Source organism: Macrosteles quadrilineatus, unplaced genomic scaffold, assembly GCF_028750875.1.
Source record: "Macrosteles quadrilineatus isolate MER2022 unplaced genomic scaffold, UCM_ALF_1.0 Scaffold_9__3_contigs__length_116548681, whole genome shotgun sequence".
Classification (NCBI taxonomy): Eukaryota; Metazoa; Arthropoda; class Insecta; order Hemiptera; family Cicadellidae; genus Macrosteles; species Macrosteles quadrilineatus.
Genome location: NW_026542602.1, coordinates 108,659,814 through 108,905,344, shown reverse-complemented (window position 1 = coordinate 108,905,344; position 245,531 = coordinate 108,659,814). Strand labels below are relative to the sequence as shown.

General features: G+C 35.8%; 4 protein-coding genes and 1 pseudogene across 5 annotated transcripts; 3 read left to right on the top strand and 2 right to left on the bottom strand.

Annotated features, from left to right (window-relative positions):
* Positions 1-2,113: 2,113 nt before the first annotated feature.
* On the bottom strand, positions 2,114-162,063 carry LOC129002427 (elongation factor-like GTPase 1). Of its 2 annotated transcripts, none has more exons than XM_054430220.1 (22): positions 161,945-162,063; positions 160,742-160,914; positions 160,241-160,320; positions 158,247-158,392; positions 157,275-157,406; positions 156,876-157,063; positions 156,128-156,332; positions 155,661-155,796; positions 154,583-154,770; positions 153,782-153,893; positions 152,952-153,151; positions 152,109-152,259; positions 148,939-149,132; positions 147,424-147,509; positions 146,754-146,877; positions 145,313-145,464; positions 136,700-136,787; positions 136,328-136,466; positions 135,781-135,976; positions 135,319-135,455; positions 16,293-16,477; positions 2,114-2,342 (listed from the first exon to the last, which is right to left on the bottom strand). In XM_054430220.1, exons 2-22 carry the CDS (start codon positions 160,903-160,905, stop codon positions 2,154-2,156), a joined length of 3,192 nt encoding a protein of 1,063 aa, XP_054286195.1. In that variant the 5' UTR covers positions 160,906-160,914; positions 161,945-162,063; the 3' UTR covers positions 2,114-2,153. The 2 variants fall into 2 exon arrangements, with proteins under 2 accessions (XP_054286195.1, XP_054286196.1); XM_054430221.1 differs by having other exon boundaries at positions 152,952-153,148.
* LOC129002429 (protein giant-lens-like) lies at positions 27,785-46,704 on the top strand. Its single transcript, XM_054430223.1, has 4 exons — positions 27,785-28,090; positions 42,036-42,209; positions 43,862-44,071; positions 44,645-46,704. The coding sequence occupies exons 1-4, from the start codon at positions 27,872-27,874 to the stop codon at positions 44,852-44,854; spliced, it is 813 nt and encodes a 270-aa protein (XP_054286198.1). The 5' UTR covers positions 27,785-27,871; the 3' UTR covers positions 44,855-46,704.
* LOC129002428 (uncharacterized) lies at positions 70,835-132,892 on the top strand. Its single transcript, XM_054430222.1, has 7 exons — positions 70,835-70,919; positions 85,740-86,017; positions 124,277-124,381; positions 125,262-125,402; positions 128,265-128,415; positions 129,423-129,566; positions 132,614-132,892. The coding sequence occupies exons 2-7, from the start codon at positions 85,778-85,780 to the stop codon at positions 132,676-132,678; spliced, it is 846 nt and encodes a 281-aa protein (XP_054286197.1). The 5' UTR covers positions 70,835-70,919; positions 85,740-85,777; the 3' UTR covers positions 132,679-132,892.
* Positions 162,064-175,872: 13,809 nt separating the features above from the next.
* LOC129003717 (heat shock 70 kDa protein cognate 4-like) lies at positions 175,873-188,625 on the top strand (annotated as a pseudogene).
* Positions 188,626-193,973: 5,348 nt separating this feature from the next.
* On the bottom strand, positions 193,974-222,490 carry LOC129004368 (ubiquitin-associated protein 1-like). The gene is made up of 7 exons (XM_054432936.1): positions 222,281-222,490; positions 213,682-213,740; positions 213,183-213,298; positions 211,738-212,346; positions 209,333-209,524; positions 195,326-195,487; positions 193,974-194,209 (listed from the first exon to the last, which is right to left on the bottom strand). The coding sequence occupies exons 2-7, from the start codon at positions 213,713-213,715 to the stop codon at positions 194,144-194,146; spliced, it is 1,179 nt and encodes a 392-aa protein (XP_054288911.1). The 5' UTR covers positions 213,716-213,740; positions 222,281-222,490; the 3' UTR covers positions 193,974-194,143.
* Positions 222,491-245,531: the final 23,041 nt, after the last annotated feature.

Sequence of the window (245,531 nt, the reverse complement as noted above, 5' to 3'; positions counted from 1 at the left end):
GACTATATGCTTTATAGTGACTGCAGGAAAAATATAATGTGTAAAGTGAGCGCAAAGTGCCACTTTGCGCACTAGCATTGACTTTATTAGTTACACAAATAACTATTATTAATGTTGTATTAAACACAACATACAAATACTGTATGTATGTTACCAAATGACAACATTCCTCGTACTAAAACATTGGAGAGAGACAAATAATTTACAATGTTTTGAATTTGTATTGTTTAGTAGTAATTTTAATTCCTGCAATGTTTCCCTTGCTACAAATACTAAGCATTAGATCAACTTAGTCTAAAGTTAAACATAAAATAAGGCAACATAGTAGTACTAAAATCACATTTTCAAATTTCCAAACATATTCTAGTCAACTTTGTAACCAACTGTAATGTTTGCAGGAAGAACTAAAGTATTATTTTATCCTCATAGACATTAATTTCCATACATTAATATCATTCTTTAAAGATTCCAGTTTTTCAATACTATTAATTTTCGGTAGCTTAATTAACTCTTACCGATTTCAATTACTTACGAGTGTTTTTGCCGAGCTCAAATATAAATTGGACTTGTTAATGTTATGTAGTGTTACATGTATTAAGATTATTCTTACTTTAAATTCTGGCCTAATTGTAAATAAGCATTTATATTGAAGTTTATGTTGATTTAGTACACAAATTGTGTTATTGAAAAGTTTCATATTTGAAATGTGTGCCCTTGTTTTTACTTTTATGTTTCAAAACTATGATTACAATGTGTTTTCTATTTTAATTACTTGTTATGAACTGATTATATACTAAGGGTGTATACATTTCATTAGATAACAATAAGAAAATATCTCTTCAATATAATCTTGTTTCATTATTGTCATACACCTACACCCAAATATCCAAAGAACCAAGAACCACCGAATAAAGATTTAAGGTAGATCCATCCTTCATAATGGATCATTCATTGTGCCTCTAGATTCCTGTTTGATATTATTTACAATTACAAACTGGTAAATCTTTTCTGATACATTTTCTCTAAAGCTTAAAGGCTACAGTACACTGACACTCCCTTAGGACCGAGAAAACACTCAAGAAACATTGAGGTTGCATTGATTTTGAGGTTAGGGTTACAGAACCACATTAGGAAGTCAAATATTCGTAAAATATATGTTCTAGAAATACCAAATACATACCAAATCAAAGATTATCAAATTGAATTTGCATTTTTAAGCCATTTTTTTAATAAGAGTGTTATTAAATAAAAAATAATACAAACATACTTCTTCCATGGTCTTTCTTTTGAAAAACTTTAAAGACAGTATTATTATCATCATGCTAAACCAATACACTACAGTATATTTTAAACAATAATAAGACAGATCTTTCTAGTTTAATAAGTATAAAATTTCATTTTCATTTTGTTCAAAGCTATAGCTTTTTGACCTAAGCTATAACTTGACCCAATAATGTCTACAACAAATCATCGTAATGTAAAAGTTTGACACTGACTTTTGTCTGGAGATGGCTTGTCGGGTTTGGACCATCGATCTCCATTATTGTTGGACCAACCTATTACGGTGTGATTTAAATTTTCTAGGTGATGGCATATTATTCTTATGTAACACGTAATGGTTATTTCAAGTAGCCTATTAGTTTTAACAAATCACAAATTACTTGCTATTTCTAAGAAGAATAAAGTAATTTTTTCAAATAAAAATTACAAATATATATTTAGGCCTGTAACGACCTTAGATAACCCGAGGGCTCGGATAATCGAGAGTGTACTGTACTAGGAAAACAACTAAAAAGGGATAGAAATGTGAATATCAACACGTTCCTGGAATAAACCATTTTTAACTCCGTTTTCATAACATAACCCACAAGAACAGCATCTGTAAGAGTTAACTAGATTGTTCTGTAAACTCTTAAAAAAATAAAGGGCTTTTTAACATTGGAGATACAGAAATGCTTTTCATACTGCAAGGCAAATAAATGGCTGTTTTCAATTGATATCTTTGTGAAAATAAAAAAATAGTTAAAAATAATAGGTAATTAATTACACATGCCAAATCAGATCTAATGGTAAACGCCCTATAGCTACACATCTTGGTTAAATAATACACATATTACAAATCGTCTTTTTATTTCAATTGTCATACAAAATAGTTATTTATTTTTTCCGAGGGTCCGTTGTTTCTCGGCGAACTGTACAATCTTCTGTTGGACTGGGAGCCCCTTCCTTCTTCGCACCTGGTCCATGTACTTACGTGCGCGGTTTTCCGTGTCGGCTTTCTCTCCGTAGTGAAGATACTCTTCCTCGGTCCTCGGTTCCCAGTAAGGGTCTACATCGATAACCTAAAACATATTGTGATTCATAGTCTCTTTATATTGTGAGTCCATTTTTATTTCAGTCATCATTTTAAGATGTTATTGAAACTAAATCGGGATTCCTTTCAGTCCACTGGTTATCCAGGTGGAAGTTCTCTGTGAGGACACGATTAAGATTAAATTTGGTGTACCAGTGATATCTCCTGGTTATCCTACAGGAAATCATGTGTTATGATATCCCTATTATTTCCTACAGAATTTTATTTTTAAATCACATGAGTACTTAGGTTTGCCGCTACAGGGAAGGTAATAAAGTGATTTTTTGTGAAATGTTAATAGTTTAGTATGAAGTAAAACATTTTCCAAATTTAAACAAAATATGTTCTATAAACCAGCAAACTACAACAGTTTACTTATTTTCTATATAAATAACATGGGAATTTTAAATTTATAGGTTTTTTAAAATTTTTTCTTAACAATTAGGCCTATGCCCATGAAACACATAAATATACAAAATTATGTGTTTTCCAGACTCTATGAAATGATTTAGAAAGATATTGCAAAATTTTATGTTATTAGGTCATAATGATTAACACCAATTTTTACCCTGTGAACCCCAGTTCACATAGTCCGATCATACTGGTTCGCCAACTCTTTAGAATAAAATGTAGGTTTACACCAAGATGCATGGAGTACTTTTACTCGATACATCTTGGGTTTACACAGTCAATCAAATTTCATGAAAATCATTTTTCCTTGAGTTATCGTGCTAAAGACGAGCGATTTGCCGGGTATGTGGCTGTGCTGTTTAGACCTTTTACAACAATTTCTTTGTCCGATTCATCAATTATTGTGCTTCTAGAATTCTTTGCTGGTTCAACATAATTTAAACAGTGAAGAAGTTCGAAGTACCACAATACACGTAAATGTGAGCACCAGCACCGGATTTCAAGGACTTTGACAACCTCCTTCTTGTACACTGTTCTTAATAAGTTTATTTTCTTTACAGAAGTGTTTTGAACGATGTTTTTTGGCCTCTGGGATCCTCAAAACGAAAAAGTAAATCAGTCCCGGGTCCAGGTCTTACTATGATACCTGATACCTACGGTAATAGCTGTCTGGGGAATTCGCTAAAATTGAAACTGCGATAGTCTGTTGACACCATAAAACTCACTAGTAGGGTAGGGACATACGATCCTGGTTTTGCTGGCACCTACGTACATCAGTTCCATTCGTCACAAAGTAATAGTGGGTGAAATCCTGTCGGGGACTTCTTGACGTGCGACAACAGTGTTTTGAATCCAAGGGAAATAAATCGATCTAGACACATGAATGGGGAGGCTGCCGGGGGGCTGCAAAACGGACGATCAGTCAAATTTTGAAACCCAGGGCGCCGGGGGCCGGAGCTGGGTCGGGGCTGGGTCCGTGACGTCCAAATTGCAGCCCACGCCCACTGACTGACGGGTGCCCGCCTTGGCTTTTTATTTTTTCCAAATTGTACAGTGGAGGTTGAAGCTGAGATTCCCAGAAAGCTACAACCATGCTCAAGGGTCGTCAGAATGATGCACAAAAATCTCTGTGCGTTGAGTGAACAAGTAAAAATAGAGTTCAATTGCGAGAAAAGAACGAGACGCATTTACTACTATTTATTTATTTACACGGTAAACACAATTTTTACAACAAATACATTAGTTACATGTTCATGACAGTATGAATATTGGACAAAAGAGGAACAATATAAAAAACTTTGCTGACGCATAATCCTTTATCGATTTTTCATACTGATGAAAAGAGGCCTGCCTCTTTCCCCATTCTCTTCTAAGTATAAAAATATTGCAATACACTCACACGCTTTTTCAGTTAGACAGACTGTCAGTATTCTGTCTATCTTAACATAATGAGATTCTAATGACATATTGACGTTGCTTTCAACACGTGACTGTAAATTTTTCAAGAAATACCATTGATTATATGTATAGTCAATGACAATGCACACAGATAGTGAAGTAGCCATCCCATTTACTGTAGCCATTATTGTTATAGACCTACACGTAGATCGATGAGCCTCTCACAAAGAGCACTATGGTCAACATTGTATTTCCTCACATAGACTTTAATACTTGATGTTAGTTCTACAATCGTTGTTATCTAAGCTTGGCTTGATTAGAAAGTTGCCGTATTCCATAGAAATAAATAATTAACTGTGTGCTCTGTTGGTTGGTTACGGTTATTTTTATTCTATAACTTGCTACAGCTTTAACACAGAATTGTTACCTATTCTCACATCTATTTATTCTCTGAGCCTAAACTACTGAAATCACGTGAAACCATGTACAAGACGCTCAATCTCGATCACTCATTGCATTTACCTGGTTACCCACCACTATTATAAACTAAACGCAGCCTTCAATAATGCACGAAGAACGTCCAGGCGAGACTAATTCTTCGGTTGTAATTCGCTCACGAAACCCATTTAATATAATCTACTATAAATTACCCGGCTACGGTATACGTGGATCAATCCGACTGCTTTCTACCTGGAATCTGAAATGAGGAGGGAGGGCCGAGGTGGTGGGCGAGTGGAAAATGTCATAATAACCTGTTTGCCCAGAAACTGTGGTTCGTGATTTATAAAATCGGACGGTCCATAGTCCACCACTCGCAGGCTCCGACTATAAATAAATTGGTTTACCTTATGGTTGCCAGGTTCTTGAAAATTGTAGACTTCTTGCTCGATGCACATTTCATTTATTAATTTATTAATCATTCGTCCTTGAAACTGGGAATAACCACAGACTATAAATAATATCGTAGGACCTAGTGTGCTACCCTGAGGCACTCCGTGAACAGCCACTGGCTATGGCGAACAATAAACGCGCTCTTCCTTGACATTATAGTCGAATTCGAAGGAGTACAATTCCACATAGGCGATAGGTAAAGCAAATGTGTTATGTCGGAATCTAAATATCCCGAGTTTTACAAAAATTTCTTAAATTTTAACTTACAAATTATCCTCTTGCACTGCAACAAATGCCGTAAAAGCAGTTGATAGTGGGTGTGGTTAATAATTGCGGAATAAGAATAGTATGTGTGCAAGGCATTCTTGAGCAAGTAAAAAGCCTACATTCAATTAATTTGTAGCTGGGTGATGGATACACTATTTGGCATAAACGATTTCATTAAACTTCAATAGTAATTCAGTAAATGGTGAGGAAATGCATCATTCTCTGAAATGTAGACAAAACCTATTAACACGTGTTTTGAGAAATAAGCAAAAAGGGTCCTTCATGTACTTGCATTGCCAAAACTTCCTAAAACACGAAGGATCCACTATGTACACGCATTGTGGAAATGACTGCTTTTTTCTTGAATAAAGACATCTTATGCTCATATCACAGTAACATCAAATACTGTATCTATAATCCTCCAGTAAAATAAAAAAAAATCAATGACATAATTTGAAGTTTTGGACAGAAAAAAGTTTTAGATACTCAATGACATAATTTTAAGTTTAGAACAAAGACGAGTCATTGAAGTGAAAAGCAAAACTAAGAGACCACTTTGTTACATACTGTAATCCCTTATTTAAATGTAATATTGTCGAAACCTCTTAAACATGGTTGGTACTGTTTGTGTGCATCCCAGAAAAAAGAAAAGATACGTCACATATCCATCATCCTCTAAGAAAACTCCAAAATCTCCAAACAACACGAGGGATCCACCGTGTTGTGGAAGGACGTTCGAACCGATGGTCCAGAGGGAGTACAAAGCGTGAACGGAAACTAAAAAAGAAGGAAAAAACGGGAGTCTCCAGTCACGTGGCCGGCACGGGGCAGATGTGAGAATCTGTGGGAACTTTGGGCAGGTGCGAGGTGCGTCTCAGGTGTGGGGAAGTCCACTGCACGCCCCCCGCACCCCATAAGCTACTGTCCTAATTGCTGCAAGGGGTGATCTACTTTTACTGGTAATCTGTTTTCGGAAAGAGGTGGGTTTGGATCTGCTTTGATGCAGTTTAAAATATATTTTTCAATGCATAGTTTTGTCACAATTTATAATGACAGACAAAAAATAGAGACGAAACTATGAGAGGCCGACTGCTCCTTACGTAAGACCAATGTAGAGCGTCAATATGTAATAATGAACAAGACATGAACACTTAAAAAGTACTCCGATGTTGGTAAGAATCGCAAAGTATTTGTCTTTTATGCGCTCGAACAAAAAATTAGTCGATATTGTTATTAAAAAAAATTGTTGGAGTAAATTACTTGGAGACTGAAGATTAAACTTTTAAGCGTATTACGGAAAGCCGTATTTTCATCTATAAAGCCAGCATTAAGCTAAATCCTAGTAAAAAAATTGAAAGAAGCTCTGTCCAAGATATCTGGCCAACAGAAGCTCCTAGATATCGTCGTCGTAGTGATTGATGTTTCCCTCCTTATCGTTCCACACCTCTCGAGAAACTCACGTCTAATCTACTCTCAACTCTGTTTGTATGGAACTTGTAAATTCGTTTGTCAATAGATAAAACACGATCAGGGGAAACTGGAATATAATTTGATGTATTTGTTTAACAAGAAACTATCTGGTACTATCAAATCTGGAGTATATCTATGATAGTGTGCACTACAATGAAATATAAATTACAGGTCAAAAATGGTCTTAGAGTAAGTGGAAAAAGTGCATTTAAATGGAGAGCAGTAAGTCATTTATATTGCAAATTAAAACTAAATAGTTCGTAGTGAGCACTAAAGCCTATTCCAGATTTTCCGACTAAGGATCTCATTGACATGACCGTAGATTAACAACAGTGTTTCATCAAGGGGCATGAAGCCCAAAATATATACAGTACAGAGAGTCTTGACGGGTTATTTACTCGACTAAGTTTGCAGACTTATAATTACTCAGGTTTGGAAAGTTTGCTAAAATGAGGAGGATAAATTATTTGAGTTACATGATTGAACACCTAACACCCAATATACCTTAACTTAGGCTGACAATAATTTTGGTTTACGTAGATTGGAATCCAAGAAATCGATTGGAGGAGTCATAAATAGTCGGAAACGTAAAGCGGGAAGAAAGCCTCAAACAGTGAACAACAAAGTCATTCCAAATACACTACGTTAGCATAGGAATTTTAAATTACCAAGACCTTAAATTGACTACATTATTTCTTTAGGGGGATGACACCCTGACACCCAAGATGTCCCGGTACGGATAGTACTCAGGTGGTGGAGTCAATGAATGGAAGGGGTGCGGGGGAAGACAGACGTAGCAGGTGTGAGTAGCGTGGGAACTTCCGTGGCAACCTCCTGAGCTCAGCACACACGACTGGCGTACTCTGCTTCCCTCCCCTCACCCCTCACCCCTCACAAGATAACTAATTAGGCCCAACGAGATCCTCCACTGATATCATCCGGAGAAGATCTTTCATCGTAGCCTTGGATAAACTAGTGAAAGCCCCACGTTATGATTGGTACATTTGTTCACCTAAGGTCCTTTAGTTTCGAATTCTATTTAAAAATTAGTTTGTGAAATTGATATATTTGGGTAGCATTATTGAGCTAACTTTAACATTTGAAAGTAAAGAAATGACAAGTTTTCCCAAAAACCACTTGGATACTCCGCTGATCGGAAGACTTGCAGGAGATCTTCTACGTAGCATTGGATAAACTAGCGAAAATAGATGATGATGATATGAAGTGATTGGTGCATTTTATATTTAGCTGACGTGATTTCAACATGTCTTTTAAGATATTTGGATGGCATACATGCAGAAAGCAGAAGTTAACTTTAAAGAGAAGCCTGAGCAAGCTTTCCCGGAACTTCTTGAAAGAAATTTTTTTGGTCCCAATTTTGCAATTTATTTCCAAACCATGTTGTAGAGCTAAAAAAAACTAACAATTTAGTATATTGAAGCGTTTTTATGCGCCTAATAATTACGGAGAAATAAAAAAAATGTAAATTTGAAATTCCCATGTTATTTTTAAGGAAAAAAGTAACCTGTTGTAGTTTGCTCATTTAAGAACTCATTTTGATCAAATTTGGAAAATGCATTAATTTCATACTAATAAAAACTATTAACATAAAAAAGTCTTTTTTCCCTCCCTGTTGCAGCTAACCTAAGTACTCGTTAAACTAATGCTATTTAAATTGGGAATGAATGTGATATTTTTAAGGAAAAAGTTTAGTGTAAATCCAATCAGGGAGATGGAAATTCGCTTAGTCTGCAGGTTTGCTGCGGCGGGGGTATTTTATTTAATCACAGCGGACATAATTTAAAGATGTATTGTTAATATTTTTATAGCTTACATGAAGTCCATCTTAATATTAAAAAGGAACAAATGTTAAAAATTGAAGCCTAGACAAGATTTTTCCCGAAGTTCTAGAACGAGGTCATCTAAGGAAGACCCGGAGACGATCTTTGACTGAGAAGATTCTAGTCTTGGATATACTAGTGAAAACTGATTATGAAACAATGAAGTGATTGGTACATTTTCACAAGTTTGACATGTTTTGAAGGGCTTTAAAGTGAAGAAAACTTACGAGATAACTTTAAAATATTTAGGTAGCATTAATTAAACTAATGTTGAAATTAAATTGTTAAAGTGTACCCTGAACAAGTGTTCTCGGAAATTATCGAATTTGATAAATTTTATCATACAAAAGCAATGAAACGCTAGGGATTAGTGAAAGTGATACAGAAAAATGCCATGTATTACTATCAAAATACTGATCGTAATATTATTACTTCATGCTTCAAACTTGTCAATTTTGGCTACCGAATTTATACAACTCGCCGTAATAAATCAGATAAGTTTTTACGTCGCTTGGTAGTAGCACAGAAAACATTAGTATGTTTTCTGTATTAGTAGTGAACTCTGAAAATGTAGTCTCGCAAATAAATTAAAGTTATGAAAATGTGAATCTAAATTAAATCTAAATCTTGAATTAAACCCATAAAACTCCGATAGCGCATTTTAAATTCTCTTTGAAACATCAAAAAATAGATAGTTGTCGTTCGGTGATTCAATCGAACACAATGTTGCGCTGAAACCAAACAACTGTGCGAGTGATTCTGGACGAGACAAGTTGTAAAAAAACAAAATCACACCACTGATTCTGACAAACAAAATTCTAATCTAAAAAAATCTCAAGCGCGATATTGATTAGACAAGAAGATATGAAAAGATGTGTATAAGCGATCAACAAAAGCAATAACACGCAAAGGGGATTTGTGAAAGGGATACAAAACATGCAATGTAATACTATATTGATTGTACTATTGTTACTTCATCTATGGAACAATAAAAAACTGAATGTGAAATACACAACAAATACACGTCAGGTATGTAAGTAGGGATGCCCGAATGAATATCGCGAGTGAAATTGTGATTCAGGCAATTACAATGTTAACTACGCAGATTTGTGTGAGTGGTTTGATTCCACAAACTTTGACATTCGGACTATCCGAAAGACATTTGCCAGTTCTTCACATAAACCTTGTGTTTTTCCAAATAAACCTGCATTGTTCGAGCAATTGCATTACGTTTTGACGTCTCAGAACCACAGACTCGAGCACGAAATTAACCGATGGAAATAATAGTCGGCAGAGGCGAGAAACGACAGTCGTAATTTCATTATGCTGATCAGGTCATGTGGCTCTTGTAAACAGCCATGATTCAATAACCGGAGAGCCTGATTGCCGGGAGTGGATGTAAATAAGCGAGCGTCCCAACTAACTTTTTTTACCGTACTTCAGAAACAGACAGTCGAAATCCCCCTTCCTCTGTAGTCAAACAGGTACAAACCCACCTGTGCCGGCGGGACATCAATCTACAACCAGCTTCTGGAATTACTTGGCGGTGAGGAGCGCTCGCTGTGTCCCCTCTCACCTCTCACCTTCCCCAGTTCTCCTTGTAAATATTGTTACTTGGTGTACATCATGATAGAGTCATAAAGCTACTACTTTTCTATGTCATCTAGGTTGAACTAAAAAGAGTACAGAATGAAACGCACTCAACAAGGTGGACTTACTTTACTTGACTGCGGTAAAAACAATACAGTAGTAATAACAACAATACAAAACTACTAAAACCAAAGTATCACGAAGTTCTTAGCTTGCCAAAAACAAGTCAACGTCTCTTAATTTATTCTCAACTTTTAAATTTAGGTAAAGTAGCGTATGATACTGTATTTAAATGGATTTCGAGCTGATCAGACAGCTAACTTTGAAAAGAAACCTTAAGGTGATAAAGTTGCATCCCGAGGGCTACAGGTAAGGTGGTAAAGTTTCTTTATTTTTTTATTTATTTATTTATTTTTTTTTTTTTTAAAGAGGTTGGCGGCGTCTTTTAACCTTGCATTTGCCCGTCCACATAGACTAAGCGCCCGTGCGTGGATCGTTTGCAGCAAAGCAAGGAGTGAGCCGGTACAGTACAAAGGTGAACTGTACTGATAAAATGTTATCGGCAGTGACCAGGATCCGAACCCACGACATCGCTGCCTTGGGCCCGAAGTCCGCGACGCTACCGACTGAGCCACCGACTCACTAATACATTGGATTACATACATACAATAATACATTGTTTAATACATTGGATTGGAGGTGGCTATGCAATACCAATGAGAGTAGTGATGGTACTATACTCGTACAAAGGTAAAACGACTTCTTAAACATTGTGTAAGCCATTTACCGCTGGCTGAATTCGGATGCTGAAATCACGAGAGCGTGGTTCGTCCAGTGGTCGATTGAACGATGCAGTCAGTCATTGTACAACTTATATTAGACAAATCAGTGGTAAAGGGCATGTATATATGTACTGATGGATGTATGCTCCTTGTTAATTTAATTTATTACATACATTTGTGACTATATCTTCACTAGCTGCACGCCGCTACCATGGTCTGTTGCTGACTCCTCCTCCTGTTTTACGCTCTGGCAAGCGTCGCAGCGAGCGGCCAACCATTGGCTCACTCTGTTAAGTTAATTATACATGCAGCCGACTAGCGGCACCGAATAGGAGGCAGAATAAACACTGTCATGCTAGGTGACTCGGAAATATGGTTATGTGCCGTGAAAAACTATGAAGACGTAGTTTCGATTATCTTTGGTAGAAGTGGTAATTTGTTAGTTGACGTAATTTGGGATAAAAACGAAATCACAAGCAAGAAGAATTCCAAAGTAGTCCTCCAATATAACCATACAGTACGTATATCAAGATATTGATTTTATATAACGTTTTCTAATAGGCGAACCGCACCAGTAAAAAGTCAAACCGTTACAGAAAAAGAACTTGCCAATCCGGAATGTAAAAACATACATTTTAAGTAAACTAATAAATCAAAGACAAGAAGTAGAATAAAACAATAAAGGCGGCCACTCCTATAAATAAAATCGCTGAAGAAACGAGAAACCGGTCGAATCGTGGACTGGTCCCGAGGCTGCGAGCTTGCTGGCTCACTATTAAATCATTCATTAGTTGCAGAAAAATCGCTTCCGGCGTAGAGTCCATTCACAAGCCGTTTTAATTCCCTCTGCGAAATTCGTCAGATCCGTTTTTTGCACTCCGGTTTTTCCACGTTTATGAATGAAACCGGTCGCGCTCCGTCATTCGAGAGTACATGCGATGAAGACTAAGTACAATTCGGAGACTGAGGCTTTCCATGTGATGGGGGGTGATTTCAAGACCATTATGCTTTTGTGGTAGGTAGAGATCTCGCCGCCTCAAGGTATGGAAGCTGTGGGCAGCAGCTACGTACTGTTGTAGCACGGTGTCATGGTAGAGTGGTAGAGTGGCGGTGGTGGTAGGTAGAGATCTCGCCACCTCAAGGTATGGAAGCTGTGGGCAGCAGCTACGTACTGTTGTAGCACGGTGTCATGGTGGAGTGGTAGAGTGGCGGTGGTGGTAGGTAGAGATCTCGCCACCTCAAGGTATGGAAGCTGTGGGCAGCAGCTACGTACTGTTGTAGCACGGTGTCATGGTAGAGTGGTAGAGTGGCGGTGGTGGTAGGTAGAGATCTCGCCGCCTCAAGGTATGGAAGCTGTGGGCAGCAGCTACGTACTGTTGTAGCACGGTGTCATGGTAGAGTGGTAGAGTGGCGGTGGTGGTAGGTAGAGATCTCGCCACCTCAAGGTATGGAAGCTGTGGGCAGCAGCTACGTACTGTTGTAGCACGGTGTCATGGTAGAGTGGTAGAGTGGCGGTGGTGGTAGGTAGAGATCTCGCCGCCTCAAGGTATGGAAGCTGTGGGCATCAGCTACGTACTGTTGTAGCACGGTGTCATGGTGGAGTGGTAGAGTGGCGGTGGTGGTAGGTAGAGATCTCGCCACCTCAAGGTATGGAAGCTGTGGGCAGCAGCTACGTACTGTTGTAGCACGGTGTCATGGTAGAGTGGTAGAGTGGCGGTGGTGGTAGGTAGAGATCTCGCCACCTCAAGGTATGGAAGCTGTGGGCAGCAGCTACGTACTGTTGTAGCACGGTGTCATGGTAGAGTGGTAGAGTGGCGGTGGTGGTAGGTAGAGATCACGCCGCCTCAAGGTATGGAAGCTGTGGGCAGCAGCTACGTACTGTTGTAGCACGGTGTCATGGTGGAGTGGTAGAGTGGCGGTGGTGGTAGGTAGAGATCTCGCCACCTCAAGGTATGGAATCTGTGGGCAGCAGCTACGTACTGTTGTAGCACGGTGTCATGGTGGAGTGGTAGAGTGGCGGTGGTGGTAGGTAGAGATCACGCCACCCCAAGGTATGGAAGCTGTGGGCAGCAGCTACGTACTGTTGTAGCACGGTGTCATGGTAGAGTGGTAGAGTGGCGGTGGTAGTAGGTAGAGATCTCGCCGCCTCAAGGTATGGAAGCTGTAGGCAGCAGCTACGTACTGTTGTAGCACGGTGTCATGGTAGAGTGGTAGAGTGGCGGTGGTGGTAGGTAGAGATCTCGCCGCCTCAAGGTATGGAAGCTGTGGGTAGCAGCTACGTACTGTTGTAGCACGGTGTCATGGTGGAGTGGTAGAGTGGCGGTGGTGGTAGGTAGAGATCTCGCCGCCTCAAGGTATGGAAGCTGTGGGTAGCAGCTACGTACTGTTGTAGCACGGTGTCATGGTAGAGTGGTAGAGTGGCGGTGGTGGTAGGTAGAGATCTCGCCGCCTCAAGGTATGGAAGCTGTAGGCAGCAGCTACGTACTGTTGTAGCACGGTGTCATGGTAGAGTGGTAGAGTGGCGGTGGTGGTAGGTAGAGATCTCGCCGCCTCAAGGTATGGAAGCTGTAGGCAGCAGCTACGTACTGTTGTAGCACGGTGTCATGGTAGAGTGGTAGAGTGGCGGTGGTGGTAGGTAGAGATCTCGCCACCTCAAGGTATGGAAGCTGTGGGTAGCAGCTACGTACTGTTGTAGCACGGTGTCATGGTAGAGTGGTAGAGTGGCGGTGGTGGTTGGTAGAGATCTCGCCACCTCAAGGTATGAAGGCTGTGGGCAGCAGCTACGTACTGTTGTAGCACGGTGTCATGGTGGAGTGGTAGAGTGGCGGTGGTGGTAGGTAGAGATCTCGCCGCCTCAAGGTATGGAAGCTGTGGGTAGCAGCTACGTACTGTTGTAGCACGGTGTCATGGTAGAGTGGTAGAGTGGCGGTGGTGGTAGGTAGAGATCTCGCCGCCTCAAGGTATGGAAGCTGTGGGCAGCAGCTACGTACTGTTGTAGCACGGTGTCATGGTAGAGTGGTAGAGTGGCGGTGGTGGTAGGTAGAGATCTCGCCGCCTCAAGGTATGGAAGCTGTGGGCAGCAGCTACGCCCTGTGTTACACCCACTTCGTCTTGTAACCGGCTTTCAGCTCTATATAGACTTATCTTTTACATTACCCTTATTACATTTCCTTAGTTACTTTATGTACAACTACTCCCGTCCGTCTCGTTTGCAGTACATTCACGCCAACGTAGGAATCTTATTTGAAATGTTAGTACATTTTTGACTATTTGAATACCAGGATTTATATTATTTTTACCCACTGTTCGTCTACAACCATGGAATAATAATATTAATAATATAACTTTAAACTCAAAGATCAATTATGAATATAGGGTTTTCGTTTGATTTCCTTATTAGGCATTGGTGTAACGTATCTTAATATTTGTTTCAAACTCCTGACTGTTTAATATTGAGTATGGTGCCCTGAATAAAAATCATTCAGTGAAAAAGTGTTTACGATTAAATTGTTACTGGAATTTAACTCAGAATTTGGTTTAAGAAAATGTTAAGGTACTATATAGTGTAATGTTTCTCCATATATATGTATAATATGTCTAATGTTTTTGTTGTATTTGTTCAATCATACTGCTCAATACAAATTAAATGGGGTAAAGGACCCAATCAATTACAAGTTACACCTGCAAACACAAACACGTTCGTTGGTATTCTTCTTGTTGTAACGTCTCCTTTATTCCTGGCAATATTTAGGGCAAACCCTCGGTTGAAAGGTGTTTACATTTTGTTTTTCCACACGGAATAGTCTGCGTTGTCCACAGGAGTCGTCCTCGGTTGATGTAGACTCCGGCACGCGTCCCCACGGCGACCGCAGAACGGCTCGGGTATCCCATCAGACCGGTCGTTCGACCACCACACTCCACTACCACTACCATCCGACATTCGACACTCGTCACTACCCCACAATTTCTCTAAAACCCGTTCCATCTGAAACCTATCCGCCACGTTTAACTGGGTTATTTATAACGTACCCTGCCAGAACGGGTCAAAATATATCATCATGAAGTTTGGAACAGATTTACCATGATATAGATAGAGCAATCAGAAGGTGGGAGTTTGATGCTAGCGGGGTTAAATAGTTTTTTTATATGCTCGAATATGTAGCCAGATGTCATTGATCATTGGACTATCGTTTATGTTTTGGGGATAAAAATCTCCTGGTTTTCAGTCAGTAACAAAGCTACAAAATGCATCTGGTCCAATTCACACTCATTTTATAGCCATGCTTGGCTAAATATGCTTAATATAGTTAATTAATATAATATCAAAATGATACGGTCTCAATAGACCGTCCAGTCCGTCGTGATGGGGTGGAAAGGTACGAACTAGAAAATATAGTCATGAAGTGGACGACAAAAGAGGTTAAGAACGTCAAAGATCAAAGCTACAAATGAAATAGCTATAAATGAAAAATACATGTGGATCTATGATGTAGTAGTACAGTACATCTAAAGTAGATCTAAATTTTGATTTGGAAATGCAAATAATTCTTATTATCAGAAAGGAGAAGATTATTATTGTGAAGGTTACACAGATCAATTTCTCTGGTGGTAATACTAAATAACCGTTAATGCAATATTGTAGAACCGACATTAGATGGTAGACCGAATGAATATTTTTATATGCAGGGGTTTTTTAACGCAATCCAAATAATTACAACTACGTAAAGTGAGGCCCTTTTCAACGAAACCCCAGTTACTATGCGGATATCCCTGTTTATGGACAGCTAATTTTATGCATTTTTGCTTGAACATCTACAAGGTTTACGGATCGATTCTATTGTCTAACGGTACTTGTAATTTGGGTTGCGTTAAAAAGGCACCCTGCATTTTACCACCAGTCATTTGTAGCCTACACAACTCACGAGTACTAAATGTACTAAATACCGTAATTAACTTTGAATAGTGTAAGTGAGTATGTTCAACCAATACTGTATTCATTAACACATCCTGAAAAGTGCAATTATAAGCGTATTTATTTATAAAGAGCATTTATAATGAATATTGGTTGATTTTTTCATCAACGCGCAATGATGAAAAAAGTTGGCAGCTATTTAATTTGTACTATGAGTAGTTTATTTATATCAACCTAAGGTTTAAACAGAACTTTCTCAGTGTCTTCGACTCAACTCCCAATGGCTAAAAGTTATTTCATTTGTATAATAAGAAGTTTTTCTATACCACGCTCAGATTTAGCAATGCGAAAGAAATGTGTCAATGTCTTCGACTCACCTCCCAGTGGCTAAAGACTAGCTGCGGACTCGCCAGTCCTGAAGTTTGTTTCCTCATCTCCGGAGCGAACAAGAAACTCTCCACCACAGGCAACACCGCTTCCACCGTGAACGAGGCGGAGCCCTGGGTCATGTCCCCGTGGAGGATTCTGCCATGGCGACGGCCCAGCACCGCATACATCTTACCTGCAGCAAAAAAACAAAGAAGTGAATAAGATTCATCCTGTTAACTTAAAGGCAGGTTAAGAATATGTGACTGATGTTGGACTCTGTCTTTACACGCCATTACTCTGAGGAACAGGAGACTAAGTCTGGGAAATTGTTCACAATCCTATGAAAGGTTTAAAACCAGGATAAGATCAATTCCCAGACGATAACAAAACAGGTAAGATGATGAGAAGTCTGCAGACAACCAAACGAAATATAGAACCCACGGTGCAGATCACACCGACGGACCATTGACTTCATCCTCGCCCTCCAGTTGAGTATATGGGGAATTAATCAGAAAAGTTTCAAATTGATCATGAAATAAGTAAAAACAAAAAAGTTGATGGATGAAAAGGAGACTTGGGAGAATGGGAAAAGGACCACATTCAGAGGGAATGAGTTAGATTTAGTAACTCAAATAAATAAAAAAAAACACCTAGAACAATTATGCAGTAATGGAGAAATAAATAAAAGCAAAAACATTGGTGCAATAGGCACATGGAAAACAGAAAAAAAACATCTATTTAGGAAATATAATGACATTATGTAACAGTTTTTCTCGGTCGGGAAGATTTTTGGAGTTTGAGTGGTATTCATACATAACAGGTATACACCTAATGTCCCAGTAAAATTCATTTCTAGCAAAATTTTGTTTTCAATATGTGATACTATTACACACATATTGAAAAAAAAACTGTTCTATAATAAACGTTCATCAAGAGCTGTTTACAAAAGACGATTTTGCAGCTGCATGTCACCTGTTATCCACCACATTCTACAATTTGCAACGGAAATCACCCTCACAGATGAAATACGCTGAAGTAATGGTAATGTAATGGAAGTGTCATAAAGTACAATATCAAGTACAAGTATTTGTGTAGGCGATAACCTAGTGACAAAGACAATCCTTTCCTCCATTCTCTCAGCAAGTGCAGACCTTGCCCTACACACCATGGTCACTCACTGCCTACAGCACATTCTCTTTGACAATAGTCACAGGTGGTTGATGATTCCTGTCCTCAGGATACAACAATAGTCAACACCATTCCTCAGATAGGATGGTGTCAACGGAAATCTTCAAAGCTATATCTAGATCTTCAGTTTGGTAGTCCTGACAGAGACATTTCTTCCATAAAATTTCGCAGCTAAAGTTTTAAACTAAGAACATCATCAACATTTTTACACTTTTCGTAAAACCAAAAACAAAACAAATTTTATTAGTAAACAATAATTTGTTGTTCAAGAGAAAACTGACGTTGATGAACTAGGGTGCATACCAGTAACATAAACATTACACTATGTATATTTTATTCGGTTAAATAACTGTTATACCAAATTAAATATTCGCGTTGCTGGACAAGAGCTACCGTTGCTGTGCTAAAATTTTAAAATCATCAGCTCAAAGAGGAGTACGTTATTGGCCCAACAGTCAGTTCAAAAACGTTTTTTTCCGTTCTCACAACACACACGATAAAAAAAATAGCCATAATAGCACATAGTTCATAATAAATAAGCTTTGGTAAAGTTTGATTCCTATCAAAATACATAGGTAGGTTACCCATGGAATGTATAGTTTTTAATGGCAAAATATTTATCATCGAACACTATGTATGTTACGATGACACAGAAACTCCCTACCGACGATTTGATCTTTTCTGAAAATTACGTTCAACCATGGTCCAAACTCAACGATTGATGCTGATGCGTCTCAACTGGCTGTGCTACCGAGATCTGAGATCTATTTCGCTCACTGAGTCCAACTCCCATCCATCGCCAGTCGTTGACCTACTGTGCCATGGTGTGCTGACCGGAAACTGTATTCATATGTAGATGAGGATTCCAGAGCGATCAGTGCGGACAGGAATAAAGGGAGAAAGAGGAATGATTCCCTCAGGACGCAGGACTGGAGCACTTCCGGTATGTAAAGCCCTTGGATACTTGATTGGTCGGTATCAAGAATTGCTATCCAGCAGCAATTCCAGGATCATGCATAATTAAGGAATGAAGAGAAGACGTGTGAAAAGGAATTATTCGAGGAACGTTTTTTAATTGCAATAATAAATATTCAACAGTGCACCCTAATCTCCATTTAAAACTGGACCTACTTAGCCAATTGGCTCCTGATTTAAAAGGGTAAATTACCCTAAAACGCCATTAACGCCATTTAATAACTCAACAAAAACTAGAAACATGAAATATTCACTACCAACAGAAATGAGGGTCCTTTCGGGCATTTCTACAAAGCTGTCCAGCTAAAAAGGCTTCCTGATGAAGTAAACGTATTTTCGTGTTGATTTTGATAGTCATAGTACTCAATTAAAAGAGATTAACTTTCATTTCATGAAAAACTCTATGAAAAACCAGAGATTTAAAATATTCACAAAAACATTTTTTGGTAATTTGGTAATTTCTACAATCCGTTTTAGATAAAGCCGAAGGCTTTGACTTTTTAGAGTAAACTACTTTTTACGTGTTGAAGCAAATAGTGCCAGTTGTTCATACTAAAATTTTCCTATTTTTTTTTACAAAATCCATAAATCATTAAATATTTAACAACTTAAATTAGGGCCTTTCTTGGGATTTCTACAAGCAATACAAGTTCATCTAAAGCTTGCAGATTCCATTTTTTTTTAAGTAAACTACTTTACGTGAAACTGTTTCCGTGGTACTGTTTACGTTGATAGTGTTCAATTATTAGACCTAATGGTGAAATTAAAAATAAGTTCATATGATTATTCAGCACTGCTTAGAAAAAATCCAAGACGAAAAATAAAATTACGTTACAAATAAAACTATTTTATGACTATTTTCAGATCTAAATAATAAAGGTAAGAAGGATTTGAACTTTTAAGGAGACCGTAAGCCGCACACCTATCAATGAAAAATATCAGTTTTTTGATAAACCTTCTCTTAAGGGCACATGCCTTTGTTAAAGGGTTGTTTTTTAAATCACAATTTAAAATATTACAAATAAGTCAGCGGTAACATTTGATTTTACTAATTTATATTTATTTATTTTTCCCCTTCCTAGTTAACTTTTAAATACTTATAGATTGTCTATATATCTACGTTTCGGAGAAGTTAAAGTTTTGATTATGCCTCACAGCTTATTGATTACCCCCAATCCAATGTCCAATCCAATCTTGGCATTACATAAGAGTTCTTCATTAAAATGAGCGATAAGTAAAATTGAGCTTTACCACTATGATGTCTGGTAAGTGTGTTGTAACTAAGTAAATAAAAAACGCATTATTCTTTTCTTTATTCTCAACTCGTTGGGGAGCAAGCTGGCGTAGTGGTTAGAGCGCGGGACTTCAGTCACTGAGGTCCCGGGTTCGATCCCCGCCAAGTCACCAATGGATTTTATCTAAATGATAATGCCGCAACCCCTAGGTCTAGCCTGAAGTAATGTGAAAAACAATCCCAGGCTCGTGCCTAGCGTCCTTAGGACAAAAAAATTCTCAACTCGTAGCGGAGCACGGACAGAGCAACTAGTCTTACTTAAAAACTATATTTATTTAAGTTAACAGTTCATCATTAAGACTTCATTTATTAATTTAAATTACTATCATTATCGGTGCAAAACCGGGGTTTCACGTCAGCATTAGACCAAAGTATTATTCTCAATGGGAGGATACTCCGAAGGTAGAGGAGAGAAGAGGATCCGCTTAAACCCACAAGAGGAGGACGATTAGCCGGCAGTCACGAAAACGCGGGAATGTTCGCGTCCGCGCGCTGAAGCGAGTCCAACATTCCGCGCATGCGATGTACTAGAGCCTGCGCAGTAGACGCGCCGCGCCACAATCAACTTTAAATATACACATCGAGCATGCAATAGAACTTATATCTACTACAGAAACAACGTTCTGAGATGAAATGTTTTCAAACAGCCTGTAAAGTAGGGATGTTTTGAAACGAATATAATTTGCTATTTACAATTTATCAGTGTAAATGCATGTTATAAGAATTTCTTGTAAATAGCTGACTCAATGTTATAGTTGTTTGTAGATTAAAATTGTTCTTCTCCTTAATAAGGCCTACATTAAACACTACCACAGAATAATGTCAACACAACCAAAAACCAAATACAACATTAAATGAAAATGCATTGAATTGAGGTGCATCTATGTGATTTTGCAATAACAAAATCAATACTGTACATCACTGTTTCTCTAACTACAAAAAACCAATCTAAAAATATGTAAAAATACAATTTTTACTACAAGAGCACAATCAAACAATTCGATAATTCTGTGTTAATCTAATACTGGGAATAATTCCTGAAAACTTAAACCATAGGATTTTTTAAGCCTGATACTTTTTTCTTTACCTGCAACAAAACCAACAGTCTACCACTTTAGGCCAAGTTTTCTACGTAATAGTGACTAACATAAGAAAGAGCGTTTCTCAAAATAGTACTTCCAATCTCAAGCGACCTCTAAGAAATTACCCTTCTCAACATTCTCAATTCATCGGTTACTCCGACCGATTCAGATGTCCATTTACAATCGTGTTCTTCGTCACGGTCATCAAGTTCCAGATACAAATAGACACTCCAAAACTTTGTATCCCGAAACAGTCCCCAATTAGGACCGGAAACTAGGCGACAAGATACTCCCTATCTGATGTTCGTCGGCGACCTGGTGTTTTAGCGGCCGCTCCACCCACACTCATGGGTTTACAACCTCCGTACCATGAATGGGCCACTCCCACTCCCTCGCCACTACCCGGCAAAATACTACACGTACACTATGAATGAGTCCCCCACACCCCTAGAACACATTTCCTTGAAGGTCTACTACGCAGGACGCAGGACATTTATGACGATAGCTCACACTTGTTGAATATCTGTAGTAGAGTCAATAAAAGTTTAAAATACCTGTCTTATTCTTTTGGAAACCCATGAATCCATAGTTCAGTTGCTGCTTATAACTTGCTTAATAATTTGTATGTACATACTCGTTACGAAACCCAAGTGTGTATTTTTATGACATCCCGGTTTTGCTGCGACGTTTCTGATTGGATTTCATTTAAATTAATAATAAAAATAACGCTGTTTTATGTGTGCTCTGCACTTGCAGTTGATCACATCATTATAAACTTGCACGACTTTTATATATTTTTTTCTTCAAGAGCCAGGTTCAAATACAAACAATCACCACTGACAATTTGCCAAATGAGAATTCCATAATAATTATGGAATTTATTATCCATTGATTTCTCCACCTATCAAGTAAAAAAAAACATATCTCTAAGCAAAGGAGAGTTGTCTCTGTATTGGAGATCACCCTCCAAAAACCACACTATATAATTAATTATTCCCTACTTTTCTATTTGTATTTGTGGACATTCCTCAGTAAAGCAAGAAGGGTTGGACCGTTGGAGTGGTTTTCACCGGAAGTGGAGGCTTCCATAGAAAGGCAGCTTGGTTGAATCTCAGTGTACGAGCTTTCTCGTTCTAGTCCTAGGTCTCCATTCACGGCGAGCCGCTTCCATTCATCTGTGCGGCTGCGACTCATTGAACATTTATCTAACTATTACGAAGCGCGTACGTGAACCAACGTAAATAATTACAAGTCTGAAATGCGACGCCACCCTTTAGTTGTTAAATTTAGTTTCATTTAAATGTAATGTAACATAATTAGATCGATGTAATTTTTAAACCATTATGACCATAAACCATACTTTCTTCCTTTCTGAAACCACCCTTACATCTGTCAACTCTCTGATGAAAACTTGCGATTTGCTGTGATTCATACAAATGTATCATGTATCACTCCGATCTAAACAATCACAGAAGGATGCTGAACGCAAGAATAGTGCTCTGGTAACCCAACAGAGAGCATAGCATTTCTATTCTATGCCCTCTGGTAACCAACGACGAGGACACCCATCGCAATCCTAATTTTGGATGCTCCAAGAGTATAAGTATAACGATTATTTGTACAGTATGCACAATATATTTCATTGATCATTAGACTTGAAATAACTAGACCTGGCTTAAGAAACAGATGGTCTTAGCCAGTATCAAAGTTCCACTGCTTTCTAAACTCTTTTCATCCTAAGGGAAAATACGCACAATTGTATTCCCGTCTCAATTAGTAAAAACATACCTTTACAAATTCATTACGAACCTCAAATTGTCAACAATTATAAAATCATTGCTTATGCAATGGGACTTGACACATAAATCACCGTAGACCATTTTCGATGTTCAAGAGCGTCAGACTCGCAGACTGTGGTCATACGTCAGACGTCGATCTCAAGTACAGGACCGAGGCCCACTGGACCGCGCTAAGCAACAGCATTCCTATTAAACCGGCGGCCGTTCGCTTCACTTCCGGTTGTTAATTCGCCTCATTTCCGCTATAATCTATCATCAGGTGCCGCTGAGATAAAGATGGCGAGTTGCGCGATCGCCATTGTAACTTACTGCCAAGGCCTGCTCGACTTTGCTTAACTTTGTAGTGCAATAAATCGTTTCACCCGCGCATGCTGGTTCTTTGCTCTGCCTGATTGTTGTACAGTGGTGGTGTCTTCAACTTAACTACCCGTTACCACATTCATATACCAACTGTGCTATAATGAAATAATTGGGGGCAAGCTAGCGGGGACTGGTGTGGTGACTGCAGTGACGTGTACTGTGCACCCAAAAAACTACCACTGAGCTAACGTGTTCTGTTTATCTGACTCTGTTCCTATTTATCTATAATCAGTCCCATTTATATTTTATTAGCGTAAACCTAACGGGGCTTGCTAAAATCGTGCTAAAAGATAACTTGCGACGATTTTCTAGTAATGACACTGCAATATGAAACCTTCCAAACCAACTAAAACTGTGATATCTCCGTTGCAACGTATCCCCCTAGATGTGCTGTCATGCATCACACAACACTATCTAATAGGGCCAGCGGAATTTATTGGCATAAGCCTGCAACAACAATGAAACATAATTTTTCCTGTCACTGAGTGATTTTTGAAACCAACGTTCATATTGCAAGTATCACGTCAGAGCGCTGCAGAACTCTCTCTTTATGCCCGAGTGTTTCAGGGAAATTTACTCTTCGAACTATGAACGTAACTACATTGCTATGGAAATAGTCTTTCGTTCCAACATAACTAAACCCATGGTGTAACCCGCCCAAGGTCGCCTCAAACGACGACGACGACGACGACGACGACGATGATGATTACGATGATTCCACAGAGCTAACATAATGTAGGATACAGGATACATAATCGCAACTGCGACGAGTCGTCACTAGAATCTATTCACACGCGTATTTGTCACATAGCCCGGGCTTACAGTTTCGTCCCCGCTCATCCAGAGTTATTACTTAATTCTCAATAAACATCAGGTCATTGGGCCTCGGCCCGCGAGGAGATGCCCGGGAAACAACGGCAGGAATGCGGGTTCAAAGGTCACACCAGGCATTCCTCACATTTCGATATACCACCTCCCCCCCTTACAGCATCTCATGGCCGCTGCTCGATTCGATGTTATCGCTTCTCAGAAGGATCGATTCGCGGCCAACTAAATACCCTGGTTTATTAGTCAGCTGGGCATCAGCGTAAAACTGCTAATTTGTGGTCCTCTCAGGGCTGCGATCCCACCGGAGGAATGTTAAAGGATCGAAAGATACTTTTAGAAATAAACAAATCGACCATTTTTAAAGTTGTTTGATTCTCTGTAGGTACAGATATTCAAAGATGCATATACCCAGATGTGATATCGGCTCGAAGGACCAAAAAGGTTTATGCTGGAAGTCAAAATACAATTACACATACAATTTGGAGGGAATAAAATTGTTTTTGTAAAGAATAAATAGTTCAAGAAGAAATCAACACATTACATAGATAAAGAGAATCAATTAATATAGGGAGTTAATGAGTATACAAAAAATTATGTACACATGATACAACTAGAGGTCGTGTCGTGTTATAACATTTGAACATCAATTGAAATAGTATACTGTATATTCATAAATCATTCTTGTGCGTATTTAACTCATAAATTCGATATCCGGTTCGAAGGACCAAAACTTTACAGTGTGCTAGAGATAAAAATCTACGTAGGCCCTAGTCCTAGTCATAACATGAAAACACAAAAACTATACAAAAACATTTGTTATAAATAATATTATGGAACATAGTACTGTAATAGCCTATAATAAATACCCCCGCCACAGCAAACCTGCAGACTAAGCGAATTTCCATGTGCCTGACTGGATTTCTACCATAGATTAAACATACTCCCTTTTTCTACTAAAATATTCCCTGAAAACTGTCATATTTATTTCATATTTAGATAACATTTATCTTAATGAGTACCTAGGTTTGCTGCTACAGGGAAGGTATTGAGGTGTGTTGTGTTATTGAAATGTTGATGGTTTAGTTTGAAATAAACAAAATTGCCAAATTTGATTAATACTTATCCATAAATAAGCTAAATACAACAGTTTATTTATTCTCCATAAGAATAACAAGGGAATTTTTTATTTAAAATTTTGTTTTCAATTATCTCCGTAACCGTTAGGCATACAACAACATTTCAATATACAAAACTATTTCTTTATTTAAGCTCTACAAAATGGTCTGGAAAGAAATTGTGAAATTTAATGTTTTTAGAGTCTAAAATGGGAAAACCCGATTTTTACCCAATAAAACCCCCCATAAACCCCCGTTCACATAGTCCGATCATGCTGGTTCGCGAACTCGTTCGAATAAACGTAGGTTTACACGTTTGTACCAAATTTCATCAAAATCGGATCAATTTTGCTCGAGTTATAGCGCCAAACGGACAAACATATATATGAATTTGAACGGGACCGCAAAACGAAAAAGTAAATCGGTCCCGGGTCGAGTTCTTACCATGAGACCTACGGTAATAGCTTATTCCCTATATGGGAAATTCGCTAAAACCTAACATATTATTGCAATACATAAATAGAACATCAATTAGTTATACAATCAGCACAAAAATGCAATTATAAAACTCGAAATCATGTCGTGCTATTGGGTTTTGCACAATTTCATAAATCACCATCATAAAATATTTGCTTTGAATTTGAATTTAACCGACGAGCAGCTATTCCGTTTTAAATCATTCTCTAGTGGTTATTAACATGATATATTAGAGTATTTTTTCTAAATACTCAAAAGTTAAATATTTTTTCAGAGAAATTAGCATTAAGATGTGAGTCACTGTGTGCCAAAAAGAGTGTAAGGGGTTAATGGTTTGTTTGACGATTAGTCAAAGCGTCAGGATTAAAAACTGGACGCTCGAGTTCAAACTTATAGACTTTAATCTTTAGATGACACAATGCACAATAACGCGTGACTCATGTCGTTGTGCAGTACTTCGAAGCAAATCTGTTTGCCTTGATTTTGAGTTGAAATGTTTGGTTGTTAGCTTTATAAAAAATAAAATATTTATTATCGGAATGTACAAACATCTCTTTAAAACTGCTGGTAAATAAAATACCCCCGCCACAGCAAACCTGCATACTAAGCGAATTTCCATTATTGCCTGAATGTATTTTCAATTAAATATATTTCAATAACATTAGGTTTAACGAGTACCTAGGTTTGCTGTTACAGGGAGAGTAATAAACTGTGTTTTTTTTTAATAAAATATCAATAGCTTAGTATAAAATATACAATTTAGAAAAGTATATATCCATAAACGAGCCAACTACAACGGTTTACTTATTCTCCATAAGAAAAACGTGGGAATTAAATTTTTTTTAGTTTCCTCCGTAACCAATAACAAAAACACTTCAATGTACTAAATTATTTGTTTTTTCAAGCCCTTCAACATGGTTTGGAAATAAATAGGGAACATTTATGTTTTGAGGGTAAAAAATGAGAACACCCAATTTTTAACTCATGAATTCTCCCATCAAACTCCGATCCCATGGTCCGATCCATGATCGGATGGGGAACGGATGGTGTTTTTGGCCTCTGGAGACGAAAAAGTAAAGCGATCCCGGGTCCAGGTCTTACCACGAGACCTATGGTAATAGCTTATTCCCTATATGGGAAATTCACTAAAAATATTCATTACTCAATTTTCATGTATCGTAAAACATGTTCGCCACTATCCATATTTTTATTCAACATGCGTAGATTTACATTAGGCTGTGGTCAATAAAAACCATGTCACCTTACGCATATTCTTGCGGGAGCTCCATGTACTGTATATGAATTAACAACATGAGGTTAATTCATAAAAAAATACATTCATTCTTAAAAAATAGCGGTTTCTTCAGTCAAGTGCATTTTTCCCTTAATGTTATAAGATTAATATATTTTTTCTTTTAATTAATTTCTAATTATGACTATTTTTTAATCGGCCTACTAAATCTGTACATTGCTCAATATATATTTCACAAATACATAAAGAATATTGTAATCCGTGTACCGAGTATTGTTTAACAGTTGCCCGATGATATGTTATCAGTTTTTATATGTTCACAGTCCTTATTCTTGTGTGACACTTGACGGTGTGTTTATCTTTGGTAAATAGTAACATAAAAATGTTATACCAAATATCTTGCTCAATATGTATTTACAGTTAAGTATCAACCATTACACAAGACAAAACTAATTATCATCGCCAATTTATTATTTGATCTTCCGGACTAGATTAATGACTGCAAGTATTTCAATTCTCGTTATCCTAATGAATCATTACAATAGCTTTTAGCAATAATATTTTCTTCATACAACTTTTCTCATTAGGCCTACTGTACACTATTAACTAATCAATCTACTAAATATACACAAACTATAATCTATTAGGCTATACAAAAATGAAGATAATAATTAGGATGTTAATGTCCTTCCTCCAAATAAGGATGCAAGGCTGGGAACTGTTCAGGTAATGATTTAGTTTTTAGGCCATACATTAACGTTGTGGCAGTATGGCATTGGCGATTGGCGGGATTTGAATCAGAGATCTTGGCAACTAGACCAGCTCAATTCCATATGATTATTACTTTATAATTATTTGACAAAAGTCAATCACTACCTACATCGCCTACATCTAAACAATAATTTTTTTATTGTTTATTGTTTACAAAATTAGAACAGTTTTATAGAATTTTCAAAACAACACAAATCACCCAACAAGTTTGTAAAAATACAATAATTACTCCCAAAACTGTAATTTGACAAAACACATCTCCCGTACAATGTAAGATAGGGAGGGGTGGGAGGGGCAGGTGCCCCCTCCGTTCATTCATAAGACGCAGCGTTCTCGGCCGTCGTCAGTGCCAGTGTGACCGGTGCAAGTGCGAGACCTCAACGCGCGGTAAGACCGACTGCTTCTTTGTGGCGTGCGTCACGTATACGGACAAAAACTATGGGAATATGATGTGGTCTACGGTGCTAGTGATCGTGGCGGGTCTGCTGGAGACCTCGTCGTCTCGTCTACCACTGATAGTGTTCCAACAACACCACCTATACCACAGACTAGAGGACGTGCTGGAGGAGTTCACGTTGCAGACGACAGTGTCGCCGGAGTACCTGGCGTACAAGACGGAGGACAGGGGCGACTACAGGCCGCTCAGGGTGCTCTACCAAGTGGGGGTGAGTACGAGAAACACTTAAATGTTTAAATTGTAAATAAAAGTATAGGGAAAACTTGACATGTTGAAAGTAGAAATAAGCCAGATGCAAAGTGTTATACTGGGGCCATGTTAGTATACAATGTTAACAGGGTTTCAATATTGTATAGGATGAACTATAAGAATAAACTGGAATAGGTTGAATATACAGACTAGCTGCCAACTGTCCGGAGAATACGCGGGCTGTACACTACTACACTACGTGAAGAAAATTAGGTTTGGGTAGGCAATAGTGTAGGTGCCACGGTAGAGGAGAAATGTAGTGATAATGCAAGGGGAAAACTGATTGGTAAAGGAATACGTAAGTCTATGTTGGGCAACTTTTTGCCATATTAGTATCCATAATGGCAGGGTTTGAATATTCTGCACGACTATGTTTGATAGGAAAATATAGTAAATTAGATGGGAAGGTTATACAGATGGACTACTAAATATCGGTGAAGTGTTTTGAACGGCAAAAGTATAGGTGCTCTTTTACAGGGGAGACCTTGATTAGCCAAGAGTACAGGACTAAGGGTCTCCGGGAAAAACTTTAAATGTTGAAAGTAGGCCTACTGTACGAGTTAAAGCTGTAAAAGAATAATTTACCGGTGATAACTTATGTTTAGATCCAATGTAGATAGTATTTTAATATTCTTCAGGAATACAATGTTTCGAGGATAAGAGTACGCACAACAGGCAGGATCCTGTCCACGGTAAAACGCGAGTCTATGCAGGTAGAGTACTAAAGATCGGTAAAGTGTAGGTGCTACAGTACATAGTATATTATTACAATATTAACCCTACATCGGTATCTGTAGGCAAGCATGTTTCTTTAAAACTTTTTTTCTCAGCTCGTGTGCATCGCAGAGAAAATCTATGCATACTGTTGGAAAGATATTTTCCTGTAGATGTGCAGAATCCCTTTATAAATTAAAATAGGCTCAAAATAAACACAAAAAATGAATTTAAAATTCTGAAAAAATTAACATGGATCTTATGGGTTGCCATGCTGGTGACAAAATAAGAACAAAATATAAACAGAAAATCAAAACAAATTCAAGAAACTCCAATCACATGTTTTATTCACAGTGTGGGGTGAAAATAGAGAAGGCTGCACATTACATATTTTTTGTCGAGTTTCGATTACTGGACGACCTCAAGTACTATAGTATTACACATCTACCATAGCCATAATGTTATACCACTTCACCTAAACAATAGAAAAAAATAAATTATAAAAAATATCACAAATTATTCATGAAATTAAAAACACAAATATGTAAACAATCCTAATTTGACAGTTCTAATTGCGTATCACAGTTTTTTGTTGCTGTTTAGTTCAAATTAGCTGTTTTCATAAATGCAAAAAAATAATAGTGCTACAAGCAACATGTGCAATACAAGTTGTTGTATTTATCGTAGCTGGATTTAGTGTGTTTTGGTAAATCTTATAACTTTTAAAACTTTTGCATATCATTGAACCAACGTTTTCAGTTGAAACAGCTGCTTTAATTCCCTTTAAATTTGAATACTCATAAGGTTAACATGGGAAACTACAGAGCTACTAAGGCCGAGCCCGAAAGGATTTTTGAGATAAGAATATGCTATACGTTTAAGAGTTTCACTGTATTATGCCTATTTAGCGGGGGCACGCGCAGATAGGGGTGCTAAACTGGCATAGAAAAGGAAATAATTTATAATACTTTTCAAAAATGTCATGTTTTTAAACGTACTAAAAAGTATAAAATAATTTATAAATATTTTCAGAGAATAAATAATTGTACGATTTCAAACGAAAAACGTGGGGCGCATGCTAATTTAAATTAACTTCACCTATTGAACATGATCTATTGCATAGGGATATATACAGGTGAGGGATAGGTTCACTAGATAGTTTATACATTATTTTGACACTCACTGATAGAATAATGCATTTAATTGTCAACAAATAACATGGCGTATTGAAAGTGTCACAAATGGCAGTTAAAAATCTGTTTGTAAACAAAAAACAAACTTTTTAGTGATGTTTTCCTCGGCGCTCGCCTAGAAGATAGGTGTTGTTTTCCTAGTTTCGAAGGACCAAAGTCAAGTATCTAGGACGTATTAGTCATTGTCAATAATCCGAGATCCACGGGGTGGATACAGTGACATCGTCCGTGTCCACGTGTTGTCAACATCGTCCGTGTCCACGTGTTGTCAACATCACCGTGTCCACGTGTTGTCATCGTCACCGTGTGTCATAAACAACGAGCTACGTGTCATGTGTCAAGGTTACAGCGACAAAGACAAAATACGTCTTATCTATTCGTTTCCATTTCTATCAATGATTCATTAATGTTTTGCTAGTACCTCGACTATTTTATTAGTCTTCCTTATGAATGTTATTTGTGTTCGATAAAAATATAAATACAACTAAGCATTGGATAGTTGTGTTATTTTACTAACATGAAAACAAAAGTAATAATATCTATTTGATCGAGATTCTTTACTTAACCGAACTGTTAGTGTTATGTGCATTTCACGAGAGTAGGACAATATAATTTCTCGTGCCAGTAGATATTTTGTAATTTTTACTAGAAAAGGAACTTTACATTGAGATCGAATTTAGTAACATTGGCTTATTGAATTTTTAAATTTGGAATTACAAAGAACACGATAATATTTTAATATTTTGTGTCGATTTAGGATTAGTTTTAAAGCCAAAATGAAATAGTATAATCTTTTATTACATACATTAATTAATGTACAATAGATGGTACATTAAACCACTGGATCGACCATTCGTTTTGGTTATAGTATTGAAACATACGAGTTAACGCCAAAGAACTTGCATGACCAAACAAGCACGGTGAAAATTGAATTTCGACATAAAAACTACAATAAAAATCACGTTACGACTTGTACTAGATCAAACAAAAACCTGCATGGAATATTTGGGATAACGCGTTCAAACTTGTTTAACCATAGGTCTGTGGTACAACATTGCTAAATAACCATATTTATTTGATTTAAAAACGAATGTTTAGAATTGGTCAGGTTGCTTTATTTATTTTTGTTTTAAATTGTTAGGGATTGTGAATTATGAAGTCTAATAACAATCTGAAGACATAGTTATATGTCCAAGAACAGGACAGTTATTTCATAACAAAGATATTGACTGTTAATTGATTTCGATTAGACTCTCCAGCCATCCTTGGATAAATAAATCAACGGTACATGGCATCTCTACTTAATATTGTAGTAATACTATTACCTAACCAATATTTGGGGTTTGGTAAAAAATTGTTTTTGTCAGCTGTTCTTTGTACAGTACAGTAGTTTTTAGTAGTTTTTTCTCACAAAATAGGCTTCTAGGTTTCTCTACATAACATTAATTCATGAGTTTCCTTTTAACAGTTTTTGTGTACAGGAGGCTGCCCTCTATAGTACCCATTGTTGGCTATTTTCTAACAGATGTTTGAAATGATATATTTTCGGCTTTTTAATCTCATAACAGACGAATAACTCTTAAATCCGTTTACATTAAGAAAAGCTTGACCTGCAAAATATATCAATCAATATTGTTGATTAGAAAGTTCAAGAAGACTATAGAATCATCGTAACGCTAATAAGAATATTGTGCATGAAAACATGTTGACTCATGTTCAATGTGTTAAAATTGGTCCAACCTACAATAAATGTAACGCTTTCCTGTAGTTCATGTCACGTTTCTTGACTTTATGTCCGATCCGATCATTAAAATTTCAAATATTCAAAATTACTACACTACTCTGAAAACTCAGAAAGGGTTTTACTACTGTATTCTCAGAAAGGGTTACGTCACCTTGACTCTACTGACTATTTCGTGCTAATTCTTTGGCAACAAGTTTTCCACTACAGTAGTTGCTCTAAATTAGAGAGGAGGAAATTTTGGTTTCCACAAAAAATCATCAACTAGTTGCTCAAATTTGAGTTGTAAGCTTTTGGTTCTCAACTTTGGTGTAAACGCGCCTTAAATAATTTAATGTTTCTTGATTTTTTTAAATTTTATGTTTTAATACAGTCTCTGAACCCATAAAATCCATTTTAGGAATCATAAAAGATAATATACTATGATCGACAAAATGGTTTTGCGGTAAAAAGAAATAAAAATCCCCCTCCGCAGCTGCAGCAAACCTGCAGAATAAGAGAGATTCCATTTGCCTAATTAAATTTGCATTAAAATTAACTACAATTACGTTTAATAAAGTTTGCTGCTACTGGATTTGCGTATAGTTTTTTAAATTCTGGATTTGAACTATTTATAGGTCTACAGTTAAACAAATCATACTGTATATGTATATACATATAAACTAGAATGGATTGTCTTTTTGGCCTATAAGACATCAAGATGAAAAAAAGTAAATCGATCCTGGGCTAGGTATTACTATGAGACCTACGGTAATAGCTTATTCCCCTGTTGGAAATTCGGTAAAATACGCAGATGTACTATCAAAATATCCCCATTTTTACCGACTTCCCCAATTTAACTTGTCTAAAATACAATTGATATTAACTCCTAGCTCCTCGCCTACAGATATCCTAGTCCTAGGCGAATGTCGGCCACAGGGCAGTGCCTGTAATAAACAACATGGCCGCGGCCTTAGTGGGCGCAGGACACCAAGGACGCTGGACGCGGGATTTAGCGAGATCCTTCCGCTACGCTTCCTACAGCCACAGCGTAGCGTAGACACGACACACGAAGAGCGTAAATACGCACGCTGATGGCAACACGTGTACAGCGTAGAAATCCGCACTGAATGCTATGTGATGAGGCGAACCAGTAAAGTTATAGTTTGTCAGGTTGTTCGTTGGAAGTAGGATTTCAGTCCAAGACCAAAGTTGAGTTGACATGGGGTCCGAAGAATTATAAATACTTATAATAGGGACTAGGGTTCTGACTTATAAATAGGCTACTGAAAACACGTATATTGAGATTGAAAAATACTACTACTTTGTGTTCAGCACAAATTAAAGATAGTTAATTATGCTAAGGATCACATCACAAAATGTTTACCCAGCTAAATTTTCCCTTTGGAACCATGGCTTAATTGACCAAGAAGCTTAATTGGGTACAAAGACTAAAACTCACTAAATAACAAAAATATACATTACAATCAAAATATTTTATTGAGCTAGTCAAGTCACTACTTATTAAATAACTTCTCTCCAGCCATAATGTCTAAACATTGAATCATTAAATAATATATTTAGCCTTATTTAAATTTGAACCAATCGAAATTAAGTTGGGAGAATGAACATATTTGTCTTAAGCTGACTTTCGCGCTATAATTAATCTTGATTTCCCACTCTAATCCTCTGGGAAGTCAGTAACTTAATCCGACTACATTTTCAAAACCATCCAGTTTGACAAATGCAGTATTTCAATGTCGCTATTACAATATACCTAACAGCGATTCAACTGCAAATATTCCAAAAGCCTCAATCTCAACACATTTTCGTTGATCAACACCAAAATTGAGAATCACATATCGAAATCCGAAGATGAAATTTCCCAGTGGTAAAATATATTCTTTAGTTGAAAAAATCAAGAAGAAAATCGCAATTACGACGATGAGATTCAGCCAGCTGCGTATGTCGGAATGCGCCGAAGGACGCCGGGTGGCGCCTAACCTTCACTTTTTCCTGGCTTAAGTCCACAGTGGCGACTCCCAGGTGTCACTTTCAACCGTGGCGCCGGCGCTGAGGTCTTCGGGCCATCCGGGAGGAGTGGTCGTAGAAGCTGGGACTTTCGAGGCTCTTGCAATTGACCTAGATCCTGGGCAACTTGGCTATCTAAATGGATTTGTTTCTTTTGGTGTTTTTAAATATTTGGAAGTCGACTAAAACTTTTAACATTTGTTAACGCGTTGATCTTTCGTTTGAGTCACGCGCTACCACTGGCTAAACCAGGAACCAGTTACGCACACGCAGTCTTTGCTTTGGATGGCCCTCAAGTGAAATTGTGCTAAAATTAACCTGAGAGTCACACTGCAGTCTACTGTATTATCTCTCGCTTATAATTTATATCACAATGATGTAAATGGAGTCTTGGTCTTGTACAACTTTAATTGCTCCATATGTTCCCGCACAAATACTACCGATTACATTTTTCATGCTCCCTAGTATGGTTAGAAAAGCGAGCAGGATCTCCTATTAGGCAACCAAGAGCAATATTGATCAAAAAGGTTTGACGAAATACTTCTTGTAGCCTCCGTTAATTCCGAGCACATAACGACGAATGAAAATCGCTTTTTTCCAAGAAGTGTGCTGGATAATGTTTGCCACCATGATTGTCCAAACCTCCACATATCCTGATCCTCTACGTCCTCGACCTCCTACGGGCGGAGCCCCTGGCCGCCGGATCCGGAAGTAACGGCGAACGGACAACGTCGTCCGGATACCGTTAGCTATTGCACTCTAGGATGTCGCAAACTACCAAAGTTATGCATTAACTTGAAGGAAATCCGCCGACATCGATTCACGGGCGAGGGAGAGCCGCGGAGAGATTGACCACGTTACTCAAAAATAAGAATTTTTCAGTAATATACTATGTTAATTACTTGTTTACTTGTCAAATCTCAATGTGAAACGTTTTGTAACTCGAACGCAAATGGTTTGATCGCTTGTCCATCGTTTACAGGTTTCACTACTGTGATGCTACTTACATAATAAACTTCCAAATGCGATTAATAATAAGGAAATGGCTATTCGAAATGGTTACCAAACGGTTAGTCTTGAGAGAGGAACCAAATCTGCCCCAAACTATAAACAAATTAATTTTAGATTCCGAAATTTACTTAAATTGCGTTGAGCTAAATACAATAAAAGTGGGTTGAATATGCTGAATGTTCACTAAGCTACTAAGATAAGAAACTGTGATCTCCAACTTCTCGTCTTAAAGTAGCCAATAGCATAACAGCATCCAAACATCAAGCATGATGCAAGTTTATAGTTATATAATCACAATCTAGGAAAAAACTGTACTTCCTCGCAGTGCGCTTTTATCATATACAAACAAATGTTGTTGTTGTCAACCGAATCAATACATTACAAATTAATTTAATATTAGCTCATTTTATCAGGGTATATACAGTTACAGTTAATAATAATATTTGATTTGCAATCAAAAGGTATTCCATAAAAGAATTAATCTATAATGAAATTATGGCGGAGACATATTGTTCGCGAATTTAAAAGTTATTTGCGTAATAAACACCACAGTCACAGGAGTAAAGCATTGATATTGATATAACAGAAAAGATGTCTACTTATTTATGTATTTTCCCCAAACTCTATGAAATAATAAACCTGTGACACGTACGGGAAAATAACGGATTTGCTTATATATAAGTAGAACTTTCTTTAGAAAAGGTGCTTACATAGTTAGTTACGCGGTTGCTTGTAAAATGCAAACGCGTAACTATGTAAGCACCTTTTCTAAAGAGAGTTCTACTTATATACAAGCAAATCCGTTATTTTCCCCTACTAACGTCTAAGAATCCAAAAGAATTAGTATAGTAACGGTGATCCATTTTAAACAGTCATTTCTCAGCTGCTACTTCACTTAGACAGTTGATTTTGCAACAATTAGAAGCCCAGCTGATAGCATTTTAGTTGAATTAAATCGAGCAGTGGGCTGTTTAACACTGGGGTTTCGCTGTCAAAGAGTTTTTTTTCTAAATTACGAGTCCATGATTATTACGCAACGGTTAATTCGCAATAACCTCCACATTCATCGTAATGATCCAGTTCCTCATGCAATAACCATATAAAGGTGTGTGAACAATTTAAGAAATATTTTGTAAATATTTCTTTGAGTTTTAATTAACCGTAATTGTTATTTTACACAGCGTTGTTATATTTATTACTTCACACCCACAAACAAACATTGTATAGATTTCACACATTATTTTTTTTTATGCCACCAGCATTAGAAAAGTTAAATAGTTTGAACAACTTATAATCACATGAAACGCTATTAATCCTTAACCATTCGAAGCAAAAATCGTCTCAAAATCGCCGATGATGTCACATAACAAAATATGAGCAGTTATTGTGGACCACCCATTATAGTGTAAACATGAAGAATACTTAATCGTAGTATTGTATAATCAACTTGTGCCGTAATCATTCATTCAATTAGTGGAATTTTCCAGCAGCTCTATCCCACCAAGATCACGTCTTCTCCTAAGTTGGACAAGTCAACTATCACTGCAAACTGCACTGTTGTCGTCAAGATGAATGGACGATAAAACAACAATACTGCCTACTTATACTTCCTTACTTAGTACAGTATAGTCATATAATAGTATATGTTGCAAAACTAGACAATCGAAGCCTATCACAATGATTTCTGACGGTGTCAAGGGAAAATATTTGAATAATGGAAAACAGAATATAAAGGAGCGATACTAACCCTTAATGTGAGATGTAAATGGTAAATTCGACGTTTTATAGTTACGCACAAGAGTATTGTAGTGGCGTACGTAGGTCGAATTTGTTAATTGACTAAGCGTTTTAAATATTTTGGATCATAGATACAATTTTGTTCTATATATAAAAACATTCTTTCCTAGATAACTTAAAGTTTAACATTATCTTCAACTGTGGCTGTTTTGTAAACAGCTGTATGAGTCACTATCACACTGCAAAAATGATCGAAATATCATCCTGTAAACACAACTTATACAACATAAAGTTAAACGATTTGTCTGATTTGATCAGTAGTTATTCAAGTATCGAAGTAGGTACATATTTCATTCTTATACATTTTGATTAGATAATAGCATAACATAAAGTTGCATCAAAATTCACATAAAATAAACAAAGATTTTCTAGGAAGATTCCCTGAAGTAAGAAACTCAGATACTGTCTTTGAATCCGATCTAATCAGTATAATGAGATTACGAAAACTTACTGATTTCACTTCGTAAAAGGCGTTAAACAAAACTTGACAAATTTTGCATCAGGTGGCGACCACGCAGAACGCACCCGCCTTCCAGCACGGCTGTAGTTTGCGCGGGAACGCTCATGCCCATTCACCGGCGTTCTATTTATACGGCGGCCGAGCCTCAATGAACTTGTGCCCATTGAGTGAGGGAGAGAGAGAGAGCGAGCGAGAGAGAGAGACCTATCAATGAATTGAAAGTAACTGGTCGCTCGGCCTCGCCCGGTTTGGCGGGAAGTTAAGTCCGCGCGGTCCAGCGTTGAGCGTTCCACCTTCAACACCGGCGAGATTGACCGTTTCGCAACCGCCGTTCCCTCTGTCGAGTGTAGTGTAGGTGGAGGTAACTATTGGATGTTGTAACGCGAGGACCACGAGCAACGCCAACACATACACCCTACACCTGCTGAACTGACCTTCCAACAACCTACAACCACAACCAGTGGGCTCACTCCTCACTTGCGACACAGCGACACACCGCACGAGCCTGACGAGCAACACGAGTTACCATAAATCAGCTGTATAGTACATTGACATCCGATCACACCTCGAGAGCCTGGAGTAAGCAGGTTCTTTAAATAAACTACAGAAACATTCATAGGGTGTGCCAGATGTAGTAAACACGAATAGAAGTAGGCTGAAGAAACAGGTGGAGCGACTTCCTGAATTGGCCTAATCGTTTCTTTCTCTTGAGATTTAACAACAACATTGTGACGTCAACTTAAGCTATCACCCAACAGTTACGAAATGTAAAATCACCTGCAACCCAAGTATAGTAATGTAATAATTTTTTTTTCATTTAATAAAAACTTGTGAACGTGAAACATTATGAGATAAAGTTAAACACATTGTGCGTTTAAAATCTCTCCTCTGAATTGCATTAATTATCATTAAAATAAACTCAGTCGATCCGGTATTGTGTCTGCATTTAACTTAACCCACATGAATGGACTAACACGCATATTGTAGCAAAGCTTATGAAAAAAAAAAACAAAGCAATAAACTATACATTGCGAAAACGCAAGAGAGTAAATTAATAAATAATAGATAAGTGATGACCATTCCAACTTTACAAAATCTAATGATTCTATCCCATCGAAGTAGCTTTACTCATAAGACCAAACCTATATTTCTCGCTCAACAGATTCGAATACGTTAAAAATTCTTTACTCGTAATCATTTGAAAACCTCCGAACCCTACAATAATAAAACTGTTCAAAGCGTGTTCCAAACAACGATACAGTTAACTCGTACATAATTCAAACTGTCCCATGTTATATCACATCCCAAATTAAATGTGTCTGAAATCCCACAACAAATTGTCGAAGTACAGATCAGCGCATGGACGGGATGAATGGTCTGACGCAACCACGCCGCTGCGCAAGCGCTGCGCACTGAATGGTCAGCCGCGCCGGCGCAGGTGTGCGTACACTCGCCTCCACACAATGTAGACCTCGCGCACCAGACTGTACACGAGATCTTCCGTGTTGTCACTCCTCTCACCGGTCCATCTTGAGTGAGGAAAATCAGAGTGGAATAAAATGTCGAGGATAAATAAATTTGTTTGTCAACATGTTTTCGTCGTAAATTGTGCTACGAAGGTTTCAACATCTCCATAATAAAGGAGTATCTTAACATCTTTAACAGTCAATTAAACGTTTACCTGTACGATTATTAAGATCAACTGCTTAGTTGCGGTTTTGCGATCTATGTGAGCTATATTTCATCTTTCGGAGTACATTTGCAACATCTTAATTTTCAGTGGTACCGGTTACATAAGTTTGGCAAGACGACTTGTACAGTACTACTCTATAAAACCTCCACCCTATGAAATAGAATCTTTTGCACTATTAGAGATGAAGATTTTTAAGAAGTTCATAATCCGTTGAAAATGTGGGTTAATCAAATAATACTTCTCCGATTTTTTTATTCTTAAACACGTGTAATGTATTTCGAACACATTTTCACAGCCGTTACCAAGATTAAAAATATCCGACCAAGCGATAACACTATCGCAAAAAACTCCAACGAATCGTTTGAAATTAATTTGTATGAAATCGTGCACAAATTTAACCCTATTTAAAACAAGAATCAGCCAACCCTTAAAGTAAATTATGGTCTTGAACATACTTGAGTATCTAAGTAATTATTAATAAAAGTTAGTCTATACTTAAAGTAAAAGTATAATACAGCAGATCCACTTACACAAAGATTCACGGGAGTCACATAAAACGACCTCAAACATATAATAGGTACAATAAGATCTCAGGCAGTCTTAGAATACTTTTTTGAGCTAAAACAGCTTCTACGGGCCCCGCTATCCCGGCCCACGACACGAACCCGCTCCTCATAATTAAATTTGGTACCAGGACCCAACTCACAACTATTACATATAGTTTCCGGCAGCCCCCCCCCCCCCCACAGACACAAACATAAACCTGTCAGATATCGCGTTAACACTGATGAGAAATTCGTCTTGCCGTATGCTTTCATTTTTTTATCCCCGATTTTAGAAATTACTTTTCCAAATTGACTTTCTTCAACGGAAGTAACATGCGGACGATTTTACACTTTATGAGGGAATCTGTATTAGATAAATAATTCAATGGCCCTTTCAAAATATGGTTACTCACGCTATTTTAAAAACAACAGTAAACCTTCTAACTATAACATATTGTATTCCTAGATCTAAAACTAGGCTAGCCTGAATCAAGAACTAAATAAATCCCCACTGAGAAAGTAGAAAGTTAAACATATGCATTGTTTCCTAAGATTAGCTGCTTTAAAATGCAAAACTCAACTCAGCTAAGTACTCCACAGCTAATCACATCGTAAAATGGGAAACCTACCTAGCAGATTATGTATTTCAAACCCAACTTAATTTGAACACCAAGTTATTACATTTTGGAAAATCAAATCAAACGAACGAAACACTTTTTAGTTTTCATCAACTACCGCTAAACCAAGATCATCGAAAAAATAGAATAGGTAGGAGTCCTAATCACAAACACATCTAGACTTGCGCATGAAATACAAACACTATACAGTATACACACAAAAATCTAAAAACAATCTTTTCGAACAAAAAATAAATCATCATCAATCATCAATTCAAAATTATTCAAATTTATTGAAAACATGGACGCGTTATCTACGAGACCACTCTTGTAACCGATCCCCGAGATAAGTAGTAGTAACATGACTCTTGTGGTGCACCCCCTCCCCTGGGAGTACGCAGGTGTGCTGCAGTGTGGATGACGACACCGATCTTGCCAAACATTCACGACGTTGTTGTACCAAGACACTCAAGATCAGCTGCACCCATGCGGGACTTGGTATTGAGTGTCAACAGTGCACTTAGTTAATAATAGCTGCGGAGATAGTGATCTGATCGGGGAAACTATCGACCTATATCACTTATACAAGAAAAGATAATACGTTCTAAAATAACCATTTGTACTTGTTTTATAGTTGTTTCACTATTCGTCTTCAGATGCGCGGTGAAATTGAGTTATTATACTCTGTGTTTAACCTTAACTTGAGGACGGTGTAACTTTTATGTAACTTTTCAAATTTTTATAAATATTCCCAATTTTTACCCAATTATTTAATTTTCTACTGAAGGACATAATGCTTAAGTTAAACTTTTAACACTAGCTATGACAAGGAGAAAACCAACTGGGCAGTCGAATTAGATAGATAGTGAAAAGTGACAGGAAAAGTCCTCTGGCCTAATCCCGTCTTACATAAAGTAGTGAAGCTGTGCCCCAAGCTCCCCCAGACCGCGTCGTATTAATACACGAGTGTATTGTATGTCTTTAATTAATGCCATTTGTTTGAGTCCAAAACCATGACAAAATGAAAAAGTTTAAATTAATGATGAGTAAATCAGTAATTTCTCCTGACCTTGATAGAATTTCCCTCTATCTTTTACAAGATTCCCTGTTCATGCTTTGGCTACAATTGTTCTCCCTAATTTCTTTCCACCAATCACTGTTTGTAATGTTAAGTAAACAGATTGCACTTGATAATCTAATTTCCACACTCACATGTACATTTATATCTCTCATATTGATCAAATTTGAATTTCACATATTTTTCCACAGTTTTCCATTCACCCTATGACTTAAATCAATCTCTTCCCTTCCTTTGTACCACCAGCTGTTAGTCGCTTTAAGTAAACAAACTGTAGACGTCAATATACAGGAGATTTCCTCAATCCACAATCTACATGTAATCCAACAGTCCAATGCCCCGGATGTCGCCGTCGCCGCTTTGCCTCCACCGCCACATACCTCCCGGGTTTACGGCCATTTCACAAATAGTTACCGGCCGCGATTCTCTTTTTCCCTCACATATAATTGTGCTATTCGTTTCATTCTGCCGTAGCAATGCGACAGACATTTCTATCCAGCGAGCCCCGTCGGGTCGTCGCCTCGGCCAATCTATCGCGGACAAAGTTGTTCGGAGAACCCGCTTGTTGCGTGCTAACATTAGATGTTTTTTCTAAAATCAATTATTTATCTTCGGATTCCTTGAGTAAAATCATTAAGAAGCTGTAAAAGACGTAAGCGTCATTGAATCGGCCATTCTTGTCATTTAATTGATGAACATCTTGTTGCAAAACTTCATTATCAAGACGAGCGCCATATTGATCCTTGAAGTTTGACTTTGAAGTATTAACTTGATTACTGAGCTTTTCATGAATAATCCTTGAGAAACTTGCCGGTGCCACCAAATAGGTTTAATGTAAATTTTCCACCCTCTCTATTGAAATAAATAATCTTGACTCTTACTAAACGAATATTGTAGTGTGTTGGCATCGTTATTCAGTTGTAGCTCAAAGAGGTAATACTAAAAAAGAGCATTGGCAATAAAGAGGATAAAATCTCAATCCAACCTGTACAATTTTATTTACTACACAAACAAATCTAATACAGTACTTATATCGATGTTATAGGAATCAGAAGAGGAACTACCAGTGTGCAGGCCGTGGTCTGTTTGCAGCAAAGTAGACATGTACGAATCACCCTGGATAGAGAGACAATGCAGGTGTCCAGGCTCCACCAAGTGTTCCTCTAGTCTGTCGTCCAACGACGGACACACACTCTCTGACAAGACAAGGCAGCTCAAGGTAAGACGAGATACAGTATACGTACACGTAGCTCTGTAGAGATGCATGTGTCCAAGACAAGACATGCCTAAAGTATAGGGCCTGATGTTGAAATTTCCGGAATGCTATCCGTCGAATGACGATGACGCAGCTAGCAGTGTCTGTAGCTGAAGGTGATGCGAGGAGATTGATGACCCCCACAAAAGTGTTTTGGCCCGGACATCTGTCGACTCAATGGGGTTGCTTTTTCTACAATGACGCCCCTTAACACCAGCATTGTCCAGGTCGAGTGGTTTGGTCTCGAACTGTTCTGAGGCGACCCCAACAAAAGCTGAGATGCCATTGATCCTCTCGAGATGTCATGGATAGATCAGCGCATAAAGATAAGATGCAATGATTCGAGTCTTCCGTTGGCTGTATTTTTTATATGTTGGACCTCGATAGACTGATCTAAACGAGGTTTAGGCGTGTATTGAATCCTATTGGTGTATTGAATCTTATTCGGCCCAAACAAGACTTGTTCGTATGGACGATTTGTATATTCAGTCAGACGAAGAAGAATCAGTTCATTCAATGATTAATGCGTTCTTTTGCTTATAATTATTTTTATTAAATTAACCTCAAAGAAGAGCGGCAAATATACGACAACAATTCAAGTTTTAGGGCTATCGGACGCCTGTCGATCTAATAGTGACACGTCCCTAAAATGTTGCATCGTTTTGTTTCGGAATAACAGAAAATTGATTACTATATTGTAGGTATAGTTGTACCCGTATCTTCCAAGTGGTTCTTTTGACCATTGAAATCACGGTCAAACATTATCACTTAATCAAAAACAACCATCTTTATATATTTTATAGATAAATAATCAAAACAATTTAAAAATAATGTAGCCTATCACATTTACATCCCATATAAATGAACAGTTGCAGCATGTCAGTATAAACCTTTTTTTGGAGGTTTTAGAAAAAATAGAATACACGTTTATCAACAGACAAACCTGGTGGATGAAATAGATCTTTGATAAAACATACTAATGAATAGATTGAAACCCCCATGAAGGAACTCCCTAAACAATTTTAAAATCTTAAAAAACTTTCGATTCTAACCTAACCAATTAAATGGTCAATTATTGTGTTGATCTTTTAATAAACACAGTATTAACAGAGTGTTTTTACAAGGTACGGCTACTGACAATCTTGCCTACAAAAAAAATCAGTTTTCAAATTTAAAAAAATATTGTTTGACCAAGTCAACTCAATTCAATGTAAACTTAATCAATAACAAATAAGAATTCACACAAAGAAAGTAAAACTAGGAGATTTTGTATTTAACGAACGCCTTCAGAAGGTGCGTAGCAAACCACTTCACGTGTAAGACTGCGGGCTTCTGTCCGTGGTTTGACGGAACAATCGAAGTAAATAATAAAACGGAACCTGTAATCTATAGGAGTTCTTTATACCACTGGTGTATAATCAAGGTTTATACATAAATACGCTGATATCCGCTGTAAAAAATCACACTTAACACGGAATAATAAATAACCTGCCTATTTAAAACCACTATTTACAAAGGAATACTAATAGTTTCACTATTATGGCCGCTGATACAACATTTAACAAAACAAATATATTGAAAAAATCACAATATTAATACTAGCATGTTGTCCACAGCTGTGTGAGCCAGTCAAGAAGCTGCCCAAGTGTCGCTACTTCCGTGACGTCACGTGGACGCTGACGTCGGGACCAGACAACGTGACGTCACAGCTGGTACATTGCCACTGCCCTAGGGGCGCGGTGGCGTACCTCATCAAACAACAAGCCTTCAAGGGAAGGGACGGTCAGATAGGCTACCAGTACAGCTTCGCGTGCAGCCCTCAGAGTGTAAGTGTTAACAATTCAAATATTATTCGGTAATAAACTACATATTGCTTTTGAGGAGAAAGATCTATCGATTCTTAGCTAAGAGTCTAAAGAGGTTGAGCCTTTGACTATAGATATAACTAGCTTTTCCATATTGTAGCTGCACATTGTAGCCAGTATAATAATTGAATACATTAGTGTTGAATTCAATTAAACTGATTTATACGCGAATACGATAACTGTCAAATGGCACTAAACTGTAAGGACAGCCTATTATAAACTGTATATTATTTTCTATCACATAATGTATCACTTTCAAAACTATGACACTGTGATACAAAAACTAAGCATATTAATAGCATCACACTCAGTTATGTTTTGAATGTTTTTATTCATCCCACTTGTTTCACAGTGTTTACTTATGCATCGTACTTGCTTATCAGCTTTTGCTACGCAGTGTTACGTCTCTGACATATTCATTCCACTTTTTACTTGTTTACCCAGCTTGCTAGACAATTTTTATTTCATTTCTCTACTCTGACATCTTTCACTTGTTCCACAGCGTTAACTTATTTATCTTTATCCCTGTTGCAGAGGCTACGCTGCCAACGCAAAGAGCCTTGTCGTCTGTTCACGGTACGCAAGAGGCTGGAACTGCTGGACGAAGTCAACACCAACACCCTATGTCAGTGTCCTCACAACCACTACTGTCCGACCCATCACACGGACCCCGGCACAGTCCAGGGGAAGAGCTACGTGGAGGAGAACATCAGGACTTACTCCGGATACTGCTTCCCCAAGTAGTCAACTACAGTGCGTTCTGTTATACAAACGATGTCCCGCGATGGAACTTTTGATGGGTTAAACTCAAGTAAAGTCTAAGAGTGGATGTTTCTTTTACTGTGTTATAAAACGATTTTAAACTCAAAATTAACCGTATAAAATTATTGAACTTAAAAACATTGAAAGGGGTTACTATAAAGCTATTATTTATGTAAATTCACGAAAGCACATAGTGAGTCAGTTATTTGTTTATTTTTTTGAGTAAAAAGTTGTACAACGACATATAACAGACATTCAAATATAAACAAGGTTAATGATTATATATAAACAAATTTGTTGTTAATGGTCATTTTGAATAATGAAAATATTAATCTTCGCAAGTTAATATTAAATTTACAAGACATACTTTATCACAAACAATTAGGAATATGTGATTTTAACTGAAACTACGGGAATGGTAACTACTAAACAATTGTATTAATCTTATTAGATGGTTGAAGTTTATTTATTAAAAGACATACAAAATTCACACTACTTTTTAGTATTTTAATATAAATCAAAGAATCAGTTCATAAAAAATTATAAACAAAACATTATTTCAAAGAATTATTAAAAGGAAAAAGAAAATCACAATGAAATAAGTATAGTAAATAACCAGTATTTGGAAAATATATTAATTTTGTTCTATGAGCCACAAAAAAATATAGCTTTTCTATTGCGTTTAAAATTGATTTCTTTGTAAATATTTGGGAAAAAATCTAATGTAACTACTGAAAAAACTGTGTTTATATAAATTAAACAATTCAACAATTCGAATTATTGAACTTATAAACATTGTTTGCAACAATAACTTAGAATACCGTACATAACATTTTACCGAATGTATAAATGGGATTTTACGTACAAACATTTACAATGTGTTGAACATAGTTATAAGTTACTAGAATAAGAGTTATTATTTATTTCAAAGTTTTATTTTTTGTAGATAGCGTTTTGTAAAGTTGTGTAACTAATATAAAATTATGATATATTGTTACGATTTAAATATTTTAGAAGAACTATTCGGTAAACTGTATTATTGTTAGCTGTACAGTGTAGATATGAACCTATGTAAAGTTCAATGGATAGAGTCCAAAGTATTGCAGACTAGTTCTAGTATAATTAATTGTACTTGATCTGTTGATTGCTTTATTAGCTCGTATAGGTGTAGATAGTTGGTTAGTCGAGGCTTTTTGTACCTGATATAGAGGCTATTGTTGAAGTGTAAGTTGTATGAAAGAGCTTGAAACTTATCTACTTCTTTTGGAACTCAATAATGGAGTGTTTACAAAGTATCTAGTGTAAACTGAAAACAGGTTCTTGAAAATCTGTTATGTATAGCACTACGATCGTTATAAAATCAATTATTAATTATATGTGGGTTTATTTTAAGATGAATTTAAACTTTACAGTGTCTTAAATTACCAAAGACAACAATAAATCAAAAAATAAACTTCCGACATCAATATTCAAAAGTGGTACCCACTTTTGAGACAAATCATTTATAGTTTACTAGCACATTACTAATTAATGAGAGAATTCTCTTTTTTTTACCAGCCAAGAAATTGTAAAATCAAAATCCAATCTGTTAGACAATGAAACAAATCTTGAAACACCTTGCTTGGTTATTTAATTACAAGATATCTTAGAAAAACTGTATGAATGGACCTAATTCATTGTAGAAGTAGATAAGTTTTGAGAAAGCAAGCAGAGCTTTGCCCTTGTACAAAATCAAACGCCAAGTCACTACAGAGAAGTGGCGGAGCAAACTATGTTATGTTATTAGTCCCCAGTGTATTATAACTGTGAAATAAACTTTTATTTAATTACAACTGCCTATTTTTCATTCAAACCTTGTCCTGATCATTCCAATTAGTATTAGTACAAGTAATTAAATGAAACTTAATGGAAATTGCCTAAAATACAAATGGCGATGTTTGGACCAGAGAGCACAGAATAGAAAGTATACGATATACGTAGCCCCCCTATTTCTATTCTGTGCTCTCTGGTTTGGACTAACAAGTCGATTCTCTGGGTTCTCCGGAATCGATTCAGACGATTTTATGGGAAGTCGAATGGCTATAGTGTTCGCCTTCAAATCTGAGGCTCACTAGTTCAATTCCAGGCTATATCGATCAAGGGTATAGTTGTTATTCGTCATTGGGATGTTAATGATGATAGGATGACAAGAGGTAGTAATAAGAACAGGGTTTGGACTAACTTAAAAAAAACTAAAAAAATTACGTTTATAGATTTTCTCTTTGTTTATAAAAGTTAAAAATAACGTATAATGTACATCACTCACTAAAAAAACACAATGTAATCAAATGCATAATCCACCAATGACTAGACACATCAGCTCCAGACACTCACTGATCCCAGCTCCTCAAACTGACTATTGTATGTGCAGTAGATGTAATCAGGAAGACACTTCCACGATCTAATTGGAGATATGATTAATAATTCACAATATAGGCCTACTTGTTTTTGTAGATAAAACCACCTCTCTTTCACTTTTAGGTTTATACTTTACACATACCAATACTTAAGCTAAATAAATTGGAGAAAAGACAAATAAGTTCAAATTAACGACACAATCATGTGACGGTTCTTACAAAGACAACTACAATTTAAATTATATTGTTTACGTCCTAAAATAATTAAAAATATAAAGGAATTCAGTAAGAATAAATAGCCAAACCAAGCCAAAGTTTATAGATAACAAATGTCTATTCTAGTTCAATTTCCTTTAGAGTTCTAAATAACATTGTTCAATAACTTTACAAACATCAGAAAAAGTGAATAATGGGTAATCTATATAAATGTTCCATTATAACTACTACAATTACATATATATTAATATAGGTATAAAAAGTATGATTGTGATTAGGGATACTACTATATAAATAATCGAAAACATTAAAAAAACATTAGTACCCTTTTAAATTCATTTGAATTTAAATGAATTTAAAAGGGTACTAATGTTTTTATAATGTTTTCGACTATTAATATAGGTAGACAAGGGTATTAAGATCAAAATTACCTCTTCCAAATCACAGATTAGAGCCAAAGATAATTCTTCATCAAGATGTAGCAGATCAAATGTAGACGAAAAGAATCAATCAAAAATCTTATTATGATAAGACGACTAAACAAGAAACAGTATATAAAGAAAAGGATCCCATTTATGTACGAAATGTTCGGACCAAGCACTGGGAGCCAGCTATCATAGTAAAAGTTGGTAAAACTCCAAGAGCATACGTAGGGCAAGATAAAAATGGAAAACAATTCAGAAGAAACTCTATTTTCATAAGAAAAAGAAAAGTTGAATTTGTCAAAGGGGAAGATATTTTATTTATTTTTATGTTTACATATTTAATATTCTATGCTTTAAAATAACAATATGATTCTTCAAGTTCATCTTATGTCTGTTTACAAATAAGTTGTTGTTATGTTTTTAAAAATAGAAACTTTTACTGTTGCTAAAAAATGTCTCCATTATTTAAAACTAATTAATAAAAACTAAACAACCGATACATACATTTATTACTAAAATGGAAGTTTTAGTGGTTTGGCTTACGGCGATTATTTTTAGAACTATTTTGATGTAAACGATTTACTGTTATTTGTTCATTGGCTATCTAACTTATAGACGGTGAATTTTAACGTAGACCATACAAATATGGATTAACTACTATCCTAGTTTCGAGAATTTGAAAGCCTAATTGTTTCTGCTAATACTCGACTACAATAGTATCTTAGTGGTTAAATAGTAGCCTTACCTACAATCAATTCTCAATGGATTGTAATTTATAAATTGAAAGAGACAACTGTAATGAAGGTAGTGACCATGAAATTATATTGCAGCGCCTTCATCAAGACGATACTATATGCTCGCAGCTCCGTTCTGCAGGTGCAAAATACAGTATGAAGGAAGTTTAAATATCTCCAGAATACCATAAGGTCACTTCAACAGGATTTTAAAACCAACGGATATAAACATTAAGGCCTTTATGACGTATTTCATGCCTGCTTACGTTCCTATGCGGTGGTCTCAATTACATATTTTTTTTATTACATTGTTGAATTACAAATCTTACTTATACAAATTGAAAATATCCTTTGATAACTAAAAATATATGTATAATTTCAATGTAATTTATATTCTTCTTCTTAGCTTAAACAATTTCATCCGTAAAAAAGAGGCAATACTACGGGAATTGTAATCATCATTGTACGTGTTATTACATTTTCGAAAAGTAAATAAAAATACGTCTAATAACACCTGGAACATCTATATATTAATAGGCAATGCTGTTACTTTAAACACTTTTTTCTCAGCTCATGTGCGTAGCTGGGAAATTCTACGCATACTGTTAGAAAGATATTTTCCTGTAGATGTGCAGAATCCCTTTATAAATTAAAATAGGCTCAACAATAAGCACAAAAACATGAATATTTAATTTGAAAAAACAAAAAAAATACTATTGGCGTTATGGGTTGCCATGCTGGTGACGAAATATAAACAGAAAATCAAAACAAACTAAAGAAATGCCAATCACATGTTTTATTTAATGTGTGGGATGAAAATAGAGAAGTCTGTAGACATAATTTTGGTCGAGTTTTTGACTACCGGAAGACGTTATATATTAACACTTATTACTGTTTCACTTGGAAGTTTACAGTATAAAATATATGTACTAAGTGTTACTAGACGTATGTATATTTAATTTGCGCAGTAAACTTTTTATAAAATAGTGTATATTGTTTTATTTGGTTGGAATTGTTTTATGACATTATCAGAAAACAAGGATATTTGTAATAGTCGTACCGGTACCAGAAACAGATTTTAATCCTCAAAACTCAAAACGCATTCGACATAAACAGACAAAACCCCTCTTGATTGTCCTTAGCTTTTCTTTAGAGACAAGAGTAACACATCTATAGGAGTAAGTAGCGGTAGTCTGTATTTATAGTGGTTTCAATGGTTTCATTCCGACTGTTACAGCGCGGCGCGTGACGTGATTCAGATACACGGCCGTACTGCGGGTTGCGTACATTGAAGGGGTTTATGACATTATAGCTCTGATACAAACCATTGAATATAACACTAATAGTGTTATTTAGTCAAGTAGTCAAGGCTATATAACACTCTGTGGTGTCTGTATGTCTGTCTGGGCGGCTGTCACGACTAACTAAACCAATACAGCCCGAATTAAGCACAAAGATAGATCCCATATCTTGGAATTTCTTAGGCCTATTCACTTCCCTGAGTTCCTTTCGGGCTACGCTCCTTGGACGTCCAAAGTTATGAGCTGAGGTTTTCAAAAGTAAATATTATTGGAAGCAAGAGAAAACTCAAATATTTACCTTTGCCTTGACATTTCGATGTATACAAGCAGAACTGCCAAATGCTTATTTCACAATTTCAGACAGATGATCAAACAAATTTTATATACTATTTTAACACAACTCTGTGGTAAGTTCATTTATTATAAGACTTATCATTGATTATTTAAAAAAATCTAGAACCGTTTCGGCATCAACCCAGAATTTCTCTTCAGACCTTTTTAAAGAGCTTAAAAAAACAAATAATTTAGTGTATAAAGGTATTTTTGTTCGATTATTAGTAACGGAGAAAATTAAAAAAATTGTAAATTTAAAATTCCCATGTTATTCTTATGGAGAATATTGTCAAATGTTGTAGTTTGCTTGTTTATGAATATATTTTGATCAAACTTGGCAAATTTATTTATCTTGTACTAAGCTATCAATATTTTACTCAAAAACACACTTTATTAGTTTCCTTGTAGCAGCAAACCTAGGTACTCGTTAAACCTAATGTTATTAAAATATATTTAACTGAAAATCAATTCAGACAAATGGAAATTCGCTTAGTCGGCAGGTTTGCTGCGGCGGGGGTATATTTATTAATTCATATGGAATTTTTAATTTTGTAAGATTTTGTATAAAGACTATTGTACTGTTCTATTGGCTATTGATTGTATTGTTACCATATATGGCAGTGTGCGATTTTCCGCCCAGAAAACCACTGTTTACTATATTACGAGAACAACAAACAGATAAGTCGATACGTAGTCCCTTTATTACGTTCTTTTTATATAAATTAATCAAATTTTTAATTAGTCATACTTGTTAAATACCTAGTTGTGTAATTTATTTCTTACCTACTTATCTGACATCTGGGAAACTCGCGATGAACCACTGGATAAACAGTACTGTATCACCAAACTGTGAGAGGCGAGATATCAAGACATGTAAGCAATATTTTAAGTTATACGGCAATTAAGCCTGGAAGTATGTTAGTGCAGACTATGTATTATTAGATATTAATAAATAGCTGAACATTTTTAATATTGAGTAACTGTTTTGGCTGTTGTTCTAGCGATTTTACAACAGAGAGGAAAAGCCTCCATATTTAATTAATTGTACTTACTGAGGCAACAGTAGGCACTCAAGGTTGTTGGTCAGTCTATAACACTACTGATGTCATCGGGCCGTTCTCCACTACTAAAACTGAGAAGTCGGGGATACGATTTTAAAAAGTAAAAATTGTGAAAAACATGTAAAAGCTAACCTCTGCGGCTGGTTGCCGTACCTTTTAACATGTGCACAAAAAAATCATGTGTTATGCCATTTAGGAAACATAAAAATATGCTTGATATAAAAACTGATACTGTATTCAAATTATACTATCTGTTTTATTGCACAGTATTACAGTAATATAACATCTAACATAAAAAAGGCAAATACACAACACCCTGCGAAAGCCACATGCATACTGGTTACATAAACGTGATGCGGTTTGCTTGGAGCAAGTTTAAGGCGTTTCTGACTTGCAGATCCCCTAACGCATCGTGTGAATTTATTCTATGAGTTTTGTTATTCTGTATAAACTAGCTTTAGATTATTTCTCAACGACGAGTTTGTCTTCAAAAGTTGTTAAGTACACTTGGCTTGCTTTGTTATTGCAGAACGTGGTCGAAATTGAAAAAAATGTTAACTTCCTTAAGAATAACAATAGTTTAAGAAATTAACTTTATATTTGGCACTTGAATTTGTATTATAAATATGTACCTATCCAAAACACATTGCCTTTTAGAAGCAAGCAATCTTTCAACATATGCTTTATAGTTTGCTAGAATACAGCCGCCGATTTAAGTTAAAATCAAAATAATTTGTCTCAACGTTCTATATTGTAGGAACAAGAATACGAAACGTATTTTTATATAATTTGCACTGTTTTAGTTTAACAGCGTGTTTTTAATGTTCTATTTAATTAAGTGGTTAAAAATTTTTACAAAATCTCCAAGTTTGTCAAAAGCTGTGGTAGCTGTCCTATTGCTCTTCAATCAAACCTTAAAGTCACAGGATATGAGCCCAGACAGGTTTCAGGTTTTAGGAATTACAGTATATTGAACTGAGATTAAACTACAGTAGATTTGCGTTGGTGAAACTGCACAGCTTGTTGGTCGTAGATATTCAGGGGGAGAAGTGATATTTAAGAAACGATTGTTGTAAAATAAAATCTTAATCACTTATTAAGGGGATACGCCTCCTCCAATGGTCAGTTTTGGTCAAAGTTAAATTATTTTATTTTGAATTAATGTACATGTTCTTAAAAATGGTTAGGTGAAATTTCAAACCATTTTGAAAATTATTTCCTATATTTTGGTTGTTTTAGTATGCTGGCGTATGATCTAGCACTGCACCAGGTGTTTGCTGTAAACGCCATTTGCCGCTTATAATGCTTTTTCCAGTTCTCGAACACAATATTTTGAATAACTTTTGACCCATACTAACCCATAGTATAAAATAGAGTGTTGACATTTTTACCACTTTATCTTTATAATATTTAGCAGCTTTTTAATCACGGGAAACATTTTTCGTGATATATTACTCATTTAATAAAAGATTTTAAAAGAAAATGTTAAACTTTTAACTTTTTAAAGATAAACAATTTTTAATTTTAGTTACATAATACTGTAGCTAGAATATTTTCTATAGTTATAATATGTAGAATTAGTCTTTAAACTTTTAGGCAAAATAGTTAAAAAAACAAAAAAGTAATTCAACATTTTTCAAAAAAACTATAAAAGAGATGAAATTATTAAATTTTATCAACACTAAGGGTAGGAAATTATTATTTTTTGTTATTTTTCTTTGTAATTTATCATACCAAATTAAAAAAAAAATACTATCGATGGTTTAAACTAAAAAAAAAAAAAAAATAGGAAAAACATGTTCCGGAGGAGGCGTATCGTTAATACTGAATAGTAGCTATACATGCATGTATAAAACCCACAATTAAACTGAACAATGCCAAGCGTTTAAGTTCCCTCTCCTACACTGTTTTAAGAGCGTATCTGCGTTAGTCGTTTATATTGAGGGAGTTTGTACCCTCACAGGGTACAACAGAAATGTCAATGACAGTGTTCCCTAACAATAGTTATTACTACATTACAAACTCGCTTGGAGCACACCTAACAAACCACGAGTCACGCTACTGTTGTCAACCATCTCCATCAACCTCCTACAGGACATGATCCTGGACGGTCGTGGTCGTGGTGTCAGGATTTGCAGCACAAGACCCTACCGCCGCTGAGCGGAACACTAAAACTCTCGTGTTTAATGCCGCCCGGAAACGACATCCAATGGACCTTCATCTTCTACTTTCTTATATTCACTTTACTTTCTACCCCACTTCTTGCCTTGTAGTTTTTCACTTGACTGGACTTTAGAGCCCGACATTAGCCTGATAATAGACAACATTCGCCTATTCTACCGCTCACCCAGTGTTTGTCGGTAATTGTTGAAACGAGGCGTGAAAACAGCGCTGAAACAATGACTTTAGGTTGTGTTATAAATACTAATATTATCGCGATACTATCGACTTGTAGTAGAAAACTGCCTGGTATAATTTGTGAATATTTTAATTATTTAGTTAGCTATTTTATATTAGGCCTACTGCCTACAGCAAACAGGGAAATCCTCCGTATATACGTTATAATGCAAATGTTTAATCTTCCAACCTGAATACAAGAAAAATAAACTTAAAAAGTAAACCAGCTTGAATTTTCAACAATTAGAGTCATAAAAACCTTAAACATTGTTAATCACAAAGGTCTCTGATGTTTGAAGCTTTTCTCAGTTCAGTCTTAATTTAATCCTTATAATACCCCCGCCGCAGCAAACCTGCCGACTAAGCGAATTTCCATTTGTCTGAATTGATTTTCAGTTAAATATATTTTAATAACATTAGGTTTAACGAGTACCTAGGTTTGCTGCTACAAGGAAACTAATAAAGTGTGTTTTTGAGTAAAATATTGATAGTTTAGTACAAAATAAATACATTTGCCAAGTTTGATCAAAATATATTCATAAACAAGCAAACTACAACATTTGACAATATTCTCCATAAGAATAACATGGGAATTTTAAATTTACAATTTTTTTAATTTTCTCCGTTACTAATAATCGAACAAAAATACTTTTACATACTAAATTATTTGTTTTTTTAAGCTCTTTAAAAAGGTCTAAAGAGAAATTGGGAAATTTTGTGTTTTGAGGGTCAAAAGTGAGAAAAACCAATTTTTACCCCATAAAACCCCCTGTAAAGCCCCGTTTCCATGGTCCGATCGTGCTGGTTCGCGAACTCATTCAAGTTTATCCCGCCTTACACCTTTAAACCAAATTTCATCAAAATCAGACAAAAATTACTCAAGTTATCGCGTTCACGGACGTATATATATAATATATATATATATATATATAATATATATATATATATATATATATATATATTATATATATATATATATATATATGTCTATATATATATACATATATAAAAATTTGAACGAATAGTGTTTTTGGCCTCTGGGGACATCAAAATGAAAAAGTAAATCGGTCCCGGGTCTAGGTCTTACCGTGCCACCTACGGTAATAGCTACTTCCCTATAGGGAAATTCGCTAAAACTAAGAGCTTTCACACGGGGACGTCCTGAATGTCCTACATTCTTTAACATTATAAAATGTCAAAATATTTTACTAAACTCTGGGCCTGGCTTTCTTTCTTAGGTAATTTCACAAGGTATTCAGAGTTTACACTACTCAGGGCTTCGGCATCTTATAATTTTCAGGGTGAAAATTTCAAGTCGGAATCACCACAAACAAAAACCAGCAATGTAAACAACAGCGAAGTTAATATTTTGATTAAGTTACTTATATTATTCTGTCACACGAGTGATTGATTATAACAAAAAAAGTTGCATTGAACTTATTGATACAACTGAGTTTCTATTATTCGTATTTATTGGTTGTCTAACGTGTTTTTATTCAACCCCTTGTGGATAACGTAGTACACTAGTAATAATCTGATAAGGCAATGGTACATGTTATCAACTAATGTGAGTCTGACGGGTCTCGACCAACAGGAACCCTTGTATCAACTAATCAATTAACTTGTTCCAAAGTAGGATATTCCCCTGTACTCCTGCGGCGGTGAGCCGGGCAGTGGGAATTTGCATGCAGCCGCGCAAGTCACCCGGTCCAAGTGGGCACGAACTGGACGATAACAATCTCACTTAACGTAACTGAAAATAAAACCACTTTAGGTCTTGTCGCTTTACAACTGTAGCAGTATTTGGACGAAGCCGGGTGTTGAACTCTGTCGCTTGCTAGTTGAACAATCCGGCTCTTGTTGTACATCAAGTCACTCAAAGTGATTTCAATAGCAAGGATCTTACCATTTCGGAAATCTAAACACTTGGTCCGTCTAAACTTTGCTCGCAAACGAGACATCTAGACTCAACTATTTCCATCAAGTAGCTCTACCATTTAGGAATCCTAAGATCTGGATCTTAAAATGCCAAAAGCAACAACTGCAAAAAATTAATTTCAAACAGAAAATAATGCCTTTTCTCTTTTATAGTCTTCCGAAAGCGAGGCCACTTTTGTAATTGGAACATGCAATAAAAAAGCTCAGCAATGTAAATTATCCGTTTAGATCTTGCAGCTGTACGCGCAATAGTCGCAATTATCTATTTGCGACTTGTTAATTGAAAATCAACACTACTTTATAAATTTCACTATCATACTTATTATGATTATTTCCATTATCAGTTTGGATTTCGTTCTTATGACGTAATTATTAATCTTTTCATTTCTCTATCAGAACTTTTCAATCCACCCAAAGCTCTCTTCTTCTATTTGGATTTGGTTTCTTCAGAAGTAACGTTCCTAATTTGAATCTTGCAAACTAAAAAGCAATATGCTTGACTCTTCCAACTTGTCCAACTGCATCCAGTCGCGTCTAATAGGTTAGGGTGTTGTTAGTTAAAAAGTAAGCTTCTTACAGATTTTCCATTCGTCACTTCAGTTGGTGCCCACTAGGACTTTGTCCTCTGATCTCTGCAACTTCAAGAGCAATATTCCTGCCAAGTCTTGTGGTTCCTCCATCTGTCTGTTACTGTCTGCTGTCTGCCTGACCTACCTCGCGTCTCCATGTGATCGATTAGGTCCAGTTAACCTGATCAAGCCCCTTACCGATTACACGCGCCGCTGCAGCCAGTCTGCTACTTTTCACCGTGAAAACTACGTCCTCGGCAAACCGATGATGCTCTACTAAACACGCGCGTCCGTCTCTCATTGGACAAAAAACTCCCTCGCAAACCTTCGCGCGACAGTCGCCCGGGAAAGTCGACGGCACTGACCATGATCACTCTCACTCGGACATCCTATGTGAAAAGGTTATGGTTGAGCAGGCTGGTGGATTGTAGCAGAACAGTGGAAGTAGTACTTGTAATTGAAAAGCATGTTTAAACTAAGACGGACTTAAAACTTAAAGTGACGAAAGTACAGGGTGGGGCAATGAAAGCCCCCCAATTTATAAGCAGTACAAACTCAATAATATTCACCCTATGGATATAAATAGCACATCAAAACACAGATTATCTTTTGCCATTTTAACTTAACAAAGTCATTTTTTCATTTCTTGAGAACGAAATGCTGCAAGTGACGTCCTTGTCCTACTTGACATTAGGCACTTAAAAACTCCATCAAATACTCCTCCAGCATTTCTTCAGGAATCACTTTTTGGACAATTCTTAGCTTCGGTTCAAGCAATTCTGTGGGGTGACTTTGAAAAACCTCGAACTTCAAGTAGCTTAGTAACCCCCTTCCAAAAAAAGGAGCCAACGTAAAGCTATCAACCACAACAGCTTCCTGGCAAATCTCTTTGGACTTTGAGTTACTGCGACTCGCACTCTTTCAGCATTTGCTGGTGTACAAAGAGTTTTGCGGCACCCACCGATTATTTTAAGGTTTAAGCGTTTATCCTAAATAATTTTACCCAGTTCACCATTGTTTTCCAATCTGGAACAGTGCCATGTTGACCAAGGATGGAATGTGGTCCAAACAATCTCTGGGTTTTTGCACAAGAACCACTATTTTAAAAATAGGTTTGCACATCAAAATCTCAGTGTTAATAGCCTCGGGCATAATATTTACTAAAATGGCATAGTTTAATTGATGTTTTAAGCACAGCTGATCATTCGTTGTTGCAACAATTACATGTGACAGCTAAAACAAATTGTGACGTTCTTGTTGCCCATTATTTCGGTAATTGCACTGTCTCGTGAATGAGAATAATTGCAGAAAATCATTGGAGGTTTATTTGTGATTGATTAGTTTTTCAGTGTGCGATACTTGTTCAGATACTGATAATAAGTTTCTTAGTTTAAATAAATTGTACTAATTTAAAATTTTTGTTTTTCTGTAACTCGTCAATTAATTGCGTGTGTTCGAATTGATCCGCGGTCAGAGGGTAGAACATCCAAATTGATCCGCGAGTCGTTGAGGGATGGGAGGGGTCTTCTTATCGGCCTCTGAGCTGGTAAAATAAGGTGAATAATTAATACAATAAGTATTTCCTTACACCTACTAATGTAATTTGCCTTATTAGGTTGCGGTATTTCGTTTAGTTAAACTAATTTTAATTTAGTTTAAACAGTTTAGCACTTGACTTTCAATGCTCGTTGATATTCCACCCTAGCACATGGCTCAGAATTGATTTACATCAACAGTTCGACCAACAAGCCAAATTATCACAACAATCGCATTCATTTGGACACAATACAGAAGCTATAAATTGCTAAAACTTAGTTTCGTCTAATAAAAATAACTTGGTTTGACTTCTATGCTTATAGTCTACATTATTCGTCCCACAATCTGTGTCCCACTTGGAGCGTCTCGGCTGTCAAAATTCCTCAGACAGAAGGGCAATTCCGTCGACGCGGGAAACAGTGTGACATGGACGGAAAAGTCGAAGACGACCGAATCCGAAGACAAAACCGGGCCAGGACGGCGGCGGTTTGCGGCAGCGGATCAAACTGGACCGGAACGGTGACAGAAGAGGAAGGCCGTGAGAGACCGACGTGACGCACGTGGGCCGTTATACGTGACGCGTGACGCAGTAGGGGTTGTGACGTGACTGTGGAAACGTGGTTACAATACGTACTAGGGTGTAATATAAACAATGGGGTCGTCACTGTCGAAATGTGTATCATGCAAATAGAGTGATCTAACCAAATCTTGCACAGAGCGAGTTTAAATAGTGATCACCATGTAATGGAAAGGACCTGTAAAGTTCGTTCATATTTAAAATTCATCTCCAAAAAATCGGATAGAACAAACATACATCTTCGACGTAAAACCAGAACCAAATATTTTTATTCTATGCTATGGCGAACAATAAACGTACTCTTCCTTGACATTATAGTCGAATTAGAAGGAGTATAATTCTAAAAATACGATAGGTAAAGCAAATGTGATAAGTCAGAATCTAAATTGACCGAGTATTACGGCAATTTCTTATGTTTTAACTGACAAATTATTCTCTTGCACTGCAACAAATGCCGTAAAAGCAGTTGATAGTGGGTGTTTAGTAATAATTGCGGAATAAGAATAGTATGTGTGCAAGTAAAAAGCCTACATTCAATTCATTTGTAGCTGGGTGATGGATACACTATTTGGCATAAACGATTTCATTAAACTTCAATAGTAATTCAGTAAATGGTGAGGGAATGCGTCAATCTCTGAAATGTGGACAAAACCTGTTTTGAGAAATAAGCAGAAAGGGTCATTCATGTACTTGCACTGCATTGTAAAAACTATTCTTTCTTTTTCATGCCTGAATAAAGACATCTATGCTCATATCACAGTTGCATAAAATAATCCTCTAGTAAAATTAAAAAAAACCTAATGATATTGTTTGAAGTTTTGAACAAGGAAAAGTTTTAAATACTCAATGACATAGTTTGATGTTGCGAACAAAGAAACTTTGGTGTTGATTTATTCTATGCCTAAACGATGAACCAAAGACGTAAAGAGCCAAGAGATCAAGATTGTCAAGGAGCGGATTCTCCTTTGGATTTTTGTTCTTTAATATTTAGTTAGTGGTATAAAATATATGTTACACATTAAAATAACTTGTTCTTCAAATTTTTCGTTGATAAATAATTCGCGTATTCATCAGTAACTAATAACTGACATAAACGCATTCTATTGGAGATTTAACTCAATAACCTCAATTCTCGTTGTGTTGCCATAGGTCACGGATCGAGACATCTTTTACCTAGTACACACGATTCTTGTCCTCACTCCCCTATCCTAATTCCCACCTGATTGTTACGGTTACACGAAACACGAATGTGAAACACAACACACTTATCAAAACTAGAAAAAACCCATGACGATAGGAATTTTAAACGTAGTACGATTTTCTACATTGTGCCTTGCCTCTCACGTATGGCCGGCTTGTGTGTCGGACCGTGGCCCGGCTCACGTCCACCGACGGCGGCTGCAGCTGGGGAAGCCACCGTGATACGCCATTGTCGCAATTATGCCTCATAATGGCTAACCGCCGCTGGTCACTTACTGGTGACGGCTTCATCGTTAATAACCACTTGTCACTGTGAAAAACAGGACAGTTTTTGTTGGAAGAACGGACACCTGTGATGTCGGGTTGAGGACAAATGTTGGAACGTGTTGGTGTAGGATTGGGACCGTTGTAAACATGAGTGGCTTGGACACACTTTGATGGTAAATCATGGAGTATTTTCCACAAAAATGATGCCTGAATGGTTTTGAAATCAAATATTTTAACTCAGTTTCAGCAGAGATTAAAACACCATATTGCACTGCGTAGAGCTGTAGAAGACAAGAGAGGATCTGTTGGAGGAGTGAAATATATATCTGAACTATAAGTGAAATATCTGTCATGCCAATCATAGTTTCACGCATACAAAAAATACGATTTACGACTGCTCTACAAAGTATGCAAATTAATTTTAACCAAAAAATACAAGCATCTATGCCAATCACCAGTGTTACCGACTAAGACCAGCCGTTTCTGTGACGAAACCGATTATTCCGAATGATCAAATACAGCTTGGCCCAGCATCGAAAACAACTATCTTTTAGGATCGAACCAGCGACTTATGATTGTGAGGCTAGCATAGGACGATGCGAAGTAAAATCTTACTAGAGGACCCCTACAAGACAAGTTGTCCGTCCCCCACATTCACTATGACTCTCGGAGCCTGGAAGATAGGCTAGACATTCCACAGTTTTGCAAGATCCACTCGCACTCGACGCTCTTCACGGATATCAGAATCATGACTGTCAATCCCTTCAGTTTGACGTTGCAAAAACCGCCAGTCGTTCACCTCGCTGCAACGGTCTGGCGCGTGTTTTACACCAAATTGAATATTGACCATCATTTGGCATGCTGGGAGCTGCAATGCGGCCTTAGTCCCATGTCCCATGTCTCTTGGTTCCGTCGTTCCATCGCTGATGTAACGCTACGGTCATTGAAACACGCTCCACTTTACATCTTTGTTTGGAACCGTGTTGAGAATTATTGATGGTCAAAAGCAATAGTTACGGATTTTAGGAGAAAATAAACCCCTCTAGATTGTACACCTTCGAAGTGTGCAAATAGGCTATAAGTAAATGTTAGATGTTTCTTATGTAAAGGAAAGAACAGTCACAGGATAAATGATTATTTTTTATAAAAAATGCAACAGTCCTCAATTCCCCACATTGTCTATGGCATAAGCAGCTAAATTTACCATCTTAAATTTTTGAATCGTCCTTATATTTTCCATAAACGTCCTTGGTATTTATAGTACATAATGATCAACATAATGATAATGATGGGTAATGATTAACATTGTGGATTTGAAAAAACAAAAATCCACGAAAAATACCGGAGTACAAATACAAACAAGACTGCACGTGCATCTAGAAAAGTTAATGGGACAAAATTACCCTGCATGAAAAGAAATTCACGAAAAAGTGTTCTGCTAGTGTTTGTTTCACCACCGCGGTCCACTCCAGAACCGTTTGGTCCGTTCGCCGTTTGACGGGAAGTGACAGATGAGCACATAACAGTCTGCGCGGATGCCCGAGCATTCTCCTCGGTTGTGTGTGTGTGTGTGTATGTGTTGGTGTTATGTGATGGGAGCGGACCGGGTACACCCATCACACGTCATGCAACGGTTAAGAGACTTCACGCGGGTCCACGAGACGATTACACGGAGTATGTAAACATAGGGTAACCTAGAGAAAATGTACAGCTGATGTTTTCAACTCCAGAAAAACCTAATGCTAAATCAAGGCAACGCATTTATTGAAAACATAATTTTTAAGGTGAGAAAAATCCTTGCGAACATCGACGCTCCCCCGTTTGATATGAATGTTAGAATGAACACGGATTGGTTAGAAGTACCAAAGAAGTTTGGGGCAATTGAATTAGCAAGCCATGCATTTAGCCATCGATGTTTCGTTAAAAAGCAAACGATGACATTTCCCAAGAAAGGAAGGATCCCTGCCAACTTAAACACATTTATAGGCCCGAATATGAGAATATTTAACAGCTATGCACAAATTTATGTTTGTTTTTTCTTTTAAACTATTAAGAATATCTGGAAATCAAAAGTTACATAAGAAATAAAGATATAGATTACAAACATGTATGCCATTCCAATCCAAACATACAGATTGACACAATACCAACCTTCAAACAGCATAGGATAATAGTTAGACTATTAAACAGTTTTAGAATGAACCATTCTAGGACAACTAGAATGCATTGCTGGATTGTAATGCATAATGCTGGTACGATGTAGTTATGCATTAAGATAAAGTGGATTTAACCTATGTAAACCCCGGAATTGTCTACTCCTGAAACGCTAACTCTAGTGTGTTATCAAGCACATTAAAATCATAATACAACTCATTATAATTCTTTACTCTTGAAAAAAGATTTCAATTTAAGGCTATTTGGAATGTCAGTGCAAAAAATTACGAAACAACGTAGGTGAGGTAAACAAGCAGTTTATTGACAACGAAATGTAACAGGGAAACTGATCCAATTTTACGGCATTCTATTAGGTCATCGGATAGCATATACTTTTAAACGAATTCCACACCAAAACGATCTACTCCCGAAGTCTTGGAATGTCAGGACAGTTAGTTCTCGCACGGACTGCTCTGATCCGAACACCTCTTGGAGTTTCCGTGGAAATGGCTCGAACTCGTGACGTCCAATATAATGGACGCCATTGTCGAGTAATAAACCCCAGGAGCAGCTTCTGTGGTACTGTACACCGTACACCACAACTACATCTACGTGGGGCAATGCGACGTGAGGTAGGCCACGATAGCTGGTCCCGTTTTAGAAGGTTTCCGTGAAAATTCCCACCTAAAACTCGGCTCTCGCAGTTCGCAAACATAATATGGCCCTAATTGTGGAAAACCGTTCGCAATCTTGCCAAATAGGAAGAAATGAAGGTTAAACCTAAATTCTGGAAACCCAGTGATGCGAATTTAGCAGACAATTTTGTTTCGGTCACTTTAAAAACATATCATTGGCAATACACTGAACGTAGGCTAACACTTTTTAGAAACGGCACATTGGCTGTCTGAAAGGAAAGAAATTGGAATTTTCATACAATTCCCAGAAACCAAAGCTTGCACTAACCCAAGCTGTTATGACGTATATTAACTGTTAACAAACATCGCAAAATGTTATACTCATACTCAATCACGCAAGTTTGACTATAATTTTAATCTTTGCAATTCAGGAAAAGAAGCTAAATTTAGTTTAGTTTGACCTGTTTAATTGTGTTGAATTGTACAGGTTCGGATAGTTGTGATAAAATTACGTTTATTTTTATCTTTTAAACTAAAATTCAAAATTGAGGAATCCTAAAACAATCGACGAGTGCATATAAAACGTACGTTTGACGTGAAATGAGAATTGAAATTTTTTCTTCCAAAAACGTGTATTTTTAAGAATGACTGATCTTATTCTATAAAAACGAAAATTTGTCTCATGATGTCCATCTCATCACTTTGGTAATTTTGTAAATCATTTTTACTATTTATAAGTTAGTATCCATAGAGACATTAGTCATTTCTCCAGAACATTTGGTAAAGTTAGCAACTTTATAAAATTGTCTCTTAAGTTTGTTTTACCATGATAAACTGGAGGTTTTTTGCCGCGACAGTAGTGATTGCGGTCACGGTTGACAAAACCATGGGAGTCTTCCCGAAATATTTCAATCAGAAACTACAGGAGTACAAGATGGAAAGGCAGGACCTATCTCTAAATCGTAAAACGAATGACGAATAAAAGGGCAAGCAACTGTGCTGCTTGTGAAAATGGGAAAAGGCAACAGCGTAAGGCAAGCAGCACAAAAGTGAGGGGTCCCACGGGCAGAGTATATACCAATGAGTAAAACTGCCTGGTAGTGACAAATCATAAAAGCAGCTATGAGACGTGCTGAACAGAAAAAGTAAAAGTGGGGAAAAGCACAAATTTGAGACAAAATTCTGGGGAATTTAAAACATCCATCTCACATCTTTGGACCTCACGGTGATGACGATCGTGCTCTGTGGAAATAAATCTTCTGATGAAGTGGAAGCTGACCAACAACCCCAGTGCCAATGTCTACGATGTGAGAGCTAAGAGTCTTATTCAAGATTCATCAAAGATTGAATAATTATGAAATAAAGAAGTTACGAAGACCAGGGCTCTCGTTCGTCCCACACGAATCCATCATTAATGTGAATATTGGGAGAATATTGGGAGAATATTGGGAATATATATATAGAATATTGGGTCCATAATAAGCAGCGAGTAGCAAAATTGTGTTTAAATTACTTAAGATGATAAGGTATGAACTTGTTTCAATCTTTTCTCGAAAAATAAAATATAACTAAAAAATAACATTACGTCATTGCCGTCACCTACGATGACGTCATGCTCAGAGCATTACGGCCTGCTTAATTAGTGTTGCCTTGACTAAGCAAAAGAGTTGAGTATTTACGAAATTAATAAAAAGGAAAATTATTTTGAGTATAGCGGGCTTGAGAAGGAGGCGTAATACCAAATCTTTCTTGGTTAGTAAGTTAGTAGCTACCAGATACGGTTGAAATTCGGGATATTTCCTTTTATATCGAATTGAAGTAAGTTTTTTTTATGTTTGTTTGATTCTAAGGTTGGAAAAATTATTGCGAGGTTTACGCTTCCTCCGAACATTAGGTGATATGCTGATGCTCCAGTGGAATTTGGGGGATTGCCTGAGTTGCATTAAAAGTATATTATGGATTTTATTTTGCAGTGTACCCTTTCTTACCTCCATAGATTTTAACGCCTCGACAGTCTGCACGTACCTACTATCTTTCAGCCTGGCCGTTTGAGTTTGGGTGGTATGGTGCAAAATACCACCCAAATTCTGTGAATAATCCCACATTAAGTTCTTGAACACTTGGGAAACAAACTGTCTTCCATTATCTGAGACTAAGATGTAATGAAACCCAAAAGTTGAAAAGATTCTTCGTAATTCTTGGATTGTCCATGTACTTGTAGTTCATCTTGCCTGTATCACCTCCACCCACTTACTGAAAGCATCCAGCAATGTAAGGGCCATCAGTTGGTCCTAAGAAATCTACGTGCACAAATCTTGCACTGTAAACGTTCCAGGAAAATTTTTCGGTGAATCATAAATAATATTACAATTTTGAATACATCATTGTAAAGGGAATAACTTTACTATCTGTATGTGCACGAATTTAGTCCACAATCATTAGCATTTATATGTACTTAGGGTCAAAAAAATGAAAAAAATTAACCAATGTTTTAAATAAATATACTGTACTATCATTGAAATAAGTGTAGCAATAGAATATTCGATGGCACACCTTAAATTAACCAAGTTACTTTTAATATATGCATTAATTGGTTGCCATTCCTGTATCTACGGGATTTGAGCAAATTGTCTTAATTAAAAGAACGTAAAACGATTTTCAATCCTATCTCAATCTATTACAGCCAAGTTATGAACTAAACGCTATTATCTTATCGACTGTAAATTGGACATTTCACAGTACCACTGTATAACAGCTGTTCCATGAGCGTTCGGGTACCATTGTCTCCTTGGGTCAAATCTGTCTCTCAACGAAGATAAGTAAGTTGAAGGTTGGTTTTGTTTGCTTGCAAAAATGAAGCACTATTCCAAGCTATTGATTGTGAAATATCGATATGGTAGACCCCAAGTTTCCCTAACTAACCAACATTCCCTACTCCCCCGGCCTGGAGTGAGCTGCCCGTCCTATCGTCAGATCTGTCCCGCAGTGGTACGTCGCCGGGAGCGCTGGTAAGGTGTGGAGGGCCGCCGAAATGTGGGAGGACCGCGACTAAGAGGAGGCGTAGATAGTAGATACAGATAGACCATATCTCAGGTCACGATAGTAACTGTCCGGGAGAGAGGGACCCCGGGCTCTGTGACTGGTACCTCAACATTACCTAGCGTCACCGTGCCTAGAACAGGTCAAGTGTTGTCTATAGCGTCGGAAAAGGCGGTGCCCAAAAGCAAGGGTTAGGGTGATGTATGTCCAAAAGGGTAGTTTAGGGCAAGGTGATGTCCAGATGGATAGTTTTAAGACAAGGCGGTGTCCAAAAAAGGAATGTTACGGCAAGGCGATGACCAAAAGTGTACGTAGGTGTGGTAAGTCCATGTTCAAAGGGCCGGGACATGGTGTAAAGGGAAGGCGTAAAGGTGGTTTGGTTACAGTGCCGTAAAATATATGGTAAGAGATGGTTCAAGTAAGACGAGGCCCATGCGAAGTTCAAAAGGTCGGTAAGATAAGGCGATTCTAAAGGTTTTTAACAACATGTAGGCGGTTTGCAACTACAGTAATTGGTTTCTATAAAAAATAAAATCAGAGAATGTTTTTATAACGGACATTTTACAACCAACAAGCCAAAACTTCGCCATTTTAATCCTCGGTTAAGTTACATGATAAACCTGGATGCCAACCATCGCAGATTGTAAATACACACGACGAAACTAAATCTAAAATGAAATAACACTGACCAAGAAAGGCAACATAACCAAAGACTTTCTCGATTCCAAAACCGTTATCGACCGAGTTTATTCGATTAAATCGAATTCAATAAAACCTTTCTCTAACAATAAAACTAAACCGAAACTGAATAACATTCTCGGGTTTATTGCTCAATCAACCAAACAGTAACCACAGAAAAACCACGTTGGAAGTACATTGAAAACAGTACAAGTTGTTCTACTGACCTTCCATTCATCGGCTATACAGGCCCTGTAGAACTGAAGTGCTGATCTCAATTTTTCCTGACATCACGCTAGGAAATAGCACTGAAAAATGTATAAGGACTCAATAGATATATCGTTGCTCTCCTAACGCTTTTGTAAATGTTTAGTTCGTGGTTTCTAGCTATTGGTTTTTTTTGTATACTTATAAATTTATATAAGTACGTAATTTTATTTTATGAATAACATTGAGTTACTTTTTATGGGTTTAACAAATTTCCATGTTGATGTAAACTACACCAAAGTTGGTAATATAAGTTTCATGAATCCTCCACCAAAATGTACATTTTAGATTAAGTTGTTTTGTTTAGTCTCATTAAAACCGTCAGTTCGAGCACAGATAAAAGAACCCTACTAGGGTTTGTTTCTTTTATCTGTGGTTCGAGTCATCTCCCGTACGATATTAGCTTCTTCAGCACAATTTCACTTTCCTTGCCACTGGTTACAAACAGTCATCACCAGACAATGCCTCCAACTCTCCTGGGAAAGTAATTAGCCTATCTCATCTGCATGAGTGCCCAAAACTGGGCCTAATTTTCCGGAACCTTACGCTATTTCCGCCAAATTACCACCCACAAGGTGTAGCGAGTTGGCTGAAAATTAGCATAATTGACTGAAATGGTTTGCAAACTATTTTAAATTCCAAACCTTTAACTAAGAAGGCAATTTAGGGTTGATACATTGAATATTTTGTTAGTAAATATATAACTGATTGACTAGACAGGAATTCAATGGGTTGATCCATTCTGTTTAGTTTCATTCTCTACAGTTAGCACTGTGCAATTAAATTTTAAAATATAGTTTCTTTTATTTTTAAAAGAGAAACTTAAAATAAAGACACATACCACCCTTAGCCCCTCATGTTTATTAAATGTGATAGCGACTCGTCGTGACTAGATTTCCTATGGGTATCCTCAACCTCAACGTTTGGGTCGATTATCCACTTCCAACGATATAAACAACTGTTGGTTACTTCAGCCAAAAGTACATACTTGATGCTTGGCCTCGAGGAAGAGGTAAAGACTACCCTAAAAATGTTTAAGTTTCTCTACGACATAAGTGTAGTCAACTCGTAATTGGATTAAGCAAAGTTATTGGATGATCACGAGAGAGTAGTAATTTTATAATTGTGGAGAATTAAAGAAAACAGAAACGTGACTCAAGTTGATTCCATAAAAATATTGTTGCTCGATTTCAACCAACAAATGTGGCAATTTACATTCATATGAGTTGTACATAAATGGGTAAATTACCGTACAACTTTCCGTGGAGAGAGATCAATACGAAGACAGTCGTCTTTCATTTTCCTTAATGAAATACAAGTTGGAACTAAAACAAAAAAATATTAGTGTCCAAAGTATATTGGATTAGATAACCTATCATTTCATTGTAATGGTTCACACCCAGCCAATAAGACAAAGCCCTACCATTACCTACACAGACTACCATTACCACTACACAGACATCTTATTCCCTAACCATCGATATTCGCTCAATACTGCAATTACTTTTTTATTAACGCAAATCCTATTTTAGCCTATGTCTTCCACAAACATGATTTCAGTTTTTAACATCTTTTTAACGATCTAGATTCTATAGTATTTTACACACCGTCAGTCAAAGTTACAAGACTCCATCAAACGCTTAAAGCCCTTTTTGAATCTTCTAGTTGAGGCCACACTACCTCTTCTCCAGCGTTCCCGGCTCTCCTGTAGAAGAAGACTCCAGTATCTCCAGATGTCCAGCACGTCAGTCGCCACTCGATTCAATCAGTCAATCCCGTTTTCCCTTTGTTCCCTCAGGACCTGGTATTCCCGCGGGTTTTTGCCTCTCGCTCGATCTGCTGTGAAATTGTTTCGAGGTTCGTCGCACCCCACCTCCCACCTTCTTCCACAAAATAATTCCTCTAATTTCTCCAACTTCCGGTAAACCACGTTTGTCTTCTTAGTCGAAACTGTTCGTAGAAATATCTTCATGCCTTTTAGTAATTTTAGCTAATTGATTACTCAACGTGATAAAGATGGTGTTGACTTGATGGTATATATAACGACTCTTTTTGGACTGGGATAGTTGACTTTACTAAACACGATAGATTTTTTTAAGAAACCACCTTGTCTCGTATTTTTGTTTTGATTATCTTTACAAGGAATTAAAAAAATAATGTACCGTTTCGGTATAAGTCACCTAACCCACAGAAAACATACTACTATAACCTAAACTATTCAAAACCAATGGTCGCAGTGTTACTAATATGAGAGTGCAGACACAGGTGGCTATTCTCAATCAGCAATGTCTGGCAGCCCAAACGATGTAGTAACACTTCGGCCCAGTAACATTTCGGCCAAACTCAAATTTCTTAGAAAAACAGTATCACTTCGTCCCACTCGCTTTTACAGATGATTAAATAAGCTAATGGAGTAACATTTCGGCCCGACGAAAAATTGACAAGGGTTGAGGAACGCAGTTCAGGTAGTAAGAGGTACATGACCTGTATACTTTGCAACCACCCTCTGGTGGAATGTCGCCCAACCGTCAACCCTTGAATCCTCTGACCTCACATGACGGAGAATCGGTGGAATCTTACCTAACCTAACCTAACCTAACCTAACCTGTCAAATAATTTGTTGGGACGAAGTGTTACTAGTGGGCAGGTAGAGAGTTGGACCGTAGGCCACATCTGAGGGTTTCGGGCCGAAATGTTACTGGGCCGAAGTGTTACTTGGGCCGAAGTGTTACGACACGGCCCAAACTACCGTGATATGATCAGATTAGTGTAAGATTGGAGTAATATTTCTCTCTACTATGTGTACCGTAATAAATATATATAGAGGATATATAAATCACTTACCATTACTCTACACTGGGGTTTTACCTACCTGAAAATTAAATACATAGTTAGTTGAGTGAAAATCACATAATAAAATTTTGAACGTTTGACAAATTAAGAGCGCTTGATTTTCCATTTCATAATTTATTTTAGAAACTCGCAGTAAAACCGCTGGTTAGTAGCATAGGATACGGTTCCCTTACTTATTTGTATTGCTTTGTCTATTAGACATAGAAAAACTCTTGTTAATAGCAACAAAATCAAAATCTTCAACAATATCCAAACGTAAACTCATTCCCCTTTCAAAACGGAGAAGGTAGGGACGACGTAGAAGAGAAAATTTTGGTTCTTCAAAGCTATTGCAGGAAAAAAGTTACACTACCCTAACATTGATTGATGGATAGTAAACTGTTCTTCGTGGTTTTGTACATTCACTTCCGTTTAATTAAATTACTTTTGTGAGAGATTATTTTAAAATCCAAATTTAATGTTTAAGTTAAAAACAAACGTTTTTAAAGTTGCAAAGTAAACCAATTACACATTAGAACCTCAATAACAAGTCACCAAGTCATAAAATAGGTACGTAAAAAAAACACGTAAAATATGTCATTCAATAAGACTTGTTATCAAGGCAACTCCTTATTGAGGTTTGCATAACATATGTGATTAGAGGTCAAATAAAAATTCAAGGGGACATGAAAATGATTGTTATCAAGGGTGACTTGTTATCGAGGGTCTTCTTATCGAGGTTCCATCTTTTAAAAGCCCCACTACACAAAAAGAGTAGAAGCCAACGGAAAGGAGCTCTTATATCGTAAAAGAACAGGCGTGTAATACTTGCACTGTTAAGAAATTTATGTCAACGAATTTGTCGTGCTAGAAAGACAGTGAGGATCGAAAGTACACCTTATGTTTAATCCATTACATATATGGTGGCTATTTTTCAAATATTTTTACCAGTTACCAATTAAAATGGGGCTACCTAGGCTACTTTAAAGCTTTAGTCCAAATGAAAGAAGGGAAGTGCCTTGTAGATTTATTTACTTTTGATCAGCTGTGTTTTTAGCCAATACCATTTCTTAAAAGCGTAACAACAGCTTGAGTCCAGTTTCAAACCATAAACAAGCTTGACTAGGATCGAACTGTTGACCTTTTGATTACTAGGCGATCACTATTACCTCTCATCTACCCAGCTCTTCTTATCAACAGACCTGCTGCAAAACGGAGTTTGAACGAATTACATTTATTCCATAACATATACTAGAGTTGACACCGGCAGCTCCATGAGTCCTGGATGAATCACACCACACTCCGCACGGACCCATCCCCGTGCCGTGTTATCAGCTCCCCCCACCCCAGGACCACGGTGTCCCACGGTGCTCCTACCATCCTCAGTCTACCGCGGGCTCTGCCGTCGTCCTGTCGTGTGTTTCGGTCCTGCAGGATACAGAAACTACCACGTCTCTGGTACGATACTTGGATAATACTTTGTTGTGTACTCGTGAGTATATGACACAGCTGTTTATAGCAAACAAATGATTTTGAAAAATTGGATGGAGATAAATTAGTTGGTTGGATAAAAGTATTGAAATTGTAGATTGTTGGTGGGGAATAATGTTTATTATAATATAAAAAATGCCAATTTTATTTCCAAGGAAAAAAATGTTTGCTCTATATTTAGTGACATAAATAGATATACAGTATTAAAAGAAATTGCATATACAAAATCTATGATGAAAAATGAATTATGAGGGTTTTCATCGCCTGAAATTAGGGCATATAATTATATGAATATGTCATTGTAGTACTATTCAATTGATTGTTCAATTGAAATTCAATAATAATATGCAAAACATAAATTTTCTTTTTTATATTTTAATAGTTCTATCAATCAATTAAATTTTTAATTCTAAAATATAAGTAACTAACGCTATAAGATCTACTAAGATACTTTGATTATGTTGGAAGAGATTTAAAATATAGTTTTAAATAAAGGTTAAATTTAATTTGGATTCAAAATTGGCCAAAGCAAAAGTTTTCTTTGTGATCAAAACTATTAAATATTATTATATAAAAACTAAGGTCATTTTGAAGGAACAACAAGTTTTTAATCTGTAAAGTTAAATACTTTATCACGGTACTCCGCCAAATTCAACAATAATATATTTATCAATTTTCAAAGGACAAAATCTATTGGCTGACTGAATTAAGTAAATTGGAAGCACTTGTGAATAAATGTGTACACAATTTAAGAAAGTACGCAATGTCCTATGGCCCTATGGCAGTAAGAGGAAAACAAATACGCACGTTTCTATGTATACCACAAGATGTATGGAGTTGTATGCCATACCTCATAGCCGCAGTGGTTTTCAATAGCGTGTTTTGCCTAAACACAAGAACCAACTAAAAAATTATACATATTATGTCTTGTAACTATTTTTTTATTGTATTGAGAATGCGGCAAAAAAATGAAGAATATGTATACACTATAGCCAAACCCAGGTTATTATTATCTTTTAATAACATAAACCATTATTGTATAAAAATGTATTGAAACGATTACAATAACGTATGAACAAATACTAAAAATTAATTATTTAAGAATTTTAGCAACTTAGTTTGTACCTTGTAAGAAGAAAGTTAAAAAATACAATGTTTAATTACTCCTAATAGAAATAATTAGTTCGACTATTTCTCACTACGTTTACCTACTTTTTATATTAAGAGATCTTTAAAACTCAAGAATTCCAATAGTTTTTCGTATAACACAGCATATTGACAATCAAAAAAATCAAAAAGATTGCAATGCAAAAGTCGAAAGGGCCAGCTAATATAATTAATGCATTATGATGGATAAAAATCTTAAAATAGGGGAAAACTGTGGCAAATGTATTAATTTCTACCAAAGCTCCAGGTTTTTTAACGAAACTTATCGGTTTTAATATTAAGTGTAATACAATTATTATTATTGTCATTATAATAACTTTTGAGTCTAAATTTGTGTGAAACTAATGTAAGCATAGGAATGAAAAACAAATAAAAAGAGTTAGCTTGTTTATAACCAGATATATATTGTAATCAGCTACTAAAGCAGTTTCTTCATACAATTTTACAACAAAATCTTGAAAGAAAGCAAACATAGAACTGTACAGGGTTAAAATGTTGACTTCCAGATTTCACTAAGAATATCTAAAGATTTAAATTAACTAAATCCGCTCAGCCAAACCGCACCCAAATCGGTCGAAAATGTGATGAAACTTAAATTGAAAACAATTTACCGTGCCTAATAATCGGACACTTAGAATCTATCTTTATTTAATCTTTTGCCGTTAAACGCCAAGCAGTTTTTGTTGTTATACATTTTACATATAATACCGACCAAAAGACAAGGCGACAACCCAGCCTGCAAACTTCATATTCGCATATTTTTCACGCAGGATTAATATTTTATAATTCTTAATAAATTTTCGTAATGATACAAATTGCTGTACACATAATAAGCACATAAAGGTAACACTTGGTAGTGTGTAGCGATAGTTATTAATTTACCTTGAAAAGGCTTATACGATTTCTTTTTACATAGCTTTATAACGTATATCAAAAGTACCTCAAATATGTGTAAATTTATACCTTAAACATTTAAAATTGTGCATTTCTAAACTTTCTGGTGTTTGTGGTAACTTAAGCTGATTTAATTCCAACTGTTTCAGTAATGATTAATAAAAATATTACTGACACATAAACTAATTGTAAATGATTAGACTATATTTTACATTGAATAAAAACAACAATGTGTAAACTGTAACTTAGTCATAAAAAACAAGTCTGAAGAACTTGGAGGAGTCTACATGGGTGTTATAATTTCTAAATAATTCTACGTACCAACAATCTATCGTACAATATCGGCGAACCGAATCACTAACAACCATTAAAATTTACTTTTCAGTTCAACTGAATTTTCCGGTGTACTTTTAGCATCGCTGCATCACCAGACAAAAAAGAGACGGAATTAGTTGCATTGTTGACGCTATTCAGCTGTAACAGCTGAGAGTAGCAGTGGTGAATGACCTGCAGTCGATATGACGTCATAGTAGGGACACTACCACTACCGTAAACAACGGCACATAGCTCTTATCACTAATGTGGCAAACGATGGGGTCAGGGGAATATGAGGAAAACATTAAAAATAATTATTGTATATAGATCAGGGTTCCATAAAGGTTGTATAATAGACAAAGTGATTGAAAAACTTCAAGGGTTTACAACTGATCCACTTATATACTCCACTCAAAGTGAAGAGGAATAAATTTATTTAAAGTAACAAAATCTGATAATATGCTATTGTAATTAAATGAGTTTTGGCATAATCGAAAATGTATAGAGATTACTAAAAAAATAAATAAGTGAGGAAAAATGTCATCGTTAAATAATGTTCTATTTTGTAGCATCTATTAAAACCAATTCTTCATTAGCGTAGGAAAGATTATGATTACATAAGAGGGGGTTGTTTTACATCTACCTTGTTTGCTGTTAAATTTAACTTTTACCAAAATTAACTCCAACTGAAATCACATTTATATGGAAAAGGCTTCACCTATTACATTCTCATGACACAGCGTTCAGACACCATATGGCTGTAAGAGTGTAAGCCAGGGCTCTTTTTAAAAGAATTGGTGCTAGAAAACTGACAAAGTTATGAATATTGTTTTTCAGTACACTTTATGCTTTTACTCATTATGAATACGAATTATGAGTTATTAATTATTATGAGTGACCGAACAACAATTTAATGGAGTTTCAGACATATTTAGCTAGTTTTGACTAGTGAACTAAAAATATTAAATAGGCCCTCAAGCCAGATACAAAGTTAGCCGATTTTCCGTCAAACAGAACTCATTCAAGAACGAGAACTAGACGAAAATGTCCAAGATATTTATGAACGGGCCATCCCTACCAAAATTTAAGAATATTAAGTGATTTTAAATTGCTACCTTTCGAATATTTAATGATTATAATGTGTTTAAAAATAACGCACTATCAAATCGTGGCTAGGGGATTATAAATAACTTCTTTTACGGTCTAGGCTGATAGGGTACTTATGTTTGGTTATACATTAATAATTCATTAATCACTTTATATTATTAGACAATTTGAAACCCTAAAGTTCTACCTTATGCGATATAAACCCAATCAACCCCTCAGGTTACGTTTGTTCAACAATACAACTGGGTTAGACCTGTACACTAAACCAGAAGCAATCTGTTCAAAAGCCAATATAAATCTTGCTCGAGCCAGATGGTGACAAATAACTTCTGGCACAGATGCATGTTTCCCAACCTGGTCGACATACAAGGTAGCGGAACACCCTGGAGTTGGCAGACCACACAGTGTGAAAGCTTTTTGACAATTTGGCCAAGAATTTAAACTATCTTTTACGACTTTTTACTCGGCCGAGACATCTACTAATGATCTGGAAGTGACACTTCAGCGTTCCGCCGCTCTATCTATTTATACGGATTCGTGATCAGACGCTCAGCTCTCGAATTCAAGAGATTCATGTGTTTAGTGTCTTCACACGCGAAGTTAAAATCAATTTCGTTAACAGTAAAAAGGTTTTTATCCCTAACATCTATTTTGTAAAATGTGCAAAAAAATTCGTTCAGTTAAATACTATGCTTCGCTATTTGTATTTAAAGAACAAAGGACTAAGACTAAAACTTTCTTTCTCTATAGAGTTTGTAAAATGTACATGCGACCGTTGCAGAAAACTTGCTCACTACCTGAAATTACAGTTAATTTGTTACTTTTTTTAAACGAGCATATATTCGAAAGAAATGTTAATCAATAAGATTAAATGAGCTCGTAGGTTTTACACTATATCTCAACATAAACAAAATATTAAAGGTTTGCACCTTTTCAAAAAGAGATAAATAGAAACCATACACAATAAATACAAGAGAAGTTTTCAATTATATCCCTCGATTCTAGCGGTGGGAATAGATGATGGGATTGAGAAAAATCCAATGCAATTAATAAATATAGGATATATGGATGGTAAAATTTCAACCTAAGCAAGAATGGGAGAGGGAAGATGAGAAGAATGAGTGGAAGTTGCGAGATTATTGTTTTAGCAGAATAACGACAATATAACATATTTCATTACAGTCGCCCAGAATACATTGAATGTAAGGGTGTCTAAAATGTAACTTGATATAAACTGGCCTAATAAAAGAGTACCATAATAGCACTTGAAAACTGTTCGATGTTAATAAAGAAAATTACTATTCCAGTTCCCCGACAAAAGTAATACATCTTACAAGAAACATCTTAAACGTTTAGAATAAAACTCAAACGTTTGTTTCCCACTGGAATTGAGGACGAGACAAGTAAAATACCGAGTCTAAGTAGGCAAAGCATAACGGACGAACGTCTCCCCATTATCGAAATAACAACTGTCATTGGAAGGTACTGTTTGATTGGACAATCGCTTGCTGAATTTGGTTATTCGATCCTTTCTTCTTCGGTCCCATTGATTTCCCCGTGGAGAAAGCCTATTGACACAGTATTTTACCAATTTCAATTCACCTCTTCTATTTTGTTTTTCTACATGACGTCCGATTCTCCTTTGACCCCCTTCGTGATGTTTTCAAAAGCTTTTCTGTAAAATCATGATGACCACATTGTTTTAGGAAATTGTCTTGGTAGCAGAAAGGTTATGGTGATCGTCAGTTTTATTCATCAGTTTTATAATAATAATTAGGAACCAAGTCGAAACTGGGAAATAAAAAGTTATATTTATGGTTATATTTGTTGCTTATGTTATACGGAATGTTCAGCTAAAGGTGTCACGAGCTATTAATAAACTCGTACTGACACAAAAATAAGTTAAAGATACACATACACATTTCTTTTGACTCCGGCCTAGTGTATCCGTAATATATTTTTTCACGTACTGATTATTCTAGGAAACCATAGTTTTGTGGAATATAGCACACATTTTAGGTGGCACGGACTGGTTAAGGAAATATTATTGAGAATAACTGGTAAAAATCCATTTATGTAATTTTATAAGATATATATTTTTACTGGAATCATAAAAAAAAAAACAAGACACACGGACAGAATAATAAAGAAAATCGGTTTAGCAACGACTACGACAAATTCGCAAACACAGCAATATTACTTGTATGTAAATTATTATTCAATTATTCCATGTCAGCAAGCAGAATATCTCTTTTGGCAAAATTTGTACGCTTAACTTACGCTTAAACGTACGCTTAATTGAGAAAAAAATGGACGTGAACAAGAATTTAACTTATTGTTTTTTTTTAAACACTTTTATTACTATTTGGAGTATATGCCATTGTTGCAAATAAACTTCAAAAATTTTTTTCAGACAATCGTTCCCTATTTCGTTTATATTATTTGAAATTACCTACAAGTAAATACGGCCCATTTTTTTCTTATAAAATCAGGGAACTACCATGAGTTAGTTACTTATTCGCCAACAATTAACAAGCCTTACCAACACCAAAATGTATCCTGCACCATGTATATTTTGGTTACGTTTTCTCGTTGACACTGCATTCCTGCATCAAATATCCACCTTTCTCAGCTGACCTCCTACTGCTGATCCCTCGGCGACCTCATCTCAGCATTATCCCTGATCTGGATTGTGGATTGTCAGATTGTCAGGTGGAAGGGTGGAAGGCGGCAGAGAACGTGAGTAAAGAGCGTGCGGTGGACGTCTACAGATACAAGAGAAGAGCTTAGCTTCCCGAGCACGAGGGCAATTAGACTAATTAGAATACGGAATAGCGGCTCACCCAGGCTGCTTAACAGTCTCGCCAGAGCCATGCGAGGCTGTTTCAACAAGCAAAGTCAAGTTTGAGGATTAAGTGTTTTTTCCATACTGTTGCAAAAACATATTATAAAGAATGTGCTAAAAATATTTGTTTGGTCTAAGATTTAAAAGCCTAGTTTTCAGAAGATTGCTGGTTAAATCCTGAGAAACTCAGGAACATAACATTAAAGATAACTCATGCCTTAGGCCAAGTGTATAATTTACTTTTCGTATCACCCATGGTACTTTTAAAATTAGAATTCAACTATGAATTACAACCATAAAAACAGAAATACTGCAATGAACCGCAATTAATGTGTGGAGTCGACTCCTGTTCTCGACATTCAGACTCAGTAGTTCAATGGACTGCCTTTTTGCAGAATTAAGCACTGCACTAATATGACCAAAAACATGTTTTACCTCTCAACTACTTCAACTCGAGCTGAATTTCCTCTTTCCTATTAAGGTAGTTCTGAAGAAAAAAACTAGTTTTCTTCTAAAAATGTGATTCCTAATTACTGTACATTACTCGTTTCTAGTTTCATTGAATTGCCCATGACGAAACAGTCCATTAATGAGATGAAGCCACAATTCTTCGAATACCGAACCCCTTCAAGGCACTTCCTATTATGATCCTATGACTTTGTCTGAGCTGCATCTGCATAACTAGTGTTTTAGTGTTTTCCCTAATCTAGGAAAAGAAAGCACAACGGCATCAGAATAGAATTAGATCTGAAATCCTTGTTATTCCAGCTACTAGCTACTGCCGTGCTTTCATCATGGTAATTGGGGGCGTTCGTAGAGAATGAAGAATTTCTTCTCCAAGAGGCATCCTAGTTTGTAGCCGCAGGATTGACTTGAAGGTAGAAATTGCATGGATTCTGAATCTGGACGATTTACCAGAACCCGGTCATACTCTGCATATTGGCGGAATTGCTTCATCAGCCTGAACCTTACAGTTGGTAGCGGTTCAATTACAGCTTAGCTATTGAGATTTCGACTTTAAATAGGTATTTGGAATGTAAATAACCAAGAGTTGGTGAAGCCTCGTTAATATTACAGTGGTATGAAGACATAACGCATCGATCGAGAAAGGTTTCACCAGGTAATCTGACAAACATTTATTTTACCTAAACTAGAAGGAAGACTTCCCTGGTCAAAGAAAACTATCAAATTTGTGTTTTAGAAGATGATCGTGTAATATTGTCGAAAATACCGGCAGAAGTTTTGGGTGTGCTGCAGAAATCTACCTTCAACAGCAACAATTTTATTTTGTTCATCAACATTTTCACCAGAGGACGAGATCATCTCTGGAAGATAAAACAATTACCACATTAAAACATCGAACAAGTTATAGAAAAATTAAATCTACTACACGTGCCGCCTTATCGGTTATGTCTGTTGATTTGACAGCTAACAGCGACCTAGAGAAGGGAGAAGACTACATTCCTGAACCCATCTTCTCGGGTAATTCAAGATTGTTACGATGTAGCGTACAATATAATGTACAGCACTGTACACTGTGCGCTGCAGGCATAGACGGTACAGCACTCCGGGTAATGGTGTAATCGTTCTGAGATGTATTATCTTCATGCACACCGGTTCCGTAACCCAGTTTTATTTATAGCGTTTGTTGCTTTTATACGCCGAATTAAGAGAAGGGGGGGGGGGTTGATTTCTTCTGCCTGATTTTTGGTACATGTAGCAGGAAATCAATCACAATATGGTCATCTAATTCAATATATGAAAAAACAAAAACTGTTTATCGGTTAAAGAAAAAGTTATAAAAATCGGTTATTAATTAGTTACAAGATAAAGCCTATTAAGCTCAACTCGCAAAGCTTTTTCCAAACAAAAACAAAAATGAATTAAATTTTAAAAAGTGCACGAAAGTAACACAGATACCTTTGACCCATCCGCTCTCTCTGGAGGTTTAAAACTGTTCACAGAATAACAGTGGCGTTTAGTAATTAAATAATTTATATGCGTGTGTTATTAGCGGAAGGTCCGACTTTCTACTCGTAACAGTCAAACAGTCATTTAATTAAATAAATTTCCAAGCTGTAATATTACCGAAATATTCGGATATTTTTACATCCTTGATATATAATGAATACGAGCGTTGCAAACTAAATAGACGGTACGTCCGAGGAATACATATTTAAAGCTATGAGCCATCAGGTTTTTAAACTACTAAAACAGGTTTAGGAAACGTCCAGTTGGTATTTTACGTCAAAGAAGGATTTAGCTCATATTCGACTAGCTTTTAAAGTTACCTCATTAAAAATTTTTTTTTCATTTTCATCTTGGCACATTATTTTGATAACACAACTGTAATGCATTTAGTACGTAATTCGTTTCTTTTAAGACATTCAATTATTTTTTTATCCTGACTGTTTAAATATGACATTTCAATATGATGAAAATACTTTTAACAAAGGTTGTACAAATAGCTGAAATTAAAACAAGATTGACTGCGTAAATGGGCCTCAGGGCGTGCGTTGAATATTCTGTATCAATCGTGCGCCGCCGATTTCATGTGCTCGTAGTGATAAGACTCCTTCCAGCCTAAAGAAAGAATCATATTTAGATCCCAAAACTTCGTAACGCGTGCGTTTTAGTAATCGGAAATCGAACATGTCCGCAACAAGCCCTTAAATCAACAAACATATAGTTATACCGGACGAAAAATCAAATACTTCCAGTGTACTAAATAGATCCACACAAACAAGCAATTTTAGCAGTCTTGCAAAAACATGCACAGCCCACTACGAATTTACAACACGACAAACCAACAACGCCACAAAAGACACTATCCCATTTCACCGTATCGACCACAAGCATGGACAGATGGGGGACTCGGCCATGTGGGTCTAATCACCGCGACTTTATCATCGTCCACGATGGGCTGCATGATGGGTCAATTTATTGCTTTTCCCCAGTAACGATCCAATAACAATCGTGCTACTGATGGATATTTATCGAGCGCTATAGGCAAACAAGGCCTCTGAAGAGGTTTATCGTTGGCCGTTGTGCCGAGTTGAAGTGAATTAGAGACTCTGCTGAACTACTTACTATTAAAGATTGGAAATTTGACTCGTGGCAGCATGAATATACTTTTTTTGTAATTAGATTACAACAATCCTAACACTTAATACGCGGTGTGTTGAAATCACTGACGGTGGCATCAAGATTATACAAGACCCCCTGGGACTGGTCGCTGGGTTCTATTTACCAAGAGAGGTTTCAATAATGTTGGCCTATCTCTCACCCGAAACAATCCCTTCATGTTCGGTCTTTCTCAATTGTATGGCTTTATTTGCACTTGCCAGAGTGGTCACTGCCGCATCGCAGTCCCTCACAACCACCGTCGTGACAGACAATGCAATCCGAGCCCAGCCGTGATAGATACCATATTAAGCAGCGTTCTCTAAATCGTTTCCATGTCTGAGACCTTTCCACCGATTATGCAGTCAAATCACCCCAAAATACGTAAAAAGAACAGTCCTAAAATTTAGATAAACATTTTCAAAATTAAGACTGTAGGTACTAGTTCTTCCTTTAGACTCTTCTTGACCTTTCGGAATGTAGAGCTTGATACCGTACAAGCTGGTCAACATGTACAAAGTATCTGAAAAGACCCGGGAATGTACAAGGAAAACAGCCTTACTCCTCCGAGATGAAGAATCTCAATATACACATTTTGGGCGGTTCTCCCTTCACACTCATCTTGAACTCCCGGAATGTCAAGAGTGTGGGAATGATATCTACTGGCGGTGGAGATGTCGGAGGTCGCCGTGCAAGTATTTGGTGCGGAACCGTCACGGTCGGTCCCATATCTCCGTGTCAACACGGGTTAAACGTTCCGTCTTCAGAGCATTCATGGCAAAAACATCAATAGGAACTCAAGCACACAAGATGTCACAAATTGTCATAAATTATACTTTATATTATATTGTTTTAGTGAAATATTACTATTGCACCTATGGACAGTGATGAGTTTCGAAACAACACCGTAGGTACTGAGCAAGAACTTTTACACATTTCTAAAACTATATATCTGCTGAGGAAGAATAACCCGACAATATTGCATCTAATGTCCCAGTGAGGCGAATAGAGGTCAGTGTTTTACATACTTAAGTCTTTGTACACTCGAGGACTGTAAGTAAATGGAAAAAAAGTTACACGCCATAATTATTTATGAATTACTATTTTCACTTCCTCCTGAAGTTATAATTTATCTCACTTTAACCTTAGTCCACATTTCAACATATAATATCGCATACCCAACTGGAAATCTTCGTTTGCCCTTCTTAAATTCTACCATATTAGACTTAGTAGTACGTGGAAATTCGTATAACTTACGGCGGGATTTCGTTGAATAAAATTTCTAATATATTAGATTTAACAAGCCAATACGCGACTGTGGTAGGTATAATTATCCTACTGTCACCCAAATATTCCCTAAACATTTAGAATGAAAATCCTGAGAGTGGCAACATTGACTTGTTGATTAAACCATAAGCTGTATACATTAGGGCCAAATAGATTGTCACACTGTTATGTTTGCAACTAATTACTGAAGATTTTCGTGATATAAAGTGTAATTTAAGTGAATCTACATTAAATTAAACATTGCAAAAAACAAAAATCTCTGTATATTAGAAAGTAAACTGTAGAATTTTCAATTCGGTACAGCAAATGTCATTGCTGTAACTACAGTTAAAATTTTAATTCCGCCTATGACGAGAAAGCATGGCCAACCTTGATAAAAAACAAATTAAAATGAAAGAGAAAACAAGCGAACTCGATTTCTTACTCACGGATTAATTATCTAAAATGCTCGTCACGCAAACAAAGTGCGTTGATGTACAAATAATGAGAAGAGAAAAAATTGATGAAAACGTTGATGCTGCGAATTGCTAATTGAAATTACTTGATGAAACTTGCTAACAGATTGTATCTTATATATGTAATACTGAGCAATACAATACATTCTGATTATAATTACTCTGATCTGAACAAAATTTCTCTTTGACAGTCTTGCATCTTTCAATATCACAAACACAAAGTAAACAATAACAATGAGTAGGTACAATAATATTTAAACAGATCATTTACACATTAAGCAATACAACAATCTCAAACATTTATTTTTTCAAATTTTGACTCGTTCAATGTCCAGCAGCTAAATAATGCATTATAAAAAGTAAATGCCTATACAACTGCAAATTACTTTTGAGTCGGTGACATAATTAGTTTTGAAATAAGACACTCCTCTATTCATCTATTCGCAATAGCAAGAAGTGGGTTCCACCTTGAGTACTTTAAATTACATATTGTCCACTCGACGTATTGTTCCACAAACACTGACGTATAACTGGCATGACGGCGTATAACATCTGCTACACGTTACACGCAGGCTCTTGTGCTGGTGTTCCCATTCCTCCGTAAGTAACCAGCGCAAGTGGAATGGAACTGTCATAGTTGCCAAGTTATTGTTGAGCTATCGCGGTAACTGGCCCATCTGTTGCCGTAACTGTTCTTTTGTGGCTAGTTTCCATCCCGGCGCCATCGTCAAACCATAACACCTGCTACAACCGCACCTTGTTTTACAATATTGAAGAAGAGGAAAATACAACTATAAGTAGAAGAATTAAGACCAGACAGATTATTAATTTGTAGTCTAAACTATAACTTTATTGAAGTAGAATTTCATATAGGCCCTACCTATAAATAAATAACGAAATTTTGGAGGACATTTATTAGGGACTTTTTCTCATAATGTATGGCAAATTTATGGTTAACTGTAGGTAAAAGTAGGATTTTAACATATTTTCTAAAACATGACCTTCGATAATCCTTCAAATTGTTGAATTGGTTTTAAACTTTTCCACTATGATTGCAAGCCACTTAGCTAAAATAATGCTGACTTAGCGTTGGCAATTTCATAAGTCAAATGATATGCTTGAAATAATATTTACTTTGATTAACTATCATACAACCAAAACACACATGCTTTTAACACAAGGTCTTAAATTGTTGATAACTAGTCAACTTGTGATGTATTCAACCGGCAGTGTCAACTGGTATTTCCATGTTCTTAACATTCACATAGAATTAAAAAAGTTCATTTGGATTATTGATAGTAAAATTCTAAACTTGTAATCGCTGAGAAAAAAAAAAAAAAAATAAAAAGCCCAATTTTTGTAAAAAAATGTGTACACTCCAAGGCGACATTTGATTAATATTGTTCTTGAAACTGGGCTCACAAATAATTCCCAAAAGGTTGCTGAAGTTTTTAGATTTGCATCAAAATGGCATATTCTACCTAGAAGTATTTTATCAGTCGCTTAAAATCCATAAGTAGTTTCCGTTTACGCAATATGTAAGTTAAATTCAAATAGTTAATCTAAATAATCAAGATTGCTGATTCTAAAACTCAAACAAATGCTTTTATTAAATTATTAATGTCAAGAATAATGTTGATATATAAAAATATACAGAGTAAGAGGTTTTATTTTTTTTAAGCACAAGCCTAAAAACTAACTACATTACCAGGCTTATGTGTACAGTCCAGTAGCCTATCACACTTTACTCTGCCAATGGCAATTTTCCATTGCGGTTTCACGCCGATCCAGTACGAAGGACCATAAAACGCTTATACGGCACAGGGTTCCCGGAACTGCAGAATGAAGCTATCGGCGAGTCACTGGCAACAATACACAGTGCTATGTGAACGCACTTTCCGACACCACGGTAATGTTTTGACAGCCTATAAACGTTAACCGTAAACGGCAATGCCTTCTTTCGCAACGCCGACTGACTCCAGTTCGCTCCTGTGAGTCTAGTAGTAATGTCAAGGTTGTTTTTGCCTTTCGACAGCTGTTGAAGATCGGATCCCACAAATATTGTTTGCTTGCAACATTGTTTCCATACAAACCTAGGATCTTACATTATATTGGAAAACACTTAATTGTTCAAGCATTTTTAACATTACACATGTTTAGACTGAAAATCTATGCCTGGATATTATTAATTTTTGATAAAATAAGGGAATGAAGAAATTAATCACGTATACTTATGTTATACTTAAATTGGTTTATCAATAAAATTTCTACGTGAACAAACATGTTTACCAGAAGTTATATGTTTACGAAATATCATGTTGTTCACTATCTTTCACTTAATCAACGATTTGCTAATGCGTAGTGTATTATTATTTCATTTCTTTTTCAAAAATACCTCTGCGCTCATTAGTGCAACAAACATGCATGTAGTCACAGCTTAAAACCAAGTAGAGAATCCATACAACTAATCAAAATTTCAAAAATAATCCATTAGAGAATCGCATGAGCAAACTCAGACATTAATGGCTCGACAACGCAGTATTTTCATTTCCAAATAAAACAATCATTGCTGTTGATTACAAACCAAGACGTCCGTCCGACTATTACTGGTAATAAATAGCCAATCAAACAACTTCCCATCGACTATTACTCGCTACGTAACCGCAATTTCCACCGACCGCGGGCGAATGCATTAATACGGTAATGCCACGAACTATAGAGGATGGGCTTAAGGAATTAAAGTACCTACTAGAATGCCTTATTTTAAAATTTATCTTTAGACATTTAAAATTTATTTTATGATGGATTGAAATTAAAAAAAAATTCAGAAGCAGAAATGTCAACGATTTACATTACTGTCCAGGTGTTCTGGATATGTAACTGCGGTGATATAATTTCCCTTGCTAGAAGCCTCTGATAATCGAAAAATTTTAGTACGGGACCAACGAAGTACAGTAATGTAATATTTTTTACTAATTATTTGAATAAATTCATCGGATATTTGTATAATTCCGATACAGTTAAACTATTTAGTAAACATAATTATTATTACTCATACAATTAACTAGGCGCACAACTATTAAATTTGTAATAAGTAAAACAATTTGATGTAGTTTTTAGCAAACACCATTTTATATAACACACAGTAAACAACATGATGTTTCGTTTGTTAAGCTATGTTTGACTAAAAATGCAATTTTCCTACGCTTGCTGTGGAATTGAGAAATGTGAACGGTCTGGAGACGTTTAAGAAAACGTTTAACTTTTTATAATAAATAATCCTTTATATGACTTTGATGTGCTGTAATAATATAATAATTTTTATTCCCATCTGTAACGTTTATCTTTATTTTAGATTGAAGCACTGTGACGCCTTTCGATGTATACTATTGTATAACATGCAAAAACATGTATTATAAGCAGCAGGCATTAGAACCTAAACACATACAGCTTTAGATATTCGAATCGCGTACTATAATAATTATTAGCAGTATTTCCATTAGAATAAACCGATAATTGTCGTTTTTAAACTGAACAAATTTGGTAGGGATCTATTTCGACTGTAGAACTTCCTGCAGCCTCAACAGAGTCATTGAGAACACATACAAGATTGATCTTTCCTTTCCAGACAGTGCCGATGTGCAGAGCGCCTCTTGAGGACTAGTCATGCTGTCTGCGGTGCTAGCGGTGGTAGTGGCCTGTGTGGCGGGAATACACGGACAGGGATACAGATCATCCAGAGACTCATCCCCTCCACCAGTGCTAGTAGCCTCGTCTACCCCCTCAACCACAACCGAGCTTCCCCCCACCCCCGTGCCGCCTAGCATAGACGTAGGTGCCATCAGGGACGCTATGGCCATCAGCTACTACCCCAGCAGAAGAGAACAGCCTGCTAAACTGGACGATGTGAGTACATTTTTTAATGATAAAAGGCAATATCTATGTGTGCAAAATCATTACAAATCGTTTTGTTGTACAAAACTAAATATTCAAAAAGCTTTGATAATTAAAAAAATAAAGATGAATGAGCTGAAACCAACACTAAGCCAATATAAAAAGTACAATATGTTTGTTATTGAAGAGTTAGAAAGAGAACGACGTGAAAACATTCAAGTTGCAAAGGATAACAGTAAATTTGTTCCTGTAATTCTTAGGTTCATTAGATAATTGTTTGAATGTTTGGACATCAGTTTTACGAAAACTTATTGATGGTTACGTTACCATATTCCATATCTATTGATCTGCAATCCATTGTCTAATGATTTAAATAAGTCAAGCTGAAATATTCAATTGAGTACCATTTCAATTTTAAAACTGTAGACCAAATACAATTTAAACCTCTTTCTAACTTTTTTCGATTCCATGAGTTCCTGGTTACTCTAAAATGATAGTAATTATAATAAAAAAAAATTGTAAATACTGTAAACACTTGTGGTCGGTTAGTTGACCAACCGGGTAACCTCTTCCGAAGCTGATTGTAAGTCGATTGAGGAGATAATAATCCGATATCAACTCTTAATATCTAATCGTGAGGAGTAAGCACATCATCTTCTTTCTAAAACCAGATAATAACGTTACAAACGTATAGTGGAGTCTATTCAAAACCAGATGTAAGTCTTTACCTCTCAAAGAACTTTCTATATAATCGTCCATGAATGTCACGCGAAGCCCAACTCAACTCATAACCGCAAAATTTACCTCCCAGTATGATTTTTATGGTTCATCACACGGGAGGGAAAGAATGCATCATCATAACAAAAATAGAGGTTACACAGTAGACAAGTGGGATGATATCACCACTTCATTTGTTTAAGTAATTATAAATTAACACACTTCCAACCTTTCTAGTGTAAAACTAATTGTTCATATTATACAAAGGATCGGTCTAGTTAAGTGTGTAGACCGTAAAGTTAGTTTTCCTTTACTAAAGTTCATCTAAAGGTTACTAATACAAAAACCAAACATACAATAAGTTAATAATTATTTAAATGTAAGCAAATATCTATTTGTATCAAGCCAAAGTATTTTTACCCTAAACTATGATATATTTCCACATTACGTTCGATTAATTGGGCAAGTAATATGAGAAAGCCTGTACCCAAAAATATCAAAAACCTCCGATCTAGATGTAGATTAACAAGACAAACTCATTAATAGCAGGAAATTAATAAGAAAACACTTCTGCTCCGACAAGCGACAAGGCAAATAATCGAAGTGGACCAAGTTGACAAATGGCGAGAGATTTTGTTTTAAGATAAATAATCAATAAGCTTTCACCACAACTAATTGGTACGAAGACAAATTAACCGCAATTAAAAACTAGTTTTAGGCTCAACTGACCTTTCCCATGACCTCATAATGAGAGCGATCTATTTTAAATCTTGATTAGGAAGTCACATCAAGGAGTTGACTAATTAATAATTGTGCATGAAAGGTACTGGTCAAACTAGAAGACAGACATACTCTCCTTTCAATTATTAATTCTCATTCACTGAGATGGGGACGCCACATAGGTACGCATTTTAACCCGAATATATGAGTGAAGGATGGGTGTAGAATGAAATGAGGAGATGATTTGTGTAGCGTTCGTTGTTAATGTCTAAATAAAACGTCATGTTTGATGTAAAGCTGTCATGAATTAGATGAAAAGTTGGCTTTCTGTGGTTTCTGTCCAACAAAATGTCAATGGGACACTTTTGGAAAACTATTTTTGTGACAATAACTTAGGAAACTTAGAAAATTGTCAAATTATTATCAATATAGGGATGTTATAGTCAATGTTTGATGCTTTTTGCGATTGGTTACTTTAAATTAATTTAAGTTTACAAAATGACGAGTTCATTTACAGGTTTATCAATTAGCATTAAATAATAATTTTTTTTACATTGCAAGGTGTTTGGCTTTGGCAACCTTTTTCTTTATTCAATTTAGGCTGAACAATGTGTTACAGAGTGTAAACACGTAAGAAATACTTAACGAAGAGAATATTCCCCAAAACATGTTTTTCGAAATAAACCCGAGAAATTCAACGTTCGGCAAACTGAACCACACCCTCCAATGCCAATCGGGACTCAACCGCAATATACAAGTCCACAGCTCTCGACCTACTCTGCTATATAAGCTCGCGAACACGATGAGTCCTAAGTCCTGGTGATTACAACCACTCTAGGTACAGTATGGTGAAAGCCGCGTGGTTACCATAACACCATACAATACTCACTACTTGACATGCCGAGTAGATAACTATGTAAACGCACGTGCGACATTGACTGTACCGTTACCGTGACGTCACTGGCACGTCCTGCCTACGTACGTACAAGCGTGAAATACCTATAGTGTTTGACGTGGAAGTGAATTAAACCAGCAGGAAATCTTCTTATGAAGAAATAATAAACTATGCATTATTGTGTAAAATATCGCGCGATTACTCCCACATACTGCTCACAAACAACAAAAGATAAGGTCACGAATGTGTTATGACGAATTTGACTGATTAAACAACACGGAGTACAATTTAACATCTACTGCACTCTGAAGATTCATGCACATCCTAAATAAAGTTATTGTAAAAGGCACTACAACACCACCTTGTGGTTGTGCTTTGGCCACTTTTTAGTAGGGTTCTAGCTACTATTCCCGTCATCCCGACCGTTGAAGTCACCGTTCTAGAGCTAGCATAATCCAATGTAAACTACACACTTTATTATTTTATTTAGCACCGAAATACGATCGGTGTCGAAATCATGCATTGTGTTTTATGCACTGGTTGGTTAACTTAATTTAGAGACTGTGTAGTAGTTTTCCTTCTAGTGATCTCGGCCGTTGAGATCACTAATCTAGAACTAGCAAATGACTTAGTTAACTGCACCGTTATACGAGTACTGATCATTTAACACCTAAATACAACGAGTGAAAATGGGTTTCCGAGTTTTTAAAACAGTGTTTAGTAGTCTTAGTGACTGGTGCCGCCTTTCGTTATACCGACCTTATAGTCACTGCTCTAGGGTTACGAAACAACATGGTAAACTACACCATGTTACGCATAACGTGCTTCATCTAGCGCCTAAATACAACTATAACGGCATTTCAGGTGGTTAGTCACTAGTAGTCTTGGCCACTGGTCCCGCCCATCGATCCCGCCTTCAGTCGATCAGACCGTTGAAGTCACCGCTCTAGCTGGCATATGACATCTATACTTATTTAATACGCAAGCAGGTTTTTTGTGACAATTACTCCTCCGAAACTACTGAACCGATTGACATGTTTTTGGTGTCATTGGAAAGAGGGTAACGTGAAGTTGTGCAGGAAACTTTCTTTTTAGGGAAATAATGAGAGATTGAGGCCCTGGAGCCCTTTAAAGTTTCGTATTTCTCCATAAGGATAACATGGGAGATAATTTTTATTTACAGAAACATATGTTTGTTACTTGAAAATAGTCAAAGTCTACTACATAATAATTGCTGTGTATTATGACTCTTAATGTATACCTACTACATTTCAATCAAGGATTGTGTAGGCCTACCTTAAAGTTTACCCATAATGGATCTTACTATACTTTATTTTAATGCTGGGAATAGTAAAATTTAGTGGAGAATAAGTTACCATGATTTAGAAAACTTTACTATAATAATTTATGTATTTAAATCACAAATCTTTGACATTATTAATTCATTTGAAACTAAACAGCTGATCGACAAATCAAACAAATCATCCACTTTGTGTGAATAATGTTATTGTTATTACACAAACATAGTTTTTTTTAACCAATATCTTGATTCTTTTTTACTTGTGGGTGTATTTTGAGTTTGCAGTTATGAAAGCACCAAGCCAAGTAACTTTTATCAAATTTTCTATATAAACTAACAGTATTAATGAATTACTACATGAACTTGACAAGTCAGGTAATTAATTGTCAGTGTACCAAGGGGAAGAAGAGTGGGTCCTTGAAAACAGACGAAGGCGGAGACACTCATCTAGAAAATCCAACTAAGTTTTTAAATATAGAGGTCAGTGGATTGCCAAGACACAGATTAGACTAATAAAAGGGGGCAGTGGTTTTATTGGTGAGGAATATTAATACATCAAAAAGGGCCTCATTAATGGCACAAGGCTTCATGTGATCAGAATGGTTAACAACTTAATAGAATGTAAAGTCTAAACTGGAACAAGTGAGTGGGGACATATTTTGATTTCGAGAATAAAAATTTACCCGTCTGAAACAAACTTACCTTTTAAAATGGAAAGATGCTAATAACCTTTGACATTTGCAGCGATGTTCTTACCCAGACCAATTTCAGTCATGAGCAACTATATTATATGTTGTTTTAAGTAAGGCTACATCTTTTAATAGGATAAGTATATTCGTTACGGAAAACTCTGACCAGGGTAATCTTCCTGAAGGTAACTTTAAGGCTAAAATCGTAGTATTCATGGAAGTGCTTTTGTGATAAAAATATTGTTTTTTTAGTGTTTATTTTTAAAAGTGTGTTTTCTTCAAGCAGCATTTTTATGACCCTCAAAATGTGCTACATAGGCCTATTGGTTTGATATGATAAAATGTTTTGTTAAATGTGTTACAAAAATCTTTAAAACATAACTACCCTATAACCTTGCTCGCTGCCTATAACATACTTGAGCTTGAACACTTATTAATTTACTAAATATAATACATATAGGTACAGCTAGAAAATGGATGGACTGCTTCCCTTCCAAGGCTTTATTATTACTGTATTTAATTTTTGACGTCGAGTCAATATATAATACGATGATTTTTTTTCTAAATTCATATGTTATTTTGTTTTACCTTTATACCAAATTTTATGTAAAGTGGTTCAGTGGTACTGGCTTTATTGAATAGCAGAGACGGACAGACACATACGCACACACGCACACACACAACAACTCATTTTTGGTATCTAAATATATAAAAGGCAAAGCCCTCACTGACTGACTCACTCACTCACTCACTCACTCATCACTAATTCTCTTACTTACCATTTACCTAGGAGGCTGAAATTCGGTACACTGATTCTTTTGGCATTAAATAGGAAAACTAAGCTTTTTTTATTCTGATCGGACTCTCGGGCTCCGCCCCAGTGGCTCTAGAGTTTCCCATGTTAACCTTATGATTACTCATATTTAAATGGAATTAATGAATCTTAACAGCTGTTTCAATTAAACGAGTTGGTTCTGTTCTATGATGTTCAATAGCTTTAAAGTTACAAGGATTACCAATAGGGTGCAGCACTATTATTTCTTTTACATTTATGACAACAGTTAATTTGCAACCAAAAGGTGAGTGAGCGTAGCGAACGAGCTCCAACCTATAAGTGAGTGAGCGTAGCGAACGAACTTCAACCAGGACGTGATTGAGCCATGCGAACGAGCTCACTTATGAAGTTAAACGGGGCAAAGCCCGCGGGTACAGCTAGTCTATATATAATACGCTAAGCCGATTTTTGTAAACAGAACTCCTCCCTCATTTTTGGACCGATTTTGATGATTAAAGTGTCAAAAGAATGGCCCTGATCTGTAGTTTTGCAAAGTTTTTTTAGTTTTTTGACATCTTTATTAGTTTGGGCAGTATCTTCCATCAAAGTTGGGTTTTCTCGCATAAGATTAACATGGGGGAATCTAAATATTTAATTGGAAACTTTGTCTCCACTAATTTGAGATAACGGCTGGGCTTAGAAAATTGATAGAGGTGTCCAAAGAAAGGTCCTGGTCTGTAGATGAGTTATCAAAAGAAAAACGAAGTAAATTCGCTTAGGGCTCTGCCCCAGAAGCCTTTAAAGATTAATCCACAGATTTGTTTACATTTTGGCTATGTGGATAATATTTTTTAAAGAAACAGTTGTTAAGTTTAAAATTGTATTTTTAACAACACGCATTTATTGGGAGTTACTGAATTGTCCAAAAGGAGTATTTGCAATGTTATTTTCTGATTTTAAAATTGATTTTCTTCTGTATTAGGCTATGTTATGTTTTGCAATATAACATTCCATTACGAAATCAGTGGAAAATCCTTTTATCACAGTAACTCTATCAATTATTTCTTATTGAACTATCTTATATCTATTGAACAAGTTGGTGTCTGCTTTTTTCTATATGCTTTTGGCTATATTTTATCATATTATTCTAGACAGATCATCATAGGTTCGTGAGATTATTGTCATACATGTTTTCAATCATTGGAAAAATCTTCGATTGTGTAATACAATAGAAAATAATACCAGTGCAGAAGTGTCTTATTAGCTTTAACATTAACCCCACAACCAATTTCTCAAAACTATACTAGAGGGTAATTCATTGGCACATAGGTACGATATGAACTGACGCGATGTGACGAAGGAGAAATCAAACTTACACTGTGACGGATGGACCTCCCTTTGAAGTTAGAACGTGTCTCCTCAACAAACAGATATTTTTCTTAAATAAAATCATAGATTAATCTTTATTACACTGATGAAATCGTGGAGGTTTTTAACTACAAAAGATCCACCAATACGATTTTAATACTATTTAAAGGTTCTTCCAAAAGAAGAGATACCAGTAACTGGTATCTCTTCTTACCATGATAAGTCATCGAAGTTATTATTAGTATGTTAACTGTTAACATACTAATAATAACTCCGATGACTTATGGTATGGGAAATATTTTTTATCATTGAATGTTCAACCATATTTGGAAACTAACGCAATTATTATCATTATTGTTTTTACACTTATTAGTCTTTAAACAATGCTAAATGCTCAAAATATGTATAATTTCACTCAATTTATCGCAGTTAGATGAATTAGCGTAAGCGCCATAAAAGTAACCGTCGATTTCGACGAATGTCACCTAGTATTTAACTAAATCATGACGGGCAGTTGAGTCACTGTTTGTTAGTCCAGAAGCGAGCGATATGTCACACGTTCAGTCACTCCGATTGTTTATATCACTGTTCTGAGGCTAACAAAATGACATCAATGAAACACCTAATCCCTCAAGAAGAGCCTCTCAAGAGGCTGACGAATGAGAAAATATTACACATTCAAACTTTAATACAACCAATTTGAATTAATAAATCTTCCCTACGCCCACCCCATCCAACACATATTGAAGTGAGAGATTCTCAAAGAAAACCTATCTAGATTCTGTGGTTCTATCCAAACATCGACAGTTTTATCACGAAGTTCACATTAACTTAAATTCAAGCAATGTATCACCTCTTAACTAACTAAAAGAACAAACTAAAATTATCCAGCTTGATTTTCAACTGTTGATAATTAAAGAAGCACTACAGAAATTTAAAAACTGCTTGGGAATGATTCCGCTACTTAAATCAAAATGTAGATTAAGAACTTCATAGCCTTCGTAATCGTCATTACCCAAGAATACGTATTATTAAATAGAAAACGTGGAAAGTCCCCCAAATTGCCAAAAGATCGGTAGAAACTCTGGTACAATTCTCCTCACAGCTGTGATGACACACTATATGTCAGCTGTCACCGTGTCGTAGCTGATGATAGGATGACACACTGCACACCCAGTGACCAAGTCCAGGGACCCAGTTTTGGGCTTTATCACTTTGAACGGTTCCGCCCGCATTTTTACTATCGTTCAGCAAAAGCGCTTCAGGTTTATAATTTTTGTAACTGGGTCAAAACGAACGCTTTGCGTCTTTGATTTCACCGAAAATAACAGTAAAGCGCAGTTCTCAGGAGATATTAGCTGCCAGGAAAAAGTTAACCACTTAGTGAAAAAAAATACATTAACATACAAAACCGAATAACATTTTAAAACCCCTTCTATACAATTTATTGCAATGTCATTTAGATAGGAAACACTATTTTTAGTGTTTCCTAAATGATAGATGATAAGATTGTATCATTAAAAACAATAACATTTATGTTAAATCTCATCATAAAGGTTGCTGTTTTCAATGGTTTTATCTTCGATCAGAATTTATGATAGCCATACAATATAGAGTACCTACATAAGGATTGCAAAAAGTGCAATGTGTACAAATGAAATTCAAGGTACAATACAAATAAATATAGAATGAAAGTGTGTAGCACAGAAAAGTGAACACTTAGCAGTATGCTCAATGAGATTTACGTTCCATACCAGTAATTAATCCAGATTTATGTTTCAATCACTCTGATAGAATGTATGGGAAAACACACATCCTCTAATTATGAGACCGCGATAGCAATGCAAATTGTGCAGTTGTTAGTGCATAGTTTTTATCTTCGCTACTGCAGCGTAATTATGAATCAGAATAATAACGGGAATGGTAAACAAAGAGTTTGGTATTCTTGGAATAGAGTCATGATAAAATAGTTTGTAATATCAGAAAATTGCATTATATTTAATTGTATGAGTATTTGTAAATGGAATTTCACTTCTACATTCTTAGTAAATCACTAAATAATAATTCTTTTCCTTTTTAAGAACATTTTTCGTCAACTTTCCCGACCAAAATACCGATTATAATGCAAAATTAGTATTGCTGTAATTGTAACAGTATAAACTGAAGAAATAGTTTTACTTTCCGATTTTGGTGGGTCGAAGGCCCAGCCGATAGTCTTGAGTATATTAGACAGCGATGTCGTAGGATTTCGTCCCGATACCGCCACTAATATCCATCAGTGCAGTCTACTATTAATTAATTCTACTACTCGCCTCTTTTTCTTGATAATATTTTCCCACACACAGACCAGATGCCTACGTAAAATACCAGATGAGCAATTGCAAGGTTAAAATACTGCAAACCTTAAAATACTGAACAGGGCTGTTAATACGCATGCTTTAAAAATTGTTCTTAACAAAACATGGGGGAATATTCCAAGTTTATTTTAAAAGTTTATTATTACATTTTTCTTTTCCTCCATAGACATTAACATTCCAAAATGACAATGAATCTTAGTTATCTAATATGAGAAGAGAAAATTAGATAGAGAAATAATATAACGTTTGATTGGTCGGTGTTCTAATCAAAGACACATAGAGGGGACGAGTCAAATGAAGAGGCAACACTATCTGGGCTAATACAGCTTGACGTGGCGCATTACGGTGGATTAGGGGCAATAGGACGGACACGTTAGCAACGCTTGTGTCCAGCCAGGTCTAGTGTTTCGGTACACAAATAATTCTGCATGACGATCTGATTACATGAGAAACGTGCTACCTACTTGTCTATCTTCTCGTATACAGCAAAGAGCAGAGGTGAAAATTGTATACTGCACAAACATTGTCAAAAATGTTGATGAGAGGCTTCTACGGGCAAGGTAAAATGTCGAAACGTAGTCGGTAGATATTTTTTTAGTCCATGCTAGTTAAACTGTAGTTTGTCCCTAATATGGATCGCTGCTAACGCATTCGAAACCTTGACCACAATATCCGCCAGTTCAACGACTTGGTCATGTACCGAAGATCAAATCATTTTAAACTAATGTTTGGAATCCAAAACTTCTTTGTGATTCTAATGTTTACGACTACAGATGTAGAATGATAGCTCTTTCGTGTAGAAGAAAACATTTGAGGAGCCATGAAAACATCAACATGATCAAAATGTCAACAAGAATTTGCAATAGAAACTTGCGACATGGAAGAATAAGAAAATGATCCCTGGCATGAGCACTTATCCTTCTCTGTAAAAAGCTTATTTGGAAGGTTGTTTTAGAGAGGGAACAAAGATTAGATGTGTCCAAAAACGCCTGATTTCGAAATCCCTCTTTACTTTATCTGTACAAGAGTGTACAGCCAAGCAGATGTATTCCAAATTACAACTGTGCATCTGTATTATTCTGTTTACTTCATTGCACATACTTCTAGGGACGGACCCCTGCAATACATGGTTATCTTACTATAAGGATATTGAATCAAAAAGATTGTATGGGTTTGTTGAAAAATACCCAGAGATTTTAATACAACCAGATCACAAGTGTTACTAAACTAACAGGCTAAATATAGCTTTTGCTGCTCATTTAAAAATATGTTACAAATATTATATATGTATATCAACACGATACCACTAAAATTATAGTTGGATAGGCAAACACCTAATTTTGGATTTTTTCAGTCCTATTTACAGTGTTCATAATTGTCTCGGATATTATAAAAAATACGGGAAATTTGACTAATTATTGTAAATTGTGAATGGCTGCATAGCTATTTTGTGTGTGTTCTGTTTGTATATCTCTATTAACCAACAATATTGTAGCCATATTGCAGGTCGTTAAATTTCTAAGGCGGAATTTTTAAAGATCCGACAGTAATCGGTCGTCACTATCCAATTTGAAACATTGCATAGTCAAAACAAAATTCCAAGTAGGCATTCCAACAAACTTGGTCCATTATCAGCTAGCGTTGCAGTTACTACCATAGTGTTGTGGAATCCCAGACTCGCTAGATCCCAGCTCCGTCCCTCTCGTTTATCCGGCACCGCATCATCCGACGTCGGCCTTGGTGTCTTGTGTCGTCGACCGGAAGAGGAGACACGACGATCGCGTTTCCGCTCTCCATCTTTCTCTTTCTCTCGTGTCGTATGTAGGTTAACTGTGCAGTCAACCAGCAAACCGATTGTGGTTGTGGCACGTTATTTATGGATCGCATCAGTAATGAGTCAATCATTGGCTTACCTCTTCAGAACGTGACGCAAGTCTCGCCATTAGCAGATGCCATCAGCTACGACGTACCTGTTTAAACTGTCGATCTTTACGTGTAAAAAGTTTAATTAAATCTTTAACTTGAAAATCGTCGGTTACCCATTTCCAATGAAGTTGACGTATTTTGGCGTTCTTGCAAACAGTCGTGATAAGTGATACTAGTGGAAACGTAAAGAAAAAGGGTTGAACCATTGCACCACAGAAAGCGTCACCAATAGGAAAAACTCTAGGAAGTAGAAGCGTGGTTTCGTAATTTGTTATAGTTTTAGTCGTTATGTTGGTTTTGCTTACCATCCTGGGATATTTTTGAGTTGTATGAAGAAAGTCTGACAGTTCATAGTTTTGAAAGAATTCCACATAAAGTTATTTTGTTCATCCAAAAGACCTCAAAAGCTTATTAAATTAGTAAAACTAAAGAGCGTACATGCACACCATACTTGCAAACTGTCAGCTCTCTATAATTTTCGCCCTTTTGGTTTGAACAAATTAATATTTTCCAAAAACAGGACTATTGTATAAGAGTTTAGGTATTGTGGCAAACCATTTCATAATACGACGATAAGGGGTTTCGCTTATTCTTAATAGAGTTTGTTGAACTTGATACCTTCACAAATGCTAATACTGTAGATGAGTTCCATATGCACATTTATCCTCTTCCGATTATCTCTACCTTAAAATCGTTTACTTTTTTTATGAAAATCTGATTGAGAAGTACACAGTTTAAGTAGCATAACACACTTGACATATGCAGTTGCTTTGAAGATTAGTTTAAATATATTAAACTAAAGATATGACTACACTTTTTTTAAATATTCTCGATACTTATTTAACCTTCGTTCTAATCCTGTATACTTCTGAATCGAATAAATCTAATGATTTCCCACATCCAGCTCATCTACGATGGATGTATTTCAATAGATTTATTTTACAAGCCGATGTAAAGCATAACGAATTTGTGAACGTTACAAACATTATAGTTTTAAGTTTGTAGTGGTGAAGTGGTAGTTTTTCACAATGACAAAGTTTAATGAATTTAGCAGGTGAAATTGTTTGAGGACTGTAATATAACGGAAGGGTCATTAACTATTTGTGAACCCTCGTCAAAGACATTCGACTAGTAACTATTACAGTAGATCTGAGCGGTAGAGATGTTACAAGTTGTGGTACGTTTCTGTGATGTTCGCCGGCGCCACCGATGTTAACGATCGCGGTCGTTTCCAGCTGCCGAAAAATTATAGCCTGAAAGGTGAAAATAGCTGGTTACAGCTTAATCTGCCGACTCCTGTGCGCTTTGCTGGAATTGCTGTGGGATGGTTCGAACCGTTGTGGTTCTTGGAATCCTTATAACGACTCTTAATTAAGGATTAGATAATAGCTTAGGCGTGTCACTACTCGACTCTCACACAACTATATTAGTGAAAAGAAACGTGGAAAGAAATTTTATATTATGTTTGCATGAATTGATTAGCCGTTTTACGAAGAAAAAAATACAAATATATAATGTTAGTACTGACAAAAATATAAATGCTCGTAACAATTACAAAGAATGTCCTCTACTAGTTAGGAGGTTAGGATAGCAATAAGCGTATAAATAAATCAATTCCTAAATAATCACTATTTCTGGTTAAGACGAAATTAATGTTAAACCGTATTTTAATATAAATAGCTATTTCCCTATAGGGAAATTCGCTAAAACACATACATTTCTAACATTTCTGGTTTTGGCATAAGAATGCTTCTATGATAAACATTTGTAAAATAAACAGCGTTACTTGTTCCAGCAACGCACGCGTGGCTTTTCTCATGGTAAAACACGCCAGTTTCTAAGACTTCTTATCGATATTTTTCCAAATTAAAAATTTCATTACGTAGACATCTATTTAATGTTTGAATAGTCTTTCAGTTAGCCGGCTGGGTAGAGAATTTACCGTATAGGTTTCTACATCGGTCGCCGCATGACAGGATACTAATTGAAACCAAGCGACCGACACTCGACAGTCGACAGTCCATGTCGGCATCCATTAGCTTATGTGAGTTACAAGCAGACTTCAGCACTGGATTTGACACAAACTGCTTAACGAGAGAGGGGAAATGATTCATACAGGTTAAATGAACTGAGACGTAACAGGAGACGTGTTTCTGCCATCGGTTGGTAAACAGTTTTAACTTAGAACCTCAGGAAGACTGAAAAAAGTAAAAACGGCTATGATAACATCGATACAATTAATTCCCATTCCTTTGCCATATATGTTAAAAAATTAAGCATTTTAAAATATGAACATTAAAACAGTAGCATACAATAAATAACAGTACTTACATGTCATATTTTCCTTAAACGCTAATGGTCCTGTACTAACCTGCAACAAGAAATCCGAATAGATCATTTATTTGGTTGGTTAATGGTTATGATTACTTATAATAAGTTATTAAATACTCTTCAATAGAATTATCAGGGTGTGACTGAGAACCCCGTTTAAATGTTTAACATTTATACAATCAAGATATATATACTGTACAATAACAAGTCCGCCATCAGCATCATCGAATGTTAATAACGATTAACATGGCTGAGCACTGTCTATTCAAAAATTTAGCAACTACCTACATTAAAAAAATTATCCTTGACATTAAACACTATTTACAAGTTATGTTGTGTTTAGATTATGACACATTTCATGCATTGATAAGGTAATAGGAAGGAGGTCCTTGCTTCATAAATTGCATTATTTCCTTAAATATTCGACTTTTTCATTTCTTAAAAATGGAAATGATTATTATTGTCAGTATTTTAAAGGGGCATATTGAACAATATTATTGAATGTGTATGTTCGCTCTTCAATAAGATTGCACAATAAATATTGACCATGTATGGACCCCTTTATGACAACTGTGGTCTGAATAGCGTTGTTACCGATTGGATCAGCCGTTTCTTTAGTTAAAACAAATAAACGCCCAAAGATCAAGGCAAACTACAGTACGTCCTGTTTCGAACCATAAAAAAACTACAAATATGACTACTCAGACATCATAATTCATCATAATTCATAATAGGTTATCTACAACAGCTATAGTATGATAAATCTTATGAAAGAATTCCGATGATCTACTCTGTGCAACTTCACCAGCCGCGCCTATTCCCAAGATCTGCATCTAGGTTCGCAGACGATCTCTCGCACTGATTGTATGCACTATTGCACTGCGGGTAACAAATGTACCATCGCTATTGGCAAGTGGACCAGTTCACGAGTCGCTTCACTAGCTCCGGGTCCGCAATGTGGTTTTTACTAAGCGAACGGTTTACACAAATACCTCGGTGTGTTTTGCTCCGGAGACAGTTTGTGGTGTTCTTCCATGTGTTAAATGTGGCGTTGGTGGAAACGCTTGCACTGAGATTCCACTCTATTGTCTTCAACATGTCTATTTGTGAGACACTAGTGGCACTAGTTTGTTTACTACCTTACGTTTAAATTTACGAGTCGAACGGTAAAAACGTGGCACTCAAAATTAAGTATATTTTGTTGAAATCTGTAATAATCAAAATGCATTTGCATCGGTCCTGGGGATTAGATTAGACAAATGTGTTTGACTACTGAAAGTGTTTTCCACCCTTAGTTCAACTTTTACTCCAGGTTAAAAGTATCCAATGTTCTTATCAAGGAGATGCGTAAAACACAGTAAAATAAAGGAATGTCCAGAGAAAATCAAATGAATAGAGTAAAATATATACAGGGTGTTCATTTGAAAACTTTCCATATCTGTTGTGTGCAAAGGTAAGGCTTTTAACACTTGTTTGTTCTCATTTCCCCCTAATTTGGACATGCCAAATCCAATAAAATTATTTACAATTTTGAAAAATGCCCCAAAAGGGCACAATTTGGGGGGTAGGGGTGCTTTTTGAGAAATTTTCAAATGTAAACATGGGTTGTGTGATACATCAATTTAAAGCTCTAATCACCCCGATTATTTTGGTGCAAAAAAAGTTTAATTATCTTTAACCGTATTTACAGGGTGGGTCAAAACGTTTTAAAAAAGGACTTTGAAGTTAAGTACCGTATTACCCTAACTACTGAACGGAACAGCGCCAAATTTCCTTCCAAGCTTATTCTTGAGCTACTCTTTAAGATAACTTGTAGTAAGGGCATTTTCCATGTTATTTTCTAATTTTAAAAAAATCTCAAATTTTAAGAATAAAAGAAAGCTGAAAACTCAAAATTCTTAAATAGCAAGGTATAACAAATTTCATACCACGTGAAAGGTCCTTTTTTAACAAACATTTTACGTATTTAAGTTTTCTTTCTATCTCTTACCGTTTAAAAATTGCAGTAGAAAAACATAATTTTCTATGGTAAAATTGTAACTAGTTTTCTAATAAAACAGCCAAAATTCGTCTCTAGACACATTAAGTGGTGCAATAACTGAAGGAAACAATTCATAATTATTTTTAGGCAGATAGGCAAACAAGTCATTACGTTTTACTTTGTGAAAAACAAGTTTTATAGCTGATGAGAAAAACCCAAGCGTGGGCCGCTTTCTGTAGTACCATTGACTAGTCAATGGTAGTACTAATTTCAAAAGTACCATTTCCTGTAGTACCTAATCAAATATGGTGTAAACTTAAAAAAATAGACTTTATTTTTACTTATTGGTCACAACAAAAGTGTTCCAGGATAACTGCAAAGTTTTTAACAATAGATATCCAGGTATAACATTGAGTCATATGGCTGTAAATGATTTAGTTAGGAAGTTTTCTGAAACTGGCTCAGTTACCAATGAGAAAAGAACAGGATGAATTCTGACACACGTAAAAGTAGTCGATCAATTTGTTATGAATCCTACTACATCGTTGTACAAAGTGCAATGTGTTTTATTAGAAAACAAGTTATTTTACCATAGAAAATTATGTTTTTCCACTACAATTTTTAAACGGTAAGAGATAGAAAGAAAACTTAAATACGTAAAATGTTTGTTAAAAAAGGACCTTTCACGTGGTATGAAATTTGTTATATCTTGCTATTTAAGAATTTTTAGTTTTCAGCTTTCTTTTATTCTTAAAATTTGAGATTTTTTTAAAATTAGATAATAACTTGGAAAATGCCCTTACTACAAGTTATCTTAAAGAGTAGCTCAAGAATAAGCTTGGAAAGAAATTTGGCGCTGTTCCGTTCAGTAGTTAGGGTAATACGGTACTTAACTTCAAAGTCCTTTTTTAAAACGTTTTGACCCACCCTGTAAATACGGTTAAAGATAATTAAACTTTTTTTGCACCAAAATGATCGGGGTGATTAGAGCTTTAAATTGATGTATCACACAACCCATGTTTACATTTGAAAATTTCTCAAAAAGTACCCCTACCCCCCAAATTGGGCCCTTTTGGGGCATTTTTCAAAATTGAAAATAATTTTATTGGATTTGGCATGTCCAAATTAGGGGGAATTGAGAACAAACAAGTGTTAAAAGCCTTACCTTTGCACACAACAGATATGGAAAGTTTTCAAATGAACACCCTGTATTTGAAACATTAACAAAAAATTTAGATAGTGTTTATGATTTTTTCCAAAATTGTAAACCACTACTGTTTAGAAAAAAAACTTTGAACCTTACGTCAAATCACATTGCAACACTAACGAAAAATAGAGAACAAATTAAACCATATTCGACCTTCAGAAACCCCCATGTAAATTTCCTACACCTATAAATAAAGAGAAAGACTTAGAAATATCTGAAGACTAAGTTCAATTTGTAATTGTTGGCCACAGAAAGAAGATCGTAAACATTCACATTGCAGGAAATGTTATGCTAATTCATTTTGTAATCATACTTCCTGGATCTTACGACAATTAATTGGGGTATTTGCAAAATGATACAAATTTGTAATTTATGATCAAGCTTTACCTCTCCGTAAAAGCTGATGTGGTATGAAAGGAGACTTTTGACTCAGACCAAGCAAAGGGCAGACAACGTAATGGAGTTGATGGTTCAGCTACACTCGCGTCTAATTTTACTGTACTATAAAGAGGTTCGTGTAAACGACTTATTCTCATAATCACCTGTATTACGGCATGCATCGCCAACCACATTACCATTGATTATACCTGTTAGTTAATATGAGAACGCAACGTCGTTGGCTGTTACTAAATCTAATGGCGCGAGTGTTGCAGTGTTCACTTCTGCTGAGCTCCGTCAACCTTTAGGAATATGTGTTGTAATGACACTTGCTATAAACTAGGTTTACACTTCATTAAAATTATTAGTATGAAAGGGAATCTTTTCAAGGCATCATTACATAGCTAAAATCGATTGGTGAAGTGTGAAGTTTAAAAAAAGGGAGGACTTCCAAGGCAAAAGCTAGACCAGCATGTTAAACGACTCAAAGGTAAATAAACTGATATTATTTTATAAACTTAAAAGGTTAAACTTATATTATAGAGTAGATCAGATTTGATTTACCCAAGCTTATTAAGTTATACAGTAGTATATTTTTTGTCATTTAAAAAATTCAATAAGGTGTCTGTACACTTTTCGCTTAAAATCTCATTTTTCAACACTTATGGTTTATTTTCCTTGCACCTGCAAGAAATTTTCATTGAATGTGTATCCTGTACATTTTTAAGTGTCGCTAAATCCCACCCCATATGTATTTTTAAAATTGATTGAACAGATGCTTATTTCAGCAGATCAGATCGAACAAGTTCAAAAAATATACTAGAACCTTACACAAATACGTCATAACTTCAAAATCATTATTCATTACCAGCCTCCTATGGCTTCGTGTTAATAGTTTCAATTCCCCCGGTCCACTTGGACCCCCATGGATCCGCTGTTCCTTGTCTCAGTCGTTGCCACTAGTAACGACCAATCAACTCTTCTTCTGTGCTGGGAGTCAGGGCATGAAACAATTCGCTGGTCGAAATCTGAAATTGAGTTAATCGAGAATCGCGACAATTCGTGTTAAGTGTCCAATGTCCAGGAACAACCGATTGAAGGTACGGGTTCGGCAATTGTTTCGGTACGTGGATCAACGATTTTACTTGAACATGCATTTCGAGTTGAACGAATTTCTCGTGGATTTCACAACAAAGAAGTGTGGATGAGGTTTTTATGGAACTATAGGGTTGGATTTCTATATGAAGACGGTCATAATAAAACACATATTTATCTAGAGATTATATAAATTAACACACTATTAGGCGATAAAAAGTAAAAATATTACTTTTTTAAATAAAATCAAGAATTGTAGATAATTTGTGTCAGAAAAGTGTGTTTTTTTTTTTCAAAGCATGTACCTGATTGGTAAATAAAACATGTGAAATACAATTGAAAATTTGAATTACAGTAATTTCAACAAGGATCCTATGATTAGGGCAACATTTGGATGGAATGAAATGCTGATGTAAAGGGGGGGGGGGGTTAAGCAGTTAAATAAGCCATTTATGTTATTGCTTAAGTCACGTATAATATACATTCATAATTAATAAAGCAATTGTGTATGATAGTTGTGAGCTTTTGTAAACAAAAATTAAGAAAATATGTATTGGTAAAATACATACAGTAACACTGAAACGATGCAGCAAGTTAAAGGAAAGTTCCACTGAGATAACTCAATATCTATAGATAAGTATTTACAATAAACACAAATATTATACACAGACAACTTACAATACCGAGAGAAGGAAGGATGAACGAACTCTAAAATCCACAACGTAAAGCTTAACCACCGTGGATAACATTCTCAATTAAGAATTATAAAGCCGATTCGCGCGGCATAATTGGCAATTATGTTTTAGTAGAGAGCATTCCAAAGAAAGAAACAGAAGTACACGGCCGTGCACACATGGCTAAATCCGGTGGGACAAAACGACTCATAAGAGGAACGTAGTTTATGGTTCAAGGCAATTTTCTATGAAATCTAGTACTGTAATAATCATTAGGTTCTTTCAAACAACAAACTTCTACATTAAACGCTTTACATACTCAATACCTTCATTATAATGGAAAAAAAAATGTAGCTTTCGTAGTTGTTTTTAATTTACATTTTTTTTACTGGTCTACATTCGGTTTTTATTGTACAATCCCATGAGCAACTATAAATTAGTTATACATACTTTCCCACCAGAGGACAGATCACAACCCAGATTCGAGAGGACTTTTCAAATGACTTACTTGGCACATAAAGATAAAAATTAAATATACTATTTTATCTCTTGAACGGCACATATGCCATTTTAATTTCACACACGTTCACATTCAACCCAAAACTCAATCAATAATTAGATGTTCAATTGACGTAATGACATTACACTATTAAACTTTTCAAATCGAATATTAACGTATCTCCGTAGATTCATTTATCAATATCCCTTCGATACCCAGTAAAAATCCCATATTTACACAGCCACGTACTCCAAAAAGAACAAGTACTAACCAACTAATTCTTCAGAAAAAAAAACGTACAAAAGAATTTAATCGATCGCCTCAATTTTGCCACAAAGACGTAATCTCCTTGGCCGTTATCACGAGTGCGGTAACAAGATCGTTCCCAACAACGACCCTTGAGGTAGTCCCATAGTCGTCCAATCACCTGGCTCAACTAAGTGTGCTGATGCGCTCTATACGCTCAGCACGTGGTCACGTGATAGCTCTTCAGCAACACGTAGAGAGAGGAGCAGGTTCGGTGACATCGGCTCAACTTTTTGTCGCTGTCGGGTGCGAACAGTCCAATTGAAAGTGACGATGCAACTTCCTGTTTTTCCCGCATTCGGCACGGAGAGGTCGAAACGAAAAGGTTTCTACGTATACATTCGCAAAGAAATCAAAGAAATCGGGTGGAATGACTTTAGAAAAGGTAATTTAGAGATTTTAATGTAGGAATTTGAATTGATGATGATTTGGTTGAAAGAGTACTTTTCATTCTCGATGGGCAGACACTACTTTTATTGCATTCCTTGACAATTGATTTTTACGTAGCCGCCCTGTACTGTATTACGGTGTAACTAAATTAGAACGTGGAAGTAGTACCAAATGTTAGAAAAACTTAATTAAATTTGCAAAAGAATATTACAATATTATTAACTCATGCATCACTATTTTAAAATCATAATCTATAAAATAGAGGATGAAGTATATGTCGATGTGAAAATATAGATTTAGTAGCCAACAAATTGCACTCCATAAATCTATGTCATCCATTACAATTCGATACGAAAATTAGCTAAACGTTTAGAAAATAACATACAGTTTTAATAACAAGAGACAAATGGTTGGAGTAAGCTTGCATAAAAATAGTTATTTTTACTTTCTTGAAGAAACTAAATTATGCTACGGTAGTCGATTGTTAGAAACAACCATCTTAAGTGATTAAACTTACGTGTTTAGTGAAGGAATGGTCCAAACACAGGTTTTGATACATCGTCAACATTTTGTTGCATAGCACCATTAACCCAATGACAAATGGGTACAGAATGAACCCATGGGAACGATCCATCAACCTTAATATTTGAAGGTAAGACAGGCAATAGAAACGCCTAATAGGATTATTTCCAAACAAACCAATGAAATCTAAGTAAATTTGAGGAGAAATCCGTTACGCATCTACGGATGAACGGTTGGCCGAATCTGGTTGATATATTAGTCAGCCTGGTTCACTGGCGATGGTTGATTTAAGGTTCCGTTGTTTAACAAAGATGCGCATGAGTGGAGATTAACAATGCAAACGCATTGAACTGGTTTAAATTGTACAGCCACAGGGCAGCTGAGAATTTTCTTATTAATATATATATGATTGAAAATAGCTAACATTGAACGTGCAGGACTAACGGAAAACTGAATCCAGACATGTGATTCTGTTCCACAATCCTTAAAGTTAATTAACTGTAAGCTTTAGCCAAATAAGGACAGCAGAGCCTGATACGAGCGTAAATATTTACGGTGTTAATACGTCAACGTACAATAAAAAATCAGCAGCAGACATTAACCATATTGTCACATGGTTTCTATTAATATTACACATAAATATACAGGGTGTTTATACAAAACTTTACAACTTCAAACAACCATAAAACACTTAATTTTCCACTTAAAGCTATGAAATAACAATCACAGTCTAGGAAATCATTTCAAGTTTCGGTACATAAGGAGTTTACCTATCATAAATATGTTTGCCATTATTCGAACGCAAATAATAAAGTCTAAATTCCAGTTCGGGCCAAACACTACATAAAATAAGAAAATATATTTTAGCAAACGCTCTCCTGATTTTTTCTATGAGTTCTTTGGTGTTCACTTTACTAGCATTGACACAATTCTTAACGAAGGCCCACATAAAAAAGTCACACGGGGTAATATCTGGTGATCAACTAATAACCAGGAGGCCAACTAATACGAGCATTAATGCAAGATCCCATTGCGATTCAAATGAGACTCAACAATTTTTCAAGCAACAATATAAACCAATCAGCTTATAAAACTGCTACTGATTAAAACTTGTTTAGCCACTCAGGACAATTGGTACTCTTCGACCTAAGTACATACAGGACAATTGGGGATATTAAACCTAAGTGCATGCGAGACAATTAATTGGTACTCTTCGACCTAAGTACATGCAAGACACTTGGGGGTATTCGACCTAAGTACATGCAAGACAATTGGGGGTATTCGACCTAAGTACATGCAAGACAATTGGTACTCTTCGACCTAACTACATGCAAGACGATTGGGAATATTTGACCTAAGTGCATGCAAGACAATTGGTACTCTTCGACCTAAGTACATGCAAGACAATTGGGGATATTCGACCTAAGTGCATGCAAGTAGGTCCGCGAGTAACGCAGGTGCACCGATGCACCCAGTTCCCGATATTTGGTTTGCTAAACACTCGCTCGGCCAGAATGTATAATCTACGAGCCAAGTCAACGGTTCCATTGTGCCATCGATCGTCACAACTTATAACGTTTACAATGGAGGCGTGGCGTTCACCCACTGGTGGGAAAGCACATTAATAATCCGTAACAATCGCTGGGTTTACATGGATATCTAGGGACAAAAGAGTGATTGACCGTGGCGCGAATTTGTAAATTAGTATATTGCAAAATAGGTAATTGTGTATAAGAAAAGAATTGGGAACTCGGACACCCAAGTTGTGGAATTAACTTCATAATTTATTTTTAACCATACAAGAGTGAGCCAAATAAATTGTTCGATAAGGGTAGAATTGAACTTTTCTTGATTGAGGCGTACATGCAATGATATTTATAATACTAACTCCACATTTCCCTGATGAAAAATGAAGTTTCCATCCTTTGTATCGTATAGGCCTACGAATATGTTGATAAAGGTCAAAACCATTTCGATGGGTACTCACAAACTTAAAACAAATCAAGGGATTTTTTTCAAGTAACCTTATCAGAATGATACCATGTTCTCCTTTAAACGAAACTGTTTAAACGTAAACTAAAACGAGCCTTCCAAAAATCGAATTGTTTCAAAATTAACATACTTGCTCTAACCTAATATATAACATTTTTTATCTAAATTGTAAGCATATCGGAATTTCCAAGTCAGCAAAACTAATTCATAATAGTTTAAGGGCCGAGTGTCGTATGCACATGTGTTTATGATATATTCATAGATAATATGAATGAAAACTGTATGGAATTTATTTTATGTCTTCAGACAAACTGTGTAGAAAATATACACCATAAACTTATTTTAAAGCGCCAGCCCACGTGATCTGTCTATAAACAGCAAGAGACTTTCGAACTAAGCACCACCGAGAACTCGACTGGAGACGGACACATTCACCTTTTTTGCCCTTGAATGATGACTGCCATTGTAGACAGGTATGGAAAGCTTGAAGAGCAAAGGAAGAGAGAATGCTCTACTAGCCTAATGCTAGGCTTTATGTCGCTCGTAGCAGTAAACTAGAAAGAGCCGATGAGCGCTCATAAGCTCAAACAATACGCCACTTTCACTGTCCGTGTTCTGTACCACCAAGTCCGGAGAATGGGCTGAAACTTTGCCGGCTAGAACGATAATAAGCACAAATATTCACATTTTCCTCCTGGAATTTCTCTCCTTGGTTCTGTGGATCAACTAATTTAATAAACAGTGGTCTAGTCTAGACCAAGATTGTCAATTTTGAGTACAGGTGATACCGCTCCATTAATCATCCAAATGAATCGAAACATGTTGATAAGTTTCCCAAAAAGATGTGGCCCACAATTTATTTGATTCCTCATTTCAATCCCTACATCCTGTTTACGTTCCATTAAAGGAACATGTAGACACCTTGACTTTTGAATAGGTATCAACCAAAACCCCATAAAATGTTGTTCAAAACCTTCACATAACGCTGGTATTCTTTTACATACACCATAAATGTTTTAGTCTATATACATCTAGTTTAAAGCAGAGTATAATGTGTAGACTAAACATCCAATTCAAAATAGCAATTAATTATAATAGACATACTGAACTAAAAGTAATTTCAGGAAATAACAGACAGAGTTTAAAAACACTCTAAGCTGAGATGTACTGTAATTTTCTTCACGTGTGATGGTATGATGACGAAAAGGGAAAATAAAATCTATTTGAAATACAGTTAAATGCATCATAATCGAGAATCATAGACTACTTTGTCATAAATGGTTGTAGATCCGTACAGTCTGAATGTGTGAAGAGAAAATGCAAATTACAAACTTCAGGTAAAGCTTAGATCTGCACTTATCCTCAAGCACTTTTCACCGATTGTTTCCAGCAACAGCGTGATTGTTTAGAAAGTGGTCAAACAATGGGTTCTTGTGAGTGGGAATTTGCGATCCAGTGGATTTTGTAAAAAACGGGACTTTTTGCAAAGAGTGAATTGGGAATTGGAGACACCTAACTTGGGAGGTCAAGTAATAGTCGGTTGTTCCCTCCAAAATTGAGGACAGCCTTGAAAATGTCTTCTTCGATGCAGTTGAGGCATCAATAGGATGCACGAGCATTCAGCAGCCTATTTACTTGAATGTTTTGCCATTTGAAACAAAAACATCATTATAACAACATGGATCTTAACAAAAGTGTATTATCCTTTATGGATAGTTTCTGTCTGCGAAAAATTACAATTCTCAATCAAATTTCCAATCAAAATACTGTGCAAAGTTTAAGGCCGTCGACTTAATCCCTAATACTGACCAAAAAGTCCTCATTATTATCAGACTAAATTATTTTTATACACCCAAGATACTCCTATTCCTGATTCCTATCTTCAGGTTACCCAAACATTTCTTAATGGTTAACCTTTGAGCCTTAGATCACGTGAAAAGCACTCAAATTATCAAGCCAGAATTGTTCACATTAAAAAAGTCATAAGAATTGTGAAAAGTGATAAAACTAGCTCTATGTACAACCACAGAAAACGTACTACAACACATAACACCACGTTTACAGTTCTCTTCGTAAACATAAAGCATTAACTGTGAAACCAGGACACTTAACTGGCGCCTGCTACACCAAGAGTAAACGCCACTTATTGTAGCGAACCTCCCAGCGCGCTTGGAGGAAGCAGGAAGGCCTGGAATGCGATCCCTGAGGTACACCTCCTGGTCTAATGAGGAAATGTTCCCTTCCACCATATTCGGCACTCTTGTACACGCTAAACATCGCAGAGTTGCTTCCGAGGAAACTCATTATGCTTGTTGTTTGTCGTTTAGTGATTAGGTTTGAGCTTATTTCCTTTCGATGAAAAAACTAAATAGTTATTTAAAAAACTAATGTAGTATTGTGTACATTGAGAGAGAAAAATTCACCAATCATATTGAGAAGGCACTCGTTCCTAACCAGTCGTTAGTTGGACCATTAAATTTCAATAGTTGGAACACTCATTTAACTTGCAATTCTTTCAACCGAATACTCATCTCAAAACATCTAACAAAATTAAAATTTCAATGAATAACTAGCATCCTGTTAGCAATGTTACAGCATTAAACAAAATGGAATTAAGGACGATGAAATACGAATAGGCTGAAAAACAAGGTCATTTATTATATTCTCAAATATTTTACCCAACGCAAAAACATAAACCCAACCACAATTTGAGTATTATATCTCGAATAAAAGCAAGTGATCTCCAATAATCTCCGTCAATAACTAGAAAAACAAAGGCAGTTATCAGAAAAACAGACCAAGTAGTATTCCCTGAGGACCTCGCGCTTTTAATGAGTCGGTGTTACATCCTACCACTTTCTGCCACATAATTGATTATGATTAGTATCGAAGCCGATTGTTGTCGGCTATGATTAGACGAGCTTCCAAGGAAAGTTCCCACCTATCCGTTATGCGGAGTTCCGGGCATCGAGAGTCAACGTACCAATGTTAACTCTAATGTCCCCTTGTGTTATGGAGAGAACGCTTCCGGTGCAGCATGAAGTTTCACTGAGGATGCTGTTGTGAAATGTGAAACCGAAGTGGTGGTCAGTTTTCGAGTGTATTGATGGGCGATTGATAAAACGAAATTTCTTCTTAGCGTTACTGTGGTTGAATCAGTTGTAACCTAAATATCTTATATGTGATTAAGTTTGTTTGTTGTGTGCTAAACCCCTAGCACAATTGCCTTTTTTTCATTTTTACTTTTGCAGTGCCTATGCAAGTGGAATTTTGTAGACAAGAGTCCTTCTTGCAACGAAGTTTGAGGGTTAACCATTAAACGAGCAACACAACCCAACTCTTTAGGCTATAGATTGTCCGAAACCCCATCTTAATGCATTGCTACGCTAAAGCAAATTCAATGTTTGAAACTTGTGTAAAAAAAAGACTCATAAAGCAGTCCAGCAAAATCAGCTACAGTTGCCTTTTTTGTTACATGGTTTTTATTTACTCTGTTTAAAACAGGAATGCAGCTGAGTTTATGATACAAGTAAAGTACGTTTGAAGACCTTACTCCCAGAGGTAATTTTCGATTGATTATGATTCAGGTCACCTTTTGGGATTAATATAGACTCAGCAGCTACCAACTTGAAATTCTGACTCCAAAATTATTCGCACTAAAAAAATGGAGCTATTTCAGTTCTTCATATTCAAGCCTTATCTTTTCACGATAGGAAAATAAGTGTACAAAATGCTGCATCGACAGATCTCCAGCAGCAGATACGACTGGGACACTATACACGCACACTAGCGCGTGTAGGTGATTAGTGATTACACTGACGCTCACGCACGTAGGCGATAACCAAGGTCAGGGCTCGCGATGTGCAAGTACGTGCCTAAGTTAATGGAACACGATTTGTGATACCTCGAGATCCGGGTAGATCAGGGGCGTGGTGTTGCAGAAAGCACAACTTTTATAGGAGTGCTCGCTGATCTTTTAGATCCATTTCCGAAAACGTTTTTAGGTTGATGAATGAACTTGGGTATGGTGCAACGAATGTCGGATATTAAAACTTTTCAACACTCGTTTCTCCTGAATATAAATTTTAACAAGAAAATTATTTTGGCCAATAAGAAGATGACCGTTGCTAAATGAAACTATTTCGAAATGGCCTATGTATTCCATTAACACATACTGTATATGTGAAATGTGATTCATCTCCTGAAGTATGGTAGGGCTAAAGACATAGGCCTACTGCGTTTAGCAAACAATACCAGCTTATCTCAACCACAGTGCACTTAAGTCATATACTAATAACCACCAACGTTCATGTTGTCTGGAAATCCATCCTCTCAAAAATCTTTTACGACCGACGAAAACACTGTTTGCCAACTCATTGAAGCTTCTAATTATTAGAGCTGAGTATGTTTTTTAACTGATCAGCCGCAAATCTCATCAATCTTGAGTAATCATAAGGGAATAAAAAAACCTCATTTTGTTTCAACTTCAAAGAGTCTTATTCATCTACTTGTTTAGTGTCGTCCGCTCATGCCAGCACTGCAGCTTTCAATCCCCCAGCACACCATACAACGCACGTTGAACCGCAGTTCACGGTCCGTTAGTGTATTTGCATGCGACCAGGAGCAAAGAGTAATTTGATAATTGGTGTGAGAGCAAAGGGAACAATGTCCGTCATAAAGTGGCGAGGTCTCGGACATCTCCGTAAACGGAAAGTGGGCTAAGAAGGAGACAGGTGGCGTACGGAGATATTCCGGACTCCGCCACTCATTAGTACAAGTGAAATGAGAGTTGTGCTCTACATCCGGGCAACACAATGTTATACGGCCTTCACGCTGTTGACAACATAATCGGGCTGTTACTGAAGGCGGTAAGAGTTTCATTCGTTATGATTTCTACAGGCCTAATTGAGATGTGTTATTGTGTTCGTGTTCGTGAGTTTTAAGTACCCTTCCGCACACTCCTATTCAGGGTTTAGTTCCGACATTAAAAGACACGTTTGATAACAGTTAACATAGGAACATGATTTAAGATGCCAGATCAGGATCACGCGAACCCGACAAAGCAAGATAAGTACGGCTTTAATTTAAGATAGTACGAAAATTGGGCAGAGGGGACTTGTTTAGGAGAGGGGTACCAGTTTATTTGTGAAATGTATCCATGTATTAATTGCTACTCCAACTCCTCCAGCTATGAGCATTTCTTCATTCAACCTGTGATCAAGTTGATCGGAGAATCGCTTTAGTATTTAAATAATAGACTGGATGCGCGAGTTCTAGAGTAATCATGTCCTAAACCGTTGAAGAGTCAAATGGGACAAGGTAAGGTCTATAGATAGGAAAGGCGTTTACGAATGTTTTAACATAGCATTTGTGTTGTAATCAATGTTTTCCATGTAGTGCATAAGTAGAAGTAGGTCAAATTCGACCATACAAGCAAGAAATTAACAGGTCATTTAGACTGTAGTTTGGAATAAGCAAATATTATATACAGCAGCAGTTCCATTAGTTGGGTAGACCAGTTGTATCAGCAATCTGCACGAGCACGAGCTGCATACCTCGCTAATGTGAGCGGATTTCCATAAACTAAGTGAAAGAGCGCGTATGAGTGCATGACCAGATAATCTGATATTGGAGACGTAGAAAGTCGCGGAGGCGGATAGTACAGCTGCTGAGGACGGTAGTGGGCGAATAGCAAAACAATCTCTATCGATCTCTGAGGTTACGAGCTGAGGGTTTGCACAAGACGTACCGTTCGATGGTGGACACATTGACTGTAGAGAACGGCAATCCGTTATTGTCTTCGACTGGTAAATTTCAGTAATGTTTTGTGTTAGCTCACTACGCGATACAATGCAAACTTAAGATAACATAGTTTCGTAATGAAAGTAAGAGCAAAATTAGAACCAAAGTAGTTGGGGACCATAAAAATCCCAGGAAGTACAGGTAGATGCGACCAAGGCAATAGCAACGCAGAATGACAAGTAAAATAAACAAAACCTCTCCATTGGGAAGGACGATGATCGACCTTTCTAAAACCCGTTTAGGTCTACACTGATGAACGTGGAGCATCTATAGCTCAAATAATCAGGTTAATAAAGATTGATTGAACAATGCTATTCATTAACTCTGTCATTGATTGAACGATAAATAAGCAAACGTAAGGATCTTTTGAAATACAGTATTACGTTTGAACCTTCCCGAGTTGAAACAGAGCTGAGCTGATTAATCCCTTGTCATCTTGAACATAGGAGCGAAATATAAGAGATTTGTCCTACGAAATTCTTCTCACATACATCATGGGTGCACATAATTACGTGAGTTTTATATTTGAACATTTCCTACAGATGTTATTATTAAAACTGGCGAATTAATAGCTCTAAAACCAAACCACTAACTTCAAATGAACAATTTTATTTTGCATCCCATAACCATAGAAATCGCATTGCAAACCTTAAAACGTCCAAATTCCAATCGGTACTTGAGTGACCGGTAAATGTGAATCAACGGTGACACCGACAACGTAGGCTGCCTCAAAGCCGAACAGGTTGCAAAGTTGTTACTGCCAAGTAGTTCACGCCGAAGACCCACCGTACCTCATAATTGCGTCATCTTTTATTCATCAGACCATAACCCTCGTTTCAGTTGGCAGACGTTTCGATTACGTTCGCATTGTCTTCCTCAGCGGATCCTGTTCAAAGAGGCCAATCTGTGACTTGCCACCTTGACAAGCCACTTTAACGTCTGAGGTGTTTGTTCACCGCTGCCAACTATGACTGTATTAACAGAGATCATTTTGCTGCTAGTACTCTTTGGAAGAAGTCTTGTGGACATCACGATGGAAACAAAGGGGGGGAACACAGGACAATAATTGTTTATTTATTAATTATCTTTCCTTCTAAGGCACTTATGTTGGAACCTTAATGCAGACACTATGTCTGTCTAAAACACAATGCTGAAAAGAAACTTCTTTGCCGAAGAGTGGCCAAGCCACATTCTTCAGGTACCTCTTACCAGCTTGTGTTCCCATTACAAGGCACAAAGTGACCTTTTATCACGCTCTTATTCAAAATTTAGAATTTCCAAGAAGCATATTGGCTTATGTTACAAGTGAGAATTGTAGGGTTTCGTTTGTATTAAGTCCATGTCCCATTGAGGCAAAACATAAATGACGGGTTTCCTAACTATATCTTCATATTCCTTTATATTTCACTAATAACCATCACCATGCCTTCGAAATTTATCGCCTTACATTTTTCTGCGTGTGTATTAAAACATTGTGTAATAACTCGTAAGCTTTATCATCCAACTCCAAAGTCCACTATCAAGCGTAAAACTCCTCCCTCTTCACGTGACAGCATTTGAGCCTCTACCACACACAAAGTCATTTTGTTCTCGACCCTCCATTACACATGTATCCATACATTACACATGTATCTCTCCCTAGACGCATCTCGTGCCAGTTCCCATGCCAGTGCAATCAGTTTTCGCGCCTGCGGCCGTTGTTTTGTTTGGACCCATATTAAGGCCGCCCATCGACAAATGACACTGGCCCGTTACATCGGAAACTGTTAATGCGCTGCCACGAGCCACCGACGTCCGCGCACGTTCCATTCTTCCGCCGCGTCCTCGCTCCACATGTGGACATACGAATCGCTTTGTTGTTGTTGACTGTTGTTGGTAGGGGTAGTAATTTAGGAGTCGCTGTTGTTCCGGTTGAGGATGATGTTTTTATGTGGTGCTATTGTTTTGGTTGGGGTAGTAATTTTTATTTGATACATATGGCCGTTGTTGAGGTTTGTGATGTTATTATAAGTTCTTTGTTGGGGTTTGGAAAGGGTTTTCATATATTTCTTCTGCTGTTGTTGTTAAGGTGATAGGGTCTGTGTTGTCCCTGTTGTCTACCGGGTTTCGCAAATCTGTCAAGTGCGATACGATTTGCAATTACCACAAGTTGCAAGAGCACTCTGCAGTGGTCACGAACTTTTGATTATATCGGCATGGTTTTTCCATGATACAATCAATCAAAGGTACATATTTAACTTGCATAGAAAACTATAAACAGAAATAAAAATAAAAGACCCATGTGTTTTTTACTTCATGTATACATAAGTTGGTCATAATGACTCCAAGACAGTATTGATCAGCCTGCACCTGTCTACAGTGACAGTCGTGCCACCGCCGCGGTCGCAGTGGGTCGGTCGTGCAGACTGCCGAGGGTACGACTGCCTCTTTCCCAGAGGTCTACATACCGCAGTCATTGTACATCCGAGTTTCACTCTCGTCTTATCTAACAATATACATATTCATGATTGCGACCCTGGAATGCTCTTCCGGATGCACCTTCTGCCTCCATATATGAATAGAATAGGTCGGGATCCGAAGTACCACTACCCGGTCATTCGACAATCTTTTTTATCTTCTTCCCTGACACTATTAAACATAACTATTTTAGAAATAGTTCTACGACGCTAACACAGTGTGCGCATGCTAAGACGAACATGAGTTTTGAATGAGTGAGACGACTGTATTGTACTGTCTTTTCAACCTATTATTTAGCCAAGGCCATTTACTAGAAGCTGATTGATCAGCAAGGCCCAGTTTTGGACCATCATAAAAACTTCCTGAATCGCAGGGCAATTTTACGATTACGAAACGAGCGGTATATCCACTCATAAAGGCCTAGTATAGTTTACTGAAGTTGTACACCACAAAATGTTCTGTGCCACAACAAAGCGGATCAAAACTTGCGGTCACCCATTAGGACTCCAGCATCCAATGCAGCGCCAGCACACGCTCGCGTCGCTAATGTATCTTCTCAGAACGGTGCCATCCGTGACTGGCGCCCGCTGAGGAGAGTGTTCGCCGCTCTGCTTCCGAGAGCAAATAAATATTTCGGCTTATTCCAGATTAAATGGAAACCTTAAATTTCTGCAAATGAGAAACGTTACTTATAAATCCGGTATATCTGGTTCAAGCGACTTTCTTTTCGACTTTATGAGAAGTTTTCAGAGCAAGAAAGACATATTTAAGGTGTCTTTACGGTAGCATTTATTCTCCATGATATTATTTTAGCCTAACGTTTTGAGCCCGGATGTAGATGTTACGTTAGAATTCAAACATAATCACATCTTTTCCAATGGCACATTATCCATTTAACATAATTTTTTTACATTTGCAGTGATACATGAGGACATGTTGTCATAAGTGATGTTGCCAAAAAGGGATAACATGCTCTCCTGTAATACAAATGAACATTACGAACGTTGGTAAATTACATTTAGGCTTAAATCGATTTTAGGAATATTGAAACAAACACTGTAATGGATTTCGTTTGTGCGGCCAGTAAAGACCGAGTCACCAAAGCATAAAATATTTAGAAAATTGAATGGATTTCTAAAGATATTGAGGTATTCTTTATTTCAAAAATTATATGTCATATACAGTATGTATTTTGAGAAAATTTAGTGTCTTAGCGGTTTTGCACTGCATTTCAGCCTCAATAATTTGATTACTTATCGTATTACCTACGATGTTAGCGGCATAGTGTTAGTTAGTTTCGTGATGTTTCAGTCCATGGAGCCTTGTGGAGCCGAAACCCCACCAAACTAAGGCTGTTCTAAGACAATGTCCTCTCCAGCCTTCACCTAACATGGTGTAGAATGATCGACATGCATTTAAAAAACCGATCACTTGTGTCAGAAATGGTGACTGTGACGACTCTTCTCATCCTGCACCGCACCCAAATTAAACTAATGGCCGTTGGTCGACCTTTCCTATCTGGATCAGCGGTCACGTGTTTGTCCTAGCGGTGTTGTGCACGACGCACGGCGGTGCTTTACTGTGGTCCACTAGTCCACTCTAGTCTACTGCCCACTTATGCAATTATACGGCTCGGAATTCGGTCTTCCGCTCACCTCTCGCTACCTCACTGTTACAGAAATAGACCGGAGTCGCGGCGCGGGTGGCTCAATCTTGAGTTGTAGGGGGAGCATTGGAGACACGTGTCGACAGATTGAAACCGCCTTGAAATTTATAAGCGTTGGGCATTACTTACTGTAATATTTTTTTTCATGAATATCAGGAAAGATTGGAACCGCCACGAAATTTCTAAGCGTTGGACATTTCTTACTGTAGTACTTCATTTTTATCCATTATTTCGGATTCAAAAGCCCATCGTTAGCCACTTGCATGGCTAAAACTACGGGAACATTTGGGAAATGCGATTTGAGATCAAATTACATTTAAGAAATTACATATATATTTAGGAATATCAAGTGATTGAAGGATATTTCAAGTATAGTATAAAAAGTTGGTGATGGTAACAGTTGTATAACTGGGCTTACTTCAAAACATTGACAGTATGACTATCGACTAAACTTTTACTAGACAGCCTAAATTCGATGATGATTATTCATCCTTAAATTTAGAATGTCGTATGGGTGTTCAGTTAAATTGTATTGCCTAAGTTGAATTTAAACCAAACCTCCATAGAATGTGAATGTATTCTAAAACATATTTTCGTGATGCAGATTAGTATAAAATTATTAAAAAGTAAAAGAGGGCTAAAAGATATTTATATGACTTTTTGTGAAATTCTGGCTTAATCTATAGACAATTTTAATAAATTATGATCCAATAAATGTCTTGGCGGTCACAACTTGTAGACTCTCTGTAGTTGGGTATTTTTATTACTTTATTACATTTTACTCAATTTTCCAATCAACTCACCTAAAGAGCATTCTGTAGTTGATTTCTACAGCTTTCATAGAGACCATACAGATTTCCGTTTGACCGGATGAATTGCATAATTGTAGTTTCGTAGTTGTAAGCATTAAATTCGCTACAAATTATACTTGCACAAGTGAACTGGTGGGATAAATAAAATAACACCTCTAGGAGGTCGACGTAGACCGAACGAGAAACATGGTGCATTCGTGCAAGCATTATTCATTCATTATGCAGAGTTTGTATAGTCAGTGGTGCAAATCTGCTGAAGCTGATGATCTCCTTGAATAAATGGAGCTCTCATCCCAAAGTACTTTGAAGGCCATAGATTTGTGTGGTCTCGTAAAACTATCTTCCAATGGACCGTTTACCTCCGCTAGTTTAATTCCAGATCGTTAAAAGACAATTGTGCTAGATTTCAATTACTACTGCCTTGTAAAAGACCGTAACGATTTTCCAGGTTTTTGAACTCACTACCGGATATTATTGAACTTTGTTGAATATAACTGTAAATAGCAAACAGGCTAACTATTGTATCTGTTAATATGGAACTCTTCTGTATATATTTTTATCGGGAATGATCGTAAAGTAGTATCTTTTGGATCTTTACTTGGCATTTTCATAAAAATCGTTAGCATATACCTGTATTGAAAGTGCATTTAATATAAATACACGTTAATCAGACACAACCTCTTACGGATCAATTGCCTAAACAAGAATAAAATCCTACCCCCGACCAAAAGGTATTTTCTCTATCTTTAAATCTCGTAGTAAAATCACCCGAAACTTGCAGTTACGCGCAGATCTGTCAATTTGTTTATATACAAATGATGTTTAATTAATGTTTTTAAACTTAATGTTATATTTGAACCTTGTCTTCTGCAATGAATTGGCTCCTCTAACCAATTCTCTTGAATCTTAAATCTTCATTGGCTACACCATACCTATTTTCCGACGGCCAAACTCTCCACAAAACTCACACCCAAACCAAGATTCCGAAGAAATACTATGTAACACGCCATAAAGGTAATGTTTAATTTAAGATAGTATATATTGCACCGCGGTCCGTAATGTCCTATTTATAAACAGACAAGTCATCAAAGGCGAAATTGAATAGTCAGGCAATAACGCAGCTAAGTCCCCAGTAGCGACTGATAGCATTACCATGATTAGTCATCATAGCTTCGTAGGCAGAGCCATCGTTGGACAAGAAAATGATGCAGGACCTGAGAACAGCTGCCTTAGTCAGTGAACCACATAAGTACTTAATTGACCAATTGTAATGAAACCTTTATGTTTTCTTTATTATTCCACACAGCATGTTTTGGAACTCGTTGCACGCACAGGACGTGTTGGATTTTTCTTTGAGTTTTGTTACTAATATTTTATTTTCAGTTGAAACAAACAACTGAGCAATTCATTTGCCAATACTTATTGGCAGTAAGATTCTTAAAATTTCAATTGCTATAAAAAGTAGTGGGCGAAACATAGTTGATCTAACACAAGTACTAGTATTGTAATCCTCAGTATTCGTATTGAGTACCTAAACATGTTTTAAATCATTTCATGTTGAAGACTTCATTACAGATAAAATGTTACTATATACAATATCACTAGCGTTATTCTAGGTAGTGTTGCACACGACATGCGAGTTCAGTAGTGTAGTCTGCTACTACAACCGTAGTCACGGACGACACGATTCTGTCGATGATGCATTGGCGAGTGTAATCGTAATGTATTGTAAATTGCAATGTTAAACATAATACCATGAACATTTCTCGCCGTCACGTCAGAACAACAATCTTTTATCATTGGTATGAGGTAGGGAGTATGATGTGAAACATTAGTCATGATCTAAGTTCCGCTCTGATGAGACCAAAAATACATATTTATTTTATCCTTCCAGATGATTGGTTTATTGAAATCCATTACTGATGATGGATTTGAACAATCAAAAGCTAATCTAATTGATAAAATACCCCCGCCGCAGCAAACCTGCCGTCTAAGCAAATTTACATTTGCCTGAAGTGATTTTCAATTAAATCTATTTAAATAACATTAGGTTTAACGAGTACCTATGTTTGCTGCTACAAGGAAACTAATAAAGTGTGTTTTTTATTAAAAAATCAATAGCTTAGTATGAAATAAATAAATCCGCCAAGTTTGATCAAAATATATCTATAAACAAGCCAACTACAACATTTTACAATAATCTCCATAAGACAATCATGAACATGGGAATTTTAAGTTAACATTTTTTTTTAATTTTCTCCGTAACCAATCACCGTACAAACACTTTAATATACTAAATTATTTGTTTTATTCAGCTCTTTAAAAAGGTCTGGAGAAGAATTTATGCATTTTGTGTTTTAAGGGTAAACAATTAGAAAAACAATTTTTACCCCATAAAACCCCCCGTTAAACCCCGTTCCCATGGTCCGATCATGCATCCGGTCATGTATAAAATTTATATGAAAATGGAACCCAAAACCATAAAACACAAAGGGAAGTGGAAATAAAATAGGATGAAATAAAAGCGTAAAATTACATCAGGTTTGATTTTTTTTGGTTGAGTATGGAATTACTTTAAAGATATTACAGTAGTAAAGTTGTAAGAAACACCTACACTCCTACCCTGCAAAGTGCCTTCCAACCAAATAAATTCACTAATAAAGATTTTAAAAGTAAAAGCCACTTTGAAAATCTGGGGAAACCATGAAAGGCCAAATTAATCTATACAACTTTGCCGTGTAATGTAACTATGTGTTTAGCGATCAATTACGTCCATCGATTATGACAAAAACGTTACGTGAACTTTAGCGGGTGTTAAGCTTACTGAAGCTTTTCCATGCGTCCTTCATGCTCATTAGTACTAGAGTGTCCATGAGACTACACGGACTTAAGTAACATCGCGGGAGTCTCAGGCTCGGCGTGTCAGCTGCACGTTCAGCACGCTCGGCACGCGCCACGACTGTCAGGCCGATGACGTGATGACGATGACGAGAATGTCGCAGTTTCGCCGATTCCACGGTAGCCGAGTAACGGACACACAATCGAATGTACCGTTCGATTCGATTGTTATTCGATTGTCGGCCGCCACGCTCGTTTTCGACATTGTACCTCAACTTCGGGAATTTCCAATCATATCGTCGACTCCCTGCGGTAAATTATCATGCGGTAAATGCCGTTTTGTTACCATTGTCGAGGGTAGCGGGGCCCCTGTTGTGCTTGTTGTGGTAGAGTAGTGCAGCGAGCTGATATTGGAATGTAAACAATATGTCAAACAGTTATATAATAAATTCGTCGGTATGCCATCAAGTGATTCAATTATTTACATACTCAAACGGTAATTCAATATGATGGCGTTCACTAACAGTTTCGGCTCACATATTCATGAATCCATCATTAGCCATTAAAGGGCAAAAGACAGTGAAAAGGAAAGGTCATGTTACAGTATACATTTCGGTATGCTTGATTGCAAACAAAATACTGTAAGATGCACCAAATACGAACACAAAACTGCTTTTCTCTGTTTCAAAGATTTCTGAAAATGTATTCCAAAACAAAATTAAGCAGCTTTTAGTGGGAATACATTTCAATAATCGATCCATAAACAACTCAATGACTATAACTGTGCGTGACTTCGGGATCGCTGAAGAATTTGAACTTTCATCGTAGAAAGAAAAGCGTTTTGTTTCGGCACTTGGTATTCATTTGACACCATTCCCTCGTCATTTTGGGACCATCGGCGTCTCCTAGCCACGGTACCACGGTACACACGAAGTGGAAGGCAATAGCAGCTGTATTATCGTGAGTCCCACAACTGCAGTCGTGAGTTCCCAGTCGCTAATCTCACTTTCGTGCTGGGACACCCATTTTATACTCGGGTCAAACTAACATAGATAAACGTCTCTTCTACACGCGTAAATGCACAATGTCGGTCCATTCAAAAAGCTAAAAACCACTTTAAACAAATAAAGATAAACGTTCCATTTGTAAATTATGTTCCTAGTACGGGCCTATTCACAAAGTAAACGTCTTTTCAAAGGGACTTCTATAAACGTCTGATAGTAATCGCATGGTGCAGGGCCAGGGCCGATTGAAAAAAAAAACATTTTGACCTGAAAATTAGACAAATCATCATGTGAGTATTTTCTCAGCATAGGTTTAACCCATTCAAAAGGTCTTTAAACATATGACTAAAACATAAACAAATCTACGTCTTATCTACATTAACACACATATTTACAGTACCAGTATTTGTCAAATATTCTGTTAGTACAGAACTCATTCAAAATTCAAAAAGAGGCTAAACACTTAATATAAGCATTATGCCGTGTCATATATGAATGAATGTAGTGCAGGGTCGATTAATAAAATGGAAAAGCAGATTTCAGATTGACACTTTTCCCAGTGTAAACCTTTTCTTGAGTGTAATCTATTCAAAAGCTCTGGAAAAGTTTATGTGCGTAAACAACGAGTTAAAAAAATCATCAATGCAAACGTCCTCGATTGAGGAGTTCTCTTATAACCAGAACAATTTAGACTATTTTGTAAATGGCATAGTCGCAAATGCATACTAAACTTTAAAAAGCGTGATACATTAAGAAAACTGAAACCTGCATTTTACAATTAATTGTGAAGTGCTTTTTAGATGGTACATATGATGTTTTCCAAAAACATTTTCATAACCATTGCCTGGATCAAATTGCAAATTATGAAGACTACAGAGTTTATGGCAATTTTAACGCTCATCATGCAACCCAAAACATGTCGACGTCTCAGTAAAAAAAGAACAAACTAAAGGTGGCATTTCGGAAAGTAAACATACTAAAGGTTTCAAACTATCAACTATCAAATGTGTCGGCGCAATCACAACCACATTGACATTGACGTGTTCACGGCTAATGTCGAGGGAAAGTGTCCCCGGTCACGTGGTCGCTATGATAACCGCGCGCCACTTTTACCGCCAATTGTCACCGTTCCCGCCGATATTCACGATCAGCTGGTGATTCGACATTATTTTAATCTGTAACACTTCCCTTGTGTAGAAGAAAGTTGCTTCGTTTACTTTCCTTGTGCGGCATTGTGCTGGTAATGCACCTTAAGTATTTTCATGTACAATCCAGATTTATATCATTTGTTTTCCACGAACTTTTCGAATCAGTTTCCTACATGTTCTCGAGAGAATATAATAAAACTCCAGAAAATCTAACTACCAGTTTCAGCCTGATGTCAAGCCCAAGAGAGATGATAACTCTTGTGTAGGATAAAGTAATCATGTGTACATGCAAGGAATATCCTAATATCCACCTTTCTTATCAATAAATTTCAATATTAATAAAATATTTAAGTTATCATAATATATTATTATCAATAGAAACTTTAAATTTCTGAAGAGTCCTATTTTTTTTTCTTTTACAGGATACAGTGAGGCTACCAGGAGGTACAGCTACCAAGCCAACCAAATACCACTACTATCCTCACAACCAACACATCTACCTGCTACCAGAGTGTGCTGTACAACAGGTCAGATCAATCATTCAATCAATTACTATAACAATCATAATAAATATTACACCACTGTTTGATGATACACAGTAATTTATGTCAATTTACGTTCATGCTTCATGACAGAAACTCATCCCATTACCCATTAAAAGTTTTGGTAATAATGTTTAGGGTATCTTCATTTTTACAAATACTGGTTGAAAGAGATTAAGGTGACACAGTCTAAAACCCTCCAAGATGTGTAGCCATTATCAAAATTGAAATGGTCCTTCTTTAATCAAACTTTTACACCTTAGTTTCTTGTCCTTGCATGGTAACGTATATAAAGGTATATCTATTGAACTAGCCATTGCGGATAAAGAACTCAGTGATGGAAAATGTACCATATCATTAAATCTATGGTTCCACATTTTTATGACTGTCAATATTAACTTATCTTCTTTCATCCCATCCCACTGCAGTTTATTTTTATGTGAACAGTTTGATTATTTAGAGCTTTCGACTGTTTAGTTACAGAAATATATATATTTAAGTATTTTTTTTGTTTGAACTATTCCATTTCTGTAATTAATGATGAATTAGATGTTGTGAAACAACAATAACAGAGTAATACAGGACCATCAAGTACGTCACTTCTTAACATTCTCAAATCCCAGATTACAGCTTGATGATAATGGCTCTGATATCAAAGTAAAACCTAATTATACTTTAGGTTATCCAGTTTTGTCACAATCCTCCTCAAACCTTTTTACATTAGATTACTACAAACATGTTTGAAGTCCATAATACTCATCACATCAGGTTTGTTTTGTAAACTAGGTGTGAGTTACTCTAGTCTGAACATTTGCTTGAGCTATCTTCTATCCGGTGTCTGATGCCAATATTGATGTGTTTTCAGGTGTGTAATGCAGTTTACGTAAGGCTCAACTACACACAGCCGCTGTGTGCCTGCCCTTCACGATATAGAGAACCTTGTTCGGCCAGTCTCAACTCTGACGATCTACACACCACAGAGTTGACTATGGACCCCAAGGGGAAGGTAAGCTTTAGTATACAGTGAGTTAAACAGTAGACCTTGGTAGTCTAATAATATTGATGGTCAGTAAATGTTGGTATTGGTATAGTTTACAGTCTAAGAGAAAGCTGACAATGAGTGCATTTCCTATCATCTGGAAAAAGATTTCAGATCAAAATGTAAAGGGGCAAAAAAAGTAGAAAAAAAATGTATATTAGAAGATGGGTACCAATTGTCAAAATGTTTAATTCGCTTAAAACCTAGCCGCACGTTCCACCTTCATCATCTGCTTTAGCCGTTTGAGGTTCCATAATTTTATATTATCAAAAATTGTGTCAATTTACATCCCAAAGCCTGAACTATTAGAGCTAATGTTTTATTTTAAAAACGTATTATTTATCTGAACTGGGATCAATCTGAACTATACTAGCCTAAAACAATTATCCATATGGTGGAGATTATATACATTTTACGTTTACAAAATTAAATTTTTCATCTTAAATGCATCTCTTATAGAGCATTATTGACCACACAATCTTTACAAAGCTAAATAACTCACTAAATTGCAAGACTTTTTTCATAATGGTAATTTAAAGCTAATTGTAAGCCTCCATAGACATTATGTAGAACGCTCGTTTACCAATGGAATTCGCTAAATCAATAACTAGTTGCTAACCAAGCGAGCTGGCAAAAATCACCATAATACTAAGCTTGGATATATAATTTCTAAAACTGTATTGCCTCGAGTAATGGAAACGACTAGTTTAAATTGAAGGAATTGATAAACTCAATAAAGTAGATCTATGCTTCAGGATACAAACTCTCGTGAATGCCTTTCTACTTGTGGAAATATCATTACTTTAATAGCAAGCAGATTTCAAATTTACAATTTAAATGTACAATGCTTCAGGGAAATGGTAAAATAAGCAGTAAACCCTGTCTTAAGAGTTAAGAGCGAGATGTAATTACGATATTAGATTTTGGCAGAAGATTACTCAAGAAGGTATTTTGCTACCTTTAATTCCTTATGCAGAAAATCAAAAGTAACATTTAAGTATGTGAATAAAACCTAACAGTTATTTAGCTGGGGGAGTTAAAGTCTTGTCAATTTGATACAAAATAAATACCTACACAACTGATGGTATGAACAACAGCAACTCAAAACTCTCAGAAAAACAACAAGCGAATGCATTGAGAATCAATTACACTAGTTATATTAATAAGTATCAGTAAGTCTAGTCCAGCACCAAATAATAATGTAACAACAGTTTCTGATGATCATATTAATGGTCAAATCTCAAAATGCTGAAAACTTCAATTAAATAAGGCAGCAGTGTTAATCAAGTCTCTTCAGTCTTGACTTTTAATACCTTTTAAATTTTCCTCAACAATAAAGGATAAAGCAAGATTTAACTGTATGAGAGGAAGAGCTGGGAGAAGGAGAGATGTAAATGAGATAATGGATAGTGCATAGTTCCGTTACTCTGCGTGGTTCAGAAACAAACAATGTCACAGCCAATGGAGCATGTAGCAGGGAAATTGTACCTCCAGTCCAGCGTGCAGCACTGGTTGTCTGACTCAACTATATATTCTTCTGGTGTAATTTGGTTCACCAGCAAATAGCAATTAACCAAATCCGAATAGATTGAGCCATTTAAAAACCAACTATCAGTATCGATTTCCAAGTAAACTATCCACAGGAAAGTAAATTAGGCAATTGTTTATTATTTATTTTATGTACTTTTGTAGGGGTTTTATGTATTTAATAAATAAAAAAGCTTCATATACATTTATAAAACTAGAAATTGCAAACATTAATTAAAGTCACGTAAGGAGTAAGGTAATAACACAGATTGTCCCCTCTTATCCAACTTTTATAGATAGCATTGAAAGCGACCAAAGCTATGGTACCAACATAGCCAAATAATATTGGAGGAGAAATATGTGATGTGGAAAGCGAAAAGGGACCTCTTGTCGGAGATGAAAAATTTTCAGTACGGCCGATATAAGTAATTAAGGTCGAAAATACCTAATTTCGGTGTTTTATCGATTGTTATACCTCATTTAACATAGAACATGACCGTATCGGTTACAATATAGAATTGAAGAAACAAAAGGTCGAAATAAATAATTTTGTTAGCCTCTCTGCACGGTCTGAGAAAAGGTACCTCTTCTCGCTCAATGTTATTTTGCCATAACGACAAAAGAGGTCCCATTTCTAATATACACTTTTTAAACAGATTTTAGTAAAAAAAAAAAAATTGCTTTGCATTCTAGTGGAAATTTAGAGAACTACAACAAATTTCAGTTCACGGAGAACAAAATATCTCACAAATTTTGCTGTCCCGACAAGAGGTACCTTATCTTATCTTATGGAGAAATAACATAGGGCCGACAAGAGGTCCCTTATCTGAAATGTGGTCTTTACGACATGCTTCAATAAAACAATTATTTAAATGAAAACTACTGTGAGTTAAGACAAAATTTTCTATTGCTTACAAAGAGGACATTATAAGCTTTCTTTTGATACCAAAATCGGTTTGGAGAGTACTAAAGAATTATAGCTCAGTAATTTGTACAGAAGATCAAATAGAGGCAGGAAAATTCATCGATAACGATAGTATTGCGAGTTTAACCAGAAGGGAGGTCATTCACCAGGAACAAATATCAAGTAAGAATGCAAGGTAGCAGACGGAGGAAACTTGTACAAAAGGTTGACATTTGTAGGCAAGAAGAGTATGGAGGAAACTTATTGGCAAGACAAAAAATCAACTTTGAACTGAGTGGCCACAGGAGTGAGTAAAAGCCAGTAAGTTCTAAAGCATCTTCAATAACTTTTTTTGTGGTAGCTATTAACAAATCCTGAAAGTTGATCCTTTTCTACAGATCCTGACTCTAGTCAAGACGTGTGAGCCAGTAGCTGACATGAGGATGTGTCGGGTGCCTCGAGACTGGAGTCTGCTGGCTCTACAGAACATTCGGACAGGAAAGTCACACTACCTCGTTATCTGTCGGTGTCCTGACACCAGCGTACTTGGTTAGTTTAATGATTTATCTTTTAAGTATACAAGTAAAAGCTAGAAAACATTTGTTAACATCTTATTATTCTAGACTTTTGTTATGGTAATGGAACTAATGAATTGGTAAAGTGAAAAGTCCCATCTATTCTTAATCAGCTTCCAAGGACAAAGTGGACAGTCAAACCTTGGTCTTTGGTAGATGATTGTGTCGTTCAATACGTGAAGATAATGGCCGACATTTCAGATGCATAGCAGCAATCCAACATCAGGACAAACTACATTTAAAATCCTTGTCACAATGCATCCAAAATTTTGGCCACTAAATTTGCCAATTTATCGTCACTGGCATTTCCTGAAGACCAAGATTTGGAAGTTTCATCTATTTGATAATGTCAAAATGTGTTTTAAACACAATTTACGATGATGACTCAAATGTATTAAGTTCTGTTTCATTTATATCTATTTAAACTAGGGTTTCAGATAAATTTAAGCCATATTTGTGTGTCTATGTTATGCGGTTCTAGGACCTTGTCAAGGGGGAGCTAACGGGGTTGTTCCACCCAAAAGGGGCCTGGGGGTCCTTCCCAGGAAAATTTGATATTTTTGAAGCCGTTTTGTGACTTTTTAAAGCCAATTTTAATGTCTAGAACTGAGTCCAAAAACCTCTGTTATGTTTTAATGACAAAATGTATGTTTAAATTTATATTTCCAGGGACGCCCCTATAGCCCCCCCATTTTAACTGCCACTGATGTTATGCATAACCCATTTTTGACTCATAAACAGGTTGTAGAGATATATCCTAATAATAACAGGATAATACAATTATCTTACAATTAATATGACAGACTTTATTGATACTCAATGCAGTAAAAATGTAAGGAATGTAGGGCCTATCGATGAAAAAGGTTTAACCAGGTATTTTCACATGATGGTAATATACAGCTACCTTTTCATTTCAAAGTAAACAAATACAACAAGCCAATCTATTGATTTCCACTCAAATACTTCTGTTTCTATACACAGAGGGCCCCATGAGTCATGATCAGCCCACCTACGCCAGTGTGCCGGGCATACGAGTGTATGGAATGATGTGTGTCAACAAAGCCAGCAACTCTACCAAGCGGAGAGGTCGACCCATGCGCTACACCAGGAGTCTGAGGATCAGAGGTAACTTCGGTTACGTGGTTGCTGTAACTCTAACAATCACCTAGTTATCAGATGGTTCCCGGTTCGATGCTAAGCAACAAAAATCTTTATAATGGTTCGAAATCAGAACCTGATCCTTGACCATTGGGCTTTAAATTGATCCTGACTAAAGAACCGGTTGATCTTTTTGTGTAAAAAGCTGTCATTCATTCAATACTCATTGTTCACTCATGCCATAAAATACACAAATAAAAATGTAATCTATTCTAATATCCAATAGTCAATGATTCTAGTCAAGTAAACCATAAATGTTAATTCTCTTGGTGAGAAGAAACTAGTCTATGTATGGAGGATCTTCTCCAAAACCAAAGTTTTACTTTATGAGGAGCTAGAGACTTAAAACTTGAAACATAGCTCACAAATGGATGACAATGCAATTTATTTTATTTTTGTTCAGAGGTTAAGAGGTACAGGTTCTGCTCCCGAGAGATTCTATGATTCTAAGTTTTATAAAATAGATTTTTCCTACAGTCACCCGACAAAGTGGGCTTCCTTGCACAGATTATAGTACGGAAAGCCTTACTTTGGCGCACAGTTTTTACTTTGGCGTTTTCAGCCAAACAACACAGAGCAGTGTACTTTTTATTATGGACGTAATTCGTGTACACTTGAAAATAAGTTGGCAACACTTAAAGATATTACGACTACGATCAGCTGGTGTGCAGCGTTCCCCATTTTGTTCAACTAGTTGACCTGCCCGTGCTTCGCTACGGGGTGAGAATGCAGAAAAGAATAGATTGGTTTCACATTAAGATAATATAATATACTGTACTATAAGTAACAGTTACAAAACACTAACCAGAAAACGTATAGACAAAGGCTCAATCGTACTTATTGATTATTTAAATGAATATCTCTTAATGTATTATAGTACCATCATTTTATATAGTGTATATCATTTAAAATATATGCAAAAGTATAACTCATTGACCACATGGCACCAAGAAACAATTCCTTGTAAACAAATTAAATTAAATAGCAGAACAGCATTTCTAAAAACAGCTGGAGTTTCATAACAATATTTGTTTCCCATGTTAATCTTATGGAGAAATACGGAACTTTAAAGGGCCCTAGGGCCTCACTCTCTAATTATTTCCCTATAAAAAAAGTTTCCTGCACAACTTCACGTTACACTCTTTCCAATGACACCAAAACATGTCAATCGGTTCAGTAGTTTCGGAGGAGTAATTTTCACAAAAAATCTGCTTGCGTATTAGATAAGTATAGATGTTCGGATTTAACCAAACCTAAAAAACGTGTTGTACAGTGTTTGGAAGACTAAATATTTATATGATTTATAGTAACTGTAGGAAAAATATAATGTGTAACACAAGTGGAAACTGACTTGCCTACGGCTTGTGCGTAAACATTTCTCTCATGTGCAGCAAAGTGCCACTTCGCCCACTAGTTATACAAATAACTATTTTAACATATTTGCACATTAAAGACTAAAAAGTAGAAACTAATTTATAAATAAAAGAACTTTTTAAAAATACCACGTTTTTAAGCGAACTAAAAAATATAAAATAATTTATGAATATGTGGAGAGACTTGTAAGATTTAAAACTAAAAATTTGGGGCGCATGCAATAAATAATAATAGTTCAATAAGTTAATTGAATGTTTTTTTATTTTTATAAAAGACAATGTGTCTCACATATATATGAATATTAATATACAAATAGTTATAAATATACCTTTATATTTTTATATTATAAGACTGCCTTAGACCGAAACAATAGTGATTTTTTAGCATGTTAATAAAAGAATGTCTTTTCCAAGAGCAAATTATGCTTCTGTACAGCTAGGCCAGTAGCCATTCAAATAACAGTCTGTAGGAAGCCATTGCATGCATCTAATTATCAAGATCCTGTAATTTACTGAAATTGACTGCTTGCTTTGCCCATCTCAAAGCAATATCCAGCTGTTCTCAAATTAGATACAAACCTAAATGACCTGTAGAGATTATTTTATTTTGTTCACTGCTCTATGGTTTTCTATACATTTGTACAGTTATTTTAACCCAAAATGGATATAACTGTGTTTGGATTGTTGATTAAGTCATTATTAAAGAGCTCCTTGATAAGAAGCTTTTGGTCCTTAGGTCATAAACATTATATTAATATTATTATTATTTGTTAGTGGTTAAAAATAATAGCAGAAGCTCAACTTTTTATCTAAAAGAGAAGTGAATTTGCGTTAAAACTTTAAAAATAATAAGTTAGACTGAATAAAATAAAAACAATAGAATGATGTGATTAAATAAAAGAAAAATACTTTAGTACCTGTATACAGAAATATACTAGAGTTTTAGTATAATTAAGTAAGAGTATTTTACCACATTATAGAAGTAAGAATACCCGGATATATCACATCAATTATTGTTTTGATCTATGATTGTTAAATTTTATTCTTTTACCAGTCAATTACTGATTTGAGTAAAAAATCCATTACATACACCTGATGATGGAAAAGTTAAAATTGCAGAGGCTTTATTAATGAAAGTAAAAACTCATTATTTAAATATTGATATTTTTTTAATACAAGTACTTCTATGGAGAAATAATAAATCAATTGCAAACCAAAGATATTGTTTTACGATTATATTTTGGGTTAACTAAATATTAAATAGGCCTAAATTGTTTTACATGTTTTAAAATATTTATCAAATCCAGCTCAAAGTTTCCATCAGCCAATAATAATGTTTTCCCCTAAATTAATCCAGCTCAGAAAAAAAAAAAAATTCATTCTTAAATACTCAAATCTATGCACATACCACTGTAGAATTTTCCATAAAACTTTATTTTCATCGGAAGGTACATCTTTTAAATTAGTATTAAAGTTTTCCAGTTTTTGTTAATTACTTTAATATGTTTATTAAAGTAAATAAAATAATTATGTAGCATAAATTAAAACTTGTCTTTTTGTTTGTAAAACTGTTGTGGAAAAAATAGATATTATTTTATTTTATTTGACTTTAGTAGCCTAATTTAAAATTTTTTTTGACAGGTCCAAAACCACCATTTCCTTGGGATAAGGTGTCTGAAATGATGAAGACACTACCCTTAGACTGAGCCTTCCATGTGATAAGGACTGCAGAGCCTAAACACCTTGTGTGATAACAACGGGACAGACAATAGTTTGATTGTCACTTTAATAAAGTGCATGAATTTAACTGCCAGTTTTCCATTGAAACAAGTATTATATGTATCAGGATAAAAGCTTCATTAGCCTATAATATGTTTTAGAAAATGTATTGATTACATTTTGTAAAAGCTGCCCTTAATGTTAGTGAGGTTATATAATTAATTAAAAATTCAACAAAACTTTTCCTTTAGCTACTCTAAGATGTCTTGTTATATTGCCAACAAAACATGTTCTGTTCAAGTTCTGTTAAGTTCTTTGAACAACTCAAAACTTTGTAGCACATGTAAGAAAAATTTTAATTTATTTCTGGCAAATCAACATGTTGCATAAATGTTGTATAGGCTACTACAAAAAGTACCAAATAAAACACGGGTAACTTGTGAGAAACTAAGAATGTGTATTGAGTAGCTTTAAAATCCCTGTGTTTTTCAACAAATTATACTATTTATTATTTAGGATTAAAATCGTTAACATTTAGATTAGTTAAATAAAATTTATTGTATTTTAGGTATGTTTATAAAGGAATTAAAGTTGTCACTTTGATTTTGTTCAATTTATAAACATATTTCCAAGAAATTTGTTTATATAAACATTTGACTTAGATAATGGGATAAAGATTTTAATGTTTCCATGAAACAATTTGAATAAATATGATCCTTAATATACATAGTCATAGATTATTTAAAAATACAATTCTATATCCTAGAACCTAGCTATAGTTGTATATATATTTATTAGTATGGAATTATGTTAATTTGTATAAAACTTTCTTAATATTAGGAATAGAAATAGTTCAAAAGAATAAGTTTATATAAATGTTTTAATATCGATGAAAAATAAATCTTTAATCGTGTGCTAAGTACCCACCGGTGGCTTTATATGAAATGAAATTTAAGTTTCCTTTTTTATTAGCTCTCGGATAATTGAATTTAATAAATTTATTTGGATGGTAAAAATGGAATTAAATCAACAAGTGTATTATCAAAGCATTATCTCAATGTAGATTTGCTGTTCATAAAAACATTCATATTTCACTAAAAAGTACAAAACTTTGCTGTACAATTATTGTGTAAACTTTGATATAAAGATACAATTTCAATGCCCTATTGATATAACTTAGTTTATAATTTCATATTTCATCTTTACAACAACTTGATTGTAATAACTATGTTCAATCAAAGTTTTAATCTCATTCATCACAACAGATTTGTTACATCACACATTTAACACACAAACATATCAGACATTTAAATTGAAGTTACATTCTTAATACTTACGCATCTAAATGGCCAAAAATGGTAATAATAGGTCTATGTTTTTTTTTTCAAAAAATCTTTTAAGGGAAAATCTATACTGTAAGGTACCGTAGTTATAAATATTTGTGGTAAATATATTATTTATTGCTGAGGATTTTCAGTTTACATCTCCTCTGATCTTAGGGTTTATTATCTTAAGCTTAGTGGGATTTGTAAACAATTGTGAAATAAATTTTGCTTCAGTTGTTACGCTGATTATTTTAACCTCTTGTGACAATTTGTTGTAAAATATAAAATTCTATTCCTGTTATATCATGCACAATGGGACAGTTCTCGCTCTGCAGTTATTTAATTTCTTCTGCATAGAAATTTCATTCCCACAGATGAATTTCATTAACTTAAGTTCAGTTCCATTTGTGCTGACGAAATCGCTTTGCCAACTTGTAACAAAAGCCTGGTTAGGACAGAGTTCACCCAGGCACAAATCTAGTGTTGAAGAGTCACTTTGGGGAAAAATCTGTATTGCGACTGACAGTGAAATTAAGGAAGCATCGTTGTGGGTTCATGTACGGATACTGCCTCTTAAAATGTATCATTTATTTTATCTACAGCAATAACTTACACTATGATAAGTTACACACTCCTCCTTTTAAGCCCTCGTTTCCCTTTGAGTCATATTCCTTTTCCTGAGGTTAATATTTAATAGACACTATAAAGAGAATATAGAAAAGTTCTGTCTTCCCCAGACTTACGCTGCAGGAAAACCTTCCAGTAACAAATCACCTCATGTTCCAGCATCCTTTAATGTAGATAATTTGCCCAATACAACCTGGGCAACGTCAAAAACATTTGCTCTTGATTTACAATTGAGCAAGAGGAGAGAGTTTTCATACAGGTCTGCCACAACGACGAAAACTACAGGGTGACCAACAGGAACTGGAAGTTTTTTATGTGATGGTTATTGTTGTGAGTAGGGAAAGGTGTAATTCATTCCTGTATATGCCGTTTTATTAGCCATTGAGTGTTGGACTGTGAACACGGTATTTTTGTCTATGATGAGTATGTGCAAAATGTCCAGCTTATCACGGCAGCACAGCGACTATGTTTAGTAAATGTAAATACTAAATATGTATTTCTTAAATGGAAAGAGTCCGGTTTTTCTTGGGCAGACGTCTTTAATAACGTCTTTAATGAGATTCTTAACCTAGCCTAGTTTTCTTCATTTTGTACAACAGACACAGGCCACATTGCTAAATAGTAAATATAGGTAGGCTAATAATAATTTGCTAATGAAACATTAAAGTTACTCACCTAGAATTTCTGCATTGGCCTGTATATGACAGCTGTACATGGCAGCCATGAGTCGCTGAGGTTGAGCTTGAAATGCCTTCCTACAACCATCCTTGACAACCGACACTATCTGTCCAGACAGAGGCCCAAACACTCCACTGTAACAACAAGAAAGATTTACAATTTTTCATGGATTTCAAAATACAAGATTTGTATTTTTGGAGGCTCAGTCAGTAGCGTCACAGACTTTGGGCCCAAGGCAGCGAGGTACAGGCTCAGAGTCTATGTGGACGGGCAAATGCAAGGTTGAAAGAGGCCGACAACCTTAAAAAAAAAAAAAATAAAAAAAAATTACAACTAGAAAAATTGTTGTCCAACCGAATCACATTTTTATTGATTAATGTAGCCTATTCCTGCCTGCAACCAATTTCTGAGAGTAGTTAAAAAATTATATAAAATACTTTAGAAAATATATTCACATACCTTGTGTTCGACTCTGCACTTGAGTCTATTGTCCAGTCCTCCACTACAAAAGCCACCCCCATCATCGGCTCTTCACACATTGGACCGGCCAGTGTTGCCAACTGGAAACCATTGACAAAACTGCTATCATACTCAAGCAGTGAGGGTTGGCAACCTTGCTTACTCTCCCCACTCCATACATTCCGGCCACTGTGTTCTGTTGAAAAAGGTAAAAGGTAAAAAGTGAGGACTTTTTAATAAAAAAAATTAGTTAGCTAAAAGAATGTATAGGATTGTTAAAAAAGTAACTTCAGCGAAAGGATAATCTGAACAGATATTGAAAGTGGTTCAGATATTCTTCTCTCGTTTGTCATAATGCTAAGATTAACCAATTACCAAATTAAAAGCCAAAAAAAGACAAATCTGTGTCCTTCTCCTCTATGCTAGCATAAAGAGAAGCAAAACAGGTGTTGTTTGCAATCCCTATTAAGCTCACTGATGCCATCCCCTTCCACCCAAGCCCGACACCCTTTATTTAAGGTGGGACGGTCTAAAATACATATCTCACCAGGTATCCTGTTGATGAGTATATTAGGGCCGCACCTTCTTGGTCCAAAACTCCAAATCTCTTCTACAGTTTTTTTACTCCATTCACCACCGTGCTTTTCAAACATTTCTGCAATATTATTCTTGAATGCCTCCACAGCCTGAAAAAAACCAGAATTGTTTGTTAGATAGAAAAACAACTCTGAAGAAAACATGTTGCAAAACACTTTTTATCGATTGTTTTAGAAGTGTGACATTTTTTAGTTACAAACAGTTAACTACAGTATGATCAAAATTGTTGGCAGAAATAAATAAAACTATGAGGAGACATTGTAGTGGAAGAATTAACTGCTTGAAAGAATGAAGTAATTTTGACAATGAAAGTGTAAAATACCTTTTTAGTCTTTTCGTCTAATGCTGTTGAAGAATCCAAAGAGAGTTTGTTGATTCCTTCAGCCATCTCTGCACGTACATTATGTGCTCTAGGAAAATAAAACTTTATTAATATAAGTTCATCAATGTTGTTATCTATTCTATGTTGCAGGCAGCTTGAACTGAAATAGAGGCTGAAAGGCTCATTTTGGACAACTAGAATTTCAGACAAAGAACTACTTTTCAGTTTTTAAAATAACGTGAATAAGGGAATTATGTAGATCAATTATGCATTTAAGCCAATTTCTCATATAGGGGATAAGCTATTAACATAGGTCTCATGGTAAGACCTAGACCGGGGAGTGATTTACTTATTTGTTTTGAAGCACCAAGGTCAAAGACACTATACGTTCAAATTCATGTATATATTATGTGTGTGTGTCCGATATCACTGAGCCGGCTCCTCGCACCGTCCCCAGACAAGCAACTGCAACAGCATGCCCCCACATAGTGACAGTGTGAGTGGTCGTCCCACATACCTACCGAAAATCTCTAAAACCATGGTAGGACTGCAAAGACAAAACAATGAGCAAAAACTAATACACAACACGATGGTGAAAGATACATCTAAACAAAAATAATAAACACAAAGTCATGACAGGTACGGATGACAGTCGTAGGCCTTATGACGAACACATGTTTCAGAGCGGACATTCGATCTGGATTTGCAGATAACTGCTGCAAAACACAAACCAAACCTATTCCGGGCGTAAAACCAACATTTGCACTATAACAAAAACACTGAGACATGACATTGAGTGGAGCGTGTGGACGTGTCAGTGTCACAGCTCAGCACAACTCAGTCTCACTACTGACTGTTTGTTGGGAGTGTACAGCCCTCCCTCACCTACCCTCAAACACATCACTAACTAGCCAATAAGAGACATCGAGACGTAGGAATTGGCTAACTCAGGAACTCGCTAACTCGGTCGTGTGTCGGAACTGGCTAACCGTCTCAGTCAGGAATTGGCTAACTCCAGAACCCGCTAACTCGATTTTGTCTCGTGGCGGAATTCGCTAACTCTGGAAGTCGCTAACCCGGCCGCGCCCACTGCACGGAGCGTTGCCAACCTTGTACGACAAAATAATCGTACACTGCCGTATTTCAAAATGTCAGTGTCAATGAAGATACAGTAAATGTTATTGTTTTTTGTTATCAAATCAAATCAAATCAAATCAAAAAATCCTTTATTCAAACAGTACATTTCTATACATGAATTGTGTCAAGTCAAGAATAAACATAACTATACATTTGGCAAATTTACTACACTAATTAATTAAGAGCTATAATCTATATGTATACACTTTCTCCCCTACAACTACTTACTGTTCAACCATTACAACTAACTATTGATTAGACATACTAATATCTAATTGAAAAAGTCCCCAATCTTGTAGCAGCATTTATCTGACAACAATTTGAACAAACTGGTTTTAAATCTTTTAAAATCTGTCAAACCCTTTATGGTGCTAGGCAGGCTATTATACAATTTTATGCCAGAGTAATATGGAGAATGTTCAATGGTGGAGGTGTTATGTCTAGGGTATGTAAGGCTATTCTTTTGTCTTGTGTTATAGTTGTGAAAATCAGAGTTATTTGGAAAATTTGATAAATTTTGTCTTATATACAAAATTAAATTATATATGTATATACTAGGAAAAGTAAGAATTTTGTGATTTTTAAAAATACTCTTACAGGATTTTTTCCCTTTAAGTCCAAAAATAATACGGATAATTCTCTTCTGCATTTTAAAAACTTTTTTTCTCCTATCTGAATTTCCCCAGAAGATCACACCATAATTAAACAAGTGATAGACATAACCGTAATAAACCATCATGAGAGTGGATATGTCAACAGATTTAGATAAAATAATGAACATAAAATGAGCTTTATTTAATTTTTTTACAACTTCACCAATATGATTTTGCCAAGTCAATTTTTGATCCACTGTGATGCCTAAGAATTTAACTGAGCTTACTGAATTTAGAGAAAGATTCAAATCTAATTTTGTTAATGAGTCTGATTTCTGGTAGTTTTTTTGGAATTCCATCAGAAGAGATTTATCTTTATTTAACGCCAAACCATTTGCTTCAAACCATTTTTCTAGCTGAAGGAAATCTTGTTCAGCTGTTTGTTGCATGAAAATTTTACTATGATCAGTGAAAATAATGGAAATGTCATCAGCAAACATTACTGATTTTGACTTTAAAATCAAAGGTAGGTCATTAATATAAACCAAAAACAGTAGTGGACCTAGTATTGAGCCTTGTGGCACACCCTCTGTGACTAATTTGAAATCAGATTTCAGATTTATTAACCGTAGGTCCACACACTGTTTCCGCATTGATAAAAACGAGGTTATCCACTTTATAGCCATGCCTGACACACCATAAAAGTTTAGTTTTTGTATTAATAGGCTATGGTTTACACAGTCAAATGCTTTTGACAGATCACAGTAGAGACCAGCTACTGCCTGCGATCTGTCAAGAGCACCTGTGACTTCGGTAATAAAGCTAAAGATTGCATCTGTCGTACTCCGTCCCTTCCGGAATCCAAACTGACATGTATCCAAAATTTGGGATGTTTCAAAATGATCACACAATCTATTGAAGACGACTTTCTCAAATATTTTTGAGAAACTAGGCAATAAAGAAATAGGTCTGTAGTTGGATATATCTTTTGGGTCACCCTTTTTAAAGACTGGTATTATGTTTGATAGTTTTAATAGGTCAGGGAAAACACCAGTATACAAAGAAATGTTTATCAAATGAACAATGGGTTGAGCAATAAACTCTGAACTTGATTTCATTAATGAAGTTGAAATTTCATCCCATCCAGAGGCTTTAGATGACTTTAAGTCTTTTATTATATCTTGGACTTCTTGAAGGTTCACTGGCTTAAATGATATAAGCTTGGACTCGGGAGGGATTCTACTGTGTAGGAAGCCAAGAGCTTTGTAAGAATCTGAACCAACATTCAAGCTTTTACATGTGTCAGAAAAAAATGCATTAATTTGATTTAGTTGCGCCCTTTCAGACATTGAATGCAACAAGAAGGGGTATCCTTTTTTGCTGTTGTCAGTTGTATTAGTCTCTTTTTTAACAATATGCCAGGCTGTTTTGGTTTTGTTACAGGATTCTTTAATCTGATTTCTGTTGTACAATATCTTAGCTGATTTTATACATTTATTTAATAATTTCTTGTATTCTTTTACATAATCTTTAAAAGTTGTATCATTTGACATTTTACTAAGTTCATGTAATTCCCTTTTCCTTTTGCATGAGACTCTAATTCCAGTTGTTAACCACCCTTTATCAAAATGTTTACTATAACATTTCTTATTTACTAAGGGAAAACAAGAATTAAAATGCAGTTTAAAAGTTTGAAGAAAACACTTATAAAGTACATTAACATCAGTCATTACTTCAGATTTGCTAAAAAATTCAGTCCATTGTTCATACTTCAAAACGTTAACAAAACTATCCAAAATTTTTTTACTATAATTTCTTTTTAAGGATGGACTGATTTTTATCTTTGTTTCCAGTTGTCTATTTTCAAAATAACTATAATCTAAACATAAACACTGTGTTAAGTGGTCAGATAAACCATTTTCTAAAACTATTGCTTTACACAAGTTAGGACAGAAATTAGTGATAATATTGTCAAGACAGGAACTAGAAACATTAGTAATTCGAGTTGGAACATTGAAATGTGCAAAAAAATTAAAGGAACTTAAAATTGATAAGAATTCTTCGGTATAGAAGTCAGAATTTAAAACATTGATATTGAAATCTCCTGCAAGTAAAACATGCGCCTTAGGGGTCTTATCTATACAATAGCTTAAAAGGAAATGGAGACGTTCAAAAAACACATCAAAAGCAGCTTTGGTATAAACAGTTGGTCTGTAGACACACAGTACAATAAGATCTATGGGTTTAACTATTTGGACCCCACAACATTCAAAACTTGACTCAATCGTTAATTCTTCAAAATCAGGCCTATGTTTAATTTTAAAATGATCATTTACAAGAATGGATACTCCCCCTCTTTTCTGATTTTCCCTGCAGTAAGATGCAGCGTTTTGATATCCATCAAATTGAAATAGTGGAATTTTACAATTAGATGGGACCCAGTGTTCCGAAAAGCAAACTACATCCGGTTTTCTGTTGAAACTATTGAGGTATAAATTAATTTCATCTATTTTATTGTTTTGGATGATGCCCTGGATGTTACAATGAAATATTGCAAATGATCTGTTTCCCAAAGACTTAGAGGTGTCATCAGAGCAACTGCACTTTTATCAATTCCACTTTTAACAGATAACTAGCCCAAAGTAATTCAAAGACAATTGAAAAATCATGAAAAAGTGTTTATTTATTTAACTGTACAATGGCCAGTTAAATGTTTATGATTTCGATCTTAAAAATTAATAAAAAGGTTAAATACCTGTAGTACTGTCAGTGATCCTGGAATTTAGGTCAGCGACCCAGGTTTCGAACTTAAAGGTTCATTTTCAAGCAGGTACCAGTTAAAAACACATAATCCTCTTCATAATTGTGGAGAGTCGTTATAACACGTAAGACACGAACACGAAAACACTAAACATTAAACAAAATTGGCCAATTATAATACTGGTACGGTAGCGTGCGTGGTGTAGCCGGCAAAAGATGAGTCATGACTGGGCACGCGTACGCGTCGATGTCGGAGCGTGACGTATGTGCCCCCTCCCACTCCCGTCGTCTTTGTCAGGTCCTCGCCTTACACTGACACTGCCATCTATCATATCTATTGCAGTATTGTAAATTAAATTTGACTCGAAGGATAATTTTTCATTGAGCAAATGGGTAGGACTGTTTTTAGATGATCGGTATATTTCAAACTCTTCGATGGTGTTCATATGCTTGCCTTTTCTGCAGTAATGCAATATGTCCAGATTGGTATCAATGTCGGTGTAATTATGGTTTGTGTCTATCAGATGGTTTGCGAATGCAGATTTGGTAGATTTTTTAGGCAGGTGTTCTTTGAATCTTTGCGTAAACGAGCGAGCTGTTTGTCCAATGTAGTAGCTGGGACAGTCATTGCATTTAATTTTATAAATTCCTGTCTTATCAAAATTAGCAGTGTTTTGTACAATTCGTGGTTTTAGGAGATAAGATAATTTATTTGACGTTTTAAATGACATTTTAAAATTGTTTTTAGTCATTTCAGATTTAAAAAAAACAATTTTAAAATGTCATTTAAAACGTCAAATAAATTATCTTATCTCCTAAAACCACGAATTGTACAAAACACTGCTAATTTTGATAAGACAGGAATTTATAAAATTAAATGCAATGACTGTCCCAGCTACTACATTGGACAAACAGCTCGCTCGTTTACGCAAAGATTCAAAGAACACCTGCCTAAAAAATCTACCAAATCTGCATTCGCAAACCATCTGATAGACACAAACCATAATTACACCGACATTGATACCAATCTGGACATATTGCATTACTGTAGAAAAGGCAAGCATATGAACACCATCGAAGAGTTTGAAATATACCGATCATCTAAAAACAGTCCTACCCATTTGCTCAATGAAAAATTATCCTTCGAGTCAAATTTAATTTACAATACTGCAATAGATATGATAGATGGCAGTGTCAGTGTAAGGCGAGGACCTGACAAAGACGACGGGAGTGGGAGGGGGCACATACGTCACGCTCCGACATCGACGCGTACGCGTGCCCAGTCATGACTCATCTTTTGCCGGCTACACCACGCACGCTACCGTACCAGTATTATAATTGGCCAATTTTGTTTAATGTTTAGTGTTTTCGTGTTCGTGTCTTACGTGTTATAACGACTCTCCACAATTATGAAGAGGATTATGTGTTTTTAACTGGTACCTGCTTGAAAATGAACCTTTAAGTTCGAAACCTGGGTCGCTGACCTAAATTCCAGGATCACTGACAGTACTACAGGTATTTAACCTTTTTATTAGTAAATTACGTGATCCAGAGGCTAAACATGCTTAAAAATTAATGCCATCAGTACAAAAGAAAATAATAGAATATGAAAAATATTGAAAATTCAGTTTAATTGGTACTAAATAATTAGACCCCTACGAAATTAAGCTAAAATACACGCAAGTTTTAACACGGAAAACAGTTTTAATCGAAATTTCGTAATAAACCAAAACCATTAATTAATACAGTCATCAACTATCGTAACTTTCATAACTAATTCATAGATTTAAAATCAAATGTTCGTCGTTGAACCGTCCAACTTACTTGTACAAATATGATGACATAGACTAAGTTTTTATCTAGACCTAATAGTTTGAACCAAAGCATTGTAGGCCTACTAGTAAATAGTTGCCTAATTCTAAAATGTGTTGAATTTTTTAGCAATAATGTTACATGTTTTAAAACCGTTTTTAGATTGTACACCTAAGCACCACTAGTAAAAAATAGAAGAAGATATAATATTCATATAATAAAACATGACAGGGTTATTTTAATTCACGATTCTTAATAAACAAATTGACTGATTTTCCTGATTTGAGTGTTGGGTTTCCTTTATATTGCTTTCACAAACTATATAAACGATACCAAGCCATTGCTCGGTTCACCGTTCCGGTACTGAGCTACACAATAGACAATAGCTTTGTTTTTGGATAAGATCAAGTAATTTTAGCTATGGCCACCATTCATAAGAATTGTTACAAACAAGAACGCCTGGGTCCATTTAGAACCAGCCTGGAGAAAAACTCTAGACTTTAATAAATAGGCCTACTGAAATAAAAAAAAATAAAAATACATTACCACTACAATGTAATTCTGTAATGACGTTTAACGTGTAAATTTTATTATGATTTATGATTCAAGGTTACAAGCCCAGTATATAAAATGCGAACTCAATAAAATTTTATTTGCAGAAGCTCACAAAATGGTATTTATTCGAATAAAAGAAACAAATGGCGGACTACGAAAATAGATATTTCATAACATGTAATAGATCCAAATTAAATGTGCATTTTTATCTTTTTGCATACCAAAAAGCTACTATTTAAGTAAGAAACCCACATATAACACATACTCCCTTATATTAGTACACTAGCAGAGTACCCGTCCTTCGTACGGGGTTGGTATATAAGTGTAAAATGTTTATTGCAGTCATACTCAAGCTTTGTGTTTGCAATGGGGGACGACACAGTTTGATAAAATTTGGTTCTTGAAGTTTACAGTATGCAATAGTATAACACATTTACCATAGCCATAATGCTCTACTACTGCACCTAAACAATATAAAACAAATTATCAAACCTTTGCACAATATCACAAAGATTCATTAAATGGTCATATAGGCCTAAAAATAACTGTAAACAATCCTACTTTGATAGTTCTCATTGCGTATCACAGCTTTTGTTGCTGCTTAGTTCAATTAGCTATTGTCAAAAATTCAAACAAAAAATGGCCTAATCGTGTTGTACCCTGTTGGTAAACCTTATAACGTTTTAATGCTATTGCATATCATAGAACCAACTTGTTTAGTTGAAACAGCTGACTAAATTCTTTAATTCCTTTTAAATGTGAATACTTATAAGGTTAACATAGGGATCCATAGAGCCACTGGGGCGGAGCCCGGAAGGATTTTTGAGATAAGAATAGGCTTATATGTTAATCGGGAATGTGAGCTATCATTATGCCAAATTTCAGCCCAATCCATCCAGTAGTTAAAGCGTGATTGAACTTCATACAAACAAACAAACAAACACACAAACACACAAACTTTCACATTTATAATATTAGTATGATTTATCATCCTTATGGATCAGCTGAAGACAGTTTTATTGTTAGTTCTGTCCGGTGCACTGTCTTTAGAGGTCGTGTTTTGTTTACTGTTTCTTGTTTTCAGTCATCAAAAACTTTGTTTAACCAAATAAAACTTTCTAATCACAACTAATAACACGTCCCCTAGTTATATAACCAAACAGTAAAGAACAAATCATGAAGTTAACTATCAAATAATATTTTGTCGACACTAGCGATCAGTGTCACCGGACATGAACTAGACACGAAAAACGAGCTTCAAAGTTTACAATGGGATGTAAAGTTTACTTGTGTTGGTTAGTCTATGGTAAGACTATAATGCATTTTCCACCCTAATAATCATATGAATAATGTTAAACATACTTCCAAATATATTTATTTTATCGAATACGTTGTTCTTACTCCTAATTAATCGTAGGATACAACATTATGGTACCGATACGATATAGGTACTACACTTTCGGCAACACTGGCCAAAAATATTTGTGCTTGGCTCCCATTGGACGGCCCGAGAGGCTTCTGATTGGGAGTTAGCGAGTTCCGCCGAGGGACCGAGTTAGCGACTTCCGTACGAGGACGGAATTCGCTAACCCGGCTCTAGAGCGGGTTAGCAGGTTCCGGAGTTAGCCAATTCCGAAACCGAACAAGTTAGCGAGTTCCTCTCATCGACCAAATTTGAAGATAGGGCGTTTAACATGGGGTTAGCGAGTTCCAGAGTTAGCCAATTCCGCGGACCCGAGACATCACTGCTGAGTACCTGTCCAGGGTCCTCAGCAGCTCCAGATTGTTCTCTAGCAGATCTGTGATGTCCTGAGGTAGAGGAGCTGCCCTCAGTCTCACTACAGACTGTTTGTTGGGGGTCACTATTGTCACTAGTCCACCTTCGCCTACCGATTCATCTGTCGATTCCTGAAAAAAAGATAATTTATTATTAACTTAACCTATGAAAATTAATGTAGCTAAAAAACTAAGCCTAAAAATACGGAAAATGCTTTTCATGTAAAGATAAGCTCTCAAAACAAATTCCAGCTTATTTCCAATCCTGCTAATGTAAGTAAGCAGCTGTTTAGTGAGGGATTCGATCATTTTGTCTATTACATGTGGTCAAATCAGGTAGGCCTAAATGGAAATTTGCTTAGTCTACAGGTTTGCAGCGGCGGGGGTATTTTATTTTACAAAAGTTTATATATTGGTTATACTACACCAACCCTGACTTTATGTCAATACACAAAGTGATTTAGGGATAGTGAGATGTTTTTAAGTAAAAAATGACATTTTAACCAGCTCATTAAATTCAAACCAATAACAGTCTTCCAGGATAGCGGCTAGCCTTCAAAATATCTTAGCGGTAACAGAAACATCATCAACCTCTCACACAATGTGAGCAAAATATTGAACATTTTTCGTGGTAACGGAAACATCACCATTGTCTCAATCGGTAATGGCATAATCCTGAAAATCTCCTATGGCTGTGTGGATAAAATAATAGTCTTCAGCTATCAAGGCAAAATTTTGATAATTTCTTGAAGTTGTGTAGACATTATCATCGTATCCCATAAATCGCATAAAAATCCTGAATACCTCTCAGCAGTGACGAAATCATCACAGTTGTGTTGTAGGTTAGTAGCAAAATATTGAACATCTCTAGCAGGCACAGAAACATTAACATCACCTTCATGAGCATGGCCAAATCTTGAATACCACTCGTAGTTTTGTAAACATCATCATGGACTTTCTCAATAGTGACAAAATCATGAACATCTCCTACAGTTCTAGTTGACATTATCATCATCTTCCGTAGTCACAGAAAAATTCTGAACACCTGCCTGGGTCGTGTAGACATCATCATTGTCTCCCGCGAATCGGTGGTATCAAGAATGAGTATCGAGAATTGACAAAACCTTAGTTTTAACTATGTTCTTCAGTGGACTCCAAACAATCACCAAACTATTTTGTATTGTATAGAAGTACAGGATTGAAATAAAGTCATTACTCATTAGAGTAATTACAATTTTTGGATTAACATAGATTTGCCTTCTACAATCGAGTTAGCACCCCCTGAACAATTATGCTTGGGTAGTTCTAGTCAAACAACTGACTCTAAATTAATTTACCTGAAATAAAAAGTCTATGAGTGAGAAAAACATTATTTTAATTTGAAAAATCAAACTACATTTAGGTTTACCCTTACAACTGACCTTTTTTCCTACGACTTGTTGGTCTTGAATGGCTTCATTTACCATATCTACAGTTGGAGGGGGAACAACCGTCTCTCGGAAGGGGACAATTGGTTCAGAAACATTGATTGCCACCTTGGCATATCTGTAACAGAACATTCCCATTATATTAAATGCCCAGTTAAAAATTACCAATTGTTAAATAGTTTTCAATTTAGTGGGGAATTATTAATTTGTCTTTTCATGTTATTCAAGCCAATTATTCAAAGGAATTAAGAACTGTAAAACTGAAGGAATGGGAAAACAGATTAGAGACAGCAAAATGCTTGACTAAAATAAAGTTAGCCTGTAAAGCTGAGTTAATACCCCAGAAAAATCATGTCACATTCAACTGTTGTTTATTTCTCTACAAACAACTGCCTCAGCTGCACATATTTTTTGGATGATAAACAAACAGTCATATTTTGAGTCTTCCATCTATTTCAGATTATAAAAAATTTCAACCATAAAGATTTCAGTATTCAAGAGTTTTGTGATCAACCAATCTTCATTGAACTCAACAGATCAATGATGTTAGTTACGTATGTTATTTATAAGCAAGTTAAATTAGGAAATTAAATCAAAGATGAAAGCAATAACGATACACGATTGATTATATTGTAATTTATAGAGTTAAAGACCAGAATGTTACCTTTGTTGTAAATCTTCAATACATCTCTCCAGGTGAACTTCTCCTGCAGTGACTATCACATGTTCCCCTGTCTCCTGAACTATAACCTGCAATCAGTAAAATTGGTTTACGTTTGCAGAAAACTTGACTTGACTTTGATAATTGTCCTTGGAACAAACAGGGTCAAGAACTTTCAAGGAAGAATATTTAAGCAAGTTTATTTGAATGTATTCTCTACCAGGAATTAACCCTTTTATATATACTAGTGGTCGTCCTGTGGTCGAAACTCGACCAAAAATAATTAATGTACAGACTTCTCTATTTTCTCCCCACACTGTAAATAAAACATGTGATTGGGATTTCTTCCATTTGTTTTGATTTTCTGTTTACATTTTGTTGTTATTTCGTCACCATCATGGCAACCCAGTTGGTCCATGTTAATTTTTTGAAGTTTTCAAATTCGTTTTTTGTGCTTATTTTTTAGCCTATTTTAATTTATAAAGGGATTCTGCACATCTACAGGCAAATATCTTTCTAACAGTATGCGTAGATTTCCCCTGCGATGCACACGAGCTGAGAAAAAAGGTTTTAAAGAAACATGCTTGCCTATTAATATATAGACTAGTGGTCGTCCAGTGGTCGAAATTTCGACCAAAAATATTGAATGTACACGCATTGACTATTGGATACTGAAGTAGACATCCTATCTATATGGACCAGTTGTCGCAATTTATTAAATTATAAAACATTGTAATTGTGTGAGCCATACAGAATTCGTGTCTAAAATTCTAATTTCTTCCTTTTTTTTGTTGATGACAAAGTGGATGGGTCATAACAGTTGCTATAGCTCATAATAAGTCATTCCAAAAGTTGAATTAATAAAAAACATCGTTTATTCGACAGATATTAGTAATTTAGATCAGCACACTCTGGCGGTGGCTCACATCAACTACGACGAATTTAATTAAAAAAACTGGTGACAACTTTCACATGGGGATGGAATGACTTGAGTCAAAGCATAGATAAAAAGAATTTTTGTCTATGGTCAAAGGTACAGACTTCTCTATTTTCATCCCAAGATGTAAATAAAACATGTGATTGGAATTTCTCCCATTTGTTTTTATTTTATGTTTATATTTCGTTGTTATTTCGTCACCAGCATGGCAACCCTTTAAACCCATGTTAATATTTTAAAATTTAGAATCAATCTTTTGTGCTTATTTTTTTGCCTATTTAATTTATAAAGGGATTCTGCACACCTACAGAAAAATGTCTTTCTAACAGTATGCGTAGATTTTCACTATGATGCACACGAGCTGAGAAAAAAGGTTTTAAAGAAACATGCTTGCCTATTAATATATAGATAGATAGATAAGGGTATTTCAGAGAGATGAGTGAGTATTTAAAAGGAGTATTACTAGAACTTCACATTATAACGCTTTTTCATTTGACTGTTACTTGTATTTGTACTCTAATGTGTTCAGGTCACAGCACAGACCAGTAGGATAATGGTGAAGGGCACTTATTCTGACACACCTGAACGCAAGCATCGGCCTGATTGAGCAGACGCAGACCACGTACGAGTGCTGGCAGATCTGACGGTCGTTTGGTCTCCACAGCTACTCGCAGTATAGGCACAGCCATTAGTTGCAGCTCTCTGAAGGCTGGACATGCGAGATTCGACGACAGTGTGGCAGTCTTCAACACATGGTCCTCCAAACCTCCGATACCTGCAGTGACACAAGACAACTATGAGTATTGCTCACAAAAAGGTGAGTAATGGAATTTAAGGATTACTGTGATAAAAAATAAAAATTGTCATTGAGGACAATAACCTAAATATAAAGATAAATAGCCTACAAGATAATAGACGTGTGTACATGGTGCATCACTTAACAACTGTGCTACTATTGGTATCACAGAAATTATTATATTTATTATGAAGCTGAATGAATGAATGATTTATTCCGTTAAATTTGCTACAAAGTACAATGTTTACAGTTTTTGAGTTTTTACTATAATATTAAGTTTACAACATAAAATAATCAAGAACAGAAAAAAAAATAACAAAGTTGTGAACTTATGTTGAATTATAAAAAAAAAACTAGCAAAATGAACATAATAAACTTATAATTTTGTTGCTAGTTATAATTAATTGGTCTTGTGGAATCAGCAGACATAGACAAACTCTGCCTGTACGTCTGCTGGGTTGCATATAGTCTTTTAATGACCTAAATTTGTTGATTGGGAATTTAAACGGAGATTGAATAATTTTTTTTAAATTTTTCTTGAGGATGAATGAAATGCAATTGACAATTTCTGTGGGAGCAAATTACAGTTGTCCATACAGTTGTGTCGGTCAGGAGCTGTGCACGAGGCTGGGGGGTTGGTGGGGAGGGACAGCACAGTACAAGGGTAAGGTCAAACACGCCGGTACACTAATTACTAGCTCTTGCACTACTAATAAAAAATAAAAAATAAACAAAATATTTTAAGGTATACTAGCTGTGTGCCCGTTCTACGCACGGGGATCTTATAGTAGTCAGTTGAAACCTTCTTATATTAAGATTAAGAACAGCATTTAGTTTGTATATTTGCAGATATGCTGGCAAAACTATTATATATAAACCTTCGCAAATACAGTATCTGACAGTTCAAGCCAAAATAAATGCTTCGCAATTAAATGTCACCCGGATCGTGTTGGTCCATATGTCCAATGATTAAACTAAAAAATGTTTTATAGATCCATGAAGCGTAGCCCTAAAGTAGGCCTATAATTGAAAGTTACTTTCCACATCGGTTAACTTAAACGTATTTAAAGTACTACCTCAACCTCACCATTTAACACTTTATTCCGGTTGACATTTTCAGTACAGTATCAAAGGTACTCTTGTCCATTCCGTGAAACACTGAGAAATAAGGACATTAATGCGTTACCAACATACAACAAAACAACACAATAGAACAATCCAACAAAGGCCACGAACTATTGACACATAAACAATATAAAGGCGTAAACAATTCATGATGGTTTGCCCAACAAATGTTTTACTCAAATAGTTATCATTTTCTTAGCATACCAGGTAAGCTAAGATTTGGAATCCAGACAGAAAAAGCAAAACTTATACAGAGTTAAGACATCACTTAAATTGAATACGGACGGCTCTGATAAATAAGGTGCAACACCAACGATATCAAATTTGTAAACTACCGGTTCTAAGGAAAAGAACCAGTACCTACGTAAGAACCTACCTAAGAACTATAGTAAATCGGACCAACTAAATACATTAATATCTAGTCCCGAGGTTATTGATCTCTTGCTTTTGGATTTTCTCGTAAAAAGTTATAGCGTAAACTTATCGGTGTCAGTTTGAAAAAAAAGCAACCTTACCCAAACAACTTTTTGTTATTTAATAGATTACGCATTCTCTAAACAATGATTAGTATATCTATTAACATTAGAAGGAAATGTGACGAAAATCACACAATGTTGGGGTTTTGGTCATTTGTAATTTTATTTTTTAAGTAGGTAGGCCATGTATTCTATGGAAAAGTACCGGTATCAAGGATCGTCATCAAAAAGGTTGTTATGAATAAATATGTAGGCTTACATACCCAAGATATGAGCTATGGGCCTATTGGCTGTATGGTCCAGCGATTGCATCACACGGTGAGTAGAAACAGAAAGTGACAAATTGGAAAAGCGAGTTTAGCACTTCCTCTGTTAAACCTCTGTTACAATCACCCACTGCAGTTGTGATTTTTTACCTACTTTACACTTTACACAACCGCCATTGAAGCACCGTCAATGAGTGGAAACCTTTTTTGTAAGCTATTGGCGACGATCATTTCAGTGTCACAGCCCTATACAACACTGATTCAAGGTCTTCTTCTTTCTGGTTGTCAAAACTCAAGAAACATTTTATACTCAAAGAATTTCTGGTTCCGATTTGGACGATGTCTAGTTATTTAATTTCATTTACGGTTACACTATTAGACTATATTATTGCACTTGCGATTAATTAAATCCGTTATTATGTAAGAAAAACGTTTTTAATCTCACTTGGTTGGGATTTGCTTTCAAAACGTGATTCGAAATAGTTGCGGTATTTGTAAACAACATTTGTAAACATGTCATTGACAGCTAGAAAAAATAATCTTGATCCGAACAGCTGTTCGTTATTTCATAGACGATTATGTGATAAAAATTGAACGAAAACTTGACAAAAATCGCACAAAACTGCATTTTTGAACGTCCGTAATTTTATTTACAAAGTAGTGAGGCTATATTTAAATCACTAAAAACACTCTCGCCAATCCAGTGAATACATTAAAATGACTTGGATCTTAATATGTACTCTGGTTTTCACGGAGAAGATTGCGTAAAATGCCATCTTGAGTGTTACAGACAAAGGGACAGACAGACAGACAGAAATTTAGATAAGACTCGTTTCTGCTTCTTTAATGTATAAAACGTAAAAATAACCTAAAAGTATATAATTCTGAGCAATGTACAGACAAAACTCTAATTTTATTTATATAGATAACCTGTTGTATCCTAAGAGAATATTCTCTCTACCTCTACTACACCTTGCCCAGTTTCTTACCACATTATTCATTGAGTCATAACGGAATTATTGCTAGAACATTACGACAAACTTCTATACTCTTAAATATCTGACTTTATAGAGACAACAATATATTACCAAGCACATTTCCAGCTGGCACACACTCCAATGTCTCCAACTCTCGACCCATCATGAGGTAAAGGTCACTCAAGGTCACTCTGGTCACATGCTGACCTGACTTGAGATCCTTCAGTGTCACCCCAGCAACAATCTCCTCTCCTTGTCTTTGCTGAGGATCAGATAACATTGGAACTAAGCGTAACCAGAACAAAACTTTTTAATGCATCAAATCTAAACTACCAAATTCAAGCTATGAACGAAACATACAAATAATTCCTACAATTCAATAGCTAGGCAGCTGAGTGGTTACAGTGCTCACCTAACAATCCTGAGAAAAGTCAGTAGCTTTTTGATGGTTCAAAAGGAAAACTGGACCCAGCTGTTCCTGATCATAGGGCTTTAAAATGATCCTGACTAATGAAACAGCTGATCTTAGCCAGTAAAAAAGCTACACAGATTATGGCACAACATTCTACACTCATACTTCACTCATATTTGGGTTAATACGCGCACATAGGTGGCGTCCCCATCTCGATGATTGATAATTGATCTTCATTGTAAAGTAGGATTGACGCATCTGGAGTTGAAATGTAAATATGCCCAGAAAATTCCCAGTAAAATGTTATTTTTCACAACATCGACACCCTGTGACTTCTGTTATGACTAAAAATGACAACATTATGTTGTTATTGTATACACTGCACTGCCATAAGTACATAATTTTTTTTCATTACTCTTTTCGGTCTTGCAACTTTATTTCTCTTCCTAGCAGAATCTCTATAGGAAACAACATAGGAGATTTTGAAATTGACTAAACTAATTAAAATGTGATAAAGCACATTGTAAAGCCATAGCCAGTACCTTTTGAAGAGCCACAGCGGGGTCATGTTTAGGGCCCAGTACATACACAGTACTTTCTCTTCTCAGACAGCCACTGAACACTCGGGCAAACGCAATAAATACATCATCTTCTTCCGCAGGGGGTGGGGGTAGTGTGTCCTGGTCTCCTTCTATCCCTCCCCCTCCATCTGGCGGAACATCAGGCAGCGGCTGACCATCTCCTGAGACAGATAACCCTTAGAAACTTTGCTCATGGTTTTGGTGGTTTTTAGTTAAAGGGTTGCTATAAAGATTATTTTCATACACAGCGAAGATGATAATTTTGATTCCATATTTTTGCAATGTTCTTCGAGGCTATTGTCTATCAAGAATGTTAACCCTTAATTAGACTTGCCCTTATCTAAACACCTGTCCCTGTCTTTTTCTATAGGCTTTTAATATATTGCTGGTTAATGGTTTTTTTTTTCATGGGCTAAACCCCTATCCCAATTAGACATTCTTATAATGTCATTTGTATGGTTGTGTTAACATTTTTTTGTACATATTCTAATGGAAAATTACAATCTAAACAAGGTAAGATACTATAGACTTTTCTGAATGTTCATTCTAACAGCAAATAGGAAGTTGTGAATTTTCCCCCAGTAACAAGCACAGCGCGTAACTGTTAATTTTCTGATCCCGCTGTGTTGAGATGTAATCTTCAACCCATCCTGCTACAATCTTCCAAAAATTCAAAAACAAACTTCAAAATATTGCGTTTCTTTATAAATTGCTGCACACAAATTTTAGATGTGAAAACACCCTGCGAAATACATTTTGCTGTAGTCAAGTACTGTGGACTTGAGACTCACCAGGTGTGGAGTTCTGGTTGGCCAATCGCAGTCTGGCTTGTTCTCTCCTCTTGGCTATCTCCTCAGGTGTGAGTGGCTTGGGTCGATTCTGTGGTAACAGCTTCCTCTCCAGCTACAAATACAGAGGTGGGTTAGTGTTACCACAATCACAAAGAAACCAATACTAAATAACATTTCAAAAATGTTTTGTAAATGTATACACATAAATCATTAATTGTTACAACATAATAAACCTTTTAAATCTGTTAAATAATTTGTTAATATCTCACAAACAAAAATATTACTGAGAAATATAAGTTATACAGAGCTGTAAGTTGGATTGTGTTTTGTTTTTTGGGAGTATATAAACAATACCTCTAACTAATCTGTAGGCCTAAGTTTCTAAATGTTTCTCTCGATGGCCTAGCAGGCTGCTCTTTTTACTCTTCTTAACCTTACAATTGACTTTTTGAAATTTCTGTACAATTTGTAATGGAGGAACTGCATTTTTAATGTGGGCCCAACTTTGCTGAAGGACCACATAATTCCTTCTAACGTTTAACAATCACCAAGATTAAAGTCACGAGAGATGAAACTACAGTTCAAGAAGAACTTTTTTTTTTAAGAAAGAATGGAGTCCCTTAGATGGTACCCTTATAAAAGCCTAGACATAATTTCAAAGACAATCCAGCTTTTTCATTTGCATACACTATCTATCCCTTGAGGTTTTCTAATAACAAGGTATAGGTCAGAAGGCCTATACTTGTTACTTTTAGGGGGATTCTAAGCAAGTTAAGCATTAAGTACAAGGTGGGAACTTACCGGGAACATTTTAGAGATGAACACAATGACAGGGGCGTCAGGCTCGCTACTACATTGCAGGAAGGCCTGCTTGAGGGCTTGTGACTCCGGGGGAAGACTCCCCAGGGATTGGCCTTGACCACACATCAACCTCTCCACCTTCTCATCTGTTATCTCACAAGGAGAAGGCAACTTGGAACTCACCATTTCTGTGAAAATAATAAAGACTTGATAATTTTTTTTTCCTAGGGGTCTGCCAATTAAGGCCTTTTATACAATGTTAAAATGCAAAAGTCCAAAACTCTCAAAATCAGTTAGGTGTGCAACGAAATCACTCTCCCGCCCTAGAGGTTCAATTCAATTGACTGTATACCAGGACTAACAAACCTTTGTTTAAATTTCATTCAATACAATCACATAAACAATACCCTCTTCCAATCAAAATAAAATTGATTAGGATCTCCCTATCGCACTAAAGACTAAACTAATTTCTAGGCTAACAAAACAATATAACCAACATTTTGACACAAGCTGGAAAATTGGTCTCAAAGTTCAAAAATATCAAATAACAATTAACTAGGCTAATATAAAAGTGTTCTTGACAGTTTTTGTAATTTAAGTTTTAAAAATTAATTATCAATATGGCCGCATTTTGAAATTTTAAATTGGATCAAGGTAGGCTAACTTTGTTTCTAACATGGGTCTCTTCTATATTAACATAATTTGCATACCATTTTTCATAAAGATTGGTTAGACAATTCAAAAATAAAAATGTTTATATACAAATTACAAAATGGTGAATATCTTGTTATCAAAGGGATTTTGAAAAAAGATTTTATTCGTAAATTTCACTTTATTTTGATCCATGGAATGACTACGTAAATTATTTCCCAACCCTTTTTGAACACCCTGTAAAGATAGCACAAGTGAAGGTAGAAGCATGCCTGGTGTGCAATCCAGAAGAATCCAATTAAGCCCCTCCCATTCACTAAATTCCCTTCTCAATAATTCACTATTTATCTGGTATCTAACTAACTTCATCAAAGCAAATTAAATGTAGGTTTGTAAGTCAAAAGTTGTAACCAGCTGCTAAACATACCCAATACTGCATGCGCCAGGGGCAGCCATTGACTACAGAAGGCCTGTAGTTGAACTTTAGAGTCTGTGTGCCTCAAGTCTCTTGCTGCCATTTTCACATTCAAACTTTCAGCCATCTTGACCAACTTGTCTTTGTCCTGTGAAACGTAAAAAATAACATAAATAATACTAAATAATACTGAAAGAAATGTATCTAGTGAACGTTTTTTTTCTGATAAAAAATACTCTAATGATTTGTCTTTGTTTATTTTTTGTTTTTACAGCCTCAAAGATGTGAAAAAGAGTCAAAATCACAATGCTCAACTTCCTCTCCTTCAAGGCCAAAAATAGAAGGTAAAATGCAACTAATTAGATAAATGTCTAGGGGAACCTCTGAATTTCTCCTGCAACAGGAAGAGGGGTATTTCATACCACACAGACAAATCTGATCGTGCTATCACAGACATGGTTTCTGAGTCAGTTCCTTACCTTGCGCACGACGATGTTCTCATACACAGCCCAGATGTTCTCTAGTACCAGCTGGACAAACAGAGGTTTCTTGGCCTTCTCTTGTGCTCCCTTGGCTATTCTCTTGGTCTTGGTGTTGAGGTAGAAGTCTCCCCATAGAGTACGCTCCAACACAGCCTGTTTGACACCCAGCTTAGCAGCGTACACAGCCGCAAAGTCTCGTACGCTATAACAACCAATATATTGGTGTTGGTGGATGACTCAAAAGATTTCTATCAGTTCTAGGATAACCAGTGGCAATGCAAACTCATGCTTAAATCAATTTCCGATGAACCAATGAATGAGTTAACCATTTAACAATATTTTAGCATAGGCTATTTTAACCATTGGCTTCAGACAGTGATGTCGTGGGCACTTAAAGATTTATTAGAAGGTATTGGCTAGTTCACTCTTGTATTGTACCAGCTCATCTATGCTATCATTGATATCAATGCAAACGATTTTAGATCGATGTTGGCAAATGCAAGGTTGAAAGTTGAAAGAGGTCACAAACCTCTTAAAAAAATTTGGATTGATATCTAATCAGCACTAACTCACAATATTAATACAAATCTTCAGCCATACACACACTGCACCTTTGTTTCCAAAAACTAAGTTGGAGAAAATCAAAGTCCTGTTTCAGCAAAAGCAATAGGCCTATTACCTTTCTATCTGTAATGGATTAATATTCTTCTGATAGGAAAAAAGGAAGAGATTTCCTATGACATACCAAAATCCCCAACCGTCCGCCGCGCTGGCAAACACCACATTGCCCTGATCAGGACAGAAGTACAACTGAGAGTCGTCTGCAGTCTCCAGCCCATCTGACCAATCCTGGAGTTGGTCTCCTGAACTGGGAACTGACTCTGAGCGATTCATAACCTCAGTAGTGAACAGAGAGGCTGTCACTGCATTCACCTAGAGGAAAGAACAACAAACATGACATGAGTAGGTGATTCCTAGAGTTGGTATCCAGAGCATTGAACAACATTGTCACTTAGGCAAAAAGTGATATTTTGTCACGGACTTACAAAGATCATGGCTGAATTTTAATTCAATAAACAAATGGAAACACTAGAATACTAAAAAATGCTATGCTCTATTCTATTTCCTTATTTACTATACTAACCTGTTCAAGAACCTGTGTAAGGTGAACGTAAGCGTCTAAAGGAGATAGTTTGACCTCTAAGATAAGTCTGTCTAGTTTGTTCAGCACTAACACAGGTTGAATGTTTTCAAGCCAAGCTTGCTTCAGGGCAACCTGCAACAGAAGTACGGGTATACCTTCAGTAAATAAGATAAAGTAATTAGAGAAAAGTATTTTTTGTGGGGGGAGGGCAATCCTACCTTTAGCTACTTTGAGGAAGGTGTTAATAAAATATTACAACTAATGATTTCTCCCCTTTTTAAATTATTTTATGTTTGTGTGACTGCTCCAAACCTTTGTGATTTCTGAAAATGTCTGGTGGTAGCCTTCTATCTTGTGGACAATATTACTACAAGTTGGTGTTCTTTGTATTTTATATTCCTTCCTTGAACAGGTTAGATAATAGATATCAGATCCTAAAAAGTTGTAAACCATGTGATGTACTATTCAATGATGGAAAATGTCCAAAGTATCTTTTAACCCTGCATCTTGCAAACGACTATTGACTAGTCGCTATTTTCTCCACTGGCAAACAACTAGTCACTAGTTGTTTATTTATTTTTTTTTTTTCTTACAAGTAAAGAGTTCTAAAAAATCTTTTTGGGATCTGTTCATGGTTTAAATTTGACCTTGTAATGTCCATAAAAAGAAAATATATAATAGTACATACTTTTGTAAGGTAGAACATAATTTATACAGCTCTAAAGTAGCCTAATATATGTACATACAGTAAAAAAATTGCCTGCCAGTAGAGATTTGTTTTAACTGCCAGATGTAGGGTTAAAAACAATAACTTAACCACCGTTATCAATAAAATTCAAACAGTATGGATATGTTGTGAAAATGTTGAGTTATCGATCAACATAATAATAATATAACAAACATCCTTTTATAATCGTTTGTATAACACCAGTAACCCCTTCAAACTGATATTTGAAAGGCAATTTTCCTCACCTGTGTCTGGGGGCAAACACCTTCGACGACATCTACTACAATGATGGCTCCGTCACAGAGTCTGACAGCAGTGGAAACTTCCGAGGAGAAGTCTACATGACCAGGCGAGTCTATCAGATTGACCAAGTACTCTTCGTTCTTTGTCTCTACATGGACAGTAACATGGTTTCTCAACTGACGGCTAATGTACGAGACTTGAATTGTAAAAGTAAGAAAGTAATAATTACAGATTTTATGTTTATGGCACAGAGAGAAAGCTAATTAATTTAGTTGAGATAGGAAGCTTACCTGTGTCACTAAATCACTAAAAAAAACACATAAATTTACTTAATACGGTACACAGTTGATTTTATATTTCACTATCGCTCACAGAATTTTAAATGGACGTTTTGGAAAACATTATTATTCTCATATTTTATAAAATTTTCTTGTATTTTGGGTCTTTTGTGCCAAGATATTTCCCATTTATTTAAGTAGCCTATGTTATCTCGATGGTAATCCTTAAACCCCCTAGTGCTTGAGACATTCTGACGTCAGGGTTTGTAGGGTTTATTGTGAGGTATCATAATATAGTAACATTTAAGGCAAAAGACCTTTTATTCACTAATATATTGGTTTTGCATAAGGTTTTAATACTGTAGCTGTTAACAATTCTATAAACATAACGGCACATATGAAAAGTCTATTTTCTATGTTACTCCTACATTTTTTATCTCAGAAACTTTAATCTCTCTTCCTGGAAATCAGGTTAAGGTCTCACTATATTGTAATAGGCCCTACTATTAAATTTTAAATAGGCCTACTCTTGAAGAGATAAATATCCCAGGTTTTATAAAATTATTTACCTAAGTAGGTATAGCCACAGAGAAGTAAGGTACAGAGGAAACATTCAACGGTACACCTAAGAGGTGTCTAGCACTAGTCGCTGGTGTCTAGGGCAAAGTCCCGCACCGCCCCCTCACTCTCATGTACTACAACATTCATGGTGGAGGAAGACCCTGTGCCCTGTGCGATAGGAATTTCTTTACAGCCTTTTGGCTCTTTCTTGATCGTCACAAATACATCTCCACCCCAAAATAATATAGCTGAAAGCGCACGGTTGTCCTATAAGTGTGTATCCCCTGTACCTTACTTCTCTGTAGTACATCCAAAATACAAACAATTGAAAACTCAATTAAACTACTTTATTCTCTCGTAATCTTTACTGAATAACTGAATTACTAACATCGAACATTCTTAACTATATTTATGTCTGTGCCCTCCGCCTTGCCTCATTCCTCAAATTGCTCATTTCACTAATTTAGCCTCAGAATAGTTTTACAATTATATTAAATTATTTGTTTTTAAGATTTTCTGAATTATGAATATTATTGTTTTCCAACAAATACGAAAGTCACTGATAGCGACTGAGCCTACGCACAGGCTTCCAGCCCATGTAGGCTTATTTCCTTAATGTATATGTTTAACATAGCTTCTCTGAGACCATACACTCCTTTGTTGTTATTATTCAGTTTACATGTATTTTTATATTTAATTATTTTTATCTATGCAATAGCAAGTAAGGTGTCTGTTTAACTGGAAGTTATGTTTATAATTTATATTCTGCACTATTTTTGGAAATGAAGTATGTTTTGATTTGACTACAGATATATTTCTAGAACTTAAAAAATTGTTTAAGTGACATGTTGTAAAACCTATTTAATTAAGTTATTTTGTAATACGCTGAAAGGTGGCAGGATAGGCCTATTTTTAACTTTTACAAAAGAACTTAATTTGTGTCTTGATGGAAATAAAATAAGCTATAAAGCAAGAGGTTGTGTGCAAAGTTTTAAGCAGAGACCCTAAAAGAATTCTGTTTCAAATATTTTCAATACCGTCTTACTAAACTTTGCTTCCACAGTTAAAACCATCCACCAATTTTGGTCTTTTATGTAACTCTTACAAGTAACTAATACAGTCGATAGTCTAGGTACTGGAGGATTTTATTGACTTACCACTTTTATAATACAGTGCTATTGAGCTGCTTTTCATGGTGATACCTCGTTCTTGTTCGTCTTTTCGGCTGTCCAGATACCTGAGTTAAAAACATAAAGAGGTAATCAAACTTACAGAAGAACCACACTAAGGATAACAAACCAAAAAATATTTAACTAAACCTTTTGAAAATATAGTTTAGGCCTATTTAAATTGTTTTAAGTCTCAAAAAGGCATTATCTCTGAAAAACTTCGGGCACTTGAAATTTGTCCGCATATTAGCCTCTAATTTATCAACACTTGAAGTGTAGTCTTTAAGGGTTCAAGCATTGGGTAAACTATTTTATCATGGAGAACTTGTCAATAAAATAAAAAATAAAAATATTACTGGTAATTCAGAAAAACTTCCTTACAATATTATATGTATTGCCAGAACTTGGTGTGTTTTGTAAGTCATTCATAAAAATTTCATCAACATTAAAGCTAAAGATTTTAATTGAAAGTCAAAATATTAAACCTACTTCAATTTTCCAGCCATTCTCTGGGAAATAATACCGTTGCTTGCCACCAGGGAATCAGCCAATGTTGTTTTTCCATGGTCAACATGTGCCATGATGCAGATGTTCCTGATGTTTGAAGGTTTGTTTTGAAGCTCGCCGAGCTTCTCAATATTAACTAATCTCATGGTGGATATCTGCAACAATTGACTTAGTATAAAACACTCAAACGATGATACAGTTATTTTGTTTGACAGTTTGACCTTGTAGGCCTACATTGAAGCGTTGCAAAACAATGACAACTTTCACAATAATCCTTTACGTTTTAATATAAGATAACTATTCATTTAACAGATTATGTATAATGGTACCGGTATAACTTAATTGCTACATTAGATAAGTTACAGTTGAGAAAAATATATGCAAGCTCGAATATACCAGAGAACGTTGCAATGCTGGGGAGAAGAGATAGTAGGGAGTTGCACCATAGTCTCCTCTAATACAAGGTTGACGTGTGACAATGTCGCAACGGCATGTCTATTGCCATGATAATAGCAGAAATAACAAAAATGTAAACATAAACATTGCCCATACGCTCCATTATAAATTAGTGCAACACCTTTTTCGGTTTGACTTGACGGGACAGCGCTGTTGCCACTTGTGTCTTGCCGCAGCATTGTATTAGTAGAGGAAGCTCAGTTGCACCTATAACGTAACCTTAAAGATGCATTTTAAATTATGGATGACTCAAGTTACAGCTCTCGCTATACCTTTCACATTGATATTCTATTGTCAATGTTAAATATCAAATTATTTTCCTGGTGTATCAACTCATGAGATTAAACAAATTTAAGTCTTACAAGGTGTGTATTCATTATTGCTATTGTGACTAATCTACGACTGCAGTAGTTAATATTGACGTTGTTTATAGCAAAAAAAAATAGCAAATATGTTGTTTAGCTTTACAGGTTTACTCAAACATAACCTAACCTGAGACAAGTTTTACATAATAATGAATTAATATTGACTTAAAAAATCGGATTTAACTTAAGACTAAATCTAATCACAATTATTGCTAACATATTAGTAAATTGTGATTAATTGAACGTACTGTATGAATATTAAATTGTAAATTAAAGACAGGGTTTTCACACAAGAGGTTATGTTTGTGTTGCCGTTGCCATTAAAGTAACTCATTGTATTAGCAAAGAAATCCGTTTTACTTACATTTGTTTTCAAGCAATTGTTAGTTATAATATTTTCATGGAGTTAGATATAACCTAAAGTGAGAAATGTTGTAAACAGTAAAACCAAAACAAAATCTCCTCCTGACATGTGATAGGACTTGTGTTTGTTATATGTTATGGAAATGGAATTGAATCAGCTCAGCTAGTCAGCTGGAGCTGGCTGGCTGGCTCGAACAGATGGCATTATTACATTTTTTCTTAGTTGGCTAGCGCGAATTGTAGTGCCATGAAGCCAAAATTAAAATACTGTAGCACAATTGACATTGAATATGTTTACTATTCAGTAGTACCAATGCCATTGAATCGTTTTTTTTTTTCTTTAAGATTTTATTAACCGATCAGCATTTCATTGCTATACAGGTTAGGTATAATATAAGAAAGACAAAAATAACATTATTAATTACATTAACATGGATAGAGGTCAGCTTAGCCCCTCAGGCACTTATTGTCACTGTTTTAGCGGGTCGGACTGAAAAGGCACTGTCCACCAATGAAACACAAATCAATGAAAACAAAACAATGGTTATAATAAAACATCTTGAGGCAATCTGGGTTTTAATCGGAGTCTCTGGATTTCAGAAGGTTGGCCTGTGTTATGAAATCCAATGCTGCTGGTTAATGGAAGTTTTGTAAAAAATTTTGATGTAACTTTCTTGATAAAATCTTCTATAGGTTTTATTCCCAGTTCTAAATGTATTTGACGGGTTCGAAAATACCAGGGACATTTTAGAATTATCCTTAAAACTTTATTTTGAAATGTTTGCAGTTTGCGAATTGAGCTTGGTGAAGCAGTTCCCCATACTAGGCAGGCGTATAACAACAGTGGACGTAGAAGTGTTTTGTATAAAAGGGTTCCATTCTTCATAGACATACATGATTTTTTGTTGATTAAAGGAAACAATTTTGATAATCTGCCATAAGCCAAATTTAATTTTTTATTAATATGAAATTTCCAATTTAACTTTCGGTCGAAGTATACACCTAAATATTTTATTGCTTGGTCAGGAGGGTTCCATGCAATCTGTTCACCTAGAATTTCTAAATTTGGAGGATCTAGAGGTTTTCGGAGGGTAAAAATCTTCGCTTCACTCTTCATCGGATTTATGGCTATTCTCCATTTTGTGAACCATTCCACCAAATCGTTTAAGGAAATTTGAATGTTATTGGCCACAACTTCGATGTCGTGAAACTAATAAAAAGAAATTTAATAATTTTGACTATTAGTGTTTGTTTATATAGTCAATGGTTTAATTCATATCAATTCACCAGTACTAGAAGTAAAGTATAGGAATTGTCCTATATCTGAATATTTTACAATCCTCCTAGTTTGACCCACATTCTGGAAAATAATCAGAGAACCACAACTATGTAGTGGCAGCGATATGAAATGAAATGAAATGTCTTTATTGCTTTTAACATCATATAACATGCATTGCAATCGTCAAAATACTTAGATTATGAAATAGCATATATCACAATATGAACTTGCGGCCCCCCAAAAGTTTGTTCACCAGTGCCCGCTCTCCCATAGTAATCATTAAAATAGGTAGGCCTATTTCCACTACTCAAGTTTACACTTGGGCTTGGTATGGCATCTTCCGAGGAGTCCTCATCGTCTTCCGTGACCTAGGCGAAATCGTGAATATTTCACGCAGTCACGGAAACATTGTCATCGTCTACCATGATTGCAACCAAACCCCTAATATCTCCCGTGGTACGGATATTCATGATGTTTAGAATATCTCCCTAATGTTGGTAACGGGAACATCATCTTTTTCTTCTTTTTTTGGCACAATCGTGCCAAAATTTTAAATATTGCCTGACTCGTAACATTAATATCGTCTTCCACTATCGCAGCAAAATCCCGAACGTCTCCCCCGGAATACGGCCCTAGTATGGTGCCGTGTTTCCCCCGGACGTGGGTGAGGCGGACAAAACTGGTTCGGGTGGGTAATTGAGCGGACGTCACCCTGCATCTACCCGGCTCGCGGGGAATATCCCCGTTACCGAATCGTCCGAGGAATTATCGCGTTTTGCCTCCCAGCGCCCAGTTCTTTTAACCACACCTAAACTACCGAAGCAATATAGGTCTGATTCTGTAGGTTAATAGCTAAGAGACTATGTTTTATCTATAATTTCTAATTACTCAATTACAGTAATACGTAGGCCTAGTCACCTCTAGTTATTCCCCGTCCAAATTTCCAAATTTTTAATGTTAACATTTTAGAAGGGCTAGTCAAATCTTGGAACTCTAAAATCCTGTGGAATCTTCAATTTAAATTTAAGACGTGAATAGGTCTATGTGTCAATTTAGGATTTGTTGATTTATATGTTCAGGATTTGGCGTTACCGTACTCACCTAAAATGTCGACACGTTTAAGACTTAGAGCAGAAGCTAGAACAGATGTTCTAAGCTATAGCTAAAACACAAATTTCACAGCTTAACACAGCTATTTAAATTAAAGCTTTAAACCAATGCTACTACTAGATTAAATAAATGGTATCAGAAGTCTGACATAAATGAACTCTTGTCGTTTGCACTATCCATGGATCACCAGACAGAACTGCAGGTATAATTTAAAAAGCTTTAAACCATTTGAAAAAAAACGAAATAAGAACATAAACAGTACTATTACTAACACAGAATACAAAAATCATTCATTAGAGTTAAGTTCAATACATAGCCATAATATAACATGATCCTGAAAATATAAATGGAAATGCAAAACAGAAAAAATATATAAACACATGAAATTAAAACGAAACTAACAAATCAGGTAGGTATGTATCATATAGATATGTATCCGTTATTAATATTTTTATTTAAGAGTCTTCCTCATCAAAAGAGAAAGTTTTAGTAGACTCCAGCGCCAACTTATACGATAACGGTATCCGGTGTTGCGCGGGCCGTGCCGTAGCACAGAAATAGTTTTCCCGCGTCTATTGCAGGGGCGAGCCTTAACGGGTTCCATTGATGGGCTACCGACCGATCTGGGGTAGCGACTAGCGAGCCGGATGGTTGAAGCATAGATAAAACATAGTCCCTTAGTAAATTTCCCATCCTTATGGAACAGCTGAAGCCAATTTTATTGTTAGTTCTGTCCGGTTTTCTGTAGATGTCATATTTTGTTTACAATTTGTTTATATTATTTTAGGGATAGTTTCTCATTATTTATGTCTCACTGTTTGGTTATGTATAAGCTAGTGGACGAGTTATTGTTTATGATTAGATAGTTTTATTTGGTTAAACGAGGTTTTAAATTACTGAAATAACAAGAAAAAAATTGTAAACAAAACACGACATCTACCGAATACCGGACAAAACTAACAATAAAATTGGCTTCAGCTGTTCTATAAGAATGGAAAATCTAGTTGAAGGAACGGCCGGTTATTTCCAACTTATTATTGCTGGTTCTCGGGGTTCCTGAGCTCGTTGTGCAGTGAAATCTTACTTCTCTATCCTATATTCTAATACGAGCAATGTTTGCTTGTATGTATGTATGTATGCTTGCTTGCTTGTACCAAGATCTCGAAAACGGCTCCGACGATTTTCTTCAAATGTTATACATAGTTTATTTCTGGCCTAAAAACGAGTTTACTGCAGTTAGAACTGCCAACAAAAATCTAATTACGTAGAAAAATGAAACGAAAATCAATTTATTTTTTACATTAGTCTTATGGGTTGCTAGATGTAACCATGTTGGCTGAATTAAATAACAAGGAAAGAGTAAACAAAAGACTTGAAGTTGTAGCATGTGTTCATGATAAGCTAACTACCCACAGTATGCTAGCAAATTAGAAATACAGTACAAAAGGAAAAACATCACTTGTTAATATTGAGCAAAGATTATACTGAAGATTACTCGATACAATTGTAGTCAAGGGTAGCAGTGCGAAGTCTGGGATCTGTTTATGACGATTAGATTAAGGTATCTGCAATCCTAAAATGCTATGGGAATGGAAGGAAGCAGGTCCGCGACGTAGGAAGTGGTGAAGGAGGTAGTAAAGGCAATCATAAAATGCTATAGGAATAGAGGGAAACAGGTCCGTGACGTAGGAAGTGATGAAGGAAGTAGTCAAGGCGAGTAGTCCGGAGTGTGGGAACTGTTTCTGACGATTAGATTAAGGTATCTGCAATCCTAAAATGCTATGGGAAGGAAGGAAAACAGGTCCGCGACGTAGGAAGTGGTGAAGGAAGTAGTCAAGGCGAGCTGGCCGGAGTGTGGGAACTGTTTATGACGATTAGATAAGGGTATGAGCAATCCTAAAATGCTATGGGAAGGGAGGGAACCAGGCCCGTGACGTAGGAAGTGGTGAAGGAAGTAGTTAAGGTAGTCTGGAGCGTGGGAACTGTTTATGATGATTAGATTAAGGTATTTGCAATCCTAAAATGCTGTGGAAAAGGAGTAAAACAGGTCTGCGAATTAGGAAGCGGTGAAGGAAGTAGTCAAGGCGAGTAATCCGGAGTGTGAGAACTGTTTATGACGATTAGATTAAGGTATCTGCAATTTTTAATGCAATGGGAAGGGAGGGAAACAGGTTTGCGACGTAGGAAGTGGTGAAGGAAGTAGTAAAGGCGAGTAGTATGGAGCGTGGGAACTGTTATGACGATTAGATTAAGAGGTGTCTGCAATTCTGAAATGCGATGGGAAGGGAGGAAAACAGGTCCGCTACGTTGGAAGTGGTGAAGGAAGTATCCAAGGCGAGCTGTCCGGAGTGTGGGAACTGTTAATAACGATTAGATTAAGGTATCTACAATCCTAAAGTGCTATGGGATTGGAGGGAAACAAGTCCATGACGTAGGAAATGGTGTAGGACGTAGTTAAGGCGAGCCGTGTGGAGTTTGGGAATGGATTTATGTATCTCCAATACTAAGACTGCCTACAGAGTGAACTAATGATTTTCCCCGAGCAAAGCTTGGTCCCCAGGTACTTTTATTTTATATAGGTATCCACAAACGAAGTGAATTTTACAATAAAGAATGAAGACTTAGTATGTAAGGTTACTTCAAATAATGTTCCTTGAATGTTTATCCTTTTGTAAAAGCCAATCAACTTATATTTTCTTTATTTTTTGATTTATTATCTTATAAATCCAAGAGATAGCTCTGTACCTGGATAACACGTATATACTTATTTCGTTTAACATATAACATTTCCTTTGAGTTACGCCCCATGGTTTTCCATAGTTTCACAATGTTAACATTTTTGAAAGATTGTAGATAACAGAATGTTAAATGAAGTCAGCTGTAAATACAATGCTTTCTTTTAACGGTTCAAAAGTAGAAATGATTCGAATTGTCACACTTTTAATTTTTACTACTAGCATTGATTTTTTTCAATAGTCAAAGAAAGCTACTAGCCTGTAGGAGATAGTGTGACGTGTACAAATGTAGTTCAAAGGTTTGTTGCGGACATTTATTGTGTACTATTTTTCTCTCCAAAATCCTCTCCTATACAAAGCACGGGTACGGCTGCTGGGTTTCATATTATTTAAAAGTTTTTCTTATTCAATTATGATTAAAATTAACCTCCAATGTGTTATTTTCCGATCAAGATGTATAATAAATAAATACGTGTTTTGCCAAATTATGTTTCGAAACCAGGAACTAAAAATAGATATTTGAGTACAAAAAACACAGCCAATCAAATAATAGTTACTGTTTAGATAAGAAAAAACACTGGTCTGATTGCAAACTTTGTTATTTACTTCCATAAATTGCTGATAAAAATCATGTAATTTGACAATGCCTATTCCTATGTCACAACATTGTCAATGGCAATACATTTCTTATTCTTATATCCTATACATTTATAATTTATAATTACATAGAAAGTCAGAGAGGGTGTTCCTCATTCTCATGTACACCAAAAGGATAGGCTTGAGTTTTTGTTCTGGAACCCATTAAGCCGTATACACCAAACACGGCATTTAACCACTTTTACCTGCGGTTGCAGATGCGCATTCCACTACAATTTTCGGTTGTTCTTATACCACGCTATATAGGACAACTTTATGAATTTAGCTGTGTACCCTTTCTTTGTACGGGTTGAATAAAAGAATCAGTACAAACAATACAATGACGTTATTGTAAGTATATGAATCCTGTCCGCAGCGCCATTATGTAACGTTATTACATTTAAATAGAATAAAATTTATGAATTAAGAATCTTTACATAACCCACCATGTTAAACTTCCCTATCCCAAGCGTGATGTATACAACTTCTTTACCTACTTCACAAGTGAAGTAAAGTTTCAAAAACTCACTCGGTGATGTAATGAAACCCTGATGGCCCAGTTGGAGGGACGTAAAACCAAGTAACCGGTATCCCTGGTTAGGATTGAGGGGCAACCTTCTTTCCGAAGGGTTGCTTCGGCAGCCGGTGAGCCTGATGACCTTAAGTCATCCGCCCATGGTGTGCCTAAGGTTGGTGCGTATGCTCCGGCCTGCACCATGGGGCCCTTTAACCATGGGGCCTGGCCATGGGGTGTGTTTAATTACAGGTACCGGGTTGAAGTCGAGGGGCCTTGGCTCTATCGACACAAAACGAAATGAAAAAAAAAATTCCAGCTGCAACGACCCTATCACGATATCTAGAGCACTTGAGTGCAGCTGTGAGTACTAACAGTTGAGAGGGAGGATTCATTTTGGCTCTTGTTCATCAATCATTGTTGTTTGAGTATTACAAGCTATAGTAAAATAAGTTGCTTAGCTAAGTGGTTTTAGTACTCCCCTACAAATTGGAAGATTTAATCATTTCATCCTGAGAAAGATCAGTAGCTTTTAGTGGACCCACCTGTAAGATCAAGGGACTTTTAATAAATGCAAAGTCTTGACTAATCTTTTTCCTACAGTTACTTGACAAATTGTGCTTCCTTGCAGTGGCTTGGGTGGAAAATTACGACGTTAGTGAGTTTAATGAGGAAGTGGCATGTAGGGACGGACATAAGTTCCTAAAAAGCTCAAAATGTAAAACAAATTATTTTAGTATTTTAACAAATTAAGAATCAAATAATTTATTTTTGTCAAAATGTATATGCCTGTACAAGATATCTTTGTCTAAAAAGTCTCTCTACTTTGGTTGTTGTTATCTATATTAAATACAATGTTTGTCCTTTTTGCGTTACTTAACGACTATCCGATCGTGATGAAACTTTAGGGAAGTAAATAAGTACTATACAAAGTAAACAGTATCTCCCAGTTGTCGAAGCCAGTATTGACAGTTGACACGAAAATCTTTGGTTTGGCTTTTGGTTTTCAAAAAGTCTCAATGTAGTTCTTTGGTTTTCAAAAAGTCTCAATTATTGGTAACGATATCCCTGGTTTTAATATAGTATACAGCTAGTTCATTGCAGAGTTAACTGGCTAAGAAATAAACCAATTGCGTGTATTGACTACTTTTTTTTGTAACATTTTATTTAATTTACAATCTGTTCAACAAAAAATAGAACAATAAGCAAATTTGATAAAATTTCAACACAGTAGTTAGTCTTTATCCAACAATAGAGCTAACACACAAACTTTGCATATTTGGTACAAAGTTTGAAGTCTAAAAACGACTAATTAAGTCCAAAACATGGCATCTTTTCAATCTGTATGTATAGTTGCTGTTGTCCAATAAATTTATAGCAAGGTAGTTAAGATGGTACTCTAATTTTGACACTTAATTTTGAAATTTCTTCTTTGACTTTTGTGGTTCGACTGTCCCTGTGAATTACTTCGTTATTGACGAACCATAGTGCCTGGAGAATGTGTCTTAGAACTTTAGATTGGAATCTTTGGATGATGTTCAAATTGGATTCACTGGATGTCCCCCACAGTTGGATACCGTACGACCACACTGGTTTTAGAATGGTTTTATATTAAAGCAATTTATTTTCTGTTGTTAATTTAGAATTTTGATTTAATAGCCAAGAAAGATTTTTAAATTTTAAATTTAACAAAATTCTCTTGTTCCAGATGTGGTTTTTCCAAGTGAGTCTTCTATCAAGGGTCAAGCCCAAGTATTTAATTAACCTCATTGCACTGTGGGATTTGAACGTTGTTTAGGGTAACTGGAGGACACGTGTCTAATCTTGTTGTAAAGGTTGTATGGACCGATTTACTCTCATTTACTTTGATCCCCCATTTTTTTAGCCAATCGGAGATATCATCGAGTCCAGTCTGCAAAATTTGTGAGCTATAACAGGGTTTTCATGAGAGGCTATAATAGCAGTATCATCAGCGAATGTTGCAATTTCGACATTATGATTTTCAGGGACCCAAAGACTTCAAACGGCAAACGGGGCCCAATACACTTCCTTGGTTAACTCCTGCATGAATTTCGTGAAGTGGGGTAACAATATCACCAAATTTTACTCTGAAGTGTCGATTGAAAAGGTAAGACCTCATGAGATTGAAAAATGTGTGAGGAAGATTACGTTTTAGTTTATAGAGTAAACCAGTATGCCAAACTTTGTCAAACGCTTGACTCACGTCAATGAACACAGCAGAACAAAACTTCTTTGTCTCGATATCCTCTTTGATAACATCCACCACCCGATGGACCTGCTCAATGGCAGAATGTTCTTGCCGAAATCCAAACTGGTGATTAGGAATCAAGTTTGATTCATCAATCACAAAACGAAGGCGCTTTAAAAGAAGTTTTTCAAAAACCTTTGAGGCAATGGGGAGGAGACTGATAGGCCGGTACGAACTAACTTGATTTGGTGGTTTTCCAGGCTTTTGAATCATTATAATTTCAGATGTTTTCCATTGAGTAGGGAAATGCTCAGTTCGCAAAATGGAATTGAAAATTAGGGTCAAGAATAAAATTGCTTTTCTTGGAAGTTCTTTGAGAATTTTTCCTGTGATAAAATTATACCCAGGGGCTTTGTGCAGTTTTAACCCCTTAATTACTTTTATCACTTCAGAAGATCGAAACTGAGATATCGGCAATGACATCTGATTGGGGGAGTCGAGGAATTCTTCAATTTCTTGGTAGTCGTTATTCAAATTTGTATTTGGCGTGAACACTGATGAAAGGTGGTTAGCAAACAAAGTCGCTTTCTCTTCGTTACTTCTGGCCCATGACCCGTTGAGCTTAAGTAGAGGGGGTACTGGAGTTTTAGGTTGTTTCATTGTCTTAGTAACCTTCCACAAAGAATAGTTTGTAGGTACTTTCAGTTGGAGACAAATTTGCAGTAAATTCACAAAACCATTTATTTTTAAGATTCTTTAGCGCTCGTTTTAGATCTTGAGAAGCTTTATTTAAATTGGCTTTATCCCTTTGGTTACGCGACTGTTGCCATATTCTTCTTAGTCTTCTTTTCTCCGCTATTCTCCGCTTCATCTCAACTGGATAGTTTATATGGTTCAAGTTATTTTGTTGGTCGCCTGGTATTGATTGCCAGCAAGACGTTTGAATTGTAGAATTAAGAAACTCCACCGCATCATCGATGTCATCTGGCATTTTCAGGGGTATTTTCAAAGAAATATTTTCATTCATAATTTGCCGAAATTTTTCCGAGTTGGTCAGTTTATTAGAGAGAGTTGGTGAACGTTCTTTATAAATTATGGTATTGAATACTGGCTTGGAAATATAGCGTGATCAACTATATTAATGTAAACAAAATTATGCTGGGTATGACTTCCAATGCTATTCTTATGGAGAAAATTTTACGTTATATCTAGATTTATGTAAACATTTTGAGAATTCCACCATTTTCCCCGCCGTCACAGGATAGAAACCTTTAATTTGAGCCCTCTCCCGTCGTTCTACCATATCCCAGTCGCCCACAATTTTGACGCAAAGAATCGCCTTACGTAATTAATATATAGATTGCACACAATACCTCTGAGTATAGAGAAGGACATATATCTTCTTTATTAATTTAAAAATTGACATATATTGTGTTGAAATACATTACGATAAAAGGGACTTGTAACTTAAAAATATTATTAGGGAAATAAAAAAAAAATTACCAGTTTCAGAAGTTTCATCAGTATTGGTCAAAGGTACAAAATACATCTATTTAAATTCTAATCACCTTTGACTCCATTCAGGTTAAAATACCTAACATTGTCTGTCTGTCTCAATGTAATAGTTTACTGATAACATACGTACAGACCCAGTTATTGTCAATTATCACAATTATATAAGATGGGGACGCAACTATGTGCTTATTTTAACCCAAATATGAGTGAAGGATGTGTGTAGGAAGAGTTTCGTGATCTTGTAGTCTTGTTAGTGTGTCCGACATGTTCCTTAGACACAGCTGTTAATTAATAGCTCATACAGCTAATGGCAACTAAGGAACCTACAGCTTTAGGGGAATCCTAACCACATTTTTCCTTTTAATCAATTAATTGGCCTCAATATCAGGATAGTATTGCGGATATAGTCGAAGTACTCACTTAGTGCGGATGTTAATCCACATCAGGGAGCATCGCATCCACAATGCTTGTCTATAAATATCCACAATTTGTCACCTCAGTAGCTTGATTACAGGACGACACCACCCGTCCCAGTCACTGACTCATTGGTATTAGTCAAATCTCAAGAAAACTATAATTTCAGTTACAAAAAGTAGGGTATTTTGGTCAGAGTACTTGTCAAGGTGCTGAGGCTTGGTTTATATTGGTCAAGTAAGCTCGGCCGATTTGGCCCGGCCCAGTTACTCGGCTAAGCTTACTTGTCATGTTTTTTAAAATTGGTAAAGTTAATTGGGCCAAGTTGACTACATAAGTTTTGATTATTACATGTACAGTTTTGTAAATTATACGTAAAATATACATGTTACATTTTGAAGATGCTTGAAAAGGGTGTATCATTTGTCAGTAGATAGAAGGTTTATGAATGAATGGAAGAAAAGAAAAATTGGGAATTTGCCAGATTTTTAAAACTTTTCATTCGTTGTACGCAGACCTCATGTTTTTAATTTTCTGCTTCGTTTCTTGTAAGCCAAACCCTCTTCCATTCCCATTATCTTCTACATGGTTGTCAATTGCTGTTTGTCACATTTGTTTGTTTTTGCAAGTAGGGCTTGCGAGATTCCACAAACATTCTTCATTAACGATACAATTCAACAAACTTTATGTCCCATCAGACAGAACCACTTCATGTTAAAATTTTATTTATATAAACTTTATATCCAAAAGACGTACAAGACTGCTGAAATGCGACTTGAGACAGCAGACCGAGGGTGGTGAAGGAAGGGAAAGTGCTCAAAATTGGTCGAGTGGCTGCATCCCCGCTAAAACTACTTGACTCGTCCGCCAGCTGGGTCTGGCACTCGACTCGCCTGTCATTAGACTAGTTTAATTGTCTACACTAGTTAAGTTGACGGTAGAGTACTAACTCGCCTTTCTAACCACCCTTCTAATCCAACTTGACCAATGTAAACAAGGCTTAAAAATGGTGTGATGGGAGACATGGTGTTAGAGAGGTCTCATGTTACCAATTTACACTCAGGTCAACTCACCCGATGACAACGGAGCCTTGATGGGCAACTGGACTGCCAAGTTTGACGGAGGAACTCCTCCCACCAAGTGGGTGGGCAGTGTCCGGATCCTGCAGAAGTTTTACAGCTCCAAGAAACCTGTAAAGTACAGCCAATGCTGGGTTTTTGCTGGAGTCCTCTCCACAGGTAACTTCAATTTTGTAAAATATAGTTTTAAATATCCATGTATTATATGTATCCATGAAGCAACTCTATTTGCAACCATTGACTTGGATAGCTACTGTAAAAAGCCAGCCCATATTTATATGGATCAGGTGTAGCTAACCCTTCACCATGTTAAATTTTTAGCCGGCTTTTCATCAAAATTCTTGTAGTTGATATGAGCCACCTACAGATTGCACTGATCTATATTACTAAATTCTGTGGAGTGTGGAATACACAAACCTTTTTACCAAGTCAAACATAGGGAATGATTTATGGTGAGCTAGACCCATCAACTTGGTCAGCAACAAATTACCACTGGGCGACAGTGGTGTCGGACTTACCGATTGCTGGGGGGGGGGGGGGGGTACGCATCTTTTCATGAATTTTCCGATTGTATTTGCTTGTAAATAGTCCATAATCTCACTTAATTGCGTATCCTTTAACAGCCCAAGGCTTCTTTCACAACCTCTTGGGCTAAAATCATACCAATTTCTAAAGTGTACTAATGTACTACAAACATTAAACAATTTGTGAACACAAACATGTTTAAAATATCTACGTAAAACCTAAAATGTAATTTCCACTTTTTATTTTTATACGGGTAAAAATCATAACCATAAAAAATTTTTAATGATAATTACAAATTTATATATAAGTATATGAGTAAAAAAATCTTTAATTATCTGTAGATATAATTATGACAGAATATGATTTTTAACGTGTTTCCTCAATCGTCAATGTGCAATTTTCGCTCTAGAAGACTTTTTAAATTCCAATACATTTAAAATGTGCATCATTAAAAAAAATATGCCGGCACCACCCATAGCGACTGGGCGACAAAATCTCAGCACTGGGCGACACATGCTTCGCCCAGTTAACATGTTATTTTATGCCCTGGTCTATAGCCAATTTTTTCTCCAAAAGAACATAGTTTAGTGAGCCACATACAGAGTGTGGCCCAGCTCAAGAAACTAGGACATAATTTATAAGGAATAAAAATGGTGTTCTAATATCTCTATTTTTTCATTGCAAGTTGTATAATAATTCAGAGATTAAATTATAACTTTCAATTTATTATATAAATGGTCACAGTGGTCATTCCATTTAAATGATCTTGAATCTTTAAGTCCCGAAAAAATCTACAGTTTTAGACAGGAAGGGCAATGAAGGTGTCAGGAACTGAATTCTTTAGATCAATTTGATGAAGCGGAAAATTCTAATATTTTAGTCTTGGGCAGATTTAAGTTATGGCCATTATTGTTAAACCAGAAACTCATGTTTTGAACAAGAAAATACTTCCAATTGAGTTTTGTCTTTACCTTTTGTTATTGCAAAGTATATTTACCTAGGTGATTTAAAAAGTAATTTCGTATTAAATTGAACAATTTAACAGTAACCATAGAAATAATTATCACTTCATTTCATCTTGCCCCATGATAAAGATGTTTTTCTCTGCTATCAAACGTTACTTCCGTGACACCGGGAATTTGATAGGTACCGCGTCCGACTTTGTCGATCTTTATTTTCTACTTACATCAGATAACTTCACTTTGACTTTGATTCCCCCCCCGATCTACTCGCCCAAAGAGGCACGCGAGCTGCCGTGGCCCCTCCCTTGGGAGCATGGAGTAAACATAATTGACTGTTAGGTCAATTATGTTTACTCCATCCTACCAGGGGGAGGTCCATCGCAGAGACTAAATTCAAAATTCAATAAATTCAAAATTCAATAAATTTAATCATTGCGGACTATATGGAAATATTTTGCATACCTATCAAATTCCCTGGGCATGGAATCCCCTTGCGACCAAGAGTTAGGTAAGTATATAATTTAGTTCAGAATTAAAAATAAAAAAAACTTTAGATGAATGAAAGTTTGTAAAAAGATAAGTTATGACTAGTAGTCTTACAACCATTCTATTGGGGAATCGATGTGTAAGAGTTGGGAATAGTCATCAATAGAATGTAATAAATTCAATTCAATTCAAATTTTGGTCCATTTAGGTAGTCTGACAAAGTAATGATCTCTATTTAATTTTTTTTTAATTTTAAAGTCGTTAGTTGTAATTTTTTCTTGCAATTTTCCAGCATTTTCTCTAAATAACCAACAGGCACTCAATCTAATTTCAACTCAGTATTTTGACAATTATTTCTATACAATGAATGTTGGCTGATTCACAACGATTCCATGAAATAGAAGGTAACTTGTATTTGATTTCATATTTCTTAATACATGACAAATGTGATGTTTTACAGATGACAAGAGGTTAATCGGTCGCAAGTTTGATGACCACACAGTCCAGTCCGACATGAAGCACTGGCCATTCGAAGTCATCAATGACAACACCAAGCCCAAGATCAAAGTTTCTTACAAGGGAGAGTACAAGACTTTCTACCCTGAAGAGGTTTGTAATTCACTTTTTCAATTTAAAATGTGAGGTGTTTATGTCGGGTAGGGCACCTATCGTAAACTTACCTCCGATTTGCTCGGACAGCTCGAGTAGTCCAGGGTCTCGCTGACAATCCTCGTCGCTCGCTTCCCACTTCTGGATCTTCGTAGATGTTAATGTCGCGCCGATCTGCTAGTACACAAGTACACACTGTGTACCTCGGCACGTCGACGCACCGTACACGAGTTGCTATTAAGGAATACACTAACTATAGCTACTCCTATAACTTGGTGTCAGCACAGCGACGCGCTGACAAGGCCAAGTCTAAGCTAACTACTAGGGCTGATAGATAAATAGGCGACGATTAGGAAATAAAATAAATAACCAGCTCCTAGGCTTAACAAAAGATCTCACTTCTCGAAATAAAACTAAAAATAATCTTCTCGGAATTAAAAGAAAACGACGCTAACTCGCGATAAGTAAATAATGAAATAAAACAAAACGTAGAAGGCACCTAGGCCAATTCTTCTTGACTTTAAGGAAAATAAATAAAAACTCCTGATTACAATAAAACAAAACCACTTTGGATGACTAAAAGTCGGCGTATGTGACTGCGACACTACACTCGCAGCGTCGGTCGATAAACTACGTTATTCTATAATAAACTACGATAAACGTCCTAGAATAGCCTAATAAATAACGCAATTTCCCTCGCCAAAGTGGATACGGGGATGAATACAACGTATACGCTAGCTATATACAGTGTACTTACGTAACACGACACTTCCAGATTTACATCCGGGTTACTCTCGCCTTCGTCCGGATACCTTATTATTTGGTTCGCTCGCACGGCCTAAGGAGGGTTGGTTGGTGTGCGCGAACCTAACGCTCGACGCCGACTGTCCTAAGAACTGTCCACTGTCCGCTGGTCTCGGCTTCTCCCCACCACGTCTACGGCAGCGCTTCAAGGTGACAGCGGCCGAGTCTCGAACTAGGAGACATGACTAGCTGCAGTGGACATGTTTGACATTGTTGTCAAGCGCGCTCAAGCCTTCGCGGCCTTTAAATAATTAAAACGAACCCCCTAATAAAATGTGACCATTACACCCCCTTTTCACTTTGGCGAGAAAAAAAAAACAAACAAAAAAAAAGGTACCTGCCTACAGGTATCTTCGCTCGTACAAACGCTCCTTCTAGTGGGCGAGGCGACAAGCCTTCCCCGCACCCAACGCTTGGCCCTTCTTCTCTGGCGTGGAGAACGCTCTCCTCTCACGCCTATGCAAAAGAGAAGTATCTACCTGTTCGTCTTTATAACGTCGTAACGCATAGCAGGATCTGTCATATTTGCGAACGTCTCGTCTCCATACGGGCCAGTAATAATGCTCGCCAACTTTGCCAGCAGTCCTTTTAACGCCAACATGCCCCGCCGCGGGAGAGTCGTGCCTCTCCTTCACAACTGCTGTTCGCTCGTTTTTTGGAACACACCTCCTCCTCTGATCGCAACTATCACCGTCCGTATCCTTCCGACCGTTCAACCGAAATAGTTTGCCGCTACGAATAATGTATTTATCGAAACTCCCGGGACTAACATTCACCTTGGTCCAAAGTTTATCGTACCATCTGTCTGTGCCACCAGATCGTTTATTCAACCTTTCTGGATCACTCCCTGGTGTTTTAGCGTCCGAGTTCACGCATACTTGAAGGGGGCACACCGCCGTCTCGATGGAGGTATGCTCGGCGATACCTTCTGCCTGTCGCGATAACGCACCAGCCACATTGTTGGCGGTACCTGTCTGATACTGAGCCTCAACACCGTGCCGTTCGTTCACTCCATCAGCCGCATCCGGTCTCGTATTCTCTACCTCCACGTGGTATGTCACCAAGTTCAGTCGCTGTAAGCTATCGATCCCGAGAACTATGTCACTGGTAAGCGTGGAAAGATACAGAGCATGGAACTCTTCCATTCTTCCTTTCAATAGACATTGGAAGTGATAGGACTTGTCCGACTTCGAATAACTACCGTTGGCGAGTCTCACTACCATAGGAGTCAAAACAGACATAATTCCAGACTGTTCCAAGTGACGTGCCACCGCCGTGCCGATCAACGTGACTACGGCACCTGTATCTATTAGCGCGGCGAACTCTCGCCCTGCTATCGTCACTGATACGTGCGGTCGTCTGTCGTTGGTCTGAATCTGAGCGTTCTCGGTTTCCGGGAATTGCTTAATTTTCTCTAACCAAGCGCACCAGTCCGGGGAGGTCTTCGTAGAAGGTACTACTGAGGATTCAGGCGACCTCATTTGGTATTTTCCTCGACACCGACAATCGTGGGTTCGGATACCCACCTTTTTACAATAGAAACACTTTAGAGTTCTGGGCATACGGCAGTCACGAAACATGTGACCTTTCTTGTCACAGTTCCAACATGTGAGATATGATTTTTCTCTCATGTTATTCGGCCATCGCGGAACTGCATTGTTTTCTCGGGGTGAACCTCCGCGCTCACGCTCCGAGTGACGTCGTGGGTTCGTAGATGACGAGGTCCTCGTAAAATTACCCGTCCGGGGGTTCGGAGAGTTCTCTCGTGACCTACGTGGTCTTGCCTCTGACCGGAAGCCTACGCGCTTCTCGGTTAATCGTCCCGTCACGCCGTTTGATGACTGACACTCGCCAATCGTCGAAACTCCGAAATCATCTCCTGATTTATTATCGCGTCCTCTTCTCGGGTGATAAGCCGTTTCAGGGACCAACGCTGCCGACGGAGGGGGAGGGGGACGGAAAAGAGATTTTTCCCTAAAATAGCTCTCAACGTGTTCCGCTTGTCTGAGCATTTCGTCGATCGAGAAAAAATCGTGTCTCCTCATCGTCAACTTATATTCGGGTCTCATATTCGTATACAAAATATTCAATTGTTCGTGGAGACTGAGGGTTCCCTTGCGTCGCATGAGAGTAGTTAAAGCCACGACAAAGTTTCTAAAAGCTTCGTTGTCACCTTGAGTACGACGCCGAATTTCTTCGTCTAGATTTCGCTGGTATCCCGGTGGTAGGAATTGTAGTTCGAAACTCGATTTAAATGACTCATAATTATGCCAGGAGTCTTTATAGTTTCGATACCACAACAGTGCATTACTATGTAGTAGCTCGGGGAGTGCTCGTATAATATCGTTCTTATTTATTTCGTAGGCCTCCATAAGCTCTTCCAGGCGTTCCAAGAAAGAAACGGGGTCTTTAGAGCCGTCAAAACGAACGTTCCACTTTCGAACTAGATTACACAACGCCGAGACGTTAACACCAACCTTACGAATTACGTTCGAATTTTCGTGACACGAAGGCAAACCACTACTGAATCCGTGATTCACGCTTGCCTGTGTAGCAATACCTAGTTGTTCGCTCGCGAACCCACCGTACGGTCGCTGACCGGTACCGGGCACCGTAGTTCGATGAATCGAATCTGTAGAGTGGGAGGTGTCGAAAGCATAGTTAACACTTGGTCTGGTTAGTGTACTATACACTAACCCCTCGGAATTTGTAAAACGATCTGATTGTGTCATATTGACTGGATAATTACTAGCCTGATTGTTGGCCTGATTGTTATCAGCGCGCATTGTTAGGCTTGATAACGAACGACAAACGTCCTCAAAGTTGGTTCCTGGAGGCAAACCAACTATCTCCCGTACTCTGTCAAGTTCCGTACTTCGTATGTCACTGGCACCTGGTCGCGAGTCGACATATCCCGTGTCATAGCCGAGTGGAAGTGCAGTCGCACCGTCCACGCTATCATTCACGTCCTTACCGTACACTGCTCGGGTAATGCCATGTTTCCAAAATTTACAAAAAGATTTTCGAAGTTCCTCGACTGTCCCCATATTCGGCAAACCGTATCGACTCATTTCGTAACGAAGTTCATCCTTGGTTAACGTGTGAATCCACCCAATTCGCGGGTCATCCTCTGAGGGACTCTTAGACGTCAACGTACGATCAGTCGTAGTAAGTAAATTTAAAGTCGTTGGTACCATTAACTGTGTCGTCGTTGTACCTACTTGAGGCTGAGTAGCCTCTGCGGTCGTAGCGGGAAAACTTAAAGTCGATGGCACAGTTGGTTGTGAAATAGTTTGCGCTACTTGAGCTTGTAAAGACCCGGCAGTTGTAGTCGTCGTAGTCGAGGTCGATTCAGTCACCGCTCTGACCGTTTTAGGCGTAGTTTTCGCGCTAACACTCGATCCTACCATTTTCGCTTTTTCTTATATTCCAAAGAAAAAACCACTACGATATCGATTTTACCGTTCGGGCGCCAATACGTGAAGCACGTATGAATATTACGATAATAACGAAACTTTCAATGTCCCTGTTCGGAGGCGCCACTTTGTGAGGTGTTTATGTCGGGTAGGGCACCTATCGTAAACTTACCTCCGATTTGCTCGGACAGCTCGAGTAGTCCAGGGTCTCGCTGACAATCCTCGTCGCTCGCTTCCCACTTCTGGATCTTCGTAGATGTTAATGTCGCGCCGATCTGCTAGTACACAAGTACACACTGTGTACCTCGGCACGTCGACGCACCGTACACGAGTTGCTATTAAGGAATACACTAACTATAGTTACTCCTATAACTTGGTGTCAGCACAGCGACGCGCTGACAAGGCCAAGTCTAAGCTAACTACTAGGGCTGATAGATAAATAGGCGACGATTAGGAAATAAAATAAATAACCAGCTCCTAGGCTTAACGAAAGATCTCACTTCTCGAAATAAAACTAAAAATAATCTTCTCGGAATTAAAAGAAAACGACGCTAACTCGCGATAAGTAAATAATGAAATAAAACAAAACGTAGAAGGCACCTAGGCCAATTCTTCTTGACTTTAAGGAAAATAAATAAAAACTCCTGATTACAATAAAACAAAACCACTTTGGATGACTAAAAGTCGGCGTATGTGACTGCGACACTACACTCGCAGCGTCGGTCGATAAACTACGTTATTCTATAATAAACTACGATAAACGTCCTAGAATAGCCTAATAAATAACGCAATTTCCCTCGCCAAAGTGGATACGGGGATGAATACAACGTATACGCTAGCTATATACAGTGTACTTACGTAACACGACACTTCCAGATTTACATCCGGGTTACTCTCGCCTTCGTCCGGATACCTTATTATTTGGTTCGCTCGCACGGCCTAAGGAGGGTTGGTTGGTGTGCGCGAACCTAACGCTCGACGCCGACTGTCCTAAGAACTGTCCACTGTCCGCTGGTCTCGGCTTCTCCCCACCACGTCTACGGCAGCGCTTCAAGGTGACAGCGGCCGAGTCTCGAACTAGGAGACATGACTAGCTGCAGTGGACATGTTTGACATTGTTGTCAAGCGCGCTCAAGCCTTCGCGGCCTTTAAATAATTAAAACGAACCCCCTAATAAAATGTGACCATTACAAAAACAAACTGTTACAGGATAAATTAAATTCCATAATTAAACCGTAGGGATTCAACTTAATAACGTGTTCCAAATATATTTTACTAAAAACATATAACATGGAGGTAAATGATAATCATATGTCTGCTCCAATTAATATTTGTGAAGAATTAAAACCATGGAACCCTAACTGAAATGAGTTTGCATATTTGTTAAAGAATTAATACTAAAATAGGGAGAAGTGTCCTTGGAAGGTATACACTGTCATTCCATGCAATGAATAGGCATATGAAATGAATAGGCAAATTGAAAGATGGGGTTAAAATATTCAAAGGCTGGAAATGATGAATATGGTATTCAGCTTTTTGAGATTTAAAGTTAAATAGGCTGTTTTTAATCAGGAACTAGTTCTTCAGATATCAGACATAAATTATGTGAATTTGAACAAAAATTATATGGATGACTTTCATGTAGGCCTAATAGCAAATTGAATTGGATTGAATCATTGATCAAATTCAGGGGGATCCTAGATAGAATTCTGGTCTTAAGTCTTGTTGTGGTGGTCTTGCCAACAATTCAATTGCCTTTTTAATTAGAAATTTGCTTATCAAAGAATCAGAATTTAGCGATGAAAAGTTAATCTTCATTATACACTTAGGAATCTATAGTAATGTAATTTTATTGGAGATTCTAACCTAACGTATAGTTAACTTGCACAGTTAGCTTATAGACTCATATTTGGTACAAACTGCCATGCTTAGTGTTACTCATCCCTGCTGATCCTCTTTCCAGGTGTCATCTATGGTGCTCACCAAGATGAAGGAGACAGCTGAAGCCTACCTGGGCAAGACAGTGACCAACGCTGTCATCACAGTTCCTGCCTACTTCAACGACTCTCAGCGTCAGGCCACCAAGGACTCGGGGGCAATCGCTGGGCTCAACGTGCTCAGGATCATCAACGAGCCCACTGCGGCAGCCATCGCCTACGGGCTCGACAAGAAGGTATCTGTAAGGACCCTTGAACATTCATTTTCTTTCTAGTTGGTAGTTTTGACTATTAATACAACTAGACGTTCCATCCCCATGTTAAAGTTGTCGCCTGTTTTTTTAACCAAAATTGTCGTAGTTGATGTGAGCTACTGGCAGATTGTGCTGATCTAAAATACTAATTTCTGTCGAATGGAATACACAATCTTTTTTACCAATTAAAACTAGTGGAACGACTTGTGAGCTATAGCAACTGTTACGACTCATCAATTTAGCCAGCAAAAAAAAAAAAATTTGAAAATAGTGTTTTAGTCACTAGCGCATATTGTAACTAACTCACACAACCACACATTCTTTTAGCGAATTTCCCTATAGGGAAGTAGCTATTACCGTAGGTGGCACGGTAAGACCTAGGCCCGGGACCGATTTACTTTTTCATTTTGATGTCCCCAGAGGCCAAAAACACCATTCGTTCAATTTTTTTTGTATATATACCTATATATATATATAGGGCCTATATATAGATTTATATATATATATATAAATGCATTTTGAAATTTACAATCGGAACAACTTTATTATTTTTTCTATTATAGATCTTGTAGGCCTATGTTAACATTTTTACAAAATTTCATAATCATCGAATAAAAAACTTCACAGATTAATAATATTTTTGTATAAAAAACAAAATGGCGGATATCCGGGTTAATATGCATTTTCTGATATACCTTCCCATAAACTTTTTTCTTCCTTTTATAATGGGGATTTATTTCCCAAAGTCCTGAAACGTTTTTTATGGACATCCTGTATACGTCCGTGAACGCGATAACTTGAGTAATTTTTGTCCGATTTTGATGAAATTTGATTTAAAGGTGTAAGACGGGATAAACTTGAATGAGTTTGCGAACCATCATGATCGGACCATGGGAACGGGGTTTTACGGGGGGTTTTATGGGGTAAAAAATGGTTTTTCTCATTTTTGACCCTCAAAACACAAAATTTCCTAATTTCTCTCTAGACCTTTTTAAAGAGCTTAAAAAAACAAATAATTTGGTATGTCAAAGTGTTTTTGTACGGGTATTAGTAACGGAGAAAATTCATAGTAAATGTAAAATTCCCATACTACAGTATTCTTATGGAGAATATTGTAAAACTAGTGTACCGGTACCTGTTGCTCGAAATCAAGCAATTTTCAAGTACCGGTATTATACAGAAGTTATTTTAAAACTACAGTAATAACGGTTATAATTTTCGATGAGTTTAAAAGACTCGACTAAATACTTATGTAACTAATTGAAATACTCACTCTATTTAATAGCGCTTTGAAATAATAAGCGCTTCTTGTAAAAATATTTTAGAACTTTTTTGACTTGACCTTATTTTTTAGTGTTTTCTACAAATGTTTCCCAACTTAAAACTATTACCAGTAAAAATTTCTTGCATGTATTTATTTGATCTGACTTTAGGTAGGTTTACTTTACCACTGTGACAACATGATGTGTCCATATTCTTCATGGTTTTTTTTTTTTACTTCCAAAAAGTTGCTTAGCATAACTGGCAAAAATGATTTATCTCCCCAAGTGATTGTGTACCTGGATTCCTTACTGTGACACCAGGCCCGCCAGGCCTCTCCTCTACTCTTCTCATACGTATAAGATTTCCTATTAATTGTCTCATCCTCCTGTTTTCAATATTTCTCCTTTAAACTCAAGAAATTGTCTGTTCTTCCAACAAAACTGATTGACTGTTTAGATTTGTCTATAACCTCCTAAATATTACAAACATCAATATTTACTCCCAAAAAGCTGGTGAGTTTATTTCGATATACAGCTGTTTTTGTTTAAAAATTTGATTTCAATGTAATTCTTATGGGGAAAATGCGACCTTTGAGAGCGTCTCGTGCCCTTAAGGGTAAGAGTTTTTAAATTATGCAAACCTTTATGCAAAACTACGAATTGAGACGAATTATTTGACACCTCAAACGTTAAAATCGATCCAGAAATAACGGAGGAGTTTTGTTCACAAAAAACAGCCCTCACGTATTAATAATATAAGAGATGTTGTAGTTTGCTTGTTTATGGATATACTAGCTGTACCCGCGGGCTTTGCCCCGTTTAACTTCATATGTGAGCTCGTTCGCATGGCTCAATCACGTCCTGGTTGAAGTTCGTTCGCTACGCTCACTCACCTTTAGGTTGGAGCTCGTTCGCTGCGCTCACACGTCTTGTTGCAGTTCGTTCGCTACGCTCACTCACCTTTACGGTTGGAGCTCGTTCGCTGCGCTCAATTGCTTTCAGGTTAGCTCGTTCGCTACGCTCACTCACCTTTTGGTTTCAAATTAGCTGTTGTCAAATATTAAAAAAATAATAGTGCTGCACTCTGTTGGTAATCCTTGTAACTTTAATGCTATTGAACATAATAGAACACAACCAACTTGTTTAATTGAAACAGCTGTTATGATTCATTAATTCCATTTAAATATGAGTACTCATTAGGTTACCATGGGAAACTCCAGAGCCACTGGGGCGGAGCCCGAGAGTCCGATCAGAATAAAAACCACTTAGTTTTCCTATTTAATGCCTAAAGAATCAGTGTACCAAATTTCAGCCTCTTAGGTAAGTGGGAAGTGGGAGAATTAGTGATGAGTGAGTGAGTGAGTCAGTCAGTCAGTCAGTCAGTCAGTCAGTCAGTGAGGGCTTTGCCTTTTATATATATAGATTTTGATCTAACTTGGCAAATTTATTTATTTTATACTAAGCTATTAATATTTTACAAAAAAATACACTTTATTAGTTTCCTTGTTGCAGCAAACCTAGGTACTCATTAAACCTTATGTTATTTAAAAAGGTTTAGTTGAAAATGAATTCAGACAAATGGAAATTCGCTTATTCGGCAGATTTGCTGCGGCGGGGGTATTTTAACAAAAAATTGGCACAGTTGGTCCATATAGATAGGACGTCTACTTCAGTATCTAATAGTCGTTTGATAGTAGTTTAGCGTTATGATAGTAGTTTGCATGCATATCCTTGTTTGTATTTTATGGTAGGATTTTTTGAGAGGATAGCAGGCTTACCTTAATGGGAAAGTGTCCAAACTGGCACAGGAAACACAAAACTTTACAACTATATAGGTGTACAAAACATTAGAATATTTCACTGTCACTGACATCATTTTTCAACTAAGGAAGATAAGAGTTTTCTACATGTCCAAAATGTAGAAAAGTCTCTCTTCCTTTCCTTTGTTGAAAATGCTGTCAGTGACAGTGAAATATTCTAATGTTTTGTGTATATCCATAGTTGTAAAGTGATATGTTTCCTGTGCCAGTTTGGACTCTTTTCCATTCAGGTAAACCTGCTATCTTCTCAAAAAATCCTAAAAACCTAGGCCCTTGTGCTCTATGCTACACCCTTGACCTTGTATTTTATGGTATATTATTGTTGTCATTTAAATCAGCAAAAATTATCGTGACTGTGACTGAGTTAAGTCTAATAGTGATTCTCAGATTATCAATTTGACAACCTTGATTTGGGGTTTAGATGAATAAAGCTCCTTATACTCATTGGCAAAAAACGTGTAAAAGGTTGAGTTAGGTAGCTTTGTTTCACTTAATGGAGGTGTCCAGTCCATACTATATTTTATCGGCGAAAGCTATTATTAACAGCAGCTTTTTTATTTTGAGAGTAAAAGCATAGGAAGCTTAGGAACACTTTATAGAAGGACACCAATAACTTCCCCAATTAAAGAATTACGTACACCCTTAAAAGCACACAGCACTATTAGTTTGATATTTCCCCGAGAAATGGTGGAGCTTCTTTTAATTGCTTAGTAAAACAGGATGCTGATTTTAAAATTCCTTTTACAATACAATTTTGTTTAGACATTTTTAATCAAACCATGTGTCACTTCAACTCAGTATAATTCATAATGTTACTCCAGGGCCTTCTTAAACACCATGTGAGCTTGCTTGTTGATTTTCAAAGTTTTATTTTTTTAGGGTTCAGGAGAACGTAACGCCTTGATCTTTGATTTGGGTGGTGGAACCTTCGATGTCTCCATCTTAACTATAGAAGATGGTATCTTTGAAGTAAAGTCCACAGCTGGAGACACCCACTTGGGGGGTGAGGACTTCGACAACCGAATGGTCAACCACTTTGTACGAGAGTTAGAGAGGAAGTACAAGAAGGACCTTACACAAAACAAGAGAGCTCTACGAAGGTTGAGAACAGCATGTGAGAGAGCGAAGCGAACCCTCTCTTCCTCAACTCAGGCCAGCATCGAAATTGACTCACTTTATGAGGGAATCGACTTTTACACTTCCATTACCCGAGCCCGTTTTGAAGAGTTGAACGCTGATCTTTTCCGAAGCACAATGGAACCCGTCGAGAAGTCTTTAAGGGATGCTAAGATGGACAAGGCCCAGATCCATGACATTGTTCTGGTCGGTGGTTCCACTAGGATCCCCAAGGTCCAGAAACTCCTGCAGGACTTCTTCAACGGAAAGGAGCTGAACAAATCCATCAACCTTGATGAGGCTGTGGCGTACGGAGCTGCTGTCCAAGCCGCTATCTTGCACGGAGACAAGTCTGAGGAAGTACAAGACCTGTTTCTGCTGGACGTCACTCCTCTCTCACTTGGTATTGAGACAGCTAGAGTTTTCATGACTGTTCTTATCAAGAGGAATACCACCATTCCTACAAAGCAGACCCAGACCTTCACCACTTGCTCAGACAACCAACCTGGTGTCTTGATCCAGGTGTACGAGGGTGAGCGTGCCATGACCACAACCACATGATAACAACCTCTTGGGAAAATTTGAACTGACTGGAATTCCTCCAGCACCAAGAGGTGTGCCTCAGATCGAGGTCACCTTTGACATTGATGCCAACGGTATCTTGAACGTCACTGCTGTGGAGAAATCCACCGGCAAGGAGAACAAAATTACTATCACCAACGACAAGGGACGTCTCAGCAAGGAGGAGATTGAGAGGATGGTGAACGACGCTGAGAAGTACAAGGATGAGAAGCAGAAGTCTGTGATTGCTGCAAAGAACGCTCTTGAATCCTACTGCTTCAACATGAAGAGCACCATGGAAGATGAGAAACTTAAGGTAATTGTTGATATTAATTGTGTACATAACATTGTTTAAAGGTTGGACAGTTTTTGTGTTTTTTTTTTTTTACAATCTTTTATCACAATCACAGAAGGTTTTGAAACAAACTGGTTCTTTTACACAATTTTTATATTTATCTTAATGATGAAGCAAGGTTAAACATGATGAAAACCATGGTTTTTTAAGATGTGAAACAATTTATCATCATTTCAAATACATGCCTGTATGAATGGTTTTCACTAATTACTCTTTGTCCTACAAAATAGAAGTTTTCTCTTTTCAAAAGGAACAGCAGCAAAGTACATCAGAACTTTTCTAAATTAAAATCATCCGGTGGATCACTAATAAATACGATCTCACCTCAAAGAGAAAAAATGAATAGATGTAACCAAAATAATAAGTTCCTTGTTGTATGTGGTAGTGGCTGCACATTGTACTTGCTGCACAGAGAAGTTAAATACAGAGGATACAAGCTTATGGGACAACAGTGCACTTTTAGCTCTGGGATGTTGGTGTGGAAATGTACTTGTGCCGAGCAAGGACACCCGTCTAGCAGCGACTGTTGCTAGAAACCAATTAAGTGTACTATTGCGCGTATCATCTGTTTCTTAATTCTCGGTGCTAGCTGCTAATTTAATATGCTAATTGTGTTTGAATCAATCATAGTGATGTATTTTTAGGTGGGTAATGAGTCACCTACTTAGTGCCACTGTCATGTAAGAATCCAATCATCCAGATTGTTGATTATCTGGATAGGGTATAATCACATTTGGGTGGTTGGATTTCTACTGTATGTGCCATTAACTTAAATGAATCGTTGAATAATAATTCATACCAAAAACTCTTTACGATCAACTGATAAAAAGTAATTTATTTAATGGTCTGAATTTTAAAATGATCGTGTTCACAGGACAAGATCACAGAGGCTGACAAGACCACCATCCTGGACAAGTGCAACGAAGTGATACCCTGGCTGGACGCCAACCAGCTTGCTGAGAAGGAAGAGTATGAGCATAAGCAGAAGGAGTTGGAGGCTCTGTGCAACCCCATCATCACCAAATTGTACCAAGTTGTGTGTTATGTTCCTGAATCGAGTATTTTCACCATATCTTTGCTTTAAGTACTGTTGTTGCATTTCAAAACCGCAATAAATGTGTTAGCGCATGCAACTTTTACTAGAATTGTCATCATTTTTTTTATTGTTGGTATATAAGTTTCATTTTTTGAAACACCATAGTTTTTGTAATTGTTTTTAATTCCTCAGATTAACTTTGTGTGCCTTGTAAAATGTGGTCCATTTTAGGTTGTCATTTAAAACCCGGATGCAGGAATTGAGATTCTCAAGGGTCTGGCAATAAAGTGATGTCTTTCTGAGTATCTTGCTTTTAAATATCAGGGGACCGCTCTTGGGGTTTAATTTGTTCGAGGTTAAAAAAAATAAATATGCCTACATTATGTGCAATTTCCATGAAATTATGTAATACAGTATGTAATGAAACAAACTAGGTAAACCCATCAAAATGATAGTTACTGTTTTAAGCAAACTCATCCCATTTTTGGAACACTTCGTGATTCAGCAACCCATCGTGTCCGCATTAAAACCCATGCCTAAATAAACATGCATTACTGACACAGCAAAAATATCAAAATAAACAGACTGCATTTAAAAATAGTATATCACTACAGTGTTGTCTTTTTTAAAGCTGAGCCATATTAACATTAGCCTTTGCCAAGTAACTATGTTGGTTGAACAAAATAATATACCCCTGTAACAGCAAACCTGCAGACTAAGCGAATTTCCATTTGCCTGATTGGACTTACACTAAAATGTCTCTTTAAAAAGATCACATTTATTACCTATTTATGTAACATTAGTTTAACGAGTACTTAGGTTTGCAGCAACAGGGAGGGTAAAAAAGGTTTTTTTTTGTAAAATGTTAATAGTTTAGTATGAAATGAATACATTTTCCAAATTTGATCAAAATATGTTCACAAACAAGCAAACTACAACAGTTTACTTATTCTCGATAAGAATAAAACATATACTAAATTATTGGAGACTATTGTAGAGATGATTTTGTTGTGTAATCTGCAGCAGATTAGTAAGGGCGAAGTGGAAAAATTATTCTTTCCCTAAAAAAGAAAACTTCTGTGGGTTGGGATGAAGTACTGATCAAATTAATAATTAAAGCTGCTGTAAATTTAATTTTTGAACCCTTATCTATTATCATAAATCAGTGTTTAACAAATAGAATTTTCCCAGACAAACTTAAATACTCACAAATAACTCCAATTTTCAAAAAAGGCTTATAGCGATGTTTAATCTGTATGAATTAACTAGCAGAGTACCCGTCCTTCGTACGGGGTTGGCATATAAGTATCAAATGCTTATAGCAGTTATGAGTGAGGACATGGTATAAGAAATTTCGGTTCTTTTTGAAGTTCGTTCGCTACGCTCACTCACCTTTAGGTTGGAGCTCGTTCGCTGCGCTCACTTTCCTTCAGGTTAGCTTGTTTGTATATAAATATATATGTTTGGCAGTGATAAACTCAGACACCGCTGAACCGATTGCCACGAAACTTGGTACATACGTGTAGAATTTCATGGAATAGGTTTATACACCATCAATTTCGTGATCCGTCCAATCGGCTCCGTCCGCCCCAGTGGCTCTGGAGTTTCCCATGTTAACCTTATGAGAAATGGAAATAATGAATCTTAACAGCTGTTTCAATTGAACAAGTTGGTTCTGTTCTATGATGTTCAATAGCATTAAAGTTACAAGGATTACCAACAGGGTGCAGCACTATTATTTCTTTTACATTTATGACAACAGCTAATTTGCAACCAAAAGGTGAGTGAGCATAGCGAATGAACTTCAACCTGGAGGCGAGTTAGCGTAGTGAACGAACTTCAACCAGGACGTGATTGAGCCGAATAGAAAGACCAAAAATATTGTCCACCCACTAATTAATATAAGAGCAATAATAAAGAATCGATTATCCTTTGTACTATATGTGTTTCATTAGTTGTCGTACGTATTTTAATTATTTAGTTATAATCACTTCATATACAATAAGACAATTAAACGTTACGGTACTTAAATTATAAATAGTCAAAGGCAAGAGAATGTCTGCCGGGTTCAGCTAGTATTAAAATAAAGGATAGACTAAAGGCAACACAGCTGTGACTAAGTTGAGGCCACATCAGCCCCCCGCAGAGACTGGAAGTCCAGGAAGCTTGAGCTTAACATTTCGTCCATACCGAGTTGTATAGCTTCTGAATGATGCCGGGTTTGGAGGGTTGAGGGATGTGTTTGAAGGTTGTATATTTTGAGGCTCTTTGATTGTTGGATGATTACACTTTTCGGGTAACACATATGCAGGCTTCACCCTGTCTAAGCTCACTCGCACTTGTTTGCCATTCTGTGATATTACTAAGGATTTTTCATCACGAGAAATTACAGGATATGGTCCGTTGTAGGGAGGCTGTAGAGCACGTTTCACAGAGTCATCTCTTAGGAAAACATCGGTGCACTTTCTAAGATCCTGAAATATAAAAGTCTTGGGTTTGACGTGGCGTGAAGCTTGGACAGGTCTGATTGAAGACATGTGTTGACGGAGTCGTACAACATAATCAGTAGGATCTTCATGCCTGTGTCCGTCAACAGGGAGATCAAACAATTCTCCTGGAAGTCTCAACTGTTGTCCGAAAACGATTTCTGCCGTTGATGCTTGAAGATCCTCGCGGTACGGTACGCACTTCTTATACCTAGGAGGACAATCGGAAGAGCTTCCAGCCAGGATGAATCGTGATGACACATCAGTGAAGCTTTGAGATGACGATGGAATCCCTCCACCAATCCATTTGCCCAGGGATGGTAACTGCAAGTCCTGATTCTTTCAGAGCCGAAAGTTTTTCCAAGGGACTTGAAAAGGGATGATTCGAATTGGCGGCCTTGATCAGTAGTTATTCTTGAAGGAGCACCATAACGAGAAAACCAGCACGATACTAGACCTTCGGCGACTTCTTCTGCAGTAATCCCCTTTAAAGGATGAACCTCAGGCCACCTAGTGTAACGGTCTATTGCTGTAAGACAGTATTTGTATGGTCCTGCTGGTGGTAAAGGCCCAATTATGTCAACATGGATGTGCTCAAAACGTGATGATGGTAAAGAAAATGTTCCTAGAGGAGCATGAACATGTCGCGTTACCTTGCAACGTTGGCATCGCTCACAAGTATGAGCCCAGTTACGACAATCTTTTTGAATACTTGGCCAGACAAATCGATCTGCTACAAGCTTTGCAGTAGCTTTAATGCCTGGGTGGCTGAGGTCATGTAGCGAATGAAATACCCTCTTCCGTAGTTCAACTGGAATATAAGGTCTTTGGGTCCCTGTTGAAGTGTCACAAAAAATGAATGAGTTTGTTCCAGGGATTTGTATCTTCTGTATTTTGAGAGATCAATTGTTATTGTTTATGAGGTTGATGAGTTCGTCATCTGAGCTTTGTGCTTTGGCGATTGACTCAGGATCCAATGAACATGAAATAGCCTCTACACGTGATAAAGCATCGGCAACAATGTTTTCTGAACCTCTGATGTGTTTTATGTCTGTAGAAAACTCGGAAATGAATGAAAGCTGACGTAGTTGAACAGGTGGAAGTTTCTCACGACGTTGATGAAAAGCAAAGATGAGTGGCTTATGATCCATAAAAATGGTAAATGCCGTGGTTTCCAAAAAATGACGAAAATGCTGTACTGCTTCATACACAGCAAGAAGTTCACGGTAGTACGCCGGCCAAGAGCTTTGCTTTGGTGAAAGTTTCTTAGAGAAGAATCCAAGTGGCTGCCAGGAATTTTCAACAAATTGTTGAAGGCAGGCTCCTACACTATAACGTCAGAGGCGTCTGTAAACAGTCCAAGAGGGGCGTCATGTTTCGGATGAAATAGGAGTGTCACTGATGACAAACTAGACTTGAAAGCTTGAAACGCTTTCTCAGTCTCTGGGGTCCAAGGCACAGGAAGTGATCCTTTGCTATTTGCACCACCAAGTAGAGAGTGTAAAGGTGCTTGGAGTTCTGCGGCTTTAGGTAAGAATCTACTATAGAAATTGATCATACCTAGGAACCGTCGAAGACCACGCATTGTCTTAGGTAGTTGGTACTCCTGAAGGGCAGATATTCGGTCTTGTGGAGGGTAGACACCTGATGCTGAAACTTTGTACCCTAAAAACGTCACTTCAGGCATTGCAAAAACACACTTGGATAAGTTTACAATAACACCATAGGAATGGAGTCTTTTGAACAAAGTCCTAAGATATTGCTCATGCTCTTCAATTGATTCAGAAAACACTAAAATATCATCAATGTAGCTGAACGTAAAATCTAGGTTTTGGGTTACTTCATCTATGAAACGCTGGAATGTTTGGCCAGCATTACGTAGCCCAAAAGTCATGAATGGAAACTCGAAAAGGCCGAATGGAGTTGTGATAGCAGTTTTGCATATGTCATCTGGGTGTACAGGGATTTGTTGGTATGCTTTTACTAGATCTATGACAGAAAATACGTTACAGCCTGAAAGATTATTTGAAAAATCATGAATGTGTCTTAACAGGATACCTGTCAGGAGTGGTGCGTGCATTCAATGCACGGTAGACTCCACACGGTTCTCATCCATTTTCTCCTTTCGGCGCCAGATGCAGGGGTGAAGCCCACGGACTGTCTGATGGACGTGCTGTACCACATTTTACCATGTCAGAAAGTTCACTCTTTGCAATGCTGAGCTTTTCAGGGGCCAGTCGTCGTGGTCGGCAGAATACAGGAGGTCCTGGAGTCGTGTGTATATGATGTACTGTCTGGTGCTTCACTTCTCGAGGCAATCCTGGAGGGCGAGTAATTTCAGGGAATTCATGTAAGATTTTAGAGAGGGGAGAAGTAGTGACTACGGATTTTACGCTACTTTGAGTCGTAACGGAAAGTTGTCCTCCCGTAATAAGTCCAGATAAAAGATAAAAACAAAACAAAAGAGCCTAAAACGTTTTTATTGGCTGACTTTGGAACTCATCTAAGTTACAAGTTTAAAAATATCATGGCCAAGAACAACATCACAGTAGCATTTAAATCTGTTAACAAACTTGGCTCTAAGTTAAAGGAACGTCCTCTCATATCTACATCAAACTACGATAAGACAGGTGTTTACCAAATCAATTGCAGCAATTGTGATAGTTATTACATAGGCCACGCATTGTCAGACATCAGAAATCAACACAGATTTATTTAGCAGGTTAAAAAGCCTCAGTTAGTTATTGTTAAAAACTTAATTTTTTGAGAATTTCAGAGGGGAGGGTGAACATGATACTGGGAGTTTTCCCTCACTCCTATATTAAAATTATAAATGTTTTGCATAAACTTAACAAAACACAAATCACACAAAAACCTAAAATAAGTAAGGAGATTAAGACGAAGGACAAATTAACAACGCTTGTGTTTATTTCAAAAATAAATAAATCACACATAATAAAAATTACTTAATTGAAAAATAAATACTTTAAATAATGTTTCCGTATGCTTAGGCTAAAAAGACGGGGTGAATGAAGTACAAGGCTAAGCAGTGTATTGTAGTTGATGATCTCCGACCTATGCTATGAGATCAGCCAATCAAGTGCTTTGTCTCGGTCAGTACCACACTCCTTTATAGCTTTCATCACCTGCAACAACACAGAAGTATATTGTATAACAGGTATGTTAACAAACAGTTAGGAAAATGAAACAGTAATTTTAGGTCTCGGGAAAACTTGAGCTATATAATCTGCAACATTTGGGTGAATTGTAGGGGTTAGTAATGTACCATGTTTAATCTATAATTCATCTGTAACATTGGGGTGAAGTTAGGTGGTTAATATGGAACTAGTAGGTAGGAAACATTGCTGAGATCAAAGGGATACCAGAATCACACTCCTTCAGCCAGCTTTGATAAAAAAAGTCATAGAAAAACTTGATACTTTTAAAAGGTTCTGTGGCATATTCTACTGATGGATTAAAATCAGGTGAGCCAAATAAATAGATTCAAAAGGGCCTACAAACACCTTGTACCTGTTATTTTACTAAAATGTTTGAAAATGCCTCAGTATCATTAACTGGATATATTTCAGCACTAGTATAATTGATTACTATGTGAGGGTTAGAATTTTGATGACAGAACTATTTGATGGCATTATCAAAATATCCGGATTATCAAAACTACCTTTAAAAAGGGCCAGCACACACTAATTGAGTAAAAACTTCTTTAAACTGTATATTTTCTATTGCAGGTACAGTAAAGGGTCTAAAAGAGAGATGAATTCAAAACAATTTTTGTGTTTAAGCAAAGAGAGTAGTTTTTTTTGTTCTACGACGCTAGGCACGAGCCTGGGATTGTTTTTCACTTTACTCCAGGCTAGACCAGGGGTTGCGGCATTATCACTTAGATAAAATCCATTGCTGATTAGGCCGAATTTGAACCTGGGACCTCAGGGACTGAAGTCCTGCGCTCTAACCAGCTTGCTCCCCCAAGCACAGTAGTAGAGCCATAATAAACCAGGAGGTGGATCAATCATGGTCAACTGATACTTCTAAATTAACAAATGTTACATAACCTCGAAAAATATAAATTCACGAAAAATATAATGAACATTCTTAAAATTGTATTTCCTAATTCTAGCGTATATGCATTGTATACTGTTTTGGGCCTGTGATTGACAAGTAACCATTCAAACTGTTATTTCTTGCAAGAGACAAATCCGGATTATTGACATAAAAAACTAGTCAACTGTCTCCACCCATACCTGGTCCTCGGAGAAGCCCAGGTCTAGCAGCTGTGACTGCGTACGAAGATACTCCAGAGTTTCTGTATCCTTGTACTCGTTGGCCACCAGTGCTTGCTCGGCTCTGTCACCAGAAAACTTGAGCTCTTCCAGCCTCTGCACTTGTACTAGGAACTCTACAACCTACAAGTGTTGCAATCCATTAGCATATAATTTCAATAAAAACTGTCTTAATCTCTTATTAGTCATTCTAAGCTAACACAGATGATGATTGTTTTCTCCATCATTTAGAAAAAGGTCATATTAAAGTTTTGTGTCAGAGAAGTGCTGCACTTAATAGATTTTATCCAGGTTGACTGGTTGATGATAAATTTGTTGGAATGATACATAAAGTTGCAGTGATTGCATAAAATCAACAAAAACAAAAAACTAGACTACAATTACGTTAGGCCTACATATACCTTAACATTTATCTGACATACCTACAGTAGAATCCCTCTTATCCGGACACCTTTTAACCGGACTACACTCAGCAGAAATCACATCTCTTTAACCGGCCAATTTTTATCAGCATATCGGTTAAACCGGACTAGATCGGCAGGAAGCGGGCGGTACTGAAACGACCGTTCTCGTGGGAAAGATTTGAGACCAGTGGTCACGTGTCTTAACAATGCTCTCATAAATTTAAGTCAAATACACATTTAAACGGTCTGTTTTTTACAAGTTTTTTGGGGACGTCGGTTTAACTAGAAAACCCACTATCCTGACTGGCCTCGGTCCCGAGGAGTCCGGATAAGAGGGAGTCTACTGTACCTTTTAACTACAGGAATTTTTATTTATTTATTTTTTGTCCTAGGACGCTAGGCAGGAGAGCTGCATACAGACTGATCCGCGGTCAGAGGGTAGATTTGGGTCATTCAAACTGACCCGGGGGTCTGGTAGGTAGAAGATAATAGGGTCGCTTGAAACATGTGATCTGACCCGCGAGTCGTTGAGGGAGGACGGGAAATTCTCCAGGATAAATAAGTTAAGCAACAGAATAAGTATTTCCTTATATGACCACTAATATGATTTTAGCCTAATAGCGTATTTAGTTGATTTGGCATAAACATTGCTATCGTATTTTAAAATATTTCACTTAGTAAAAACTAATTGTTAGTACAAAGTAACCGAAATATACCAATGGTCATTTACATTGCTATGGGGTTCTGTTGAGTGATTATAACTCACCCTATGTTTTCAACGAATTTGGAAAGTTTTTTGTCATTTAAATCTTTGTACCTTTGTATCTTTTAACCCTCCTGGTGTCTGTCATTTTTTCTGTAGTGTCAGGTGATTTTTGGGCGTTACGCAGCATTATGTTAAAAAAATGATATAAAAAATATATTTTTCTGATGAGCTATACCATGTTATATATTTTTGTGAAGCTAAATACACTTATATCACAATGCAGCATAGATGTTTGGGTTTTATGCATATTTGATGAGTAAAAGATGCTTTGAGAAAAAAAAAAAAAGAAAAAAAATTAAATGTTCGTGCCCCTTGTTTTAGAAATAAATTTAACCATATGAAAAATCTGAGATAGCCATTTATTTATAAATATTATAACAAAAAAGATAACACACATTTTAGTAGGCTTAGCTTAATTTTTAGGTTAGCTATATGACAAAATATATAATATAATACAAGAACAGTTGCAAAATCACTAGATTTCACCACTTCCAGACGAAAAATCAAGTAGGTTTAATGAAACATCATCAGACACTTCAATGTCACTTACAACAGAGTCTGCATCACTAAAATCTTCATCTAAAGCAACTCTAATATCGCTACTATCCATTTTCACAACATAAAATTAAATAACAAACCACTAGTGAACGATAACAAACCAATTGTAAACAACAACAACTAGTGACACCGTCGATGGCAACGAAACGTAAACATTGATTTTTTTTCTCATAACATCTGGAGACAGGCAAAAGAGAAAGCTTAGAGACAGATGTCAGAATAAAGCCTGTTTTCCGCTGATTATTAGTGATGTGAATTCAGTCGGATTTGGAGCGAAATTGAGCGAGTTTGTTACCTTCCAAAATTATATTTATACCTCAGCTATACTCAGTGGGTGAGTGGGTTGGGTTAGGGGTTGAATTTCTAAGACTAGGTCAGGAAAAAGCGCCACTTGTTTTTTTTTTAAAGATTAAGGTGAAAACAAGAAACCCCCTTTTAAATTCGAATACATATCAATTTACTCAATCAATAAATCACAAAACACAATTTTTTTATAAATGTGAACCATTAATTCAGAGCTCATACAAGTTACAAAGTATTTTGTTACTCAAAAATATTTCCAAACCCCTAAGCTTATGACTTGCTTCAGAATACAACAATTATAATACAATACCAAGTAAATACCTAATTTACAAAATATTTCAAACGTCCTTCTACTATATATTTAAATCAGAAACCCTTTTTTTGTTTTAAGTAGATAAGAGAACAAATAATTATTATATATACACAATACACCAATATAGAACAAGTTTAGAATAAAAGTTAAGAATTACTTAGGCTTAAAGCCATTAAATAACTGTGCAGTAGCACGACACAGTTCATAGGTTCGATGATCGGTTACTCAGCTGGAAAAACTGTCCCAGAGAATCACAGCACAAGAAAATTGGAAAAACATAAGTGTCTGACCTTAAGTGTTGAAGCGTAGTCACCACAAGTTATCAATATCCTAAGGTCCAGGTAGATTATTGTTGGTCTCAAATTACAACCTTCTAGAAGTTTCCTCAATAAGTGATAATCTCAACAGGGTATACTCAAAAAAGCCTGAAAATGTAGTATACCTAGCATTAAACAGTGTCATAAAAGTATAGTTCTGTGAATCCTGAAATATTCATTTACATATACAATGTGTATGGAACAGAAACAATATAAATTTATCTTGGTAATTCATCAAACATTAAATTGCAACATCATTAATAATATTAATTATTTGTAAGTAGAACAAATTAAAAGAGTTAATATGACAAATTCAATAAGTACCTTTCCTTCAGCAATCATATACTACTGTAGTAAAATATCTCAATTATTGTACTCATAAATCAACATTAATAATAATCTTTGTATATGAAATAAAAATTATATTTGCAAGGTTAAACAGTGAGATTCACATAATAATAATTGATTAATCACAAAACGGAACAAATTTAACATGTAACTTTAATTTTCATAAATTATTAGCATTACCGTTACTGCAACGGTAAACGATTGTAAATAAGATATTATTTCTTTACTACAAAACTAACATGTCAATACATTTACAAATTAAAGAAGGTGAAACAATTAATTTATCAGAACAATTATTAACTGTAATAAGAGGATAAAATATTCAAAAAATTACCATAAGATTCAATATTTAGTTACATAAGACTTGCAGGAAAAGTTTTGAGATAACACATGTGAAATCCTGAGTTGAATGGTATAACTTTCTGGATAATAATTGATTATTTAAAACACAATACATTTTTCCCAATATTTACAAGAGAATGGATTTTTTTTCATCAGGTTTCCTTCATAGTAATACAGTTTGAAATGAAATTAAATTAAGCATAGACAAATGTACTCACCCTATGGGCTTTTGAAGATAAGTTTTTCACAGATAAAAATTCCTTAAATACATTAATCATAAAAAGACAAAATTTCCTTATTTGCACATATTTACAGGTAGTTAACATTTCATTTTCACTTGAGAAATAGGCATGTATTCTTGAGTTTTAATATCCCAACAAAAGGTTACAAAAATTATTTAACTCAACATAGAACACATTAAATCCTGCTTCAGCAGTAGTCAATTCCCAAGTGACGCTCTGTAATGGTTAGTTCAAGTTGGCAGACAGGAAATTTTTGGAATTCAGGAATGGAATGTAGAGATAAGGATGGTCGAGTACACAGTCCAACTGTAGACAATAGATGCTAGGAAATTCACTTCCTTTTAAACTAAAATATTGAAGAGCTGAAATGTGAAATTTTTTTTAAAATAGTTTTATAAAATATAAAATGGTCACACTCCACCCTTTCTTCAAAAGAAAAAAATCCATTCACTTGAAGTGCTTGTGATCTTCAGAAATCTTCTTAGTCTGGAATCAGTTCCGCGTTTGACGATGTGTATGGTTTCAAGTCCTCAATGTGCCATCTTCCAACCATTCGACCAACATTGTCTTCAAGTTCGTAAATGAGGGGTGACACCTTTCTTGAAATTTTGTAAGGTCCAACAAAAGCAGGTGCAAATTTTGAGATCACATTCTTCTCCTTGCTAGACTGGACGAAGTTCCTCTTCCATACATGATCTCCTTCATAGAATTCCATGTTTCTTCTCCTGAGGTTGTATTGCCGTGCGCTTCTGATGTGAGCAAGAGCCAGACGCTTTTCAACATCTTCATAGATCTTCTTAAGCTTGGAATTGTGAGAGCGGTAAGGAGAGACCTCTTGACCAATTCCTGAATTGCAGTTTCCGTCAATATTCTCCATCCGGGTTATCTCTCTTCCAAACACTAGACTTGCAGGGGTGTATCCAGTCACCTCACTCTTTGCAGTCCGCAAGGCAAAACCAAGTTTAGGAAGGCATTCATCCCACTTATGATGATAATCATCAACATAAGACCTAATCATAGTTATTATTGTACGATTATACCTCTCGGTTGGATTAGCTTGCGCATGTCTGCGAGCGTTGAAAAACATTTTGATTCCATAAGAGGCACACAGATTTCTTGTTTCCTTTCCTATGAATTCTGGTCCATTATCGGAAATAAGAGCACGTGGTGAACCGTATATAAGGAAAACTCTCTCTTCCAAGTGTTGAGCAATGAGCTTTGATGATAGAGACCGAAGAGGAAAAAGCAAAGTGTATTTAGAAAACAAGTCAGCGACGACCAGAATATACTTGAATCCCCTAGGAGTCCTAGGAAGTGGACCAATCACATCAGCTGCTATTATTTCAAAAGGTTGCGATACAGAGCGATTTTCACCCATCATTCCTGCGGGACGCTTCTGTTCTGGCTTTGCCGCTTGACAAATGGTACATCTTCGAACATAGTTAGCGATATCAAATTTCATTTTGGGCCAATAATACAGTTGAAGAATTCTATGGTAGGTCTTGTAAAATCCTAAATGGCCTGACTTAGGATCATCATGACATTCACGATAAACTTGCTCTCTATAATCTTTAGGAACTACAAGTTTCCATTCAAAGCGGTGGTCAATTTCTGGTTGTCTTGGCCTAATATATTTGTACAGAGTATTTCCTTTAATCTGCCACGAAGGATAATTCTCTGGATGGTTTAGAACATTATCATACACTGCCTGAAACCAACCATCTTTGACACCTTGTTTCACTTCAATCAAAGCCAAATCAATTTCTTCCTCCTGTGCTTCTTTTGTTGCTGTTCTTGAAAGTAGGTCCGCTACCGCATTATCCTTCCCTTTGCGGTGCTTCAATTCGAAGTTAAAGGCTTGGAGACGAACTGCCCACCTTGCTAAACGTCCTCTAGGGTCTTTAAGGTTTGCTAACCATATAAGGCTATGGTGGTCGGTATAGACAGTGAATTTGGCTCCCTCAAGATAGGATCTGTAATGCTCAATTCCCCAAATTACAGCAAGGCATTCCTTTTCAGTTGTGCTGTAATGTTTTTCAGCTCGGTTGAGTGTGCGACTTGCATAAGAAATAACATGTTCGCCATCTTCATAGTTCTGTGTAAGTACGCAACCAATTCCTTCGTCAGAGGCATCACAGTGTAGTTCAAAGGGTAAGTCAAATTTGGGACAAGATAAAATTGGGGCATCAATAAGAAGTTGCTTGATTTTCTGAAACGATTGTTCAGCTTCTTCACTCCATTTGAACACAGTATTCTTGTGTAAAAGTTTAGTCAATGGGGCTATCTTTGTAGCATAGTCAGGTATAAATCTCCTATACCAAGATGTTGCTCCGATAAAACTCCTAACAGCCTTTTTTGAAGTAGGTGACGGAATGTTCTCTAAGGCTGAAACTTTATCCGGGTCAACATGAAGACCTCTGAAGTTGACCTTGTATCCTAAATATTTTAATTCTGATCGACATAGTTGGGTTTTCTCTTTGTTGATGGTTAAGCCAGCTGAGATGAGACGTTCAAAAACTTCAGATAGAACTTTGACATGTTCAGGAAAAGTTGAAGTGACAATGATGATATCATCCAGAAAGACGAAAACTGAAGGCTCTAATTTTGGTCCTAAGATCTGATCGATTAACCTTTGCCAGGTAGCCGGAGCATTTGTGAGACCAAATGGCATCCGTTTAAATTGAAAAAGTCCACGGCCTGGTATGGTGAATGCAGTCTTCTCTCTTGATTCTTCAGCTATCTTAATTTGCCAGTATGCTGATTTAATATCAATACTGCTCAAATATCTTGCATCACGCAGCTGATTTAATATTTGGTTGACATATGGGATGGGATATGCATCCTTTTTGGTTAATGCGTTCAAGCGCCGGTAGTCAACGCAAAAGCGATAAGTATTATCAGGTTTTCTGACTAAAACCACGGGTGACGACCACGCACTGGTACTAGGTTCTATTATGTCATGCTGTAGCATTTCATCCAATTCCTTGTCTATGTGTCGTTGAACATTTGGCGAGACAGGATAGTAGCGTTGCTTGACTGGTGCAGCATCACCTGTGTCAATCCGATGCTCTACAAGAGAAGTACAACCATATTTTGTTGTCATTTGCGGGTAATATTTGTTAGTTAGCTCAGTCAATTGCTCCTTCTGCTCTATAGTTAAGTGCTCTCTAGCACATATTGCTTGGGAATTACTTTGAAATCCACCCGTAGCACAGCTAGCTATAGTACAATCAATTGGTTCCTTGAAGTGGAGTTGGTCAGAAAAATACCACCTACCCCTAGATAAATCAAGCATAATGCCGAAAAGTCTTTGAAAGTCGGCACCAAGAATCAATGACACTGTAGTGTGAGGTAAATACAAAACTTCCATTACAATAGTTCTCCCAGATACTTCAATTGGAACGTCCACCGCCCCTCCAATAGAACATTTTGATCCATCTGCAGTAGTAGCTTGTGTTATGTTTGAAGACCTGATTCGATGTCCTAAAAGTTCTAGCATTCTTCGAGTCTTGTCTCCTATTATTGTTCTATTTGCTCCAGAATCTAATAAACCTGTAATTTCAGAGCCACCAATATTTACATTAAGATATGGCCTAACATCTCCTTCCTTGAAGGTTAACAAAGAGGTAATATTTACAGAATTATTTACAACAAAGCTATCCGGACTTAATCCATTTTGGTTTTGACTGGAGCGGAACGGGAGCCGGATGTCTGGCGTTCCGCCGGAGAGTTTCCCAAATTATTAGTAGTCTTGGAATTGCACGAGGGACATTTTAACTTGGTTGTGTTTTCCTTGCCACACCCATAGCAGAACATTGTCTTAGGCTTAAAACAATCTGAGAAAACATGACCGGGTTTGTGACAATTCCAGCAGGTGAATGAATTTTTGGATCTTTGATGATTACTTCTGTTAAGCGATGGGTTAGAAGACTCTACAGTTGATATTTTAATGTTGTCCTTCTTAATACGAGGTTTATAAGCGAGATCAGGCTCGAGAAGGCTTCTTTGGGGTTTTGTGTCATAACGTTGAGCTCTGAGACGACCTTTTTCTAGGCTACGTAAGATTACTTCAAGCTCATCAACATTCCTGAAATCTTGGAGGCAGAGTGCTGACTGGTATTCCGGAAGTACATTTTCCTCAATGATATCGAGCATATCTTCTTCAGATTTTGGCCTAGTCAAGCGACTAAATAAACTCCTCATTTTTGCAATATACACTGTGACGGTTTCTTCAGCACCTTGTTTTCGGTTCTCAATTTCTCTCATAAGTCTTCGATCGTAGTCGGGATCTTGAAAGGCGTAGAGCAATTTTGTCTCGAGTCCTTGCCAGTCCTTTATTCTTCCACGGCAGGACCTGTAAACTACTAAGGCGGAGCCAGTAAAGAGTTCACCAGCAGCATGGAACAACTCTCGGAAGGTCATATGATTTGCGACACGTCTATCTTCAACGTCGGCTAGGAATGCCCCAACACTTGTGTTGTCATCTCCAGAAAATTTCAAGTTCCATAATCTCACCGGGGTCCTCTTCAGCATAATCCTTCTAGAGTTACGTCCATGGTTTTCATCTGAAGATAGAGTAGAAGATGATGACATAGACAATTCTTCTTTAAAATGACGAGTCTTCTTCTTCTTCTTATTTTTTCTCTTCCGCAGCTTCCTATCTACATCCTCTTCAGCGCAGGTCTCAGAATCTGACAAAATCAGCTGGTCCATCTTCTTTCTTCTCATCTTCAAGTCATCCAGAAAGTCTTTATTTCTTCTCTCATTTGGCCTTATTACTTTTGATGCTAGTTGCTTAGGGAGACCTGCCCCATGTTCTTCACTAGACGAAGTAGGAGGTCGAGCATTAACTGTTTTTGTAGATTCATCTACTTTATTTTGGCCCATAAGTTCCTTATCTTCACTGTCGCTGGGAGAATCCATCTTATCAGAGTCACCATTCATATCACGGAGTGATTGACCAATCAGTTTCTCATAGCGTCTCACGATATCTTTTATTTCTTGACCAAGTTTTTGTCTATCAGCTTCATAACGGCCACCCAATCTTCCAATTCTCTGATAAGTATGAAAGATCAATGCTTCCACTCTCCGCTTCAATTTTGGTACGTCAGTGGTTTCCAAAGGTAAAACGAGGAGATTAAACATTTCCAAGAGTTTACTTATTTTATCTTTGCAGATGTCAACCTCATTTTCGTCATCGTACGCAATAGGTATTGGTATTGACCCAGACTGTTCTTGCCTCAAAAACTTTCTCAACTTCTTCCTTAAATCTTCCATCCTAATCGAGGAATAGTCCTTAAAGCTCCGAACATCTAACTCATGTTCAAGTTCATTCCTGTCCAGATGGTTAATGTGTGACGACTTGTACATCATTTTTCTCCCAAAATAAATTCAAAGTTTCAAGGCTAATATTCAAAGATAAACCCAAAGATTCAGAATAAATTCAACGCAACAAATTATTCAAGGTATAATGTACGACACAATCAATAATCAACAATTTTAGAGGTGATAAACAACAAATAACCTCTACAAAGAACTGTACAATATTTCTCCAAGCTACAAAAACTAGACCAAAATATTCAAATAAGTTCAATAATAATCAGGGTTCATATAAGTTTGTTATTCTTCTAAGTGTAGACACAACACATTGTAACAAAACTTCGATAATGTGTGCCCTAAAATCTCCAAGTTCAATCAAGAGTTTTGTATAAGTTGACTGTATCGATAAAAATTCTTCAAATTCTAAAAAAATCAAGTCCATAAAACCTTGAGTAGAAATCCAACCTAGGCCTACCACGTTGGCCGCGCCATTTTATTGTTACCTTCCAAAATTATATTTATACCTCAGCTATACTCAGTGGGTGAGTGGGTTGGGTTAGGGGTTGAATTTCTAAGACTAGGTCAGGAAAAAGCGCCACTTGTTTTTTTTTTAAAGATTAAGGTGAAAACAAGAAACCCCCTTTTAAATTCGAATACATATCAATTTACTCAATCAATAAATCACAAAACACAATTTTTTTATAAATGTGAACCATTAATTCAGAGCTCATACAAGTTACAAAGTATTTTGTTACTCAAAAATATTTCCAAACCCCTAAGCTTATGACTTGCTTCAGAATACAACAATTATAATACAATACCAAGTAAATACCTAATTTACAAAATATTTCAAACGTCCTTCTACTATATATTTAAATCAGAAACCCTTTTTTCTGTTTTAAGTAGATAAGAGAACAAATAATTATTATATATACACAATACACCAATATAGAACAAGTTTAGAATAAAAGTTAAGAATTACTTAGGCTTAAAGCCATTAAATAACTGTGCAGTAGCACGACACAGTTCATAGGTTCGATGATCGGTTACTCAGCTGGAAAAACTGTCCCAGAGAATCACAGCACAAGAAAATTGGAAAAACATAAGTGTCTGACCTTAAGTGTTGAAGCGTAGTCACCACAAGTTATCAATATCCTAAGGTCCAGGTAGATTATTGTTGGTCTCAAATTACAACCTTCTAGAAGTTTCCTCAATAAGTGATAATCTCAACAGGGTATACTCAAAAAAGCCTGAAAATGTAGTATACCTAGCATTAAACAGTGTCATAAAAGTATAGTTCTGTGAATCCTGAAATATTCATTTACATATACAATGTGTATGGAACAGAAACAATATAAATTTATCTTGGTAATTCATCAAACATTAAATTGCAACATCATTAATAATATTAATTATTTGTAAGTAGAACAAATTAAAAGAGTTAATATGACAAATTCAATAAGTACCTTTCCTTCAGCAATCATATACTACTGTAGTAAAATATCTCAATTATTGTACTCATAAATCAACATTAATAATAATCTTTGTATATGAAATAAAAATTATATTTGCAAGGTTAAACAGTGAGATTCACATAATAATAATTGATTAATCACAAAACGGAACAAATTTAACATGTAACTTTAATTTTCATAAATTATTAGCATTACCGTTACTGCAACGGTAAACGATTGTAAATAAGATATTATTTCTTTACTACAAAACTAACATGTCAATACATTTACAAATTAAAGAAGGTGAAACAATTAATTTATCAGAACAATTATTAACTGTAATAAGAGGATAAAATATTCAAACAATTACCATAAGATTCAATATTTAGTTACATAAGACTTGCAGGAAAAGTTTTGAGATAACACATGTGAAATCCTGAGTTGAATGGTATAACTTTCTGGATAATAATTGATTATTTAAAACACAATACATTTTTCCCAATATTTACAAGAGAATGGATTTTTTTCATCAGGTTTCCTTCATAGTAATACAGTTTGAAATGAAATTAAATTAAGCATAGACAAATGTACTCACCCTATGGGCTTTTGAAGATAAGTTTTTCACAGATAAAAATTCCTTAAATACATTAATCATAAAAAGACAAAATTTCCTTATTTGCACATATTTACAGGCAGTTAACATTTCATTTTCACTTGAGAAATAGGTATGTATTCTTGAGTTTTAATATCCCAACAAAAGGCTACAAAAATTATTTAACTCAACATAGAACACATTAAATCCTGCTTCAGCAGTAGTCAATTCCCAAGTGACGCTCTGTAATGGTTAGTTCAAGTTGGCAGACAGGAAATTTTTGGAATTCAGGAATGGAATGTAGAGATAAGGATGGTCGAGTACACAGTCCAACTGTAGACAATAGATGCTAGGAAATTCACTTCCTTTTAAACTAAAATATTGAAGAACTGAAATGTGAAATTTTTTTAAAAATAGTTTTATAAAATATAAAATGGTCACAAGTTATTACACGAAATGTAACAGTCTGCACCACTCTCGATTGATTGACGCTTGACACCCCAGAGCGTGTCCTTACCGTCGATGCATCGATGGTTGACACCGGGAGGGTTAAGCTGAGCTCAGTGTGTGGTGAGTGCTTCGACCCAGGGTCAGGGCTCTCAAAGCGTCTATGTTAATCCTATAGAATGCTAACATTTACATGAGATTTCACGTGTAACTCTATTTGTTACAGTGTTCTTTATACTGTCCTTAAAAATAATACATCGTTTGTTGTAAATTATTGTTGGTACCATTTGTTGTCTTTTGTTGCTTTCTAAAATTTAAAAATGTAGTATGATATATAATATTGTAATTTTTAATTATAATACACAAGTTATTGTATTGTACTTTGAAATCATAAAAAAATAAAAACGAATTCTGTTAAATCCCTTAAGCAAAATGAAAGTTATGTATTTACGTACAAGTATTCAGTACGAATTCATGTTTCTTGATTCATATTTCAACAAATAGGTTTACTACAAAGTATAGAATTGGCTTTCTACACTCATCTCCATTCATACTTGGCTTAAAATGCCTACTTTGTATGGTCGCCATTTCATTGAAAACGTATTATAAACGCATTAAAGTATTAAGGCTTAAATATCTTTGGCTATTAATAAAACAAAAAATAAAGTAGAAAATATAGTTTAAGTCACTAGTGCATTCTGTGGCTGCCTCACACAACTACGTTCTTTTTTAACGAAAAAAAAAAATTGGCTACAGCTGGTCCATATAGATCTACTTCAGTATCCAATATTCAATGCTAGTTTTTAATTTGAGTCATATTATGTAAAAGATATGAAATCAATCAAAATTTAATTCCGTAAGCAAATCAGTTCCCATTAAATATCTCGAGCTACGTAAAAAGTAGCATGGCCGTTGAGGATTCATTTTAAAGCTTAAGGTCCAAGGACGGTGGGGAAAAAATGGGAAAAAATTGTTTGGTGTGTATATTTATTAAGAAAAACTCCTGAATGATGAAAAATACTGTAAGATAATATATAATTTTAGTACAATCTAGACAAATCTGGAATATTCTTTCAAGAGCATTCTAGATTAACTACTAATCACGCACTTCCATAGTTAATTCATAAAGTTATAAGACCTCCTAGAATATCCCAGATCGTTTTAGAAAACCATGAAATATTGAATAAAATTTAATATTTTCATGTACACGCATAGGCCTACGCTTCCTAGTCCAAAACCTTTTATTTTCAGTATCCAAACCATGGGATATAGGATATTTTATATAGGAAGAGGGAGGTGGTATACACAGACACACTCACCCTATAAGGAATTTGAATAACGTCTTCTCTGTAAAAATGTCTTGCGTAATGATGTCTATTTTGGTGAAGAATTCCGAAAACGCGACCCGGTTGAGACTAAGTATGCAGTTTGAAAAAACTTGATATTGTTGTAAGATGTTAACTTGAGTGAGATTTAGGATATAATAGTATTAGTGTTATATTTTAATCATTGATAGAGTTACTTGCACTGTATTGAAAGCCGTATTGAACGCTTATAGTCATAGCACTAAACTTGAAGAATTTCATAGCAACTCTCAGTAAATATTTGCAGTAAAATTGAATAGTTGAAAAGTAAACATTTGTAGCCAGAGATCAACTACTCTCTAAAGGTGCATTACGATTGCAAGGATGGTTTAGGTTTAGTAATGTGTTTACGAGATGCTGACAGACAAACTAATGTACATACGATTTATTTAATATGAATATTTCATTTTACGATTTATTTTATTTTATGATGATAAGATTGTACAAAACTGTTTACTTTTTGAATGCAAACCAAATTGCAATTAAGTAAATTAATCAACAATTAATTGACAACCATATTACAAAATTATTATGTTAACTTTCTGCCAATTGTAGAAACAAATTGTAGATATCGAAACTTATAGAATATTTAGACGGAATTGAATACACACAATAAACTAAATAAAAGACCAAACTAGGCTTGCTATATTAAGCCAAATCAATTAAATTGCTAAAATTAGCTAATAGGCTTAATCATATTAGTGGGTATATAAGAAAATACTAAGTCTATAACTCAACTTATTTTTCCCGTAGAGGACGGGGAGAATTCCCCTGCTTCCCTTAAAGAATCGCGGGTCAGATCACAAGTTTCAAGCGACCCTATTATCTACCTACCAGACCCCCGGGTCAGTTTGAATGGTCCAAAACTACCCTCTGACCGCGGATCAATTCGAGCACACGCGGTAGGAGCCTGGGATTGTTTTCACAATACTTCAGGCTAGACCTAGGGGTTGCGGCATTATCACTTAGATAAAATCCATTCGTGACTTGGCGGGGATTGAACCCGGGACCTCAGGGACTGAAGTCCCGCGCTCTAACCACTACGCCAGCTTGCTCCCCACAGGATTTTTTATTAAAACAAACTAATGTTCACAATCACTTATTCTAACGTTTCCTACAATTTCAAAAAGGCTATTCATTTTTATCAGGAAATGGCTTCCCTCAATTCTACTAAACTTCACTAAAATCAACAAACATACTCGTGTCTCATCGTCGCCAAACAACTTGGTGGCACGGGCTACCCTAGCAAGGGGGAAACCCATCTCTGCCAGTCGATCACACAGGCGCTGACACGTCGAGGGCAGTTGAGCATATGGGTTTGGCAGTGTAGAAGGTTGCTCAGCTGACACCCAGCTGGCATTAACTTCTGCCGCAGTCTTCCTGCTGGACATCTGGGGAGAACAAGAAAAGTGGTAAGCTCTGTAGGCTTATGTTTTACACTTGCCAAAACATAGGGAAAAATAATAATTTCCTGAAGATTATTTAACAAACTTGTAAGAGGAGTTTCCAAAATAATTGATAGTTTTTAGACATTTTTTTAAACTTAATGAAAAATAGCCTATGTTTTTTCTTGAATCCAGCAACTTTAATCTACAAGTTCTGTCAACAAGACTGACATATGACTATAAAGTCATATGGTTGTTAATCTATCTATATATTAATTACGTAAGCCGATTCTTTGCGTCAAAATTGTGGGCGACTGGGAAGTCGTAGAACGACGGGAGAGGGCTCAAATTAAAGGTCTCGATCCTATGACGGCGGGAAAAATAGTAAAATTCCCTAAATTTTAACACAAAATTGGATATAACGTAAAATTTTCTCCTTGAGAAATACATTAGAAGCCATTTACTGCTGATTTTTGTTTACTTCAATACAGCTGATCGTGACTAATCATCAAACCAGTAAGCAATATTACATATGGATTACTCACTTGCCAGTCAATTCTGCAATGTACTGTATACTATATAAAACCAGGGATAACTTTAGGCCTATCTATAATAATTAATACTTTTTAGTTACGTCTTAGAATGTTGACATCAATTATTTTACTGTGCAATTGGCAAACTTGTGTATTTTTAAGTAAATTAGTTGAGCGTATGATAAGTAGTAGAATCATAGGAGATGGCTCAAATCAAAGGAATTAAACTTAGAATGGCTGAAAAAATTATGAAGTTTTTTCTTCTAACTTAACGGTTATTGTTGTGTTAAAGGAATGTTCAACATGAAATAACTACATTGACTAAAAAATAATCGATTCAAGATTGTTGAAAACTTCTGATTTGTTTTGATTTAAAAACATTTGTTAAAGATTTATTCTACACTTTTTTGTATACTTACTAACATTTTTAATTTGAGATTTATTGTAATGTTTACAAAAGGAGCATGCACTTAGAAATAATAACTGGGTCGGGGTGCTAATTTAGCGGTTTTAACTAAGAACTAAGCTTATCTCAACACACCTTTATTTGCCTTTTCATATATGACGAAGACAATTTCCAATATTTTAATCACGAAAGCCTTTTTCCTATTTTTTTTCAAAAGACCAAAGCTACCTTAGTAAACTAATATTTATTCACAAACATGTTTGCTGCCTTTAGCAGGGTTAAACCTTTGGAGTAATTTAAATTATTTATTAAAAATAACATCAACAAAAGCAAACAAAGACAAACAACAAACTATTTTTTACACAAAAGATATGTTGTACTGGGATATATATCTGATATATGTATTAGATTTATTTAAGTTTGTTTATACTGTATTACAATAGTTTGTTTTACATTTGAGCTTTTCAGGGACTTATGTCCCTTCAAGCCACTAGTTATTATTATATTGTTTTTGTAAACAAACTTACTTGTAAACAAACTAACTTGTAGTTCTTAAATGGAATTCTTCATCTAAAGATTTAGTTTTATTTTAAAAGAAACAAAGACAGTATCTGTTTTTAAGGAACTTTAGAAACAATGTTTTTTTTAGATTATTAATAAAGGACAAAAGATAATTATTAAAATTTTCCAAAATATTTATGGTTCAACTCGACACAGTGACCATGCACAATGCTAAATTTTGCTTAAAGTCACTCATAGAGCTGTCTAGATTTTGCTTTAAATATTAAATAATTCACATTAAGTTAAGTAAGCCTGTTTAGAAGGAAAAGTGCTGGTAAAAAAATGTTTGAAATATCCATCAATTTTAAAGGGTTTTCTTTATTCTGCTTACATCAGTGAAATTTAAATAGTGTTAATACAAAATAATGTTAATGGTTACTGTCTGAAGCTTTAAAAACTAAGGTAGGCCTAAATAGTGATAAAATTTATCTACAATAGGGAAGAAAAGTCTTAACAGTGATTGGCTAAGGAACTGCAGTACGTAGGCCTACTGTCAAAATATTACCTACATTTGTTGCAGTGAGTAGATCACAGCAAAGATGAATAGAATAGCCTAAGCACAAATGTGTCTAAAAAGAAATTTAAAAAATAAGAAAAAAAGGCTTTTTACCATGAAACCAATTGTGGCCATACCTCGGATATAACTATTTATGCCATGAATAGGATAAAACACTTCAAACATTTTTACTCTTAATCCCATCACGGAATGTTAATCTCACCTCAGCTGGGCCAGTGCTAGAGGGTCTCGGCGGCTCCGTCCTCTGCTCAGCCTCTCTCTTGTCTCTCAGCTCTGTCCGCAGCTCCTGCAGGATGTCAGGCACGCTCCTTGAGTCCATCCTCTGCACCACATATGATTGCACAGAATTTCCAGGAGGGTAACACCCGGGCGGGGCATTGTAATGAGTCCAACTATCATAACTATACTGGTTGAACCCATTCAGTCTTGGCGGGGGCGGGGTTTTCTTATCACTATCTACAGGTTTCTCAGCGATCACAACAGGCTGTAAAACATGAGCAAGCTCTTCCAAATCGTTGATCGTCTTCAGTTCCATATTGTCAAACGGACTGGAGGTATCTTGTTCGAACTCTGATATGTTGAAACTAGAGTGAAGGTTTGTGGTAGGATGGGTATTTGCATGGATGGGAACGGGGGTGAGGATGGTGGCGGGGGTGGTAGGTTCTGTTGACGGGGCTTCTTCAGTCTTGTTCGCTGCTCTCGCTTGTTGTTCTGCTGTGATCCGTTGTTTGCGTGCATCTCTCTGTGACTGCCGCAGTTGCCGCCACTGAGTCATTTTCTCCAACACACTTTTTTCTAGGGTAAAGTCATACTGAAAAAGAATAACAGAAAAATAATTAATAAGTTAGCCTATGATAGTATTGTATATCCTATTGCAATTTAATAGGATAAATATTGTCCCGATGAAAACATTTTAATACAACACTTTATCAATCTATATTTATGGCAAAACAACAATGTATTTGAGGGCATGCTGTATTGAGATAAGTTCAAAATCAGTTATAATTTAAATATACTGTCACTTTCATAACTTCCATGACTGTAATCTACAAAAATAATTATTTGATTTCGTCATATAAATCTTGACTGATTAGGGAGCTTATAGTTACCAACTTGATTTACATGACTATTCAGGGTATTTTAATTTTAAATAGAGGTTGATTTTAGTTTTATGAATACCACCAAATAATATATTATTATAATACAGCACTAAGTTTATGGAGGCTTGCTGACTTCATTTGTGCTGCAACAAAAAAAAATACATAAAAGGGACTGATTTCTCTTTCTGTCTTTAAGCGAACAATTAACTAGGTCTACCTAATTTCACACAATAAAAAAATATAGCTTTATATGGAGACAAACAGCATGTTTTCAAGATTTAAATTTGAAAGAGTGAAGTCTGACTTTGACAAAACATGCTTGTTAGACAGGAATGGTTCTAGATCAGTGAAAGCGGGACCAATTCCCTATGTAATTGACTCAATTCAGCAACACAAGTGAAACTGTTCCACTGTCTCATGCTGTCCAAAACTGCAAGACAACTTGGATCAATAGAAATACACTCATAAACGGTAATGACCATTGCCATAATGAATGTCACTGCATAAAAGAATACTTAAACTTTGACTCGAAAAATGTAAATCTTACCTCTGGAAGTGATATTTCTGAGCTAAGTTTATTAACTACTGAACCAGGGAGAATAATCTTCTTGGGAGGCTTGTACTTCTCACTAATTTTTACTGGTATGCCATCCATATAGGAAGCTGAAAAAAAACATATTTACTTATGATAAGACTAAAAGAGTAATGAAATATATGTCACAGTAAATGTATGACAGTTTTTACTTAACTTGTGTTTTGCACAATTATAATAGGTATCTGTAAAATTACATTAGTAGATCAGATCTAATTAATGATCAAATAAATATGACAAATTACCAAATATTTTAATTAAATCATATAGGCTGTAATTTGAAAATGTCCCATATAAAATACAAAACATTGTTTTAGTGTAAATAATATAAATAATACATAATTACAATAAATGATTTGTGAAATAAAAGCATATTCATATTTAATTAGTAAAAAACACAGTAATAAAGTATAAGTTTATGAGGTAAAATAGAACACTCAAAGTTAGTGCCTACCATGTTTGTCACTATCACACTTATTGTACGCCATTTTGTTATGTATATTCCTGAACCATCTGAAAAAAAAGAAAACAATTACAATCATACAGCATGTTTTGTATGGCCACGTCAAAGGAAATTTACATTATCAAACAAAACTTTCTCAAAATGAAAGTGATATCAGTCAAAATAAATGGTATCAGCAATATGACATTACTTTCTCCCATTATGTTGGCAACAACTCTTTATCATGAGTAAAGCGGTGGGTGTAACTATTATTTTTATTTGAAAAATCACAAAAGGAGATAATATGGATTGGCTACCTAAATACAAAATGTAGGGAATCAAAATCGGACCATAGGTTTGGTCTGTAGCTAATAAATTTGACCAAGTGCTATCTAGCAGTGTTCTTTCTAAGGCTTCAATCTAGATATATAACTTGCTCATTACACTTTTATAACCTCATTTCAGTTTATAAAATAAATCATCCAGAGAGGGTTTGATTGAAAATATGTATTTTGAACTATAAAAGTTGAAATGGTCAATCTATTGGTTTTGTCAGCATGTTATACAATACAATAACTCTTAACAGGCACAAATACTGCAACTTATCGATTGAAGGAATCCAAACATCATTGCTATCAATAAATATACTTAAATTTCAATTAATAAATACGCCAATTTTTACAAACAAATAGAAAGATTTAGTTTAATAAACTTTCTTGAATAGGTGACTCAGTCAATGTAGATTGGAGGACTGTAGGCCTAAAGCCAAGGTAGCATTAGCATGGCAGTCCTAAATGTCATGGGTTTGTCCCAGTGTCGCCATTTAAAATTTATCAATAGGCCGAAAGTTCATTCTTGTACTGTGTACCGTCTCACACTTTGCTTTGCTCTGTGATACACTCGAAGTACAGGCTTTTATGGTCTGCTTGAACGGACAAATTCAAGTCTTTAAAGAGAGCTAAGCCATTTGTACTGTACAAAGTCGTCATGCAATTAATTAGTGAGCACTAAAAATACAAGTAATCTGGCCTTCCCATCCTCATTCATTCACCGTTGGGCCAAAATCCAACCAAAATTTACATCTGTGAGCATAATATTTGGAATTAAAAAAAGAAGAAAAACATAGTTAGCGGGCTCTTGTAACCTTGCATTTGCCCGTCAACGTCAACATACGCTTTCGCTTTGGGTTTATCTTTTTTACTTATTTTTATATATATTTTCCTTCTGCATGATGTTTATGCATGTTTTTATTTCATTATTATGGACTGACTATTGTACGTCAAGAGGACCCAAGAGGATTATAATTTGTGACCTAGCCTATTACTTAAATGTTGAATGGCCCAATAAAATTTTGATTTTGATTTTGATCCATGGACCATAACCAGCAAAGCAAGGGTGAGCTAGTACAGTACAAGGGTGAACCATAATGATAAAAAGTAGTGTGAGTTACCAGGATCTTAAGGACATTGCTACCTTGGGCTCGAAGTCTGTGGCGCTACTGACTGAGTCACCAACTCACACATAATTTAAAGTGACAAACTATAATTTGAATACAAGTACTTAAAAAAAAAGTAAAAATACTAGGAGCCTTAAGTAACGGTACTATGAGCAGAAAATTTTATAATAGACTAATGTTTTGTAACTTTGCAATGGCTATGTTTTGGGTACTAAACAGGTCTGTTGTTGGGTACCTTTTTGCCGGTAGTACAATAGATACAAGCAGGCTACCATAGCTTAGAATCAATTGTCAACTTAGCAGAACATCAATAAGTTAGTTAGAAATTATTGAACAGTTTTTCTCTCAGAAAACACCGATTTATTTATAATCAATGATCATGGATTAGATCAGATTAACCTAAACGCACTAAACATTGCAAATTATGAATTACTAGCAGCATATGGGAGAACAGATGGGTCTAGGTAGAGTAGCCATATTAAAAAACATACACTGTGACATTATCGAAAATATTAAACCAACAACAATTGGCAAGAACCTTATAAAAAAAAAACAGTTTTTGAATGCTCCGAAATAAGTTTTACCATAAATAAAGAACATTTTACTGTTGCATCAATTTATAGATCTACATACCAAAATAACCTAGAGGAATATTTCAACAAACTAAATGAATATTTAATACATATATACTGACAATACTTATTGTTCAGTAAACTTTAACCATTCATTTAACTCTCTATGTTTTACTTAATATACACCTCTTTCCCCAGTAACATGTGTTACAATTCATTTTTAATTGTTATAGTGTTAACAAAACGGGAGTGCCGATGGGAGACCTGCGGGGGTGCGTGCGTTTGAAGGGACTTGACCTGGTTTCTATCGGCACTCCTGTTTTGCTAACTCTGTATATTGTTAACATATGATGCATTCAAAATGTAAATAAAACAGTGTCTTATTGTCTTGTAACCATTAATAAGTAAGTTCATTTTTTCCCTCTCTCATATTTTCAATTTAAATATTTCCATTTCTCTACATTTTACCCCTCTGGCCCTTCTAACTATTTAACTGGCCCTTTCTAATTTCTTTTCCCTTTTCTCAATCATTCTCTAAATTATATTTTATTTTCTTCTCTATAATTTATCCGTTCCTACTTCGAGCCCGGATATTTGTATAGGTACTCCTACTCTGAATCATTCACTTATCATAGATTCATTAATGAAATTGGAATTTTTAACCTGAGACCAAATATAACAGAGCCTACTAGGATTACAGAGACCTCGAGCACATGTATAGACAATAATTTCCTCACAAATTTTTAGATAATTTTATGCTAGACAACAGTTGAACCACATATTTCCGATCACCGTGCCATTTCCATAAAATAAATGTAAATTCAGATAATTCTAATAGACACCATTCAAATCAAAACACGATAGAAAAGAGAAGCATAACCCCAGAAAATCTCAGAGAATTAAAATTTAGACTAAAATATGAAGACTGGAACTCTGTGTACGGTACTTGGCAAAGGATGTCAAAAAGATGTAGGCCTATTAATAGCTTTATGGAAACATTAAAGTATCACTTTGATATTAGCTGTCCATTAGTTAAAAATAAAATAAAAACAGGAAATATGAAAAGGTCCAAGTGGATGACAGCAGACATTCAAAATGTTACAGCAGTACTCTATCTGGAAGCACAGAAAATCAGCCTACGATTAGAAGAAGTAGAAATTTAAGACAATTATAGGAGAAAAATCCAAATAGGGAAGTTAAATTGGGCTCATAAGAGTATAACCACAGCAAAAAATAAATCAAAGGCCTCTTGGAACGTTATTAACAGATTAAGAACACAAAAAAATGATAAGTTAATAGCACCAACATAGCCTTGAAAATGATTGACAGAGCCATTGAAGATCCCTGCCAAGTCACAGAAACACCTATTTTGCAAACGTATCAAATCTTGTAAATGGCTATCACCTAGGCTTCCAATTCATAGCAGGGTGTCCACAGAAAATTTGTCATTAATTTCCATGACTATCCATGACCATTTACCATTGATTTCCATGACTCCCAAGTTTACTCGAATATTATAATATAACACACAAACACGAATAATACTGCCTATACAAGGTATTTCACAAAAAAATACTGAAATATGTATTAACAGATAACAATGGAGTACATATGGACAACAATGACTGGACAACTTTTAGCGAATTTCCCATATAGGGAATAAGCTATTACCGTAGTACTCATGGTAAGACCTGGACCCGGGACCGATTTATTTTTTTGTTTTGAGGTCCCTAGAGGCCAAAAACACCATCCGTTCCAATTCATATATATAGCCTATATATCTAATATATAAAATTCTCGTGTCACAGTGTTTGTCTGCAAACTCCTCCGGAACGACTTCACCGATCGTTATGAAATTTGGTGTGTAAATTCTGTAGGTATGCGAATAGGAAGTAAACTATTTCCCGTTTCGAAATTCTTAAAAGGGCTCCGCCCCAGTGGCTCTGAAGTTTCCCATGTTAACCTTATGAGAAATGGAATTAATGAATCTTAACAGCTGTTTCAATTAAACAAGTTGGTTCTGTTCTATGATGTTCAATAGCATTAAAGTTAGAAGGATTACCAACAGGGTGCAGCACTATTATTTCTTTTACATTTATGACAACAGCTAATTTGCAACCAAAAGGTGAGTGAGCGTAGCGAACGAGCTAACCTGAAGGCAAGTGAGCGCAGCGAACGAGCTCCAACCCAAAGGTGAGTGAGCGTAGCGAACGAACTTCAACCAGGACGTGATTGAGCGATGCGAACGAGATCATCTTGAAAATTAAACGTACAGGGTGCAGCACTATTATTTCTTTTACATTTATGACAACAGCTAATTTGCAACCAAAAGGTGAGTGAGCGTAGCGAACGAACTTGAACCTGGAGGCGAGTTAGCGTAGCGAACGAGCTAACCTGAAGGCAAGTGAGCGTAGCGAACGAACTTCAACCAGAACGTGATTGAGCGATGCGAACGAGATCATCTTAAAAATTAAACGTAACGGTACTTTCTTTCCATCGGTCTGTCTTAGGGGAAACCTATAACATAGGCGATACGAAGTTCGCCGGGTCAGCTAGTATTTATATATATATATGTGTCCGTTAGCACGATAACTCGAGCAAAAATGATCCGATTTTGATGAAATTTGGTACAAACGTGTAAACCTACATTTATTCAAACGAGTTCGCGACCTAGCATGATCGGACTATGGGAATGGGGGTTTATGGGGGGTTTTATGGGGTAAAAATAGGTTTTCCCATTTTTGACCCTAAAAACACAAAATTTTACAATTTCTTTTCACACCATTTTGTAGAGCATAAAAAAGCAAATAATTTAGTCTATTGAAGCGTTACTGTGCGCCTAATGGTTACGGAGAAAATTCCAAAAAACTTTAAATTTAAAATCCCCATGTTATTCTTATGGAGAATAAGTCACCTGTTGTAATTTGCTTGTTTATGAACATATTTTGATAGAATTTAGAAAATACATTAATTTCTTACTAAACTGTTAACATAAAAAAACCACCTTTTTACCCTCCCTGTTGCCGCAAACCTAAGTACTCGTTTAACTTAATTCTATTTAAATAGGGAATAAATATGATAGTTTTAAGGAGGCATTTTAGTGTAAATCCTATCAGGCTAATGGAAATTCGCTTAGTCTGCAGGTTTGCTGCGGCGGGGGTATTTTAATAAGTAGGCCTACTACAATGAACTAATACAAATCCAAAACTCATAAACTAATACAACTGAAATAAATTGAATTGTCGTACATATTTGTGAAAAATGCTACAATAGTCGGAGTTACGGCCGACTAGAGCATTGAACAGTCCCCTCAAATCCATCCATCATTGGGTATTTCCATGACTTTCAATGATCAGAATTGTTTTTCCATGACTATCCCTGACTTTCCAGAATGTGGACACCCTTCACAGGTTTTCCTAGTAAAATTAATAGTGCATGCAAAGTGAAGAATTTTTCACAGGATCACTCTACAAAAACTTGATGATATCCTCTCCAAAATGGATTCAAAAAAATTTAGAGGAACCAATCGATGAAATCAACATGCACAAACAGAAATTTTGCAAATTTGAGACTTTACTGCCATTGACACGTACATGATAAATATTTCTTTAAAAACTGGAGTTTTCCTCAAAAACTGCAAAGTAGCTAAAGTAAAACCTCTTTTTAAAAAGGCGGACAACTATAGGCCTACCGGTAATCCATTCTCACTTCTTCTGTCAGTCTCAAAATTTATATAGAACAAGTTGTTTCGGAGCAACTCACTGAATTCATTGAAGTAAACAATACTGTCTGTAATAGACAATAAGGGTTCAGAAAAAACAGATCCACAAAATTGGCTCTAATTGATTTTGTTAATGATTGTAACTATGCGGTTGAGGCTGGTGAGACAGTGGTTGCTTCGCCGACTTGTCAAAAGCCTCTGAGACTGTGTTGATCATATTAGGTATTCTTTTGGATAAATTGGCTTTAATTGGCATTTCAGGAATTGTTTTTGAATGGATTGAGTCGTACATGACAAACCGATACCAAATTAAAGGAAAACCTAATCACAAAATTAAAAACGTCATGTCGACTCCTCAAAAATCACAAGCAGAGTTCCGCAAGGATCCGTCTTAGGACCTCTCCTATTCTTGGTCTACATTAACGACATCACCAACGCGATTCCAGAGTCCAATGTCTGAGACCTCTTTGCCGATGATACAACATTGGTCATGAGGATGTCGAAACTCTGAAAGGTGAGGCTAATGAAAAAAATCTAAGATCTTTCCAAATTCTTTGAAGCAAACAAACTCAATTTAAATTTCCGGAAAACAAACTACGGTATTTGTGTTTTCAAACAGCACAAAAGCAGAATTCCAAAAATAATAGGACTTAGAAACTATTTGCCCTTCAAGAGAGAACCTAATTGAGCAATCAAAAACGGCTGACTTTTAGGGTGAGGCTGGATGATGGGTAGGCCTACGGATGGGGCGAGCACATTCATGTATTAGGGAGACCGCTTGCTCGGGGACTCTTCATCCAACGTAGGATGGGGACATACGGCAGTGATGCTCTGTCCAGATTTGACTTTAAGGTAATTATTTACCCTATTTACACTGGGATTTGATGTAATTTTGATATGTCTACTTACAGTATTTTTTACGCTGAATCCAAAAATGCAAATAGTTTTGGTCGGAGAGATTCATAAGTGGCCGTACAGTTATATAATGAATATTAAGCTTCGGTTTTGTTGATTTATTAACATATTTGTGGTATGGACGAGTCCAAGTTCTAGTGGCTACAAACACTAAAAGGGGTGGAAGGTTTGTGGAGTGGAAACAGCTGTCAGTTGTTTACATTCTATACTAAAACAGACAAAACCACACATGACGCCATGAGAGCAAAATCAGAGTTACAATATGCAATAACTAGATTTTAAAAAGAAAATGGACTTTGGTGCTGTTTATAAAATACAATAAATCAACTACCATACATAAACTATTAATCACATGAACATAAATTATAACTAAATAGAATTTATTCACGTAAAATATTAGTAATAGAAGCTAGACCACTGCCGACATGATCATCGTTCTCATTCCAATCCACAACCATTGACTAATGCCTCAACGTCTGGTAATGAACGTGCCATAGTGCATCCCATAGTACATAATCCAATTGTGTCTAAAAGTGAAAACGTGCCACAGTGCATAATTTAATGTATCAGCAACTAATAAATGATGTTACATAATCTAATCTAATCCAACCTAACCCAACCCAACCTTAATATTATGTTTAAATCACATTTTATGTCAGAAAAGGCATGTGCGGAAGATAGGTCGGACTTTATGCGGATTCGTGACTATAAGTCCTTTGAAGTGAGGTTAGATTAGGTAAGTTAAAGGTTAGGTTATAATGAACCAACTCATTAATTTATGCAACTTCCAGACTGTTTTTGCACAATTGAAATAGTGGGTGAAACACAATGAAATAACAATATCAAAAATGCTTGCGCACTATTTCAATTGTGCAAAAACAGTCTGGAAGTTGCATAAATTAATGAGTTGGTTCATAACCTAACCTTTACCTTCCTAATCTAACCTCACTTCAAAACACTTAATAAAGTCACGAATCCGCATAAAACCCGACCTACCTTCCTCACATGCCTAAATAAGAACTGATTATTTGGTTTCAAAACGAATTGATTTGATTTCATTCCGCATTAGATCAAGTATAAACAGTTGTTTGCTCTTCTCACTCAGTCCTCACTCCTCACTCTTCACTCAGTACGGACCCGTCCAGACCACGCCATATTACCATTACTTTCAGCTTCAGTACCGCTCAATTATCCTTAGATTCGTAATCCTAACCTTCGTTTTACGGCCACTTAGGAATCTCTACGACAAAAACTGATTGCATTTTTGGATTCAGCGTTAAAAATACTGTAAGTAGACATATAAAAATTACATCATATCCCAGTGTAAATACGGTAAATATTTGCCGACTTTAAAATAATTTAAGCTAACTTACCAGTAGGGCCTCCTACTGAGCAATCTTATGTAGGCTTATCGTGGGACTAGGCTATTTGATAGGCCTAGGACGTAGAGTAAAGTGCAGCCACCTATATATATATCTATTCTATTATAAAAAAGAGGTGGTGTCTGTGTGTGTGTATGGGAAAAGTAAACGCGAAAACTACGCATTTGATACTTATATGCCAACCCCGTACGAAGGACGGGTACTCTGCTAGTATAAAATAAAAAGCTGGCTTCAACAGATTTTATAATGGAATAAAGTAAAACCTCTTTAAAATATATAGGCCTAATGGTTGAATAACACCCACTGACTAGACAAGCTAGGGCCTAGCCTATTAAACAAACAATTATTGATAGCCTTAGTAATATTTTGCTAAGCCTATTCATTTGATGAATAAAGGCCTAAGTTAGTGCTCGGAATTATATTACAATTTAAAAATATGATTTTTTACTAAGATAAATTTGTGCAAATCATGAATTATTGTGACATTATGATAGGACTATGCCACTCTATAATTGTACAGGACTAAACTGATTAGAGCTTCTTAAGTTAATAGTTAACTACTTACTTGTCCGACGAACTGCACTTTGTACTGCCTTACGATCTAAAAACACGTATAATTTTGTGAACTTAAAAGAAACTACCAAGGTCTTGACGTTAATTACACCTATACAAACAATAAAATCTCTTGTAACGCAGACAGAATAGATTCCTTGTCAAGTCAAGCAAGGCAAGACGATTTGCATTTTTGCAACTTGCAAGACAGCGGACAAGCGGAGTGAATCAGCTGCTGCACTACTTTTCAGCTGTGCTGTGGGGAAAGTAGTACAGGGCATGGAGTATTGTATTTACCGTGTCGTCTCATAGCTCATAATCCCAAAAATCTGCTATCGCACTTATGATTACATTTTCTTATAATGAGCTACGAAATTATGTAATCATTTAACGGTACTTTCCTGTTAAAGTGAACATTCATTATTATCGATGATTTCTTTTCGATATATCGATATTTTTGTTTTCCATCCGATATATTGATATTTACAAATTGAAACATATCAGCTGACAGCTACGATAAGGATACAGTAAATAAATATTGTTCAGTATCAACAAACAATAAAAAAAATATTTTTCCTACAGTTACCTAACAATGTACATGTTCTCTCACTGATTTGAGAAAGCAAAGTGGCCAATTCGCTCATCAGTGAGACAATGTTAACATTGTCTCACTCTAATTACTTTGTCTCACTCCAGATTTGCAACGTTAAGGCACGAAATAGTGAGCGTGTAACATGCAGGCAACGTCGTATGCGCGCGAAATACGTTAGCAGCACTGGCTGTAAATCAGCTGGTCAGCTGTTGTACTGTTGTATTTGTCACTTCACATTAAATGTTATATTAAAAGTTCACTTCTGTGTAAAAATAGGTTAGGTTTCTTCACAAATTTATTTGTTTTATGGTAACTGTTAAACTGTAGGAAAAGTATAATGTGCAACTCGAGTTCAAAGTACAATTGCCTCACTCGAGAAAACATTCCTCACTCGCCTACGGCTCGTGAGTAAGGATTTCTCTCGAGTGAGTCAATTGCTCACTTTTCTCACTAGTTGCACAAATAACTAATGTTGAAATGAAACTGTTCTAAACCAACCTAACCAACCAAACTTGCTGTAACATTTAAAAATTCCGTTTGAAAGCCTATTCCCCATATGCCTTTTCTGTTATCAAACGGAATTTTTGAAACGGTAACTTAGCCTACGGCAAGTTTGGTTAGTTATGTTAGGTTAGTTTAGAATACCTAATTTCATTTCCTAATCCAATTATAGGCTATTATCTTTGCCAAGGTTAGTTCTTAATTTTTAATTTAAATGGGTTTGAAGATATTAAAACAGAAGGAATACCGATCGTGAAGTAAAACAAAGATATCGATATATCGAAAAGAAATCATCGATAATAATGAATGTTCCCATTAACAGGAAAGTACCCATTTAACCTTGACCGGTGAGCTATGTGTTTTAGATTTATCTTTTGACTATTGATACGGTACTACTAGACCTTTCAGTCGCCAGTTAAAAACTCAAAATCCTCGTACGGTAGTTGATGTGACGACAGATCGTGCTGATCTAGAAATTACTTATTTTCTGTCAAATACACAAACTTCTAACTAAGTCTAACTGATGGAATGAAACTATTATGAGGAATAGCAACTGTTATGACTCGGAAACTTGGCCAGCATAAAAAAATAAGGTATATAATATATATAATATAGATGTAGACCCTAGCACATTCTGTGTCATTAGATCTGAACATAAAGTTAACTAAACTTTTTATACGTGACTTTAGGAAATGGTAAGACACATCTTAGGTAGTTGTTTTAACCCTTTTGACACATCATTCTTATTTAGTATGCCTCTAAATATTAATCTTTAAACTTAAGCAATACAATTGTATACTGGTAAAAAACAGTAATAAAAACTAAAATATATAGATTCTCAAATCTAGTTGCCTACAAGCAGTGACTACTGTATATTGTAGAATCAATTCTAGTGAGTTAAAAAGAACATCACTGGGGTGCGTGATTCTTGCCAATGCGGGAAGATTTAAGCCTAAGGGATAGTGATAACGTTTGGTAGGTTATGTACTTGCACAATATTTCTCCCTATTCAAATATACATTGTAGCTTACTTGAAATACATATTTAATAGTAAAATAATAATGCTTGATCGTTAAGATTTACATGTAGATAAATACAAATAAATATCATTTATGATTTTTGTGATGAGAACAACGTACTGGGCTCGAACACAACTATGTGAATTTGGTTGATTAGTATTTGAAACATTTAATATGAACATATAATATGATATGGCGTCTAAATATAATATCTAAAGTGAATATATTGCGGGTCGTAACAGAATTTCCGCTAGGCATATGGATCAAATTATTCAGCCTTGACACCTTTAATATGTTTATTATAGATAATAATCTATTTCCGCTATGGTATACTATGCAATAGGGTGAGTGTGCAGTGCATTATATTATTGATGGACTTTACATTGGAACAAATATGCAATTGGCTAAAAGTTAAACTATCAAATACCCCGCCGCAGCAAACCTGCCGTCTAAGAAAATTTCCATTTGGCTGAATTGATTTTAAATTTATCTATAACATTAGGTTTAACAAGTACCTAGGTTTGCTGCTACAAAGAAACTAATAAAGTGTGTTTTTAAGTAAAATAATTATAGCTTAGTAAAAAATCAACAATATATTTGCCAAGTTTGATCAAAATATATCCATAAACAAGCAACCTACACCATTTTACAATATTCTCCATAAGAATAACATGGGAATTTTGAATTATTTTTTTAGTGTTCTTCCTAACCAATAATCGTACAAAAACACTTTGATATACTGAATCGTTTGTTTTTTAAGCTATTTAAGAAAGTTTAGAGAACAATTGGGAGATTTTATTTTATATACTTTTTTATTTATTTTTACCCCATAAAACCGTTCATATTTTCCGATCATGCTGGATCACCAACTCATTCAAGTTTATCCCGCCTTACACCTTCAAACCAAATTTAATCAAAATCGGATACAAATTACTCAAGTTATCGTGTTCACGTTATTTATATACATACATATATAAAAATTTGAACGAATGATGCTTTTGGCCTCTGCGAAAATCAAAATGAAAAAGTAAATTGGTCCCGTGTCTAGGTATCACCGTGCCACCTACGGTAGTTGCTACTTCCCTAAAGGGAAATTCGCTAAAATATAATAAATTCCAATTTGGACACGTAAGAATAAGTTATTTAAATAATTTCAAATCAACAAAAAAATTGGTGATTGACATAATTATTTAAAAATTAACAGAACCTCTATTCACGAAAAACCTTTACAATATGTCTGGAGTGCAAATAAATATTTCTATTCATCTTTAAATCTTGGTGTGGTAAATTAAATCTTTATACATTTTTACGGCTATTGATTGGCGTATATATTAGAGGTATACACTTAAACTGGCATCTTTACAAACCCTTAGAGGGCAGATGCCAACTTAAAAGCACTTGCACCTTTTGTTAATGAATTTTTAGTTTTTTTTCAATTTGCGTGGTTCAAAACTATAAACTAAAAGTCTTTTTATAAAAAAGTGTTTTCCCCGTTCAATAATAGATAAATGTATGCACCACGAGACAGATTATGAGTAAATCACACAAAAAAACAGTACAATTTGTTTAGAGTTACAAACCCCCCTTTCTTATAGAGTCTAGGCTATATCTAAGTACAAATATACTTGAAGCATTCGTGAAATATTAGGGTGTTTATGTCAAATGTCAACCTTGTTTGTTGTTTTGAAATCATTAGACTCGATGGTAATCCGTAATATTTTAATGGATTTTGTAAATAATCCGAAACCTTTGTAGAAGACTGATAGTATATTGCGGACTTAATTCAAAAGACAACGAAAAAGATCGAATATTGTTGTAAAACTTATAGTTTCCAGATCTGTTTATTAGGTCTAAATCGAGTAAATGTTAAGAAGAGATTAGGCGAAAACTTTTATATTGTTTTTCTTACATCGTAAAATGCTGAAATATAGAAGGTTATCCGTTACCCCCTTAACAACTAACTGTACCAGCTTGTGTATAAACTTAACTAAACCCTAAAACTCGACCTTTTCTGCAGAATTGTGAGAGTGAGTTATGGTACAACTTTTTATTTAGCGTTAAAGTTTTTCTTAGCGTTATGAGAATCTTGACAACTTGGTTATTTCTGAGAAAACAGTCTGTTTTCCTTGTAAATTAAATTTCTTGTGTTTCTTTGGAATTGGTTACGGATAAAGTTAAGAGCCATCCCAACTTAAAGATAAGAATCATATAGTAAAGATAATAAATATGTCTTAATCTTAAATAATTATTATTTTTTAGTAAGTAATCTTAATTAACAGGTTCAGCAATGGTCGTCACACTGTTTTGTATGTAGAGTCTCCAGACACACGGGAGTAAATGTGTTAAAGAATAATAACCGCATACTGAGAGTGGGGGGCGTTAATCTATGCATTAATGCAGCGTATATGCATGTTGTTGTGGACATTTTCCTCGGAAGGTAGACATTGGTTGTGTATAGTAAATGTTTACGTTTGGTTGTTAACCAACATCAAACATTGTAACAACCATTTTATAGTAAACGATTCGTGATTTGGTTAGTATCATAGTTATAGCTTAAATTAACTATAAAAAGCCATATTTGTAGAAATGTGATTAAGCTGCCTCCTCAATACAGACTGACATACTGCATTTGATTAATTTATGCCCTAAAAATAATATATGGTGTTAGCCAGCAATGCAAGTAATAGAACCAATTAGGTTACATTAGTTAGCTTATCAAGTTTCAATATCGTTATTTGTCATTTGATAATACAAGTATTACAATAGACATCGTCAATGTTTACTTGAGTCTAACAAACAATTAATCTTTTGTTAAAGAAACAGCGAGAACGCACAAACTGAGTGACAATCAAGTCTGATTGTATTTGAATGGTCTTAAAAGTAGGTAAAATCGATGGTGATGTATTAATTTTGTGATTGACGGTTCATAAATAACTTTTGCCTGAGGGTTTGTTCAGGATTTTCAATATTGAATACTTCATAAGCCTTAAATGGCCGGTTTGCTTGAGGCATAAATCAAAACCAAATATTTCTAGCAAAGATAGCCCTTATCTAGTGATGTACGGAGTTCTAGAAGCACAATAGACTTCCGACAGTGACAGTTACTGCCTTTAGCAGCGATTTATGTAGCTTGAGATAGGCTGGATTGATAACTGGGACATTTACAGGCGTGCTGAGACAAGCTACAAGGTTCTGACGTAGATGCATCAGTTGGGAGGATCGAGTGGTTGTTAATCCTGAGTAACTATACAAATTACTGTACTAAGCTAATATCGAGTTTAAAAGGTGCAAAATAAAAGATAAAATGTCAATAGTTGCTGTAATACTAGGGGCCTATCTTTGATGATTAAAAGCTAAGATACGTTGCCTGCTTGTTTGTTATTTCACGTTTGTGTCTACGTGTATGTGTCCTTTTTTATGATCCTTTATGTTAAAATTCAATTAATAAATTATACATTCTGTTCAAAGTATACACTTTGCTGCAGGAAATATATTTCCTATATATTTTATATATATAGCAATTTTTTGATATTTATACATTTTCCTGACTTTTTTAAACTTGTTCAACCTTCTGAAAACTTTTTGTGGGGCCTTGAAAATGAAACCAGGTTAAAAGCAATACAAACTCCTTATAAAATAAAAATAAATACATTTTCCTACAGTTACCTAACAATGTACATGTTCTCTCACTGATTTGAGAAAGCAAAGTGGCCAATTCGCTCATCAGTGAGACAATGTTAACATTGTCTCACTCTAATTACTTTGTCTCACTCCAGATTTGCAACGTGAAGGCACGAAATAGTGAGCGCGTAACATGCAGGCAACGTCGTATGCGCGGGAAATACGTTGGCAGCACTGGCTGTAAATCAGCGGGTCAGCTGTTGTACTATTGTATTTGTCACTTCACATTAAATGTTATATTAAAAGTTCACTTCTGTGTAAAAATAGGTTATGTTTCTTCACCAATTTATTTGTTTTATGGTAACTGTAGGAAAAGTATAATGTGCAACTCGAGTGCAAAGTACAATTGCCTCACTCGAGAAACCATTCCTCACTCGCCTACGGCTCGTGAGTAAAGATTTCTCTCCAGTGAGTCAATTGCTCACTTTTCTCACTAGTTGCACAAATAACTATTATTTATCCCAATTCATTATCACTTTTCTCACTAGTTGCACAAATAACTATTATTTATCCCAATTCGTTACACCATGAGAAAAAAACAGGAACGAGATGCTAACCAGCACAAACTTAGTATATTGTTAAGGCATCCGTTAGGTTATATGTTAATATGTACCCGGATTTGGCCTAATTCTTAACGTTTCTTCGCAATACCGTGTTAAGTAAAACGTTAAAATACGATTGATATATTTCTTCTATAAGGTATACCTACAAATGTTAATTGAAAAAGTGAATGATTTAATGCTCATCAACTAATGGCGTCTTCAATATGGCAATTAATGGAGATTTGTCTTTAGGTAAAAATAGTTAACGATTTTTAACCTACTTAAAAACCCTCATTCAACAAGTGTGTTAATTAACGAATAAACACAACCATATTCATTTAACCATATTCATTTTTTTAGTCTAACTGCAAGATCACCAATTTACAATGTTAATACATAATAACCATGTGTTTCTTATTGTTATGAGATACTAGGATTGTTATTTGTTAGTTGGCATAATGCCTTGAGCACAATTAAATGAATGTCATACATTATTGTGAAATTGTTATACCAAAAGTACATAAATAACAACCTTTTGCTATACTTCTAATCCAGAGGAACAGACATAAATAATCATGAAATATCATAATGGCTTTGCAGCTATTGTTATAGCCTGCCTCAATTACAGTCAGGAAGTGTTTAATACAATGGTTATAGTCAGTAGGTATAGATATAATTTATTGTTTAACTATACAATTACAATTCTCTGCATCTCAAATACATTTATATATAGGCCCACTCTGACATTGTAGTGATTATCACAGAGGCTAATAAATTTTGTGACTTTCGTATCATTGTGAAAGGGTTATTGTGTAATTTTCTTCGATAAAAGAAATAATAGAAAACATTATTTCTTATAACGAAACTGCTACTTGGCATTTATTTTTTAATTGACATTTTGTAGCCTATTAAACTAGGGTGGTCTGCCGTTACACTTTAGACGCATAAATGAGCGAAGCATTATTTAAAGATTGTCAATGGCTAAAGCAGCTAACAACCTACAATATGTCCCCTTTCAACAGATTCACCGTTTGTTTGGCCGATATTATTTAAGTTCTAAAGAATGACAAATTTATCTGATAGTTCATTTAATTAGTTAAGAATAAGAATAAGAATTAACAAAAGGTTATTAGACATGTGTATTTGACATTTCGTTTAAACGGTCAAGAGCTTCTTTCTTCTTTGCCCAAGATCCGTGTCTGTTAATTGACATCAATCGGTCTAGTGAAAATGGTGGATCCAGAAGCAGGCATTTAAATGTCTTAACTCTTGATAGGCCTACGTAGGACAAAGCCATATTCTGAAGATCCAATGTCCACAACAGCTTGGTCCACAGTTATACCTTGTGCTTTATGTATTGTTAATGCATACGCTACTTTGAGTGGAAATTGTTTCCTTACACAAGATACGTTGTTTTTTTTGAAACTTTGTATAACAATAGGTATTTCACCTTCATTTAAAGTGGGTCCATTATATTTATCAAATTTCACCATAATACATAACGGAATTTCTGACATCGGAATGCGGTTTTCTACTATATGCGGTAGAATTTATATTTGTTCTTCAATCGTCAGGTCAGTTAATTCGTTCGGGACACTTGACACATCCATATTATTTAACGCCGTGAATTTAGTTGCATTTGAACGACAACGCGAACAAATCGGTGATTGGTTTGAAGCTGTTAGTTGTTGGCGATGACAGTTAGTGCAAGTGTACAATTTTAGTGCATCTAATTCATGTTTGAATTGATTAGCTAACTGCCTATCATTATCAGCTTCTTCCGCCACTGCTTCCTCTGGTTCTTCTTGTTCACGACGCCACTCTCTTAACAATATTTGCATTATTGGTGCGACGACCAATATTACGACGTGGCCTTTGAGGCATGCTCAAAACAAATATAGCAAAACTGTTACTTCCATTGATAAACTGTTACATTTAAACTTTAACCTAGGATGAAAGTAAACATTGAAATGTAAACAAAACAGTTACAAACAATTAACATATGTTTATCTTATTAAAATGAAACGAGATAAACCCATATGTCTTAAGCCCAATATAATTTTTCTTTCAACTAACATTAAAATAACAAGCGAAATTGCGTGGCCTGTAAAATAAAATCCAGAAGGAAATTTGCAAATATTTTTTTACCAAAACATTGTGCTCAGTATTATTTAGCTGTTGGCCAAATTTCATATCAATTGGCCAAGCCATTACATTCTGATGCTCTTACGAAGAAGTTACAAAGTGAGGGAAAGTGAGCTTCGCTCAATTATATATTTTTACGAACATTTGGATATCGATATTGATCAATGAAAACAAAATTATTAAACGAATTTAATTTTAAAACCTCTAATAATGCATGAGGTTTATGAAAAACATCAATCAGTGTGATATACTTAAGATAAATCGCAAATAACTTTGTAATAAAAAATGAACGTGCCATATAAAACACCGGATCTTGGCAGACACAACACATTGACTTTATATGAAGAGCTGAGCTGCTGCCAAAAATCTAACGATTGAGATAAATAAATTGCAGTCAATCATCCTTAGGCTGGCGATAAAGAAAACTGATAATAGAGTAAGATATGTGAAGTTAATATTAAATTGTAAAAGAATCTGTGAAAAATTGCTGTAAAAACCTTTTGCTCATGACGTGATGTTGTAAAGCCAACGAAGGATTTTCTGGATTTGGCAGCAAACACAATACAGCTTGTGACATAAAATGATTTAGCTCCAAAGCTCCTAATATATTGCCTCAGGCCCACAAAACCTGCCTCTCTCAGACTAGCTTCAGATGGCTTCATTAATTTACTAAGTAAATAATATTGCATTATGTTTTACAATATAATTAGTCATAGTATGTGTTTCTTCAATCAAAACTTTATAGAACTTTAGATTTAAATAAATTATTTTAAGGCTATTCAAGCCAACTTAATGATAATATATGAGGTATAAAAGTTTATTATAAGTGTTTTACTAGCTTTTTACATTATTTTTTTGTGTTTTTGTAGATTTTAACAACATATTTTAAATTTTATAAACACTAATACTTTTATTACTAATTTTGGCTAATGTAACCTATTTTAGTTGAAGGTTACAAAGAAGAAAACGATATAAAAATAGATTATTAGTGCCATTTGTGAAATTTTTTGTGATGACTATCCTAAATAAATGTTAAATGATGAAACAAATACTACCGGTACTACCTTTCAAACTTTGGACGAGGTACTACTGCATTTGCTCTTGACAAATATAGGTTTAACCCAAGGCACATTTAGTGAATGTTTCAGCCCGATACATCATGTTGATACGAGTATCTAAAACTTGGTTACTAAGGATAGCTAATATAATTGACAGATGTTACAAATTTATAATGAATATATTATTAAATTTATTATTTCATAAAGTGAAATTGCTTTTATTCATGTCCTGAAATCTACTGATAGCTAGTGGTAACCAGAGGTATTAAAACACGCTTTGAAAGTTAATAACCATTTCACTATTCAAATATACACAATCTAGATTGGCTATTTGGAACAGTTTTATTACATTGTTAACGAGATGAATGAGTGGATATGTTATACAAGATCTCTTTTGTGATGCGTCATCTCACAATGTAATTTATTTATTTACCTCCAGCTATTTAATGAAATAACCACTACTTTGTTAGTAAAGAATTTGAACACATACACATTATGACTTTGTGGTTGAATACAATGACCTGACGAAGTTCTAAGGAACGAATCTAGTTGTCATACCAACAACTGTGGTAGGATAAGGTAATGCTTTTATTTTATCAATAATATATTCCAACCAAGGGCCACACTGAATAATAATACAGACAAAGTTATTTTCATGTAAGACTTGTAAGTAAAGAATGCAACGAACTCATGATGGTGACATAACCAATCTTGATTATTTTTTAACTGATAGTATGCCTATACATAACCAAGTCTCATAATATAATTAGTTACCGGAATACGGACAGTAACTATTTGCATCTCATCGTTCAGAAAGCAATTACCATTATAATGAGCAGCCTCCAACAAACACTCTGTTATACTAACTCAATTAGTGTAATGGTCACGCATCGATTGATCCAATTTAACGAACAACCTTTGTAAAACATCCACCGTCTTAGAGCTATCTCACAAACCACGAAGTCATCATTAGGTAATGTAAATGTATAAAAATTGATTTCTGCCCAAATTAAAAGACTTTGAGCAATCAATGCACTAAGTATGCTGCCTTAAAACCGTTCAACATTAGATGGTTACAAAATCTGATTATTATACAACAATACAATTTTATGATAAGCATTCGGTGATTCAGGGAAAAAGAGAAATTGAATCTCATAAAATAACAAATACAACTGTTAAAGTTCAACATAAACCAAAACTGAAATTAAATACGTTCCATAATAAGTTACAACAAAATTTGTTTACAGTAATCTAAATCCATATTCCCTAGAATTACCTCCATCAGTAATCCAGATAGGATTTTCTTTTAGTACCGGTAGTTGATTGTGGATTTTTTCTTTTTCAGTCTAAAATTTTTTTTTAGATTTCGGAAACTATAACTTTTAAGACTGCTATGCCATAACTTAATGGCTGATACACGGCTTCGCAACATGTCTCAACCTCACGATGACTTTACTATCAGATATATTACCCAAATCGTTTAACCCCTCTTCGTTGCTTGAAGCTAATTCATAAATGTGTATAGCTACTCACTGTTCCAACTTCTCTCTTTTACCAACTGATGCATCTATATCACAACGCGAGTTTGAAAACGATACTTCTCAAGATCTGTTCAGCAATGTTTGAGTTAAGGATGAGCATTTTAGTCTGTCAGACTCACACGTAACCTCATCACAATAACATGTTCTGTGGTAAGAAAAATCGAACATCGTTAAACGCAGATATCAACTGTAGATAGAACAAAACATTTTCCAATACATAAGAATGGTCAGGTGCTGCATGTTTGGACATACATATGTAGTGTGGCCTCTAGTGTATTCTGTTTGGGATGCTGCAGTCCTTTGACAGATACATCCTGTATTATTTGTTGAAGATTTACAATGAACCTGTTGGCTTTGAGCATGAGTTAGATGTACATTAAAATGCATAATTGAGAAGCACTGTCTTATTACTGTCACTGACTAAATATTTATTTAGTCAGTGACAGTAATAAGACAGTGCTGGCCATCCTTTACATTTTTTCTTTTTTTATCAATTTTAATTATTTGATCAACATGACAATTTTCGATTATTGTGATTTTGACAGTATTTTAAAGAATCCTTTGACATACCACAAAGTATTAATATATTGATGATGTGGTTGCATACAATGACCTGACTAAGTTCTTAGGAACGAAACTAGTTGTCATACCAACACCTGTGGTTGGATAATGTAATCCTGTTATTTAATCAATTGTCTGTATTATATTTTTATTATAATGTTTATTTAAATTTAAATGTTATACTTTTGTGCAAGGGAGCTATCCAAACACTAGTACCGTTTATCTGTGACATGTTTATTAAAAGTCTCAGTTTCAACATCCAAATAGAAACCTAACTGTAAACAATTAAACAAATAAAAAAAGCTCACGAAAACTTTTGATAGGAAATATTTTTAACTGTTACGTTATGTAATCTGTTAGTTTGTATTGATATTATAGTTATATTGATAGTTGTATTGATGGTGTCAAGATAACTTTATAATTCGTTACTATTTATTATCACTTTGTTATTACCATTGTTATTACTTTTCTAGTTAGTAATATTGCAAATGCCATCTAAATTGTATACACATATTTTGTAAAAAGGTGCAATCCGTTGGGAAATAAATAAATAAATAAATAAATAAATAAATTCGCTTTTCTACTTCATTACCTTTTTAAGCAATATTATTCCAAAGTAAAAAGTATACAATTGTATATTTTATGAGTTAATTGTGAAAATGAAGTAATCCTTGGTATCCAGAAGGTCGTCCGTTAGATTCAGAAAAAAGTCTGAAGCCATTTGGTCGTTTGGAACCGTTCTCAACTGCTCTTGATTATTTGGCTCGTAATAAATGGCCATGCCTAGAGAGAACTGAAAATAGTAACAAAACACATTATCACCTTAAAATACTTACGGGTCGCATTAATTTAATCTCAATCCTCTTAGAAAAAATAGCACGAGCACCTCAACTCAGTTGTAAACGATCTTTTCAGTGTACCAATATTATGCAACAATAGATACTACTGTATAACACCAATGAAAATTACATTTTACACCTGAAAAGTTTTCGTTCATGGCAGACATTACTCAATTTCAATTTATTGCTAGAATATTTATCAGTAAAATGTTATCAATTTTAACGTACAGTATATTATGTCAAAGTAAGAATATAAAGGTATAACCCGTCCCTTCGAGGCTCATTACAATGAATGATACATACAACAGGCTAGTTCCAAGTATATGGCTTTTAAAACCAGTTAAAAACATTTTATTAGATGTTTTAATTAACGGCGTAACAATATTAATACTATTAAGGTTAAACGATATTTTTCTAGGAAATAAAAAAATAAGACGACGATTAAGACAACACTAAAACGTTGATTATTACTTAATTTAGCTTTTTTCGGAGATTCGATATACTATTTAACTAATCTGAAATTAATGCAATACAATCTGATTTTGATCGCAAACTGGTTCAATCCGATTCACACTAACGAGTTGAAAACCTAATCGGACAAGTCATCAAGTCACAATGATTGTTTACACCACAATCGGTACCTCGGGCCATTGCTCTCAAATCGTCACAAGTTGTTTGTGTTGAAAACGGAAAACACTTCTCAGTGACATAAATGATGTATTTTCCAAATTATTGATCAATAATTCAGTTGGCTTTTTTAAATTTTTATCAATAATCAATCACAAGTTGTTTAAGTGTAAGGAAAGCCGGATGTGTTAACTCATTTACCTTTTTAAATAATCTAATAGTAATAAGTTAATAAGGTAAGTGAGTAATAATTAAACTGGTGAAAACTAGTCGGAATTTGAATCACACCTCCAACTATTGATATAATTATACATTCCATCCCGATGACAACCCTTAGTTGTCACCAATTTCAAATTTAAAAAGGACCTAGTTGAAGGACCACTGGCAGTGTGCGATGATGTAAAATAAATATATTTAGAGTACGCCAAATTCTTAACCTAGTAATACTGATAAAAATACTTATTTTCAGTTGCAGCATCTCTGATATGCCACATCAACTATCTTGCCAACAACTAAGGAAGAAATTCTATACTGTGGCACAGTCTGTAAGTAGCCCTTTCAACTATGTCCTTTGATTTGCTCCAGGGGGAGGGAACCTGGAACTTTGTAAAACAGTTCATCGAGGCCATACTTCGGGCTAAGAAGGTCGAACTTGATCGGCTTTAGTTTTCGGAGGAAATAAAAAGGAAAGCCCTAGTACCATAGTTTAAAAGGCCTAGCCCGAAGTAATCCGCAGTTCCAGGCTAGTGTCCTAGGAGATGATGGGATTTTTTAGCTGGTAGTCCGGGGACATTGAGCCCGCGGGAGTTCGGCAATACTGAGAGGCCATTGAGCAGCTTAGTGTGTACTGTAAACGCATTTTCACCTCCTACCCACGAAACAATTTCCTTTTTAAATGAAAGCTTGGCTACAACTGGTCTGTTCAGATGGAATGTAAATTTCAGCGCCCAAAAGTAAATGATAAAACTTTGTCTTAAAGTTGGTTTGTGGGTCATAAAGCAATCTTTTAATTAATACTTGAATGGAGCTGTAATGATTGATCAAAGGGAATAGCAATAAATAACAAAAACAAATAAAATGAAAGTTCTTAATTTATTTCTTCGGGTAAACACAGCTTTATTTTATTTCCTCGAGTATAAGTGTCCTAGAGAATAATAGACACATACAATTGCCGTGATACAGTATAACATAATCCCCATGTAACTATTAGTATAGCTTGCCTCAATGAGGGGGTTGTACCGTTATACATGGCTTAACACAATGCCTACTGTCTGTATAGATAATTTATTGTTATGCCTAACAATCGGATGTATCATAATTGTATGAATGTATACTGTAAAAGAGTGACAACTGTAATAATAGAAAGTAACTTCAATTAGTGGACAATTAACATTAAAGATTATAGTAGGCTTGTATAATTATTTATCTAATATTCTTAAAAGTATGGATTATTAATATTGATACGTTATTCCTTATGGAAGATTTTATACTTTGACGAAAAAAGAATAGTGAAATTCCAAAATGGTCACCTAATGTAATAACTATAGTAATCTAATCTAATGCAAAATATGGATAAACAAGATACTACATTATATAGTCCATCGTGCAAAAAACGTAATACGTAATGTCTTAAAATAGTCTCTGCTATACACAAAAGTAATGGATTATAAAATTGAAAATGAAAACTAAATAAGTAAGAACTAATACCATTAGGTCTATGTGAACCATAAAACAGTACGATTACATAATACATTTTACCGTTATCTAAAATAAGGTAATAATTTTAGTAACTTCCAAAAAAGATCAAGGTACCAATAATAAGTTGGATTGTCCTTATACATTACCAAGAAGTTGTACTACTGCCGAATCTGTTGTGATTTAAATATGGCTATATGATTTTTCTAGTTGATAATTATTGTTCTTAGGATAAATAGAACCAATATAAAAAAAGAAAAAAAACCTCACTAACGAAAAACCTCTAAAAACGGGTTGGCCATAAAAAGGCTATATCAAATAGTCTTCTGTGGATGATGTTAAAGGTTAGAGATCGTTTCGTCATAAACGGAATGAAGGTTTTTCTGTATTTGCCAGCAAACACAATACAGCTTGTGACATTAAGTGATTTAGCTTCGAAGTTCCCAATATATTGCCTTAGACCCACAAAAACCTGTCTTTCAAAGCCTTGCTTTGGATAGCTTCAATAATTTAGCTATACTAATTAATTTACTAGTTTAATTAATAATCCAGTATATTTTACAATGTTACTACAATACTATTGCAAGGTGTTTTCAAAATAAAAACTTTGTAAGACTCAAAAGTTACTATTAAGTTAACTACTAAAGCCCAATTTCAAAAGTTTTTCATACAGGTACATATTTAACATAATGCCTTTCCAAAGGTTTTAATGAGTTTTACTAGGTTTTTATGGATTATAACCTCATACTTTGAATTTTAACTAACATTAATTGTTTTAAATTATTATTTGGTTAACACATTTCTCTCATGGATCATCTAACAAGAATACGAATATTTACTGATAACTTATTAAAAACAACACAACAGCAATTTACTAAGTTTTATTGTGTTGTGGCTACAAAAATTATAAATACCCAAAATAAAATATTTATAATATTGTTTTACATTTAGTACTATATCACTGGAATAACAACAAACGCGAGTTTAATAACTTTATGCCCATTTTTGGTATTAAATGGAGCACTGGTTCATTGCGAATTTTTTCCTCTAGGTAACTTCATGGCATTGTAATTTTACTGACAAAATTACCAAATAAAAAGGCAATTATTATTTTATAATATTGTAAACATTACTCACCGATCACACTTGAGAAGAGTGTAAATGCGGATATTTGGTGCCTCGCACCTTTTCTGTTTATGTATTTTAGATACATAATTTTAGATTTATAGATTGTTCAATCTGTTCAAAATTCTACCAAGTGCAAGAAATTAAATTTTGACCCTTTTTTAGGTTGTTTACTTTCAAAATGATTATCTAAGGATTAAATTATGCTTATTTAATGTCAAAACAGTAGCCTATTTTAAACAATCACACTATCTGATTTTTTTCTTTGTTATAAAATGCAACGTTCTCTGCAATATTCTTAAGAGACCACCGAAGGATACAACACGTAATACAGGATATATATGTCAAAGGACACACGGAATACACAAGACACTAGAGACCACACCACATATGAATGATGAATATCCAAGCATGCGCCTGACCATTGTAATGTATTGGGACATGATGGGTTCCATCTGAGTTGATGTCTGTGTTTTACAAGGACATTTCGTACCTCAAAGAAAAGCTTCGTGTTCTATGTCTTATCTGATGGTCAAATGTGTGCATTAAAGTATATTTTATCGAGTGATCTGAGAGGTTTTCTTTAATCCAAAGGTTTCTGGTCCGATTTCGAGGAATGACAATTTAAGAATCCCAGTTGTAATTTGTTGCTGGTCTCTTGGTTAGTTATGATTTTGTGAAATAGGTCTATGTTAAATAGCATTAATTATATTGAAAACACATTATTTTTTAAAACTGTCTTTGATAATATTCCTTGAGTTTTTTAAAGCCAAAATTAGGCAATTTTGAAACATAAAAATATAGTATTTAAAGTTTTAATTTTGATAATCGCCTTTGTTAAAATATTTATGAAAAGTAACAACAACCAGCGATATCTGTGACTTATCCTTTGTACACAATTTTACAACAACAGTACTCTCTAAATTGTGTTTAATGTTTCAAAATCATGCTTCCAAAAACAGTGCTAAAAAAATGCTGCAGATATCTTCCTCTCGATATAAATCGTTAAACATAACAACACTTCTATTCTTCGGCGAATCTTCTGAATGGAAAACAAACAAAAACGCCCAATAGCAACAATAAGTCCATATCTAGTGATGTACGGAGTTCTAGAAGCACAATAGACTTCCGACAGTGACAGTTACTGCCTTTAGCAGCGATTTATGTAGCTTGAGATAGGCTGGATTGATAACTGGGACATTTACAGGCGTGCTGAGACAAGTTACAGGGTTGTGACGTAGATGTATCAGTTGGGAGGATCGAGTGGTTGTTAATCCTGAGTACTTTAAAAACATAATTTGAGGATTAACAGTAAAAAATGGAAGGTGTTGAAAAAATGTGTGACAATTGTGAGACTATAAAAAATACGTAAATGAAAAGTATAGTTCCTTTCACAACAATACCTAAGCAGCGTGGTGTATATTATATAGATTTAAGAAACACCAATAACTCTTTTACATGTAATAAGAAAACAACTTCCAGAAATAAAATACCAAAAACAAATCCTTATATCCGGATTTATAACGGGAAAGCATTTAGAAAAGAGTAATGGTGCTTGCATGGTTCTACATAAATTTATAATGCCCAAAGAAACATTTATTACATATAACTATATAATTGCCCGATAAATAACAAGTACCGTATAATTATTGTAACTTTTTGCCATTTTTACTGTGTTATATGTATATCAATAGCTGTATCATCGCTATTTTGTAACAAAAACTGGTAATGTAAAATGTCGACCTGTTGGAAAGCATATTAAACGAATAGGAGGCACAAACTCTTCAACATAATTCTTTTCTGTTTACAGATTACCTAATAATGACTTTGTGACATAAAGGAAATCTGAAAGAAAGAGAAACTTTTATCTTGTTTTGTATTTCTAATTCCGAGTTCAAACTAGTTCAATCCGATTCACACTAATGAGTTGAAACGAAACAATTATTGAACAAGTAATCAAGTCGCAATGATTGTTTATACCACATTCGTTACCTCGGGCCATTACTTTCAACTCGTCACAAGTTGTTTGAGTTGAAAACGGAAAACAATACAGTGACTCGAGCCATCAAGTTTCATTAATCTTCTGAATTCAAAAAACATCCATCCATAAACACAGTGATTAAAAATGATAAATGTATGTGCGTTTTTCAGTTTACGTAAAATATTCAAGGCTAATAACTGCGTGGGTAAAGCAAGATAAATTGAAGTCCTACTGCTGTTTTTTACTTCTTTAAGATTCACTTTAAGTTTAAAAATAAACTGAAAAATATATTGGTAAAATCGTATTTTAAAAAAACTTTTAAAATTTAAGTTATCATCTGGCTAAAATGTAGTCTTTATAGCAACGGGCATAGTAAAGAGATGTTCTAATAAGAGTATTTCAAACGGAACACTGTAATAAACTAATTAAGTGAATAAACTATTACAGTATCTGAAAACTTGAGCAGGATGAATCTTGAAAGGGAGTCGACGTGACACGTCAGCTTGCACAAAAGTAGGTTATTCATCCAGTAATTTTAACGCCAAACATTTTTGTTATTCATAACAGATACAAAACTAATGGAAAGTAAAATTAAGGTATACATAAATTCAATTAAACAGTTCTTAATACTTCTTGAAACCTTTTATCCCTGCATCAACAATACAAACATTTTTCTGGGTAGCCGGGTTTTAGTGCTTACCTTCAATTCTGAGGGTCACTGGTACAATCTCAAGCAGGATCGTTACCATACGCAGATGTCATTTGTAATTGGTCTATCAACTATTAGTGATGCTTTCTAACGACAGGTCGGCGTTAGATAGTAACAAGACATGGGTTTCGACCTTTCAAAAAATGTCAATAAATGCTACGGCCATATATAGACTCAATAAAACTAATAGTTCATTTAAATTTGGACTGCTTATGCATAATCATCCGCCCTAAAGGCAAGTACATTTTCAATTTTGTAATAAAGAAAAGATAACGTTCACAATTTACTATGTGTGTAAAGGAGAGGACTGCAGAGATTCGCTCATGATTCAATCATATTCATTTATTCGTTCTTCCCAATTCCATTTTTATATAAAGCTATAAACATATATATGTTTTGCATTGTTTGACACAAAGTAAAAGAAAACCAATAAAAACTATGTCAAAGATTAAATTAATTACTGACAAAATATGTTCATATTCAGTTATTATTTCATATATGCAGACATGTGCTAACATTATCAAGCTTAGTCGCTATTGAAATTAAGGCGGGATTCAGTTATTGCATTAAGAACTATACAATGTGGGAACCATAGGGGTTGGTTCAAACAATGTAACTTAATGTACTCTACTGTTGTGAGAAGTATATTGGTGGTCATACAGTTTTTAATTTATGGCTGATGATATTAACTTCATCAGCACCCATCTTCTATACCTACTAACATATTTATCACGTTACATTTACTGAATGTAATTTACTGAATCGAAAGCAGTGGCAATAAACACATTTAGCACTTGGAGATCTTAATTAACTGCAGCAACAGAACTGGATTGAATCCAATTGCACGTTTTAATTATAGTGTTATACATAAAATAATTGTTTATTACTTTTAGCTTGGGAGTAATTATTGTTCGCTGTAGTCCAACATACAGGATTGCAAAACATTCTTTAAGTAAAAAAAGTGTTAAAAGAGTACTGAAAAGTTGAATATTGATCAAATAAATTTGGTCTGAAAAGCAAAGCTGTTTTATAAAATAGTGTAAAATACACACTTACAAAGATACGCCTAAATAACTTTTTAAAATAAATAAGAAAAGATAAGTAATTGAATAGGTTAATCTATACAGAATTAAAAATATAGATCAGGGAAAGTATTTTTCTGTTAGTATAAATTTTACTAATTTCTAGCTATAATAATAATGTAACATTCATTTCCCAATAATTATTTTCTCCATAAGCTGTAGGGTATTATTGCCTCACATTGGACTCTATCAAAAATGGTAAATGCTCAAAATCATTTGATGTAACATATTTCATGCTACAAAATTTATTAGTTTAAACTATTGATCCTAGATGAATCAAACCATATACTATAATTTAATATCCGATTTCCCTCAACTTATCATGTCACATCTTGATTATTTTATAAATATATTTTTTTAATTCTTATTTGTCTAATAAAAAGTTATATATAAAAATACTGATATATATCTACAATGAAGTAAACCCCCTGCTTGTCATTAAAAATAATATTTGGCCTTATTTTATTTTGCCTAAGAATTTATAAAAGTAAAGAAAAGGCTGAATTTCGGCCTAATTAGCTCATACATCTAAAGAATGATAACGATATTGTTTATTAACTAGTGGACCTGTGCGGTTCAATGCCCCGCAAAATGACATATGAATTTAGAAAACAAATTCATCGCATTATATATTGACTCGACGTCGAAAATTAAATGCAGTAATAATGAAGCCTTGGAAGGGAAGCAGTTCAGCCATTTTCTAGCTGTATGTGTATTACATTTAGTAAATTAATAAGTGTTCAGGTTCAAGTATGTTATAGGCAGCGAGCAAGGTTATAGGGTAGTTATTTTTTAAAGATTTTTAAAACACATTTAACAAAAAATTTTATCATATCAAACCAATAGGCCTATGTAGCATATTTTGAGGGTCATAAAAATGCTGCTTGAAGAAAACACACTTTTAAAAATAAACACTAAAAAACAATATCTTTATCACAAAATCACTTCCATGAATACTACGATTTCAGCCTTAAAGTTACCTTCAGGAAGATTACCCTGGTCAGAGTTTTCCGTAACGAATATGCGTATCCTATTAAAAGATGTAGCCTTACTTAAAACAACATATAATATAGTTGCTCATGACTCAATTGGTCTGGGTAAGATCAGCGCTGCAAATGCCAAAGGTAACAGAAATTAGCATCTTTCCATTTTGAAAGGTAAGTTTGTTTCAGATGGGTAAATCTTTATCCTCGAAATCAAAATATGTCCCCACTCACTTGTTCCAGTTAAGACTTTACATTCTATTAAGTTGTTAACCATTGATTCTGATCACATGAAGCCTTGTGCCCTTTTTGATATATTAATATTCCTCATCAATAAAACCACTGCCCCCTTTTATTAGTCTAATCTGTTTCTTGGCCATCCACTGACCTCTATATTTAAAAACTCAGTTGGATTTTCTAGATAGGTGTCTCCGCCTTCGTCTGTTTTTAAGGACCCACTCTTCTTCCCCTTGGTATACTGACAATTAATTACCTGACTTGTCAAGTTCATGTAGTAATTCAATAATACTGTTAGTTTATAAAGAAAATTAGATAAAAGTTACTTGGCTTGGTGCTTTCATAACTGCAAACTCAAAATACACCCACAAGTAAAAAAGAATGGTTAAAAAAACTATGTGTAATAACATTATTCACATGAAGTAGATGATTTGTTTGATTTGTCGATCAGCTGTTTAGTTTCAAATGAATTAATAATGTCAAAGATTTGTGATTTAAATACATAAATTATTATAGTAAAGTTTTCTAAATCATGGTAACTTGTTCTCCACTAAATTTTACTATTCCCAGCATTAAAAATAAAGTATTAAGATCCATTATGGGTAAACTTTAAGGTACACAACCCTTGATTGAAATGTAGTAGGTATACATTAAGAGTCATAATACACAGCAATTATTATGTAGTAGACTTTGACTATTTTCAAGTAGCAAACATATGTTTCTGTAAATAAAAATTATCTCCCATGTTATCCTTATGGAGAAATACGAAACTTTAAAGGGCTCCAGGGCCTCAATATCTCATTATTTCCCTAAAAAGAAAGCTTCCTGCACAACTTCACGTTACCCTCTTTCCAATGACACCAAAAACATGTCAATCGGTTCAGTAGTTTCGGAGGAGTAATTGTCACAAAAAACCTGCTTGCGTATTAAATAAGTATAGATTCTCGAACATTGCATAACATTCTAACTAATTGAAAATGAAAAACAACATATTAAATACATTTTACAAATACATTCCCCTTCGTGATTCATAAGTTCACCCTTTATTAAAGAAAATATTATACTATAATGCATAATAATACAACTGTAACTAACTAATTCAACTATAATGTAATACATTGATTGACTTTATTCAAACGTGCGTTGAAAAATACTTTATGGGCAGAATATACGGCCAAAATATATGGGACGGAATATACGGGCAGAATATATGAAAACGAATATACGGACAGAATGTACGGGCAGAATGTACGGGCAGAATGTACGGGCAGAATGTACGGGCAGAATGTACAAGACCGAATATATATTATTATATGGTCATATCAGTATATGGACAGAATATATGGGCAGAATATACGGGCATATACTAGCAAGCTTAACTGCATTTATGAGACCGTATATAAGGACAAAATATATGGACAGAATATGCGGAAAAAATAAATGGAACGGAATATACGGGTGGAATAAATTGGACGAAAAATACGAGCAGAATATATGAGATAGAATATACGGGCAGAATATACGAGCAGATAAATACGGGCAGAATATACGGACAGAATACGTGCGGGGCCGAATATATGGGCAAAATATATGGACACAATATATGGGCAGATAAGCGGACAAATAAACGGGCAGAATATACGGGCAGAATATATGGGAATGAATATACGGGCAAAATATTTTGGGCAGAATATAGGAACAAAATATATGACAGGGCAGGTTTGCCTGCATTTATGAGGTCGAATATACGGGCTAAATATATGGGCAGAATATACGGAAAGGTATATGGGACCGAATATACGGGACAGAATATACGGGCATATACGGGCTGACTTGAATGCATTTATGAGGTCGAATATACGGGCAGAATATATGAGACTGAATATACGGGCCAAATTTGAGGCCAGAATATACGGGCAAAATATACGGACAGAATATACGGACAAAATATATGTTAAAGAATATACGGACAGAATATATGGGACGGCATATACGGCTGACTTGTCTGCCATTATGAGGTCGAATATACGGAAAGAATATACGGGCAGAGTATACAGACAGAATATATGGGCAGAATATACGGGACCGAATATACGGGCAGAATATATGGGACCGAATATACGGGCAGAATATATGGGCAGAATGTACGGACGAAATATATGGGCTGAATATACGGACAAAATATATGGGACCGAATATACGGGCAGAATATTTGGGATAGAATATACGGGCATATACGGGCTGACTTGTCTGCATTTATGAGGTCGAATATACGGGCAGATTATACGGACAGAATTTATGGGATTGAATATACGTGTAGAATACATTGCACTGAATATACGGGCC

Coding starts and splice junctions, on each gene's coding strand:
- LOC129002429 (XM_054430223.1), top strand. CDS start 27,872: ATGATGTGGTCTACGGTGCTAGTGATCGTGGCGGGTCTGCTGGAGACC. Junction 28,091..42,035: donor GGGTGCTCTACCAAGTGGGG/GTGAGTACGAGA, acceptor TCGATGTTATAG/GAATCAGAAGAGGAACTACC. Junction 44,072..44,644: donor TCGCGTGCAGCCCTCAGAGT/GTAAGTGTTAAC, acceptor TCCCTGTTGCAG/AGGCTACGCTGCCAACGCAA.
- LOC129002428 (XM_054430222.1), top strand. CDS start 85,778: ATGCTGTCTGCGGTGCTAGCGGTGGTAGTGGCCTGTGTGGCGGGAATA. Junction 86,018..124,276: donor AGCCTGCTAAACTGGACGAT/GTGAGTACATTT, acceptor TTTCTTTTACAG/GATACAGTGAGGCTACCAGG. Junction 129,567..132,613: donor CAGGAGTCTGAGGATCAGAG/GTAACTTCGGTT, acceptor TTTTTTTGACAG/GTCCAAAACCACCATTTCCT.
- LOC129002427 (XM_054430220.1), bottom strand. CDS start 160,905: ATGAGATTAGTTAATATTGAGAAGCTCGGCGAGCTTCAAAACAAACCT. Junction 146,878..147,423: donor ATTGAAGATTTACAACAAAG/GTAACATTCTGG, acceptor GTTCTGTTACAG/ATATGCCAAGGTGGCAATCA. Junction 135,456..135,780: donor AGTGCAGAGTCGAACACAAG/GTATGTGAATAT, acceptor TTGTTGTTACAG/TGGAGTGTTTGGGCCTCTGT.
- LOC129004368 (XM_054432936.1), bottom strand. CDS start 213,715: ATGGCGTACAATAAGTGTGATAGTGACAAACATG. Junction 209,525..211,737: donor CTAGCACTGGCCCAGCTGAG/GTGAGATTAACA, acceptor TGTTCTCCCCAG/ATGTCCAGCAGGAAGACTGC. Junction 195,488..209,332: donor TTGGCGACGATGAGACACGA/GTATGTTTGTTG, acceptor CAACACTTGTAG/GTTGTAGAGTTCCTAGTACA.